At 27.4% G+C, this 271908-nt stretch overlaps 15 protein-coding genes, 1 long non-coding RNA gene and 1 pseudogene across 23 annotated transcripts; 8 read left to right on the forward strand and 9 right to left on the reverse strand.

Annotated features, from left to right (window-relative positions):
- Positions 1–3366: 3366 nt before the first annotated feature.
- On the forward strand, positions 3367–10111 carry LOC112595848 (SET and MYND domain-containing protein 4-like). Its single transcript, XM_025341229.1, has 12 exons — positions 3367–3860; positions 3948–4179; positions 4243–4450; positions 4533–4701; positions 5546–5704; positions 5781–6021; positions 6251–6522; positions 6582–6655; positions 6713–6994; positions 8914–9060; positions 9435–9579; positions 9914–10111. Exons 1-12 carry the CDS (start codon positions 3715–3717, stop codon positions 10068–10070), a joined length of 2232 nt encoding a protein of 743 aa, XP_025197014.1. The 5' UTR covers positions 3367–3714; the 3' UTR covers positions 10071–10111.
- A 3986-nt stretch (positions 10112–14097) lies between these two features.
- Positions 14098–32810, reverse strand: LOC112596032 (autophagy-related protein 13 homolog). Of its 3 annotated transcripts, none has more exons than XM_025341478.1 (6): positions 32128–32809; positions 25802–26139; positions 21538–21892; positions 15328–15508; positions 14723–15104; positions 14098–14535 (listed from the first exon to the last, which is right to left on the reverse strand). In XM_025341478.1, exons 2-6 carry the CDS (start codon positions 25955–25957, stop codon positions 14242–14244), a joined length of 1368 nt encoding a protein of 455 aa, XP_025197263.1. In that variant the 5' UTR covers positions 25958–26139; positions 32128–32809; the 3' UTR covers positions 14098–14241. The 3 variants fall into 3 exon arrangements, with proteins under 3 accessions (XP_025197263.1, XP_025197262.1, XP_025197261.1); XM_025341476.1 differs by having other exon boundaries at positions 14242–14535; positions 14714–15104; positions 32128–32810; XM_025341477.1 differs by lacking the exon at positions 32128–32809 and having other exon boundaries at positions 14714–15104; positions 25802–25957.
- Positions 32811–36305: 3495 nt separating this feature from the next.
- LOC112595920 (protein BUD31 homolog) lies at positions 36306–39134 on the forward strand. Its single transcript, XM_025341316.1, has 4 exons — positions 36306–36582; positions 38176–38298; positions 38818–38984; positions 39055–39134. The coding sequence occupies exons 1-4, from the start codon at positions 36489–36491 to the stop codon at positions 39103–39105; spliced, it is 435 nt and encodes a 144-aa protein (XP_025197101.1). The 5' UTR covers positions 36306–36488; the 3' UTR covers positions 39106–39134.
- Positions 39135–41392: 2258 nt separating this feature from the next.
- Positions 41393–77971, reverse strand: LOC112595786 (phytoene desaturase-like). Of its 3 annotated transcripts, none has more exons than XM_025341120.1 (3): positions 77746–77971; positions 42477–43086; positions 41393–42404 (listed from the first exon to the last, which is right to left on the reverse strand). In XM_025341120.1, exons 2-3 carry the CDS (start codon positions 43064–43066, stop codon positions 41414–41416), a joined length of 1581 nt encoding a protein of 526 aa, XP_025196905.1. In that variant the 5' UTR covers positions 43067–43086; positions 77746–77971; the 3' UTR covers positions 41393–41413. The 3 variants fall into 3 exon arrangements, with proteins under 3 accessions (XP_025196905.1, XP_025196904.1, XP_025196906.1); XM_025341119.1 differs by lacking the exon at positions 77746–77971 and adding an exon at positions 77064–77691; XM_025341121.1 differs by lacking the exon at positions 77746–77971 and adding an exon at positions 46539–46655.
- Positions 52833–60996, forward strand: LOC112595783 (bifunctional lycopene cyclase/phytoene synthase-like). The gene is made up of 4 exons (XM_025341116.1): positions 52833–52873; positions 55946–56883; positions 59401–59885; positions 59955–60996. Exons 2-4 carry the CDS (start codon positions 55971–55973, stop codon positions 60342–60344), a joined length of 1788 nt encoding a protein of 595 aa, XP_025196901.1. The 5' UTR covers positions 52833–52873; positions 55946–55970; the 3' UTR covers positions 60345–60996.
- Positions 62932–82903, reverse strand: LOC112595785 (phytoene desaturase-like). Its single transcript, XM_025341118.1, is given in 4 exon segments — positions 62932–63975; positions 64048–64178; positions 64180–64658; positions 82812–82903. Coding segments are annotated over 3 exon segments (1587 nt in total). The 5' UTR covers positions 64639–64658; positions 82812–82903; the 3' UTR covers positions 62932–62978.
- Positions 66759–71461, forward strand: LOC112595784 (bifunctional lycopene cyclase/phytoene synthase-like). The gene is made up of 4 exons (XM_025341117.1): positions 66759–66848; positions 67501–68389; positions 68823–69307; positions 70955–71461. The coding sequence occupies exons 2-4, from the start codon at positions 67513–67515 to the stop codon at positions 71354–71356; spliced, it is 1764 nt and encodes a 587-aa protein (XP_025196902.1). The 5' UTR covers positions 66759–66848; positions 67501–67512; the 3' UTR covers positions 71357–71461.
- LOC112595782 (bifunctional lycopene cyclase/phytoene synthase-like) lies at positions 78239–97210 on the forward strand. Of its 4 annotated transcripts, none has more exons than XM_025341112.1 (5): positions 78239–78327; positions 78811–78895; positions 92093–93029; positions 93908–94392; positions 95909–97210. In XM_025341112.1, the coding sequence occupies exons 3-5, from the start codon at positions 92117–92119 to the stop codon at positions 96332–96334; spliced, it is 1824 nt and encodes a 607-aa protein (XP_025196897.1). In that variant the 5' UTR covers positions 78239–78327; positions 78811–78895; positions 92093–92116; the 3' UTR covers positions 96335–97210. The 4 variants fall into 4 exon arrangements, with proteins under 4 accessions (XP_025196897.1, XP_025196896.1, XP_025196898.1 ...); XM_025341111.1 differs by lacking the exon at positions 78239–78327 and adding an exon at positions 78402–78671; XM_025341113.1 differs by lacking the exon at positions 78239–78327 and adding an exon at positions 78402–78583.
- Positions 97211–101974: 4764 nt separating this feature from the next.
- Positions 101975–105373, reverse strand: LOC112595829 (putative uncharacterized protein DDB_G0267840). The gene is made up of 4 exons (XM_025341201.1): positions 105161–105373; positions 102419–104179; positions 102162–102322; positions 101975–102091 (listed from the first exon to the last, which is right to left on the reverse strand). Exons 1-4 carry the CDS (start codon positions 105230–105232, stop codon positions 102007–102009), a joined length of 2079 nt encoding a protein of 692 aa, XP_025196986.1. The 5' UTR covers positions 105233–105373; the 3' UTR covers positions 101975–102006.
- A 259-nt stretch (positions 105374–105632) lies between these two features.
- Positions 105633–118853, forward strand: LOC112596124 (transcription initiation factor TFIID subunit 1). The gene is made up of 25 exons (XM_025341623.1): positions 105633–106201; positions 106276–106479; positions 106539–106724; positions 109282–109589; positions 111308–111694; positions 111821–112061; positions 112201–112335; positions 112401–112624; positions 112798–112918; positions 112990–113131; positions 113204–113334; positions 113393–113614; positions 113737–113996; positions 114634–114805; positions 114890–115031; positions 115097–115366; positions 115428–115786; positions 115875–116111; positions 116186–116330; positions 116391–116681; positions 117718–117860; positions 117920–118042; positions 118155–118260; positions 118331–118483; positions 118540–118853. The coding sequence occupies exons 1-25, from the start codon at positions 105737–105739 to the stop codon at positions 118770–118772; spliced, it is 5400 nt and encodes a 1799-aa protein (XP_025197408.1). The 5' UTR covers positions 105633–105736; the 3' UTR covers positions 118773–118853.
- A 2922-nt stretch (positions 118854–121775) lies between these two features.
- On the reverse strand, positions 121776–131912 carry LOC112595940 (type I inositol 3,4-bisphosphate 4-phosphatase). The gene is made up of 18 exons (XM_025341351.1): positions 131831–131912; positions 131645–131776; positions 130208–130279; positions 128651–128806; positions 128381–128578; positions 127792–128303; positions 127527–127729; positions 127302–127462; positions 126410–126593; positions 126131–126335; positions 125306–125672; positions 124945–125219; positions 123929–124014; positions 123637–123859; positions 123345–123562; positions 122877–123286; positions 122602–122737; positions 121776–122502 (listed from the first exon to the last, which is right to left on the reverse strand). Exons 2-18 carry the CDS (start codon positions 131760–131762, stop codon positions 122370–122372), a joined length of 3657 nt encoding a protein of 1218 aa, XP_025197136.1. The 5' UTR covers positions 131763–131776; positions 131831–131912; the 3' UTR covers positions 121776–122369.
- LOC112595943 lies at positions 122461–132213 on the forward strand. The gene is made up of 4 exons (XR_003114740.1): positions 122461–122550; positions 131359–131576; positions 131717–132038; positions 132123–132213. It is a non-coding gene; the product is annotated as an uncharacterized LOC112595943 (long non-coding RNA).
- Positions 132214–135796: 3583 nt separating this feature from the next.
- Positions 135797–137852, reverse strand: LOC112595941 (telomere length and silencing protein 1 homolog). The gene is made up of 7 exons (XM_025341352.1): positions 137730–137852; positions 137336–137431; positions 137140–137254; positions 136745–136893; positions 136458–136676; positions 136069–136202; positions 135797–135994 (listed from the first exon to the last, which is right to left on the reverse strand). The coding sequence occupies exons 1-7, from the start codon at positions 137798–137800 to the stop codon at positions 135828–135830; spliced, it is 951 nt and encodes a 316-aa protein (XP_025197137.1). The 5' UTR covers positions 137801–137852; the 3' UTR covers positions 135797–135827.
- Positions 137853–139039: 1187 nt separating this feature from the next.
- On the forward strand, positions 139040–145730 carry LOC112595942 (E3 ubiquitin-protein ligase NRDP1). Its single transcript, XM_025341354.1, has 6 exons — positions 139040–139129; positions 139259–139401; positions 140371–140527; positions 140813–140944; positions 145173–145328; positions 145394–145730. Exons 1-6 carry the CDS (start codon positions 139040–139042, stop codon positions 145661–145663), a joined length of 948 nt encoding a protein of 315 aa, XP_025197139.1. The 3' UTR covers positions 145664–145730.
- A 3000-nt stretch (positions 145731–148730) lies between these two features.
- Positions 148731–156526, reverse strand: LOC112595944 (vitamin K-dependent gamma-carboxylase). The gene is made up of 9 exons (XM_025341355.1): positions 156382–156526; positions 154606–154761; positions 153811–153976; positions 153518–153709; positions 153203–153366; positions 152056–152282; positions 151143–151274; positions 150125–150434; positions 148731–149524 (listed from the first exon to the last, which is right to left on the reverse strand). The coding sequence occupies exons 1-9, from the start codon at positions 156524–156526 to the stop codon at positions 149118–149120; spliced, it is 1899 nt and encodes a 632-aa protein (XP_025197140.1). The 3' UTR covers positions 148731–149117.
- A 6050-nt stretch (positions 156527–162576) lies between these two features.
- LOC112595936 (PI-PLC X domain-containing protein 1-like) lies at positions 162577–172039 on the reverse strand. The gene is made up of 5 exons (XM_025341343.1): positions 171672–172039; positions 165588–165926; positions 164405–164574; positions 163857–164323; positions 162577–162954 (listed from the first exon to the last, which is right to left on the reverse strand). The coding sequence occupies exons 1-5, from the start codon at positions 171736–171738 to the stop codon at positions 162702–162704; spliced, it is 1296 nt and encodes a 431-aa protein (XP_025197128.1). The 5' UTR covers positions 171739–172039; the 3' UTR covers positions 162577–162701.
- A 2661-nt stretch (positions 172040–174700) lies between these two features.
- Positions 174701–243041, reverse strand: LOC112595890 (annotated as a pseudogene).
- Between the last annotated feature and the right edge of the window lie 28867 nt (positions 243042–271908).

Consider the following 271908-nt stretch of genomic DNA (forward strand, 5'->3'; position numbering starts at 1 on the left):
TGATTAATGACTATTAATAATTACATTTATCTTAGCTAAGGTATTATGTTTATTTATTTTATAGTATACTAGGGTCATTATTTATAATAATCATAAATTCATAAAAAACATAGACTTTTGTCTAAAAAAATAACATTAATTAATTGTACGATTAAAACATAAATAAATCAGTACCCACACTAGTAATCATTTCATATAAAAAATATACCATATTATTTTTACAACTAGAATGTTTTTCCAATTATTTTACAAGATACTTTAGATTCTGGCCAGAGCTAAGTAACGGATTTTTTTCTGTTTAATAGCACTTTTTGTAATAGTTAAAATAAGTTTATACAATAAAGCTACTTTCATGGTTTTTATAACTATATATACTTTTTTAAGATCGTATTGAAATATTTGAAATAGATTACTAAACATAATTCAGAAACATAGGTACCTACTATTTACCAGATTTACAATTAGCAATAATACATTATACAAACAATATTTAACATACAAATATATATAATATCAATAGAAAACATCATGTTGGAAATCCAAATATTTAATTACTACTGGACAAATTACAGAGGATATCCCAGATAATCCTATTTATAGTAAACAAATTGTTATTAAACGAGTAAGCCCAATCACACAAATGCACAATGCCATAAAATAAAATATACATAGTTTATATTTCAGGCACAGAGTTAAATAATTTTTTTTTAGATAATAAACAACTTAATTGTCACGTATTTATGAATTATATTATTCATAATTGTATACTCATATTTATACTGAATTTACAATTTTTATCAATAATATAGTCTGTATGTATTTTATTAATAATTATAATATTTATACCATATAACTAACTTTACTTATATAAAAAGACAGAATATGTCAATACAAGAATTCCATATCGCCATTCGCCTCAGGTATGTATTAAGAATTAAGATAACCAGAATATTATCTTATCTACATAATGGCTAATTTATATTATAAATTTTGTTTCTTATAAATTTATTTTTTTTAATTGGAAATTTTGAAATATAGAATTATCAAAACGATCGATGCCACGATATAGGTACATTTATACAAAAATGCTCATGTAAATGTGTAAAATGACTACAAATTTGTAAATTTTCCATTTTGTCCTTTCGAATTTATTTAATAAATCGTGAAATGTTTTTATTGTGTCAGTAAATTATAGATAATGAAGTATGAACTATGAGTATCGAGTAGCAATTTTTTTAAGTGGGACTTTTTTTGTAGTTTAAGAAAATATCATTGGACACCGATATCTATACATTTTCTTCAAAAGCCTCCCAAATTTAGATTTTGAATTTTCATACCAGTCCGACAGACCGAGTCCATATAAATAAGCATTAGGTTTTATAAACATGAGTACAATTTATATTATTTGGTATATACTATATTTTATATTTATTAGTAAAAGACCACGACTTCTGAGTGCGAACAATTAATAAATAACTATCCGATATATAAAGATTTTGAAACATCAGTGGACGAAATAAATAAAACATTGGCACACTAATATTCAACATTACACATGAAAACACGGGCTTTCTAAACAAATCGCGGAAAACCTACGCCGTAAAAGCCGTCTGAACTGCCTGATGAGTATAATATTTCAAATATTTGTGGCTTGGCGTGGCGCGTAGCCTGTTACCAGTCGTGGAATACGACTGAGAACTGAGAGTAAGTAACGGCCACACTACTAGCTACCGGATGGGTGACCGCCCGGGATCATAGTGATTAAAAACCTCGCCACACATACACGTGTTTGCTATCAACTGTAACAATCGTAAAAAAAAATAACCTACCATACCAAGTAGTAGGGGGTAAGCCCTTACAACAGCTAATGGCCCTAGTCACCGGGCTTAAGTTCAATAAAAAAAAAAAGTGCAATATTTATCATGATATTGTATTGTTGTCGTGTAAATGAAATATTGTTTAATAGGCTGAATAACGATAGCTCAACACGATATCTAAGTCGCGATACTCACGTTTTGGCACGCGTCAAATCCAATTAGTTAACTTGTTTATGTATCCAAATCCAACTGATGAAAACTAAATCCTAGTAGGTACGATACCACAATAATATCTTGTATAATAATAACTAATGATAGAGTGGAGAGCGATCGACTTCCCGTACAATCTACACGCTAAAACGCATGTCGACCAAGGAATGCGGAGTCGTATAGATAACTAACACTAAGTAGCGAGTCGGAGACCGGGAGTGATGCCAGAACGGTCATTGTGCTTGGTTAGAAGTAGGTATAGACTTAAAGATTGTGTTTAGACATGAAATATAATTAATATTATCATAATATCACCGGGGTTCATAAATTGTAATCGCCAATAGGCCGTCGCTGTGTCAAAACCCCGGAGGCCGTAACGACGTAAACAACCGGACTCGATAAGAATTTATTAAGAAATATAAGAATGTCGACGTCTGTACTCTGTTGCGCACGCGCAACGCTAACATCTCCGCCTTCATCGGATGGTGGATAAGATTGAATACTGGTATTCGTAAAGTTTTAAATTTGATTACTCATTTGGAAAAAATAGTCAATAGGTATTAGGTAATAGGTACTATAAAAAATATGTTCGGAGTATTAAATTAAATTTAAAGTTGTATTCTACTAATTACTAATTAGGAACCAATAAATAATTATATAAATATTTAATAGCAATTGTTATTTAATCAATAGTTGATATGGACAGATATGTAATATAAAATAATATGCTATGTAGGCATAAAACAGTTTTTAATCATTTCAATTTGATGTCCAAATTGAGTCTCAGAGTATGTTGCTTCTAAGTTATGCAAGCCAATACAGTTCTCGTATAAGGAAGGAAACATTGATTTAAAAATCATGAACACCATAAAATGTGCTAATGCCTAATAACATATATTTACCTATTTTACAAGATCCAGTTAATTTTAACGGACGTTTCCCATTATTCTGAGTTTTAAACACTCCAGGCTCATGACGACATAATTTGGTTGTCACTTGTCATGGTTTTTGAACCTCTACGGTGAACATAAAGTGTCGAAGTGGCCAATTCTTCTTTTTCTTTCCAATTAATTTTATTTAGTTCTTTGTATTAAATAGTTTTAGTCTTAACCTTGAAATTTAGTGAAAACAATTTTTAATTTGTCACTTATATTTTCCATTAACAATTAATATTTTAAAATTTAAATAAAAGTTTTAAGATATTATAACTGATTTAATGATAAGGAATTGTCGTGATTATGTGCTGATAATATGTAACTGAAAATGTACCGATAGGCGATAAGAGGCCATACAGATTACAGTTATATATTATTTACTTCAAAAGTCTAGATATTTGTGTAATCTGTAGACCGGCTTGTAATATATAAGATAATACCTATCTTAAACCATGGTTGCGCACAGAATTCGGTATTATGTGATTTAGTGGTTGTAGTAGTTAAAAAATTGTAAATTTGATGACATTTTTTGGAAATTAAAAAAAAAGTTAAAATTTTTAGTGACATCAACGAAAATACTAAATAGGTATTCACGGTTCTATTGTAGGGCTATTGAATACAGGAGTTTGTTGTGAATTGAGAATATTTGATTTCTGAACGACTGAAATCTGAAGAACACTTATAATTTACTAGTCCACTATTAGTGTACCTACTAGACAAGCATATAATTTTTGACTGATCATAGATTAAAAATGATGCCTGTAAACACGTTTATTCGATGGGAAAATTTAATGGACATTTTAACCCATTATGGTGTAAATAATGGTTTTATGGAAACATTTAAGCATACTGCCAATAATGAAAAAATAAATCTCTGTATGCAAAATCAATTTATCAGGTAGGTACATCATTTCTTATTTACAACTGTTTTATTATAACATCATTGTATTTTATTGACTCTGTGGTATTAATGTCCATATCATAGAAGTTGTCTAGAAAAATGGTTGGATGATTCAAAGTTTAATGAAAGTCTAAAAAACTTGACTAAATCTAATGAAACTCGGCTAGCGGGTAATGAAGAATTCAAAATGAATCGGCTAGAGTTGTGTTGTAAACTTTACACCAAAGCGGCTCAATTTGCACCGTGTAAAAGTATAGAATTAGCATTAGCGTTTTCTAACCGTTCAGCTATGTATCTGAGGTTAAACAAATATCAAGTATAGTTTATTTAAAATTTAATTTAAAAAATAAAATATTATATAAGTTTAATATTATTCTAGGAGTGTTTAAAAGATATCGATGCCGCTCTAAATATATTGGAAAATTTAGATATTAATGAAAAAGAAGTTCATAAAGGTCAATTAATTATAAAATTGTTAAAACGTAAAATTGAATGTTTAATGACTTTGAAGCAATATGAAAGTGCTAAAACTAACTGGGAAAATATATTAGAATTATCAAAAAATATTTATAAAATACCATTAGAAGGTAATACATATAAAAAAATATTTTATGATACATACATTATTTATTATTATTATTATTATTGATGTATTAATATTTAATATAGATCAATTTATCAAAAAGTGCAAAATTTTGTTGGATTATGATAAAAATGATTCTAATAAAATAGATATTGTTAAAAATGTTGATGAAATGCTTACTGAAGATCTAATTAAAAAAAAACTGGATAAAAATAAAATAACTCTTCCATTCACATCTTCCAAATTACAGCTATGGTAATTATGGTAATTATTAACTATGTATTTATAAATATTTTAGCTAAGTAAGTATATTCTAGATACCCCATTGAATAATGCAAGTACTTATTTATGACATTTATAATTTGTACTATATCACAGTATAAATAAAAATGTAATGTTTATAAGTTTGTATGCTTAAGAGCAGTATTTCTCAGCCGGGGGTCACAATCCTCCTAGGAAGTAGCGGAACCTATACGCACTTAAAAAAGCGGTCCTCTAAGTAGGATATTTAAAATAAAATAGTAGTACCTGGGTAGTATATGCTTTAGTTTGCAAAGTAAACCTGCATACCACACCCTGTCAAACACCTGGGGGACATCAAGGAAGGCACCAGTACAGTAAAGTTTCTCTTTTAGTGAGAATGCTATTTTATCAACCAGTCTATATATTTGATGTATGGTAGAATGAATATTATGAAATCCAAGATAACTATTTATTTACATGATAACTATTGAGTACTTAGCACTTATATGTTATTATGTATTGTATATTATATTATTTCAAGAATATTGGTCAATCATTATCTAGTGGTTGGTTTGACCACCTGTTTAACTTATATTATACTATTTATAAAATTAAATAAATAATAATGATTGAACTAGCATTTTAATTCACACTAATTAAATACTATAAATACTAATGTATTTTTGTATGCATGAATTAACTTATTATTTTAATAAATTGTAGTTAATTTATACTTTAAGAACCTAAAATCATTTTATCGCTGTTTACAAGTGAATTTAAGTTTAACAATTTTATTGAAAATTATTGACAGATATTAAAATTATATTTATTTATTGAAGTTTAAATGTTATTTCAGTTATACAGAAGCTAAAGGAAGACATTTCGTTGCTTCAGCAAAAATAGAATATGGGGAACTTTTAATATTTGAAAATCCGTTTGCATTTGTGTTACTACCAGAATATTATAATTCATTTTGTTATAACTGTTGTGCACCGTTAAAATATTATTCTATACCGTAAGTGATATTACATTTTTATCACATTTTGTTTACATATAAATTATTATGAGAAGTAAATAAACTTATTTTTTAGATGTGATAATTGTTGCACTATTTTGTTTTGTGATAATAAATGTCTTCAAGAAGCAAGTAACTCATATCATCGTTGGGAATGTAAACAGGGAACATCAATTTTTAAATGTATTGGCATTGCCCATCTTGCATTACGCTTAACATTAGAAACTTCTCAAGGAAACCGCAATAATGATCAAATTTATATTTTATTAACACATATTGATGATTTTAAATCATTAGAATTATACCAATACAGTCTGGTAATTTTTCTATTTTACAAAAATTTAATATATTTTCATTATTAATATGATCGATTATTAAAATTATTTATAATTCTGATAACTATAATATTATGATTTAAAAATTAAAAGTAATAGTTATTATTAAAAATATTGTAATTTTTTTTTTTATTAATTAGTCCACTGAAACTAAATTAAGTCAACATTTTATAGAAACAGAAATATATCATTTATAATTTGGTTATTTTAGACTGCCACCCTTTTGCTAATATACTTGCAAAAAAAAACCAATTTCTTTGAAAAACATCCAAATCTTAAGATGAGTTCAGTGGGCAACGAATTACTACACCATATGACAAGATTAGTGTGTAATGGAAATGCTATTTCAACGCATATGATGTCAGATCATGAATCAGGATCTTTTACTTCAATTATTGATGAATCGCAACCACGTATTGGAACTGCTATTTTTCCTACATCAAGCTTATTAAATCATTCATGCGACCCTAATATATTTTCAAGGTAAACTCATTGACTTGACTTTTAATTCAATAATTTTTAAATTTGTATAAACTTTCCAGTAATATGCTGAAGTATGTCGTCATTAAAGCTTCGCGAGACATAAACAAAGGAGAAGAAATTACTAATTGCTATGGTGAATATACTATAACAATAATAATAATATTCTTGATTATAATTTTGAAAATTTTAGGACCTAACTTTCGACGCATGCGATTAGTCAACAGACAAGTTTCATTGAAAGAACAATATCATTTTGATTGTAAATGTTGTATTTGCATGGATCCACAAAAAGATGATATGTTTTTTAAAATAATCGAGGGACTAGTATGTTTATCTTGTAACAATGAAATTTCAGCAACTTTGTCAGATTTAGATGTGAAAGACAGTGTTTATTGTGATTTGTGCCGTAAACAATTTAGAACAATAGATTTTAAGAAACGATTACTTAAAGCCGACAAAACTTATAATAAAGGTAAAAGTAATGGCACAAAATTAATATAAATTAGTAATTACTTTTTACAGTTTATTTATTTATACATAAATTTTAATATTCACTTAACTATTTAATTCAATTTTTTAATCTGAGTGTAGTTAAATAATAATAGATTATACCATAGAGCAAATAACACTAAATAGGCAACGCCAATGCATTCATTAATCACTCATTATTTTTATTTTTATTTTATTTAGTAGTGACACACATAGGCAGGAAACGAGTGGATACTTATTTCTCACCTCTTAACTCCATGCACCATTAGTAAGATAAATTCAAATTAATATAATAAGTGATGAGTGAGTGATTTGGTGTTGTATATTTTGTAAATAGTCTTATGAGGATACTTTTAAATAATACATTAATATCATTGATTGAAACATACATATATACATAAATATTTAATTATATTCTCAAATTCTGCATAAATTATAAATACAAACAGTGTATGCTCTTAATATCCCAGGTCTTCAAATATATCCACTAAAATTATCTTTAATTTAAAATAATTTTATATTTAATTACAATTTTGAGTTAGATACACATATTATATTCCTAATAGTATGTTTTGAATTATAAGATATTATGATAAATATAAATATTTATCATGTATTATATTATAGTGAGTTTATTAAAAACTAGAATAACACTTAAAAATTATTTATGAAATGTATGTTTCTAAATAACAAATTTTGAATTATAAAAATCAGTAAAAATATAAATGAAATAATAAACACACAGCTGTCTTAAAAAAAATAAAAACCGTTTATGTTTATAAATATTTTTATGGATTTACATACCACCTATCTGATTCTTTAATAACACTTACATTTACAATTTATAGTAGGTAAATACAGCATTCCAAATACATTTATTTTAGGGATTTAGTTAGAAAAGTATCTGTGATTTATAAGTAGACTTTACCTCCTTGGCTATTTACCAAAGTTAAATTTGACATTTTTTGTTTTTAAATTTTGATTTAATAATAATCGATTAGAAAAATGATTACTAAAACAGCCATACAGTACAATGTATAATCCATATACTACAACTTTTATATCAATCAATCAAAAATGGTTAACGTCCTTCAGAATTTTATCCATCAAAGTTGTTAGGTATTATTCTTATTATTACCATAATAATATATAACAAAAAAAATTATACCTATTTAAATTAAATTTTCAAAACTATATTGTGTAAATGTTTTTGATGATAAGTTTAAATTTGGATTTATGAATAATAAGATTTTTATAATAAATTGGATTGGAGCCATTTAGAGGCATGGTATTATTCAATATTTTAAATATTCATATTTTTAAAAATGGGTTATTTATATTAGAATATTTTGAAAATGAACTGATACAAAAAGAAATATCTGAAATCATAAAAAATAGTGTGTTATACATTATACATGATATATTAATATTATTTTAGCGAGCATAATAGAATGAAGATTAAAAATATTTGTTAATATTAAAATTATTTTGAATTAGATTTAGATCTTATTAATGTATGATGATAATTTTACATACATTGTGTTAAAGAACAAATGACCGAATTTTTTAAAATTTTACTAGATTTTGTTTGATTATAATTGGTATATAATCACTTTTTATCATCAATTCCATTCAAAATGTACACCTATTTCTTTATTGCTTTACTTTTTCTATTAGATACTAGATTTTTTATTTTTTATCAAAATAAGAATTTTATAAATCATAGATATACTGTTATTTACATTTATAAATAAAATAATATGAATTATGGTATATGCTGAAGGCTAATTTTTGAATAAAGTTGTTCTAACCGTTGAGAACTCATTATTAAAAAAAGAAAGTCCAATTTTATAACATTTTATATTGATTTTAATTATTCCTTTTTTTTTTCTTTTTTATCAGGAATGAAATTACTTGAAGCAAGTAATATTTTAAAAGCAAAAAATGTTATTTCTGAAAGCTTAAGACTTTATACTCTCGTTTTAAACCAAAAAAACTCAAATATTACTAAATGTGAAGATAGTTTAGCAAAATGTTTTGCTTTAGCTGGTAAGATAATTCTATAATTCTATAATAGTGTAATACAAATTATGATTATTACAAAAATGTACTAAAGAAATATTTAGTTGCTACATTTCTGATTACTATTCAAAAATGTTATGTACATATTCATTGCTTTTCAACCATCTATTTAAAATGTACCTATTTTATTATAAACATAACAACTAACATTTTACATCAACAAACCTATTATCATATTGTTTAAAGATGAGTTTTTTATGATTATTGATCTTCAAAAGTAAAATGTTTTTATTAATAATGTTATTTTTTATTTTTTTGCATGTATATTTATTTTTCATTTTATTTTACTGATGCCTAATTAAATTTTTTTCCTCATTAATTTTTTTGTTATGTAATTAAAGGAGATTTCGAGAATTGTTATATGTATTTGGATAGAAGTTTTAATGCAATAGAAGATCGCTTTGGCAAAAATAGTTTAGAAGTTGCTTATGAATTGGATAAAATGTCAGATATAATGGTCAACAACTTAGACATGAGAAATAACCGGTAATTAATGTAGCGTGTTAATATTTCCATTTATTTATATTTAAGAATTTGGGATGATTCTGATTATAAAAATTATGTGTCATTAATATTATATTTTTATATTTCCATTCATTGTTCCATTATAACTAATTTTGTTTATTATTAAAATACATTTTTTTATGTATTGAATTTGAATATTAGATGAATAAATCAAGCCATAATTATTTGTATTTTTAAATTTATACCAGTAATATATTACATATATATATTATATATATATATATGTTTCTTTTACACAAAAATTAATGCAGTTCTTGAATGTTAATTATTTTTACTATAGTATCACTTTTTATAGGAATTTAATTCACAAAGCATTAAGATATGTCCAGAGATCGATGGAAATATTTCATGCCAATTTGTCTGCCTGGGATATTCCATATAATGAATCTGGTATAGCAAATATCAAGTATAAAGAAAATATATTGTTACAATTCTTGGAAGGTAGGTTTTGAAATCTATCTCAAATCTAAGTGTTGAAAATTGTTTACTTTAATTAAATTGTAATTAATATATATTTGTAGAATTTAATTTATTGTTTATTATTTCATAATTTATGTAAAATAATGTACATAATAAATAATTTTAATTATATTATTCATAATTATACATAGGTATTAAGAAATAAGAATTATTTTAAGTTTATATATATTTTATGTACTAGATTATTTGCTACCTTTTTACTTCTTAGTTCTTATTTATTTGAAGCTTTACTGTAATTAAATAAATTTGTTTATTATTTTTATCAATAAATTTGTTTTATGATATTTTATTAGGTATTCAAAAACCTATGTCTATAATCTCATTATGCTAGTAAGAGTCTGATATTATACAATATTTGAATAGAAACAATTTGTACAATTTTCTTATCAAGTCACTGAGATAAAAAATTATTTACTACAACATAGTGTAGATCATGTAATAGGGCAAGTAACCAATTAGTTATATGAACTTATAATATATCATATATTATTATTATTATTATTATTATGTATTAAAAAGTATTGATTCTAGTTTCTTACAAGTCTGTGTAGACATGAAGGTTCATAAAAAAATGAAGTTACAAATAAAATATAAATTAGAGGGGTTAATATTTGAGTTGTTTTGTTTGAAATTTGTTTTAATAAATCTTAGCAAGTTTGGTTACAGTATTAATTTTTAAATCTTTATGTAAAGCTTGATCAATTATATACCAGAGAGCACCATTAATTATACGTAGAATTATACTTGAAAACAATTATAAGAAGGTTTAGCTAGCCCCAGACGTTTATTACTTAGAACCAGAAGCTCGGGGTATCTAATAATGGTATTGTATATAAGTCATTTAAACTTCAGATTAAGTTTAAATTTTAAGAGGGAGCTAAAGACATTTAGTTATTTACCATTTTTAATTTATTTTTGGTGCGAGCGATAGGTCAGATGTTTGTGTAACATACCGAGGTATTTTTTTAAAAAAAATGTACGAAATAAATTAAATATAATCTATTAAAAACCACTACTGACTTAACTTTAACAAGTTAAAAAAGATGACTAACACATTCGACTTTAAATTATTGTTGAAGAGGGAATTTAAAAGTTAGTTGAAAGAAAAAACATCTAATATTAAATTTAGTATGATTTTTATTAGATATGCTATATTATAATTGTATTTTTTATTGACACCTTATGTCTTTATATTCTATTGAGTCTATTGAATCAATATTATTTATCAAGTCTTTCAGATTTCAGAGTATAAACGTATAGTTACCAATTAGAAAACAAGCAAAATCAATTTTTGTTTTTCAATTAGTTTATTCATTGTAGCATCAACTATTTTGGCAAAATTATAATTATAATTTTTTTTTTTTTGTACTTATTAGTAATAAAAAGTTTAAAAAAAGACGCACTGGCACTGTGGATAAGCCCTTAAGCTAACACTAAATTAATAATATAACACTCATTATGCCTAAATAATACACAAGTAAGTACTAAATAGGCATTTTTTAATAATTGTATTACTATGTTTTTTTTTTATTACTATGTTTTTTTTTTATTACTATGTTTTTTTTTTAATTACCTTGTTGCAATTTTATTTTCTTCTTTATTAGTACTAAAGAAATGATAATTAATTATCAGTTACCTAGTATTATATTATTATGTACTGTGCTTCCAATGATGTAACCTGAAATTAAAATATTTATAGAAATAATTTTCATAGAACTACTCCCTCTTTCTTTAGTTGATTACTTGAATACTAGCACAAAATAACTATTCTATACATTAATTATACTATGGATATAGTCTTTGCATATGCAAACAAATTAATGTTTTATAAACTTATTTTTTTTTTAAATAATGAACACAAGTCAGAATTGCATTAGCACCTACCAATGTAGTGAAAAAATATTCCTATCCATGTTGTTACTAAACTATTTTTAATTTAATATATGTGTGGTTAACCTTAATATAAATTATTTTATCGCCATTATCAACATAATATATTAAAACATAGTAAAAATATATTTATTTTTAAAATATAAGTGAAATTTTTATTGTTTGTTAATGAAATAATAATTTATCTTATAGACAAATAGAAACTTACAATTAATTGAATAATTATATCTATGAACAAAGTATGACTACTTAGTGAATATTCAGTACACAAATATATCTCAGTAATAATATTTCAACTAAACATATTTTTTATATTAAAATATGGAACATAATTCTATGGGGGAAATAATAAATATTTTAAGATAAAAGCTTAACAATGTATTAGTTTATGAAGTATTATATAATTATACTGAAATAAATGAGGAAGAAAGAAATAAGGAATAGACAAAATTACAAATTTATTATTAATGTTGTTTTATTTATTTATTATATACTACCACACCATTGTGGCAGCTATAATTTTAACACGTGAACATAAATCCAAAATGTGTTTAACACTTTAACTGTAATATGTATAACATTTGAATTTTATAAAAAACAAAAATTTAGTATAATTTTTATAACAAATCAATGATTATTTTAAAAAATCTGGTATACTGTGATTAGAAAAAAATAACTGAATCAAAGATAAAAATGTTTGATGAATGTTACATTTTGTAAATATTGGTCTAATACATTGATTAAAAAAACCGTTGAGTCTAAAGACACAAATAAATGTAAACATTCATAATGTGTTATTGGTTAACAATATTCAGAATATTCAGTAACAATTGACTATAATTATAAATAAAACATAAAAAAAAATAAAATAAAAAAAAGACTAAAATTAACAAAAACAATAAGAAACAGGCAACTAATATAAATAAACAATGTTATTCTGTCATTGAACATTTATTATTTTAAAATCTATTAATATTTTATAAATGTGTTTTTTACTTACTTTTCAGTCAAAATAAAACAATGTTTTTTATTAAAAAAATATAATATTAAAAATTGTTATTTTTTTTTTTTAATGCCAACATACATTTTTTATTTCATATTTTGAAACAGAATATTATGCAGAGCATTTCGATACATAAAAATCAGAATTAAAACAAGTAGTCTAGAAGTTATAAGTATTTAAAATGTAGGTGAGTGGAATGGTACAAGAATATACCACAAAATTTTAATCTATTATTACGCTCACCTAACTTTATTATATACTTATAACTTTTAAAGTATTTGTACAAATTTCAATTTATAAATATCGAAATACTTCTAATAATATTTTGCTTTAAAATATGAAACAAAAAAAAAAAATTAAAAATGTATGTTGCCATTCATAAAAGTAAAAACTGTTTTATTTCGACTAGAATGAAACAAAAAATTATTTTAAAAAAAACGTTAATAGATTTTGAAGTAATAAATTTTAGATTAAAGAATGGCCCAGTATCTACATGTAGTTTATGGTCTATAAGTTAAGTATTCTGTTGTTTAATAATTTAGATGTTTGTATTATTGAAGTATTACAGTTGATAATCAATGGTTAAATTACTTAGATAAGAAATTTATGACAACTGAATACATATAAGTAGTGAATAATTAATTTTTAATCTTGACCCTGCATTAATTAAAATAAAATAAAAACCAAATTAAATTTCATGGGAAACAAATAGAAATAATATTATTGAGTATTTTTTGTTATAAAATGTATAAAAGTTGCCTATTAAAAAAAAAAAAGAAAAAGAAAAAGACAAAAAAAGACAAAAAAAAGTTAAATTATTATTATTATTATTTAAGGTAACATTATGAAATAAACAAACAAAATAAATAAAAATTAAAACTAAACCTCATTAAACATAAATGCATAATTTTATTATTTTTATGTTTAACAAAAAGGAGGAACTTTCAGGCCTAAGTGATTTTTAGTGACCACCATACCCTACGCGAGGATAATAAATAATTTATTAATTCATCAATCATTGATCAGTCATTTGCTTAGAAAACAAACAAAACAGTAATGTTTTGGAATTATTTATAACTTTGCTATAACTTTGTTTTATAAAATATTTTTAAAAAAATAGTACATACTCGTACATACATTATAAATATATATGTATATGCATATAAAGTACATATTAATTTTGAGCTTCTTACTCGTTTTGACAGTCAGTCTTGTTACAAACATTACGGAGGGTATGTTTTTCAATTATTTTATTCACTGTCATCATCTTTGTGGCATAAGTCTAATACTACCCTGTCGAATTCTTCCATACGTTCATCAAAACATTTAATTTGTTCAACAATTTCAGACAGGTGGTTGTAGACATTCAAATGATCAGGACGAACTTTTAATGATGGAGCACCAAGAAACTTTTGATAGAAGAGTGCCAATTCAATATTAGGATTTGAATCGGAAAATGCAGCAGGCTTAAATTGTAAAGGATTGTTGTCATAACTACGTCTTCGACAAAAATCTTCAGGCGATTGAGGTTTTACAGACTGGCCCTAAAATTATTAAACAAATATTAGCAATAAAAAAATAGATAACAAAAAATGTATTATTATTCCATTAAAGTATAAGAGACAAATAAACAAACACCAGTAAAAATCAAATACATTATTTAACTTCCCAATGTTAATAAAAAAAAAATACTAAAGTAAAGTTAGTCATTAATTAAATTACCAATTCTACCAAAATAAAATCATTGATGGCCTCATTGCTGGATGTATTCATTGAGTGGTTGAGTTTATTTTTGGTTTCAGTTGAATTGACATTATTAACAATTCCAGTACTCGTCACTACAGCATTGCTTACTACAGAAGTCTTGTTATTTTGGATAGAAGATGTTATTGAATTATTGTTTTCATTAGTCGATTCTTGGACTTTTTGCAATTGATTACTAGATACAGTGTGTGGTAGCCAATGTTCAGCTCGTTTCCTGGGTTTTATGAATGTATCTTTTGGAAACTCAGGAATACGATATAGGTTAAGTTTTTTAACTTTTTCTTCAAGACTATCAGAAAAAGCACCCACAGTCCAATGATCCATGATATATGTTGTTCTAGACTGATCACTAAATATAAAAATAATTTAACATTTAATTATATTAAAATAACAAACAATAGTGAAAATATTAAGCGGACTCCAGAATAGGATATGTTTAAACAATGATTACTAGAATTTTTTTTGAATTTCATCAGCTACAAAAATGATTCATTACATGTGTTCAAAATAATATTTTATCCTGGAAACCACTGAAGAAATGAGAATAAAAAAACAATAAAGAAAAAACATACATCGGAGTTTTGATAATCTGATTGTGTCGTGGGCTATACTCTTTTCGAAAATGATCACTTTTTAACATAATTGGATCTTGTTGAGACGTTAATGTCATAGAGGTACGATAACAAACTGTCACTTGAATGGTCCCGATAGGCATTGACACTTGGCCAATTTGTAATTCTTTATATTCTTTTCCTGTAACACGGTTAAAACAAATCAACATAAATTGATATTTATCATACCTAGTAGCTAGTACATATGATTTTTTTGGCAGCCCTAATTTTCTTTTGTGATATTTTTGTACAAAATATAGTATTATAATAATCATAGAAATAAGTAACTTTTTGTTATATACCTATATTATTGTCTTGAAACGTAAAAATGAAAGCAATTATTCATACGACACGCATATACATAAACTACTTATGAGTTAAAATCGAATAATAGTCAAGAAATGAGTATGGAGACTAGACAATCTTTAGTTGTTAGTACTATTGTGTAACACGACCTCTAAAATCTATGAAAACAAATTTATTGGCAACAATTTGAATGTACTCCGGGTCATGACATTGTCGACTTATATATATATAAAGTATAATATAATTATTAAATTACACGAACTAATATTTATTCCAAACAGTAAAATAATAAAGCTCATTTTTCATTTTTTATATTCATAAAAATTATTCATATATTAAAATACACGGAATAAATAACTAGCAATAAAACTAAGTATAGATCACAATACTACACTGTGGTAAATAAGATCTTGATGCCAATTTTCTTGACTAATACTGATATTCTTAGTAAGATATGATAAACCCCTAAAACATTAAATCAGAACCTATATTTATTTTTATTAAAATTTAATATTTTAATAGATACTATAAAACATTAAACATTATAATCATGTAGTCTTTGGTTATAAATTATAATATTAGCGTAATAGTACTAATATGCAACACAGCAAATTCTTATCGAGAACATGTTATTTATATCATTTAAAATTCACAAGACTCTTGTAAGAATCATGTCATAGACAAAAAAAACATATAACTTATTCCTTGTTTTGTAATGCATACATAATTATTATGCATGCATATCACTAGGAAAAACTATAGATATATTAAACATGCTACAATATTTTTGTTATGTAAATTTTTTCCGTTAAAAATTTTTTTTCAAATCAAAAAGCAACCAAAATACAATTTTTTTTTGAGGATTTTTTTACCAGAAATAAAACTTACGTTATCAGAAAAATTATAGAACCCGTACATTAACAATAAGTTATCGTATACTCGAATAATTAGTGGTGAAGTATTGTTATTGGAAAGTATCCGAAGTATTTATTGATTATTTTAGTGATCTTGAAAAATTAAGTGATATTGTTATTTGTTTGTTAAAAATTATTCTAAATTCAAATTAAATAACTCATAAAGTCATAAACCACATTACGTCAATACGCCACACACAGATTGGTGTATATATTACATAAGTGTTACTAATAGGAAAATATGAGGATTTACATTTTCTTTAAAACTTTAAGAAAAAAATTGAGATACATCGGGTGTGGTTAAATTTTAAGTAAAATTTAAAAAAATATAAATATTCTAGAGAGTTGTGAATAACACAAATTGTATAACGTGTTGATCATGTTTTAAAGAAATTTCAAAACTATTTTAGAAATATATACGATTAAATTTATTATAGCGTTTGCATAAATTAATTGAGAAAGGTTCATAACAGATTAATAGAAAAAAAACAACATGTCATAATAAATGTTACTTAAAACACGGCGTCTGTAAATTATTTGCAACAGAAATTCAATTAAATGGCTATTGGATTTAGAACTTTATCGCATGCAAGTACAATATCTCATCACATTAAGTGTATTATTTATTTCGACTAAAGTTCATGCTTGTGTACATTCTAAAATGACTCTCAAATAAATATATATTTATTATAGCATTGACTTGTATTTTAATTATATTTATCTATGCAATTTGATATTGAATTCTTGTGAAGGAAATCTGGAATAAATTTGATTTAACTAACAAATTATAAGATTAAAAAAGATAGTAACCGATGTATTTTGTACATATTATACATAGTAATCATGTTTTAAGTTAGGTAGGGTAGAAACTAGAAAGAAGCATCTGATCATCTAGGACGCTATAAAATTCAAGTGAAAGTGAAAATGTGTCATCGTAACATTTGATACGATTTGAATACGAATTATTTTCCACGCGTTTTTCGTTAAGTTAGAATTAGAATTAAATCATAATATATAATAGGTACAATATTATAATTTCATGTTATAAGGTACAAAGTTTAAATAAGAAACATCAGTTCGAAGTTCTTTTACTAAATCATGATCATCAGTAACTGTATGGTTTAGATGATACCATCACACAAAAATGTATAGAGGTGTAAAAAAAATCAGTTAAGTTTAACTGAAATGGCATAAAATTGTACTTTTTTATTTTTATTAGTAGGTACATTAATAAAATACATACTATTTAATATTTATTAAATACTTGACATAACTATTTTTTCACAAAATATTTATTTTATCTTATAAATTAAGTAAGGTTTAGTTGTTTTTAAACTTAAACAATGTTAAAATTATACATTTATACATCAAACAATTTGAAACATTTATATAGTTTTTAGTAAGATAAAAACGTTTTGCGATTCATCTAATAAATACTTTAAATTTGCAGCGAAGAAAAAATATGTGATGTAAGTTGTTGAAATACGTTTCGCATCGTTAAGTATTCCGTTTTTATTTAATAGTTTTGTTATACCTAGTTTATTTTAGAAACATTTATTTAAGTATCGCGTGAACTGTTTTATTTTTAATTTATTCATTTACAGATCTAAAACGACTATTCAAAAATATTTAAGCAAATTATACATTTAAACTTTAGATTATAATTTTAAAACTAATCGTTATTCATTTGATTAAGATTATATATGTAAATATATATACATTGTGTGACTGTACCAGGAAAATGTTTATACAGAATACTTTTTTACTCGGCAAAATACTTTTTTATATTACTTAACTACGTAGTAACCGTGTTGTATCTTAACTAATATATATCTGACATTCGTTGGTGTTTAAAGAATTTGTTATTATTTTGAAAAAATTCAACGTAAACAAAATATTCAACATAATTGAAAAATAATTTTATTAAAAATTTAGATTATCACAGATATTTTTAAATATCGTTCATAAACCATTCAATAATTGTCAATAATTAACTACGTCTAAAGTCTAGATGCTACGCAGAAGGTGATTCAGTTTCAAATTATTTTCCATTATTAACATATTTGACTAAACGTTGTATAATCTGTGATTCTGATAAATGAGAGACGGTAGTTTAAACTAGAAAAATGTTATAATTTATTATAACAAAGACGGATAGTTTTAGAATGTAAAATAACACTGCGGTGTACATAAAACAACATAAACAAAATAGTTAACTCTGCTACTAATTATAATATACAATAAATAATTGCTTAAAATTGTCACACATCCGATCACTCTAAGAAACCAATTTAGAGCAAATGACTTACCCACAAAAAATATCCATACATTAAATTTGGTTTAAAATGATTTAAAGACGGGATAAAATGTTATCATATAATATATTTTTAATAACAGAACGTGTCATATAAATATACAATATAGTGCCTAATAAAGCAATAAATAATAATATATTATTGTCAATAATATTCATGGTAGTTTTCATTTGAATGTTTAAACGCATAACAGGAATCACTAATATTGCCATACCAGTTTTCATCACTATAATATTATTATCACGTTCATGGTTCACAAACAAACTGTACTATTAGTCATAATTCATAATATTTAAGCGGAATGTGTTCTTTGAAACTATAATAAGTGCCAGTATAGCTTAATAGTTACTCTTATTAATATTTCAAATGTAAAAAAAAAACGGGAAAAACCTTGTTTTTTTATTCATGTCATAATTATTAAGCATCTTATTGATAATCATACAATCAAAATATAAAATATAAAGAAAATAATACTAAAAATAAAAAATTCATTATGGTAATGTTATAAATAGGCTATATATTTTAAGTTTCCCAATATAAGGCTGTGTCGACAATTTTTTATTATTTTGTGAACAACTTGACGGAAATGGTAATTGCTATTACGTATCGACAGAAAATGAACTGATTTTTAAGGTATCCCCTCCCCAAGGTTAATCCCCATTCAAGTATATTATCTGTATACTGTCCTACTTTTTCCGTTTTAAATAACAAAAAATTACTCGTTCGAATTCTAATGTTGAAACTTCAACATTTTCGAAAATTAACTTCTAAACAATATAAAGTTTTTTACTTTATACTAATTTTTACTCTTTCCAAGCTTTTCAAATCAAGACAACATTACCATATTTGAAGAACAATAACTTGTACCAATCATAAGTGTCTAACAACATACTTAATTATTATTTTTTAATATATGTATACATTATTGAATGAAACTGTCATGAAATATTTCAGTTTTAGTCATATCTAATTAAATCATAATATACAAATATAATATAGATGCAATAATAATTGAAAGGATTGATCTCCCGCCCCCAAGTCGCTATTGTACCAAAATTAAAATTACTACCTATAATAAATTGTAACGCTAATGAAATTTATTAGGTAATTATCTACATGTTTGTTTTGGTTAAACTTTTAGTAGGTACGTATATATGATAGGAAGAAAATTGGAAATTAAGTAGACAATTACTCAATTAAACTGTTTTTAACAATAAAAAATAAATTAAATAAAAACTAAATTTGAAGACAAAAGTTACTTATGATTATAAATCCTAATAAATTAATTAATTTTACTAGCACTGAGTTACAAAAATTGTTTAAAACTTTATTCTAGCATTACACATGTTACTAAATAATAATTATAATATATAGCTATGTGTTAAAATCCGTAATGTAATGCATGAAAGAACAAAAAAATTGTTGAGAAAATAAATATTATGATGTTCTCAAAATGGCTAATGTTAAAACATTGACCAAAACAAATGAAAAATCAATAAAACATTTCTTAAAATTTTTACTTAAAAATGACATTGACCCATCTTAAAAAGCCAAAGAATTAAGAATTATTCTTGACCCTCAGTGTATAATACTACTATACATTTGTACAAAAATTAAAAATTAACATTTTTCAAGGTAATCAAAAAAACCAAACACTGTACACGATTATAAATGAAGATCTATCCAGAATCGAAATTTTGAATTAATTAAAAATTATAAATGTATAATAATAAAACATTAATTATGTAAATTTAGAAATGAGCTGAATAAACACACACATGGACTCTAGTTTACACCTGTACTGGAGTACTTTATTGTGTTAACTTTTTTAAGTTATTAAAATTTAAAATAATTAATGAAATCATTAATTATCAAACAAAAATATATTATGAGTGTTATTTATTTAATTTGATATGTTTTGACATAAATCCATTAAGTTTGTCTTATAGAACTTTTAATAAGAATTATCATTATTATACTTGGTCACAACCGTTCTTTTTTTCACAAATATTGCTAACAATCTATGATAAATTATATATTAATTATTACTAATTACACATTTACATTCATTATAAATAATATTATTTTTCTTCATATAATCTAATAAATAATGATTTAATACATTTAATTCACTAAACTTTAAATTTTTTTTTTTTTATAAATATATATTTATTGTCAAATTGAGATTCAAATCCAAATCACCAAATTATTAAGTTTATAAGTCAAAAGGTTCTACTACCTAACTATTAGACTCCAAACTATCAATAAAAGGGCCTCTAAGGAATTTAACATATTAAGAACTTAATTATGAACTATTAATGTATAAAATTAAATAACAATTATGAATAATATAAATAAATAAAAAAAATTTTTAAGTGTCCAAACAAATTATAAAAATAAAAACATTATATTATGTATATCTAAACAATAAATATTAACTTATAAGTTAATTTTAATTTTTTTTTTTTTTAAGAATTTTATATAGAATATCATCATAATATAATTAAAATAAATAAATAGCTGTGAAAATTATGAAATAAAAGTGTTTAAGATACAAAGATTGTGAATCTAAATAAAATGTACACAATAAAATAATTCTGCACCAGCTAGGATATACAAGATCTTAGTTTACTTACCAAGAGTATGAACTTGAGGTTCTCCAGCATAAATCCGATGATGAATTTGAAAAGAATCATTTGATTGTTGCCTAGAGTATCGATATGCTGGTATTACTCGAGAAACTGACACTAATGATTTTAATAAAATTCCTAATCTGTTATATAGAGTATAAACTAAGTGTCGAGAACAAAAGGGATCAAAGGCACTTTCAGCTATTAAACCAATACTCCATGTTTCTAATGTCATCATATCTCCATCAACAGTTTTCAAAAATATTTCAACACATAAAGGAACAGAGTCTTCAAGTCCATTGCTTAACGCTAGTTTTGTTTCGGTGATTACGTCTGGGATTTCTTTTATTGCAACATTCATCTGAAACAGAACATTTAAAAATAATTATTAGTACTAACAAATTAATACTTAGCATTTCTAAAATATTTATATGGTTTTGTAATATACTTATTAATCTGGTTACTAATTATTAACTTTGGCATACATTACCAATTTGTTATAACTTTCAGAATATTTTAATTAGTTTTAAATTTTAAAAATTGAAGACATTTTACTCAAAATATATATACATAAATGAAGAATAGATAAATAATTTGTTTTTAGTTAGTGAATTTTTTTTATAAAGATATTATGATTTCTCTGTAGCATAAAGCATCAATTAACAATCCAAACATAATAGACATCTAAACGCGGCATCACAATGCAGTGCTATTTCAGTTTTAAATAATTGCAGGGAAACTATACTTCAAGATTGCTATCTTATTTATGGAAACAAATCATTTGAACTTTAATAACTCATTATGATAATCATAACTTCTCATACTAAATAAAAATCAGTCAAAATATTAAAATTTAATTTTTTATGGACATTTTAATACATTTTAATTTTTTATTAAAGTAACATTTCAAAAGCTGTTGTTATTATTAAAGAAATACAAAGGATCTATTAAATTTAATATTTACATACTTTTAATCAGTTCTCTAAAATTTTTAATAATTATTATCTTTAGATTTTAAACATTTTATTTGTTAATAAAAACTACTATGATAATATTCTGGTTATCCAATTTAAATATAATTGCTACGTTTTCTATCTTATAATGTCAATATAAAATTTTATATAAACAATTTTTTTTTTTTTTAATAATAATAATATAATTATAACAAAGTACATTCCATACAATAGTGAACTTGTTTTCAAGGCTTTTATCTTGCTCAACAGGATTTAATCAACTAGATAAAATTATGTACATTAAAACACTAAAAAGCAAAAGAAATCAAGTTCCAGTTTATATCACACATTTTTTAATAAATAAATAATATAATATTACTTAAATTAATATGAAGATACTTAATTAATATTCAAAAGAACTACTAGATTTTTTTTTTTTTAATTTTTGATTAAAATAAAAATATAATATTATGTAGTATATTATGATACAATAATTTTAAGTATAATGTAGAGTAAATGTATTAAAAAAAGAATTTAACATAACACAAGTTATTATTTATTATAAGTTGCTTAAGTGAATTATATTTTTTTAAATGTTTTCTATGTATACAATCATTGCTATAATAATTGGATACAGAAATATAATGTTTAATATAATATATTATATCAAATAATATTTAAGAAATTATTAAGTGAAATATTCCAAAATTAAGTTAATAATTTCATAGCAATAATTAAATTTTGGAAAACAGCTCTGCATGTTTTTATATATAAATTATATAGACGCAGATTAATTCAGTAGTTTTTTTGTTTTTAAAATAGTTTTAAAAAAAAAACTTCAAATGGGTACATGTAATTTATTTTTTTTACCATTCACGACTACTCTTAAAACATAATTATAATATTTACTCAGTTTATCAGCAGTTCTTAAGTGTCAAGACTTAAATGCTTAAATATTCTGTTAACTACCTTTTACTTGTTTTTAATTTATTGATTTTAATTTTTAGTATATTAAACTAAAAAATACTTGCCTTATTATACTAGTCATCTAGGCAAATATACAAATTAAGTAGGTAATTGTAATTCTCAAATGCTTATAAAATGATTATTTATTTAATGATTTTATGGTCAGATAACTATAACTTATAATAATCAAGATAATTAATAATTTTAGTAAATATAATGCTAACAAGAGGATTAAATAATTAAGATTATTTTAATCTAAAATAAAATACTTAAATTATTAAATAAAAACTAAAAGTGTGTTTAAATTATTCTAATATAAGTGTAGAAAATGTTTTAAACATATTACAATGCTTAAAAAATGGGTATGTTATATAAAATAGACTACACAGTACTAGTATCATACATTCATATAATAGTTAATTGTAGTTGTAGAAAATAGTTATACAGATAGTGCAAGTAGGTTAGTAGAACAGTATAACAATTTACTGTAATAGATAATAACCCAGCCACCTTGTAATATTATTATTTATTATATAAGGGATATTAATTTAAATTAGGGAACTACTCATTTATTTTAAAATAACTTGAGTGAATAAAATAGACATAATGATTATATATTAAATCAGTGATTTAAATTGTCTTTTAATCAAAATGAGCTTATTAATTTGGTACGAGTTTTCAAGAATGGTTGTCAAATGTTCGTTATATCATACTATGTTTAATTTTTTTAATTAATTATTGAATTCAACTAGATTGTAAATTTTTTACGCATAAAGACCAGCAGTTATTAGATATTAAGTAAATAGTGTTAAATAAACTCATGTAGTAATTCAACTAGTACTATTGCTTGGCTATTTATATTATAGTTCAATATAAATATTTTAAAGATTAGTATTTGTGTTCAGTAAGTAAAATAATTTTCTATTTTAGCAATATTGACTTCTAAGACTTATAATAATTTAATATAATAATAATTATTTCATTTTTTTTTTTTTTTTTTAATTTATCATTTATAGAAAAAATTGTATCAGATTTTAGTTTTAATAAATATAGGTACACTAACTTTATTTTTATGCACTTCAAAATAACCAGACCTAACTTAAAAAGTGAAAAAATTCTATTAAAGGTAATTATATTTAATTTATTACTGACCTTTATTCACCAATAGTTAATATTTTTAGATATTATTTTGCATATTTTCAAAGTGTTTGATTAAATTTAACATTTTATTATGATAAGAAAAAACAATTTTAATGAATATTATTTTTTAAGTAATTAAAGAAAAAAGTTAATCAACAGCTTAAATTAAAAGAACAACAAATAATAGGCTATCCATGTTAATTAGTCATACATGATTTATGCGTTAACTAATTACATTTAAATACAGAACATTATCTAATCAGTTGTTATTGTTTATTATCTAACCATTTTAAATTGTTAACTCTATTTTTTTTATATATTTTTAAATTTTAGTAACCTTTCATATTATAATATATTAAAGTAACAGTGTTTTAATGCTTAATAAAATAATTAAATGTATATTATATTATGAAGGGAATTACAATGTAAGATCCCTATTTTCATATATTAAGCATAATGAATAAACTGATTTTAAAAATATTTTTTATAATAATTGATAAGAATTAGTTAAAAAGCCCAATGGATTTTATTATGTATGACTTAAGTTTTTATTTAAAACTATTTGATAAAAAATACATATTTTATAGATAATTAAATTCTAAACTTTTCCTGTCTAAAAGAATATATCAAATATAATGTTATACCTAAACATATATTAACAGATATAATTTGAGAAGAATTAGTTTCACAATAAAATAATCTATCAAATATAATTTTTTGTTATCACTAGGATAAGATAAAGATATGATTTTACCTAAAACATAAAAGAATTATAATTATTAAATTATTGCATATATTTTGTTAAGCTTTTTGGATTAAGTGTTGATATTGGGTGAATTATTTTCATACGCGTCTTATGTCAAAAATAAATATAACCTCATACATGCTTATTGTAAATTAAATATTAAAAATTGTTTGTATAAGAATAAAGTTAAAAAAAGTTCTTCAGGATACCTTAGTGAATTTACCTTCAACTATATGGACACATTTTAGTATTTTAACTCATAACTTAATTAAAATACATACTTACTTGAAAAAAAGTTACCTATTAGATATTAGATAACAAATGACTACATTTTTATTAATTTCTAGGTTTATTCTATTCAAAAAATGTTTACTTAATTAACTAAATTTTTTGAAGTTTTAATAAAAATATTTATCTCACATTAATTAAATTTATTTTATATTAAATGATTTTTAATAATACTAACCGAACTATTCTGATTTGTACAATAAGTATGTAATTTTTCACCCATTCTTGATTGAACAATTATTTGAGCTGATTTCATAGTCATAAGTTTAGTTAGCTGTTCCATTTCTTGCTTTTCTTTTTCAGCTGATTCAGTTAATGTTCGTGTATCCACCATTGTGATTTTTTATTCTTAAGTAATGATAGAAAAAAAACTTTAAATTGAACTATAATCACTTATTTAACACCAATTAAATATAAAATTAACACATAGACACACTATTAATAATTTTGAACATTTAAATTGTCTTTGTCTTAAAATTATTAGTTGTGTCTGCTTTTCCTGCATTTTGCAATGATCTGAAACATTTAAATTCATATTAATATATTTTAAACCTTTTTATATGTAGGTATAGAAATTGATAACATCAGTGGCATATTAATTTTTTTTTTTTCTATAACGATTCCTCATTGTAATAAAATAGTTCAATAACTTCAATATAAATCAGAGAAGCCTATACCTTTTTTTTTTTTTAGTAAATATTAACTAAGTAGCCTACACAGAGATTTTTTTGGGAAAGTTTTTGATTTTCTAATAATCAATTTTTAACTTTTGTACATTTTATATAATACTTACATTATTTATGTTGTCTATCTATATAGAATAAACATAATTTTTAGAGTAACCATAAAATCATTATGGATCTGACACAACTACTAAGTATTTTCAATCTTTTATAACTAATTTTTATATTTAATATCATGATATAGGTTTTAAAATTAACCACTATATAACAACAGATTGAGAGAAGTATTTTATTTGATAACAAATTTGTTTTTGTACACATATGCTTTATCAATTTATATTAGTACACTTTTTATACAAAACACCTTTCATTATTACTTATTACCAACGATTATGGTAGATATAATTTAAAAATAAATCATATATATTGCAAAATCTTTAGGAAGTGAAAAAAAAGTTGATTGATTATAATTTGATAGTATTGACGTAACAGCCAAGTTCAAAGAGAAGTTAATTAACCTTAAAGACTTATTTATCTTAAATAAAATATTATAATTAGTATACAATGTATAATATAGGTATCTATTCTTAATAGGTGAACAACATGTTTATGTCATACCAAATACCAATTATCAATATAATATACATATATTTATGGTATTTATTTCAAAATATTTAGTAGGTAGTTATACAATTTTACATTCTTTTTAATAACTAAATTAAACCTTAATGTTTTGTTAAATTGGTCATTTTTAGTTGATTTAACAGCACTAAAAATATTTAATTGAAAAGTTATTTTATTTGATTAATGTAAATTAATTTAAAAATAGTAAAAAATTATTTAATTATATTCTAAAAACTGTTGGGATTCATACATAATTAGGTTAAACTATATTTTTGTTATACAATTTGAATTATCCTGTAACATTAATAGATAAGAAGATTGATTTTCATAAAAAGATGACTTAGGTCGGCAACTGGCGCGTCTATTTTATATAGCCCGTTTGATAAAATTAAATTTCATATTATATAACTATACGTATAACAAAATTTCAAACATATTCAATAAAAATAATTTAACTGCACATTTTATTTAACCAGTCATGATAAAATATAACATTATGTGTGTAGTATAGTGTATGCTATTTTTTGTTAATATACTGAGAAGTATATAAATGAACTTAACATAAAACTACAAGGTAAATATCTACTTATTCCTGATATGTGGTCTCATATTAAATCGCTTTAAACTAAGTTAAAACTTTTACGGTCTCATATTGAAATAAATGAACTAACACATTTTCCAGTATGTATAAGTCTGTTTGAATCGTCGAAATTTTCATTTTTAACAGTTAAGTTTGTTAAAAGTATTTCTTCACTTCAACATGAATTTAGTAAACGCTTTCAAGATCTTTAACAATTTTCATAGTATTTAACAATACTCTTAAATACATTTAATATAAATATTAATGAAGTTAGTATTGATCTTCAAATGGAAATGATAGATTTACAATCACAAGATACTCTTAAAAATTCATTTAAACTTTCACCTTCGCTGTTTTTAGCTGAACTCCCTTTAGAATTTACAAACATAAAAATGATAGGTAGTTGCAAAATACTTAAGCATGTTTGAATCAATGTAAGTATGTGGACAGGCTTTTTCTCACATGAAAAAAATTAAAAACCCACTTCGGTCATGATTGATTGGTGACCACCTCCCATCATTTAATAGAGCTGGCAGAAGTTATTTTGATGTAATAATTGAAAAAAATCGTGAGCAAAATCCAACAGCAAAAATTGCATTAAATATATTTTCATACAGTTATAATATCCATACTATTATAAAACATAATTTTATTTTATTTAATATCAAAATTGTATTCTTAAAAATTTCAAATTAAATAAATATATCAGAATTTTTTTCTTCATAATAAGTAAATAATAAAGGTATGAAATTTTTATTTTTGTATGGCCTGCGAAACTTTTTACGTTTGTGAATGTGACCCGAGACTTCAAAAAAGTTGCGGCCACTGACTTAGACTAATAGACTCATTAATTTTACCCTAGTAATTTGACTTCTCTATTTATTTAATTTTAAATACCTACTTCATTAAAATGTAAATTTATGTTTAAAACTAAAAGATAATAATAAAAAGCTATAAATATATTTTTTTAACCTATTAATATATAATTATTATTATTATTATTTATGTCAAGTATGTCAAACTCGAAGTATCAAGTGGGCCAAATATATTGAATAGTTTACTATGGCCCACACTTAAAAATTTAACGAAGTAATAAATTTTTTATACAAATTTTTCAATTTTATTCTTTACATTTATGAACACAGCAAATACAACTAAATTAAAAAAAGGTTAGCTTATCAAAATATAAGATAGTATATTAATGTATACCAAATAAACCATTCTCTAAGAATCCAAGATAGTTAAGACACGGCATTAATATTTTATTATTATATTTTTTTTATCCATTAATATTGGTAGTCGGAGCCACAAAAAAATGAGTTGAGGACATGCTTGATTTATGTCCTATACTCAGTCTCAAACAAGAATAACCTCTCACGGCAACTGATTTTCATTTGATTTGATTAGACCACAACCATTGATTAAATTAGTTTATGTTATTAGCTTTTTTTTTTCCGAAGATCAGCCACGACCAAAAAATTGCCGTGTTTATCTTAGCTAAAATACAAGTTAGGTAGTTGTTAATATGGTAAACCAATGCTTCAGAAAATGAGGCACTTTGGATTAGCCACAACCACTGCTACTGAGAGTATTTTAATTTGACAAAAAGTATAAAAGGTAATATATTTAGTTTAATTTAATTAATATATCCTATGAGGTTTCAACATAATATTAAAAATAAACTTAACTTCATAAACATTTTTAAGTTATTAAATTTATAATGGATAGATATATTAACTAATTTATATTTAAAGATAATATATAGATATAGAATTTGGTATGTTGTTACTTAAAAGATAATTATTAACAAATAGGATTGGAACGTTTTGAAATTACTTCAAACTAAATTTGATCACCAAAAAAACTGAACAACAAATAATACTAGGTATATCATAGCTGTAAAATAAAGCATCATAAGTATTCAGAAAATGTACTCAAAAAATGTCTAACCCAACCTATCCGGAATTTATTTAGATACCTATTATAAAATAAAAATTAACTTGCATGCATTTGTATATTTTTCAAATGAATATGGCCACGTTTACTTGTGTAAAAAAAGAATTTTTATTGTTCATTGTAATTATTTGTACCTATACATTTTTTATTAATTAGTATATACCCAAAATTAAACTTAGTACAAATTGTTATAGATATACCTACTATAAATTTTATGATAAAAAAAAAAAAAAAACTAAACTTATAATACATATTAGGTACCTTTTATGCGAGCTTTTATGGTTTATAATAATAATTATGTATTAAACTTCAATCAACATTGAAAAATCAAAATTTCTTATTGAATTTTACTCATATCTATAAAACCATTTTTTCTTTCATTCAAATATTTAATTTTATAGAAACCTTTAAAATTAGAGTTAATAAATGCAATCCTTGAAACACTGTACATAATAGCATATATTTCAGTTTTACATTTTTATAAAATATTAATCATCAATGGTAGTTTTTATAATTATCTATATATATATATATATTAAAAACTATAAAAATATGATACAATTTATCATATTTGCAATATCTTAAGTATTTAACTTACTTTAAATTAAACACTATATTGTGTATATATATATATATATATGTATCTAATATTTTATCTATTATATAATAAATCTAACATTTACATGCCGAAAAACTTGCTATATTTTATTACTTATAATATTTATATATAAATAATACTCACTTTCTCTAAACTCAGCTTATATTAATTCCATAGTCAATATTTTTCTATGATTTTCTAATTAGGTAATTTCTCAAATTATAGTTTAATATCGATAAATAGTTTCAGTCAACTAGCCAACCTATTCACTCCCTCCAAAATATATCCATTATTCTAGTTTATTATGAACATAGTTTTTAGATTTATACAAAGAAAAAAATGTGATTAAAACTTGTTTAGTTTTTATTCTATATCATTTAGACTAGGTACCTATGTATAATATTAATGGCTTAAGAACTTAATTGAAACTAATAATTACAATATAATTAGTATTATAAAAGTAATAAAACTATCTAGGTTAGATACCTACCTATTTAATATTGATAAAAAAGTTTCTACTTACTTAAAGTTATTTCTTTATTTTATAAATTTTGATTTTTTTTTTTTAAGTTTACAGACAAATTTTTTTAAATTTATGAAAGTAAATATTTAAAAGTGATACATGATTTTTAATCTATAAAATATCAGCATAAAATTATTATAATATATATTATGCATTCATACAAGGTCACAGCTGTGAAAATATAGTTACCTACCTACCTATTTATATATCATGAACAAGGTTATATACAGCTTGATATAGGTAGCTGTTAATTTAGTGATTAAATCATAACAATGGTTCCTTCATTTTTATAACTTAATTCCTAAAAGAACTTGGAAATAAATATCAAGTATAGGCAAATTTCATAATCAAAAATACTTACAATAAAAGTAATAACATAAAATTCAAATATGTTTGAATTCTAAGTATGAATAAAATATACATAAGAAATACATAAATTACTACCAAGTGCTTAATACTAATCACATTTACATTTTATTTTTCATTATACATGAAAAGTGAGTTAAGACTTTAGACACATAAAGCATGAATATTTTTGAGACTACCTACCTACCTTTCAAAAATATTTCTTCCAAATTATTCAAGCAGTTGTATCTTTTTAGTTTTTTATTAAATAGGAGTTATAAATAGGTTTCTTTTAATATCAAGTAACTAGATATTTCGAATAAGCTAAAAAGTTGTATAATTATCTACCACCGAATTCTTTTTTTCATCAAGCTAATAGAGATTAAGTTTATATTATCAAATATAAAATAACAAATTATATCATGATAAGTATTTTGGACAAATGACTAAGTTTAAAATATTCCAAGCAAACCGGTATTAAAAAATAGTTAATTAACAACTATAGTTTACAGTGTTTAAACCAACTAACCTAAATATCACAAGCTAATATCAATTTAAAAAGTAATGATAGAATGAAAGTAGGTAGGTATTGTATTGTCATTCAACAGAACTACGTAGGTAGTCGTGATATCAGCTGTGCTGTATTATGTATAGATTTAAAAAATGCATTGAACACAACATGTTGTGCAATACAAGTACTATCCAATGGAATGCAAGTATTCTAGGTATTATACTCGGTATTATATTTTATGCCAATGTAAATAATGTAGGTAAACATTATACAACCATGATTTTAACTTTAACTAATTTACTCGCTAATTTATGATACTAAAACTTTTTATCAATACTAACTACCTATTTAACTTATTTCAAAGTGTTTTAAACACAATGAATTGGAATCAATACTCCAAAGAATTTATATTATGATGGATATGATTTTTAAATTTGTGTAGGTACAATTAAAATGCATATAGTCAACATTCAAGACCCTTCAAAGTTATATTATAGTCTTAGGAATTTCTTATTCTAGAGTAAAACATTCACCAGACATGTGGGTAGGCATCTACCTACCTACCATCTGTTTTTTTTAAGATTATTTCAGCTTACACCATCAAAGTAGGTAGATAGATACAGATACTTTTACAGCATAGGTATATAGATACGATAAGACAAAATTTAAGGGTAGTTTACTCACTCATTGACGTGTTTTGTATAATATTATTATTATTGTAAGGTACGCCACCGAACCAAAAGGGGTACGACGAGAACGACGATTGGCTTTTTGGCGCCACGACTATCGACGACACGCACGCAAACCATGTAGACGGCGGTCGAACGATCAAACGACAGCAGCCTGCTGTAGAGTACACTCGCACTCGACAACACAAAAACACTTTCGGCAGCGGAAGCGTGTGAACGTGAATTTGACCGCGAGTCGAACGGAAATAATTTTACAGACAAAACGTCACACCGAGCTGCGCACACTTATTAACGTTCAGACGGTATCGTGTACGTGCGTAAACAGTTGTTTAATCTTAACGTGCATGTGGATTTACGCGGTATCTTTGCTGAACAACGGTGGTGTTCTATAATCCGTACGATATTAAATATGGATATCCTTGTCGAACTCGTGGCTGATGTCACTCGCGTTATCACGAATACGATTATTGTTATTATTATTCCCGCGTCGTATTGAGGTATGTTCGTCGGATTTCGATTTTTATTTTTAGACGATAATAGGTAATAATAATAACCGATAGATATAGTATTAATGTAAATTCGATTACAATGTTCGCGCAGACGGGCGGCGACGGACGAGGTCTAGACGGTCGTGGAAAACACGCTCGTTTGCGCTATCGTCGTCGATACAGACGTACAGTATGTACATTACATGCGGATAACCTAAGTGCGCGCGTCACTGGTGGGGGGTGTATCGGTGTACGGTTACGTGTCGATGGCAGTGGCGCGGGATCGGGGAACCCTAGTCAGCCGACGGGGCGGAGCATGGAGGCGAAAAAAAGGAGGAAAATATAATAGTAATATTGGCCAGCGCGACGGGCGGATCCGCAGCCGAGTGTGTGACGTGGTGCACGCCGTCGGCATGTGGAATTCCGCGCGAGCCGCAGACGATCACACGGTCCTCCAATCGGTGGTCGTTACGTCACGCGGTAAACATATTTTCGCGCTCGGTGGTCAATGGTCTTCGGTCACGAACTCGAGCAACGATTGTCGAAGTGTCGGCACGACTACCGCTGCAGTGTTGCACGGCTAATAAACAGCTTGCTTGTCGTTCGAGTATTTGAGTTGACCACGAGGCCGATTGGTATTTACTATTTGCCATTTGGTATTCACTATTTCAGCGGTCGCCGGTCACACGCCGGTCGAGCTACATAATAATATGGTATTATAGTTGACAGTTGTTACTTGTTAAATCGTAGTACATACGGTATACACGAACAGCACATGCGTTACTCGATTGTAAGTTTATACTTAATTCGTTATTACGATTAAGTAGATACAATAGATACATAATACATAAATTTATGCGTGTTGTCAAGGCCATAATTCTAATTTTTGCGCCCGATGCACTTTTAAAATGTTAATTGTTGTTGAATAAACACAAGTAAGAAGTACGTATAAAGCGTTTCTTTTATTTTGTAGAATTTCATAATTAAAATAAGTAAAATTCCTAGCACGACTCGTGCATGTAGCATGTTTATACCGGTATTGGTTATATTCTTACATCATTTACAAAAAAAATAAATAATTTTACCTACTTTTTATATTTCTACATCTAAAATGGGAAAATACCTATCAAGTAGACAATTTATTGTAATATTTGAATTGGTACGTAAAAAATTATATTTACGTTAAATTTTAATATTAGTAAAGGTACCTAATTGACTAAACAAAAAGTCTTACGAATATATTTTTCTTAAAATTATTTTAGGGGGAGGTAAGGGGACTTCCAACATTGGCCAAAACTTAATCAGTAAACACAGTAAACAGACAATATTGGTCTCTAAAAAACAATCTACCTCCATAGTGGGTACATTAATTGCTAAACATTTTTTTTGTGGTAAATTTTATTGAAAATATTTTATTTTTTTTCACAGACTTACAGTAGATTTAAAACATAAAAATTAAAATATCACTTAATGTCACTAACAATCACCATACATCAGCAGTTGATGCACATTTTTAAATAAGATAAGATATAAATTATAATCGATTATAAATTATTACTTATAGTCTATAGACTAGGTAACTATTTTTAGCAAACTGGTTTTAAATATGTATTGATCTACATTCTTCATCTATTAAGTAATACAATTAAGACGGAGGTCAATATCATCCACTTATGGAGTTTTTCCCGGAGGCTAATTTAAGTAAACAGTTGAATACAACAGGCATGTGTTAGTAATTACTAATTAGTATTATTTATTATTTAGTATGTACATTGTACACTGTACATTCACCATCTCATGTGTCTGAATCAGTAGATATAAACAAAATAACCAGATTATGACGTTACGACTTTAACTCGTAATATGACACTCAGATTATAGTTCCGAGACTCAGTCGCATGGGATAAATTACTTCTATTTATTATTTTGATCATTAATGTGTATTCATATGCTGTAGTTATGAGTTAATTCATTAAAATTTTTGAGTGGGGGAGGATAACGGCTAAATTATTTTACATTTTTATTAATATTTCAAATATAATCTAAATTTTATAGGTATGTAGTTACCTATATTTATATTGAAGCCGCTCGTTACGCTCGTCTAAAAAAATGTTATAATATCGTCGTCATTGTCAACATTTTTCTCTTGCCGTCACTCAATGCCTTTATATATTACCTTCACTAATATTTTATATTTTTATACTATACATAAATTAACTAATATTGATGAAAGTACTAGGCACTAGATAACCATATATCAGCATATTATAAATTAATAAATTATAAATTACACGATATAAGTACACTATACACGCAACATGCATACCAAGTAAAAGTTGGGTTCAGGACTTACAGAGATTGAATTATATTTATAGTATTGATATAAGATGTCGAGTGAAAGCTGTTAACATATATTTCTAAAGATATTTTATAAATTTATAATAGTATACATTATTTTATAAGTGTACCTTTTCACTTTTGACTATTTGGATATAAATAAATTACTATTAGTACCTACTACCTATACCTAATACGTGTTAATTTCTATAGTAGATTAAATTAATTTATTGTCAAAAATAAATCCTATTTTTTACTATACTCATTATATAATATTATTTTACATCAGTGGCGAATTCAGAGGGGTGGACCCCAGGTTTGAACCCTCCTCCCGGCTTATGTCATAGTATTTATTTTCATTTTTTAAAGTTACCCTGAAATTTTCATCAAATATTATTGATTAGATTTGGTATTTTGTTAATAACACATCGAATTTGATGTGTAGATAAAATCAATATTAAGACTAATGTCTAATGACTATACCAATACCATAACTTTAACAATTAATTAACATACATTGTAATTATAAATTTAAAAATGTAAAAATATGTATATTAAATAATATAATTTTGTTTATTAAACGATAAAACGTATGTATTATTTAAGAAAATAATAGAAAAAAGTAAATAAATACATTTTTTGAACCCCCTCCTTGAATAAATCCTGGTTGTGCCACTATTTTACATAGTAAAAGAGTAGTAAAAAGTGAATCATTATAAATATTTTTTATTAAATAAAAGTTTCTATAGCAATTATAATTTTTTGTGCTTGAGTTACCGAGTAAAACACCCTCAATTATTTAAGTTTATGATCCTACCTATGTCATATAAATACAGTTAATTTATTATTAATTGGTTTCAATGTTTTTTTAAACTACACTATGTAAAATATTACCATTATATAGAATAACTTAAAGTCAGCGCCCAGCGGTTGTTATAAGTTATAACTTATATATTAGTTATAGTTATAGGTTATAACTTATAACCTATCCAGTTTATCTTAGCAGTTGGTACATAATTTTCAAACTAATGTTTTTTTAAAATCATAACGGCAGACGGCTGTACAGCAGTTGTTGCTGTTGTCGAGAAAGTAAAGTTGTAGCTACTAGCTTGTGGGATTAAATACTTAATAATTATTAATTATTATATAGTATTTTATATTATTCTCACTGTACTCAGTAGTAGTTGGTCACATTACCAATTACATCAACACTGTCGGTTATCTTCTCTTTATCACTTCCTGGTTCGCGCTTTTAAGGAGAATTAACAATAGTAACGTTATATAACGTTTAAACGCGTACTGGCTACACTGGATTATTGGTTGGATCCTTGCATTTCTTTATTATCTATGGAAAACCGGAAAACATTTATTGTCCATTGATATTTGATATTTGATAGTTTGATACTTAAATCTTAGACCAACTGTCTGGTCCTAGTGTGTACTGTTAAAACTTAAGAGTTAAAGTATTGTGTAGTGTGTTTAGTGTTAGTGCTTAGTGCACTAATTGACTTAGTGTTAATAACTACTTCGTATGCCGAAAGTTCGTAGAAGTCGGAAACCTCCTCCGGATGGGTGGGAACTTATAGAACCTACGCTAGAAGAATTGGAACAGAAAATGAGAGAAGGTAGGTACGAAAAGTTTTTGGTTGCTCATAAAATACTTGATTGTTTAGTTAATATTGCAACGTCGTCCATCATAATGTTCTGTGGAGACTAATAAAAATACTATTGAAGTATGAGCATAAAATTATAGATAGGTATAGACTTATTCTACAAAATTGATATGTAATAAATAAAGTTCATAGACGTGCTCATGATTTTGTGTTTGGTACAGTACACATTTTTAACACTCGACAGAACAATAAGTAGCTAATCAATTTCTCTCATGGCTTACAGCTTAGGTAAACTAGTAAAGATGCACAAGGTAAAAATGATATACTTATCGTTTGATTATATAAATAAAATGTTGTTTAGTACAATAAAATTGTATTTGTATTGGTATAGATAATCTACTTGAAAGTGTTTAAATGTATATGTCCAACATTTGTGGATATTTTTGTCAGTATAAAACTCAGAATTATCTTGCATTTAAAAATGATTTATAGGTTGATACTAAATACTTAAGCTTTTTAATAAATAATCACCAGTTCTCTGAATTCAAAATAAATTGTCAGGTACAATGAAAGCAATGCATTTGTACATTATGATAATGTTTAAATTCTTTTATTCTAAATGTTTATTTTAGGTATATAATATAAATAACATGGGATTATTGTTATGATTTGAACTTGGATTTGTATGGTTTTGCATATATTTTTCCTTTTTAAATTTTTTGTTAATAGTCTTAATGAATTATACTAATAGGAATTCACCACCAAGTTTTTATTTTGGGTATTTTTGAATATTAGACCTTTAATGCATATTCATAGCATACTTCAATGCATGTGCTGTTATGAAAAAAATTCTGTCGATAGATGCTAAAGTAGTGAATAAGCTTTAGCTACTTTAATTTTAAATACGTATTATACATTTATATGTAATATATATACATTAGAAATGGTCAGAGAAATCCTATGGTATTTTTATAATAAATAATAAAAACACATTTTGTGTACTTATACCTATTTTGTTTTATTTTTAAACAAAAATATTTATGTATTCTTTGTTCCATATACATTTTTTTTTCATTGCGTGTTTGTTGCATATTTTAATGATTTTTACTACCTATTACATAATATATACTGATACTTTTTAGTGCATACAAATCTGTGCTTTAGTTATATGCATTTTTACATGTTTACTATGTCAAAAAATTGATGATGAGGTTTGGAGGTATCATAAAGTATATTTTAATTTTGCTGGACTGGAATAATTTTGTATAGTTTGTATAGTGATGTGTCTAAGAAAAAAAACTACCAAAGTGCATCATCATTTTAGTGTATTTAATTGAACATAACTTATGTCAGCAATACCTGATAACTTTTATTAAATGGCTGCCTAAATATCCAGGTACATATTTAAATAATGAAACTAAGCCAAGTTGCACAAAATTCTATTTTTTTAATCCAGTGTTAATCAATAAAAATTAAATTATTTAACTTTTTGTCCCCATAGTTAATATTGATTTAAAATAATTAATTACTTTTAGTATTAATTTGTTGGTACATACTACAACATTATAAAAATTATATACTAATATTATATTATGTGATTTTTAGCTGAAACTGAATCTCATGAAGGAAAACGAAAAGTTGAGGCGCTGTGGCCAATTTTCAAAATTCATAACCAGAAATCAAGATATATTTATGATTTATTTCATAGGCGTAAAGCTATTTCTAGAGGTATGTTGGTATTACATTTTTAGTTATAATACATTTATAATTATTATTATAATTTGATTTCTTTTAAATCTGAATTGCAAGCAAAAATACTGTGAAATGTTTTTGAAGGAAACATTTTTCGTTTTCATTGTGGTTTTAGTACTACATTTGTTAAATATGTATACCTATAACATATACACATTTTCAATTTTTTTAGAAACAGTATCAATTTTAGGGAAGGTTTTAAATTAAATAACTTAAACAAAGTTCTGTATTATTGCTGTTTAATGAAAAAAAATTGTTTCACAATCTCAAGTTCATAGATTATATATTATATGTATTACATTACTTTAGTTAAAATATGATTTTTTTATTCTGACTAACTATTGTTGTTTGAACAAATAATTGAGTATTGAATTATTTTTAATTTAATAACTAAAAGTTTGTATTTTTACTGTATACAATTGTATGCATAATATTTTTGATATAAAATAATAAAAGCCTTATTTAAATTATTATTGACTTTTTTTTTTGTTATAGAATTGTATGATTTCTGTTTGCAAGAAAAAATTGCTGATCAAAATTTAATAGCAAAATGGAAAAAACAAGGTTATGAAAACTTATGTTGTCTTCGCTGTATTCAAACAAGGGATACAAATTTTGGTACTAGCTGTATTTGCAGAGTCCCAAAATCTAAACTTGAAGAAGTAATTGTTTAATAATGATAAGTTTTAAAATAAACATATTAGGTATTTACTTTAGCATTTTATTTTTCAGGGTCGAATTGTGGAATGTGTGCATTGTGGATGTAGAGGTTGTTCTGGTTAAATAAAAACTGAAAACGAGTTAAACGTTAATTGTATTACTTTTATCCTTAGTATGTGTAAAATGAATTTATTTCTTTTTTAATATGTGCGTGGTATAAGACTGAAATTAAAACAGCATACTAACTGAAAACTCAATAAGTTAGTAATATTTAATTTCTATAATGATAATGTAATGTATGAAATACATTCATTTTAAGATAAACATTTTTAATAACAAATATTATTGACTTTTCTTATTATTATTTCAATAAAAAATACATTTTGATGCACCATTGTTTAACCAGAAGTATTTTGGTAGGTATTTCCATGTAAATGTAGTGTATCTATTAACTATTTTAATAAACTATTGTATGTCTCATGAAATTAGTATAAATCAGTGATGCCCAACCTGGCCAACCTTATTTGTTCGGCATGCCACTTTGATAAACAATCATGTTTGAGTGGGCCACCAAATATAAAAATATGAATAATCCCAATCTTAATATACATAATTCGAACCAGATTTTTCATTATTAGAAAGCAAACTCAAGTTCAAATTGCACATTAAACATTTTTTTATTTTATTATTATTATTATTAATATTATATAATTACAAAATAAATAAATAAATATAATTTTACTTTTTTAGAATATTTTGTTTTACCTATTTAAAAAATTGTAACAGGGCATATAGAATACCTTCGCGGGCCACATGTGGCCCGCAGACCGCGGGTTGGGCACCACTAGTATAAATACTATACTGTAAGAAAATTCCCAGTTAACTGGTTACTAGTACTGGCAATGAGTGTTGGTAATGTGTATAGACTTACTTTTGGAACTGTTACTTAATTATTCCAATAATGTACATTTAGCTAGGATTAACATAGTAACATAATTTTTCTGCTACATCCATTTGGAATGAAAACTAGTGACAAAAACTGATTTAAACAATTCAACTTGAAGAAAGGTGCCACCAGAAGTTACTCTTATAATACAGGACAGAGTATTATTGGTTATACATTTATATTCCTTCTTTAAAGTTTAATTATAAATTAATATAAGAATACATTTTTATTTATTTATCCATGTCGATAAAATAAGCAGTTCACATTGATGATAATTTAGTATTAATAATCAAGACTTTGGTACCAGTTAACAACAATCATTTCTTTCTGTATTATTATTAGAGGTCGGAATAATCTCTTAAAATAGCCGAAAAAAGATGCTAAAAATTTTTTAAAATTGGTAGAGGTTATTGATAAACTTAGTTTGAAGATTAGAAAGTTAGATTTTGTGTTATAATTATAGTGTTATAATGTTTAATATGAGTATAAATAATACCTATAGAGATTTATTTTAGATTTAATTTAACACTACTTTTGTTTAAATAAAATAATTTTATAAATAATATATGAATAGGCACTAATTCTAAAAATTGTCGAGAAACAGCGATGATGGTAAATTTACAAACCCCTATCATAAAAAATGAAAACATTTATCCCCCTCTTGACAAAATTCTAGATCACTGTTTTGACATATTGTTATGAGTGTTATGACAAATTTCCACAGTACTATCTATTTCATTATAATCAGATATTCTATACTAACAACAATAAATCTTAAAGCATCAAACTCCATTCAAACAAGACGCATTTTAATTTTATAATTAGTTACAAACATTTTTTAAACAGCTATTATTATTTTTCACTGTGTAGTAAAATTTGATAAAATTTATTGTTTTTATACATTTTAAAAGTTTAAACAATACTTTTTGTATGTAAATTAAAATACATAATAAATATGTTATTGAATTTTATATGCAAAGAAAAACCATATACCTAGTTTAATAATTTTAAAATTGCATCAAATGAGGAAGATAGTTAAAAGCCTTAAAAAAAAATTAAATGTCATTTCAAATTTAAATAAATTAAAAAGTTTTAATTTTAGCTGAAACATTTATACATGCAAAGATGTATAATTAATATTTTGCTAGGTATATTAAATGTTTTAATATTATAATACCTATTTATTTTTAAGTAGGTAGTACCTACATATTAGTTATTTAATATTTATTTCTGTACTAATAACAGTATAGGTACCTAAAAAATACATCAATATTATTTATTATAAAACATTTAAATATATTATGCTATAAAAATAAAGCTTTTAACATTATATAATTGTCGAGTTATATTAATTGTTACTTAAAGCTATAATAAAGAAAAAAAGAAAAAATAGAGCTTTTAACATTTTTTAAGAGTATTACAAAAATAAAATGATAAAGGCTTAAAATATATACACATAATTCAAATAACAATCATTATTAAAATCTAAAAAAAAAACCAAAAAATCAGAAGTGCTAGGAGACCGATTAAAAATGAAACACACTTCGACCCTATGTCAATTTCTACTTTGCCCTCTAAAAATCTATCACACAATTGTTTCTCTAGCATTTTTGCACCACACAAAACTATTGGTACACCAGTACCAGGCTGTGCCGAAGCACCAACAAAGTACAAGTTTTCAAATATTTTACATTTCAAACTGGGTCTGAACCATAAAACCTGAAACAATGAGTGAGATAATCCCAGTATAGATCCTTTCCATAAATTGAATTCGTTTTGCCACGTTCTCGGATCATTCACTATCTCGTGGTCGATCATGCTTCTGAAGTTCGATATCTTTAATCTCTTTTCTATTGTGTCGATTACTTGTTCCCTAGCCTTCTTCACGAGTTGATCGAAATCAATGTTTGGTAAATTTGATAAATGTCCCACTGGTACTAGAACTACGACCGTGTCTTTTCCTTCTGGCGCTGCTGTCGGGTCAATGCGACTAGGTACGTTAACATAAAACGACGGTTCGTCGGGCAACGTATGATCCTTGAATATTTGATCGAAACTTTGTTTATATTTTTCGGCCAAAAATATGTTGTGCACTTCCAATTGAGACACAATTGTTTTCATGGACCAATAGAATGATATCGAAGAAGAAGTAAGTTCTTTTTTGCCGAGCTTTTCAGCGTACGACGTCTTTGGTAAAAGTTTGTTGTACGCGTATATGAGATCTGCATTACAAATTACAATGTCACTATTTACTACATCGCCGTTTGCCAGTTTGATTCCTTTCGCCACTCCGTTGTCATCGACTATTATTTCTTGGACATCGGCGTTATAATTGAACTTGGCTCCATGTCGTACGGCAATGTTTTCCAGACTTTGTAAGACTTTGTTAAAACCTCCTTTCGGGTACCAAATTCCTTCGGCTATTTCAGTGTACTGCAGTAAACTATAAGGTGCTAAACCGTCGTATGGCGACATTCTAAAAAACATAAACACAGTCTTATTATTATTATTATTTTTTTTTTAATGTATAAAATATTTTTCTATTTACCCCAAGTACATAGTCTGGAATGAAAACGCCCGTCTCATGTAGTCGCTTTTGAAATATTTACAAACTCTGTTGTAAACAGTGTCCAACAGATGCAGCTGTATTACGTCTGGTAAATGTTTTGGATTGAAAAAATCATACCAATGTTGGAAATCGGTCTTGAGTGCAACTTTAACGCTCCTTTGATAGTGCACGTGAGTTTCCTTTAAATAGCTCAAAAAATTAATTAAAGTCGATTCACCATTACCTTCGTATTTTTCCAAAGAACGAGATAATTTAGATATATCTGTGGTGAGTTCGAATGTTTTACCGTCGTGAAAATGTACGCTGTAATTAGAAGGACACTTCAATAATTCTATGTGATTTTTAATGTCCTCTCCCAGATCTTCAAATGTCTCTTCAAATATTTTAGGCATCAAATACAACGACGGTCCTTGATCAAATCGATGTCCGTTTTGATAAATGAGCGAACATCTTCCACCGTTATATGCATTTTTTTCATAAATCTCTACTTGAAATCCTTTTTTGCTAAGTCTAGCAGCAGCTGCTGTACCACCAACTCCGGCCCCGATGATGATAATCTTAATCACCATTTTGTTAATTATCTATAACACTATAAATATTAATATTATTACTATTTAAAATATGTGTATATACAGTGTGTAAACGCTAATTGAGAACACTTAATAAATTTGTGTAGAGCCCTGCGATTTGAATTCTGTGTTTTGGTCGGTTGTTAAACATGAAAATACACATTTTTTTGGAATTGAATATTTTTAACTTTTGTTTTGGAGCACACAAATAGGATTGTATCGTTTAGACTTAGATAAAAAAAGAAATTACATCAACATTGAAAATACAAACATATTAATTTAAAAAAAGAAGATATTGTTCCATTTTTAATTAATCATTTTAAGTCACGTTTGTTGGTATTACCTACTCAGTAAAGATCACACAATAATATCTGTGCCTTTTGATTGGTAAGTTTTTAAAAATAATCTAACTAATGATATGATACAGTGAACGTCGCTCATGAGACTCACTTTAACCGAAAAAACAATATTTTTAATTATTTATTAATTTTATTTTACTACAATTTTTTTACTTAAATCTACTTTAATACATATTATATATTGTTAAATAAATTAAATAAGATAATGAAGTTTAATATTTTAATTTTGCATTTATATTATGATGCACTTATTGTGTTTTTACCTCACAGCTCACACTACAATAATAATAATTATTACGATAAAATTTGTTCTACATATATAAACATTATAAAGCATGAATAATCAACATAAAATATAACTACCTATGTGACTTTTCAAAACCAATTTATTTCTAAATTTTATTCATATTTTAACCTTACCTAACCAAAAGAATTTATTTTTACCATTTTTTTTTTTTTTACAAAATTTGAGTCTTTAACCTATGTGGTGAGTCTTATAACCAATTTTTTTTTAATGAATTTGGATACATTTAGACAATTTTGAGTCTAATAAGCAACTTTCACTGTATATCCTATGATATATCATTACATTTGATAAATATTGACTATCTTATGTTGGTCTAATACAGTAAAGATGTGATCAATATTAAAAATAACACACAAGGAGTGCTTTTTAATGATGCAATTACTCTATTATATGTCAATGAATTATTTTACTGGTCAAATGGTTTTGAATTAATGGGAGAAGATTATTATATTTCTGATCAAAAATACTAACATACTATTTTTCCGATTGATGGTTTTAAAATTAATTTAATAATATCTAATGACATTGATCAACAACCGTTTCTTAGAAACCAACAATCTGCAACTGGCTTTGGTGGGGGAATCATAAAGCGCCTAATTATAATTTGTAGGATGACCGATGAATACAAAAAAAATCAGAACAACCAGGGATTATAATATTAATTTTAATATTATCATTTGGACTTACTTTGATGTTGCTTTTCTTAGCAAGGCCAATAAAAAAATGTATGTAATTTTGTATGAAATTGTACGAATTATTTTTAATTGTTTAATCTTAACATATTTTATCATGTCAGGTTGTGCTAAAAAGCCTGATGTTTTAGTGGATCTCAAAGAAATTGTAGAGCGACCAACATTTGTACCCATCCCCCCCGATCCGAGTCATTTATCTATTGTATTTTCTTCTAAGTACAGCTGTATTAATAATTTATGTGAAATAAAGACATGATATATATATATATAATAATTATTTTTTATTCATTGAAATTATATTAAGTTTTACAACAAATATTTACATTGTTCTTACTTCGCCATTAAATGGATTATAAGTTATTATTTGGTCATGTAACTTTAAGCAATATGCCGAAGTGGAGGCTGAAACGCTTTTTCGGTTTCAATCTCAATCCTTAGATCAACAGTTGACGTTTTTACATTATCGTTCTGTCTGCTCAGTTCTGACACCGATGGCAGCGCGAGTACTTGAGTAGGTACGTTGCAAGCAAAGGGAAAATGGTGCCGGTCCAAAGGTCTGAACCTCGTTATTGACACAATCGTACTATTCCGAGATGATAATCTCTCCACGTTACATTGGAAAGTCGGTCGAGTAATCGAAACACACTCGCACCCGAATGAAATACCTAGTGAGAGTAGCTGTTGTCCGCACGAGTCACGGTCAATGAAAGCGAGTGGTGCGAAATTTGTGCCACTTATACCATTCGAGGGTAATGGAGAAGGTCAAAGATGAGCAGTTCGATAAATTATCATGTTAATTGTAATCTTTTCGTTTTGTTCTTGTAATTGTCCACGTATAATATTGTGATTACATACGATTCATTTAAATTTAAAATTTATATTATTATTTGTTATTATAATTATTATTATTTGTTTCTATTTTGTTATATCTTATACACTAATGTCAATATTTATATATGTATATTCACCGAGTCATTGAACTCATTATTTATATGTTATTAATTAATTGTCAGCTGTAGATTTTAAATAGTATTTCAAGGCGGGCGGTATGTTATGTGCGTAATTGAATTTCATTATCAGATATTATAATTTTGATAACCAGAGAGTGGCATATAATCTTATAGTCTCGTATAGTCTCGTATAAGCATCACGGCCGCCTCGAATATCGGTTATATTTATGAATAAATGTTGTGTATTATTGTTATATTTTTTTAATAAATGTAACATAATGGCTAATAACAAACAAAAGCCAACAACCATACTTGGTTACGTTCAAGGCTAAACAAATATTAAAATATATAACCATGGTTACCTATATTATGTGCAATGAGAAAATGACAATATTTTTAATACATTTTCTCATCAAAAGAAAAAAATGTTTTCAGATATATAATATATATTTTACAAATATTTTTATTTAATTAAAAAAAAAATAAAAATAGTTTACTAATATTGTTGTTACTTGTTTTAAAAATATATTATCGAGGTTTTTCAAAAATATTTAACAATATTTTATAAATTAAAATATAAATATATACATATTTAACCATTTAAATATATTTTAAATGTTTTATAAAAATAATTTGCAGTCATCTAATAGTAATAATATATTAATACACGTTGTTGGGGTGGTGGTTTTATCAATAGGTACGATAGTAGTTCGAAAAATGTATGACATTAGTACTATAGTCTATAATAAATTATAAAATACCTTGAAATCTTTACGAAGTGGTCAAGTAGTGACAGATCTAACACTCAAATAAAAAAAAACATATTACTGACTTATTTAAATGTTTTTTTTTTTTATTACATCAGCTAGTGTCTCTTTACAAGTATATGATAAATTACTACTTATGTAACTTTATTATTACAGATAAATTAATTTCAATAAATAATTTCAACAATAATGTGTATGTATTAGGTATTTATTTTTTTATACGTATAAACAAATATTTACTCTTAAAACGTGATAAAAGTAGTGATATTGATATATTATGAAATAACAAACAATTCGATCAAATTATAGGTACCTAATAATATTGTAGATGATATTGTAGGTATAAATTTTAGTATTTGGTTTTAATTATATTATTATTATTTTAGTTACTACTTACTTAATACATTTTTGGAGATTAATAGAAGCCGTCTCCTCGTGGTGCTCTATGGATTATGCTAAATGGCTTTAGTAAACTAATTTTGAGATGGCGCTTTCCAAAATTTCGAACGTAAAACTGTTGGCGAAAAGAAGAAGGTTATTTTTGGATGAAAGAAGTTATGTTCAAAATAATTAAATACTTTCATAAAACTATTGAAGAAGTAATATTGTATCTTATTAAAAAGTATAAGGAATCGTGATAGAATTTAACTTATTTTTTCTAAATGTAAAATGTATTTTGTGTTTGTATAAACATATATACCATAAAGCGACTGAACATCACTATTCTCTCTTCAATCACTACCATACAACATACTAAATATCAAATCGATTTTTTTCAAGTTTTTAACGGAATAATATAGAAATATTTAGCAGGTTATTCGGTGTTTTGTGGTTATATTATTTTAGTAATAAATTAAAAATATAATGTAATAAATATTTTTTAATAATTGGTTTAATTTTATTGAAAAAATAATATCGCATTTAATATGAAGACAATTTAATGAGGTTAAAAGTTAATTATTGTTTAACTCTTTGATGTTTTCCTACCTTACAGTAAATATCAAGTGTACCTCGTTAATGAACAACATATTAAATTTGTTAAGTTACATAAGTCTCGTCAACACCACTCCTTTAAAAATTTTACATTTTTTTTTTTTGTTTTTGGTAAGAAAATTGAATTTATAAAAATAAAATAATATTAACATTGGAATATAATTCGGTAGATATATAGTTTTTGCTCGCCATTATGATACGCGTGAATCCCTGCGATAGTCATGTTAATCATGAGCTACATTTTGTAATGATGTGCTTCCAAGCAATCATAATTAAATATTTATATATATCAATCATAAACTCAAAACAAAAGAATCTATACTCAAACACCAGAAAATTATCTATATAAATAAATCAAAACCCAATTAAACAGTCATATATGCATGGACCCAAGAAACATAATCAACTTTAAACATAATCACTACATTATATTATAAATGTAAAAAAAAAAAATATAGTTAATCCATATTAGTAATATCATTATTATGCTTTATTATATTATATCCATTAATTCCAATTTTATATTATAAATGTACAAATAAAAAAAAAATTTATTATTTCAATATACATTATTAATCTTAATTGTATAACTTTTATATTTTAGATTTATATGTTATGATGCGAGGACACATCACAAAAAGGCTGGGGTGGATGTAATGATGTGCTTCCAAGCAATCATAATTAAATATTTATATACTGTATAATAAAATAAATAATTATGATTTTTAGCTATAAGTCATTTATTAATATAATCATTTACGACAAAAATCAAATATTTGATTACTGTATAATAAAATAAACAATTATGACCTTTAGCTATAAGTCATTTATTAATATAATAATTTACGACAAAAATCAAATATTTAATTACAATATAATAAAATGCCTATAGTCGGATCATAAGAATAATAAATAAAACATATACACACACAGGATATTAATTATAAAAGGACCGGTCACCGCCGGTCACTTTCACAGTATCCTTATTGTCTTTTTGTATAGACGATCATAAGCGAGAATAAAAGACTATGCAGATCGTATATACAAAGAGACATAAACATTGAAGATTGTTAATAGTAAAAATTAAATATAAATTATCATGTATTAAAAGTTTTATAATAAAGTTAATGAGTTTAGTCAAATAAAATAAGTGTTGTAATTTCTTAACGCATACCGGTTACCTTCAAGACATTAATAGAGAAAAAATTGTCAGAAAGAAGAAAAAGGTAACATGTAATACTATATATTTTTAAGCCCTTTTCTAATTATTACAATTTTGGCATAACAATTTCTTAATATAAATAATTTTAATTTTAGAGATATCTCTCCAAATCGCCCAACAGTTTTTGCCATTTGAGATGCAAAATTGACATGTAGATTTCGCCAATAGTCATGCAAATTCATTCAAATTACATGCTAATTGTTTTACAAAAACATAATGAAGAAAAACTGAACATTTTCATGTTAAACCAGATTTTGACTGAATTGATTTTTTTTATTTTTTTATAATTAAATAACAAATAACTACAAATACTTATTTTTGGTCACTAATCCAATTTACATGAGATAATACTCTTTATTATTATTTTTTAGTTCAAATTTTAGTAATAATACCCTTAACAACGAACGAATTATGTTTATATAGGTATATACCTACGAGTATATACACATATTTATTATGATTAGTTGTTTTTTCGTGCAGTAAAATCAATTTTAAGTACTACACTACGTTGTCTTTTTATATTTTAAGCTATTAACAAGCATAAGTAACATTAAATTAGCCGCTTTTCTTTTAAATTTGATCTTCTTCCATCTTTCCCAAAAGTAATAATTCAATTTTCTTAAAGTAATTACAGTTAGAAATTGATCATAAATTAAAAAAAAACATATATTATAGTCAGGGCTGTGAATTTATAGAAAAGTGTATTTTTTTTTTGTTGATTGTAAAACATAGCTTTGTAAATACATAATTTGAATTATGTAATTACGAATCCATCTATGAAACTTTTATTTTGCATATATTTGAATTTTTTGATGTTTTTAATTTTTTAGGTCATATTTTGCTTTTTTAGTTCATTTTAGTTTAGTAAGTTATTATCTTAACAAAATAAATACAAAAAACGTTTCAGGTGAATAGCATTAACTTAATTCAGATTCAATCAACTTTTTTATTAAATAAACACTTTTTTGTACTAATGTTTAATATCCTATATTTAATATTAATATAAATATAAAAATTAAATTAAAAAACCATTTTAAATGAATTTTATACCATAATTTTTGGCATTTTGTATTCTTTTTTTTGCAACTTTTTTGGCATTTTTAATGCATTTTTTAAGGTTTTTTAGTGCATTTAATTCACAGCCTTAATTATAGTAAAACTAATACATTTATCACTTTTTTAATAATTTAAAATATACAATCTATCATTAAGCAATAAAAAATGTAAAATATAGTATTATTATATAATATTTATCATAAATTGTTATATTCAATTAAAATAATAACTTAGTTACATAATAGGAAATTATATAAATTAAATACTTTTAATGAGTTTAGATTTCAAACAATTATATAATTTTATAATATTCATTAATACATAGGAAATAGTATACGTAGCATAACACATATTACTAATATTATACATTTATAAATAGATTTATCATTAATACAATACCTATAAATTATAATGAGTATGAATTGCCAAGAGGTTAATCAAACGAATATAAATTTTATATAACTGTAATACCTAACTACCTATTTTAGATCAACAAGTAATGAATCAATTAAAATAAGAAATAATTTATATATTTAAAAAAATATATAATTAAGAAGAGTAATTAATGACCACATATAAATAAAAATAGTTATTATATAATCAAGTAAGTTATTTTAAAATTTTATTTTTTATCATTATCACCTAAAATTAGGCATAATGTAGAAGTGCCACTAACTGTAGACAAAATAAGTTAGAATAGGTTGAGATGATTTGGTCATACTTTGAGAAGAGGAGACTCAGCAGTTATTAAAATAAATGCAGAAGAAAATAGAAGGAGAAGACCGATGAAGAGATTGATATAACGTCAAAATGGATGATAGAAAATAGCTGGTGTGAATAAAGGCGAGGTGGATGACAAAGATAGTTGACCCATATATAGTTGAGAATGTTGAGATTAAAGACGAAGAAAAAAAGATTAAATAGATTATTGTTATCTAAAATGCATTTATATGTATGTACTTACTTTTTTTTTTACATGATATTTAAATTGCAACAAACGTTATATTTAAAACCTAATAGAAAAATCACACATATTATGTATACTAGTACACTAAAAAAAAAAAATAATCTTTATACAAAAATAATTTTGTTCTAGAATTTATAATAACATTTTAAAACATAGAATTTGTGACACAGAAATATTTTTATTTTTTTTTTTGTCGATGAATTGTCGATTTTATAAACACGAAAACAAACGGTTTTAGCTCATATTAAAACCCACTGAAGATTTTATTTTTGTAAACGGGAAATGTAAATATATTAATTGTAAAATCCTGTAGGCTGTAGGTATATTGTTATATTGTGTTCTTAATATTTTCTGCGTTTTCATATTTATATTTGTTGTTATTAATATTTATACATTTACTAAATTTTTACATTGGTATATTACATGCGCGTGTATGCGCTAATCGCAATGGTTATTAGTACATAAACACACTATAAATACATATATTAGTGTGTTTTTTATATATTGTATTATGTCGGATCCTATAGATATTATTATAAAATATAATTATATTAGGTACGGGTAGTGGCTATCTAATCTAGAGTCGGATTCCCGATAATTTTCGGGAAGAATTATTTCCGTTTTCCGGAAAACCCTATAATGCTGAGATCAGAAACTTTCAGGAATGCTAAAAACGACAATTTTTTTCGATAATTATTTTTTTGTTATAATAGAATATTAGATTACACAATTTATGTATTAAGAGTATAAGATTTTAAATGTATTATAAGCTCATCATAGTACAGCCAGTACGGGATTATTTTTCATCTGTATAGAATATATAGGGTAACAAATCTAACGTAAGAAACTAATAATTTCAAAAACTATTTAAGTTTTTGAATATATTATTTTCATAGTTATTTGTTCTTAAAAAACAAATTTTTTTTAAAAATAGTGATATTTTTTATTTTTTTGAAAAATAATGTATATTTTAAATTTTATGTACGGAAGCAGGATATAAATCTGTGTATTTCATTTGTTAGTTTATTAGATATAACTTATAACTATTTAAAGTTTAGTAAAGCGAAAATGGTGAACCAATATATTTGATGAGTTACTGTTGCGCGCCAATATTAGATTGAAGTCCAGGGTGTTATTTTAAATGAAAATTACAACTTTTAAGAACAATAATGTGTTTATTACGTATTAATAAAGTTCATGTAACTGATACAAAAAGTGGCTGAGTGTTGTGAAGGTGCTCAGGTCTCTGTAGCTCTGATACATCTGCCGTTGTTGCTCTCTGGGCTTCCCTTATACAGTAGACGCCGCTTATAAGACTCACTTTGGGACCAGCACAAAGTGAGTCTTATAACCGAATGAGTCTTATAGGTGAAGTGGAAAAAAAAATAATTACGTATTTATAAATTTTATTATTGAATAAATTTAATAATCCCGATAAAAAAAAAATTATAATAGGTAAATATTACATATTACGATAACTGTGCAGCCGCCAGATAATCAGTACACTATAATAACAATTATCGTTGCGATAAATGTGAACTTTTATCTGCGATAAAAATTATTATACGTTATAAGATACCAACAGAAACTAGAAATAATCAACACGAATATTATTTAATTTTTTAATACCAATTTATTTCTAAATTATAACCAAAAAAGTTTATTTTCTATTATTTATTTTACGAAATTTGAGTCTTATAACCGATTTTTTTTTAATGTATTTGGATACGTCCGGACCGTTCCAGATGAATTTGAGTCTAATAAGCGACTGAACCTTATATTCGTGAGTCTTATAAGTTATAAGCGGCGTCTACTGTATATGATTTTGATGCCTTGTTATCGAAGTCTTGCAGATATCCTTGTACTTGTTATTGTAAAAGAGCATCCGCATTCAATAATGCATTACAATATTTTATTCGAATTGCAATGTGGAAATATGTTGTTGAAAAGTAGATGACTACACCCGAAAATGCATTCTAATCCTAATGAAACGAGATTCATAATAATATGCATTTACTATTCCGTGTTATGATCATTAACAGTATGTGCACCTCCCTGACACGTGTCATGGTCATGCTAATACTTATCCTTGATATCTCGTAGCCCATAATATTACCTTTAAATTATTCTACTTAGTTTATTAAAACTTTAAATATATATACGTAACTCATAAACATAATTTAAGCATACATCAATAAAAAATAATATGTTTACTTCAGTAAGTATATCTAGCTTCTAATAATTTTTTATCAATAATTTTATATGAAAACATTAATTTCCCCTCCATAAGAAGTTTCTGAAACCTGGTTAGCATTTATATCCAATACAATTTAATTTATAAAATTTAATTGCATACAATCGTTTATCACTGAAGTGTATAAATATTATACGAAATTAATGATTATAGTTATTATTTTTTTACTACGAGTAGATTGTTGTATTTTGTTATTTTAAATTCCTTTTCCTTTTTTATCACACTTATTAAAAATATAAGGTAAGTACATTTTTGAATCAATAAAATAAAAACAAAAGCTTTATAATACATAATATATTTTTGTATTTATTATTGTTATCGATTACAAATTTATACAATGAAACTATACTCTAATATGTTTTTATGGCTTATTTGAAGTCATACTTCATGATTATTTTATTCCATAAAACTCATAAATCGTGTTCGTACCATAAAATAAATACATTAAAAATTGAATTTAAATTTTAAAAATAAATCCTGTTAATTTTTTGTTTAAAACTAGCTGACTCAACATACGTACAGTCTAAATTTTAATAAACTTATTTGTGATCGTTTTATGAATCTATGAAAATCTATTTGAAATTTCTAAACAAAGTAAAAATGAAAAAAATCGTATTTCTGGGTGATTATTGTATCTATTAACGATCTTGGCCATGAATATTCAATTTGAGGAGAAGTAAATTCAGATTAAATATAATTTTACAAGTGTGATGAATTCTATCGGCAGTATAATACTGAAATTTTGGAAATGTAATAGAGTTGTAACCATACGGGTTGTCATAAAGTAGTTTAGTCATAACTAAAATAAGTCGAAATTGTATGTATATCAAGTTATTTATTCAGTGGAAAAATACTTACAGTTTTTCCAGAATTTTCGTATTTTTTTAATTTAATACAAAATACGAGAAAAAGATATTCTTATGTTTGTACAAAAATATTAAAAATAAATAGGCACAAAAAAATTTTTTATATACATTTCAAGTTAGAACTTTGACATAATTTGTTATTACAAACTATTTTGTAACTAAAAATTCATAAAAACTTTTCTTTTTATATCTAAGTTTTGAAAATTTAATACAAAATTCTTCACAAGTAATTCATATTGTAACCATGAAATCTGAAAAATATGTAAAGACATTTTGAGTTCCAAAAAAAAAAAAATAAATAAAAATAAATAAATAACAGATAAAGATAAATAACAGTATATTATTAATTTTACTATAATTAAAAAACATTATTCACGGGAACTTAAACTTGTATGTATTTTATATTCTTATGAATTTTACTATACGCAATAAAATTTTTTATTTATTTTAAATATTATCTATTTATAGGTACTTTGAATCTATTTTTATTGTTTTCAGTATTTATAGAAAATTTTTTTGATGTGTAAACATCTATGCTATTGGTTTGTAGTACGACCTTCTTGGGGAATCGAGCGTCAGGCCTAAGTCATGTAGATGTGACTGCTTGAGTGTGTGTGTGTGAGGCTATTGTGCACGGTATTCGCGCAGGCTACCTAACATACATAATATAAAATAATAATATAATATATAATATATATAATATTATATATATTTAGATACGCCGGTTTCTATAGAAATTATATTATTTGTTTATCGGAGTTACGACTAATGCGTATCAATTAACACCGGTTTCATGGAAGAAAACAACACACTTAAATATATGATTATGATACCAATTGACGCACATTTTTTTTTCAATTGAATGACATGAAAAAATGAAATTTTAATTTTTTGGAGTTACGCCGTTTGCTAAATAGGCTAACGATATATATCATAATTAATTATATATAATAATATATAATATACATAAATTATATATAATAATAATAAAAAAATAAAACATATAAATTATATATAATAATAATAAAAAAATAAAATATATAAATAAAAATAAAAAAGTTAAATATAAATTTTAAAGAGAACGCGATCTTGTATGATTATTGTTACTTTTTATACAAATTCTCACTCAAACAATGACATTATATTCCCCAATCAAAGTCGTACTGCAGCTAAGATGTTTACACATCATTCGTGAGTACAAAGGCACTTACATAGGTTTTTTTTAAATTTTAAGTTATATAAGTTGATTTAATAAGGTATAAATATATAGTATATTATAAAATCTAAATACCTACTTATTATAATGAATAGAAAATTTTCGAACACATACAATTACGTAGTATATTACTTGGTGATATAGGCTGATAGACCGTTTCCTTTCAGAATTATTTTCTTTTTACAATGATATATTATTAAATTCAAATTTAATACACCTATAATAGTGTTTATGATTTTACAAGATATTATATTTTACTCGTGTAAAAAGTAAGAAAAAGCAACATTAAAATTAATTTAATCATACAATGGCCTATTACATTATTACCTATAATTTTTCCAAAATCACATGTAGGTCATTAAGTTTTAGCATAAAAATAAAATAAAATAGATAATATTTAAAATAATATATTTAATGTTGAATAATTCATAAACTGATATACGTTCTTAATTAAGTATTATACAGCTTCACCAATTTTTAAATTTTTAGGATATTAGTTAAAGATTATAAAAGTATTAGTTTGATATTTTTATTGCTAAATTTTAAATGCAGACTTAATTTTATGTGAATATGCATGGTAATTGTATAAAATTAATTTATGTATATTTTTGATTTTTTTGAAATATACAAATAAACACAAACTTAATATTTTTTTAATTTTTTTTTCAAACTATATATCTTCCTTCTTATTAATAAGAATAGAATTCTATAGGACTAATTGGTATTAAATATGAATTAAACATACTTATTATAGACTTTGAAGAATTACATAACAGAATCAATTCAAGATTTGGAACTTTATTTTAATTATGTAAATAATAAAGAAGTTTAAAAACGTTCATTAGTGTCAATTAAGTACACAATTAAAACCCAAAATATTTTGAAAATTATATCGACTATAAAATGCTAAAATAAATGTTAATGAAAATTTTAAGTCTATTTTCTTGATGAATTACTAGAATTATCACTGTAAAGTTTGCTTACCATAGCAGTAATCAGGTAAATGATTTAAAATATTAAAGCTTACAGATGAAAATTATTAAATGATTATTTCCCTTTTATAATAAAGAAATACATTTGATAAATAACCAATAAGAAACTAAATCACTCAAGTTAATGAATCGTATATTAATTACATTAAAATAGGTTGTTTGTTATTTAGATAACAGTATACTTATATGTTTTTTGGTTAAATATATTAACAGTTTTTTTTTTTTTTTATTGTTTCAGTTTTTGCTTTCTGTAATACGTTTAAATGTTAACCTACATAGATGTCCACTTATTTTATACACTTCCGGTTATTGGCGTATTGTCATTAATCGCCCAACCATTTCTTAACCGCTCAGAAGTATTTAAAATTACATTATTAAGTACCATAGCTTTTGTGTATACAACACCATGGGACAATTATGTCATTCACAACCAAGGCTGGTCATATCCACCCGAAAAAATCTTAGGTTTTATTGGATATATACCTATTGAAGAATATATGTTTTTTATTTTACAAACCGTTCTGACATCGCTGTGGGCTTTGCTCTGTGTCCGATGGTCAACTCCATGTTTAAATTTCAACTATGACAAATACAGCTACCAATTGATTCGATGGATACCGATTGCGTTTTTGGCCATAGCCACGATCGTAGGTTATATAATTACCATCCCCGGACAAGCAACGTTTTACTTGGGATGTATACTATGGTGGGTATCTCCGGTGGTTATATTCATGTGGTATGGAGCAGGAAATTTTTTTGTGAAAAAAATAATACCGTGTTCTTTTGCGATCGTGGTTCCTACGTTGTACCTGTGTTGGGTTGATCGAATGGCCCTCAAGGAAAACATTTGGCATATTGGTGAAAATACAATGCTAAATATATTTGTTATCGAAGACTTGCCGTTAGAAGAAGCATTATTTTTCTTCATATCAAACGTTATTATTGTCTTGGGAGGCACTAGTTTCGATAAAGCCAGAGGTATAATAGAAACGTACACATTGGAGTATCAACAACGATTTAGTTTTAGTTGGACATATTTTCGCCAATTATTCTGGGCATTCATGGCATCAGAATATAATATGCCACAAATCGTGACGAAAGATATAAAAAAAAGTATTGAGATTATTAAAGCCGCTTCAAAATCATTCACCATTGCCAGTTTTCTTTTTCAATCCGGTAAGAAATTCGTGGACATAATATTTTTAAGTATAAGACACAGCCCTCTCTAAATATATTTGTGAATATAGGAACGCAAGGAATCAACGGCCACCACATTATGCTGTGATGCATACAGTTAAAACTGATTCATAGTACAAAATTATTCTTAAAGACTTTAATAAAAATATTCTTGTATCTAATATACAGATTGTACAATAAACTTGAAAAGTCTTTAGATTAATTGGGTCTTAAAGAATAATATTGTATAATGAATAAAATTATTAATTAAATATTATACAGTTTAAATGTACAGCAGTGTTATCTATTAGTGTTCCACGATTTTGCAAATTTTTCTCAAAATTAAAAAATCAAACACTTTGTAGTGATCTCTGTGAAGGACATGTTGAACACAATATGATTAATTATTTAAACGATGTAGCACGTCTTCGTCGGTCTTGAGATGTACCTATGTTTGTTGAGAAAGATAGATAATTAAATTAATACTAACTGGTATTAATGTTAAACAATGTATTAATATATTTAAAACACAATTACTTAAGAAAAACGCACTGTCGTAAGAGTGATGTGCCTTTGAACAGTGCTGACTATTTTCTAAAAATTAGTAAGTGCTCTACCCGTATTTACGCGGGTCCTACTAATTATGATTAAAAAAACCGGTGTTGGTGAGTTGCGGTCCAATCCCAAAATAACGTACGAGTTGCGGCCCGGGTTTATGAGAGGTACGTATGAATTGCGGCCATACAATAATGTATATATATTACATATATATGTAATATATACGTGGCAGTGGGGTGTAAGATTATTTGAAGCAATTGCTTTATGTCTGAATTAGATGGGTTTGTAGCCAAGTCTGGGTGGGTGTATAATTGTAAGATTTCAACATAAATATTATGACAAATATTATAATTAATATAATATAATATAATAATATGCTAGTATGCTACCAAGTCATTATGTCGACATGCGTGTGTTGTCGTAGTTATTTTAGTTCTGTTTTATCAAATCTAACAAAAAATAACAAATTTTTAAATTTAGTTTAAGTATAAATGTGTACCACTAATATATTAATTTAAATTTAAAATTGTATTAATCATATAATATGATGATAATAATACGACCTTAAATAAATATAATATTATAATATACATTTTTTTAGAATAGTAATTTTCATTAAATTGTTAATTATTTTAAGCTTTAGAAAACATTATCATTTATAAACATTAAAGACTTGTAAAAAATTTCATTGTATTTATTTATTTATAATTTTAATTTTAAAATGTGTAAAAAAAATTGATTCTCATTAAGGTGGTCCGTGATGTATTGAAAGTTCTCAAAGTGGTCTGTAGTATCAAAATGTTTGGGAATCACTGATCTATATTATATAAAAATATAACATCCCACATATATAGCGAATCTTTCATTTATAGTTATGTATATATAACTTAGGTAATGATAATTACTCGCCCGCAACTCACCTGTAGTTAAGATATTGTCAGGCCGCAACTAACCTATACCTAAAATATTACCGGGCCGCAATTCACTGGGCATCAACACCGGAAACGACAAGTCGGGCCGCAACTCACCCTTAGCTAAAAAACAACTTGTTGTTTTCACCTTTGATCTACATTTAGGCTTTTTCAAATCTTTCATATTAATTCCGAAAACAGCTTAATTTTCACCTTTGATCTACATTTAGGCTTTTCAAATCTTTCATATTATTAACTGTAATAGCTCATTATAAATTATACTAGATATAATTAATTATGCTACACGTTATATTTAAAAGCTATGGTTTTGGGTTTACTACAGCTTGTAAAAAAATATCATAAATTTATGCTCAATTTTGTTTTAAATTTCATCATAAACAAATAATAAGAAACATATTATAAGTTTTCAAACTTTTTAAGCAAGAGACAATTTATTTATCAAACATTTATAGAATAATCTAAAAGTACCTAATTCAAATGTTTGAAAATTGCTATAAATAAGTTAAGGATATTTATAAGTAAATTCAATTTTTGATAAAATCGATTTTCTTTTTTCAAATTAACTCTAAAATAAATGATAGCAGGTACTTTAAATTTTCATCAAATTATTTTTTGTAGACAAATAAAATTTTAAATTAAACAAAATTAGATATTTAAATAAATAATAACGATTTTAGATATTTTGTTTAAAAAATATTAATCGTGGGTTCTTAAAAACGTTTATATATTATTATATTTTATACACTCAATGACATTTTTAAATATAATATTTTCATGAAATGTTAAATTTAATTTATGCATTACTTGTTAGTTGTTATTAAAACTTGATTTTTAATTGAATAATTTATAATTGCTTGATTATATTTAAATTATGATTTATTAAATTATATACTAGTTTATTAGTTTTTGTACTTATGAGTTATTTAAATTATTTATAGTTTTTCTTAAATATATTAGTACAATTGTTTTTTAAATTATATTTATAAATAATGTTATTTCTAATGAATTTTTTTTATTTTTTATTTAGGCATTCGATTGGATTTAATAATTTTGTACTCATTCTGTCGTGTAACGGATAATATGATTGATAACGAGTTGGATGTTGAAAAGAAAAAACGAAAGTTTGAATTGACCAAAAATTTTATCAACGATTTATTTTTTGAAAGAAAATCAGATTATGATGTTAGAATAAAACCACAAAAATTGAATATCAATTGGACAAAATATGAATCCGAATTAACTGACGTGGAGATGTCATGTTTTCGTGCATTATCAAGAATCGCATTTTATTTGCCCCGTAAACCTTTTGAAGAGTTACTCACAGGTTATAAATGGGATATTGAAGGTAGATTAATTAGAAATGAAGATGATTTATTGTTATACTCCACCTATGTGGCCGGAAGTGTCGGTGTATTATGTGTTTATGTGACGATGTACAGGTGCGATAATGATAAGTTTGAACTTGTTGAAAACTACGATTATGTCATAAAAAAAGCATATCAAATGGGACAAGTAAATATATAGATTTTTCGATAAGATATTATACATATTAATTTTATAAAACATCAATTATTTTTGAAGGTTTTACAACTTGTGAATATTGCCCGTGATATCGTCACTGACAGCGAAACATTGGGTCGGTGCTATATACCCACCGATTATATGGACGACGAAGACGAAGAAGTAAGAATCTTATGCCAAGAAAAGAAACCTAGGTCTCTAGGCGATAATAAGTTAAAAAAATACTCCATGCGGATGATCTACCTAGCCAGCAAATACCAATCAGAATCGGTGAACGCTATCAAGTGTTTGCCACGGGAAACAAGAGGTTCGGTTTTAGCAACCACTGATATTTATCAAGGGCTTGTTTTTGCTATCCTGTCTAGTCCAACTTATCCTACTAGAGCTTCTCTGTCAAAATGGAATAAAATTGTAATTGGACTTTATTCCTTATATATTAAAAGCATTTAGTACGTTGTATAATTTGATTTAAATGAATTCTGTATAACCATATTTTCATAATTCATGTTGAGTAATGGTAAATTGCAACAATTGATGTTGTGAGAACATACATTATTGTCACTTTTTTTAAATATAAACATCATCATTATGTGATATATGGAATGCCGAGTTATATGTTTCGACTATGAAAACAATTAGCCCTTTAAAACTATTTTTTACTAGCCGTTAAGCGTTAAGTTTGTCATGTCCTGAATATTATAATAGTGTTTTTTTTTTGAGCGAGATATTAATTAATATATTCTAAAACATGTTGCCCTTGAATTAGTCATTAAATAATAATGTAGAGAAATAAGGAAACTCTAAACTATTACTATGATAGTGTTGATCGTGCTTCCGCCGTACTCATCGGATGTCAGCTCTATATACAGCTATCACAGACATGATAGTACCTACCCATCTTTATTTATAATGTGGTCGTTAGTTAAAATTTTAACATCTTCGAAATCTCGTTTTGTAGTTCATATAGAATTAATTGTCACTTAGCTATTAAAATACCAATATTGAAACTCTGTATTCCATATACCGTTAGATGAACAGTAAAGTATAATAAATAATAATATACCCGCAAACGTTTCAAGTCTCTTCAAATAATATTTTTATTTAATAAAAAAATTACCGAAATCATTATTCTTTGTTTTGTATTTATCTATACATATATTAGATTTTTACGATTTAGTAAGAATAACTAATGAGAAATCTTTACAACATTTGTTACATTCTGTATATGAATATTGTACATAATGCATGCGCTATAAAATTGATCGCCACAAAAATACACATTCGACATTTTTCAACTTCGTCCAAATTATTATTTAATATTAAAATTACATACAGCAGGCAGTTCGGAATTCAACATCAACAACAGTGAACTTAAATGTGAATTCAAGTAGATAAACACTTATTCGTCATATTCATATAGCAAAGTAATATTATAAATATATTAAAAATTATTTTAGATGTATAAACCAAATGTGTCTATTTTATTGATATAAAACCTCTTGCGAAATGCTTAGATCTCTAGCAAGTAGCCACATAAAACCTGTTCATAACAAATAGAAATCTTTGCCAGCAAGATAAATAATATCATCATAAGGTTCTCTCAACCAAGTTACACCTTGTTTTAAATTTTCAAATATTAGCTACAACAACTGAAAATTTTAAATACTTTTGACTACAATATTATTTGAAAATATTTCTGATTTTACAAAATTGTCAAAATTTCAATTTCAAATGCTGATAAAAAAAATCATATCTTTATGTTATTTTTTAAATATCTTTTATTTAACTAAAAGAATAATAAGTTGTTTAGGATCGATTAGTACCAATGTATTGTAAGGTGTATCACATAGATTAACTTTACTGATTGTGAAAATTTCTTAGAATATTTTTAACAGAAAAAATCAATTTAACGATTTTCATTAAATTTCTACGAAATGCCTTAAAAAAATATTTTAACTTTGTAGGGATAATGGTAAACAAATTTAAGTTTATTCAACTATCATTATAATTCTATAACTGGATAATAACTGTTATTTTTAATAGAAAACAGGTGATTTATTTTTTCATTTCACAGTTTGCTTTTAATTATGACACTTCATAATTAATAGAATTAATATCATTCATGAAGTTTTCTTGAAATATTTGATCAGAAGTTAAAAAAAAATATATAATAATATGTTTTAATAATACAATATGACGTAATAATAACTTTTGTGTTCCAGAGGATTTCTTTCGTCATAAGCTAATAACTTTTTAAGTGTTATTGTTTATAATTTAGATATGATGATTTAATATTTTATATCATCATTGATTAAATAATAATTGTATTCAATTAATGGCCATACACGTAATTAATATATTAAATATTAATTAGAGTTCAAATAATATATGGAAAGCATTTTATACTATAAATTATGTATCTATGCAATGGTAAGAATAAACAATACATTATATTATAATTAATGGGTATGATGAAATTATAATATAATAATAATCAAATTTTATTGATTCATTTAATTTTTTTTTAAATTAAAGAAATATGATTGTAAAATAATAAATTATTTATATGGACGTCTGTGCACATATTATAAAAATTATTATACATATTAGATATATAATTATGAAATATAATATAATTGGTTATTTTGACTTTATGATTAAAAATAATTATCACGTGCTTCTGTATAAATATAACATATTAACTTAAGCTATGGTTAAATTGACTAAAATATTGATTGCTACGTTTTAGAAAAATATAAAAATGAAAAATATATCAGTTTCAAACTAACCAACATATTAAGATTTGATGTAGGTGTGTATAATTTTGAATACGTTTATGTAATATAAAATATACTATTGTACTCCAACTCTATGATCCCATTAAAATATTTAACCTTACAGTATACCTAATGTATTTTTTAAACTTACATAACAGTATACCTATAAAATACATTAATAATTATTATAAAACATTTAAATATCTTATGCTTTAAAAATAAAGCTTTTAACATTTTTTAAGAGTATTATAAAAATAAAATGATAAAGGCTTAAAATATATACACATAATTCAAATAACAATCATTATTAAAATCTAAAAAAAAACCAAAAAATCAGAAGTGCTAGGAGACCGATTAAAAATGAAACACACTTCGACCATATGTCAATTTCTACTTTGCCCTCTAAAAATCTATCACACAATTGTTTCTCTAGCATTTTCGCACCACACAAAACTATTGGTACACCAGTACCAGGCTGTGCCGAAGCACCAACAAAGTACAAGTTTTCAAATATTTTACATTTCAAACTGGGTCTGAACCATAAAACCTGAAACAATGAGTGAGATAATCCCAGTATAGATCCTTTCCATAAATTGAATTCGTTTTGCCACGTTCTCGGATCATTCACTATCTCGTGGTCGATCATGCTTCTGAAGTTCGATATCTTTAATCTCTTTTCTATTGTGTCGATTACTTGTTCCCTAGCCTTCTTCACGAGTTGATCGAAATCAATGTTTGGTAAATTCGATAAATGTCCCACTGGTACTAGAACTACGACCGTGTCTTTTCCTTCTGGCGCTGCTGTCGGGTCAATGCGACTAGGTACGTTAACATAAAACGACGGTTCGTCGGGCAACGTATGATCCTTGAATATTTGATCGAAACTTTGTTTATATTTTTCGGCCAAAAATATGTTGTGCACTTCCAATTGAGACACAATTGTTTTCATGGACCAATAGAATGATATCGAAGAAGAAGTAAGTTCTTTTTTGCCGAGCTTTTCAGCGTACGACGTCTTTGGTAAAAGTTTGTTGTACGCGTATATGAGATCTGCATTACAAATTACAATGTCACTATTTACTACATCGCCGTTTGCCAGTTTGATTCCTTTCGCCACTCCGTTGTCATCGACTATTATTTCTTGGACATCGGCGTTATAATTGAACTTGGCTCCATGTCGTACGGCAATGTTTTCCAGACTTTGTAAGACTTTGTTAAAACCTCCTTTCGGGTACCAAATTCCTTCGGCTATTTCAGTGTACTGCAGTAAACTATAAGGTGCTAAACCGTCGTATGGCGACATTCTAAAAAACATAAACACAGTCTTATTATTATTATTATTTTTTTTTTAATGTATAAAATATTTTTCTATTTACCCCAAGTACATAGTCTGGAATGAAAACGCCCGTCTCATGTAGTCGCTTTTGAAATATTTACAAACTCTGTTGTAAACAGTGTCCAACAGATGCAGCTGTATTACGTCTGGTAAATGTTTTGGATTGAAAAAAATCATACCAATGTTGGAAATCGGTCTTGAGTGCAACTTTAACGCTCCTTTGATAGTGCACGTGAGTTTCCTTTAAATAGCTCAAAAAATTAATTAAAGTCGATTCACCATTACCTTCGTATTTTTCCAAAGAACGAGATAATTTAGATATATCTGTGGTGAGTTCGAATGTTTTACCGTCGTGAAAATGTACGCTGTAATTAGAAGGACACTTCAATAATTCTATGTGATTTTTAATGTCCTCTCCCAGATCTTCAAATGTCTCTTCAAATATTTTAGGCATCAAATACAATGACGGTCCTTGATCAAATCGATGTCCGTTTTGATAAATGAGCGAACATCTTCCACCGTTATATGCATTTTTTTCATAAATCTCTACTTGAAATCCTTTTTTGCTAAGTCTAGCAGCAGCTGCTGTACCACCAACTCCGGCCCCGATGATGATAATTTTAATCACCATTTTGTTAATTATCTATAACACTATAAACATCAATATTACTACTATTTAAAAATGTATATATATATATACATATATTATATTTATAAATTGTTTAAAAAAAAAAATCATCATAATATAATAATATTTTATCAACAGGTATATAATAGAGGTTGTCGTTTCAAATTGTAATTTTAGAATAACATTATGTTTTAGTTAATTTATAGTTTTGAGAAGAAGTGATTTTAAATTTTAAACTTATTTTTATAATTTTTAAGTCAATTCAAAACTGCTATAATTTATAGTACTGCAGATTTATCACAAATTATGAATTCCTATATCACCATAACCGAATTCAACCATTTTCCACTAAATACATCACACAAGTATTAGTTTTATTTAGGGCCATGATTGCTTAAATTGAAATACGGTAGTCTTGAATTTTAACTTTGGTTAATAACTTAAAACTGAATAGTCCTATAAAGTAAATATAGTTTTGTTACTTTAAAAATAATATTGAGTTAATTTTTTAATACTTGAAAATAGTCATAACTCAAATTGGATCATTTCGAGTTACAGAAGGCTTGTTCTAGAGGTGCTTATGATTAAAAATTGAACCCATTTTGATAATTTTTTTTTTTTTATATAAGTATTTAGATTCTAACTAGAAAAGGTTGAAAAGAACAAAATTATTGGGGCTAAAAAATTTTAAGAAATAAGAATAAGCCTCTTCCTCTTTACTAACTATGCCGATGCTATTCATTTGGACTTTTATTGATTTATGATTAAAGTGAAGTTCCTACATAGATTAATCGTTTGCTTGTCCTATATTAATATAATCCATAATATCAATAATATCATAATATTCATTTTTAATATAAAACTATTCAATATTCATTTGCGTTTTTTATCGTTTTATTACTAAATTACGTTTTTATATTTTCTGTAAATTATAACAACTTATTCCGAAATCAATAATATTTATCATTATTAATTTTTTATTGTCGATGTTTTAATCGTTAATATTTTGACCTGACAATATTTCATACTTGCCATGTGAATAATTATAATTGTAAGTTTAAAGGAATAATATTTTAGTATTAGGAGATTAAAATAATATAGCATTTACTTTATCATATTATTCACAATTATAATAGCTTTATAATGCTTGATGATCTATTTTCATTTCTTTTAAATTAAGATAATTGTATTTACCTACATGTTATATATATATAAACTTTTAATGTTAATTATCACTTACATTTAATCACGATGCAAAGTTCACCGTGTTATACATTATTTGTGACTTATGTTTGATATTGTTTTATAACATTCTTCTAAAAAGTAAAAACTGTTTTACAGTATTTAGTTGAAATCTAGTTATTTTTGATATGGGCACAATAGAAACAATTTATATAATCGGTGGCGGTATTCAAAAAACCTCAATCAAGATAAAATCCAAGAATCAAAAAATCTAAAATAGAAATTTAAATAGACAGAAAACATTTTTTTTTTTTTTATTACGTACATAAGATATACTTATATTATGAGACACATATGATAGGAGTTTTGTCGAGATGATGGTTGTGTAGAATATAATTAATTAAAATTTAAGGAAACTTCAATCACCTAATATATAATTATTACCTAACACTTATTATATTAAGTTTTTAAAAAATTGAGTTATTATATTTTTTTTTTAATTTGTTGAATATCGCAATAAATATTTTTATATGAAAACTTATCATTAATAAATATACAACCTGATTTTCTCAGTAAAACACAAAAAAATGTAGTCTATTTATTTGTTAGGATAAAACGGTCAATGATTATCATTATACGTATGTGTTGAGGGGGAAAGGGGTTCTTAAGTTCGATTTTATCTTAAAAATATGATTAATAACTTGAAATTATATTTATTGTTGACGAATAGAACTATAATATATTAATATTTGTAAATAAAAAAATATAAGTATATATATATATATAGGACTACGTGCTAAAAATATGTAATAGCATGTAATGTTTTTGTAAGGTAAAAGGTTAATTTAGACATTAAGTACATATTATTTTTTATTAACTATATTAAATTATCATCGACTTAATGGTTATTTTTTTTTTATATAACTAAGCATGTTACTAGACAAATTTTAGTGTCTTTTTGTTCGCAGTTAACAAAATTCATCAATTTCGAGTGTTTTGATTTTCGTTGAAATACATAGTATATCCAACACGTAAGTTTCACAATTTTTAAAGCCTTATAAAATTACATAATTATGTTATTAAATTATTTGTCAAGTGCAATGGTACAATGTGGGTTTTTAACGACATCCGAATTGCAACCCCAATATTAGTTCTCCTATCATAGAAAAATTTCTATAATATTTTCTTTCCCACTTTTATAGATTAATAAATTTTATTTATGCTTATAAGATTTATAAGTAATTACGTCTTAAATTCCATCATCTTCAAATATTATTTCACTTTTGAAAAATTAAATATTTTTTACATTACACATTTTCATAACTTAAAATATTAATCAATAAATTAAAAAATATCACTTGTTGCAATGTCAAAAAAAAGGTTAAACATAAACAACTACAACATTAATTTCTAGCTATATCGGCTGTATTGTTTTATCTATTTGGCAATAATATAATGTACAAATCAAAAATGTACTATTAAAATTGTAAGCCATTATATAAAATTTGGTTAAGTGTTACACTTATTTATCTTTATCGTTTTAAAACGAATATCGTTTAAAAATCATCCACACTTGTTACATTTTGTATATATAGTACATTTTAAATGATCATTTTTATTACATTCAATACATCATAAATATTTAGTACCTATTTCATTGCTTATGATTTCACGATTTTTCAGTATTCGTAAACTATGGAAATGTTACCCGATCAAAGGATTTATTTATCGTACACTCTACCAATCATCGGTGTCTTAACGTTAATAACTCGGCCGTGTATCAATCGACTGGAAATTTTTAAAATTGGAAGTATAAGTGTTTTAGCTGTACTCTACGCAATACCACTGTACATCTATTATGTGTACATCAAGGCTAGAATGTATTCGCCGGAATCAATTTTAGCCGTAATCGGAAATGTACCCATCGAGGAGTACATACATGTGGTCGTGCAAACCATTCTCACTTTGTTGTGGTCCTTGATCTTCATTCAGTGGTCGATTCCGTGTTTGAGCTTCAACTGCGACAAATATAGCTACCAGTTGATTCGTTGGTTACCGATATCGCTGTTGAGTACCGTTATGGTAACCGGCTACATGATGGTCGTGCTGACGCAAGAAAATTTTTACTTGGGATGCATACTGTGTTGGGCGTCCCCGGCAATCATGCTCATGTGGTACGGAACTGGCAACTTTTTTGTAAAAAAGATCATACCATTGTTGATTGCGATCGCGGGCCCTACGTTGTACATGTGTTGGATTAATCGGATGACCGTCAAAGACGATAAAGATATGGGCGAGTTGGCGCTTAAAGAAGTATTTTTCTTAATCACTAATTTGATGGTTGTCTTGGCCGGATCGTGCTTCGATAAAGCGTACGGTATGATAATTACATATTCATTGGAATTCCCTCACCAGTTCAGTGTTAGTTGGAGATTTGTTCGACAGATGTTAAGAGCATTCGCGACATCGGAATATTCTATGCCTTCTGAGGTGGTAGAAGATATTAAAGCAAATATTAAGGTCTTAAATACTTCGAATGCGTTTGGTACTTCCAATTATCTTTTCCATGTTGGTAAGTTGATCATCGTTAAAATAAATAAAGACAATAAGTGTTTGAAAAGTGTAAGAATCAATACATATTATTTAAATGATATCATATAATACTACTTACACACTCGCGTTTTTAAATAATTTATTTAGATTAAATATAATATGTACCTTTGGTACGTCAATAAGCAAATTATATAAAATATATATTCAATGTATTTTAAGATATATATAATAATCATAATAATACTTAAACAAGTTTTTTTCGAATGAAATTTCAAAAAATTACAACATTTTTGTATGAAAATGAGTTATTTAGCATTATGTGTATATATTTTACATTTAACTATTATTAAAGCATTAATTGCGTGCTTACAAAAAAGTTTTGACAGTATTATAATTATATTTAAACTATTATCAATGTGTATATTGTATAATTATAAATATTTTTAATTTAGGTATACGATTAGATTTAATAATTCTGTATTCATTTTGTCGTGTAACGGACGAAATGTTTGATAACAAAACGGATGAGAAAAAGAAAAAAGTCAAATTAGATCTATCTAAACAATTTATAAGTGAAATTTTTGCTGACAGAAAATCAGATTATGAGGTTAAAAAAGTACCACAAAAATTAAATATTGATTGGCAAAAATACGAATCCGAGTTCACTGATGTCGAATTATCATCTTATCGTGCAGTATCTAGAATTGCATTTTTTTTACCCCGTAAGCCTTTCGAAGAGTTATTTACGGGTTACCAATGGGATCTTGATTTTACGTTGGTTCAAAACGAAAAAGATTTAATGCTATACACCACCTATGTCGCTGGAAGCATTGGCGCATTATGCGTTTATGTATTCATATATAGATATGGTAATGACATTGATGATCTCTACGATAAGGCTGATTATTTGACTAAATGTGCATACAAAATAGGACAAGTAAGTTGTTTATAAAAAAGCATTTATTAACTTTTTATCATTGTTAGAATACTTGTATTTACACATTTTATTTTATTTGATACATCATTCGTTATGAATCTAGTTTAGTCGATAGTCGCGTTGTTCATTATCAAGATAATTGTATATTTAAAAATATTTAACTTTGTATGTACCTATAGATAACTTTTTTTTATGGCAAAACTTTCAATTTTATTTTCATATAAAATATAGTGTGCTATAAATTTCTCCAAGCTATAATTCTATATCAATATGCTTTAAGATTTTTGTATATACTATTTATGTATGTTTTTATGCAATTATGTTGAAGTATATTGTTAGTTTAAACGCCGATCATGGGAATTTCGTATTATAAAAATGTAAGCAGTTATTCTGCCGCATTCCATTTAGCAGCCGTCGACAATTTTCAAAAATTTCTATTTATAATCATAAATATTTTTTTAATTTAAATATTGAATATTTCGTAATTTTTTTCGAGTTTGAAGTGTTTGAAATGTATTTGTATTTTTGAGAGTACTAATGCCGTGAGTTCAGGCCACATTATATGTAATTTTGTCTAATATATAAGTTAAACAATATGGATATACAATTATTCCTTGATTAACCTATATTATATTATTAAAATAACGTATATTTAACGATTACTCATTTACATATAATTAAAAATTCCATATTATAAGCTATTTGTATTAATTAATTCAGCTAAAGATTAATTATTACGTAAAAAGTATTGAAATCAAAAATATGTCAGTATATTTATAAAAAAAATTTTAAATAAAACAAACAATTTTAAACTAAAATAAAATATATAAGTGAATGTAAAAATAATGTTTTATCCATTTTTATTTATAATATTATTATACAATCTATCTGGATGCTATTTATTATTATTATTTGATATAGATTTGTATATATTTATCAAATAATAATCTTATTAAGTAACAACTAATTACCATTAAATAATCTAGTCTCATTAATAAAACTCATGATTACAATACATAGAATTTACTATAGTTATATATTTTACTACAATACATATGACGTGCAAAACAGCAAAAATCGGTCGCTTACCTAAACTTTTACTCTGATAATTCGAACTCGTGAACCCAAAAAATCACACTCGAAATTAGATTTTTGACTAGTTAAAACAATACTCTTCTTTTTAGAAAGAAAATTTGGATGCAGTCCGCAATGGGTTTAAATCTCGCACATCTGGTAGACGCATGCAACCAACACTAGGAAACTAATAACTAGGCAGTAACTAAAACTAATAATAGTTTAAAATAGTCACCTGTAATTTCCACATATTTTTATCATTTTACCTTTCATCAGTTTGTTTTTATCTTCTATATATTTCTTTGATTTATCATATCAAGATTAATTGTTAATTTTATATTATAATATAAAGCGTTTTAAAGTGTTATATTTTTACTTATGTGGTTAATTTTATTAATCATATAGTAGGTTAATAGTTATTGGATACTTATATAACATAAAATTGTTTTATTTATATGTTAAATAAAAGAACATTTTAACAATTAACAATAAATCATAACCACAAACAAGTTTATCTTTTGCTACGAATACTGATTTGGATTTACTCTATATATATAATGTATTATTTTCAAGGGTTTACAACTCGTGAATATCGCTCGGGATCTCGTAACTGACAGCGAAACACTTGGTCGGTGTTACTTTCCAGCTGAATACATGGACGACGAAAAAGAAGATTTAAGGATATTATGCCAAGAAAAAAATCCCAGGTCTTTGGGAAATAAGAAGTTAAAGAAATATTGTTCGAAAATGATACAGTTGGCTAACAAAAAACAATTTGAATCAATGGGTGCTATAAAATATTTGCCACAAGATTTAGTAGGTTCAGTTCTAGCGGCAACTGAAATATACCGAGAACTAATTGACGTAATACAGTCATGTCCAATTTACCCAACTAGAGCAACAATACCAAAATGGAGTAAATTATTAATAGTACTCAATTCTTTTTACATTAAAAGCATCCAATACATTTTTTAAGTTGATTTTAAAGTATAATAATTATAGTACATGTATAGTTCAAACATGCATGTTTTAAGTATGATACATAGTAAGATTATAAATTAGTATCAAACGAGAATAATATTGGAAATTATTTATTTTAATTTTAAATTTCAATAAATATAAACATCAATTATATAAAAAACTTTTAATTTTAACTGTTAATAATTTTGGAATTGTAACGTAATATATAATAAATGTTATTATAATATTTTATTCTTTACAGTTGTAACATACCTATTTTAAAGCTCTTTTCGTCAACAAACAATAAGAAAATACATGTTAAGTTTCTTTAGTTGGCTTCTTCAACAATACTAGTTATTCAAAATTTAAAACTTAAAGGTAGATGAGTAGATAATGTGTTTTACGAAGTATTTGATAAAACATATATATTAATAGTTTTTTAATAGTACATTGTGTAATATATATTATTAATGATACATGAATAATAAATTATAGTAATGATTACGCAAAGCAATATAAATACGGTTATGTGAATGAAATGGATCATCATATTCATGATGCTCTACATATTATATAAATTATTATCCTATTTATACGGATAGTTTATATTAAAATGTTAGTAATAAACTAATATTACAAAATCGAAACTATTGCCCTTAATCATTACCTATATCGGTTTGGCCAAAATGTTTATGAAAAGCTTAAAAAACTAGTAAAAAGTTAAACAATGAATAAAACTTATTTGAGTATTAACTACTTTAAATTATTCAATAGCATTTTTTTTTCTTTTTATTATATTATATTATATTATATGAGTTGTATTAAGTTTTTGACATTTTTTTAGGCGTAGGTGTTATTACGAACTACCTACGTATTAACTATTGTATAAAAAGTATATTTTTTTTTTGTAGTTAATAATGGTTTAAAAAATTTTAAACTCTATTTATTTTACATTTTTTTTTTTTTTTTTTGTAATTTTTGGTTTTTAATTTTAACATTCAACGGTTAAAGATACAGATTATTTTGTAAAAAGAAATATTATCTATTGGCGCCATTTAGTTATATATCGTAGTAGATGTTCACAATAATTACGATTACTTGTAACCTTTTTAACTAAGTAAGTCATATTTTTTTTCAATTTTTCATCAAGGGCCACCATTAACAAAAAAAAAAAAAAAAATTACATACGATATAATATTATATAACAATTTTATTGCTATTACATTTTATCGTTTTACGTGGAAATATGAGTAAAAAAAGATACAAATTCTACTAGAAAAAATTTTATTGAATAAAAAATTGTAAATTTGTAAATTATGCGATTTCTGTGCTTGCAGTTTATTAGTTAATTTTTCGATATCAGCTAGCTTGAAAACTTGTTGTTAACTCGTAATACAGCGTGTAAGCATTTATAACTAAGGCTTGAGGAGTGCTTATTTTTTCTGTACTTCCCAATAGAAAATGTCTGATTACATACATATATACTTGCAAACGTCACTATAAGTTTTTGTGCCAATTGTCTGATTCCCGGAAATGTAGACATACATGAAGACAACTATAAAATTGAAGCAAGCGAATTGCGTCTCAAAAAAAAATTGTTTAAAACTTTGTTATTTTGAAGTTCAATGACCTCCACTTGTAAATTAACTATATAGTATAAACATTAAGTATTAACGATTAGACTAGTTTTTATTTATAAAGCCAAAAGAATTAATTAATACTAAAAATTATATGAAAAATATTATTGAACAAAAATTAACGCGTGGGTAATGAAAAATTGCTTCACCGGCTGCGGGTTACCAATCGCTGATTTACGTAAATATTACAAAAATCAAACTTCTAGAGTAAAGTTAAATTTGAACCTAAAAACTACGAGAAATAATCAAAAGACTCATATAGAACATTTACCTATTAACAACAAACAGTTTCCGACAAAACTTTAGGGGCTGTACTCATTTTAGGATTTCCAGAGCACCTACTTATAAAAAAGATTAAAAACTTTTTTACGAATAACGAGTAAAGCAATAACGATGGAAAAAAGAGTACAAATAATCACTAACAATGTCAAAACCAACGAGACTGATTTGGATTAATAATTGTTAATGGTAGTGTGTCAACATAAAATGGCTCATTTGGAGTTCCAAAATTTTGAATTTGGGGTGCGTTATGACCTCACAAAAAATCCCTTATAACTCCCGAAGGATTGCAGCACAAGCGATGAAACTCGGGCACAATCCAGCACAAACGTAGCACAAACGAATGGCATAATTTAAATTTGACCTAACCTAATTCTGAGGTGGGGGTGCAATCGTTTCGCCAGCACCCCCACAAAAAATCCCTTATAAATCCTGAAGGGTTGTAGCACAAACGATGAAACTCGGGCACAATCCAGTACAAACGTAGCACAAACGAATGGCATAATTTAAATTTGAAAATTCTGAGGTGGGGGTGCAGTCGTTTCGCCAGCACCCCCACAAAAAATCCCTTATAAATCCTGAAGGGTTGTAGCACAAACGATGAAACTCGGGCACAATCCAGCACAAACGTAGCACAAACGAATGGCATAATTTAAATTTGAAAATTCTGAGGTGGGGGTGCAGTCGTTTCGCCAGCACCCCCACAAAAAAACCCTTATAAATTCTGATGGGTTGTAGCACAAACGATGAAACTCGGGCACAATCCAGCACAAACGTAGCACAAACGAAAGCCCTTGGTTTGAATTCGAAATTCTGAGGTGGGGTGCAGTCGTTTCGCCAGCACCCCCAAAAGAAATCCCTTATAACTCCTGAAGGGTTGCAGCACAAACGATGAAATTCGAGCACAATCCAGCACAAACGTAGCACAAACGAAAGCCCTTGGTTTGAATCCGAAATTCGGAGGTGGGGGTGCCAGGGAAATACACCTTTTTTATTGTAACTATTTAGATATTGAACCAATTTGCATGTACGTTACCATTTTAATGTGTACCTAATAAGATAAAATATAATATTAATCCGCCGTTAGCCCTATTTCTTCAGTCAGTTGTTTGGTAACCTTGGTTACTAAAAAGTAACAATTCGTTTTTTATCGTATATAATGATTAATCAATAAACCCAAATTTAACACTTTTACTTAAACCCAATTAAAATGTTCTATTATAATTAGTAAACAACTTAAACGATTATTTTATTATAAAATGTAATAAGTGTATTAAAAATAAAAAATAGTTTTAAAATATTTAATTTACATTTTTTTAATTTTTTAATCTTATTATTATAATTTTACAACTTTACGTTAGACTTTTGAATGTTTGCAAAACAGTTCTGTGTTGCAACGCCATGTCTATAACTTTTAGTCAATTAATATTTTAAGTTTATTTATACCAAAAATTACCATAAATGATAAAATAAATATAAAAAGCAAGACAAGATGCCAGAAACCAACAGCTGAACAATCACTAGTGTTATTTATCTTTACACAGGATAGTAATAATAGTAATAACTAATATGTACATTACTTAAGTGAATCTTATTAATTAACATAATAAGTATCTTCCTAATGATAAAAACTTTTAAAATACAGTTATGAAATAAATATGGATATTATTTTACGAAAATATGTTATTAATGTTATTTGTTATAACTTACGTATAATACATAGTCTTTTAATTTTAGTACTTTTATTTCAACAATCTCAAAAAAAAAAAAAAATGTTTTTCAAGAACTTTAATAAAATATTAACTATTTTGGCAATAAACTATTCTTTATAAAATAATAATATTAAAGTATTTAAGTTTAAAAATAAATACGTAGAAATAATTATTTTCTTGTTGTATTTATAAAATAACAACGTTGAAATTTAACATTATTATAGACGATACAGTTATAGTAATAAATTATATAATTTATTAATTAAAATTATCAATATAAGCATAATAATACGAATAATAGACAAAAAAAAATTTAATAAAAGCATTGTACATAGTACAAATAACGGTTAATTAGTACAATGCTACGACTGTGGTAGCTATATATTTATACATAATTTCATATGATCTGTAAACATATTATGATATGCATATAATAATACAACAAAAATGTTCCTATAGTAAAAAATTTTAATAATATGGGATCAAAAATTTAAAAATAATTGGAAAAAACTTTTTTTCTAAAGCTCCAAAAAATATGTAAAATTTTAAAATAATACATTTCTAAAAAAAACCCTTTGAATTTTCTGAAAATTAAAAATTGTATTTAACTACGCTTAGAATAAAAAAATTAAATACAAATAATAATTTTTAAAAATCTACCAAAGAAAAAAAATTTTATTTTTAATTGAAATAATTTTTAGTAGTAAATTAAGCTTTACTATGAATCATATTGAATAACTTTATACTACTTCAAGTTCAAAATTAATACCGAACGTTGAATTCTAATTTTATTATATTTTTCAGTTTAAAAGATATATACAGATCAGAAAAAAAAGTCTAAACAGCCCGGTAAAATAGAAATGAGGTGGTTTAGTTTGAACTAAGTAGGTACAGTGGTGTTCAATGGTATGATCAATACCATATTGATAATATGGATATAGGTAAGTACACGATATTATCAACCGTCAAATTAAGTATACATTTTAAGTCGAGCTATTAAAAATATATACATAAATTAGAAAACATTAAAATTAATTTAATTAAATTAATGTCACGGGAAAATCCTGATATTTAAATTAAACTATATTTTCATAATCAATGGTTAAACAAGTATATATTATATATATATGTGGTCATTTGTTTGCATAAAAAATAAAATTCGGTTAATTTTCAACCCTCAATGTTATTAAAAACGATTTAATTAAAATGATAAGATTTATAAAAATTAACTTTAAAAAAGAATAAAATTTTAAATTTTAAGTATTACATTATTTTTGTCATTTAAAAGTAATTTTTAACTCTATAAATAAAAGATTTGGCAGAATTTCATAAAACCATAATTCCATAATTCAATAAGCAATGAATGTATTGATTTTATAATGATGTTTAGTTTTGTTTTACACGAACTATAATTAAAAGAATGTCTGACCTTCAAAGTTGAAGGTGGTTTTTAAATATTTATTAGATCTAATTGATATATTATAAAAGTCAAAATAGAAAATTTCCCGTATTTTTCAATTATAAATAATATTTTTTCTATATTTTTTAATACAAGATTCCTCATAAATTATTTCATAATTAACTAACTTTATCATGTAATATACCTACGTAAAATTAAGAACAATATGACTGGATATTTTTGTGTTACTGATATGTTTTTAATACTTTTATTAATAAAATGTGATACTAATGATAGGAATATTTTTCTATACTCTATAAATACTATTTTAGATATATACTAAATTATTTATTATTTATTATTTGATATATTTATTTAACTACATCTTAATATTTATTAATATTAATTTATTTATTATAAACATTAAAATTAGACATGCTAATGAGTGAATTATTAAAAAAATTAAATAATTCAATAATTATGTTCCTGTTAAACGAGACGATATAATCTAGGTCAAAAACACATAATCAGCGATTAATTAAATTATATTAAATTAACCTTAACCTAATCACTTAACCTCCAGACTGCAGACGGAAATTATTCTAATTACGTAACTCAGTTAACTAAAAAATATTGATATGAGACTCAGTTTACCAACCCGTACGCATCGTACTTTATGATAAATTCAAAATTACCTTTGGTTAAAGAATCCCCCTCCTGGGTATATTGTTGGACTGGCGCCCAGAACGACAGTCGTTAATGTGGTATCACAGTGTATACACGGTAGATAGCGTGGTTCGGTTATTACACGTACGTTCGGCTATAGATATTAAAATAAAGGATACACTTATGTGTTTATGCTAATGCTACAATACGAGCGCAAGTACACGAAACTTACAGCTCTGGATTATCGTTTATCGTCACTCGTCATGTGGAAGTCACTACAAAATACGTATTGTTGTTTTCGTTCAAATCGTAGTCGGAAAGAATTACGAGCGAGTGACTGGCGTCACGATTGCACAGCACATGACTGCAGTCTGCACGACATCACAACAACGATATGTTGCAAGCTACGGCGCAACATGCCGCCATCACCAAAATAATAATAGTAATAATAAAACCACAGTGCATACTATGGCATGATTCCGTAACGTTAAATATCGTATTTCATGATATAATATATTATGTATCCGTGTGCTGTGATGGCCAACACTCACACCGTGCCGTTTGAAATGCAAATCAACGATCCTCGCACAACGCCAATATTAATGTTATTATAACGTACCCACAACCTTTTTTTCGAAATTATTAATCGGGTTATTTAATTATGCGTGTAGGTGAGAGATAGGACTTATTCGGTGATGATGGTATACGTACAAGGTCATTCGAATCGCTCCTGGAAATTCGGTTTTCTCGCCGACGGTAGATACCACTACAGTCTATAACTTGAAATCCGTTTTTTAGTATTCACGTTCGCAGTCAAGGTAACAGCATGCAGCTGTTAAATACGATACTTATACTGAGCACACGGCGCACGGTAAAACTACGAGTGTGTACACAATGCCGCTCCTCGTTGATACTTCATAAAGAAAAAAAACAACCGTCCTTACGTTCGAACGTACGATTGTCGACTGACGATTTTCTGCGATCGTCTGCACGATAAACGAAAGGACGTGAGGATCGCCAGTATAGCATGACGTTCAACATCGAAGTACATATGATTCACAGTGGTGTACCTACAACACTTTACGATTTGAAGTCTTTGTCCATTTTATTTTTGGACGCGATCTGCCGCGTCCAGCCGCAGTCTGGAAGACGTTAAATTATTTTTTTAAAGAAGTTCCCTAAATTTCAACGTTTTAAATTTAATCATCGGTTCGCTGGTGGAGTGGTTGTCGGCTGGTCGTCCGTTCGCGTGCGAGCCACACCACGGCCAGAGCCCAGTGGTGACTTTATGAGGTAGGGGACAGCATACCGCTACGGTGGCGCACACGATGTCATGCCGTCGCCGCCTCCGCCGCGTACAATATAACGTAAACATCAGTCCGTACGCTCTAAAATAAAATCAAATGTTGCGCGATGTTGCGCTACACCGAGTGCGGGCTTTAGTCAAGATACGCCCTGACATCGTTTTCCGACAAAAACTCCTAGACCGACCGCTGTAAACTCATTCGCGTCCATCCATACGGCGGTCCTGTACAGCGTGTGCGTCCTTGTGCGTTTTTCAAAAACACCATAATAATTACTAATTATATTATATTGCACCTGATAACGATAACAAATTATATCCATAATATTTTCGAGTAGGTATACGAGTGCTTTCGTACAACTCAATAAAAAATAACACAACTGAGCTATTTTTTTATAATTGTTGTCACATAATAGCTTATAAAGCATACGATACAAGACATTTATCATATAATATGTTATTTATGTGTTTAGATACTTTTTAGTGTGAAACCTTAAGTATGCAGTGAAAATATTGCGATGATAACGTCTTACAAGATCCGATACACAATATATATAGGTTAGTATAAATACATGTATTGTAATATTACGAAAACTTTTAACTAGACCTCAACTTTTCAGGTACTGTTAAATATTTAAAAAATAGCTAAACACCGATTTTGATATTAAACAAAATTGCTGTTTTTATTTTTGAATATCGTTGAAAACCTAACCCTAAATCCGATGAACATGATTCACTTTATCCTCTAAAAATATTAAAGTTGATATTTTTGTTTTATTAAAATATGTAATGAGACAAAAGTTTGAAAATAAGCATTTTTGCATTTAAGTATTTAATTATTTTAAAAGAATATGACATGAGTTGTATTCTACATACTCTTAAAAAAATGTCAATGCATTATTTGCTTTTCTCTTTCTGGCCCTTATGCAACAAAATAAAATTATGTGAAATCATTTTTTTATATTTTTGAATAATTAAGAGTAAAATAATAATCCATTACAAAAGTCGTAGATACTAATATTTTCAAGGGTTAATATATCTATTTATACAAATATTGTCTCAAAACAATTTAATATTTAATTTTAAGTCGAGTTTAAAGTCATGTAGGTAATATTTGCAATTAAAAAATATTCTGTATAATTTTTATAATATAAATGAAAAACTATTTTGCGTGAATGTGTTTTTTGTCTTTATTGCGCATGGGTCCGAGAAACAAAACTATTGCGCTGACATAATTTTAATACGTTGACGTTTTATTATTATTTTTTATATATGTTAATCGTAATTAATAAAAATAACTTTTGGCTTTTGGGTTGATATTAAAATATTTAATTTTACGTATAATGAATTACATACAATTTTTTGTCTAATAGACCAACCATTAACTCACTATCGATTTATTAAATATTACGTGATTGTTTATGTAACTCAGTATTATAGAATTTGGTTTTTATTTATTATAATTAGTTGATGACCGACAAAGTATAAAATTAGATGAGTTTGCAAAAAAACTCAAAAAAAAATAATCGAAGTCCAGATTAACATTTATATTATTTTACCCTCGTCGTGACGTGCTGAGTTGAGTTTATTCTTATCTATACATAGATAGATATAACCTAAACTTTAATGCACGTCCCATTTTTTAGGTAGAAGAGCTACCACCGACCGAAAGGTCAGAAAAATTTACGCGTTTATTTTCTCGTCATAAACGCAATATTATGTATCTATTATATAAAACTATTGTACAATTTATCAAACGACTATAAAGTTATTATTTTCCGCCATTATCCATCGCGTTTCCTTGTAAATACAGTCATAATATTAAATTAATGTCATTTCTATGAAATAGTAATATTTTATTTAATTTTAAATGATCGAACGCCCTTGTAATCGGTTCATTATGGCATCATCATAGGTATCTATAGAGGAAATTGTATAGGTACACTTTACACCGTGACATAAAATTCTACATAATCACTGCCGCCGTGTAAATATAAATAATATGTATATATTATAATTCTATGTTGGCGTACATCCACCTCTACCTATATGTATGGTAATAAAAATAATATGTGTAGATCTGTCGCCCTATAAAGAAACCTAGTGAACTGCGATTGGTTATAATCGATCGATATCATCTGTACCAGTATGACTACCTTTGTGGTGAACAGTCGCATAAAATAATTTTCAAACTGTCAAATTTATTATTTTTTTTTCTTTACAAACAAAATTTCTGGATATGTACACGTATTTATTGTAATCGTGATCGTATTTGCTTTGCGTCCGAGTAAAATCAAATCAAGGTAATGTATACTGCAAGAAAGATAGCTGCGTACATTTACCTATGTGATAATAACAGGCTTAAAAATATTACAAAACTATAATGTACTTCCTACGATAAACGTAGTTTTTATTAAAAATAAATTATTTCAATCAATAGGTCGGTAACTTAACCTAACCAAACCTACGTAGGTATATTGCATAGCTTCGGATTCCATTTCTGTCAGCGTAGATATCTGATAAACAATATTATAAAAACGTGCTTTACGTCTGCTAGTTGTCTACGCAGTACTTTATACCTATACTTATTTATTCAAAAATTTCGAAAATAAACAGAAAACAATATTATAAAGTTTTGATAAATTAATTATTTTTCATGATAATTTAAAATATAATTTAATACATTTTTAATCTGTTTAATTAGTAATAAAGTCAGTAATTAAATGGTTTAAGTACAGTTATATTAAGAACAAATATCAATGTTTAAATAATATCTTTGTGTTAAACCATAATATTTTATATAGCAATCATTATTTGTATTATACTATAGTAAATTCCTAGTTATACTTTTGGAATCTTGTGAACACTTGTATATTCATTTAAAAATCATTGGATCAAGATTGCTCTTTGAGTTTTATCAAAGATTTACACCAATTTTTAATACATTTTAAATACTTATAGCGAATCAATGAATAATGTATTGGTTTAAGAAAATGTGTGTTTTTTGTATATATATATATGCCCCCTTCAACTTTTGAATAAGTAAAATCGTTTCAGTCTTCAATAACGAAGATAATTTTTGGTAGCAAATCAGTTCTAGTTATTATTTTAACACATTAAATGTAACAAACACTGGGTACTTTTTTTAATAATCGGAAAAACTAAAAATAAATAAGAAACCGAAATATTTGCAAAAAATCAACTTACGAAAAAAAAAAATGATTTTTTCTTTTGTTGTAATTTAAAACGAATAACCGTAGATACTTTATAACAAATATTTATTAAAGCATTTTCCAGACATAATATAGTTTTTAAAATATTTTGGACTTTTTGAACTATTTATAAATAATTGAAGTTTTAAGCTTTTTTCGATGTAGTAGGTAGATATATTGATAAACTTCGTTTTAAATAAAAAATCTTTATATATTATAATGTAATACAAGATCCTTCATGATCATAGGTTGTTTTTATAGTAGCTGAAAAATATCAAAAATATCTACTTAAAATTCGAATTAATTATATATTAACAAAATTAAATATTTAAATAAAAAATAACGATTTTCATTATTTTGTTGTAATTCAAAAACATTATTCTTAAGAACTTGAAAGTTTTCACTATTACGTAAATTATTATTAACTTGACACAATGATATTTTTAAAATACTTAAACTAATTTGAAGTGAAGTACTTACTTACCACTAACCTATTCATGGCATTAAATTGTATTTTATGTATCATGTGTCAATAATTATATAGATTAAATAATTGTTAGTAAATAACGTTAAAATAACATCTTAAGAAACTGTATTTTGTATAAATCAATACTATTTTTTTAATGTCTATCATTGAAAGACGAGACGTTATTAGATGAATAGCGATGACCATTAAGTACACGATACGTCAGTGTTTACTTGAGGGCATGTAATATTTAAGGAAATAATTAGTGCAACCTGCAGTATTACAAATAGAAATATATAAACTATCCTCAAAGGTTTACATAAGCTAATAATAATTTCCACTATTTTTTTGTTTATAATGATTTATTATAAAATTTAAATTTAATACGTCTGTAATAAAATAGTGTACCTACTATAGTGACCTCAGTAGCGAGGTATACTCGAGACTATTATTGTATAGTAGAACATTTTCCTCGGGATATTATTAATTTAATACGATGTGCTTACAGAATATATAAATATTTATAAAACCAAAATAAAAAATATTGAAAAAAAGTAATAAAAGTAGAAAAAAAGGACTTATAAAAGAACAAAATAATATTTAATAAATTTAAATTTAAAAAAAAAATTAAGGTTTTAGAATTTAATTCATCAGTACTTAATTCATACTTTTTGTTTAGGAATTATTTATAATTAAATAAATTGTATATATATATTTTTTAATACACACCTCTATAAAATCTACAGAAACTAAAACAAAATTCTTATAAAGAAATAATATAAAGTTTAATACCTACCTTTAGTCAATGGTGTGTTTTCAAATAAGTTATATTTATAACTTCACTATTAAAATATAATTATTTATTTAAAAATTGTTAAAAATATAAATCTAAATTATTGCTGTATGTTTTGTATATGACTGATACTGTTAATATGTAGGTACTATCGAGTTTAAGTACCTATGTTATAATTTAATTTTATAAAACCAATAATTATAAACTATGTAGTGTCCAATTATTGACATTTCTGATATTAAAAACTATTTTAATCTATATGATAACAAAGTTCAAAATGTATCGTATCCATTAATTGAGAATATATTTTTTATTTTTGTGCTATATTTATATCTGTTTTTAAAGATAAGATTCATTATGTAATTAATAGTTACTTATTAAAATACCTCCTCCAATAAGGTATGTTAAATGTCTGTTTGATATTTGAACTTAAATTTTTATTATATATATAATATTAGACATGGCACATGAACATTTATTAACTCATAACATTATATTGTTTTTCAATATCCAAGTATAGTTTTTTAATAATTGTGTAGATTTTTTCAAATACGCATTTTTAAAGTAAACATATTCCAGTATAATACATCAAAATAAAACCAATTTAGTTTGTTTCCAGCACTCTATGGTGTCTATACCACATAGGTTAGTATTCATATCTATATTTTGTATACATTATAAACACTTTAACACCATTGACTATATTATATTTGATAGGGTTTTCTTTAAATATTAAAATTAAACTAATAACCCACATTTTTTTTAAGCTATATTAAGTTATATATATATATATGTTACGGTAAATGATGTTAAATGAAAATTTACGTTATTCACCGGTTATTAACATTATTTACCAAATACACAGGTAATTATTGTTATAGACCGCATAATTACGTCAATGACCAAATACACAGGTAATTGATGTTATAAATCAGATATGCGCATGAATCTCAAATACTATAATTTGAAAAATTATGTATGTACCCAGATATTTTTAAAAATAGAAAAAATGCATTATTATTTTTTATTTATTTTTACAAGTTTTACTCCCATGACATTTAATATAACATAATTTTTCAGTCCCAAAGTAGGCACAATGTTTATTATTATTACAACTAGTCTTGCAATGACAACGCTGGTACCTTTGAGGGCCCGCAACCGAATTATTACTAGCTACTTCTCTCAGTGTCAACTGTCTACCATCTGCTAATTTTATCACATTGTCCATGTCTAATAGATTTTATTTGCAAACAGCTATTTCTTGGCATGTGAAATAGTATTTACTATTTAAGAAAACTATATTCCGTACCTATAAAATAATAAAACAAATTTTAATTTTAATAGCATATTTTTTCATTAAGAATTTACTTACAGAGTTTGTATAAGTCATGTTCAACTTGGGTGACAACTGCTAGTACATTTCGCATAGAATCACGAGCTCTATCAACGTTCGGTATAAATACACATACAGTTATGCCTATTTCAAGCTGAGGAAACTTTTCTTTAGAAAGTTTCATCATTTCCTCTGCTTGTTTTTCTAATTTTTTTTTTTTTTTTTTGAATTTTTACATGGAATACAAATATTTTCTTGACAATCATCAAAAAAATATTTTAAATAATTTTTAAATATTTATATTTATGTTATATTTAAAATTCGGAAATTTATCGTTAAATTATTAAAAAATATTTAAGTACCAAGTTTCGAATTTTTTTTTACGATTTCTATGATTTAATTTCCGATTTTGTCTTCTTTGGTTATTTTTTTAAATCTGCAATGACCTTTTTTATTTTATAATCAGATCAACATTTCCCAAATTATACGGTTATTAACGTTATTCACTAGAAAATAACGATAATTCCCACATTCGTAGGTAAATAACGTTAATAACCGGCGAATAACGTTAATTTCCAATATAACATTATTTACCGTAACATATATATATATATCCATTTATTCAAAAATGCTAAATTTCTTAATATAATTACTGCTCTATGATAAATTTACAACTTATTCAAAAGTTATGATATCTTCAAAAACAATTTTTAACTTTTTCTAAAACATATGTCATTTAGTTTTGAATATATTTTTCTCGATATTGTTTGGCATAACTCAATTATCTTTTATGTTACTAAAAGGAAATTTGCGTGTCAGCCAAATCTATTAAACTCATGGTTCTGATTCTAAATTTGGTACATACGTAATCCTACAAGTATATTCGAAGATGTGTATCCCAAAGTAAATTTTTTAAATTTTACATTTTAAAGAGAAGCGACTTACACAGGGATTTGTTGACATACAAAAACCAATATTTCTTTGTTCTTATAGGGTTGCCATTGATTACAGAAAATAAACTTATTACTATAATTGGATTTAATTTTAAACTTGTATTCTATATATGATTAAAATAATCCAAATAACTGTGTTAAAAATCTATGCAGTTACAGTTTTTATTTTGCAAATATTCTACTGAGTACTGGCATTCAATTTTTGACAAGTAACGTTATGCAAGATCAGCTAGTTACTTATATAATATAATTTTTAAATATCCACTATTATACTTGATTAATATTTTGGATTTTGAATAAAAACAAGCCTTTATCTAAAACTCCAAAACCAGATAGATAATTTGTAAAATTTATACTTGGACAATAATATTCTATATGAAATATTTTATTTTTTTTCAATAATTTATGAATACTAATATGATTTTTAAGGATTTAAAAAATTTAATAAAAGTTTTTAATACATATTTGTGTCGTATAAACGCATAGCGCGTTAAAATACCATCTAGATTTTTGATAAAGTACTAAAAAGTTAAATTTCTTCGTCTCTGACGTGTTTTATTATAATACGTATTAATAAACTGTTGAATAATGTAATCTTTAAAAATTAACTTCCAAGTACAATAGTTCATAGTTCATACTACAGCATTTCATAGTTCTGCGGTGAAATAATTAAAGTAACTTATTTTGAAAACTATTAAAATTATACTATACTTTTCGTTCTATTAATTAGTTATTACTCATTATGTCATTGTTACAAAACAATATTATATAATGTTATTATTTGTTTTCAATACAATTTTCTGTGAAATTTCACTTTAAAATTCCAATATAAATACCTTCTATTATAGTTAATCGTATAAAAATGAATTTATAATATTAAAATAATGATTTACAGTGAAAATTTGTTTTTACACATAAAATACTAAAACACATAACAATAAGTTTGTTTAGATGGAATATTTACAATAAGGTATTGACAAAATTCAAATATTATTTTATTGATTACATATGATTACCTCATGTAGTCATGCATTCAATATTTCTGAATTCCAGAACACAGTTCCTATTTGCTTATTTCACAACTTTTAAGCACCTTTTATGTATAGATATTTTAAATTCTCAATATTTTTAATAATTTTCAATACGTACATGATAAAATTTTTATTTTCAGGTTAAAATCTTAGAAATGTAATACAAAGCTCCTTATAAATTCTTCATATTATACTAATTAAAAAATTACAAAAATGCATAGTCATAATATCTTTTATGAGAATTTCAAGTTCAAAATTTTACAAAATTCATCTGCAAAATTACAAAAACTTACGAATTATTGGTACCTAGTTAAAAATTCATACCTAAAATATAATAAAATAAACATAATATAACATTTAAATTGTAGTTACAATAATAAAGAGAAAGTTTGAATGTAATTCCATAAATATATTTTTATAAGCATCTATAAGGCTTACATTTTTTTTAAATTGTATATTCAAAAAATATTAATCATTACACGGACTTGAAACGTTTTACCATTACATATATTATTATTTTCTAAACACAGCACAAATATTAAAATATTATGATTATTTTTAAGAAATTTATACCATTAACTTATTCATATCAATTTTAAATCTAGGTTAATAATAATAATAACAAAATAATTAAGAAATAATACAATATAATCCGATATTTTTAGTTATCTTAATTATTGTGTACATTTGTGTGATCAATGAAGTAAATATAGTATAATAGTACAAAATCTCGTAGACTGACAGCAGGCCATCCCCACTTTAAATCATTTTTCGTTATGTAATGGTATATTTTTGAATTAAAATTAATTAACGTGTTTGTTATACAGTGATTTACTTTTTAGTTATAATATACCTAGCTGTAAATACAAGCTATAGATTAAAATCGATGTGTTTGTGCATTATTTTTATTAACCTATAGTTATATAATCTAGTGACCTATCCATATTGGTTACATAATATAGTCATATTTATTAGGAATTTATAAAATAATATTACTTCATATGAATGATAATTTAAAAATAATATCAAATTAATTTTTATCAGCAATCTTGTTGATAAATTTTTTTACTTTATTATTTTATTTATTTATACCATTAAATTATATTGTAATATGAATTATGTTGAAAATTGAAACAGAGTGTAAGAAATTTGTTCCATTTTCAACAGTAGAAATTATAACAACTACGTTTTACATCTATTCTATACTATTATAAAGTTATTATACATTGCCATATTAGAACAATTTTTATGATTCACTCTCCTAAGATCTATAGAAAACAGGAATATTAACATAACACCAATTTTTAAATAAATATATTTATTTATTTTTTCTTAATAAGTAGATAAAAAGGAATAATCGTAAAGACGATGTTAATTGTAACAATATTATAATTCAATAAAGACGATATTTTCAAATAAAAAAGTTAAAGATAAATTTAATATGTATTGCTGGATAGGTTTATCCGGTCGATAAAGATATAAAATAAAATTTTATTCTTACAATATTATATTATGTTACTTATTAATTATTAATAATCATAATTGTATTTAAATAATTGATATTAAAACTATTAATGTGATAATTAATTAAAGTATATTATAAAAGGAAAATAAAAACGACTAAAAAGTGGATATTAATTAGTCAACTAGTAAAAATATAAAAACTTTTACCTACTATAAATAATGTAAGTAAACTAAAATATACTCCAAAAATCTCCGATCAATAATCTATCATTAATAAAATATAAAATTATACCAGAAATAAATTTCTATATAGATAAATTTACACAAAATGAGTTATGATTACCAATTATCCGACAATATACCAGTTCCAATTGTCTATAATGTTTTATATGTATACCAACTATCTCTGTGCACTTCGTTGTCCGTAAAAAATGCATTTGTGTTAAATTTTGATGCCTAACACGCCAAAATGCTAATATTTGGCATAACGCGTGTGAATAAATAATATTTTTGGTTTTCTGATTAAGTATATAGATCAGCGTTTCTTAAACTTTTTTATCCTTGGAACCCTTTTTAATGTTCTCTTTTATCGTGGAACTTTTTTTAATATCTACTGTTATCATGGAACTCTTCCTTTGTTTAAGCTTTTTAGCTTTTTTTAAGATTATTTGCAATAAAAATTATAATTATTTTATATAACAATAATGGGTTAAAAAGATGTAATTAAAAAAATATGTTAAAATAATAGTAATTGTATATAATAAAACTTAAATTACTTGAATGATTAGATTAAATTATAATTTCAATGATATAAATTAAATGGATTTTTATTATTACAAATATTCTTAATATTGAGCTTTATTGATGAAAGTTGTACAAACATTTTTATGGATAACAAATACTTTACAAACAAGACTGATTTTACATATTATTATGAATTTTTTAAATCATTACCTTGAAGAGAACAAAATTTTAAATTTATTACTTCTAATTCATCATTTGATGGCATTGTAGTTTGTAGTGTTTGTACTATATAAATTAATTATACTAAATAATTAATATATTACAATTAATATAATTATTAAATAATATAATATTATGCCTGTTTGTATAAATATAATATTTAAATGTAATCAACCGATTATGTGATAAGGTAACTGTAGTGATGTGTTGACTTAGTATTGATATATATATATATAAACAATAATAAATTAGGTTTTATTTTGATAAAAAAATTACATGAGTTTAATGGACATTAATAAAAGATAATTATATAATAATTGATACATTAATTTTATAATCTCATATTATGATAAGATGCTCATACCTAGTGTTAATTATAATATAATTTCTATTCAAAGGAAGTTTTTTTTGGTACATATCCATTTATTGAACCTAACCTATTAATGGTTTTTTACATAATTTTAAGTCATTTTAACATATATTTAATATTTATTTTCGTTATTGGAATTTAATTTTTTTCTTTTTATTTTTTTGAAAAATTACAAACATTTATAATTTTTTGTCTCAAAACAAAGTAGTTTTTTTTTTAATAATTTAAAAATATTTAAAATACATCAGTTAAATAAAAAAAAAAAACAAACACGGAAGTAACTCAGCTGTACACTGTGCAGACATACAGTAGAGATCGAATGTACTTCATTATTGATTAGATTATTGTAATGATTGTGTAAAATTTTAATTCCTTGATAAATCATTGTACACGTCGTAAGAATATAGTCAAATCAGGCATTTTACTAAATACCCAGGCAAATAGTTAAATAATTTAAATTGTATCCAATTTTATTATCCACTTAGACAATTAGTTACATGCCTAATTTCACAATATGTTTATTACATATATACGACGAAAAATGTTTCTGAGTGACAACGAACCGTCAGCCTACATTTCTAAGTGATAATTAGTTATAATATATTTTTATCGCTATACTAAAGTAATTAATTTTTTTGTTGATAATACTACAATAGGTTGAACTAATTTTTGACAAAAAAACAATTGCATATATTATATAAAAATATTATTTCATTTAATATAACTAGCTTTTAATAATTTAGTCAATACTGATGTACCATAAGACGACGATGTAAATAGCCGAATGGGTTCATTATATTAATAGCTAAAAATTGACCTAAATATTTTTAAACAAATATTATGCAAAGTAAATAATAATAAACATCGTGGCATAAAATGTAAAGCTCCTGCAAACAATTTTTTGAATAAAATAACTAAAATCGTTATTAATTAATTTTCAAAATTTTGAATAGTGTAAAAAGACAAAATTGTGCCAGAATATATTTTCAATACTTTTAAATTACTATAAGAACAATAAATAATGTTATTGTATTAAATTTTCTTTCTTTTTTTTTTACTTATAAACAAATATGTTATCGAATATATAAATCAAAAAAAAAATAAAAAACATTTAAATAGCTACAATAACTCAAAATAACCCAATATTTTACCACGGAGAAGATTAATGCTTTTTTAATGCTCCTAAAAGAAAATTTTGCAATAAAAACATCATTGTAAAATAAATAAATTGGTATATAAAATTCATATTACAGTTACCACTCGTAATATTTATCAATAAGAAATTAAGAAATTTATAGTTTATAAATATTAAAAAATATAATGTCTACTCTTATCAAATATAATCTTTAAATTATTAATTTTATAGCTTACAAACATTTTAGTGAATATAAAATTAAAGGTTAAGATTTATAAATAAATATTAAAATTAAATACTATTATTTAAGAAGCTATAATATCATTATTAGAGTTAAGATTTACATGCAATAAAAAATTTTAAAATATATATTTGTTTTATTAAAAATTACAAAAAATATGAAATTTACACTAAAAAAAAAAAGTTAACACATTTTAAAATTAATAAAATATTATTTTTAACTATTAATGCTATTCAAATGTATTACACGAAATAATTACTAATTACTAATTACATAGTGTTTTAAATTTTTAAACATAAACGATCTTTTGTTAAACTTTAATATATTCTTATATAGGTATTTTTGAATAACGTCATTACATACCGACATACGATAAAAAAGTCTAGTAACGAAATATATCATAAAATATGCATTTTTAGTTTTTTTTATAGTTGAAATATGGAATAATATTCATTTTATTCAACATATACAAAATATGCTAAATAAAAACACCACCATTTGAAAATCATCATGAAATGATTCGTGAACATTATTAACTAAACCAATAATTATAAGTCACAAAAAACATACTATTGCTTATAAATTCTAGCCTTAAACATTATAATACACACCATTATGGTCTGTTCTTTACAAAACATAAAATATAAATTGACTAAAGGAAAAATAGTTGGTACGTGAGAACTCACTCTATACTGATGTTGCATACGGTAATTTAATTAGTCGCTCTAATTATATTTATATAAAAAAAAAAACAATGATTTTTAACCTAAGGATATTTTTTTGTTTTACTTTTATACACAAATTAATTATATTGTTAAGAATTTAATTTAAAAAAATACTTTTTAACAATAATTTTAATCTGTTTCAAATAATAATTTAACAAAATTATTATTTTAATTTTTAACACATAATAAACAATTTTCTGTTAAACCCTGATTAATCACTTTATCTCAAAATTAAATTTCAATTGACGATTATTTAAGGATTATGCACAATAATGAAATGAAAACCACGTATTTCAAATAATTGTAGTGATTTAGCAACAACCAAAATTTAAAATTTAAATTTTCACGGTTTTTATGATTTACCGTAATATATCGGCGGCATATTTATGAGAGGGAAATTAGGGAGATATATTTCTCCCCTTGAACCACCCTTTTTTTTAACTTATACTTATATGGTTATAGATAAGTTTAATTTATCACTTTATCAATAGGTAATAGAATATTGGGACGTTTGGTATCAACCATTGTAGTTATATCTCTAGTATATCCTTCCACTTAGAAATCCTAAATACGCCACTGCATATTATTAAACTGTAACCTTCAAAACCCGTCAATAACATCCAACTTATGACAGTTGTTTATTATTTGTTATTAATAATTAAATCTATATAAGTTTTTCAAGCAATAGTATACTCGTATTATATTTATATAAATTAGTTTTATCTTGAATGTGAAGTTGACATAAAACGCTCAATAGTCAATGCATTAAAAGTATTTATAAAGTGTAAAAACAAAAATATCCAATTAAATAAAATTCGAAAAAAAGAGAAATTTAATACTATAGATATTTAGCTTTTTAAAATAATACTATTATTTGATTTTGACTTTATCAGTTGATGAATAATAATTTAAACTTATAATGTACCTACCTATATATACCTAGTAAAAATTACTTACTAATATAATATAATAATATAATAATATTATATTATAATACAATCTTAATTCATATATTGGTATATATGTTAACTGATATTATGATTAATAATTGCTTATATTTATATTTCAGTTTTATCAAACACCTATACTGAAAATGTTAACTTACATTGATGTGCATCTTATTTATACCCTGCCGGTCATCGCAGTGTTGGCGTTGATAACATGGCCGTTTATAAGTCGCTTAGAACTGTTCAAAATTGCATTCGTCTGCACGATGGCGTTTGTTTACACAACACCATGGGACAACTATATAATCTTCCACAATGCCTGGATGTACAAACCCAAAAACATTTTAGCCGTTATAGGATACGTGCCCGTTGAAGAATACATGTTTTTCGTTATACAAACTGTAATGACTTCACTGTGGGCCTTGGTTTGTACAAGATGGTCTCCGGCTTGTTTCTATTTCAATTTCAATAAAACAAGCTACACACTGATCCGTTGGATACCAATATTAGTTTTAGCGTTTACGGCAATTCAAGGCTACAACATAGCTGTACCGGGTAAAGATACGTTCTATTTGGGTTGCATTCTCTGGTGGTCGTGCCCAGTCATAATGTTCTTATGGTACGGTGCTGGTAATTACTTTGTCAAAAAATCAACGTCGACAGCGATCGCGGTAATCGTTCCGACTTTATACTTGTGCTGGGTCGACCGGATAGCACTTAAAGATGACGTATGGCACATTAACGAGAAAACTTCGTTGAACATATTCGTCGTCGATGATTTACCGTTTGAGGAATGCCTGTTCTTTCTGATCACCAACGTAATAATCGTCCTGGGCAGCATGGCTTTCGACAAGTCCTACGGGCTTGCAGACACGTATACGTTTGAATTTCTACTCAATTACGACACTAGTTGGAAATACAACATTCAGCAAATGCGAGCTTTCCTGACTGCCGAATGCGACATGTCTCCAAGTCCAGTCAACGACATCAGACGGTGTTTAAACGTACTGAAAACGGCTTCCAAGTCGTTCAACGTGGCCAGTCTCGTTTTTCCAGCAGGTAAAGTATATATTTTACTGTGTACTTATAGATATAATTTGTATAGAAGATGATCCAGTTGTGGATATTATCTTTTTTTAAGTCGTCAAATTATTATTATATTTATATATCCGAAGTAAACGAAACAATATTCATGTATAATATATATTATTTATTATATATAGATATACATTTTGCTTCGAATTGCTCTAAAAATGTTGTCGGTATCAAAACTTCAAAAGCTGATTCCCAAATGTTATGTTAATTATATCTCACATAAAAATAATGTACTGTATTACGAGATATATGATGTATATGATGTAATATTGTTATGTATTTGTATATATATTACAGTTATATTTTTATATTATTTTACAAGCTAGTTCATTTTCAACGATAGATCGAAAATTTCTAATAATTATCTATATAAATTATATTTTCATGATAAATCGTCCTTAACTTGATGTATACCTAAATATATACATAAATAATTTATATAATATAAATAATATACCGATATATATCATAAATAACATTAACGAGAATACTGCAGCAGTAATGCACTTATCTTACTCGTCTATTGAGTGTATATACGTTTATGCACGATGCACTTATTATATCCACAGAATTCATAAGCATGTATTATAACAGTGAATTCGCTTTAAAACCTTTTGAACACTCGATAATATTCTGTTTGAAATTTATTTTTTAAATTATTAATTTTGGCGGTGAATTAAATGGCGTTTTTATTCATTTTCATCTTTTTTTTCCTTTAATTTCTGTGTATAAGCATGTAGTTATATTAAATTCCGAGAACTCTAAATACCTCCTTTAATTTCTAAAACAGCACATTAAATATATTAATTGATTACCCCAGTTTTACACTATCTTTCTCGCAGGAATACGTTTGCATTTGATCATACTATACGCATTTTGTCGGGTGACGGACGATATGATCGACGGCGATCCGAACATCGGTGTAAAGAAGCAGAAGTTGGCACTGATTGAAAGGTTTATTGGTGAAATTTTCGCGGATAGAAGTGCAGACTACGACGTGAAGACGTTGACACCACGGAAACCAGAAGTGGACTGGCAACGGTACCGCCAAGAACTAACCGCCGAGGAACTGTCGTGCTTTCGGGCCATATCGCAGATATCCTTTTACCTGCCGCGTAAACCATTCTATGAGCTGCTCGACGGCTACCGATGGGACGTTAACGGTAAAATTGTTCAAAACGAGACTGACCTGCTGTTGTACTCGAGCTACGTGGCTGGTAGCGTGGGGACGCTGTGCGTATATGTGATGATGTACAAGAGTAATGTAAATATCGACGACGATGCAAGGCATAATTTCGTTATTGAAAAAGCACAGCAGATGGGACAGGTGAGAATGCACATGATGAATATGTATTCATATACAGGATAATTCTTTAGCACGCTCACCCAAATGTTTTCCTTTACTAATAAATTTATTCAAATTCTAGTTTTTAGAATTTCTAAATACCTAAACTTAAAATCTATACTTTCAAACACCTGATATTTTGTGTATTACTTAAAAAATATACTACTGTGTCGTTGACATGATTTTTTGTTTTTCAAATGAGATATAATTTTTTTTTCTATTGAAATTTTAATATACCTTATTCAAAATTTCAGGATTCGAGTGTATAAGTTCTCAAATGTTAAAATATTTATACTAAAGAGAATAGTCCTCAAAAAAATTTTTGAAAAATATAAAAATATAAAATCAAAGCTTTGTTAGATCTAATGTTTATGATATTAAGCTATTTTTACAAACCATAAAATATTAAAATATTGATGGATCAATACTAATTACTAAAATTCTAAAATCTCTTTAGCCCCTATATCTTTGAAACCAATTATCTTTAATATATTAAATTAAATAACTCCAAAACTACTAGTTTGAATTTTGAATTTAATACAAAGTATCAAAATATTCATAATAATTATCTGCTAAATAATTTATAATAGAAAAGAAGAGTTCTTTTTTTAAAAACAAAAGTTTGTATCTCGATAGGACAACTCCTTTAAATAGAACAAAAAAATTTCAAAATAATACAGTTTTTAAGTATATTTCAAAATTCAAAAGTCAGGTTTTGAATAACTGTATTATTAAAAAAAAAAAAAGGAATTAGCATGCTTGAAAAATTATACTGTTTATATGTATATAATATACATATATTATTTAGGATTAAAAATTTGTAAGATTTGCATATTTTTTTTATATTCTCTAAATCTATAGAAGACCAAGCTAGTAATATTTTTCATACAATTACGAATTAAAAAAGACATTTTAAAATACAATTGCTTGCATATTTTTTTAATTATACCTATTTACGTGTTTATACCTATTTAATATTTTCTAAAAGACATTTTTTTTTTTTATTAATTATGTGTTTTTTAATTCAATATTATACGTATAAATATACCACAGACACGAATTGTTTTTATAAATTTTTACCGTGACGCATAGTTTCATAGAGCTGAAGTTTTCAACCTGTGCGTCGCCGGTTGTTTCAAGGAAGGAGCCCTGTCTGCAGTAATTAATGTATAGAATTTTTTATTTTATACCGTTTAAATTTTTTTTTAAATCGGAAAAGTCACGGAAAGGTCGTAAACTCCTGTCGTACGCCGTTAATTAAATGAAAAAATTATATTAAACAGAAAATGAAACAGTGAGTAACGAGTCTTGGCTGGTCTTCGAAACAATTCACGCAATATATTTAATACCCGTTCACACCTATGTTTATACATCGCACACGACACCATAACCATGCGACGTGCAGGCGTCACTTAGGCGCCGGCGCATTGGTATTCGGCGTGCACACGATTTTTTTGGAAAATTATTTTTCACGCGTCATGTTTTACGTGTACCGCAGGTGCTGCAGATCGTCAACATCTCCCGGGACATCGTTACAGACAGCGAGACGCTGGGCCGGTGCTACGTGCCCGCCGAGTACATGGACGACGCGGCCGCGGACATGAACGTCCTGTGCGCCGACAGGAACCCGTGGACGCTCGGTTCCGATAAGCTGAAAGCGTACACCACGCGCATGATCAGCCTGGCCAAGCGGTACCAGCTGGAGTCGCTGGAGGGCATCCGGTTCCTGCCGTACGAGGTGCGCGGCCCCGTGCTGGTGGCCACCGACATTTACCGGGGCGTGGCGTGCGCGTTGGAGGCTAGCCCGACGTACCCGCGGAGGGCGTCGCTGAACAAGTGGGAAAAGATCCTCATCGGCGTCAATTCGCTGTACGTCAAGAGCCTGAGGTACTTTTACCAAGCCGGTCACTGCAAACGCTGTTGACGCGATGCCGACGGGCCACCGCGAAAAATGCATTTCCCGGACGCTGACGGCCTTCGAATTGCACGTGCCGCATCATCGTGGTGCATTCCCTTTTAGTTACGGTGGATTTAAAAAGAAAAAAAAGTTCCACCGCCATTACATACTATTAGGTTATTCTTAATAATTATTTGCTGTCCTATTCGTTATAATTGGGACCAAATATTATATTTTTTTAAGATTTTTAATAATGTATAATCTCAGACAACCGATATCGTACCAACAGTGTTCACATATGCATATAAGTATATAACCACATGAAACTTAAATGAACTTAACTATTTTGCAACTTGTCAAAATCGTAAACTATGCTTAATTGTATAATTGTAAAAAAATAAAAAATATTTCAGTTTAGTATTCATTATCCATCCGTCAAATGGTTTTTTAAAAGAACAGATCTATTCCGGATTAAAAAACCTAATAAATTACTAAGATATAAAATAGTAATATAGATACTAGATCATTTGTTCCCACAAACGGGGTAGTAGCGTAAAAATAAATACAATTAATTGATATTATCCCAAAGGATGATTTGAAAAACGAGTGTACACTGTACACCGCTATTCAATAAGCACGCGCGCACGTGGCATTATACAATTATAAATTAATTCATAAAAATTCATCAGAATACGATAACTCACTATAACTTCTATGACGTGTATAGACTTTATATTTTATACGAATATTCATACATAATATACAAACATTTATCCTTAGATAAAAGTATAAAGTATATAGGTACCTAACCCACCTATAAGAATTAAGAGCCGTTACTAATATATTTACACACAATTATATAATAATAAAATGTATAAATATTTGTAATAAGCTTAAATAATAAACGAGAATAATTCAAGTTTATTACAACAATATAAATTTTTCATGCATATTATATTTTATACCTATGTATTTATTTTTTATTACACATTATGTACTTACATGCACAAGAAAAAATACATTTATAGCCTTCAGTTTAATAAAAAATATGCATTGTACCATTAATTTTAAAATGAATAATTGTACCTACACCATAATTATTTTATACATTATTTTTGTTACTCGATATAATTTTTATATTATTGTAACCGACTTGTTTCTCTCGCGACTATTGTAACATATTTTGTAATATATATAATTTATCGTGTACTATTCAGTTATTGTGTTGATAATACATTAATACGTTATTTATGATTTAATTAAAAATACCTAAAGATTTTCAATTTTATATCCTGAACGAAGTGATAAACGTATTGGTTTTACAATGATAATGTGTGTGTGTAACTACACATTTTATTATATAAAAAAAAAGTTTAGATTTTCAATTTCTAAAGTGATTTTTGGTAGAAATTTAGGTCTAAACGTCTAGTTAGTACTAGGTGGGAGAGTGGGTGAAGATTTCTTAAGATATTTTTAAATTAAAATAAATAATACCTATCAACTTAAAAATTAATAGCAAAAATAAATTTCATTTAATAATTAAATATTTAATTAAAATGCTTTATTTTTTTGTTGAAAACGAATTAAATTTACCATAATACTAATAGGTATAGTAAAATAATTTACTAATGAGTAATAACTATTACCTAACTAATAACCAACATACTTAAGTAGTAATATAAGCTGACAAACTATCTTTGCTTAAAATCATTTTTCGTGATTAATAATTAATCATTAAGTTAATATTTAACAAAATCATTACAGTAACTTATTTAATCTTAAACTTGATACCTACTATTTAAATTTTTTTTTTATATAAACAAATAAAATTATACTTATTATCTAACTATCTACATAAAAATAGCTGATGTGAACGATATAATACAACATGATAATTTACTTTAAGAAGATATTTTTAAGTTTTAAATCAACGAAATTATTTCAAATAGCACCTATTAATATATATTTGATAAATTAACCTAAACTAATATACTATACTCAGCGATACCCTAAAAAATAAACACTCGTTGTCTAGAAAATTAGAAATGTTTTTAAAATATTTTTTTTATTTTTTTTTTCTTGTTATTTTAATTCGTTGCTAAACATTTTTGGGAAAAATCATTTTTACTAATAACATTCCAAGGGGAACATTTTTCGGGATATTTCAATGTTTAAAAATCGAATTTCGAACCTAATTAATTATAAGTGTTTACTTTTAAGAGCTTTCCTATACCTATACATTAATAATAGACAATGGTGGCTCGAGTCTCTAAACGCAAATAAACTTAATATAATAATATGCCATCACCCTACCCTTTCATTATATTTGTTTTTCTATATGTTCAATCATTATTAGTCAGTTTTGCTTGTATGTTGCAATGTTGCATTTATGCATTTCTTATTTCACGTAAGGTAGTTTAGATTATAAGTACATTAAAATGTAAATATTGTATTAGATTAATATTCATATTGGTTCAACATAACACCCGTAGTAGGTACACGCCAAAAGTTTTAAACATATAGGTACTACATAATTGTAAGGGACAAAAAGGGTAAAACCTGTGTTTAAAACTTTTGAGGGGATGTATTTCTCTCAAACTCCTCCCCCGATTTCTACCTAAGACGGCCAAAGTGGTATCCTTAACTAGATATCAACTTCACACACATCACACTACCCTTAATAGCTAGTATAATGGACTCGACACAACTTCTTGTTAAATAATACTTATATATAGTATTTTTAATCGATGTTTTCAAATTAAAAGTATTATATTATAACTTATTTAATGTTTATACGCTATATTTTTTACAGATAACTAATAAAGTATTATGTGTGTCGAAAAAATCAATAAGCTCTTTACATAATTGCAGCACGGAAATTATGTGACGTGAGAGTTGTTTAAAACCAATCACAATCCGCAGAGAATTATAACCGGAGACCTTGCGTGTTGGTCACAATAATAGGTTTAAATAAAAATAATCAATAAATTTACATGAATATTTGTGGAAGTGGGATAGAAAAGAAGAACTAAAAATGCAAATAATATTAAATAGAATAGATACATACACACAATAATTAAGTTACAATACCTACTAATAAATATAGTTTTTGCATTGATTTTACAAGATGTGATTTTTTTTGAGTGTATACCTACATAATAAGTTATGAGTAAAATTCAATTTTGTGTATGGTTTTGGATAGAAAATAAGATATGGTTTGTTCTTTAAAAAAGTCAAAGTTAAAGATTCCCAGTTCTTTATTTTTATAAATTATAATCGGGAAAAACAAACAAAATATTAAAGAAAAATGGGAATTTCAGCTAAATCTGATTTTAACTAAATTGATTTCTTTATTTTGTTTTAACTTAAAAATTCAATTTTTTTATTTTTTTTTTAAATATAAATTTATGAATGAGTAATAAATAGGTATAATATAGGCCAGGGATGGGCAACTGGCGGCCCGCGTACCTTTTTTATCTGGCCCGCGCTACATTTTCAAATTACTTCATATAATTTTAGCGCTTATCTGTATTTTATTTTATTACATTTTTCGATAAAATGTGGATATAAATTCTTATCTAGTTTTAAACCGAAACTAAATTATTAAATCGTTTAACAGATGAAACCATGGGACATTTACTAAGAGTTTCAACTACAGAAATAGAAGTGGATTTTACTAAATTGTCTATTGAAAAACCTCATTCTCAAGTATCAGATTAAATAATAATTGTAAATATAAAAAAATAAATGTTAGTATATTTGAAGGACCTTTTTTTTTTTTTGCTTTCTTTTCCTATGCACTGCGGCCCACTAGATTTTAAAGTACTTAAAAGTGGCCCGCTAGTTACTTTGAGTTGCCCATCTCTGGTATAAGCTAATGACCTGCTGTGATGTTGAAGTCTTATATCTAATAAAAAAAAAAAAAAATTGTTTAAGTAATAGAATAGTAATCAGTTGATATTATTTGGCAAACATATATATAATTATAATAATTAAATGCTAATAAATGCGATGTTTTCAGAAAAATCTAAATCAACTTACCGTAATATTAAATGTGAAATAAATAACTTTAATACCTAGTTATTATATCAAAAAAACATGTCATGAAATTTAATAGGTATACATAGTGTCATAGTGATATTATAAGTTAATAGAATTAACAGACCGTTTCCGTTAAAAATCATTTTTTTTTTTTTACACAATGATAAATCGTTGAATTCAAATTTAATACATCAATATTAGTGACCCACTCGATATCTAATGTACAGCCGGCAGAGCGTACCCACTTACCAGCCATGTTTTAAATTTAAAAATTCTTACGGAATTTCAGTTGTTAACCGTACGGGATGATTTCTCCTTTACGTGCACTTTTGTATTTTTAAGAATAAATTGCTACCTATTTTTGATAATTATTTATGTATATACTAGGTACTTATTATTACAGATACAGAATAATTAAAATTGTTCAGTTTGCTCAGTGGTTGTGTTGATATATTTTTTTATAATTATTACTTTCTTGATTAGTAAATAATTTGAGATAATTGTATTCATATTTTTTTTTTTTTTTTGTAAGTGCTAAAAGTGCGCTTTTTAAAGAAATCCCATTTAATGCATTGACAATGGATCGCTAACTACAAAAAGAGGATAGGTTCACTTTTACATGCAACTTTTTGTAAACTATAATTCCAAACATTATTTTTAGATGTTTAGTCAGAATTGTCTCTTTTTGTAATAAATAATTTAGATACTTTACACATTTAATTTTATCATTAGTTAAGTATATTATGGAATTTATTTAAATTAAAACATATTATTAAAACAAAATTATAAATTATTTAATTTATAGTATATCATAAATGCATGACAAACTAAAAATATATTCATTTTTGTTTAGAAAAAAGCATTTTCTGAGTTGTTTCGTGAATATCTTTGAGAAGAAATGTATGGGTTTGAAACTTAAAAGCTACAACTTTTATAAATAAAATAATAAAAAAATTTATCTTTTATAAAAAATAAATGTCTCATAAAACTTATCCATATTATTGTTTGAATAACTAAGGTGTTAGCATTTAGTATTTAGAAATAAAATAATTAATTGCAATGTAATTCAACTTTAAACACTTATAAAATATATTTTTATCAATACTTTTTAAAATTTTAATTATTATATTGTTTATAAGTTTACAGAATTAGATACATTTAATGTATTAAATCATATATCTATTATTTTTACATAATCAAATTTCAAAACAGGGTATAATCAATAAATATTCTGACTCAGATCTCTAAAAATTGAATTAGGGATTTTAAATTTTAATCATTAGATTGTAAAAAATATAAATATATATAATTATTACAATATAGTATTTTATAATAATATCACTTCATTCAATGTTTTATTTTTCACTCAAACATAAATATAATTTATTAACTTTTAAATTAAAATACAAAATATAAAAAGAAAGTGCTCTTAAGTGTTAAAAATAACATAATAATTATAATGATTAATTTTCTTAACATATACAACAACCAAAATTAGGACGGCATATTTGGTATAATTCTTACAACTAATGAGAACTTTTCATAAAATTATTATTGTGCTAAAAACAAATAAAGTAATTTTTAGCAATAAAGCTAAAAAAAAATTTTAAAATTAAAAATGTTGTAAATACTTATATAATTCTTTTACTAAAATATTATTAATGTTTTTTGAAGGAACTTTTTTCAGAAAAATTTCCAGATGCTTTCTTTGATAAAGAATAACCGGATCTTGATTTCTTTGGTCTATTTAAAACAAAAATATTTAGATCATTTATTAATTGGTTTATTACTTTAAAAGAATATAAAAACTCACTGTTTCAATATTGGAGACTGTTTATTAATCACCAAAGCTGAACTTGATTTACGACGCATTTTTACAGCCATCAACCGTTCACGATCACTCCTAATTACAGTCATTCTTTCGTGTACAGATCCCAAAATCAAATCATTCAAATCATAGCAAGCAGTAGTAAGCTAATTAAATATTAAATAAATAATTTACATTATACAAACTATAAAAAATTAATAGCATTCAAGAATTATTTTTAACTATAAATTTTATATATTTACTTGATTAATGATTCTTCGATGGAGTTCTAAATCAGATTCAGTAGGTTGTTGCTTTTTTAATTCCATATGCATTATCAGAGCTGTCTTCAATGAATCTAAAATAGTCTTTTTAAACATTTGAGCCTTTTCAGTACGTAAAAGCCGTCTAGTCAAATAACCTCTAACACCAGCGTTTATAATAGTTGCTGCAGAATTTTCTACTTCAGTGGGAGCTCTTGTCCATTTTGCTGTCGAGCCACCACGTATTCTATGATAAAATTTAATATTTTGCTGCAAATGTGGAGAACGAGGTGATATTCTTTGTCTCGGAGATGAGCAAACCAAATTTTTATTAACTGAACAACTGGAAATAACTGATGACGTATCAGACAGTATACTTTTGTCATTAGTGACTGTCATTCCAGATTGAATTGATGGAGAACTAAATGATATTTGTTTTGATATAGATTCTGAACATTCAGACCCATCAAAAGACATTCCAGATGTACTTTGGGATACTAAATAGTATCTTACAGCAATTTTTTCTTGCTCTTCTCTCTGTTTTCTTATTAAACTAGACAATTCTTCTTGATGCCTTTTTTCTAAATCCAACTTTGCTATGCGTAATTCTTCAGCTTCTAGATTTAACTCCTCGGGAGTTTTGTAACGTATGTTGCTGCTGCTTATAGAATATTCATCATCACTATGCCGGCAACAACAATGTTTTATAGATTTAGATGTCATTGAATTGGGACTGCTGTTGTTATCATAACTATTACTATTAAAAACAGTTATTACACTTCCTACAATACTTTCATCGTTACTAAAATTTGTTCCAATCGTAGTCAGGCTACCTTTTTCATCTTGATTTTGGTCAGATATAATATTATTTTCGGTATATTTATTAATAAAACTTGGCTTAATGGAAGTTTTTGTAATTTCATGTTTATAAAATGATTTAGGAACAGAATTGAGTGAAAGACTTTTAGCTTTCAATATTTTCTCATCATAGTCATTGGTCATGTAAATACTAAGTGGCTCTGATTTACTTTCTTTACTATAGTTAATATTATTTTCTAAACTTTTTGGTTCCATTAATTGTTGTTGAACTTGACTATTTAAAAATGCTACCATTATAGGACTTGGTGATGATAAAGTATATGAATTACTTCTTAAACGAGGAATTTGTTTAGTTGTTATATTTTCTTCATCAACATGAATAGTAGCATTAGTTACCGTTAAAAGTTGAGTTGGTTCTTGTTTTGGAACTAAAGTGTCACAAGGATTTTGAATTAAATTATGATTTTCAGATTTAATACTCAATTCTTTATTAAGAGAACTAGCATTTAAATTATCTTCATAATGGGTTATTGAATTATTTACAGTTAAATTACTTTTTGATTCTTGTTTCGGAATCAAAGTGTCATCAGATTTTTCAATTAAATTAATAGTTTCAGACTTAATAATTATTGGTTGTTTATTGGAAGAACTATCATCAAAATTAAGCTCATCTTCTTCGGAAATTAATGTTGGTGTTTCTGGAGAAATAGAGCCATCAGTTTTCATCCCATTAAGTATTGTAATTTTGTTAATATTTACATCACTATAAACAGGTTCTTTTAACACTGTAGTAGGTGATTCATATTTCTCATTTTTTTGCATTTCTGTACTTGTAATCATTACTCCACTATCCAAGCTAACTCTTTTACCCTTAAATTTATGTTCATAAGCTATTGCCTTTTCTTTATACTCCTTCATTTCGTGTCTTTTCTTATCTGTCATCTAAATTTTAAAAATAAATAATTTTATAAATAATAGTATTTTATGTATACCCTGTCTAGCAAAAGAGCACACCATGACCCCAAAAATAATTGGTTCTTATGCCTATCTTCATGCAACACCATGCCATAATAAAACCTGTATTTAGTGGCATATTTACGGGTGGAGGGGGGTTCCTGGGTCTCGACCCCCCCCCCCCCCCCAGAAAAAAATTTAAAGTCATAAATAACTTGGGTTTAACTACATAACTCGTATGTGTTTTTTTTTATATTATAAACTTATAGGTACTTAATATTTAGATTCCCCCCCACAAAAAATTTGAAAATAAGCCACTGCCTGTATCAATTGCAGGGTGTTGAATGGGACGCACAACTCTTGCTGTACAGAATAGGTATATGCAAAATTATTAGAATTTGTTGAAGAAAGTTAAAAACCATTTACAGTATTTAACTACCATAAACAAGAGCTTTATCAATACCTACCAGTTATTTTAAGATGAATTGCATGAATAATTGAAGCAATATCAGATACTAGATTAACTTTACATGCCAAATTTAGTAAGTATTTTAATGCAATAGTATTCAATGAAGTAGGTAGTAGTTAGTAATTTAAATTTCAGACTAAAACTATGATAAATTATCTTCAAAATTTAAATACTAAACAATTGTGTATCTAAAAGCTCATAAATAAAATTTTAGGTTTAATTAGAAAATTTGTAGTAATGTATTTATGTAATCATATAAAATATAGAATATATTAAAATAAAATTATAATTTATAACCAAAATCCTTAGAAAAATTTAATAAGCCCACAGGTAATAAAAATATAAAATAATCTCTACATACACCACTGTAATATAAGCGTCCGAAGAAATTCAAATATTATGAATTTATTATTATACATTTATATTAGATGATTAAAATACATGAAAATATTGGTTATTTTAACGAAAACGAACTTATTACAAATTTAAAATGTACTTACAAGTGGAGGAACAATTGGAACGCCAAATACTTTAATACAGGACACGTACATATTATCCGTTTTTAACGCCATGGTGAATTAATGATTTAATTATGTACAATATAAACGAATAAATTAAAATTAATGTACTTTAGTTAACTGAATTTAATTGACAGAAATATTAAATTTTTTTTGAATTTTTGAGATCGATGTTCAGTACAATTTTCGTCTATCTCATTTTTTTGTACTACTGTCACTTTCCCTCTGTTAAACCGTTATCACATAGTCTTATTTAAACAATGCTACCAGCATAACAATAGTTTTAATGATAGTTACTATTTCGTTTTTAACATTTCCTAACTGTACCGTTATCACTATCTTGTTATTTACAGTATAATATTATCTCGTATTAAGCCATAAACATTATACCATTAATATTTTGTCTTTACTTGTAAATTGTAATGTTTCGATATTATTTCAGTGAATTATTAAGTTATACAGCAAGTTATGATTAAATATTAACTATTTTTCAAAAAACAGAAATTATAAAATGAATAAATAATTTTCTACAGTGATCGGTTGTGCGTCGGTTTAAATATGAACGACGACAACAGTTCTGAAGCCCAACAGGGGGATTTCGACTTGACGAGTTTTATGTTCGGGAACATCGATGAGAGCGGGCAGCTTGAAAATGATGACTTACTGGACAAAGATACAAAAAAATACTTGGCATCCTTATCCAAGCTTGGATTTAGTTCAATGGTGTCCGAAGTTATTGACTCATCTGAACTACGAGGAATCGAGAATGGCCACGAAGACTCAAATACTGTTGATGAGAAGTCGCCTACTGCCCAGGATTTTTTTGATATAGATGAATTAGCCGAAGAAACTACTAGCTTAAAGAAACAAGTTTTGGAAAGTGGTTACAATGGTGATAATGAGCAAAACGATAAACAAACCGATAAATCCAAGAGGCTGGAAACGCCACTGGCTGCTATGTTACCTTCAAAATATGAAAATGTTGATGTAACAACGTTATTTCCTGATTTTAGAGTTGGAAAAGTAATATTGATGCATATTATATATCTAAATAATAAATACCATTAATTTTTTTTTTAAATGTACTTTGAATATAGGTATTAAGGTTTTCTAGATTGTTTAAGCCCAATAAATCAAGTCGCTTACCTAAAGTTTGGCGAAACGTTAAAACAAAACGTAAAAAAAGAAGACATAGTGATGCAAATGATTATAATTCTTCTGATAATGATTCCAAAACTCATCTAGTGTGTCTTGAATATGGTCCATTACCAGACCCTGAATTCATCGCTTGTGATGATGAGGTTATTTTCTATATTATATACAAGTTATTATGCAATATGTTTTAATAATTAGTTTTCAGGAAAAATTTTTACAACCAATTGAAAGTTTTTCTAAACAAACTAATTCAAATAAGCAAGAAAATGAAGATGGTTCAAATAATCAAGCATACTGGAGATGTGGTCCAGCAAAATTGTGGTATGATATGTTGGGAGTTCCTGAAACTGGAGAAGAATTTGATTATGGTTTTAAACTTAAAGACAACAAAGTGAGTAAACATAAAAATTGTTCTGTATTTGATTTAAAAATAGGTTATAGGTAATAATTTTAATCCATCAGTAAATTGTTAGTACACATAGCCTATTTCTCAAAATAATGGTACATTTTTTTTTTTTTTTTAATATACAGTCGATTCCGTTTAATAAAGACACCGGTTAATAAGGACAACCGCTTAATCGGGACAATTCTAAAATTACAAAAATAAATGTATACTTGTAATGTAAAAGTACGCCGCTTATCTGGACCGCGAATCCGGATAATTGGGACATTTTTATCGAGTATAATATTAAATATTAATAGATCAATAGTCCGACAATCGCGAACGACTCGCGTAATCGATTTTAGATTAAATTATATACATTTTATCTTATCGTATGATCAAATGTGATATGTGTTAAATGTTATTTAGTGCATTAGTCGCGTTTGTCGCGTGCAGTAGCGATGTCTCGTATACGTAAAGATTTATCGCTTGCGCAAAAATTAGATATTCTAGACAAAATTAAATTACAGCCACCAGGCTGTAGTACTCGTCGTCTTTCGGAAATTTTAGGAGTATCAAAATCAACAATCGCGCGAATTCAACTACAAGAACAGTTTTTGCGAGAACAAGCTCTTAGCCAAGTGACAACGCGGAAAAGGAAACGAGAGGGTAAAGATGCAGATGTAGACGAGGCACTTACACAATGGTTTACACTGGCTACTAGTCGGGGCGTTCAAGTGTCGGGTCCTATATTAAAAGCTAAATCCGAAGACCTTGCAAGGAAACTTGGTAATGACGAATTCAAAGCCACCGACGGTTGGTTATCTAGGTGGAAAGTACGACACGACATAAAATTTAAAAGATCACATGGTGAAAAAGCTAGTGCAAATTCAGAGTATGCCGATGAATGGAAATTTACAAAATTACCACAGATTCTTGCGAAATTTTCTCTCGATGATATTTATAACGCAGATGAAACAGGATTGTACTATCGTGCAACTCCAGATGGTTCTCTGTGTTTTAAACACGAATCGATAGCTGGATCAAAAAAAGCTATGGACAGAATAGCTATACTGTGTTGTGTAAACGCAAGTGGGACTGACAAAAAAAAGCTTTTAGTGATAGGAAAAAGTAAAAAACCTCGTTGTTTTCAAAAAATTTCTTTACAAAAATTACCGGTTGAGTATCATGCAAATAAAAACGCATGGATGACTTCGGCCATTTTTACCGATTGGTTGCAACGTTGGGATAGTGAGTTGAACAAAACAAAAAAGGCTATATGTCTCGTCTTAGACAACTGTACTGCCCATCCTAATATATCTTTGAAAAACATCAAGCTTGAGTTCTTACCACCTAATACAACGTCACTAATTCAGCCTTTAGATATGGGTGTTATCCAAAATTTAAAGATTAAGTATAGAGCAACACTGGTCAATTACATTTTAGAAAAGATTGAAGACAATTTACTTGAATCAAAATCAACAGCAATAGATATCAGTAAAAAAATTAATATCCTACAAGCAATTCAATTTATTTCAGACAGCTGGCGTGATGTAAGTAGTCAGACAATAAAAAATTGTTTTCGAAAGTGTGATTTTTTGGAGGAAAGTTATAACATCGATCAACAGTTGGAACCTAATTCCGAAGAAAATGATAACGTAAGAGTGCTAAATAACGTAGAATTTGAACAACTGGATTCAAATGTACAATGTTATGACCAAAATGAATACGTCGATGATGTAATTATTCAATCCATACAAGATCAACATAATTCAGATGAAGACACGGATGAGGAACCAGATCCACCAATCCAACTACAGGAGGCAAAGAAATCTTTGGAAACATTGAGATTATTTTTTCTTCAACAAGGAAATGAAGAAAGCCCGATAAGTGCTTTGGATACTTGTTCGGACTACATTCGTCAACAAACATTAAAATGTAAAAAACAAAGTAATATTCATAATTTTTTTAAATAAGATAAAATAATAAAAAATATATATATGTGTGTACTTTTATAAATATTTAGGTTATACATAAAACTATGTTTTTCTTTTTGTATAATTAAAAAATTTCTATAATTGTGTTATTCTAATAACTAATATGTATTTGTAATAATAAAAACATAAAAAATCAGTTTTTCAATAAATTCATATGTTTTTTTTTTCATTTCGGATTATTGGGACAACCGCTTTATTGGGACAAAATAACACGCAACCAATGTGTCCCAATAAAGCGGAATCGACTGTACTAGTATTTCTGTACCTTATTTATTCCTAGGACTCTGTATGGGTATATATTATTATTATTATTTATTATAAAAGTAAAACTAACAGAGAAAATATAGGCACTTATCAAATACTTAAATTGTTATATTTTTTCTTTCTCTTTCTAATTATTTTAGTCTTAATATATCTTTTTTTCAGAGTTTTTAAAGTTGATTGGAAAATAATAAAACTTTGTTTAGAAATTAAACTTGAAAATTTTCAATTTCAAAAAAATATAATTGTTTTCATAAAATTCACAATTCTTGAGTTCTGTTATTTAATAAAATGTATTATTATTTCAGACTGAAGAAATAGAAAACAATGAAGCAGAAAACCCATATCCAGAAGATGCCTATTTGATGGTTAGTCAGTTGCATTGGGAAGATGATATAATATGGAATGGAGAAGATATTAAACATAAAGTTCTTCAAAAATTAAATAGCAAGACTAATGCTGCTGGATGGGTACCGAGTAGTACTAATCGTACTGCTCAGGCTTTTAGCCAGCCTGGAAAAGGAATGCTCCCTCTTGCAGGTGGATCAGTGCGATTAGCTACATCCAACATAAATGTATCACAATCACAAAATAAAATGACTCCAAAATCAAATATGTAAGTTTTCTTTATATATTTATCGCAAGTTTTTCTAAAATTTAAATGTATGTATTAATGAAAGTGCGTTTATGAGGGGTTTTAGTAGTTCAGCCTTCCTTTCCTTAAAAAAAAAAAACAACATTTTTATATATGTGCCTCCATACTTATGTAGTTTAATAATTATTAAAGTATACTACATTTTTAAATTCATACTAATGTAGAAAAAAAAAGTAAAATGAATGAAAATAAAAAGTATGAAGTTTAAAGGGTAATATGTAAAAAAGTTTGAATTTATGACTAAATGTTTATTGAGAGATGATTATGATAGTAATAATGTATTTTTATAATTATTAACCATGAACTGATTGTTGGATATTTTGATTTTTAGCATTGATTTTAGAATACACTAAAGTATACTCTAAAATCAATGGATATAGTAAGATCTCCTTACTATCTCAATAGCACAGTGTGATGGTTTACTTAATTTTTGTTTATTCATAAATGATTATTCTAAATTGTAATTATTATAATATGAGTGTATTCCACTATTATTTTTATTGTATAAGTGTATAAATATATTTAGATATATTTATGTATGTATAATATTACTGCTCATTCAATGGCCTCATGACTATTATTATGTATGTTTTATATTGTAGGTGAATTTGATATTACTATATACATATTTAGTTATTGTATATATTTATTTCTTAATGATAAAGGATATGTGGTATGATTATTATAAATTATGTAGTATATTTTAAGTATAATATTTATAATAAATTGAAGTTTGATGCATATATTATAGTTCACTCCTGAGTGTATTTCCATGATTGACCCTAGAATATCATTAATACTAAATCTAAAACAGTTAAAAGAACTCAGACATCAATATCAGTGTAAAACTAGCATATATTTATGAAATTAAACTAATAATAGATACTAGCAAAAAATAAAAAATAGTATAATTGTAACGCTAACTATATTATAATGCATTTAATAACAAGGTATTTGATACCAATTTACGTTATTTACAGTGGTCGTGTTAATGTGATGTATAATTTTAAAATGTTTATTCGTGTATATCTGGTGCTTTTTTTCACTATACCTATGTCATATGGATAAATTAAAATTATATTTTGGTAATGAAAATTTTATGTAAATAATTTGAAACATTTTAATTAATATGAATATAAAACAGTTAAAAAATTTTATAACTTAACAGAATCTGATTGACCATAAACTGTTTGATTTATAATTTAGTGCTCAAATCACTAAAATATATGATAAAAAAAAGTGTACTGAATGTATTTCATTTTAATTAAGTACATCATTAGAATAAGGAATGTTAATAAATCACTCATGAAAATATACTTTGGTTACTTTTTCAGCCTATATTTAGACTTGGTGGTGCTGGAAAGTTATCCCTATTTAAATAGTTAAGATTTTTAATGATAGGTATGTAATATTTTAAAGTAGCTGGTAGATAACATATGTGACTATTTATCAAATTGAGTTGTGCTTAAATATTAAGTATTTATTATACAGTTTGATATTATTCTTTTGTGGTATATATATCTGGCGGTTTCCCATTAACCTGTGTCTAAGTTGTCAGTTTAGTTTAAGAGTGTTTATTTTTATATCATTGTACTGTTATATTAAATTATAATTTATAACTTAGTCTATTGTTATATTTTTATATTATACTAATTTATTTATTTTTTCAAAACTTTTAGAGGTTCAAAACAACAGCCAATAAATGATACCACAGATGATACCTGGTATTCTATATTTCCAGTAGAGAATGAAGAATTGGTGTATGGTACTTGGGAAGATGAAATTATTTGGGATGCTAAAAATATGGAAAAAATACCTCGTCCAAAAATATTAACATTAGATCCCAATGATGAAAATATCATATTAGGTGTTCCTGATGATGTAGATCCTGCAAAACAAAGATTAGATAATGCTACTCCAGTTAAAGTAAAAATTCCTCACCCACATGTTAAAAAATCAAAACTACTACTTGGTAAAGCTGGAGTGATTAATGTTCTTGAAGAAGATACTCCATTGCCTCCACCTAAGTCACCAGACAGAGATCCATTTAATGTATCGAATGACTGGTATGTAACATAAAGATTTTTGTTACAATTAAACCTATAATTGCTTATTTCACTATGTTTTAATAAAAAATATGAAATTATTGTCATAACAATATAAATATTATTTGAAATTTGTAAAACTTACAGTTACTATCAACCGAGATCATCTGAAACATCATTACGTCTTAAAGTCGGGGGTGGCAATATTATTCAACATTCAACACCTGTTGTTGAGTTAAAAGCCCCATTTATACAAACTCATATGGGTCCAATGCGTTTAAGAAATTTCCATCGTCCTCCTATGAAACGTTATTCTCATGGTGTTGTTGCTCAATCAATATTTCATCCTGTGCAGCCTCTTTTGAAAAACATTAAAAAGAAAGCTAAGGTAAATAAAAAATTGAAGAAAATTGATAAAATATACTACTATGTAACACGTCCAGAGTGGTGTTTTGTTCAACATTTTAAAGATATGCTTTTTATTGTTTTGAGTATATCATAAATTATCAATATTTTTATTAATTTAGCTTAGAGAACAAGAACGAATAGCTTCTGGAGGTGGTGATGTATTTTTCATGAGAACACCTGATGATTTGACTGGCCGAGATGGTTCAATTATTCTCGTTGAATATTGTGAAGAACATCCACCTTTATTGAATCAAGTATGTATGCATATAAATTAATTAAAAATTTAATTATTTATTTGATATCTTAATATTTTTTTTAGGTTGGAATGTGCTCTAAAATTAAAAACTATTATAAACGTAAAATTGGTAAAGACCCTGGTCCACCAAATTTACGATTTGGAGAAATTGCCTATGCTCATACTTCACCTTTTCTGGGTGTATTATCACCTGGTAAAACAATTCAAGTTATTGAAAATAATTTATACCGAGCACCCATTTATGAACACAAGCCTTTGGAAAATGATTTCTTACTTATAAGAACAAGGTTGAGAATCCTATATCATTACTTTTTTATTTTACTATATTAAATTCAATAGATTTGTGTTGAAATTAATTTTGACTAAGATTTATTAAAAAAAAAATTAAACATTTTTTATTACATATTAAATTTATAACCATAAATGTTCTATTAGTTAAACATTTTTTACTAATTTTCAGGCATACCTATTACATACGTGAAATAGATGCTTTATTTACATCTGGTCAACTTTGTCCATTGTATGAAGTTCCTGGTCCAAACTCTAAACGTGCAAACAATTTTGTGAGAGACTTTTTACAGGTAAAAACTAAAAAAATTTTTTTTTTATTCTTGTTTTAATTTTTTTTTTTTTTTTATATATATATAACTAGGTTTTTATTTATCGACTTTTTTGGAAAAGTACTGACTATCCAAGACGTATAAAAATGGATGATATCAAAAAAGCATTTCCATCACATTCAGAAAGTAGCATTCGTAAGCGTCTTAAACTATGTGCCGATTTTAAAAGAACTGGTAAGTAATAGTAATTAGAGTAAATATATAAATTAAATTAATAATAATATAATATGTATTTTAATAATAAAGGATCTGATTCAAATTGGTGGGTAATTAAACCTGATTTCCGTTTACCATCTGAAGAAGAAATCCGTGCCATGGTATCACCAGAGCAATGTTGTGCTTATTTTAGCATGATTGCCGCTGAACAAAGACTTAAAGTAATTTAGATATTTAGTTAATTAAGTAAATGTTTATTCTTGATTAATGTTTCTATAGGATGCTGGATATGGAGAAAAATTTATTCTAACTAGTTTAGAAGACGATGATGAAGAAATGCAACTAAAAATGGATGATGAAATCAAAGTTGCACCATGGATGACAACCCGAGCATACATACAAGCTATGAAAAATAAATGTTTACTTCAACTCACTGGTCCTGCAGATCCCACTGGATGTGGAGAAGGATTTTCATATGTACGAGTCCCTAACAAACCTACGGTATGTTATTTTTAGTATCTTATTTATATCAATTTTCAATATTATATCAGTTATATCACTTAATATAAGTTAATGTTTTATTAAAAAAAATATATATATATTTACATTTGTATTAATTTTAGTTGAATAAAGAAGAACAAGAAGCTCAACCTAAACGTATGGTGACTGGAACAGATGCCGATTTAAGACGATTGTCATTAAATAATGCAAAAGCTTTATTGAGAAAATTTGCAGTTCCTGAAGAAGAAATAAAAAAATTGTCTCGATGGGAAGTTATAGATGTAGTTCGTACATTGTCTACTGAAAAAGCTAAAGCCGGAGAAGAAGGAATGACAAAATTTTCAAGAGGCAATCGTTTTTCCATAGCTGAACACCAAGAAAGGTAAAAAATATTCAAATACAACTTTTAAATTTTATTCATTTATTTATTTATTTTTACTAATAATTTAACAAACACCTTTTTACTGTATTATAAAATAACATAATATTAAAAATATTAGCTGGTTGATATATATAAAGTCAGAAAAGAAAAAAAAAGAACTTATGAAAATTTAAATATTTATAATGATTAATGATATTTGATGAATTTTATTTTTAAATTGACTAATTAAGTAGAATTTATCATTTCTACAGATAACATATTCACTACACAATTATTTGGTTTGCTATAAATTCTTGTATTCTATATATTAAAGCCTTAATAATAATTAGAAGTATTAGTGTCATAAGAATTTGAAACTCAAATTCTTTAACACATTCACTGTTGCATTTAAGTATATTTGTCATGACGCTGAAAAAATATATAATGTAAGACCTTAATAATATATACTTATGAAATTATAATTATAGGAAATGCTAATAAAAATAATTTAAAGCTAACTAAATTGTAGTGCCTTTAATAATAAGGTACCTGATGTCAATTGGCAAGTTTATAAAAAAATATAAGATCTTTCTTTTGTTTTTTAACAGTGCTCTAATTTATAATAGTTAAATATTAAATTTTTATCAATATATTTTAGATACAAAGAAGAATGCCAAAGAATATTTGATTTACAAAATAGAGTGCTTTCATCTCATGAAGTGTTGTCCACTGACGAAGGAGAAAGTTTTGATGAAGAAGATTGTTCTGACATTGAAGAAATGGGAAAAAACATTGAAAATATGTTGTCAAATAAAAAAACAAGCACACAAGTATGTACTTTAATTCCATCTCAAATAAATGAAATAAATGAAAATCTAATAAATGACTAAGTATAATAATTTTACTATGTTTAGTTGTCACTTGAAAAAGAAGAACAAGAACGTCATGAACTTCGTAAAATGATCATGGGGTGCACAAATGATGACATGCGTAAAAGAGACAAGAAGAAAATGGATGATGATGATAGTATGCAGTTTTCATCTACCGGACAACCAGGTGTGATGGAATACAACTATCATTCAAATAGAAAAAAAAAATTTAATATTTAATTTTGCTTACAGGTCGTGTACTTAGGATATATAGAACGTTTCAAGGATCAGATGGAAAAGAGTACACTAGAACAGAAGTTGTACGTAAACCGGGTGTTATTGATGCTTATCTAAAAATTAGAACAACAAGAGATGAAGGTTTTATTCGTCAATATGCGCTAATGGATGAAGCACAAAAAGAAGAAATGAAACGTGAAAAACGAAGAATACAAGAACAATTGAGACGTATAAAAAGAAATCAGGAACGTGAACGCTTTTCTAATAATACCAAATCACAGCCTGGTAAATTTATACTACCTAGTGCATTTAATCGCCATTATTATATTTCATATTACATTTTTAGGTTTTGGTTACTCCATGGTTAACAAGAGTAATTCATTGAGTAATGATGTACCAATGCCTACTTCTGGCACAGTTACTATACCTAAACCACGTATGGAAGCTACTCCTCCGAGACCACGTAAACCAAAGCCCAGTAAAATGAAACCTGACTTAAAAGTCAGATGTGGAGCATGTGGCAATGTTGGTCATATGAGAACAAACAAAGCCTGTCCTCAATATAATCTAAACCCTAATGCATCAGTGAATGTTGCTCTGACTGAAGAACAAGAAGAAGAAATTGAAAAACAAATGAATGTAGAGGATGAAGATTTAGTTAATGTAGATGGGACGAAAGTCACATTATCTAGTAAACTCTTGAAGGTTTGATTGTTGTTAACCATGAATTAGCATGCTCACACACTTTAGTTATGTACCATTTATTGTAAAAACATTTTTTTTTGCTTTTTAGCATGCTGAAGAAGTAAAAAGGCGATCACTTGTTTTGAAAGTACCCAAAGATGCATTATCACGTAGCAAGAAACGCAAGAATGAACTGCACTGTGATTATTTAAAGAAACCCGATCGTTCTGCCAACAGACGCCGTACTGACCCATTGATTGTTTTATCCACAATTTTTGAATCTATATTAAATGAAATGCGCGGTATGCCTGATGTGCATCCATTTATTTATCCAGTTAATGTCAAGGTAAAATAACTGTTAATATTAGTTGTTTAATAAATGCATCTGTTTGAAATACCTAAAAATATTGTGTTTTACAGAAAGTGCCTGATTACTACAATATAGTACAGAGACCAATGGATTTACAATCTATTAGAGATGGACTACATTTGAAAAAATATCAGAACCGTGAAGAATTTCTCTCTGATGTCAATCAAATTGTTGAAAATTCTACATTGTACAATGGTGAATAAATGATGACAATTTATTTTTTATTTAACTTACAATAGTGCAATTAATTTCTAGGTGCTAAGAGTTCACTAACAGTTGCTGCTCGTCGTATGTTGGGTGTTTGTGTAGATCGTCTACATGAAAAAGAAGAACGTCTTATGTTACTGGAAAAAGCAATCAACCCACTTTTGGATGATAATGACCAAGTAGCTTTAACATTTATATTAGATAATGTTGTTGGTAAAGTAAAGACTATGAGTGAAGCATGGCCATTCATGAAACCAGTCAATCGTAAATTAGTCAAGGATTATTACAATGTCATTAAACAACCAATTGATTTAGAAACCATTGCTTCACGCGTTTCTAGTGAGTATTTTATTTATTTTTACACGTATTATTATTGTGCATTATATTTTCTAACATATTGTAATGAGAAATAAATATTTCAATGAATTTTCTAAGTTAATGGGTCAGGTTAATTTTAAGAAATTAAAGAAACAGTAAAACTAAGATCAGTCATAATGTACACATCTGCAATGTGACCCATAATAAGAAAGATAAGAAAAAATAGCTATTGTGAAGAGAAAATTTAACACTACGTCCTACTAGGATTACTGAATATTAAAATAAAAAACAATTTAAATAAAATAATTCAATTTGTAGAAAAATAGATGTTCAGTTCAAATATTATATAAACATCATTTCAATAAATGAAAAAATTTTATAAGTTGAGTAGCGATTTTTAGATTTTTTGCTAGTAACTTACATAGATTATATAAAAGATTAAGTTCTTTTCTATTAATTTGGGTCTTGTGTAATACGCGAGTATATGTTAAATATAAATAAAAAAGGTTCATAAGACTGGTAGTTCTTGCCCAATCATGAGGTGCTTGTGCAAGTTAGAATGCTTAATTTTGAGTCTATTAATAATGGTTAGTTATTATTGGGAAAATATAAAATTTAGATTCTAAAATAAAATGAATAATTTAGTTTTATAATTAGTAAGTGGTCACAATAACTTGAAACATTTTAACACTTCACTTTTTACTTATAAGATATTTACATGATTGCGTATACAATTCCATTTATTGCTCTTGATTATACGATATTATATAAATAAGTGTGTACATACAAGAGGGACAGAGTGAACAACTGTTCCTCTTGTGTGTTAAGTTTTTTTTCAAATATAATGTATAAATATTAAGCAATCTTATATTTTAAACTATTTTTGATATTACTAAATTATCTTTAAAAATGCAATAATAATTGACCATAGATTATGTCAGTTATAAGAAGCTCTGCCCTTGTGTTAACTAGGTCTTCACACGCTTATTATTATGCATAATGCTATTAAATTTTATAATATTTTTTAACATCATATGTTATACTTTTAATTTTCCAGGTCACAAATATCATAACCGTAAAGAATTTTTAGCAGACATAAATTTAATCTTTGAAAACAGTGTAGCATATAATGGCGAAGATTCAGAGTTTACACAACAAGCAAAAAAATTGATAAGTGTTGCCACAGAATCATTAGAAGAGGTAAACAATTAAAACTATGAATATTGTTAAGGAAAAATCTTATTCCATATAAATTTCAGTTTGATCAATACTTAACGCAAGTGGAACAAAATATCAGTTTAGTTCAGGCCCGAGCTCTGGAACAAGTTGATATGGATTCTGCTGCAGAAGATGATTATTCAGACATGCAAGATGTCGAGGATGTATGTTTTGTTAACTTATTACTTTGTATATATTTGCATAAGACAAAATTAATTTGTATTAGCCATTTCAACAATTTTCTGTTCGCGTATAAAGTATAAAAATATTTTTTAGAACTTAAATTCACCGAGAGAACACAAAGTGAACATTGAAGACATAGAATTCCAAATGGATCCAGACAGCAATTTCAAAACGGAAACTAATCATATATTAGAAGACGGTAATTTGTTTAATATATAATATATATAGGTATATTAATGATTTTTAATTTTGTCATGGCTTGTTTTTAGACTTGCATTGTTCGAGTGAAGAAGATGATTTCATGGAAGTTGTTGGAGAAAATCCGCCAGATGACGACAGTCAACAAGTAGCAGAAGCCATGGTTTTGCTCGGTAACATGGGATACAATCCTGCTCCTGAAACTTTCTCCAACCAAATCCAAGGTGAAATATGAATATCATAAAAATCTAACAGCATATAATTTTTGTTTTTTTAATAGCCGACGAAAGTATGGACCTCGATCCAAATTATGATCCTTCAGACTTTCTACCTACCGGTAGTCGAAATCTAGACACAAGTGATGAAAAAGATCTCGCGGAGTCAAGTAATAAAAATCATGCCAGCGCAAATATCCAAGACGATTTGGAAATCAGCGATTCAGATGAAGACAGTCCTCATGATGACAGTTTAGACATTAAAACTGAAGGTGATTTAGGAGAACTCTGGTTTTAAGTAATCACTATTTATTAATTGTTTAAAATGTATTTATAAAATAAATGTATTTGTAAATTTAATATATTTTCATAGTTTATATATGGTTCTTTTTCTGTACCAAATGTTAGTACTTACTGTCTTATACAAACTGAACATGTTATTTATTGGCTTATTTTTATAATAAAAAAAAGGACTTTATTATAATGAACAGAAAATATATTTTTGATAATTCTACGAAATGAAAGACATAATATTCTCAGCTGGTGAACAAATGAACTAACCTAGTGATAATTTATTTGAAGTAATGAAATAAATAGTCTGAAATTAGTCTAGTAAGTCTACCACAGCAATAGTGTTAGACTGATTAATTATAAATATTTTAATCTTACCATTTTGGTCAGCTATTCATTTATTTTTAAATACTAATTAATGCCAAACAGTTACGATATTTTTAGTACCAATTTAAAACGTCATTAAATATTACATATTATAATATATTTAATTAACAAAAACAATAATAGTCCAGCAAATTTAAAGATTAGTTAAGTACACTCTATACAAGGTAGTAAAATTGATTACTATCTAATATCCAAAATGCAGTTGGTTAATGGGACCATTAACTATTAATAAATAATTTAAACTAAATTAAATATATAAACACAATATTCTAAGTACAGTAATAATTAATATACTTAATTAGAAACAAATTATTTAACGTTAGACAAAATGTAATATTTAATTTCATAATATAGGTTTAAGATGTATTGTACATTGTAATTTATTCTACATGTGTGATGTTTGAAAACGCTATTTAATAATAAATAATAAATCATCTAAAACAATTTATTTAATTGCACATAAAATAATATAATTATTTACAAAATAATTTGGTACAACAAAATAAATATAATAAAATGTCATAAGTCATAATACATAAAGATAAGCGCGAGTTGTTTTTAAATAATAAATCACAGTACAAAAACATTCTCTAATTTCTATGATAAAATTTATTTGTTGTAATAAGATAATAGAAATGGAAACAATATAACAATAATTGATACAAAAACAATTTCAATGTATTAACTGATAAATAATAATTTATATGTATAAATAAACATACTATATAGAAGAAATAATAATAAAAATGGATAGCATAACAAATAATAAATTTGTTGAAAATTTCTAAATCGCTCAGTTAAAGGTAACATTTCAGCTATAATTTTCAAAAATAAAGATGTGCAGACTGAAAACATAAGTTAGTTAACTATATAATCTAAAAATATCAAAATGGTTATAAGTATACATTTATCATTAAAATTAAATCGTATATAGAACAAATACTGTTAGATAATATTTGAATAGATTATAAATTTAATTCTTAATTAACTTAAAAGTATGTAAATATAATAATTATTATGTTATAATTTCAAGATTCTGTTGTACATTTTGAGCAACATGTTTAAATCTTAAATAATAGAGAATCTATGATTGGATATTGATAACAGGAAGGCACGCGCCCAAACCCAAGAATATTAAATATTTTTTTTTAGTTAAACTGTAAACGTTAATTGAATAGATTAATATTTAACAATTTTTGATTTAAGTTTGGCACACATAATGTCTTAAAAAATAGACAAATAACATTAATATAGTGTAGTTAAACATTTTAATTAACAGTTAAAAAATAATAAATCTTAAATATTATAATTATTATCTAAAGTTGAAATTTAAATATAAATTGTTTGTCATCACTTAATGCCATACAATAAATTAAATAATAACAATTGTTGTACAAATCTAGTTTTTAGTACACTAAGTATACAATTAGTATTTAGTAATAAAATAATATAATAATTTTTATAACTATGAATTATTTGTTATTGTTATTTTATATGATACACAGTCAATTATTACCAAAAAAGTTGTTTACAGGAAAGAAAAATAATAATTGTCTCAAAATTAAATTGAATTGATTTTTTGATTAGAATTTAGGCGCTAACAATTCTGAAAGAATATTCTATAAGCATATAAGTACACAATGCAGATCAGGAATTCTAATTTAAATTAATAAGATCGTATGATGTATATTTTAAAAGTAAATAGAGATAAAATATATCGTTTTGGTATTATATAATTAGAATATTTAGGATTTATAGGAATATTGTTGTTTTGTTGTTGTTTGAATCAGTCAAATTTTTATATTATAATTCTCAATAGCTTTTATTATAGCTATAAAACATATTTTTTCAATTCCAAAATATTTTTTCCAAGATTATTAAACAATACCACTTGAGATCGCATCCCTACCTAATGGATGTTGAACCGTACAAAATTATTGTTAAATAAGCATTAAATGAATATATAACTGACAACTGTTAAAACAAAAAATTAAGCAATTGTAATCAGCCTTCTCAGCTAAGCTTCAATAACTGATTTATGTATAGTCTAACAATCAAGGTATTCAAATTAAATAACTTTTTAAAAAAAATTGTTATTAATCAAAATTAAATTTTACACAATTTGATTGTAATTAGTTTCCAGACAATACTATCTCATTTGGCGTAATAGAAACAATATATTTAAAATTCATGATAATTATATTATTATGCAGTATTTAAATTGATCGAATGTAATACATTTAGAATTTATTAGTTCATCTTGGTAAATAAAATGCAGTGTAGTATAAATATTAAAATATTTTCCTTATAGGTTAGAGTTGTACGTTATGATGTTTACTCGAAAAATGAATACTGTATTGCACGAATCCAAGAACAATTAATAATATTTATATAGATCAAACAAATTATTTTTCTTTTTAAGGTCCTAAATTTGCTGTTAAATTTTTAAAAGCTTAAGCAAATAATATTTTTATAACAATGCAACTTGTAGATCTTTTTGTACCTAATGGTGGTGTTCTAGGAGACAATACAATTTATATAGTGACAACCAGACTTATGAATACATTAAAATGTAAATTTGTGTTCAATACTAAAATAACAATCACTGTTAAAGAATTTTAATTTTAATATTTAAAAATTAATAATTATGCTTCTATAATTCAATGTTAATATAAATAACAAGTATTCAATCATACTACAATTGAAACAGTTTAATGTTCAAAAAGTATTTAATGAATATAGTCAATTCAGCTCATTATTAAATAATTAATACAGTATTCACTGTTAAATCTGTTGTTTACTGAAAAATGTAGACCACCACATATTATACACAAAATTTTTAGAACCAAATTAACCATTATTGCTAATTTGCTTAATCTGAGAAAAACCTATTTGCCAATTTGTTCAGAATAAGAAGCAACTATTATATTTATTTTATTTTAACCTCAACAATTAAGCAAAAGAATGAGCATTAATTGTTTCTCTTTAAAATAAAACCTACAAAAATATAAATAATAATGATAGCGAGTTTTTCATATTTCAAAAATTATTTGCAGAGGTTCTAAGTACATTAGACAACAGTCTCAGTATAGGAACATTAAAAAGTTCAAACAATTTTGTTTGTCAATTCAAAAGATGAAAAAATCAATAAAAAAAAAAAAAAAAATGAAATGAAATAAAAATAATAATAAAATAGTATAACAACCATGGTAACCATTTAAGTTTGGCTTGATCCATAAGTACCTGCCGGAGGTCTGTACATTTGTGGTAAGGTAAAGTGTTGCAATCTGTTAAATGCATATTTTCTAACACCAGTATTTTTGTATGCATTTTCTCTCCTACACCCCTCACTGAAAAGTGAAAGACATAACATATTCAAATGGCATATTATGACAACTGTAAGTTTTTCTTATTTATTTTCATTATAATATAGAAACAATTAAATATACCTTCTCATACAATCTAATGCTTGCTGAATTTCACTTTCTGCAAGTCCATATTCCAAATTTAAGATAGAACACTGTTCTAATGTAACAGACATACCTGTTCGATCTTTAGCACTTTTACAACTAGTAAATCTTAAACCTAAAATTAAACAATGTAATCAGTTTGAATAATAAATTATATTGAAAGCGCAATACAATAAAAAATAATAAAAACATTAAGCAGGTATTAAATATAAAATAAAATCATAAAATTTTATTATAGATATTTTATGTTTTACCTTTTAAACGTCGACACACTATAGCTGCTGTTTGCAGTATTTCTACATTTTTACTCTTATTGCTATGTAATGCATCTTTTAAATTACTCATTAATTCTGCAACAGAAGTACCTTGCCGTTCACAATCACCATTATTGGATAAATTAAGTTTACGGTATCTTGAACAGAATTCGCTTAATCTTTCAAAATTGTCAATATTACTACTATCCTGTGGTTTTGTATTTCCAAGGTTTTCTGCAATAGTCGCCATTTCATTAATACCAATATTAAAAAAAACAGGTGTAACCCGAAATGGGGCAATATTTTTAGAAGGCAATAAAGACTGAATTAAATCAGGAACTGGTAATAAAACACACAAAGAATTCTTGGAACCCACAATCCGTGGCATAATTTCATCTTTTGGATTTTCTCTACAAAAAAATAATGATTGTCAAATAAATATTATTTTTATAATTGTATAAATATTACCTAACAGCTTGCGATAATGGTAATAAGGTGAAGTTCACGGTAGCTAGATCTTCAATGGCAACAGCCATATCACCCCACATATCGATTTCATTACCATAATAACTCAATAGGCATTCAAAAGAGGCTAAACAACCAATTGAAGACAACACATACAGAAATTCAGGTTCAGGTTTTTGACACCACAATCTTGCCATTAAACCACTAACCAAAGCAGTCAACTATAGAACAAAATTAAAACAAAAGTTAAAAATAAGTTTTTTTAAATGTAATTTAAATTATTTATTTTAATTACCGCTTGTGAAAAACAAACATGTCTCCGGTAACGAACATTGCATGACCTTTCAGCTGACCGTTTATCCTCTTGTACTCTGAAAACACTATGTGTAAGTCTAGCAGTTTTCAAAAGTCCATCCATAGCTTGACGAAGTTTACGCATGCTTGGTTTTAATTCAGAACCCCAATCAGTCATAAGATTAAAATCAAGTCCTTCTGTAAATTTATTTCTGGAAGGTGCGCTAAACACATGAAATATTATATTTATTTATTCAATAACTTAGTAAAATACAAATAATATATATAATCACTTGTTATTAGTTGTTTTTTGTGTTTCGTTATCAGCAGTTTGAGTGAACCTAGAATCTAAGCTCACAGGCTGATGAGAATTTGTTGTCTAAAAATATTTTACAGTTATTATAAATACTAAATAATATTAATACTTTTATTATATACAGTAAAACTCGCTTAAGACGCTCTCGCTTAAGACGCTTTCCCGCATAAGACGCTGTTTTTAGTCGGTCCCTAGACATTTTCTATACTAGTCAATGTAAAAATCACCTGTTAAGACGCTCAGTTTTTCTCTGTCTAATCGGGTAAAATGCTCTTTTTTTCAGCAGATTACGATAAATTTTAGTAGTTTTGTGAAAATAAAAATAGAATTTTTAGTACTATATGTGTTCTTATCGTTTTATTTTATCATTACTTATTATAACAGTTTTACTGTATTTCATCGTCTTATGAGATTTAGTAAGTGCTGTTCGTTTGCATGTGTATAAACGTAATTTCGTTATATATTATAATTAATTTATAAGTGTATTTCTCATTAAATTATGTTTAATAATAAAAAATAAACTCGATATTTCAACCACATCATTTTGTTTCATTCCCACATAAGACGCTTTCCCGCATAAGACGTTTTAGAGAGCTGGTCCCTTAAAGAGCGTCTTAAGCGAGTTTTACTGTATTACAGTATTATTCAATTATAAATAAACATTTTAGATTTTTATCTTATAGCAAAATATATATCAGGAGTCTTCAATTAATATTTTTGAAAGGCCACATTAAAAATCTGAAAATTTTTTCCAGACCATCAAAATTCTAAGTACATATTTTTAACATATAATAAGTATTTAAAATTGGATGTAATGAAATCATTATTTTTTTATGTATGTTATTTATCCTTTGTCTGCGGGCCAGATAAAATTTGTTCGAGGGTCTCTATTTGGTGACTTTTGATATATATTATAGACAAAATATTTTAATAAATTTAATATTATAGTAAACATAATATTTACAAATATTTTGTAAGGTAAAAATAATTTACCTGAATTGTTGATGAATTTGAACGAAAGCTACGACATCTTTGAGACCTTAACCTTACTGCTGGACTATTGCAACGGCCACATAAAAATTTAACTTTGCTCACAAGACACATAATACTAGCTTCAATATTCAACTGAGTAAGCTCCCAAGGTTCTGGTTCTTCAGTAGGCTTATAATAGTTAGCTGATGGTGAATTACACATGGAATAAGTGTCTAAAAATTGACCTGTTTTCATACCATTGCTGCTTTCATTTGGTAGTATATTTTCTTTTGAACCTAAAAATATTTAATTTAAATATCTTTTAATAACACTTAAATTCATAAAATGTAAGTGCAATGTTAAATTTGATTCAACAGCATACCAGAAGTATAGTTTATATTTTCTTGATTATTGTCCATTTCACCCTTAGATTCTGGAAATACAATAAATTGTTGTTGGTCTTCATTACTGCTTAATTCATGTTCTCCTTGAATTTCTTTTGAATCAAACTTCATCAAATTCTTCAAACATTTTGGGCTTTCAGGAGTATAAAAATCCTCAGTATCTGGTGATTGTAAATCAAAATTTATCTGACTTGCTATACGCTTAAATGGCGATACATGATAATTTGAAGGATGTTTCACAGATTCATTGTCATCAGACAAGACAGGTGTAACTTTATGTTCTTCAATAAAATTTAAAGCTTCTTCAACAAGCTTTGGATCCCAAAGGCTTAGCAAAATACGAGTCTACAAATTTATAATATGTTAAAATTATATATATATTATAACATATTCTAGTTATGTATGCATAATAAGATTAGCTATTTCATATATAATTAAATATATCAGATAGTAATGAATAATTAACAGCCGCTAATAAAGCTTAACATATTAAATAGTGCTTAACAGTAACGCCATCTGAAACACCTATGACAAATTTCTACATAATAATATTTCTATCAAACACTCCAAACCACCAGAAAAGTTTATTAACTCTCTTTTTCAACCTTTTTATAAGTAAATTTTTGAATCTCTCTTTATGCATGGTAGTTTGAAGCCTGTTATTTAGCAATTTCAAGCACGAAATGTGTACATCCACCCACCTTCTTAAATTACCTATGAAATTTGTTATAGTTGAACTATAAGATTGGCGCCACTGATGCTAAATATCAAACATTTTAACAATGACTTTTAAGTATAATTACTTTAGAAATCATATCATTACAAATTGGCATCATTCCTGAAGTTTGTTTGTCTTTAGCTAAATTTAACAAACTTTTCATCGCATCTACTACCTCTCGTCTTAGAAGTTTAATTGCTTGAATTGCATCAAATGCCATAGTAATTTTACTACTGGCCATAGCATGGTCATTTGTTTTAAGTGGTGCTTCTTTGAGTTGTTGTAATAGTCTAAAAAATATATACATATATATTACATACTAATAAAAACATAAATATTATATTTTCTTCAAAATCTATTTTACTTTATCAATCCTCCAGTTTTAGACTTATGTGAATGTGCAGTAAATGCACCAACTGTTATTGTATCATAGAATCCACTTTTTTTTAATGTATCATTTTGAACCCAAATACGTTGTAAATGTAAGTTTGTTGGAGCAAATTCTAAAGAACGATCGTTTTTACGTGAACTTGGTTTAAAATTAACCCCTAAAAAAAAATTATATTTAGATTTTTCATGAAAGAGAATATTTTGGAATAACATAATATTCATTTAATTATAACAAAGATAGTGTTATAGATATTATAAAGATAAATATGAATAAAATATATTTAAAATTATGATACTCATGCAGTATGCTACCTACTGCTACTTTGTTGATGTAATGTGCTACCTACCAAAAAATTAAACACATGTTTCATCATAAGATATCAAGTCCTCACACAAATAGGACATTGATTTATTCATTATGTGATTTTAATAAAAAAAAAAATACAAAGTAAAACTCGCAACGAAAAAACACATATGCGAATACAATATAAATTAAAATAATATATCTAAAACTAAGTCATTGTGATTTGTGGGTCTTGATGGGTATTTATCAGTTATCATAATGGCTAATTAGCTATAATTTTATACAACTATTAAATTTTATTCATCTTAATGACTCAAATGTATTTTCACGTAATAAAATAAAATGAAATAAAAATAATTATAGTAGGAATCATACTATGCACATACAGTTTTTTGGTAGGTAGGATAGCATACTACATGAGTCCTAAAGTTATTTATCTATAGTAATATCTTTAAAGCTTACAAATTAACTGAGTAATCAACAAAAAAATAAACTGTAAAACTTGTAATTTTCAATAATATTTAAATAAAATTAATATTTATCAAAGAAAGTATAAATTTACCCTTTTGATTTTCCAGATTTTGTTTGGCTTGAGAATACAAATGTAATAGTTGTAAATGTCGGTCAAGTAGTTCTACTTGTTTTGAATGCCATGGTTCAGATAATTCACCCATTCCTGAAACTTCTTGTAAAAGTTCTTTTTCTTCGAGAATCCATATGTTTCTATGTATGATATTGGTTAATTTTTTCACTTTTTGTATACTAACTTAGATGAGTAAATGCTTACAATAATTGTTGTGGTAAATAAAAGCATAACTTGCTTTCGGCCATTATTTCATAAACAGATATATCACCCCTCAGGCCAGAATGAAAACGATATGTCACAAACGATACATTATCAAATAATAAATACAGATAGTTCTGCAATGGAACACGTAATCTGGATCCAAGTCTTGGAGGTAATGATTGTGTTCTTCGATGATTTACCATCTATAATAATTAAAAAATATATCATAAATACATTACGATAACATTTTTTTAAACTAACTTACGGGAAAGTTATGATTGTTATACATTAATGATTTGCATGGTGTGGACTCTGTACTCATGTTATGTCCAATCTGTTTATCTGGACGACAAATCGTCATGGACACAAAACCAATAATTTTATCTAAATCCGATGTAATACTTGGCGATGATAATGGCAAACGGACACGTTGTCCATTGTTTCCTGAATGAGTAGTTTCTAACAATGAACAAAGTGTAGTTTCACAATGTCCCATTTTAACTGCAGTTCCAGAAATACATTCTCGGACATCATAGACCGATACCCGAAGAATACAATCTTCGGTTAATCCATCACTGCGCTGTAACCATATAGTTCTCAAAAATGTTGGATTACTATTATCGATGATAACTTCTGTATTAGCATAGTTTATCCAAACATTTTCACTTGGTATACAAATCGATACAACAATTGCTGGATTTGGAGAACGTCCATGTCCATCACATATCAGGTTATCACAAGAAAAACATATTTCGCATAATGGTACTTTTGTTAGATCTAAAACATATATATGGTCAGGTATAAAATATGATAATAAAAAAATAGAACTAGGTAGATAATGCATTTAAGTGTACCTAATTTAGGTTGATTTTTACGTAATCTCCACATATTAATATCTAAATCTGGTTTTCGTTTTTCTTCTAATTGCCTCCTTAAATTTAACAATCTCGCCCGCATGATTTCGTAGCTTGCTTGCTTTATGGCTTCTAACCAAGAATCTCTTTCTAACACTGTATGTGCAGCAATTTGTTGACAAATACCATTTTCAAATACTATTCATTTAAATTAATAATAATTATATTATGTACTTAAATAAATATAATATTTGAATTAAAAAATGTTACCTATTTGAAAACTAAATGGTCCTTCGGGTGGAGATTCATCTAATTGAACAGAATAATTTTGTAGAACAATAACACCTAGTAAATCTGATAGCTGATCATGAGACTTAAGATAAAATAGCAAATTTCCTCTTAAACGACACCAACGCTCAAAATTAGCTTAAAAAAAATAAAAAAATAAATTAGTATTTTTAATAGAAATTTTATTTTAAAATATTTAATTTGTAGTGGCTATTTAAATAAAATGTATGAAATCAAACATATTATGAATAGTACTATACAATATATTATGATGACATTTAACATTAAAAACAAAGATAAATATTATAGTAATATTATGAAATTAATTAAAGAAATGTATTGTTATTTTTTGATATTATTTAACTTAATAATCATCTATTTTTAACACTGATAATTAAAAATTAAAAACAAAATAATTTAACTAAAAATATGTGTTCATAGGTGTGTGCTCGCCGCTCGGGTGTAGTTGATTGAACTATAAACATGAAATGTATCTGAACATACTCAATGATTTTTTTTTTGTTACTTGCAGATGATGATTCCAAAAAGGATAGACATAATATAAAAATAATTTATTGAAGATAAATAAAAATGTATACAGAATTTCAGTGTATATTCAAATTTTAACATCATAAAAGAAAAAATGTCGAGTAGATAAACTAACTTAGATACCAAAAAATTCAGCATACTTTTATGTAAGCTTATATTCAATATTGTATAATATTTATAACATAATATATTATTTACTGAATATATTTAAATATGTAAAAATCATCCTCACCTGTAAAATGATTATAAAATAAGAAAGGCTTATTGATATTGTATTATTTGTATTTAGAATTATAAAAGAACAAAAACGAGAATTATTATATTAGTTACATTATTAATTTTACCTTGAGTTTTGACATAAAAAATTAACACTTATCAACATGCAGGGTTCAAAGATTATTTCAACATAAATGAACAATTAACTGTTAGGTTGGCTAGTAATGAGTTGCACATGGATATAATATCATGCAACAATACATAAGTTTCATGCTAAATATTAATGGACAACTAAATGTACAGACTGCTTATAATACAAAGATGGGAAAAACTGTTTTATAAACATTATAATAATATAGTTCATAATTTTCTTAAATATATTCAAATTTATTATTTAGCCATTAAAAGCCAACCACAAATCATAGAGTATTTAATTTAAATTTTTAATCAATGATAAAATTAAATAAATACATATGTACACATAGACATGAATGTTGTTTTATATAATTACTAAATTGATTAGTTTGATTAAATAAAACATTGAAATTAAATTTATTTTACTGCTATCTTTAATTTAGATTTGCATGCATTTAGCATAGTACACAAACTATACAAATGTTATTCTGCAATATTGTAAACCAGATTGGCTCAAATAAAATATAGGTGTACATTTTTATTATTCAACCATAAATAAATCACTTAACATAGGTACCTCATATTTTGTTTAAGTATCATATAATTATTTAATTATTCTAAATGCTAATTATCATATACCTTTATGTGATCCGCCATAACAGTTCAAATTGCTTTGACGTTCTCGCTTTTTGCTTCGTTTTGAATCTCTCTCTGAAATTGTTTAAATAAATCTAATAGTCTAATAATCAATTATGATTGAAAAATATAAGACCTCCAGTCTCTTAAACAAAACAAAAACAATTAATTCAAAATGCAATAATTAGATTTTCTTTTGTTAAATGCCAAAATAGCACAATTCACAATTTTATAAATCCACACTTAGAGTATAATTTCAAAAATTTTCATAATTATTTTCTCTTTTATAATTTGACTTAATTTATAAAATAGTTATCAAATTCTATTTTTATTTTTCCATAATAACCTCAATCATTAGAGTTCTGATTTATATTTTTTACTTTAAATCTGTGGGACCTATAATTAGGTATAATAATCTAAAAAAATGCAACAAATGAATTTTATGCATAATAATACATTTTAATTGCAAGATTAAATAATATCTTACTGTATATAGATAGATCATATCTATAATCATTTAAAAATTGCTCACTGCAGTTATTTATCAAAATTCAAAAACGTAGGTTCTTTAAATAAAATAAAGATTATAATCAGAAAAAAATACAAAACAATATACTCGATAAATTCACAATATTATATAAAAATATTGTGTTGATGTCAACTTTTTACTTATTCAATTTGTTTAAAAAAATGTCATTAGTTATTCATATTCAAAGCTTTCTCACAAACACAAATAATTAAAGTTGCTTACTGCATGAAATTTTTGAATGAAGTTACTACCCATTAGTGACACTTCTGCAATGTTCTAAAAAAACGGAATCTAAAATTATTTAGTGATAAAATAATTAATGAATTATATTGTTATCATATAACACAGATAATTTTACAGGCTTTAGCTATGAATGAATTATTATTAGTTGTAATGAACTTGATTACAGTAATACTAAACATTATTATCGGTCTTAACTCTATTTGCAGGTATTTATTACAGTCATATATCATAATAATAACACCGATAAAGGTACCAATAAATTACTCATAATTGTTTTGACGTATATTATCAGTTTTTTTTTAAAATTTTTCAAAATATGTTTATGAGGTTTTTATATTGTTAAAATAATTATATTAATTCCGGTTGTGTTAAATATTTTCAGTTATTTCAAAACTGGCCAATATGTTTTAATATACAATGTTATATGGTTTAAATTCAAGACCAATACAATTACAATGATATTAATTTAAAAGTACTAAAATGTATCATGCAAAATTTCAAACAATAATGAAGTTAAAACACACAATTCATACATAAACATGCCAAGCTGATGAAACTACGCCAATATTAAATATAACAATCTCTAGGGGTATATGAATGGTAAGTTATACTTTATTAAAATATTTTTTTTTTTATTTATACATTTCAAAGAGCCAATCAATACTCACTCTCAGTTCTTCTAAAAAACCCTTCTTGGCGTTCACGAACAAATAACAATCCTTCTTTATCAAATTTATTAGATGGTTGTTGTGCCAATGTGATCATCTCCTGTTTATTGAAACGCATTTCATTTGTTGGACCTAAAAATTTGGAGAGTCAAATGTTGTGCAAGAAAACCATCCTCGAATACTTACCAACAAACAAATCTATCAGGTAAATTGCATGTGAAAAACACAATAGTGAGCCATGTCTGTTATGTATCCACTTGTTTTTGACTTGCCTCTGTGAAAAACTGTGTAATTAACCAAAACCGTTTTCTATTTGCAGTTCCCACTAATGACATTTTTACTTCGAATGTTACGAAAATAATATTATGTTTAGAAACAGTAAAAATTGATCCGTGTAAGTAAAGACTAAATAATTAAAAAAATAAATTAAAATTTGAATAAGAAACTATTGAAATAAATATTATTATTTTCGTTTCAGATTATTAGTGAAACGATGAATATTATTTACTTTCATCTTGTGATAACGACCACAGCGTATGACGTTGATAACGAAGTTTCTCCTAGGTCCTAGGACATCAAGAAATTTAGATTTTCTCTTAATGTTTATTTTTGAAATAAAAACACGTCATCCACAGATTTCATATTTCAGAGATTTCCAAAAACCCATTTTCTATTCCCATAATCTTGTCATATAAAATGTAAAGTAAATACTTTTATATGTCAACATTAGGACATTTATGTCTATATGTACAATTTATGGTTTTACGCCTACGGGCTAAGGGCATGACCGACTTTAGTGACGTAGCTATAAATTCAGTGGTCAATAGTATGTCGATGTATACACAAATACCTGCAGATAAAAATGATAAAATTCACTTAAGATCAAATAGTGTACGTGATCCACCCCTTTTTACCTTTCAATAATGTACTTATTTAAATTTTGATTTTTAGGGTTATTAAGTATAGACAAAGATTGCGTTTTCAAAAATTCTTTAGTCATTATAAATTATAACTTTTTATATTCAAATAAGAACTACATTTTTACTGTAAAACATACATAGACAAAAGTTGTTAACAGTAAGTAGATGATTATGAATTTTAATTGAAATTTGGATAATAGATGTATAGAATACCTAATTTTTGAGCTATGAAACTTTATATTTTTTTAACTGCTTAACAAATAAGTAATAACTAATAACAGTAAAAAAAGGGTGGGTCTTATATGATAAAAACGATTTTGTAATGTCACAGGATATTACTTAAATATTATTTAAAATCGAACTATAATATATTTTCAAATTTTGTCTAAGAATACGTATAAGTCCTTAAAAATCTAAATCCAAATGAATACTATAAGGTAAAAAAAATTGGGATGACCGGTCGTTCACGCTTGCAGGACACAGGTAATGAACCATTTTTATAAAATGGAAAAGAAATCATTCACATACACTTGGTTTCATATTTTTTTTAAATATTTCTTAATTTATACGAAAATATTTTTTTAAGTATTTATTAGTTGTACATATTAAATTTTCATAAAGATATTAAGCCTTATTGTTTTAGTCTATTTGAATTAAGAAAACATTTAGAATATATATAATTCTATACTTAAGTTGTTCGAGAAAATGAAAATGTAATTAAATATCTTTAAATTATACTGATAAATGATTGTCACCTGTGATGTTTTTTGTATTGTGGAAAAGTGTTGAAATTTATATTTATAAAATCACCATGCTTCGAAATATTTTTAATATCTATATTGCTTAAAACGTATATTTTAGGTGTAAAATATTTAAATAAAAAAATAACAATTCATATTTAGCCACAAAAAATTATAAAAATTGAAACTGATAATTTTGTACAAAAAATATACAAACACCTTATATCCGAATACTTTTTTAATATTCTGAATATCAACATCATTTTACAATAAAGTATTTTAAATAATTTTTATGTTGTTTATTCGAACAGATATTCTGATTTCAAAGTAAAATTTTTTAATGAACTAAATAATATTGAATTTCACTAGGTATTACAAATTGGCACTTTTAATATAATTTATACCTCTAGATTCTATTTATAGAAATTATAAATATGATAGAGATACTAATGTACGGAAGCCAATTATATTAATACATGGTTTTATGTTCATATAGGATAGTTAAATTCATATAACCACTTTACTATATAGCAATTAGCAATCATTGAAGAATTAATAATGTAAGTTGACATAATAAGCATTCAAATATTTGGAAATTAATATTAGAAAAATTACATTTCTGAAGACCAAGTTAAATTTGCTGTAGTTATACTTTGAAACGTCTGAGTAGTAGAAAAGCTCTAAAAAAATCGTACACTGTAAAAAAATGTTGACAATATTGTAGGCAATTACAGCAAGGATAGCTAATAATTAAAAAATATATACTTTACACTACGACTTCCGAAAATATTAACTGTATTATTTCTCATACAACATCACAACTATCATCCCATGACCCATTTGACTAGTGAATGAACGAAGACTAAATACTACCATAGAACACTATGTTCTATGATACTACTCAGTAGTCAGTAGTCACTAGTCAATACTCATTAATAATTAAATCGTCAATTATTCGTAACATAAAAATAATCAAATGCGAAATATGATCGGTCGGATCGATAAAAACGACCACCAGTATCCCCACACGCCATATCATTACAAATTAAAATAAAAGTAAACCATTCAATATTTAAATATAAAAAATTACCGATACAAAATTGGTATACTTATTAGATTCCAAAGTTAAAATGGAATGGAAAAGTGTAATTTAATTGTTCAATTTTTTAATTTTATAAGCTACTGTATTTTATTTAAGTAAAACGTGTATCTATAGTGTATTTTTTCGGACTGCCACAGAATCATAAAAAATTACCGTTGTAAACGACCAATAGTATTATTTTAGTTAAATGTACATAGGTAGTCAACGGTATTTATTTATTTACAGAACAGACTAAGACACAAGATTTACGAGAATACATTTATTTTAAAGCATAATTTAAGAATAATTAGAAAAAAGCCAAATAAGGATTAAGGTTAGAGGCTTATAGAGATGCGTCAGTTATTAGGTCGAATGATGTGTCTTGCATCATTCAGGGAAATAAGTGGTTAGATAGGTGACGTGGTGTTAAACAATAGTAAGTAGTGCTGACTGCTGAGGCACTAAAGGTGTTCGAAGATTGTTACTTAAAATGTGGCTTGTTAAGTTGAGGAAACACTTTTTATGCCATTGAAATATTGTAATACCTACCTATTTATGACAAATGGACAGAATAGTTTATAATAAATATTTATACTTGTTTATAGGTATACACTATACACATGTATATTATTCATAATTAATTAAGCATTTGTGCAATTTTACAAGTGTACAATATAATTACTCTTACATATCTTTTTGTAAAGACTTAATAATTTTGTTCATTATATTAGGTTTTGCTGTATTATAGTTATTATACATTTATACCTACCACAAATTCCTGTTATTTTTACAATAATTTACTACTACCATTAGCCATTAGGTAGTCCCCTAGATTTATTCCGTACACACAACACAGTATCATAATTTATAACATAATATTCGGTTTTCATTTAATTGTTAGACTGAGTTTTACATTTATATTTTTTTCAAATGTTTTAAATTTTGATTCTGAATAGAGCAATAAATCTGTTGATTTTTCAATACTGTGCATTTCTAATTCCAATATCAACAATTTACTTAGCATATTGTATCAATAATAATCAAATAAATTACTTTAGCAGCAATATGAAAGAATTACAAAATATTCTTAGTAATATAGGCTAACAGACCATCTTTTCTCAGAATCGTGTTTTGTAAGCTTCAGTTTATCATTGAATTAATATTTACTTAATATATTATAATGACTTATAATCTACTGTACATCAAAGCAGTTACTTATTTTCCTCACTTTTTTCATAAGCACAATAGCTGAATACCTATATTATGTGTGTTAATGAATTTTTTTTTGCCAACAATTATTTTTTATTCTAATACAATCTGTATAAAATACTAGTTTAATTTGTGTATTTTAATATTTTTTAATAATTTTTATAAACAACATAATATACATATATATAAAACACATAAAACATATCAGTATACTATTATTTATAGTAAAAAACTTAATATCTACGGAACTGTTTTTTGAATCTTTCATAATGGAAATCGTCAGTTGCATTATCTTTTTTTTTTCTTTTATCAATATTTTTTTCATCAGAATGATCTTGTTTGATTGCAGGTTGTTGCTTATAATTTTTTTTCCCATCTGGTCCTGTTATCTCAATATTAACTAGAATTGAATAACAGGGAAAATTAAAAGTAAGCCTAACATTCAAAACAAAAAATTATGTTAATTTAACTTACATCTATTATGTTGTACAAAATTAACTGCCATGTTTGTAGGAACAAATTGTGATGGACCATCTTTTTTATTACGCTTGTCACGAATTAATTTCATTTTAGCTTCTTCTGTTGCTTCAATATTTTTTATTTTTGCACTAGTAATCAAAGAATATTATAAAATATAAAATTTATTAATTGTCAAATTTTTTTTTTTTATCAACTGAATTGTACAGTTACATCCACAATTATTTATTTTTTTAAATTAACTAAAATTCTAGTTTTAAATTTTTCATTTGTTTGATATACTTTTTAAACCTTTTGATCAACCTAGTAAATAGCAATACACTACTTGTATCCCACTCTAGTGAATAAGAACATTTTTTCCCCAAATTTGAATAAAGATAACTTACTCAATTCCTAAATCTACTTCAGGAATACCGCTTAACATTTGATTTGATAACATTTCTTCAGATCTGTGAGTCGTTGAGTTTCGTAAATGTGATGGAACAGCTTGTAAAGCTGCTAATTCTGGTGGACAATAATTTGATTTATTGAGACTGGCATTATCATCATCTATATCAACTGTTCGCCCAGTTCGTACAGCCACTTGTTCATCAATATATTTCATCCTAAAATTATGTTTTTATTTATTGTACATGTATATATTATTAAAAATAATATTGAATAATATTTTTACATTTCTTCGTCTTCATCTCGTTTATTAGTTTCAGCTGAAAATTGTGTTCCTATTCCAGTATCATAAGCATCATCTACTTGAGTTACTTGACCAGTTTTTAAAGCATCCATATTTATTAATCCACCAGTTTTTACTTTAAATGGATCAACCTAAGTTAAATTTAAATAGTAAATTAATAAGTGATTATAATATAATAATATGTGGAGTCGAGCAGAATCTGAATATGTATCTTTTTTCAGATTGTAAATGTTCAATATCTAATAATTATTTTATCATACTTTATTTTTGACTATTGTGATGTGGTAACAGTTAACAAAGTTTAAATAAATATTTTAAGTTTACGCAGTAAGTCATCTTTATATTTAAAAAAAATAATTACAAATTTTATACTTTACCATCAATTTTTCTTCTTCTTGAGTAAGTTTTTCTCCTAATGCAAGGCTAATGATATTAACACCATTGGGCCTGTCTCTTAATTTTTGCATAGTTTTCATTTCTTCAAGTTTACCACTAAACATTTGAAAATTAATCATGATACTAACAGCATTGGTTAATTAAATATGTTTTTCGCAATAAATAATTTAAGCTTACAATATATCCACATCATCTTCTTGTTCATCATCATCTATTCTTTTCCTTAATGATCGTCCTTTTGATTTTTTTTTTAGCAGAACTGGAGATTTTGAACTGAAAATGTTAGTGTAAAATTAAATATTATATATTTAGTTGGTTATGTGATTATATTTTAGACTAGTTGGGTAATTATTTTGTTATAGCATTGATTCAATTAATTTCTATACCGATATTTGATACTGTAAACAGTTCAAATCTAATATTTCTTTCAAATTTATGAACTATTTTTTTTTACACAAAATATGAATATAGATATTTGCTAAACTTTTCTTTTAAATCTTCAGTAATTTTGCTTGGTAAACAAAAATAGTTCATACACAAGAAAATTAATATACAGATCAAATTAACTAACGTATTTGTATCCTGTAAAGAAACTTCGACATCTTTTTGTGCTTTAATAGTTTCATTATTTGTTTCCATCATGATCTATTAAAATTTAAAATAGGTACGTTTGTTTTGTTTTAAATAAAGTTAAACATAGAAAATATAATTACTTAAATTAAAAATTAAAATATAACGAGGAATAATTTTGTATCAAAAAATGAATTAAATAAAAAAATAAACATTAATATTTAATTTTTATAATACATCCAATCACACTTCAGGCTCAACATTTAAGAATAGGTATCTACTACTTATTACTATTTACTTAATACTTATGTCCTATAGCCTTTAAGTATCTTAAAAATTGTGTTCGGGCTTTACTTTACAATTTTCTTATCAAGTATAAGTTTGCTTTTATACCAAAATATCGGTTAAAGATATTTAACCATGATTAGATTATATCAATTATTATAGACCATTGAACTTTATATAATAACATATTATAATCATAATATTATAAATATTACATCGTTATAGAGTTCAATCGTTCAATGGCTAATACTATCATAGGCCTAAAGTTACACTCAAAACAATCATTTTTATTTTTTATGAAATTACGAAAAACAAGAAAAAAAAATTAAAGCATGATTTAAAATTATATCACAGATACCGACGATTCACGATACGCTACACAGACATGAGACAAGTCATACAGTGCCACAGTGGTGACTTCAGTTTTGAAATTAATGCATTGATTTATTTTTAGAATTAATTGGGTTTATTCTAAAATTTAGAACAATTAGAAAATAAATATTATTTAATAATTAAAAAGAAAGTTTTTATTTTTAACGTCATTATTTGAAAGGAGTTCCTATAGAATCAGAAATTCTTTCGACGAGACATATGTATTACAAATATCTTAAAAAAAATACCACAATACTTAATACTATTATAATAGACAATAGTGTTTACTATTTATTATTATAATATGGCTCTTTATTAACTATCTGTAACTTGTCTACTGTAATTAAAAAAAAAATTATTTTGTTTGTTGTTAGTTTGGTACCTATATTCAGTATCGTCGTCGCGGGCGAAACTGTTTCGCTCCGAAATCTGATAATATTATTTTTTAATGATAACGACATTTGAACAATTAAATAAAAATAAAAACAAGTATGAACTATGAAGTGATAATAATTTGAATATTGGTTATTGATGTATTAATAATATTTTATTCACAGTTTTTCTTGTTTTACGGGTATTTTAAAACACGGTGAAAACGAAACAGTAATCAATTGATGTTGAATAAGTCTATAGTCTTAAATTCCATGTACAGCTATGGGTTATGATATCGTCCGTTTTGTTGGAGAAGTAGATGAAGAGCTTCTTTGTCCCATATGTACTGGAGTACTACAGGACCCAGTCCAAGTAAAATTTATATATATGCCTTCACCAAGTATTTTTATTAATCATTTTAAACTTATGTTATGAAAGGAGTGAAGTTTATATTTTTGGTATATCACCATACAATGTATTATTTACTGTTTGCTTTTTCAGGCTCCTGCATGTGAACACGCATTTTGCAAAGGTTGTATACTCGAATGGCTGTTAAGACAATCCACATGTCCAGTTGACAGACTTTCCGTTAATGTTCTTCAGTTGCGACCGGTACCACGAATTTTAAAAAATCTACTAAACAGGTTGGTGAATATTGTTCTTCAATCAATACGACTTATATGTAAAAACATGATTATATTTTTAATTTGGTGTAACTAAAATATTTTGATTAAGTCCTTGTGGTAAAATGTATTATAATCCTAAAAAAAAGAAAGAAATTATCTTTATTTTCACTTTAATTTAATTAACATTTAGGTAGTGATTATTTTATCATTGAATGTTCATTATTTCAAATTCCATTTTGCTTTTTTTTTTTTTATTTAATTTTAAATCATTACAAAATATAATTTGAAGTGTTTCGGTAAATTCAAATATTTCGAGTTCAGTGAATACATTACGCACATGAAAAGTAAATAATTTAGTTATGTATTAGGAGTAGATAGATCCTCATTTGCTATTTTCATGATATCTGAAGTAGGGCTATTAAATTAATAATTTGTAATGGAAAATGGGAAATGAAGGAGAAAGTCATTACAGGATTTTTAAAACCGATATTCAAAAGTTAATTTTACTTAATAGAGTAAGTAAATTAATATGATAATTAATTAGTTTTGAATAAAAATTATAAATTAATTTAAGCTTGTCTGTCAGTCAACGGGGTCAGGTTCTATAAAAAAGTACTGGATTGTAGTCATGTAATGGACAAATGATTGATAATCTGCATAACAAATGATTCACATTTCAGAAACTTTTTCTAATTATTAACAGTCCATTTTGGTGTTTAGATTCCAAATAACAACTACATATTCAAACTACACAAATTAATAATAAGGAATCTTATGGAAATAGATTGCTTGAAATATATTGAAATTTTAAACATAAACTCTAGGGTTTTCAAAGTCATTTTAACTGTTGTGTAAATGTGACTATTTTGATTATTGAGCTCAATACTTCTATAAATAAAAATATATTTTTTGCATTTTTGTGGTTGTATTGGTGGAAGTAAAATTATACACTCATATTATTATAATTGTTATGTTAAATTTATTTAGGTTATATATTATTTGTGAAAATTCAAATTATGGATGCCAAAGTGTTGTCAAATTGGATACATTAGACTCTCATTTATCCGAATGCGAATATAATCCTAAAAGACCATTTCCTTGTGAACAAGGATGCGGTTTAATCATACCAAAAGATGAACATAAGGTCTGTATTTAACATGATAATACAATAGATTAAAAAAATTACATAATAGATACACAACACCAATGCAATTATTTATTGCTATTGATTCATTTGTGATACATGATGGTAGATTGGGTTATGCCCTTTCCCTTTGTGGATGTCCACTTATAATGGTGTTATTAAGTCAAGTTTAAACAATAGATAAAATGATACATAAATTATTGCATTGGCTGTTAAATTTAATTTATGATTTGATTACTAATGTGTAACATTTTGATTCAATGAAATATTTTAAAAATTAAATAGGATCATAACTGTGTAAAAGAACTGCGAGAATTAGTACAAAAGCAACAACAAAAAATAAATGAAATGCATCAAGACATGGCTACGTATAGATATGAAATGACTGGAATCAAAGATGAAATGAGAATTTTGAAGGTAAAATGTTTATTTCTATTACATTAAAAATAATATTTCCTATAAACTATTTCTATTTTGTACTAGTTCAAAATCTTAAAATAATTTATCTTGTTTAATTTTAATGTAATATATTATGAATAGAGTACTAAAGATTTAATAGGTGTATGTAACTAAGATTTATTAAATTAAATCAATCAGTCATAAAAAAAACAAAAAACTTATTCTTTTCCCTGATAAAAATGAGGTTTATTTTTAAATAGTGAAAAATAATATTGTACAATTTAATTTTTCTCATTTAGTAGATTTGTATTGTTTTTACATAGTATAAAAATTATTTTATATTATTAAACTATGTTTACTTCTAGATTTGAGTTAATAAATTTCTATATTATTTGGCGAGTTAGTTTGTTTAAATATAACTTTATTTTATGATGATTATTTGACATATTTTTACTCAAAAGTTGGAAGTAAATATTTATTTTTATTTTCAATCAATGTTATGATTTATCAACTCACTCATAAAATTTGTTGACAGTGAAAGTATTTCAAATTTCCAATATTTTTCATAAATATTAGTCAATTTAATTAAAATTTATAAATTTAAATTATAGTCATTGTAATGTATAAAACATAGGTGAAAAAAATGTTCATAATAGTAAAAAAAAAAAAAAAAAATACAAAACAAAACAAATTTAACAGTACATTTTATAAATAGGCATACCTTAAAAACTTATATTATATAGCTTTTAAATTGTATAATATGCATGATTATAAATACTTTATCTAATTTAATCTTAGTGTAATTGCATAGAATAGGAACGAGCATTTGGGTTATGCACAGGCATTGAATTAGGTTTAGATATACTCCATTCATACCATACTTTTGAAGCATCACTAAGGCGCCAAAAATGCACTTTCAACTGCTCATCTTTCTTTAATGTTACACTGCTTTTAATTGGGATATAAGCTGGATACCAACTGAACATGCCCGTGCTAAATGTTGAAGGTTCAATACTAATGTTTATATCCTTGTATAAGACTGCTTTGAAATATCCAGCAAATCCATGTAAAATGCAATCTTGTTTTATGTCAAACGTCAGTGTTGTGTATCTGTTATTGTTTCTTTCTAAATCACATCTTGGGTGTTCAAAAGTGAACAATGGCTGTGAAGGGGATATAATATACATGTTGCGCATATTAACAACATATATTTGTTCGGCATTTTCATGCTGGTTGTCCATAGATGTATTAGATTTAAACATCTTCATATTATTAAACAGAGTTTGAGATTGTAGTGGGCTTAAATAAGATGTGTATGATGAGGGAATACAAACACCATCTTTTTTCAAAAACTTCTGTGCTCCATCTAAACATTCAGGTGAAAGTTCATTGTCACCAAACGAACCCAATAATTCAGATACAAGTATATCACATTTTTCTTCAAATTTCCATGTTCTCATATCTGCACAGACTACTGTAACTAAATTGTGCCAATAATTGTCATTGTTATAATTCAACACATGTAATGCGTTCTCATTTTTTTCAACCGCATAAACTTTTATAGCAACTTTAGATTTCTCAGATGCATTTAGACTAGCATTTACTAGAGGCCCTCTGCCAGCGCCTACTACACACACCGTCAACACTTCAGTACTACCGCTTTTAACTTTGTCTGTTAATGCTTTGGTTATAGCCTTTTCATACTGTTGATATTTAATTGGATCTTGTTCAAACACAGCATAAACATTGTTATCTAAGTCGTTGATTAATGGCTGTAATGGCACTTGTAACAAATCTTCATATGCATAAGAATAACTATAAAGCTTATCAGACTTGTTGTTGTCATGAATAAAAGACAAATATTCGAAATATGGTTTCATGTTTTGATCAGGCTCACCACTTATAAAGATACAGGCATCTAAATCGAATAACTTGTTGATAAAAACTTGGTGAGGACGAGAAAGTACAGGATAACCTGCTTTGTTGGTCAGAAATATGGAAGTAGGCGCTATAACTGCCTTGATAGGTTCACCCAGCCAACGATCAAGTTCTTGTTGGTCAGGCAAGTCAACACTGAGTTCTAATGCCAAGCATACTGATCTATGATAGTCACATGCAGCGCTGAATGCTGACCACAACTTCCAAGTATTTATTGCACTGCTGCTGATATTGTTATCATTGTCACCACACATTCCATTATTATCACCACCACCACCGCACGTCATAGGCACTCGTACATAAAAGTTGATGAATACATTGTCATAGAGCGCAACATTGACTAGACGAACCAGGTTAGGGATGCAGCCGTCGAGTGGCAGCTGGAACATAATTGCCGACACATTCAGGTATGATGCATACGAAACCTCTTGTCGAAATAGCTCGGCGTCCCGATCCCTAGCGCCACTGTCTGCTGAATCCAAATTCAGGTGCTCCGACAATTTCACCACTACCTGGTTCCATGTCTCCGCCTGTAGAATCACGTCAGCCCTGCTCACTAATGCAGACCGGTCCAATGTCGTAGCGTCAGGCGTTAGTTTTGCGTGCACTAGTGGTATGCATGCGTATGAGTAGCCCCAGTTAGTTAGCTGTTGTATACACGCTACTAAGTCTGGTACTGATGTGAAATCGAAACCGAATTTTATTTGCTTCTTGGACGTTGTCGTCATCGCAATGGTAGGCTAAAAATGGTGGCTACAACTGTTGTCGTTATTTTAATAATATTAATGTCACGATACCTAAAGAGTAATAGCTTCCGGTTTCAATGTTTGTTTTGCACTCCAGCGACTAGCAGTCCTCACAGTCTTGCTTACAATTTTATTGTTGTTGAGTATTCAAAGTCTTGTATATTGGAATTTATATTTTATTATGTGTTAGTCGGCATTGTTGTTTTCGTTTCGAACACGTTGTTATCATAACGTATGGTCGGTGTATTCCGGTTAAAATTAAAAAGGTCCTCTTATCACTTTTCATCGACAGTGCTACTTCTTGGTGCACGATTTACTAACGTATGAATACAATATGATGTTTGCCCATTTTAAATTTTATGTTCCCATCGTATTTTTTCACTCATAACTACGATATTTAAAATTTATAATAATTATTAATCATAATATATAATAATTGAATTCTATGTTATATAAAATAGCAACAAATTTATAAAATATTTTATATTTTGATTCGTTTTTCGTTCCATACTTCCATTGGCCATGGATACAAATGATACAATGTTAAAATAAATATATTTATTATTTACATTTATTTCTATTTAAAGGAAATAAAAAAAATACTAACCATATTATATTTTAAATAAATTAAATTTTACTCGTCTATTTTGATCTATTTTGTTAGTAATTTTTTTTAGATATTAGATAATATTATATATTGACATTTGGCTCTTTAAACGTTTTCGTAATTCTGTTTTAAGAATTTTTGTTTAATTTATTGTAATAAAGGAAAAACCGATGAACTGGTAGTCTAATCCATTTTTATTTTTACACAAAATGAGAATGATTGCTCAAATTGAATACTATTTAAAAAAAAAAACTCAAAAAAAAAAAAAAGAGTTGTAAATCTCTATTATATAATATAAACAATAGCTGTAAACAAAATCAATTGTACACTTTAGTAGTTGGCTATAATCGATTAAAAAAATAATAATCGTGTTTTAAATATTGAAAATAACGTGTGGTTTCAGTTTATCTTTAGAAGAATTTATAATTGTTAGTATTTGATTGACATAATGGCTAATTAGCATTTTAGTAATTTAATAAATTAGGTACTGGTCAATAATATTATGTTTAAACAAATAAAACACGATTAATAAATCTATAGATTAATCTGTGCTTATTTTTTTTTATCCTTAATTACTGAAAACCTTATTTTTATCGATTTATGGTCAATAAATAAACAAATGACTCATTGAAACCCATTTATATAAAAATTCTGTTACTTAAAAAAATATTTGAACTCATATAATTATTTCATATTTTTTTATCATAAAAATATGATTTAGTTGTAACACTTGTAACTAACTACTTTAATAATCAGCCAGACGTCAGTGTGAGTAAAGTACTATGTTGAGCAAGTTGTGTACAACAATCTTTTACTTATTATATTTTCCTATACAATTAATAGTTAAAATATGGCACTTTCTAAAGGTTATTCATTTTGTTTGTTTTGTTTAAAAAGAAAAAAATAGAAGGTAGAATGTTTGGTTCATTGAATTTAAATTTTTTATTCTATACAGGGTTATGTGCGAGCCTTACGTGTTTGCAATCCAAGTGTAAGGGCTGTAACTGATGAGTTGGAAAGAGATGAAATCGAGCGCTGGTCAAGTTCACTTCCTCAAGCTAGAGTTACTCGCTGGGGAGGAATGATTTCTACGCCCGACGAATACCTTCAAGTATGTAACAATATTTAATTTATATTGTGTTTCAATTTTTAAAAATGTTCTTTTTGTTTTTTTAGAATAACATAAAACAAGCACTTATTGAAAGTGGTTGTCCTGCTCACATCCTAGATGATCTCGTTAAAAACTGCCATGAACGAAATTGGCCATCCGGACTATCAAGTCTAGAAACTAGACAACACAATAGAAGACACTATGACCGATATAACTGCAAGCGTATACCTGGAAAACAAGCTGTCATTGTTTTGCCTTGTGATAATATTATGGTTAGTGATGACATGATGTCTGAACCGGGTCTCATCATGATTTTTGCTCACGGAATCGAATAAATTATATGTGTGTATTGTTTTTGGTAATGTTAACATCTAATATATTTTTTTTAATCCCATTTTGTTATTTTTTAATATCTATGGTTGACCATGAACCATTGTGATAAATTATATATTTCATGAATTTATTCAAATCACTCATCTTTTTTTATCATTGTAATTTAAAAAAAAAATTATCATTTGTTTTTTAACATTGCAATTTTAGAACACCATTTTTTGTACGATCAATAAAAAATTATAATGAGCTTATTACACAACAAATAACTATACAAAAGCCAAACATAAATTCTTTTACTTCAATATTCTTTAAATGTGATTGCTATGTATCATGTATAGATACAATGACATTTAAATTTTAACAAAAAATTTCAACTCGCTAACTATAATAAAACATAATTTTATTAAGTAATTTAAATTTAACATTTTATATTTTTATCTTAAATGTATGTTTTATCATAAACTATTTAAACTGTGAGGTTTGTTTGTTCATCATTGTAATATATATACGTATCTAAACAATTATAGTTATTATAAAATAGTCAGTATGTGTTTTTAATGTTATATTATATAGTCATAATGAATTTATTGTTTTATATGTATATATAATAATTTTTATGTTTAATATTAAGTCAATTATACGATAATTAATCATTATATTAAGTATTGCTTTAGTGATATGATATACAAAATATTTTCTAGAGTACTTCAAACTGTTTTGTGTAATGTATAATTTGTTATCTTATTAATGTGTATTTTTATTATTATTATTATTATTATTATTATTATTATTATTATTATTACTCTTAGAATTCTATAACAAATTTAAACTAAAGTTAAAAATAAAATACTTTTAATTTTTTTTAACATTAGAGATAGTTTTATACCTACTTATTTTAAGTAACTCATAGCATCCAACTTCTTGTTTTGAATTTTCTGTTCAATGGTTAGTAAATTATTATTGTTAAAATTATGATTTGATATATACTTTGAATATTCTTTATTTCTTAACTCGTAGTCAAAACTATAATATTTTTTAATAAAATTCGGAGATAAAATTAAATAAATTGTGTTTAACTATGGTATTGAGTCTTAAAAAATAATAGTACGTCATAAGTTACTTTTCGTTTCAAGTCGAGGACATACTCATACTTATACGCTTTACAGGCATATTACATTTTTTTTTCCTAAGTACCCCTACTTACTCGCTCTATTGATCTACGCACGACAATTTTACAAGAGACCAGATCGGTAAAATAAATATTTTTGTTTTATTATCGATACATAATAATATATGAGACGGTAGATGTCGAGTATAAAATCTGTATATCACATTAATTACATTGTCTACTCCGTCATTTGCAGTTTTTGGCGAGTTTTTATCAGCTCGACCACGGACTGCTGTTGTTGATTTGCTGTGACACGTTCACGGTCAAGGGAGGCACGCCATTACGAACCGAGAGGTTGTACTCGTAATACGTGAACGAGTCTTGGAGAGATGACTGTCGGTCTTCGGCGGCGGCGACGACGTGTGATCTGCGATCACATTATATTATATATTTATATACGACTTCTCGAGCATGATTTGGCTGGAGATGATAACTCAAATTGAGTGTAAAATTTTACTAAACATTACTCAATCGTTGAATTAAAATTATCTACACTTAAGCTAAAGTTATAGCTTTCTCTTTTAAAATAGAATCATTGACCGGTAAATTTAATTTTTAGCTTGTTGAAACCATCGTAGCCTAATAAAGATTCTTCTGCATCGAAAATTTTTCCATTTCGTTTCTGTTTTCGAGAAAAAAGCAAAGTTTGTTCTCCATAACTTCCTTACGATTTTTAAAATTTTGTTGAACGTTGGCTGTGGAATTTTCAGAGCTAATGCGGCTTTTTTTTTGAGAACATTTCTCTAATTTATCAAAACGAACCATTAAATCAAATTTTTCTTTTATTATTAAATCTTCATGTTTGCTCGACATTTTAGAAAAATATTTGATCACGAACTATGTATCTATACAAAATAACTGAATAACGTGGTGTTTAACGAAATATTATTATATTCTGAAAAGTTCAAAAATAAAACTGGTCTTGTAAATTTATCATTTTGAAATACTATACAAATAGTAAAAACTATAAGAATGTTCATAAAAGTGATTTAATTATTCGGCTCTTGGTGATTCTAATAAAAGGTTAATTTAACATTAGTAGGTAGCATAAGATTTGGTTTGGGACTTTCATTTTTGATTCCAATAAATGGTTGATTCTATAAACCAGTGATTACATCAAGTGGAACTCACTGTAATTGCATATTCTTAATTGACCAAATGCAAATTTTACAATTTTTTATTGTATTTGAATCTTAGCCCTATTAATAAAAGTTATTGTGTACTCATATAAAATGTAATTTGTATTTTAGACTTTAGTAGGTACATAATTAATATAAGATATTAAATAGAATAACATTATTGTGAATTTAAACATGATAAATTAATAATTATTTTTTTTATTTATTCTTTTGAATAATTAATCAAAAGTCTTTATTTTACACCCTAAATTAATCACGTTTGTTTTTTACATAATATCCAGTCGAAATAAAATAATATATATATTTTTTAGTATTTTTTATCTTTATAACTATTGTTTAAGATTTTTACTTTTTTGAATGACATTATACAATTTTAATTTCAATTTCAAATCAAAATGTTCTTTTGAAATGCCTGTTGTTAACATTCTATTAATTAGAGAAATGTGACTATAATTTTAACGAATTATGCACGAGTGTATAAACACGAGAAACGTTATAGAAGTAACTATATTGTTGAGTTAAAGCACATCATTAAGCTTACCTATTTATCCTTTCAAGGGTTTCAATATCAAAATTGATTCTTGTTGTTCAAGAAATGTGCCAAGTGCTTATTAGGTGTATGCAAGTACCTACGCGTAAAAGCCACTTCTGATTACTTAATTAAATTAACCTAATTGTTTTTTTTTATTAAGTATTTGAGATTTTTAATTTTTGTATTATTTTAAATCATAGGTTAACGACCTCTAAATTATAAGTTGGCGATCCCCAGGTTGAAAGACACTGCCTTAGAGCATCCCTGGCCGCTTAAATCAAAGAGGTATAGTAATACATATTATATTTAAGAACTAAGAAGACAAAATAAACAATACAGCTCTTTAAATTACAGGTACCTATAAAACAGACGTTATTACCATGTGATGATAAAAATGCAATATTTATTTCACTCAACATCTTTAACAAAAAGATATTCATATAATATAAGCGTGCTAGTATACATTATTATTTTTATATAAGTAAATAGGTGTGTGTGTGTGTGTGTGTGCGTATAGTTGGGTTACTGTGCAGCGAAAATAACGCTGAACGAACGTCAGACTATCGAAATGTCAAATAGGATTAGACGCGTACCACGGAAAGTCGCGTTGCGACTGATTAGACAGCCGTACGGAAAAATAAAGCGGAAAACGCGTCTTTAATCGCGTGCAACGCGAACGCGTGACAGGCCTCCGAACAACCACTGGGACGATGGTTGCCGACTACAGCGGACGGAGTCGATACACCTCCGCTGCCGCCACATCCACCACCGCCTCCAATACCGCCTTCACTACCGCCACCGCTGTCCACTGTCGACGCTAACACGTAACACGACGGTGTGGGGCTCACGGTGGTCACGACGTGTCGGCCGGTTACATCCATCGCTTCACCGGACACCAGTCGCACGGTCCTGTCATTGTCTCCGCCACCGATCCGTGATTCTCGTACGGCCACGGCACCTTCGAGCACTGCCAACGTGGTGGTCGTCGTTTCCTGGTCGTCCTCGTCGTTCGTCACCGTCATACCTGTACAGATGGACATGAAACATCAGCCAAAGAAGAAAGTTGCGCTCGTACATAGTTCGGGTTCTACGAAATGGCTATAAATGTGGTTGATTAAGCAGAGGAAACAGTTATCCGTGCGACCTGCTTCTTATGTTGAGTAGAGTACTGCAGGTATTAATATAAGCTACAGCCATTGGCGTGCGCAGACTTCTGAGTCAGGTATGACTAAATTCAATCTTGACCACCCACCCTCCTCCTCGTCAAGATCGCACAAGAAAAAAATTTATAAGGTTTCGAGTTGTATTAATAGTAAGGGATGTGTAACAGTTAATGGACGCGTGGGCTTAAGTCTGTAGAGCTATGTGGTTAAAAAGTGAGTATGGGGTAAGAGTTATTGAAAAGTTAACATTAGTAATGTTGTATTTTTATCATTATTGATTATAATTTATAATATTAAAAAATTAATGATTTTGAAAAAAGTTTAGTATATTACACTTTAGAGATTTTGTGACACTGATTAAAATCAATAAATATGTTTGAATTTTCATTTTGTGATCCAACTTTTTTAGCAACAGTAATATGAAAAAAATACCACATTTCAGGTGATGCTATAATATGTACCTGGAAAATCGGCGAAAAATAGTAGATCATCGTCCGTGTTACGTTTTGCGTCCACTATTAAAGGCCGCCACCAGTCCAAGTGCCGGATCAAAGGAAATAGCCATGGCACAGGTAACCAAGGTGACCAAGGGGCATGCAATAAATCCACATTTGGGTCGACCAGGCGTTGATGGAATCGACCGTTGAGTGACCCCCAGATGTCCATTTGGACAGATATATTATGCCTGTCGGGCATGTTGGCTGCAACGCACTTTGCGAACTGCTTTAACATATCACCGTGCAACATCCACTTGTTGTTGTTCGTCCAGCTCTGTTGTGATATAAGCGTAAATTAATACATAACATTGTTTATTTTACAGATATATATTTTTTTTATTTCTTAGTTAAAACTATTACTGTAGAAATATATTATTATTAAAATATTATTGTTTTAAAACTTTAAGAGTACATATTTTTGCTGCCATTTGATGATGTGTTGAGTACCCCGTTAAACTTCTTTATCAAAATATTCACAGTAAAACATTTCAAAACGATAAACATAAAAATTTTACATTTGTCATTTTTAATTTGATCTAAGAAAAATTCATCACCTTATGCTGCATATTGCCATGTTCCGCACATTCACTTTGTTGGAGATTAAATCATATAATATTATTCATAAATCGATGTTCAGTGAAATCTTTTCGTTAGGGTATTTATGTGTATGGAATTACTTATCTGTATAAATTAGATTAAAAACCATTGAACTAGAAATGTATTAAATATCTGCTGTGACTAAATAATACCTTCTGTATACATTATAAACATAAATAAATGTCCATAATTTTTTCTTAATTTTTTTCCTAGTTATTTTGTAAAATACTGAGAATTTTTTTCTTAAAAATTACAACACTTAAAGTACATATTAGATCTAGTTTTTTACCAGAGGTTATTCTTAACGTTGAAAATTGAATCATTTTTATTGCCCGAAAAGACAATGATAGGCAGAATAAATATAAATATAAGGATATATTATTACGTGTGGATCCAAGAAGAATTGTTCACGACGTACGTGGTCCAATACTTTTACTTCTATCTTTGCCACATCGATGTTGTGTACCATCATGTCCCAAGAATATCCATATAATCCGTTTCGCCATCCGTTGTAACCCTGTATTAAATGTAATGTTATAGTGTTAGTATAGTAAACTTAGAAAACGCTGGACAAATTTTAACGGCACGAAAAATATTTTTATTATCTATCATTAAATGAAAACAATTAATTTAATTTAAAATAAAATTAAGTTACTAATCATAAAAATTTGAAACGTATTACTTCAATACATAATAATTTGTACTTTGAAAAATCAGCTTATTTAAAATAATACAAAATTTACATCAACATATAATATGTATTATGTACTTTAAAATTAATTTTTCACAGTGAATTATTTAAAACAAATTTATTTGTGTTAAATTTGTGTTTGGTACGTCATCTAGAAAATATTGACTACTTTGATATTATAAGATGCTATTTTGTTCTACAATTGTTTTTATTTTGTAATTATTATAATGATCTCCGTTATTCAAGTTAATGTATTCCAAATTTCACATCGATCATATTACTATTAATTATAAAAGTTTATAAAATAAAATAACCCAGTTTTCGAAGTTTGAAATAGGCATTTTTTATTAACACAATTTATTTCAATTGAAATGGACTTTTTACTTCAGTGTTGGTTTTTTTTCAAGTTCATTTTTATATTAATAAAAGTAAAATTTTCGATTAAATTTTAGAGGCTTAAAACCCAGCAACCATGACAAAAGTCAAGATTAAAATCTAAAGTAAAAATGAAAGTTGATGGTTCTAAGTCAAAATAAAGAATAATCATAACTTAAAGGGTAGTTTGATGCGATAAATTTGTTGGTTATTACACTGCGTACTTATATACCTGCGTTAATATATGTGAGTACGGCAAACATAACTGTAGAGCTGTATACACGCACACTCCTGCAACAATGGCGTTTTGTTTGGTCCTCGACGGTGGTTTGTAGTCGACGGGTTTTGATTCAGACTTGTCGTTCCAAATACATTTAACAGCGGCCCGTAATATTTTAGACATCGTTGCCGGTTCGCAAAATACTGGAATCATTGCGGCGCAAACGTATGGAAACATACCTGTGCAAGTATATGCGAATATTATTTTATTTATTGTTATACAAATAAAGTCTGTACAATTCTTTAATAGTAATAATAAACTATTAATACAATCTTAAGATGAGTAGAACGTAAAATTAAATAGGATAGGTATATATCTTTATTATTTTTTTATGAATAACAAAAAGAACACATTAAAGGAATTCCAAATATTGGATAAAACGCGGAAAACCGGAATAGTTGATTTAATAAAGAGACATTTATGAGTGTGAAAAGGAACAACAAATGGCCGGTGAAATACAAAGAATTATACGAGGTGTACCAAAGATAATTTTTGTTGGTATATAGTATAGTCAATAGAGTCAATTTTACCATACATTAAATTATTGGTAAACGTATAGGAAGCTATTTATACAGTTAGCTGAAGAATACAAACGTAGATGAATCAAATAGAGTAATGTAATCGTAAGGATATCTCTTGGATTTAAGTACATAACTTGAAGCTTTTTAAGTTGACGAGAAATCGCTGCTACATTATAGGATTCCGTAGAATGGAACTTACAATGTCTATTTCAATATTGTCCAGATAAATACGTAGTACCGAAAAAACTTAAAAGTGTCGACAATCAATAAATTGTACATGTATATAAATTATTGGTAGGTAATAAGTAATAACGTATGTACGTATTCTTGTGTAATGTACGTATATATAATGTAAACACAGATAAAGCTTTCGCTTACAGATAAGTATGTACTCTACGATATAGACATATAGTTTTATGTATATAAATAATATAATATAATCAATTATTATAAACATAAATATTAACTATAGTATTGATAAAGTGGAGTGTCTTGTTATTATCTATAGTGTAGATTCTACGTGTAGGTATATATGTAAGAAATAAATTGTAAGCGTCGTCCACCTATTTAATACTCGCCTATGGTAAACATGGTAGCGTTCATTCCATGAAAAGCGAGCAGCACGATGATAGTGAACGGTCGAGTAGACCGGAAACACAGTCCAAATCCCGACAACAAGTCGATGAGAAATCCTCCGACGTGCACTATCCAATGATCTATGAATTCGGCTGAGAAAAAGAACCTGTAGTTGTAGTTTTGGTGAAATCAAAATCAATTAATTATACATCATCGTGGTTTAACTATGTACTCAACTTATCGAATCGACCGATAGAGCTGAATAATATCATGTATTAGTTTTTCATGGTATGAATTATACAATTATAGCTATGCACCTGAACAGAGTGAATACGTGATGGTGGCCCAACGACATCATCGAGTAACCCCAAAGCCAATCGGGTTCAAACTTCTTTAAGCCGGCCACGAAGTACATGATAAAAAACTGTAATCTAAGCAGCAAATAGTTCCAACGGGGAACCGAGGATGGTGTGTCCGACGGAATTTTTCGCAGCAACCTGTCCATGGACCTTTAAGGTAATACGGAATTTGGTTTAAACAATAATATTATTACATTATAATTCAATAATATTATGATGTACAAAACAAAATATATTACTACTCTGCTCACCAGTTGTGGTGAGCGTCTGTCACGGAAAAAATCACGATCAGCAGTCCGAACAAATACGAATGGTTGTTCCACAAGCTTTTGTCGGCCAAAAATATGTACCAGTAAGGGATAGCATATATGGCACAACTAATCCGGTAGTGGAAACCTATAGATATACCGAGCACGCCTGTGAAGTACGAGTAACAGAATAAAGTTTTCAAGACAATTATATGGAAAAGTGTTTAGTATTAATATTCAGAATTAGATTAAAAGTTTAAAAAGTCCAGGAAAAAAAATGATCTCGATTTTAAAAATTATAAATTTATTATATTGGCTGTTTATAATGAAATAAAGAATAGCCAAATATTGAGATAATTACATGTAGATACACAAATTTTGAGTGAAATATCGTCTACAACTAATATGGACGATTAAAGTCAATATCAACATGATGAAAATTTTATATTACCACGATAATTGATTATGCAGTCAAAACCATCCAATAAACAATTTCTTATATATTTTTTAACTCGACGATTTTGCTACACTAATACATATACAATATATTTTTTAATGAAGATCTAAGACTAAAATTGCAATATATCTTTTAGAATCAGTTCCTGGGGCAGGTGTCATAACTGCTTTCCGTCAAATGTGTTTCTGTCATTATTAGACACACACACTACACACATACACACACTCATGTACACGCACATAAAATATCTCTCTATTATAATATATACATACATAAATACATACATTTATTACACATTTATTATACGTATTTTTGTAAACACATTTGTATTTGCTACTTACCGGTAAACATTGCCGCATACGCCAGACACATCCATCGGCCGGGCAGTGGTTTGATAAAATCGAACAGTGGAAAATAGCACTTCATAGGTTCCATCCATCGTTTATCGGCCTGGCAGAAACCTCTTTCATCCATCGTGTCGATCATCATCAGTAAGCCTACTCATTACAGTGTTAGAGATCTGCGTGATTACAGGTGTCAGCCATTCATACTGAAGTGGCCTATATTTAGAGCTATTAAATCTCAACGATCGTTTATCGTATACCGTAGTATAGTGTACCGATATAGAACCTCATCGTTTCGAAATTATGTTTTTATGTATGACAGATATCTTGGGCTTATATACTTGTTAGTTATCGTATTACATTTAACACACGTTTTGCGTATCTATATATAGAGGACAATTCACTAAGCATTAAATTCGCCACCATTTTTCTTTAACAATGAGTTTATTTAAATTCTGATTTTTGGTATATTTAAATCACGATTATCGCTACTAAGGTTTCAAAACACTTTCAAAACACGGTGCTTCGCCGTGCCCGTGCGTACATTTCTGCCGCAACGTGACTAGTGAACAAAAGCGCTAATTGAAGTCGACATGGTTTTAACATGTAAAATACCAATGGGAGCAATATTGTATTTTGTGTAAACTTAAAACAGATAAGTATAAATACAACTCAAAGGACTTAGATTATATAGAATTATGTTTTTTATTGAAATAAACTATTATAAATTTCTTTAAATTGATATGTTCTGAGATATTAATGAAACGAGAATACAAAATTCTTACTTAAATAGCTTTTATTTATTGCTTATTAACATTGTTTTTTTTTTTTTTTTAATTTGTTATTTGATTGCTTTTTAATTATCTGAATAGGAACAAAATAAATAGATTACCACGTGGGTGATACAGTCTTCTGTTTATAAAACAAGAACCCCCTTTTCACTATAAACTATTTAGTAGATAATTTATTAACTATAGGTATTTTATAGGCACCTAATTCAAAATTCGAATATGAAGTTTTTCTATTATCAAAATCTTTAATCTAAGAATAATAGTCCTTAAAAATGTTTTCTTACAAAAATATAAAATATATGCAGGCTTGGATCTATTTATTTTATTTTATATTTACAAATTAGAAATGTTGATAGATTTCTATTAATTAATTATATTTTTACATTAACATAGAATAACATCTTTCAGATTCATTATCAGTTATCATGAACCAATCCTTAGTATAAAAAGTTAAATAACTGAAAAAATTAATTGCTTGAATTTTGATTTGGATATATTGACAATTTCAACAAAATGTCTGTTATTTCAGTAAAAAAGAGAGAATTTCATTTGAACAATAAAGAATTTTATCTCCACAGGAAATTCCTTAAGTAATAAAAAAATCTCAAGAACTTTGAAAAAATAGCCTTTAAATTTATTTAAAAATTCCTTGAATAATATCTTAATAAATATAATATTGAAGAAAACAAAGAGTGAGCATTTTTGGTGAGTTATCTTCTTTAACATTTATAATAAATATACAGTTATGCCGTGTACTGGTACTTGATTGTCTGAGAATTTAGTATCTAAATTTAGCATTAACAGTAGTCACTCCATTACTATTGATCAAACTAAAAGCTTTAGGTTTCCGGATTTTACGAAAAGTGCGAATTTACCACGAATTATCAAACAAAATATCAATACATGCGTATGTGTTTAAGTAAACATTTTACATCTGGGTATTATACAATGTATAATTATAATTATTTGGCGTCGAACTCACCGAAAACAATGCGCAACGCTGCCAGGCACTCTCCTTCTTCCGGCTCGAACATATACGATACCAGCCGTTGCCAGGCGGTTGCGACCTTCCGAGGAACATTTTTTCTCAACGATTTCTCAGCTATCGTCTCCGTGTCCGCATCCATCGCTCCGAAGTGTGCGAATGGACCGGCCGGTCACAATACACCGATCGACCGAGAAAATAATTATTAATACGTTATTCATCTTGGAAAACTGACGTGCCGACCGGACGTTTGACGTTTATGTGGTGCGACGTCGTGATGCATGTATATCTAACATAATAATTATAATAATTTATAATATATATTGTTTGTTTTAATTGAACACCATCGCCGAGTGCGCGTCAATTTACAAGCCTGCACGATATCGTATTAATCGCATTTATGTACACGATAATAATAATAAAATAATGGATTATGATGATGTCGATGATAATATTTTATTATGTGTGTACTGTGTCGCACATTATTTACGGTTTAATGCGTCGAGAAACGGAATATTCGTCTGTTACTAATAAACATAACAGGAATAAAAAATTATCATACGATATGTTATTATAATGTATACTAAATTATTTATCTAATTAAATGTGTATTTGAATCGTTTTTTATAAACTATATAATATATTGATGTATATTGTTCAGCAGTTAGGTACCAATCTAGAACTATGACCATAATCGTTTTATGTATACGAGTGGTCCAAAAATATAATATTTAACATACAGCGAATTTTAACTTGAAAATAATTGAATTAAATTTATCAATACGCATAATAAGTCATATAAGTGTACCTATTTAGTTTTGGTTATTTATTTTATAAGTTTCTGACTATTTTTCATTAGCAACTCTACTGAGTGTTATAATAAGTATAATAAGTACCTTGATTATTCTGAGTAGCCGTGAACTAATTTATCGTAATTTATATTACTTTATGATTTACTATATTTATGGAATTCTATAGTAGTAATTATTATCAGGTAGTGATGTAGCATCGACGGAAATAGAGATGTTTCAAACATTACTGCGTTTGTAGTTCGGGCCAGCTGAAATACCTTGTTGGATGAGTCATCATATACTTACTGTTTTTAAGTCACACGATCACACCTCATAGTCTCTTCAGATACTACCATCGCAACTTCGTTACTTACAATCAAAAAGTCATTGAATGACGCAGATAATGGTATTTGACGTTCTAAAAATAATTTTACTACGAACATGAATCTGGTTTGACAGTAATTATTCATGGTGCTGTTGTAGGAAAAGGTCATTTTCCGTTACTTCTTCTAGAAATAAAATATTTTAATTTTTAGTGTGGGTGTAATCAGGGGTGAGTTTGATCATCCTTTATTAGTATTGAGGGAGGAATTTAAATTCAAAATATTGATGAGTAATCATTTATTTCCAAAGTTTTCAATGTTTATTCATATAACATGATTTTTAGGTTGTAAAAGTTTAAAAATATTAAAAAAAAAAAAATAAATGTTCTTAGAAATCTTCTGTAAATGAAATATTTTTCACAAGTATCTCTAATTTATTTAAAAAAATAATTATAATCAATAATGATTTATATACTTGTTTACATGTTCACATAGTAGAATTAAATATTTTTTTTAATAGTATCTATACTACATGTGCATATTATATGATAATAATATTATATTTAAATATATATAAAAGTAATAAAACGGAAAAGCAATCAAAAATAACTCTAAACTCATATTCAGTTTAGTTTGATTTTATGGAAAAAATTTAGTACTGGAATTTTATTTATATTTTATAAGAATTATAAATAAACCATAATATTATTGTTATATTAAAAACACCGTTTATCTTCCTTGATTCATTTTTTTTTTTTATATATATAAAGGCTTTAACAATTAAGTCATTCGTTAGCAGTTGTATTTAAATTAACACTTTTTTTTTTTTTAACAAATATTGAAATGTTATGAATTATTTGTTTAATTGTAAATAATTGTACTACATTATATAAGCTATACATAGATATAATTTTTTTTTAAGTCATTTACGTGAAGTTTTGTCTTATTTTCTTATTTTTACATTTTATTTTTAGAATTGTTTATTAATAACGTACTAAAATGTTCAGAATTTAAATAATCACAGGAGTATCTTTTGAATTTATTATACAATAAGCAAATTTAATCTTTATTTACAAATTAGTATATTATTAAAATTATAAATGTGATGTTACTTAAGAATAATGAAACAAGCAATTACATTTTATGGTTAAATTTATAATTTATAATACGTAACCGCTAATATAATATATCGATATTAAAATAATAAATTTTATTTGTAATAAAAAACTTGCGTGAGAAAATCTTTACTGGTATTAACTTCAAATAGAAGTGTACTTATCTACTATATATTTTGGTCTTCTGATTCATTTTAATTCATATTAAATAACTCCACTAAAATTTATAAAAATAAAAGTTATGAAATAACTTTTTGTATTAAATATATAAATAATTTTCTTTTAAAAATTATAGTATCACACCATATTTTTAATTTAAAAAAAAATTATTACTTTCACTCAGTGAATTAATTTTATCTTAAAAATTATTTTTCCTTTTAAAGTAAAAAACGTTTTTACGACATATCGTTAGTCTTTTGACAGTAGAATTATGTATTTATTTAACATATACACATACATATATATACATATGTATAAATAAATATATTAAACTTGCTAATGTTGGAAAATGTGTGATTTATCTATAATATCTCGCAAATCGATTTGAGAGCTTATTAATTAATCCAGAATTGATATAATGTGTTAGTTACTTATAAATTACGATAAAAAAAAAAACCAATATGTGTAGTCCACTAGAGTCGTTCACAACTTTTCAAAATGATCAAAAACATTTTTGTAATTTGAAAAACAATATATTTTACATTAACCGAATTTTTTATTGTACGCATATTACTTATGTTTGCTTAGGTATTAATTATCATGTTAAAATGTGACAATTAATTTATTAAAAAATAACAAATAAATTATTAATTTACTATAAAAACTATTTTTATATGTAGCTGACAAATTTAATTATTGTCTAGGAACCATCGAAAGAATTTTTTTTTTTTTATTCCGTAGACAGATCCCTTTATCTGTATTTTGCAAAAACACTTAAATTTAAAGAAATAATTTAAAAAACTATGCAGTGTTGTATCCGTAATTTATCATTGTATCATTTTCATGGGCCACGGGTCTGTTACGAAATCCTTTGTCGTCACAAAGCTGATTTCTTTATTCAATTTTTTTTGAATTATATCAGATAGGTATGATATATAACAGGAGTGGCAAAATTGCGGTTTGCGAGCCGCATGCAACTACCGTTATACTCATATGGCTTGCATCTTATTGTAAGATACAAACATTATTACAAAAAAAATATTCTCAATATGAATTTATATATTTAAAGAAGTATAATATCTTATTAAATTCTAATTTGTAGAAAAAATTTACAAAAAAAAAAAAAAAATAGTGTTTTTGATATAATATTTAAACATGTATTTATTCTTATTTTTAATTATTAATTAATATAATATATTGACATATTGTTTCGCATTTTAAATATTTTATTACAATTTAAATCTAATTATCTTCTTTACAATAATCTTATACATACATTAATATTGACTTTTTTTTTTTAATTTTGGCTCTTCTATATTTATTAATATATTGGGTGGCTCGCAAGTCTTTTCTTGCTAACTACTCCTGATAAGTAATATGTAGGTAAACACTAATTCGTAAATAATATTAATTTTTTCTTTTGGAGTAATTTAAAAACAAGTATATTATATAGTCAAGTACTTGAAATTTGTACCAAATATTTAGATCTTTTAACTTATCTTCATATTATAAAAATACATACATTTTAAAATAATAATAATATTAACCTTTTAGATTTCTTACTTCCTGTTTCTTTACAGCAAATTAATAAATACAATATAAATATTATATTATGAGTAAATAATAATAATTGTTTTTTTCTAAAGTTTATATCAAAATATATTAATATAATTCATTGACTACAAGGCAAAATCATTGATAATAAAAGACACTCTATATTATTATAATCAATGGCAAAAGGCCAAGCGACAAGGCATATAATTATGTGTAGTGAAAGACGAGCTCTATCTATTGGTTAATTCTAACTATTTGATAATAATTAAATAAAGAAATATTGATTTTTAAAATATAAGGTTCATATTATATAATACTGCATTCAACATTTTTTGTTCAGATGATTAGAAATATGATTTCTAAATAACAATTTTATGGGATAACATTTTGGGGAATAAGTTGTATTTTTAATCACTGTTAATAATTATTAAAATGGATTGATATCGTTAAATGTATTTCCGAAAATATTTTTAAATAAGTTTTTTTACTTCTCTTGTCGACGAAATATGTATTAAATTATACGGCTGTGAATAAATTAACGATAGCTTGGCAGATAGCTTGAAAAGTTTTCCATTGCTTCATGTTCTGCCATAATGTCAACGGTAGAAGTAGTAATCATGTGATTTTATTTTAAAGTATTTGTGAAACTAAAAAGGAGACTTATAAAAAAAATTTCACAGGACTTAATTTTGGGTTACGTGTGCTTTTTTCATAATATGATTCTTAATGTAATATACTGCATATTAAACGATTATGTGAAATTATTTTTACTGAAATCCGCGAACCAAAATAAATTGGAATGAAAATACACAAGGCGAATGATAAAGAAGGTAAAAAATAAAGTTTATAGTGATGGTTATTATTTTATTAAAAATAAATAAATTAACGTCTCATTTATCCAAGTTATTAAAGATTAACTTGATATATTCATGTGTACATATTTTTTTCCAGTAAAGACAAATATTTTATAATACATTTTTATACATTGCGATTTTTGTTTAATGTGCCAAGAAATTTCACAAGAATTAGGAATAAAAACATTTGAACTTTGGCAAATTATAACAAAACGTGTACATTCATCATTGTTTAACTCGGTTAAAATGGCTAAAACCTATGATAAAAAACTTTTAGATTAATATCAGATGGTATTATGCAAAAAGTAGGTTACTAGGTTGGTTTTTATAGATAAAGAATTAATTATTTTAATTTTAATTTTTATTTAATCTAAAATTACACATTTTTTTTTTTTTTTTTTTTAGTTATAATTGATTAAACTTACAAATTGATGCGAAAATGTTTATGTAGGTCCCCTAATTTTTTTTTTCTGTAGATACATACAAAAATTTTACTTGTCACACTAATTAATTTTTTTAGCTGTGTATAATTTTCAGGAAATTCATTGTTCAAAAATTCAAGTGAATAATTAAACACAACTTCGGTAAATATTATATTTTTTTTCCATATAGACTATAGATCCATTATATAGAAGAATTCTTGGCAATTATAATTTCAATATTATGTCATTACAAAACCGCTATTAAGGTGGAGATATCTTTAAAAATTATACCTATGGTATATGAGTTACTAGGTACTCAAATAAATAAATATAAAATAATTATGAAAGTTAATTTAAGTTTACATAATATATAATAATAGCTCTTAAATTTACATCATCTACAATCTACACAGTCAAAAGTTGAACTAATGACTATATGAAAAATTATTTATAAAAAAAATGGAAGACATTTAGACATATAGTTAACATATTTTGAATGAATCAAAGGAAGTAATATGTCCATAAAATTCTATTTGATGATATATACAATTATTTACGATCCTGAGGGCGCATTAATTTTCAGTAACACAAATCGTTAGATTCAGAAACTATTAATATCGATAGTTTAAAAAAACAAAAAAGTGAATAAGCTGGTGAATTTTTTGTATCCAAAATGTTTCATTTATTGTTGAAGGATGGTTAAGAATACTTCTTGTAATGGGGAATTACAAACAATTTAAGACTTTTGAATTACTCGTATTAAATATATTTCCAAGTCGACAAAATATGTAATAATTTTATTGCATTTAGTTTATTTGTATATTTCGGCCAAAGATATTGAATAATTATAGATATAGTTAAATTATTTCACTAAAACAATTATTTTTTGTCATTAATTAAACTCTATTTTTTGTTTTACAGTTTATAAAATGACTAAATGCTAATAAATTATCAATGATTATTTTAGTGTATATAACATTTTCTATATGCATTTGTTCTTATAGTAGTAATCATATATAACAAACTATATTATTATGTATAAATTTAATGAGCATAATGACATTGGTTTTGATTTTTAAAAATCGTTTTAAGGTTATTATCACTTATTGGATGGAATGATTTTTTTCTTATTCCAATAAATTGCTGCATCGATGATGTTGGTACTTTGTAGAAAATCTACAGCGACAATGTTGAAGTTTTTTCCCCACTCTGGCTTGGCAAACCACTTGAATAGAGATTCATTAATTATCGAACTCATTTGTCGTAAACCATAACCTCTATTGAAAATAACGTCCAATGGAGTAGGAGTTAATTCAGCCATTAGAACTGTTACACCACTTTCGTTTCGTATTCTACTCAAATAATATCAATATTAGTGTAATATAATATTTAGTTTCAGTGTAAAGTTCTCAATAAAGGAAGAGTTAAAAAAATATATGAAATTAAATATTTCAAGATTTTTTTTTTTTTTTGAAATACACTATCAACATTATTTTATTAGTCGTTGCTCAAATTTAAATAATCCTATTAAATATATGTATTAACAGTATGATTTAAGATGTCTTACATATGGTCAATTTATATTTTTATGTAGAAATATGGAATTATTTGATGTATAAATATTATTTATTTATTTTTATATTTTAAAGTCTAACTATTTATTAGGTATTTTTAACTAGTAATTATAATTTTTTGGTCAATTAAAGTATATCTTATAAATGCTATTATTATTAATAAAGTTGGCATGTCTGTGAAATTACAACCTCCAAAAATATGTCTAAAAAACATAAAAGTTGGTGTGATTTTTAAATTAGTAAAATATTACATTATAAAATATGTTAACAATTATATTGTTCATATTTCATTCAAATTATTATAGTATAAATTTTATATGAATAATTTTTCACTAAAATAATACGTTTTATATTAGCATTTATGACACGTTTTAAAATGAAACCTGTTAACTTAAATCTAAAATTTTAGAAAAATGCTCAGCATTTATTTAAATGAACCTATCGTAAAAAACAAAAATGTTTAGGTACTTATACAAAACAAAATTGTTCATGTTTTTATTACGAACATTTTTAATTCGGTCTGTAAATTTTGCATGACCAAAAAAAGAAATGAATAAAAGTCATGAACATTCTAATCTTTGTTATTATTGTTGTATGTAGCCTATTATAGACTATAGTCATTTCATCTGATAATTTATAATATTTTAGTATAAAAATATGAGTTACTTTTTTAACCTTACTCATTCATATAGAAACGTACGTAGTCTTCAAATGACGTTAATTTTTGAGCATTTGGCCAATATCGAGGAACAGGTGTCCATAGGTTTTCATAATTAGTACATAGTGTCATTGGTAAATAGTTGTAAGCTATGATTACTCTATGTCCTTCAGTTTGTAAATCTTTTAACGATTTATGCCATCCCATTTTAGCCATGTGTTTACCCAAGTAAAATGTTATAAATTGATATAATTGAAGGTGCTTGGACAGATTTTTTGAAAAACCTGTATGGAATTTATGAAATTCGACAATGATGATTTCGTTTGTTGCTTCCACAAATGTCTTTATATCCTCAAGAACGTGTGATAAAGGTCTTACTGGATAAATTTCGTGATGTAGCCACCATAAATGTTCAGACTGATCATCAAAACCTACTCTTAAATCCAAGTATCGGGCTCCATGGCACAGTTGACTTAAAATATCAACATCCTAAGATGTTTTAAAATTAATGATAACAGTTGATAATAATTATAAGTTACAAGCAAAACAAAAATCCTAGTTCAAACTTACTTGAGTATAGACATATTTTTCAAAATAAATGGGACGTTTTTGCGTAGTATCATATGCTCCTGAGTCATGCGTACCTGGCAAAAACAACGAATCTAATCTTAAAGATTTGATATCGTCTGTCAATTTATCCATCCAATTAGGTTGATTCTTAAGACAGTTTGTTGCTAATACTATAAATGTAAAATACCAAAGTATTATTTATTTAAGTTAAATAAAAATGGCATAAATTGTTATATATATATTGCTTACACTTTTTTGTGTAAATTTTGGCAAGCAGTCGTTTTTTTATAGAACAACGTTGAATATAATTTAAAGTATTAATAAAAAGAAAAATATATTGAGTATATGACGAATAAAAATTTTAAAAATAGATTTATGATCAGCTTATTCATCCTATTTTATTGACTACGATTATAATCTATTCCATGATTCTTACATAAAGAAGTATATTACATACTGATTTGAAATTGTCGAAGTATGTAATAGCGTATATCAATAATTTATTGAAATTTGGATTACTATTTACCAATATAAATCTTCATTTTAATTTTTAAATAATATTACACTTTAACCATTTACTATATTTATGTCATAGTAGTCTGTTATATGTTAATGTAACATATAATAATGTATTATTTAATATAATATGATTTCGACAGCGAAAAATCAAAAAATGAATAAAAAATAAGACACTTTATAGAATAATTCAATAAGCATGATTACTTAAATTTTTTTCTTTTAATAATGAATTGGTTCTAATTCTAATTTTTAGAACTTTTAAGATCATGTTTTTAAATTCTTGAGATTTTTAGCATTACTTAAAGAGTGATCTGTGATGGTACAAACTTCTATTTTTCACTTTTTTACTATTAATTACCCGCTAAATAATTTGTAGTATAAAAAGGAAGTGGTTCTAATTTTAAAAACAGAAATTTTGGACTCCAAAAAATAGTCCTTTATTAAAAGAAAAAATTATTAACAATTTTAAAATAAAGTCTTTACGTACCTATACTTAGAAATCAGATTTTAAATAAATTTATTGTTAAAAAAATCGAGGGGGTGATCATGTTTGGTAAATCGAATTGTAATAAGGATTTATTGGTTTTAGTATACTTTAGTTTACGTTCAAGTCGACGTATCGATAAGTATAGTTAGACTATAAGAATGCCTTAAGCATACTCACACGTGTCAGTCTCGCCACTAACGTATGCCACCCAATAATCGAAACAATGGCTATTAAATTGACCGTCATGGCAAAGTAGCTGTATGGTCTTCATGCGCACTGTCAGATCAGTTTCTAACCAGCCAGAAGTGGTGTTCACCAAATACTTTCGAAGTGCCATCTTGGTGGGAGTTTGAGAACGGTTATGCGCTGGGTCTGCGCCAAACACTCCGACCCAGTCATTTGGATTTGTAGACAGCACTTGCCACGACACTGCTATACGCTTGCCCCCTTGTTGCTCTATGTCTGGCATTACCGTCAAACTAACATAATTATGTTCAAAATCGAAATCTGATGATCCTGAAAAATCCATTAACTTCGACAGTCATAGTTTATAACTAATAAACCTTACCATAATAATATCGTGTATTTGTGTGGATCAAAATATTATGAAATACAAGACTAATGAATGCACGACAGCCGTGTACCTAAATTGCCTATTTAAAACGCCGCGTGACTATAGTATTATACATTTTTGTATTGGACATCAATAAACGCCAAAACAAAAAAAGTGGAAAAGTCATGTCAAACGTGTGCAATGGTGTATTTAGGAGCGGGCCTTGATCTGAATTTGTATATAATAAATCAAATGTATTAAATCAAGAAAAATTTATGATTGAAGTAAACAATGTTTTTATAACAACTAATAAATTTTAAGTAGGTAACGAATAATTTACTCAATTCTTTTACTATGCGAGGGTAAATAATAAAATAATAAATATAGTAGATTTTTGAGCAGAAGTTGGGTTTTGAGTTTAAATTTACCAGTATATGATATAATTTATCACTTAGTAGTATAAACATTTTATAAGTAGAGGAAACTTATTTAATGCAAATAAAATTATGTCAGTGGATTTACTCTGTTTAAATTCTTTAAAACATTAAAATGTAAATTACATATTTTTAACAGAGTAATTTATATAGTTTTCAATAAATTAAAAATATTGTTTTAAAATTATATACAATTATGAAAATGACTTTTTTATTTTATTTAACCAATTGTAATCCTATACAAACAAAAAATTATTTGTTTTTTAATCAAACAAATTCCCGTATGAGCACTTAATTTAAATTCTTGATTATAAGATTATTAATATACACGGTTTCGGACTGCAAATGTGATGGTCTTGACTGTGAATTGCTTACACACACACACACACACACACGCACGCACACACAACCAATTTTTTATATAAATATAATATACAGACGTACTTAAATGTGTTTGTACTATTTGTGTATTTCAATAATTGGTGTTTTATCTATTATTTTCATTGTTTTTTTGATGTTTTCAGCTAAGCTATCAAAAGCTTATTGATTGTATGTAAATTTATCATGGAATTAAATGCTATATAACTTGAATCTATAATATAAATAATATGAACGTTAATAACAGAATATATGAAGCAACGGAAGAATACATTATAAAATACACACACATTTTATAATTTATGATATTTTGAAAAAAAAAGATGTATGAACAGACATGTCAATAAAGGTTGTGCAGGTGAAATATGTGGAATATACGCACCAACTTTTTATCAAACTACAGCTTCTATGACATGTCACAAATGAAATTAAATCGTCGATCCGTCACTATTTTACGTTTATATTAAATTTGAATTCTTAAGTCGATATTTATTATTTTGTATTTTATTTTTTTTACTAATTAAATACAAATGCCAATAAAAAATGAATTAGAGAAATATACTCATTTAATATATTATAAAAATAATTCTTACATGGTACAATGACATGATATTGTTGTCCGTACAACGTTACGAAATTGAAATATAAGAGAAGATAAGTATAAAATGATTAGGTTTTAAATCATAAACTATTGTGGTCTGATTATGATTTTGAAATTATCGGTAGCTAATCATTTTGGCACCAACTATAAAAAAGCTGAAATGATACGGCCGTGTATAAATACAATATAAACTATAAACCGCCAATGAATAACGATCGGTAATAGGTCACATACTATATTATAACAATATATCATAATATTATGCTAATGGCTGATCGCATATAAAATTATGGGACGTACCAAAAGTTTACTGGCTGACCTTCGAAATAGGTCGGTCACAAGACTGACATACTTACATTAAAATAAATAATATACACAGCTGTTGCCACTATTAGTTCAATATTATACGACGTACTAAAATAATGACGACGACGGCAATAATATTATTTTGCAACTCGTGCACGTCATCGCTGTACGGACACTGTAGTACAGCTGAGCACAGACACGCGATGGTCGTGCTCGGGGCAGCTTTCGAAATATAGTGGATGAACCATTCTACATGGCGCTGAACACGGCCAAGTGAGCTGCACTAGAGCGCGCGTACTTAATGCTTTAACTGTGTCGTATCGATAATTAAACGTTATTATATTATGATATTGTGATCGGAATAAAATATAATAGGTATTTTGTAATCGTATCCAACGAAAACTAAAACCACTTTTGCCCGGTCTCTCGTTTTCCCAAGCTTATGGAAATGAACCACAATAATCGTTGATATAATATGGTATGATGGTATTATATCAATTATCAATATGTTTTTTTTTCAAGGTATTATTATTAACTCACCTTAGGCATTGAGCCGGACTCTCTCGTCTATTATTTTACTTCTAAATCGAAGGCCTTAATGATAATATTAATAATAGAGACGTGTGAAATAATATTATGGACACGTATCTCAATGATGTATTACTTGGTAGTGCTTATCTACTTTCTATCTATATCTAATTAGAACATGACTAATTAGTAGTTATTTAAAAATTAATTGACATTATTCGTATTAACTGTATTTAATCTATTTTATATCGAAAGTTGTAATCTTAATTAATTTTTATTATAAAAATGATGTGTTGGATATTAACATTTACCAAAATTAATAAAAGCATCATAATATTATAATATTTATGTTAGGTACAATAAAAAATAACTAGTTAAATGCTATATATATATCACCGCTTATATAGTATTTTAATAATAATGGTAAAAATCGACTATAAATATCAGGTCGATTTTATAATATCACTTAAAAATAATAATTGTAATTGTTATTATTATGATGCAATTCAATTGGTTGTTATTTGAGTAATATTATATTCAACTAAATCTTTATCTCAAACTAAGAAAATTAATAATTATTAATTTTATTTATGATTACCTATTTAACTAATGTCTTTATCATTCAATAATAATATATAAGTTGAAATCAAATGTTTAAATGTACATTTTGAACTTAAGTCTTTTCTTATATAAATTTATAGATTTTAAAATCAATATGACAAAAGCACAACAATATAGGTTATTATTATATATATATATATATTATATATATTTAAATATAATCTTAGTATCAGTATTTAAATTGACTATCTAGACGTTAAAATTTAAGTTAAATATTAATACATTGAAGTCTACGCATATTTTTAATACTTTAAATATTATATGCATTATGTTTTTCTATGGTAAACGATTATCGATATTTACTACAACATTTCTTAAATTTTATAAGATTCAAAAAATAATTTTTTTTAGTTTTCAAACAGTTTTAATTTTTTCAGCTGGAACTTTTTTAAAAATTTAATCTGTTATTACCTCAATGCAACATATTGTATAGTGTCTTCTATCAATAAGTTATGTTATGAGTTATAATACATTATAGTATTTTACAATTTACTATAATCATTATAAATTATTACTGTAGCTTGGTTACAATATATTTATAAACTTTGTACATCGGGTGTCCGGCTGCATATTATCAAATAAATAAATAAATTACTGTAGTAGTTTATTATAATAATATTGTATACTGCTAAAGGCTGTATAAATTAGAGTTCATAGATTAAGTACTTTTAAATTATAATTGATTTGAAAATATGATGAGTATGAATACCGATGTTAGATATATAATACTATGTATTATATCATATGTACAGCTCAATGTATTCAAAAGTCGAATACCTTGTAATTGCTTTAAAATGTAAATATTTGTGATTATAAAATATATTATTATTTATTTATTCAAAAGAAATAACAACTGCCGTCAAGTAAGTACTCATCACAATAATTACATTAAAGTCCAGTATTTTTTTAAAATATTACAATAAAAATTTTAACTTATAATTTATTTCATTATTGGCGGTTAGAATATCACAGCTTAAACAAAATTTCCTACACCTAATTTTTTTAATTATTTATTTATTTATTTATGTATATGACATTTTCGGCTTATCAACAATACAAATAGTAAAATTTATTACAAAATAAGCTAACTAGTAAAAATAAAACATGTAGGTAACATTAAAGTAATGGTCAAAATAATTAAAAATGAATCAATATTAGTGGTGGTGATAATAATAATAATAACAACATTAACAGCAGTAACTATAATAAATGGGTAACTAGTAAGAAGATATCACAAACGTATAGTAAGTTCGTCGTGTCACTTGGCGGCTGCCGAGCTACCCACGTGCTATTTGACTAACCCTCCTTCAAACTTTATATTAGGGCATGACTATTTTTTTAATAAACTTTGTTAACGTTTTTAACGTTTATAATAGGTACACTTAGTTTGTAGACTTATAAAAGTGTGCAGATTTTGGATGCAACCTTATAGCTGTATATTATTAAATTTCATATGGTGATACACTTTTCGATAAAAATCATATTCTTCCCTTTTTGGCCGGCAATAAGAATTTTATATTTATTTTATATTATACTTATAGAAAAATATTAAGATATTTTATAATTTTTATCATTAATTATTTTATCGGTGGTCGTTAAAGTGATTGTGAAAGAAAAGTCATAAAAGTATATGATATATTAACTTAAAAATTATGTTACTATATTTTAATAATTTTCAATATATATAATATTAAGTAGATATCGACCGAAAAATAAAGAGTACAATTTTGGTTGAAAATGGATCTACGTTTTTTAAGCGTGTTACTTACCTTTAGGTATGAATAGTAAATGTATATAGTATAATCGACATTTTGGGTAAGTATTTTTATGATCAGTTTAAAGTAATGATTCTTTTTTTCTTAAACACATTGTTATAACATTTATTTTAAACAAAATGTGTTTAATACAATATTCGTCACTCACTACAACGTAAATACTTTACAATATGTTTATTTACTCAAAATATAAACACGCCTCATCGGTCAATTGATTAATATATTGAAAATCATAATCACTCAGACTAGTTCAAACTGATATTTTTTTGACCACCGGGTCGACGACATTCGATTGTATCGGATAACGCCGGTCACGGGGATGAAATCGAGATTGTGGAGAGCGGTATAGTTATGGTGAAGGAGGCTGGTCAAGAACACGACATGTTGAACATATAACGTACATTATATACATTTTTTTTTATCTTTTTATTCTTCTCCTTTTGCTGCTCGTCCGTATTTAATCTACCGCCACCGCCCGACATGATCCGGCAAATTATAACCTCTTATTTATTTGTATATACATATTTAATAATCAGCTCATTTTATTCTACACCATGTCTCACCGTCATCGTAGCCGAATAGAAAAAATATTTTGTTTGCCTGTGCGTGAACTCGACGGATAATAATAATAAACATATTCACACAAGTCGTCTCATTGTCGTCCGACTGTATTCTCCTGGGTGTGCCGAGAACATCGCATAACTAATATTATATTGTATTATATTATATTATATTATTATAAACTTAGATAGTACATTTGAAATAGGTGTTTCTGTGACCGTAACGTACTGTATATAATTTACATTTGTACATTTATAAATATTTCTAGGAATTGAAATTAATAAAATGGCGAAATAAACACATTTTATGTAGTTGCAATCTAACTTTTATATAAAACTTAAGGTCTTATATATCCTTCCAATAAATTTTATATACGTCATTATTTTATAATTTATATAAATTACAAGCATCAAGCATCGTTTTGGGAAGTATATATGAATAACTATTATATCAAGTTTTAACCATCGAGTGTAGTTTAATATGAAATTAATATTTTTCACTTACCTCGTCCGCCAATTGTCGTCACTTGCAGTACAAGTGAGATCAAAATCCACCAAAAATGCTTGTTCATCGTGTTCTATGGTTACTATATATTATTTATTCATACGAAACGATGTTAAATTTTGTTGTATAATATGATTAGTGCTTTTCGTATACTAAGATATATCGACTCGTATATTGTGAGACTGCCACGGTGAGAAAAGCGCAACTATAACTTTGGTGTATAACTAACATAATAGACTTAAGGTAGATAATGTATACGTTGATATATTACTTTAATGTATATGCTCCATGAGGAATAATAACATGAAACGAGTGTGGAAGGGAAAAGAAAACAGTGTTTTTAACATATGGTGTTCTAATACAATGTTGTTTTCTTTCAAAGCAATTTTACCATAATATTTTTTTTTTTTTGTGTTCTATACATTAATTATTAGATAAAAATTAACAACTACAATTATTTTATCTTATTATTGCTACAAGGAACCAAAATTATGTACATATATAATATATATATATATATATAATTTTTTAACCCATTGAAACGCATAATATTTTTGGTAATATCGTTATAAGCACATCTAATTTTATCGAATAAATAGTTATAACATTAAGTAAATGGACGGTCATTATTTTTAGTTAAACAAAAAATAAATAATAAATAAATAAAACATAAGAAAAAATATACACACGATTAAGTGTTACTTATATAAAATAAAAGTAGTATAAATGGAACATAACAAACATCACAACCTTTAGCCTTAATGAAAATCAATCACATAATTATATATACAAATATATATGTCACACCCATTTTGTGAAATCCTTCTTTAATTGAAGTGGATATATTTTTTGTAACTATACAAACCGTGAATATACATTTTTCTACCCGACATGAATGATCAATTATGCGCATAATGTTATGAAACAACATTTATTTTTATAAAGTAGTTTATAGGTAAGTTTTCATGAAATTGAAAGTTTATTATATAAAAATCGTGGACAATTTTCATGATCTAAACGTTTGATTTTGAAAACCTATTAAACATTACTATTTTAGAAAATACCTAAAAGTAAGGACTGACAATAATATATTATAACGTTTGATTGTTGGTAATAAATTAAATTATTCTTATATATTTTATCTGTTCAAATCATTATTATATATATGTATTATACACTTTTTTTTTTTAAATTTAAATTAAAAATGTAGTGTACAAAATGTACATCTGTTTCGTAAAGTGGATAAAAATAATCATCTATGAAGTGTAAAACAATGTTTTATTCACGATATGTGGATACTTTTCACTAAATGAATATGTCAATTATATTTAATATGTAAACAAAACAAAATAACTTACAATTTAAAAGTTAACAAGTCTAAATAGCCCTTATATATTATTTAATAAGTTAAAAATTTATTTATTCTATCGTATAATTTCATAAATTAGCTATAACTATAAGGACTAATATGCAGCTATTATAATATTGTATATTAGTGTTATATTATAGCGATGAAAATCAGGGGTAGCAATAAAGGTGGGTTGTACATCATTATATAATATATATATTTATGTATAATAATATACATGGGTATCTAACATAAAGCTTCATTCGTATAAAATATTTTATTATGTATGAATGTATAAAAAAAATTGTCAAGAAAAAAATTTTTAAAGAATTATATATTGTATTCATCTATCCGTGTTTGTTGTAGAATGTGCTCGGGTTAGTGCCGCTGTCCAATGTTCAGTTACATCTGTCAGTTAAATGAAGAACAAAAATAAAAAAAAAAATAAATAAATAAATAAAATAAATAAATGTCGGAATCCGAGTGTAAAAAAAACTTGTACATTACGTACACACAAAAGACAATAAATCTTTTGTTTCTCTTTTTTATTTTCCTTCTTTTTTTTTTTTCGTAAGATGAAATTTTGCAGTTTGAAATAGAATTGCATTTATAATGAAGTTTCGGTGTTTGGGTTTCTCGGAATCCCAGACAACAACAATATTTTTTTTAAGAAATGTTTTTCGTACTAACAATAATTATGTGTTTTTCGTATTTTAATCAACAAAACTATTAGTATTTATATATATATATTTACTGAAATCTCTTATAGCTAATCAAAATATTATTGAAATCTTAACTGGAGAATGTTTTCGTATGCTCAATCGCATTTTTCTTATTTACAAGGACAATTTATTATATGATGTAGGTACTGTCGTAATGAAGCTAGATTATACAAAACATGGTGCAGTCTGATGAAGGTTTCATGTTGAAATCGTGTTTTCAAAGGACTTAAAAAATATTATATTATCACGGGTAGATTGTGAAATAAATTTTAAGCATAATCGATTGAAACATAGGTCAAGTATAAGGGCTAAGTAAAAATTGTAATTTGTTTTTAATTCTAAAAATAGATTGTTATTAATATTTACGTTTATATTTATATATTTAATTATTATGTAATATAATATAATAGAATATAATATATATTATTCAAAAAACATTTAATTACATAAAGATTTTTCAAAAATATTATTGATCTATTTTATTTAAAAAAATTAATTTATTTAATGCTTTTTATGAACTGCTTGACACTTGGTAGATATTTTAAAGAAAACCGCGGAAGATAGCAAAAAGAAAATTTTAAAGAAAAATTTTACAAGGATGTAATCATTCTAACGTAACAAGATCTATGTTTAAAATAATAATTGCTTTATAATTCAAAGGAAACCAATATTTAAAAATAATATATTGGCTATATTGAATTTACCTTTTAAATGAATTAATATTTTTGTAATATTCCAGCATCACATAATTTTAATAAAACGATTTTAATTACGTTTATAATAAGGACAATTTTTTTATATCTTTATGAATACTGCTGTTAACTCTATAATTAATATAGAGTATAATTAACTTATTCTAAATATATTTTTAATACCACATTTGTTATATTTTTAATGAATATTTGTGGTTGTAGATTATCGTGGTCAAGACCGCGTTACCACGATTTACTTACCGATATAATAGCATTGCATCGACGTCTCACTAGCTGAAATTATTCGTATCGTTTCTAATGGTGTTTTGTTTCTTTTTCTGTTTTGAATCTGCAAACAAAAATCCACACCCCCACCGTGTACTGTATACGATCAAACTGCAAAAAACATTAAACAATAATGATCGGTATAATGTCTATTTATAAAAAATAAACAATACATCGATAATATAATGTACTAAGAACATAATACGCTGTTAATTGTGTATTACGTCGTTCTTCTTTAGTTTATATAGTAATTTGTGAACAATTTCGACGAGCAAATAACAATAATAGAGCTATTGAAATCAATCGTATAATATGATTAATAATGAATAAGAAACCCCCGGAGACCATAAAAGGTATTTAATAAAATATGCAATATTTAAAGTATTTTGTATTGAAAACTAATAAGTGATAAAAAATTAATTTAATTATGCAAAGAAAAAAAATTAAAGAAATACATTTTTTATTTGAAATTTAACGATTCTGAACAAAACCTTGAAGAATTCAATAAAAGTTCACAATATTATTACTATTATGAAAACTTTAATTTTTAGGTTAAACGTATCTGAAAAGATTGTAGAAGTGTTTTAAAAGTTTTATAATACCATACATTTTTTTCTTTTATAGTTTAAAAATATAAAACTTGTATATCAACTGTTTTTAATAAATATTTAAATTTGTATAAAATATATCTAAAAAGTTTTAACGATAGTATTGTGTATGACAACATTTAATTAAAAAATTAAATACTGAAAAAACTTATTGCTATAAAATTTGTACGAGTCCATAATTTGTAAATTAATTGTACTTTTTAATTTTTTATGTAAAATTGAATTAACATGATTTTTTTTTATAAATTTATAAAGTTTCAAAAAAAAAGGTAGTTTTCTTATAAAGTTTACGCAATATATAACAATTTAAAATATTTACTCGTAATAATGATAAATGATAATTTAATATTTGAAAACTATTTAGAGGCTCAGTTCAGAATCGTTTTTCGTATACTGTGATTAATATTATTACTTTCAATTTCAAAATAATCATAATAATAATAATAATAGTATATTTATTTTTTTTTTAAATTATATTTTAATACATTTGGGTTAGGTAAAATAAAATTATAATTATATTTGTATAATATACTTAGTTACGATATGTCCAGTCTGTATCATTTAAATTAAATTTCCAACTAATTGTCATGTATCAATTGTAGTTTGAAGGTATCATATAAATAATTTATAACGCTTATCGATATTGTCAACAAAGTTTAAAGTTAAGTTTTTGTGAGTTTGTGTTATTATAAAATCCCGTGTTAGTAGAAGCTACTAATGATGTGAACCCTAAATTGCGTTAGTAAAAATATATAGTTATGTTATTAAAAGCAAAATTAAAATAATATTGTTAATAATCGGTATTTGTTTGTATTTTTTTTTTGTTTTGTTTTTTTTTTGTTTTTTTTTTTTTTTTTTTTTTTTTTTTTTTTTAATAATAACTTTACCTTTTGTGTGTTTGGGAGCGATTCAAATGACTCGTCCAGTTCATGTGTAAAATGTACGTAACAATTGTTGGGATAAATAGTTTTTTTACACATCATTCACCCGCCACTTCCGAAAAAGGGGTAAAAAGCGAAAATAAAACATAATGCAGCGGTTGATCGTTGGCTAAAAAAATTATATAAATTTGTTTCGTTCCTCGGTAACTGTATCGCAGTATAACTTGGCAAAGAATATAGGAAGCTTATACCACACAAACGTACCAAAAAAAGAATTCGTAAAAATAATAATAATATTAATAATAATAATAATAATAATAATAAATAATAATAATAACCAAGCGAAATAAAAAGACTGTTCACCGTTTTTTTTTATCAGAATACTGTACAAGTCATTTTATTTACACAATAAAGTATTATCAAAAATAAATAATTAATAAAGTATAAATAAATAAATTAAAAAATAATAATTATAATCCGCAAAATTATTCGTGAATTTGTTTCAATTTTACACGTAAGTAAAATTCATATAGGAGTTGTGACTAGATGTAAGTGATCCAAAATAATAATTATAATAATAATAATAATAATAATAATAATAATAATAATAATAATAATCATAATCATAATAATAATAATAATAATAATAATAATAAATAATTTTTGATAAAAAAAAAATTTATAAATAATATACAAATGGTATATTATGTACATAAAAAAATTACTTTGATTAAAACACTTTTGGCCCAGAAAAAAATTTTACTAAATTTAAAAAAAAATCTTTGGTAAAAATTTTGAATAAATTTCGATAATTTAAAAAAAATAATATATATGTATATATATATATATAATATACATTAATATGTATATATTAAATTAAATTTGCATATATAATATTATAAACCTAACAATAATAGGATCCAGACAAGCCTAGTTTACAGAAATAAGTCAAAGACGGGGCATACATACTGCTTTTGTTAACAATGTCTTTGTTTTCACACCGTTGACCCTTGAAGCCTTCGGCGCACCTGAAATTTAAAAAGCGCCGATTTTATCGCAGTTCAAAATTTGATTTTTGAAAGTCTAATGCAATAAAATTACTTATATTATTATTAAAATATTCACATGCACACATAATACCATAATATTGTAATGGTATTACAATAATGCGCTATAAAAATGTGTATATACTTTACAATATTGTAAACCTGCTTAATAAACTGTATGTTTTACTCACTGGCAAACGAGCTCTCCGATGGTTTCGTAAAACGTACAAGTGCCCCCGTTCAGACAATATACGAGATCTGCTGGACAGGGACCGCCGACCAACGGCCACAGGGCTGTCGCTGTAAAACGAATGAAATACATGGTTATATAATAACGCAATCGTAAAATATGAAATGAAAAAAAACAATAAGATTGCATTGCTATATATGCAGCAAGGAAATTTTGTATTGTAAACATCTGCTGTTGCGTCGTACATGCTTTTGAAAATAACGTTTTGGCAAAACGCACTTTTACCGTGACATACTTTTCAATGTTATTAGATTTGTTAACGAACTAATATGGATTTTTATGGCATTTGCAAAAGCGTCCTGATTATAAAACTTATTATAGGAAAAATCACATTTAAAATTGATGTGTAAACGTTCGTTTTTTTAATACCTAATATAATTATTTAACATGTGAAATTGAAAATATTAAGTTTTTTTTTCTGATATAATATATTTTTGTACGGATAGAAGGAGTGTTATCCCAAAAGATTTTAGTTAGCATACAATATATTATACTTATTTATACAGTATTCCTATTTACATGTTAATGTACATTGTTACATAATATTATCCAATTAACAATTGCTCTTTGGTACTTTTTATTAAGTCAATTTTTACTATTTTTATACGTTACCTAAGCCTTAAAAGATGTATTTAAGGAATCAAAAAGTTCAAATACCTATTTGTAATTCTAAACAGCAGCTTAACTAAGTAAATACTACATATGTTCATAGACTTCGTACCTATATTTAAAATGTGGTAGTTACATTTACACGCAAGATTTTGGAACAAAGGTACTTTTTATTGGAAAATGTATTTTTAGAAAAAATACTATACTCACAACACAAATAAAATTAAACGTGTCATTATCAAACTGTTAAAACTGTTCGCATTCGTCACTTTAATATTTTACGCTGGGTATTTATTATTTATGTCGTTGGAAAATTCTATAAAATATTTACCCCAAATAGGGGTAAATTAATTAAAATTGATATTTTTATTATGTTTACTAATGATAATCGTTATAATCGTTAAGCTATTTAGACGTACAGAGAATAAATAATTGCATCGTTTAAAGGATAAATAAAGTTTTTTTTATAGTCTACAAAAATAATTAATATGTATAATGCATAGGTAGGTACATTACTAAATAAGTGAATTGGCAATCTCACATGTTTTCTAAAAAGCAAATAATATATTTATACTCGTTTAAAGGTACTATATAGGAAGTTGTAGAAGTGCATTCGAACTAAAGGATTATTTTGATCCGCAGTAGAAGTAGACAATAAAAAAAAAATAAAACGAAGTAGGAAAAAATATACGCAGAAACTAATAATAACAAATAAATAATAATGTATTATTAAGTGTTATTATTTTAACGCGTGTAATAATCGTACACAATATAAGGTCAATAGCCAGTGAGCCGTAAGGATTATTTTCGCTTGTCGCGCAAAAAAAATAAAATAAATATTTTTACTTTTAAAAAGTAAAATATCACCCGATAAATAAAATAAAAAAGAATATTAATACCAGTTATTTGGCTACTTAAATAACTATAATTTTTCGTAGTTTTATGCTGTTATAACTTATAAGAAGAATATATTAAGTTAAAATTGTATTACCTACTTATCGATTATAATAACGTTCATATTTTTATTCTAAACTTACCTAATTTTATTTTTCTAATATTAACATTAACGACGACGGCAATTTATAACGATTTTTTATAGTTTATAATAATAGGCGCTTTACACCGACGAAAAATTGAATAATAATTTATAATAAATTAATAGTTGTACCAAAATCGTACCATAACAGTACTTTAATTTGCATTTGTAACTTAATTTCATGTTAATTAATACTTATTTAGTCTAGGTAAAAAATAATTATATTTTAAATTTACCTATTATATTTGTCGAAATAGGTTTAAATCAGTATTTATTAGGCTACGACACGATTGAGCATAAAACACCTTTTTTGCGACACGATTGAGCATAAATTGTCGGCGCATCAAAGGAAATTGAAATACAAAAGAAAACCAACACGATTGAGCATAAAAAACTCTGCAATGTTGCCATTTTTAATTTTGAAATGTATTATACAAAAAAAATGTATTTAAATAATTATAATAATTCAAAATATAATATAGTACATAGATCTGTTTGATAATAATAAAATAATAATAATAATAGTTATGACTTATGAAAATAATAAAATCAAAATATTTATAAATAGAAACTATAAACGCACTTATACGAAACGCACTAAACACGACTATAGGTGATCGAACACTGATATTAATTCTATAATAATTTTGGAATTGAATCTTAATTATCTTATATTTTCCCCCGATGCTAAATATTTGATACGGAACTAGTTTATTTATCGATAACATTTTCGATAAAGCTGAGGAGCTCGGCTCACGGCTCGCGTCAGATATAATAATAATTGGTGTAATACGTAATACGTGAAAATAATAAATTACAAAATTTTGGCAACGTGAATTTGGCAACATCGCATAAAATATTCTATGCTCAATCGTGTTGCTAAAAAGGTCTATGCTCAATCGTTTTATGCTCAATCGTGCTTTACCGATTTATTACGCACAAATTAAAAACTATTATTCGTTTCGATTTATTTTATTTTTATAAAACCTTAAATTTAAATAGAACCAAATATAATAGTATACCTTCATGTTCATATTAAATATAGCTGACTAGGCAACTTATTGTTGATATCAAAGTATTATAACCATAGGTGTAGTATCAAGACTCATAGACCATAGCTTATATTATAAGCTCTCGTTGATAAGATGAATTAAAAATATAATTTTTACATGTTAGTTATAAATCATTGAAAATATTTAGAGCTGAAAGATATGCTTTTTAATATCTAGTAACAACGTATATTTTGTGCATAAATTGTATATTTACGAGTATATGGCTGAGTGAAAACCAAATCGGATTATATTTATTACTATAACGAAAAAACAATATTTTGTTACTTGATAGTGGTCGATGAAACAATTACATCTTAAACACCAATAATAGTTTTCTCATTCATAAATTAATTATTGTTGTGAGTGTTAACGTATTTTAACAATTACGTTTACGTAAATCTATGTATAACTATAAATAGAAAGAAAACGATTTAGAATCACAAAATGTTTCGTCAAACACAACCATTAGGTACACTTGGATAATAATAGATACATCATATTGAATGGCACACCGAAGCGGGTTGATTCCGGGCCCAGACCCCCCATCTTGTAAAATAGTAATTTGTTGATAAAAACAATTTAAATTAACATTATTTATTATTTTTTTTTCATTAACCTAAGAAATAAATAATTATTGTAATGTTTCATCTGTTTTATCTAAATTTAAATGTATGTTAATACAAAAACTAATATAAGGAAAATAAATTTTAGTTAGTTGGATACACCAAAAGAAACTATAATATACATTCTTGTTGCATCACTGATGATCTATCACCATTAATAAAGTTGTAATAGCTATTGGTTATCGTGTCCAGAGAAACACTAAGCCGAATTGTATTTGTCAGGTGAAAGCGTTTATACAATTATGTACGTTTCCACGCGTAATTGAATCGCATTACCCAAAATTATTTATTCTAGTCATCCATTGGACTATTCGTGCAGATTTCCTCTGACAGATGCCCTCGCAGACTGGTTCGCTCAGCACGATATGGTGCAGTTTTTAAACTACTGAGATTCATGATGATTTCGAAAAGTTTATTTTATCGTATAAATAGAATTCGAGAAAATGATTAAGTCGTTTGGGCACATGGTAATAATAATAATAATAATAATAATAATAATACAACGATATTACTGAGTTCGATCATCACTTATCCCCTTCACCCCCCATAAACCATGGCGAGCGGGTGGTCGTCGTCGTGTGCGTGCACTGAAAACCCATTGGTTTTGGGCGTTATTCGTGCGCACCGGTCTGTAATTATGATGTCCGCGCGTTGCTCACGTCGTCGTTTCGTGGCGATTTTACTTGTTTCGAAAGTATCGCAATATCGCGACAACGTCTCCGGACGATATCAGGAACCGAAACAGCCAATAAAGTCTGTTATTATTAGAGCCGACTGCCAAATGGACGAAATGTCGTCTTAATTGGACGTCTGTAGTTGTACGAGATATATAATGTAGGTATGTTATTTATTACTATCATAATAATATTTGCCGACGAAACAATCATATTATTATCGTATAATATTATCCTAAACCGAAAAAATGTCTAGTAATAATTTAAATGGGAGTAGATACGAAATGTTTCATTTCCATTAGAAAACCGGTTATGAGGCTATAAGCACGTCATATAATATAATATGATTGATTATGGTCAGGTGATTTTATCTACAAACACGAGGATGACTACTGAGGTCTTATTTATTTCCTATAATTTGTTTACGACTCGTGCGTATATTTACGTTTTCAATATGATAATATTATGTAAACATCAATAAAATTATATTTTTTTTTTCGATGCCTAATAACATAATTCATTGAGTATATTATTTTCAAAGTTAGGCATTAATTAGTTGAAAATTTAATTTTTTTTTTAAATATTACTGAACTAGTCGTTTAATTTTGTAGTTTTTCATAAATACAATTTAATTAGATTAATTCATTTTCCATTGAAAAAAGTTAAATATTATCAGTATGTTAATGCAAAAGTTAAACAAATAAATGACTTATTATAGCTTATAAGCTTATTAGACTTATAAGGCATATGATTTGCCTAAAAAATTATAGAGTGCAATAAGAAGGAATATAACAGGATAAAATTTAATTTGTAATTTAAAAAATTTGAAAGTTGCATAATCACTACAGTGTGACTTAGTGATGGCGGTAAAAAAATTAATTATCTTGTGTTTAATTTGGCGAAGTTAATGTTTTTTTTCAATTTACCTTGACTTTTAAGGTTAAATATATTATTTGGGAACTTTTAATATCAAGCTTAACGTTCTGAACGTAAAATATTATCATCTCAAATTAATTTTTTATCAACTTTTCTACATTTGAATATTCTGTTGTAACGGGCATCTAATACAACAGATCTGTTCAATTAAGCGTATTATATTATATCCATTTTATTTATTTTATTATTATTAATCCGTACGTATTATATAATATAAAACAAAAATCATTTAAAACGACGTGCACTTTAAATGATATATATATATAAAAAAAAATGTTCATAACTTTGCCTATACTTAAATATACTTTTTGCCTGTATATCGCCGTATTAAAAATTAATGTAATCGCAAAGCTTAAGCTGTCCAGACGCACATAATAATATTATTATAACGAGAGAATAAAAATCACAACAATTTAATAATAATAATGATAATATTATAAAAAAATGCGAGAGCACACACGGCGAATACGTACGTATAGTACACCGCACACCCGGCTCGGGTGCGGTGGGGTACGCGGCCGCGCGTTCTAAACGGTTCTAAAAACCGGGCGCCCGCCGCAGCCGAAGCCGCCGACTCTCTGCCCAGCACGCAAACAGCCCGAGGATAACCCAATTACCGTCGCGCGCCGACCGCCGCCGCCTTTCTGATGGATTGTTTACATTATTGAATCTCGCCTGTATGTCTGCCGCCGCGCTGGGCCACCGCCGCCGCCGTCGCCGCCTCACGCACACCCGCACACGCGCGCGCGCCGCCGCGCTACACACGCACGACGCACCGCACGCAGTCCTCTGCAGTACGGCGACGACCCCAGCAGACACTTTTCTACATTTTTATTTTTCGTTGACGACGCGTTCGTTTACGTTTTATCTTTTTTTAACGCCGATTTTTAATTTTATTTTCATTTCCTCGCCGTTCGTATATTAATATTTAAAATTACGTTGTACACGAGTGAGATAGCTTAGTTTTTTGAGAGGCGATTCTTGCTGAGCACGCTTTTTTTTTTTTTATCTAATAATGCATTTATTCAATATCTGATTTTTGGAATATCGCATCTATCTAATGATCGTATATTTTCGAATTATTGAGATTTGTTTGTGCTAAATACTCGAGGAGTTTCCCGTGATGGTACGAACTTCTGTTTTTCAAATCAAAATCCAATTCTTTTACTGCGAGTTGTTAAAATTTGTGTACTAAAAACGGTAGGTTTACGATTGATAGTGATTTTAAAATTTTAGTAATTATTATACTTGATACATTTAATAAGAAATCTAAAAATCTATTCGCTTGAATTTTGAATTAGGTACATAAATATTTTCAAACAATTCACTTTAAAAAAGATGTTTTTCATATGAAAAACACAATTTTATATTGTCACAGAACTCTTTTTAAGTGGTACAAAAAAAAAAAACCTCAATAATTTAAAAATATGTTCTTATGGTATTTAAAGATATTTAAAATATTCCAAAAATCATAATTTGAATTAATTCATTATCATAAGAAAAAATGGGGATACACATGCTTGTTGGAATCACCCTACATGTATATTATTAACGTTATTATATTAGTTATTCTACACGTTAAGTACCTCAATATCAGAACGTTCATTATTTCGGTAAACAATGCCTTCAATTTTTTTACGATCTATATTCTTAGTTCTAGTCTACAGCCACTCCCCATTCATTATACTCATTGAACAAAAATTCGGTGCTGTTTAGGTAGCATGTTTGAGCATTTTCTGTGCAGGTTAACGCCTTGATAAAAGTTTTTTTTTTTGGTTTTTGTATTTTTAACCAAAGAAAACGAATCGGTAATTTACAAGTATGCAGTCTATAATTAACATTGAATATTATAATATTGCATCAGTTGTATGAAATTATATGAAATAATTTGGTATATTTTCATAAATTATAAATGTTATTATAATAATTTTATAATGCTGAGTTTGGTAATTGGGTTAGCCAAATTAAAATCGTTTACGATTAACATAATGATATTAAGGAGTTTGGCCAATGAAATAGACGTTATGCGTATTTGTGTTGGCTATTATATTAAAGTACCGGTTGGGTGGATTTTTCGATTGTAATTTTATCGAAATTCATGGCGTAAACATAATATAATATAGTCTGATATTATAATAACACCGGATCTATGAGAAAGTGGCTTGAGTAATAAATAACGACGACGTCACGATGTCGACGACATTAATACAATATTATTACGATGGAAAAAATAGTTCAGGCTCGGTTCCGAGGCCGGTAAAGTAAAAAGAAAAAATCTATTTATATATTTAAACGACGTCGCCGCCGTATGATCACACAAATAATTCCCACACATAAATTTAATCATAAAGTTAATTAGTGGTTTGCAACCCTTTTCGAATGAGACGTTACAAATACTACCTCTATAATATTAACGGGTGAAGACGACCGTCAGTCGCTATATAGTATATTATTTATATATATATATATATACATGCATAGACCAGGTAGGATTCCGCTCGAGGGGATATAATAAGAACCCAATCGCATACTATTTATAACGACGGGGCTTAACGAGTCTCGGTGGTCGGAGTTTAAACACGAAAACATTACTCGTAGCTGCTGAAAAATCTCGAGACATCGTCAGCTAGTTAGGCATATTATAATACTGGCATCAAGCAATAATATTATCGTCTATATTTTGGTATCGAATCAATTTCCATAGCGAAGATATTTAAGTAGTATATATGATGTGAGGACTAGGGTTGGAATAGTATTTAGATAATTCAAAAGTGATAAAGAAGTCTATTTATGTAGGTATGAGATTACCTATACTAGTATTTTTCAACTAGTGTATCGTTGAATAAATTCAAACCTATCACGAAGTATATTATTTGATACAAAATATACAAACATTTTTTGGGAGATTTGCAAAAACTTTTAAATATTTAATATAATTTATATGATGATTAAAAATAAGTTATCAGTCATCAACATATTATTTTATATAACTGTAATTAAAATAAAATATTAAATAGTTATTACCGCTATTATTTTTAATTTTTTATTGTGTGTCGCTATACATGAAATATTTTAACAGTGTGTGACCATAACACAAAAGTTAAGAAAAACTCATCTAGACAACCTATTATTCGCCCCAGACTGATATTTTTGCTAAAAGATTTTAGTATTCGTTAATTCGGTTAATTTCCTACCTATTCGGTACGTTTGTATAGTAAACTGTAAGTTATCTAAGACTGTTGGTTTTTTTTTAAACCTTGTATTGTAATAGTTAATTTAAGGTGATATTTATAATTTATTATTTAAATAATAGCTTTTCAAAATAACAAAGTAGGTATAAGAAATTTGGTAAAATTAAAATTGCAGCACGAACATTTTAGATATTTATAGGCTTCAGAGTAATTTCCAAATTCGGTGTATTTCTGCACAGACTCACTATATAGTTTTTTGAGTTGGCAAGCAAAAAAGTATTCATTGAATATATATGTACACGCGTGGTAGGTAGTATCTCTTTTTTCGTCGGATAACGTATGCATTACGTATTAGCCAGCTGTTATGGTCAAAAATGTGCTTAAGTATTGCATATTTGTTTTTTTTTCGGAAACACGAATATTGATCGAAAACACGATTGGCTTTTAAATAAAATCATATCAGCTGTAATACACCGCAGGTATATACCTCGTAATATTCAGTGTTGTCTGCACACAATATAATCGTCGTATATGCGTAATATATATATACATAACTATATAGGAGGTACCTACACACGTTATTGCTTATTAGTATATCGAGAGTGGACTTGAGCACGTACGAGTTCACATTGATTGAAACACATCGAGCAGATGGTGTGTGTGTGTGTGTGTGTGTGTTGTGCTCTCGCGCGCGCGAGAGAGAACGGCCACCGCGATCGGCGACCACACGTGATACGAGTCAGACCAGTGTATGTGTGTGTGTGTGTGCGTGTGCGCCTCCCGTCGCCGCCTTTCGACCTGCGCGGGGGGCCCCGCGGCACCGTCGGACACACACACACTCACTCACACACAGTCACAATACGGAGGTAGTGTGTTTATTTAGCGTTTACACTATCATTTGGGACTTGTGGAAATTGGGTCGTTAGCGGTAGGAATTCGTTGTTGTTGTTGTTGTTGTTTCTTTTTTTAATTTTATTTCACTTTTTTGACAATAACATTTTAATTTATCTTAAAAATTATTTTCTAATAAAACGAGTAGCCCCATTTTCATCCACGCATTGTCGTAGTGTGAGTATATACACTCACACGTATACGTAATATTATGTAATCTGGTATAACGCCAACCGAAAAAATTGTTCAAAGAAATTTTGATGTATTCTTAATATTCTTAAGGATATGACCGATAAAAATCAGTTGCATATTTTTTACAATCAATAAAAATAGTGTTATTCACCTAAAATATATCTCTAACGAATTGTTTTATATTTTGTGAATATATTAATTACAGCAGCTGTGTGAAAATCGATTGAATATGAATTAAAACAGAAAATGATTGTGAGACTTCTCTTGTATAGGAAACGATAATTTGTACGGGTCGCCGTAGATACAATATAAAAGATCATCACAAGACATATGAGTACTTCATTAGTTCTATGAAAGTTTTAATAGACTATTTTATAACACAATAATGTTTCGTTTGTTTTAACTTTTGATTTTAAACAATAGAAATTCACTATATAAACGATAAATTGTATTATATTTACTAAGAACATTTTTAATTGAATCAATTATTATCCGTTCGTATATTATATCAATAAAATAAAAACTGTCTTTTAAAAACGATCGATCATATTATAATACTTGTATATTTATATTTACGTATTATATTGTACTAAGTGCAAACTATGTATAGTAACTCACGATTAGCTACTACATATTTAATTCTAAAACATAATGTAATTACTACCCACATTTTTTAATCCACTTAGCTGGTCTCCGTCAATATTAAGGAGAAAAAAAATGAATCGTTTGTTTATGAAAGATAAAAATTCGTGATTTTTTAGAAAATAACTTTTTTTTTTTTTATATAAAACAAAATAATATGTTCTGTAACTTTAAACGGATCATCATTTAATTTTAAAAGAAATTAAATTTATTGATATTTGATTGTAAGTATATGTTGATTATTTGAAAATTCAGTTTATGTATATAAATATAATGCCAAGTTTTGGTAGTTAAGTCTTAAATTTTGGACTTGACCCCTTTCATAAATAATCAAATCATATGAAATTGAAAATGAATGGTTAAAATAAAAATAAATGGTTAAACTTGTTTAGTTAGTTCTATGTAATCTAAACTCTATTGTACCGGTTCTTTTTCTGTATATTTTTAATAAACCATGTTAATTTCTTTATTGTTTTTTAGATGCAAAGTATGTTGTTGATGTTATTTTTTTATAGTTAGATTATTTAAATTGTGTATAAATACACACTCACACACAAAAGAGAGAGAGAGAGAGTAATACTTAATTGAATGTATTTTAAACATCATTGTAATTTTAATAACATATTTAGCGTAGCCGTAACAAATTAAACTATCTATTTCGATTTGACGTATTAAACTGTATTGGTACAAAAATAAAATTTAAAACATAATTTTTTTCTCGGCTTAATCCAAGTAAAAACGTTGAATTGTATAAAACAAAAGTATTACAGCTGGGAACTATATGATAGCTGCTATGTATTATAATTATTTATAAACGTATTGCCCGATTGATGTATATACTATACTTACTGTTGTCCGGTTTGGAATTAACTATGACTTGGGCGGACGTAATAGCCACATGGCCGGTTTGGACTCCGGTACCTCTGCACTCATACTTGCCTGCGTCTTCTGGCCTCACCTTTGGTATCACAAGCATGGATCTTTTCCTGGAATAACACGGAGTAGTTATAATATTGCAGGCATTTGCACTCGGTGATATATTTACTTTTTGTATTGAATCCTTCGCCTGCCTACTAAAATCGGTACGCCGTCTTTGAACCACTGCAGAGCAGGCATCGGGTTGCCTTTGGCTCTGCACATCAATTTCAAAGCACTTTTGACTTTTAACGTCGTGTTGTGAAGTCCCCACACGCCGATTGGCTGAACTATAAACAGAACAAAAAAAAAATTAATTTTCTAATTAATTTTCTCTATGTTTTTGTTTATTAAACAACTAGACTAAACAACTAGCATTACACCATGATGAAATTTTGGTTATTTTTAGTTTCAAACATCTTTAAATTAAATTTCAATAACATTTGCATAATATAAGTTTTATCCCGACAGAAATGTATTTTTGTTCGCTACTATATAATATATTATTTTACGCACTGTGTACGCGCGTATGGTGTACATAATATCTGCGTGGGCTTAATATATAATGTATATATATATATATATATATGCAAACAAAATAACTTTACATAAAAATAAAATGCAAAATATGATATGCATTAATATATAAAAATAAATCACATGAAATATTAATGCAGTGATGACTTTTATACTGCACGGTGTAGGATAAAATATGATAATATTTATTTATTTTGTATTAACTAATACAATATATATATATTTGGATGAAATACGTTGTCTCGACTTCAGAGATCATGCCAGTCCGCCTCTGCCATGCGCAAATACAAGAATCTTCATAAATTCCTACGCGGACGTACGACTCTTGTCCGATCACGTATATATAATACATATACATATATGACGTAGATATATCGTAAGTATATATATAATATAATATACTCGTGCAAAATTCCTTCGATACCTTTTAAGGTGCAGGTATTTGATATAAATGTATATAAATCGTATAACTTATTTGTACTTATTAAGTCTACAAGTACCACGCAGAGTCACTTGCGATCGGTGCAAAGGGTGGATGATGATCGTTTTACGATTTAATTTGATTGAAATACGACAACACTCTTTCTCACGGTATTAAATAAATATAACTCCTAGTGATAATTTAACACGTAATTTTATAAAAAAAATTTTAGAAGCTGAGTGTCAGAAAACCCTTACTAACCTTACATTATTTGTATAAGATAATATAGATTTTTTTTTAAAACATCGTATTCACAATCTGATTCCAGATCGGGGTTTCTGGATCTAATAGTGTGGCCGATATTAATAATAGCCTACTTTAATCACCATACTTTCTCCCCTGTATAATGAATGTGCAGGATAAAATATTTGTTTAAGAATGAAATCGTTTTTATTTTATTTTTCGGGTACGTTATATTTTAAAATACAAATCTTTTAGAAAACAATAATAGGCAAAACAAAAAGGGCGACTTTAATCCGAATCGTGTGAAATTTTTAACATCGTCAGCCTTTGCGAATGTGTTCACGGGTTGCCTACGTCCTTGGTTTGTATACATATATATGAAGATTGAAGCTACTTATAAATATTATTATTATTATATGGTTTCCCCGGTCGACGACTCAAGGTGGGTGTGTATGTGCGACGTGTTGATTGGGTAGCCGGGGCTGGTGGGTTTAGCGCAAAAGAGTCTCCTGTACGGCGCGCTGGATACTATAACGCATACGTGCGCAGTTTATCAAAGATGCAGACAACGGACACGGAAACCGTTCTCTCCGTCCGTCTGTCCTACATATCGGGATGCGTGCGACCGCAAAAACCGCCGTATGCCCATCTTTGACGACCCCACATGTGCGCACCGCGGATCCTTGACCCCGGACAGTCTGTAGTGGCACGGCGTATCTTTTTTTACTCTTTTATTTTTTTCCACTCGCGCAGATGTATACTATTATTATTATTACTATCATCACCGCCGCCGCTGCCGCCACCATCACCATCATCGTCGACGTTTTCTGCAATTTTTTCTTTTCTATCATCCTCCTTACACATTGCGAATAATAATAATATTTAACCGCGACCAAACGAACCACATTATAATATTATACGTATACAGGACGTACGACGTGTCTATATACTATGCGCTAGTACCTACATCGGACAGCGATCGCGCGAAAGGAGTGCCGAGGCGGAGATGGTAAGTCGCGGACGACGGAACTTTTGCCGGGGAGGGGCCACGTTATAGGTGTTTTTCGTTCCCACGTCACACCGCGCAGATGAAACAACAACAACAACAATAATAATAACAATATTGGAAAAATATCGCAAATGCCCTTGCGCCGGCAGTGTATATTATTTATACATATATATATAATAGTGTAGTGTATGGTGGGCGTGCCTCCGTGTCTCCGCGAACATATCTGTATATACTTACAACGTATAAGTACGGATTACACACACACACACATATTCACACACACATATATTATGTATATATGCGAGTATATACGCATACACGTTTTGTAATGCACCATCGCCTAGGGCCGGGTGGCTCGACCGGCGACGGTGGCGGCAGCGCAGAGAGAGGCCGAGATGATGGGAATATTTTGTCGTTTGCCTATGTATGGGGGCTACGCGTACGGCTACTGCGGCAGTCCGGTTGTGCTCTCAAACGCCGACTATGGCAAGTGGCTCTCTTCACTTTACCACGCGGCCTATTGAGTAGGTTTTTGTATTGTGTATATTATGACATATGTATATATACATATGTATGCATTGTGGGTAACCTCGGTGGCCTCCGACGATGACGACGACGACGACGACGACGACTTGTCGGCGCGCTGTGACTAGACCTGTCGACGATCGGTAACGTCGTCAACCGGCCGACATTAATCGCGCAGGTGTGCGGCGGCGGACGCGATAGACGGTAGCCGCGTACATAATATCGGCGAGGTGGCCTGGGGCAGCTGTGTAGTAGTATACACGCGTACACACACACACACACACACACACACACACACACACACAAGTATACTTAACTATATACGCTCGTGCATGTGTTGCTCATCGACTTATATAATATGAGTTATAACACTGTCAACTCGTATATAACATCACATCACCTTGCTTGCGTGCCATACGTATATAATACTCGTAAAGCGGTTTACGCGTATGCGCGAATACCGCGGAAGTGCGGAGCTTTTCAACAACCGTCTTAAGATAATAGTCTTAAAATAGCTTCGTCAAATAATTTCTCCGGTAACCGATATCAAAGTTACGCGTCTTAAGAGAGACAGAAAGATACTATTTGGATGTTAGACGAAAGAAAAAACTACAGGTGAGCCTTGATATTTAGATTTCGGCGATGTGACAGTAAAATGTCATCGCCGCGTAACGCTTCGGCTAATAAAATTGAAAAGGTTGGACCTGTGAGCACTTGCTGAAAGTCACAGAGAAGAAGCTTTGATAAAGTTGAAATATTTGTTACATGTAAAGAGACTACAATAAATAAGAATGTGTTGTGTTTAAAATTTAAGGAAAGAACCATAATTGAATGAAAATTTGTAGGAAAATTATTTAAAAATGCAGTTCTGGATGAGACATAAGAATTATATTTACGTTAAAAATATGTGACTTCTTAGTTAAAAAAAAAATAAATATAGTTTATGGTGGGGGGGGGGGGGAGCGAATAGGGGCCAGAGTCCCTAGAAGTGCTATTGTGTAGTAAATATGCATTAAAGTTTAATAATAATATTATACGTATATTTTAAACGCACCTGGCGGTATGGACCGCGAACGCAAACGACTATTCGTCGCTACAAAGCTAATGTATAACATATTATTATATGTGCATATGCAAGTCGTATGCGTCAGTAAAAAATATAATAAATTGTGTTAACGACATCAACAACAACATCATAATAAACGACTGAAAACAGGACCAATGTATACCCTGTTTAGGTAGCTATAATAATATAATAATCGAATAACAAAATGTATTATTTATTGTTGGCTCGATCTAGTAGTTCTAAATTATACACCTATATATTAACATTCATTCAACCGTGTTTTTCCGAGAACTGCAGACATATTATTATAACATAAACGGATATAACCTGATGATCTCAATAAATTGTTACTCAGGTATATGTACGTATATTACAGTATGATTAGACATTTTTAAATGCCTAATTTCGTCAAAAAAGAATTAAATGATGCTTATTTATTTTTATTTTATGTTAATTAATTCAAAAAAATTTAAATTTTGACATGAAGAATTTTTAAAATTAAATTTTTAGTTACAAAACTTCGACATTTATTTATTTTATGTATCATGATTTTCAACAGTTTACTGAACTGTGGAAGGTCGCTTGATATAAAATATTAATAACACAAAATAAAGACATACAAACATGTATATATATATATAAAAAAATTGGCTCTAGAAATGTAAAACATTAAAATAAAATAAAAGGAATTCCTATCTATACCCGTACTTTAGAAAAGTTAAACATAGTTTAAATTACTAAATACGAATAGCTGTAAACTGGTTGGAAAGTTATAAACATAAACGTTGTTTCATACTATGTGTTAATCGTTTTATCTTAACAAAATCAATACTGGTTTTAAATAAATACAATTTTTAAGTCGTGTAATAATCATAATAAATATTATAATAAGAATATTTAACTTGATATATAATAAGTAATGGGACTAATAAATATTTTATCGAATGTATAGCATTGTTTCGCAAAGAAATTAAAATTTGTTATGTATACGTATTATCTGTCCATTCGTATTATTGGTACTTATATTGTATTTCTTTGCATAAATAATTAGTCTTCTACATAATGTAACAATGTTGTTATGAAATTAATTTCATTGCAATATATTATTATGTCTTATTAATTATTAAACGTTTATAAGCAGAACTCTGATTTAAACAATTCTATTTTTAAAAATTGTAATAAATTCCTAAATAATTTCAAAATTCTCAGAATTTTAAAACTTACTTTACTAGCGTTGTTTAAAGTTAACTCAAACATCAGAGTTTATAGTGCATTTGAGTAAAGTTACTCACTTAGAAAAAAAAAATAAATATTAAAATATAACTAGTTGAACTTCCTACAACTTACAACTTATAAGACATTATCGTTTTTCTGTAATGCCGTTTTTGTTCGTTAGTTTGATATGATTTTTTTTAGTGCAGAGTATGGTCGCCATGAAACACAACTAGAAACATCTTGAATAAAATTATTGCCACTTAATAAATAGCAGGTTCCAATACCCTTCAAATTAAAAATGTATGTTCATAAGTTATTAAAATTCACAAAATTTTAAGTTATCATCGATATACGATATAATTACAGTGAATAATATTGGTGATCATATGTAAAATGTAATTATTTTCGTATTATAATTGGAGTACATACTATTGATTATAATTTCTAATGGAACATTCGTTTTAAATCAATAACTATAGATTTTTTTTTAGCAACAATTACAGACCGTGCGGACATGATATCTGAAATTTGAATTCAGTGCTGACACATGCTTTTAAGTTTCGCTAAGAGTTTAGTCTAGTTCACAGTCTGTTATGATAATATAATTTAAATTTAATTCATTCAGTTAAACACTTGAAAAAAATATCACACGTACATATTTTTTAACAATATTTTCTGCTTAAAATCAATTATTAGTTTATAGTCGTACGTGGCGTTTTTCCAAAATTTCAAAAGATTTATTATAATAAACTTATAAATACCTATTAATAGAAATAATAATAACAGTAATATAATTAAATTATACATGGAACATGGAAGTGTGATTATTGTTGTTATCAAACCTGCATCAAACTGTAGTAAAGTATTTTCTCACAGCGAAAATATAATATGTACAACATATTAAGGACGATGACATTCCATGATGGTTTTATCTACTCTACTGCGATTTCTATACATTCGTGACTTCAAAGTTACGAATTATTCTTTTTATCGTTTAGCGTGCTATCTCTTCTCGCTCATAAACTATGTTCTTGGGTGGTGGATAGGTATTACGTTGTTGGTCTTGAACGAGAACAAGTCGCGTTTAAGATCCATAGGACGATGATTGCACGAACATTTTTGACATATCAAATTTGCATTGTGTGTAAACACCTCATTATAATAATGTTCTGACGTAAACCTAATCATTTATTTTTGTTTTCGGGGTGCTTATAACAATAAAACACGACGTAGAAATGTCAAATATAAAAATACATACTATTTAAATCTTTACTTGCGAAATCAGAGATACTATTGTTATCGGTTTTATTTGCTTCATCAACGCGACGATAACGGATATTTACAAGGATAATGCGCAATCAGTGTTTAACGGCAGGGCGTTTGTATACAAACATCATTAATATACTTATTATTGTGTGATGTATAATTCGCGGTTCGTATACAAATTTATTATGAATACGCCCAGATGCGGTATGTATATAAATATAATGTGATAAAATAAATTGTACGCCATATTGAAGCCGGTAACTATGTAGAATAATATAGTACGCGCAGTTTAAGGTCATATTTGAAATGACGACTAATACCGTAAATAGTAGCGTAAACAGTAACTCACGGGTAAAATAAATTGCAAAAAAAAAAAGAAAAAAATCGGGTTATAACGAGTGGACAACGAGTGTACTTAAGACTTTGATAATGAATTCACGATGGTCGATAATAAAGTAAAATAATTTCTATAGGGTTTTAATGTCTTAGCCATATTTATTATCCATATTGATGTACATGTAATTATAATTTATATTATTTTATTCAGCGTTTTACTATTTTGTGAATTGTGGCACAGGTAATGATTAACTATGTAATAATGTATAAATCACGGCTAGGTATCTACAAAGATAGACATCTAATAAACAAAACTCGGTCAGTGTTAGACCTAAGTCTCGGAAGGTCAGCGTGCAACATCTAATATTTGAGGCCCTTAAAAAATAAAATTTCTATTTATAAGTAATTTGATGCATTCATATTAAATTTGTTTTTCGGTACATGATTAAAGTAAAAATGTCTTGAATGAATTTTTGTCAATAGTAATCAGTATAGTGTATATTTTAAAGAATATCTCGCGGTAAAGTGAGCTATAAATAATATATATATATTGATTGTATTATCGTTTACGAAACTCACTCCTTTTGTGATCTAAATCAGTCTTACTTCAAGGTCGTGTAAAAAAAAAAAAAAAAAACAATACAAAGAAAAACAACTAATAATGAACGTCTTGTCAATTTGCGGGGGTAACTGCACGGACATTTGGATAGAGTTCAAAATAGTCGCCAGGTGCATATATAGCTTTCGTTAAAGTATAAAGACACAACATGGTAACAATAATATCGTACGTTATAACATGTGAAACATGTGACTTGTGTGTTTTTCTTTATTAGGCGAGTAAACACTATATGCGTACACTAGATAAACCGAATAATATGTACTCTACGAAAATAAAAGTCCACGGCGTGGGTGGTTGGACTGGTAACAGTAAGAGAGAGAGAGAGAGTACGTCAGCAGCACCTGTTTTCCCGTTAACACGTCTATTATGTAGAGAGATTGTTTGGAGGAGATAAAGCGTTATCGCAGCAACAATGCCGCAACAGTCGCTTCGCGTTTACTCCGTCGGACTTGAGTTTTGGGGGTGCGTGAAACGTGGCGGTGCAGTGTGGACGAGTAGTTGGCGCGCACCCTCCGCACGGCGGAACCGTTTAAAATTAGATCTCGGGACGTCGTGGTCGTACGATATTATATGTTATTTCAAGCCGGTCGTCTCGGCAATTATTATGACATTAGTGTTTAGATTTTCGGTGGGCACGTGGAAAAGCAAACAAAAATACGAAAATTCCGTAATCTACGTAATATTATTATTACACGCGAACGCGAGCGTGTACAAACATTAGAGTAGGTTTCCTATCGTAGTATTTATTATTATTACAGCGTGTTGTACAACATTATGGTGTTAATTTAAGTGTGTTTAACGACAATATTGTCGTTGTACGTGCGGTTCGTCCCCGCGGAGAGATAAAATTACACGCGAGCACGCCGTCCGCGCGCGTATAGGTACCGCTGCGGGAACACGCGGGAAACCCCGTCGGACCGTTTTTGGATCCGTTTCAATAGCGCTGCGCGGACGGCTGCAATGAAAAAACAAAAAAAAAAAAACACAATTATATACATTCTCTGTGCGTTGATAAAATAAATAGAAAACCGTATACACACGCGGACGTCGTCCTTGCTATATATAATATACGTAGATATATTTACCAATTTTTTTTTTTTTTTTTTTGGCACCACACACAGACGGTATACCTACCCGACTGCTGTGCATAATATAATATAACTCGGTGACTCATTCGCGCAGTGCACGGCACACTATATTATATTCCCTCCCACAGTCGAGGTGTCCCGCTCACTCGCGACTTTCGACGCGCGCCAAACGATTCGCGTTTTACTGCCGCCGTCGGCCGTTAATGATTTCGCGAGCGGCATGGCAACCGACTTCCTGCAGCGGTGGGATTTTCGTCTACCAAACTACTACCCTACACCCACGTGCCTTATACACGATTATTAGGTTGTGACTTATGGAGGAGGACTGAACTCCCCAAATGTAATGAGGAAAAAAATTGGTTAATAACAATTAGGTATATTCGAGATTGAAAACATAATATTTTCTAATAATCAGAATTTTAATAAATACATTACTGAAGAAAAAATTTGAGAGAGCATGCTTGTTTAATGCGCATTTAATATTACTGGGTAAATGTAATATGATATGTATAAATATTAAATATTGATGTAAATGTCTATCTATTACAAACCATTAGTAAATTTACCAATTAACTATAGAGGAGTGTAAGAGATATGATCATACACTTTATTAGGAAAAAATATGATAGCTACCACCTCAGTTCCAAAAAAAAATGTTGTCCAAGTTACGCATATGTCATATTTCCCAGTACCAACGTTTCGGTAGTATAACAGGAGTTAACAGAGTTAAGGTTGTAAAGTTGTTTCGTTACTACGTACACACGACGTGGACGCACGCAAGTGGAACGTCACCTAAATGTCAAAATATCATAAAATAAAAGGTCATCAGTATTATAAAGAAATTTTGAGCGTAATATATATATGTATAACATTTTTAATGAAAATTGTTAATAAATCACGTGTTTTTCGGTGGTCACTGTTCATATTCGTTTTTTATGTGTTTTTAATGCACAGATTAATTTTTTGGTATTTTTCCTAGGAATATACATTTCCAATGTAGCTACACACAAATGTATTTTTTACAATCTAGAAATGCGAAGTTTTCGACAGTAGGCTGAATTTCTCGCGTTTATAAGACAATAACCACTCGTTTGTATAATACTTCATTTAAACGTGACCGAATTTTTGTGCGATAATTTGATTGGTTTTGCTGTTATTGCACGGTCGTAAATACACGATATTGGTTAATTATAATATATTGTACAGTTCTAATATAGACCCTTATTTATTCTGTTATTAAGTACCATAGTTGCAACAAACAGAATGGTGATCAAAAATCAAAAACATATTTTTAAATAATAATTTTGAGTAAAGTATTAAAATGCACGATAATATTAATTTTTACACTTTTTGTAATACGTATATTTTATTTTAACAAAACATAACAATTTAGTATAATGTAGAGTAAATAAAACGTTCATACAATGGTTCTCCTGGTGAAAAATTTAATTTTGTAATAATAAAATAAATTGGTAAGTTTGGAATCCAATATATTATTATTTAATACTTTTTGGTATACTTTTGAAGTCTTTTGAGTAAAGTGGGTGAGCTAAGTTCATGCACGTATAAATGAAGTATTTATTATTGGAATTTTCTTTTTCATTTTTTATCTTTAAACGGGGTTTTATTTGAGTGAAAAATGTATTTAGCTAACAGTCACCAATATTTTAACAACTAATCATGTTCAAATTAAAAAAAGTCGGAGAAAAGCTGTCTTCATAATTTTTTTTTATTTTTTTTACAGGTTTTAAATGATACCAAAATGTATATGTATTGCAAAGTACAATGGTAAAAATTATTCTACTTGAAAATAGTTTACGAAAAATATATCTATTTATACTAGAATACTTAGAACTAGTATTTTTAAAACTAATCTTTTTTTAAATTTATTAATATATTTTTTTTGTTTTTTTTTTTAATTCTTCTGTAGGGCACATGCGTGGAATCATAAGACATTAACAAATTACAAGCGAACTCAATATGTTACGTATACACGTTGAAATAAAATGTTCGTGTAAATTTAATGCCTTATTAAAGAAATAGATATTCATCATCGCCCTATTATTAAATTATATCATAATTTGTATACAGCTTGCAGAATCGTTGATGTGTACAAGGTATAAGCACTTGCTTGTACAGAACATACATGAAATTGCTAGCATTTAAAAGGTAGATATAATAGTACCTATACTTATTAATACAATGACGTATAATATTATTATTGTTAACCAAATAAAAATAAACGGTAAACGTGGTTCTGTTAAATTACTGTTTTAACTTATTGTAACGGGCTCCAAAAAAATACAGTTCCGATTTAATGCGTTCTACTCGAAAATATAAGTATATGGTGCTAGAGAATATTATTATGTCGTCACACTGTACCTGTATTCTCTATGTAAAATTGACTAAACCGTATTATTTTTAAGTGGACCTCTCGATAAAGCATATAATACATTTACGTTCTCAGGTTGTAGATGCATGTATTATTTTGTGAGTAACTAATATCTATATTATAACATCGATTGTGTGTGTGTGATTGATGAGTAGCTTCTCTTTTCATAGTTTATTTTTCCACTTATTTGTATAATTTTTTAAAAATATTTAATGGAGCATACCTGTATTACTTATTATAGTTATTATGTATATATTGTACATATTAAAAAAAATGAATGGACATATTATTATGTCATCGGAATAAAATGTAAATGCGAAGAGATTCTCAGCGAGATTAAGATTAAATATGTTATATGTTGTGTATAATTACTTTATTTTGAAAATTTTATCAAACCAGTATAATACAAGAACATATTATTTGGCAAACCGTTTTCATAATATTTCAATAATTCGACTAGAAATTTCTTCTTGCACCATGCAAAATAAATATTATGTTTTGGTAAAGCTAAACAGGCGGTAACTTCTATATACATACATATAATAACCGGTTTCAAAGTGTTCTATATATTTCACTATGTAACGAGTAACGAAATTAGTAAGTTTGTCATATTAACCAATAATATTTTTTTCTGTAACATTTGATATTTTATAACGAACATGTAATTTATAAGACACGTACTAATTTTACTTCAAAGCATTAGGTACATTAATGGTACAAGAGTTCACTATACAATTATAACATGAGAAATATTATTATTCTTTTGTATAATATTTAATATATTTTTTTACTTTTAACTATCCGTAAGAACTTTGTGTAATTTGCAAAATGTATTAAAAACAATTTGAAAAAAATAGAAGAGTAATCAAATAATTAATTTGTTTAAAAGATTGGTCATGTAAGAAAATATAAGTTCTACATTTAATACTAAGATACTAAACATAAAATTAGGTTAATTGATTTATATTTGCTTATAAGTAAATACAGTAATATGTAATATAATATGTATATAAAATCTTAGGATTCTGGTTTATTAGGCTATGATAATAAAATATAAATACATTCCAATTTTTTTTTCTGATAAAATTATTGGATGTGTATATAAAATTACTGGTTGGGTTGGGTTTGGTTAAGTATATTATATAGATATTACTGGTTTTTTCAACCATACAGTTTTATTTAAATACTTTAAAACTATTACTAAATAATCAATTAATTAGTGAATAATAATAATTTACATTATACGAGTGACCATATTATCATTATATACCTGGTAAATTAGTAATATTGTATTAATTGCTACACTCTTATATATATACTTAATTCTATAACTTATGACTATCATAATAATGTGCGTTTTTCAAAGAACGGATATTTTTTTTTACAATATTTTCTTAGATATTGATCGAAAACCTTTCAGTGGTATCAAAACTATTGATGATAATGGAAATCTGAGCGTTTTTAGCGATACTTGGTCTATACTCAAGAACCGTCACTAGTACCCTATGATGATAATAAACTCTCTCTCTCTCATTCTCTCTCTCTCTCTCTCTCTCTCACACACACACACACACATACATGCATTATATAAATAATATAATATATACAGAAATGTGTATTAATGTATACGACGAGAGCGAGACGGAGACGATAATAATTAGAAGAAACGTACAATATAATGAGATAAAAAAAATAATGTATACGACGAGCGTGGCTACTTAACGTGTACGGATGTTTGGGATTCCAGAGACATCGCACTGTGAGCACGTGCCAGACCAAGAACCGAGTAGAAGTATAGAAGTAGAAGACCGACTACTGCTATACGACACAACGTCTATCCGGTCCGTCGCAAATCTCTGTAGGCGCCCAGCTTAGTCACGTCCAAACCCACTTTATTATATAATCGTCTGTGTTATACTCACTTTACTCGGAGCAAATAAGTTTTCAAAAAATATTAGTTTACGGCAGCAAGATTAGATTTTCTAAATAACTATACTTATAAACATTTAAATCTTCTTTTTCTTTTCCGAAATTTTACGAAAAAAAAAAAAAGAAATAAACAGTTGAACTGTGAATAAATATTGTATTTTCTTCCCACCACTTATACGATTTTAGATTTTCTAAAAACGCAATAGTTGAGACCTGAAGGGCTATAAAATAATATTATGTACTATAATCATACAGGTAGGCATACACAGGTTCCCTAGCGGGAACTTATAAATATTGATCGATGAGAAAATAAAATGCAACATCGATGCTTAATCGAGTACGTTGCACTGTTTACGCGCGGTACTCGCGTCTAACAAAATATTGTGCGTACGCATCGGCCCGCACACAATCTGCACTACGTACGGTCGCGACCCCGTAATTTATTCAGCACCAAAAAATTATATCGATTGTGTTCATTTGTTGTTGTATAGTTTTTTCTTTCTCTCCGTTTCGCTGTACCGGCCTCGTTTTATAATTTTATATACGAGATTCCTCAGTGTCGTGTAGTCGTCGTCGTCGTCGTCGTCGTCGTAGTTTTTTCCCTTCTGCTCATACATATTATTATACTTACGTATATACGTATATATATATAATATGTAGTATTTATGCGCCCGACATATGATTATCATCCTTCGTCGTCGTCTGTCAATCGTCTGCTGTTGCTGGTGCTGCCGGCCTCGTATACTGCGGTGCAGCGGTCTTGTATATATACGTATACATTATACACATTATATCATATATATATATATACATATTATTATAATGTATATACGAACCGGCATCGACGGACGAGTATAAACGCCACCGCCGCCTTTTTCCACGCTTTTATACGCCTCTATTAACATTTTTCGTCGGTATATACGACCCGTACGCGCGCTCAGACACGAAAAATACCTTTGACGGCGGCACGTTATTGTATTATACTTTATATTATATATATAATAAAATATATTACATATAATATAATATATTGTATATTATATCGTCGTCCCACTGCAGGCCACGGGCGCGGAGAGAGGAGATTATTATTATTATGTGATTTAGATTTATGCGGTCGCGTCTGCGCGCACACACAACCCTGACCGCGCCGTCACCGAGATCATTTTAATGACGGCGTGCCCGGGCTAGACGACAGATGCCAATCAAATGTATATACGTTCTTAAATCATTTGCCCGAGACCGAGGGAATGCCGGACATTTTTGGTCTGAACGGCGGCCTTGGAATTGTATATATGTATACATTTATATACACGCCGTCGTTGATATGTCGCGTATGTACACACTGTACATCGACGACGAACGATATTAAGTGTCCCACGCGTATATGTATATGAAAGAATATTTGCTATAAAAATGACCGATACTCACTGGTGATGATACCCCAACAACACGCTGAAAATGAGTGTTTATAGATATTATATACTCTGTAAAGTGTTACTCGTCATTACCCCGAAACTATCCAAAAAACGATTTTCAGTTTTTTCCCTCGAAGCTGTCAGGCACGACCACGCCAAACGCATTTCGCGTCTATATAGAGCCCAGTGCAATGTCAATGAAATACTAAACGAAAAAATGACTTAAAATTTTATAATCTAAGAAATATAGATTCAACTTGAATTTTAGTGAATTAAACCCGAGTACTCTCGTTTCCCCCCAATCCAAGCCGCACCCGCCATATTATGATCGCGCTAATGTTTTAATTTTACACGAACTTTCTGTGGCACAGTAGGTAAAGTCACGTACCACAATCCAAATATTTGACGCTCACAAAACTACCATCGTCCAGATCTGAGTTCGCGTTGTTTTATGCGTTACCTTAATATCGACAATAGCCAACGAGCTGTAATTTATAGTGTATATCATGTATGAAGGTATATCGTACATTAGTTTACATGGAAGACTAGTTTTGCGTACCGAACGAATCGTTACGACATTATATACATGCGCGATATCAATAAGTGGCGAACGTTTCGCGGGGGGAGGGTTCCCGAGACACCACTATAATACTGCCCACGGCTGTGGCCGGGACGTGTACACTTGCGAGTGAGTATTTATATATTATAACATATAATACGAGTAATATGCGAGTGCGCGCGTTATTATTATACATCGATATCAAAATATAATACTGTGTATACAATCGTTTAATTGCGTCTGCCGCCGGTGCCCGACCACCGCGTATATGCACGTAGGTCGTATTATATATACGTATAGGCAATCGTAAATAACCGTTTGTACAAATGGGTTTCATATTAAAATACGCATATTATACGCAACGTAGACTTATAATATGTATATCGTGTGTGTGTGTGTGTGTGTGTGTGTGTGTGTGTGTGTGTGTAGTATATGTTTATGTTGGCGGCGGCGTTGGACGGGCTATTACATTATTATATTATATACGCGACTGCAGTAGAAGCAGCAACGCGAGTTCACTGCTGACGACTAGTGTACGTTGAGTGTGCGGTTTTTCTCACGTCATAAACCGTGAAAACTTAAGTCCGACAGTCTAGAAAACTAGAAAATAGTGTGCATAAATATATATATATATATATATCATATAAAAAACGTGCTGTCTATAATTGTGGTGCTCACATATCGACCAGAGCAAAATATAATATAATAATAATTATTATTATTATTGTTATTATAAGGACCATACACATCGAAGAGGGTAGATAATATACGCAATATATTTTATTGAATTATGACGAATATGTTTTGTTTAATATATAGGCGGTAGGTATACCGACATTAAATTGTTATTATTATTAAAGCGTGTGTTGAACACGTATTGATAAGACGAATAATACATGATAAAGATTTGTAGGTACCTAGGTGATTTGTCAGAATGTGTTATATTCGTATATTATACAATTAAGATATATTTTACAGTTCAAACGTACAGAAGATCAGCGTGTATTATATACGTGTGTGTATGTGTGTGTGTGTGTGTGTGTGTTAATCGGATGGTGATTATAGATATAACGCGATTTTCGTGTATGTGTGTTTTACGATCGGTCCACTTAAGTAAATAGATTAAATTATGTATAAAATGTTTATATACGCACGGCGGCGGTAATTAGCGAGAGAGTTCCAATAAAACAAATCGAAAAAGTAACTACCGGTCCGAATATAGTTAGGATTGGCCACTATGCAATATGTATATACACATCATACTCGATATATATATATATATATATATATTACACACTCTATTACACTACTGCAACGTAAATATATATATAAAAGAAGAATACGACGACGATGGATGAGATGGAAACAGGTCTGCCACCGGGGGACCACACACGCGCCGCGGCCCGCGGGATAGGCGCTCCGACTTCGACTTGGACGACTTGTGGATGACGGCGGTAACGACTACGACCGAATTGACGATCATGTGTGTATGTGTGTGTGTGTGTGTGTGTGTGTGTGTGTGTGTGTTTATATACGTCCACCGCCACCGCCGCACCGTTATATACACTGTTTGTGCGTAGTATATATGCGTAAGAATAGATCGACGGCGGTGTTCGTGTGCGTTTTTTCGAAATACGATTTCCCGCCAAAACCGGTTCGGGAACACCCAAAAAGCCACACATACGTTCGACGGCGGGTGGACATTTTTTTCCCCGCCAAAAACTTTTTTCCTATGTTTTTTTTTTTTTTTTTTACCCAGAAAATCATTCAATTGCCATTCGGTGGCCGTAATAACACACGCGAATTAGACTCTATCGGGGTTTTTATATTTTTTTTTATGTAATAGATTCTGAAACAATTTTTTTTCTTTATTCCCGAACGAGAATCACCTGTCTAATGAATTAGTGGACCGTCTGCGCTCTCGGAACTGAACAGGGACAAAAAAAAAAAAAATATCCGAATCGCATTACCGTATATTTATTAGACACGTGTTGCCGTTTGTCTGCGCATACCGCATATTATTATAGGTATTATACACACGTATTATAATATTATAGGTATTATTTCTATATCGTATATGTTCAAAGGAAATTTTTGAGTATTATTTATACATATATTATTATGTTATGTACATATACGTAATAATAATTGTGACCAAAATTGTACCACGAATGTCCGTTATTAATTTTTTTTTTTTTTAACGATTTGAATGATCGAGATAATCCATCGTAATGGGTGCGCGTGCAAAGCGTTGTTTTCTTTTTCATTTATTTCATTTCGTTGTTTATTTTCTTACCACGGTATATTAAGTACTATGAACGCACGAGATTTGAGTACACAATTTTTATTTAATATAGCCGATGCATGTGACGTCAACAATGATCGTGAACTCACCTTATGATAGCATTGTTATTTAATTATAAACCAGGGTTTGTTATTTGTGTAATTTAATCTGTGCGCCATATAAAGTAATTATAAATTCTGTCAATGGTGTACACAGAAATTTCGAGAGGGTATGTTTGAACACCTAAACGTCCCGTATTTCAGTACGTCTCTGAATTTTTTGAAACACCTATCTTAAACCTTAGGGTGTTTTAATTAAAAGTAGGTGTATAATAATAGACAACTCATGTGAATAACAATGTACTTACTTTAAATCATTGGTAACTGCAACAATTAAGTCTGAGTTTAGTGCTTACGTTTATATTATGAATATTATGATAGTAGGCATGTACTTAAACGATGCAATTTTAAAATGTACGAACAACAATATATTTGTTATAATGTGTTATTATTATTAAAATGGTTACCAAAATGTTCGTTTTATGTGTGCGGAAACCTATATAAAATATCTCGATTGTTTAATGCGAAGTGTACTATGTATTATTATTTATTATAATTTATAATACACGATAAATTGATGAGTATACCTAGATGAATTATACATACAATATTATAGGTTAGGTACCTATATGAGATGAGGTATACTATATATATGTATATTAGAATAAATAAAAGTAGGTACTGACGTACTGTTTAAAAGCATATACGCACTTGCGTTTTTGTTTGGACAAGGTAATAATTGTTTAGTCAAACAAAATGGATTACTTCGATATTTTAATAAGTATTATTAGGTAAAATATCAAATCAAAAATAATTTAAAATATAACCTCTTTACCAGCTGCGAATCACCCGAGGGGCTGCACGTCGTATTTCTAATTTGCCTAGACTTACAAGACTGTTAACGTAACGGTTCGTGTGATGTTACATGACATTCCTGGGTATAGTATTTACTAAACCAATATATTTTTTTATTCACTAGCAAGATGTATTCGAGGGGAAAAAATACTGACGTGTTGAATTGCGTGTTTTGATTTCATTCGCTTTTAACGGGCTTACAAATCATTTTCTATCTATTTGCACGCGATATATGATCGGATTTCGAAAATATTATCAAGTACCTATATACAAAATACACCCATTCTCAGTCGGGGAATAGGTAGGTATACACTATATCTACGTATAATAAATTTATCAACAAATTTGGTTGTAATTTCATTGTATATAACTCTCAATTATTAGTTGTTCTCGCTTTATTTCTATAATGCAGTCGATTGATTATTCATAATAGATGTATTATAGTGACATAATGGTAGTGTGAAAGTCAACAACGGTCATCTATTTAATAACGACAGCTCTTACCACTGTACTGTACACTCGTCGATGTCGTTAAATATCGATGGAAAACGTAATGTATTATATCATTATCTATATAATATAATACGGATCCGTCGAAATATTGTTGTACGTAATACGTTGACCTCAACCTTGGTATAAGCATACAATATAGTACGGTGACGGCTGGTCCGAAACGGTTTTGGCCCATTAGTATAATGTGTGGTCGCACATTACACCCATAGAACACCTACCATATCTACCAACGCACAAACAGCCCAGTTTCTATATATTATATTTTTTCGTTGTCGTCGCAAAGGTATAACCATGGCATATCGACGAGGGTATATTATTTTTGGCCACCACTTTTTGACATACTGCCAGCACAACCTACGGTGGCGGTTAGTCTTGACCGACCGTCCCCGTCTGTGTAAATCGACTGCACCGAGAGTTGAGTAATTGGTAGTGTAAAAAAAAAAAAAAAACCGCAACTGTTTATATTTTACAATTCGGCAGTATTTATGGCCATTTGCCAGCGATGTTTAGATGTGCAGTTTGATCATGTATAATATTATATTATACACATATTATATCACGCAATGTATCTATTGGTACAGGCGGTACAGCCGTACAGGAAAATATGAGTAATATAAGTACTTAATTACAATATAGATATATATTTACACTCAGTGCAGGGTATCCAGGATGTTGGGGGAGGAGGGGCGGGATTTGTGACTCGTTTTGAGTGGTATTAAATTACAAAAATTTAATTTCCAGACATTTTCAATATTTAATAACTTAATATGAAACCTAAAAAATTTACTTTTGGAAATTTATGGCAGTCTACTAAGACCACTTTAATTCTTATATGTATACATTTAAAAATATTTACTAAAAATATCTACGTATGTGTGAGTGCATTATAACCTAAAAATAAAATAATTTGCTTAAGTATTTAATTTAGGTACGGATTTTTATTTGTTACATAAAAAAGTTTTAAAAAACAATTCAATATTTTATGATTAGTATAATAAGTGTAACGATATAAAAAGCATGTTGGATAAAACATCCTAAGAGTTGAAATATTTAGAAAGAATGGTGAGTGGAACGAATACTTATTATATTTATACAAATATTCTTCAGTTTAATTACATTATATGTATTATTCATGCATTTAATTTAATTTTCTCATTAAAGAATACAAGGCCTTAATTCAAAACTCATCTGAATGTCTAAATTATTTAAATATTTATAATATATTACATAGTACTATAGGTGAAGCGTATCCTTTACCCTGATAAAAAGTTCTAGATATTGGATAAGCTACGCGTAGCGCCACCACCGTAAAAAACAATACGCGTGTATCATACTGTAGGAAGAAATACAATATCAAACGTACAAAGGTATGTACTGTACACCTAGATTATTAGTCGTATCACATACGAAATATAATAAAAAATGATTTTACGACGTTAAACGATTGTGTTTTATACGCGTGTGAAGACCATTGAAGCACGCGTGGCGCATCGCCGTATGCAAATGGTATTTCAACATTATTATTATTATTATTTTTTTTTTTTTTTTAATTACCTTCTATTTACGCGCGCGACCATCAAATTCTTTTTGATGTGAAACCCTTTGACGAAAAAAAACATTCTACTGCGGTTAACGACTATAGTGAGAGAAGTACAGTATAACAGTAATAATAATTATTATTACACCATGCGTGCTCGAATTTGTTCCACTGTTAATGTATAATGTTATTATTATTATACTTATTTATATATATATATATATATATATATATTATATGTTTAATTTGCTTATGTGACGGTTTATAAGCTAGACATATTTTTTTTTTTTTTAGACACATTGCGCTGAAATCAGATAATACGTAATATATATATTATTTATATATTACATATTATAGTATAATATTGTGCACATGTGTCATATTGTTAATACTTATAATAAGTAAATTTATGTTATATATATTAATATATTATAAAAATTTTTTAGTTACATAGTAATATGAAAACATCCGAAGCGATGAGGTATTTTTAATAGTGTGATGTTATTTTTAAAATTGGTTGTGCAGCTTCAATTAACAAAATTTTTTTACTTTTAATCTACGTTATAATTATGATTTGTATTATAAATATATGTTTGAACTAGGGGATGCTATAGGTGCTATAGATTAACCCGTATAAGTGAAAGGTCTAATCGATTATGGTAATATACGATAAATATTACAATCATAATACATGTCACATTTGATATGTGGACTTTTCCATTTAAGAAAACCGATAAGAACAAACGAAAAACACACTAGCTAATCCAAATCTACAAATAATAATCAGTGCTTAATCTGGCTGTTATAGTTTGACAACAATTTACTATCAAAAATTATACTATCTACGTTCCCAATATACGAAGGCCACTTTATATAATGCCCGGGCGTTGTAGAAAATGCCCAAATTGTATACTTTGCCCGTAACATATATATTGAAACTACAAGATAGTCAGACTTTCATACATTTCAACCATTATATTACTATCAGACGATATTATTATTATTTGCTAGTGATATTATTACCTATATATTTGAATTTATAAACTCATTTGTAATTTATTTGAACATTATTTTGCCCATTAAAATTTACACATTTCTACAGCAAGTAAATTTCAACAATTGAATTGACTATATCTGAATTTAAATATATATATAATATATTATAAAAAAAAAATACGATCATTGTCAGATGTTACGTAAAATTAACTTTAAATATGTAGCTATATATGAGTACTAACAGAAGGTCAATATAATCGTACAAACGTATCGTGCAAGCCAATCACTTGGGTGGGGAAAATCTATGTGTGACTATAAAACACCTGTATTGGTTGTATTTGGTTACTATATATACCAATGCCAATAATTTTGTAAATCGAGACAGTAAGTTAAGATTCGCTAATCTATACGACGAAGGCTTATTTTTTAAATGTACAAAATAGGCTTAATAATATACAAATACAAGTTCAAGATTGGTTTTTCGTTAAAATCTTTCTGAAAGTATATTAGTACTGTAATGCTTACGTAGTTATGAATAACCGTGCGTTCGCATTAAAAATAATAATAATAATAAATATGAGTATGTACATTAATTTTTTTTAAAAATATATTCTATGTTTGCTAGAATAATTGACATTATTTCACATATTAATATTTCGTGATAAAGTATTTTATGTTGTGGAGTTTAAAAAAAAAACAAAACAGAATGATGTTTTTTCGTAATAATATCGCATCGGCGATTGATAGGTATACTAACGAAAGTTATTGCGTGTAGTGATGATATATATCAAGTAGAAAGCGTGTTTAAAAAAAATTATTATTTGTTCACTTCAATGTCGTCACGGTCCTTAATAGGGATAGATATACTAACTATATGCATGCAGCTGGTTAGGTAAAACAGAAAACTCGGCTGGTTTGGTTTTTACATTATTCATATTTTTCGAAACGACCATGTACGTGAAAAAGCTACTTATCATTGTCACACATTACATATTATTTTCAACTTGATGACTAAAATAGAGCGGCGTTATTCAAACAGTCTCTATACAATTATTATTAAACAAATCACGCGGCGGCCGCGGCACGGCAATGCCGACGTCTGAGAATTTTTGGATGGACGAATTCTTCATAATACATAAAATATATGTGAGAAAGAAAGCGAGCAAAATGTGAATTGCATAATATTAAATATATCTATATGTTATATATATATATATATATATTAATTATGTAGCCTTCGTCGTGGTTAATGTATGGATCCTTTAGATATGAGTCTGCATCATAGTTACAGCAGTAATCCTAGCGAATAAATTGTGGTGGATAAAAAAACCGTTTTCCTTGACACTTAAAATTACAATAATATACAACAATGATGTTCAGTATAACTTGCGTAGCGCACGTGAGCAAAAAAAAAATCGTGGTTGTGTCTCCTCTAATAGTTAACCGAAACGTTTATTTTTCGAACATATTTACAGCATGAGCATGGGATAGAGTGCAAATTCACTAATACTTTAAAACTACTAATCAATACGCAAAATATTATATTATTTTGTGTGTACGTCAATAATTTCTTAGAAGCGCATGGGTGAGATATATATATATATAACTGTAAACCATAAATAATCAGCAAAGGGCAGTGAACTGTCGCGAAGAATCGTCCAAAAATAAGAAAGGGGAAAACGACGTACTGCTCTACAACTACACGTAGTCTTATAAATATCACTCACACGGTTATAGAAAAATGGCAAATTACGGAAAGTGTCTTATATAGATAATATTAAATATAATATAATATATTACAAAAATATAATCGCAATGATGGACGGTTATCGTGTCTGCGTTATGAATCCATACATCGATGCTGGTATTATATCTATGCGATAAACGTTATAATCGTCTTGTGGATTTTTCGACTGTGATGCGTACAATAGTCAATAATTATAATAATATACTATAATATGATAAGAATATAATATATAATATTGCTGAAAGAGTGTATTTCGTTTTCGTATTATATGATGTATTTGTACAAACAATAGGTACAACGGTTTAGGTGCAGTATACCTAACCCTATTTTTAATTTAATAATGCATTTATTCTAATTTAAATTCTTGGAATTTTAAATAGTCTTAATGATTATACTTTCATATTTTTGAGATGATTTTGTAATACTTTCTAAGTATTCTTTAGTTACACATATTTTTGTTTTTCAAATGAGAATTCATATTGTTTATTTTAAACTGTTAAATATATATATATATATATATATAAATTTTTTATGTACCTAACTCAAAATGTACATTATTTATATTATTAAAAACTATGCCTAAATGTGGATAGAATAATAATATTTATTGCTAACATTTTCAAATCGACATAGCCGCAATATACTAAATCTATAATAAACCCATTATCCTTAGTACGCAAATTTTAATAACTCAAAAACTACTGGTATAAGTTTTTATTTTAATATATCAAAATTTTCGGAACAGTTATCCACTAAATAACTTATAGAAAAAAGGGGGATTCCTCATTCGAAAATCAGAAAAGTTTGTATTTTCACAGAACATTTTTTAAATAGAATGAAAATCCCAAAATGTTTTACTAGTATGTTTAAAAATTGCAATAATCGTGTTTTTAATAACTGCACTGTTGAAGGAAAAATGACATGCATACCTGTATACATACACACACATACATACATATATATATTATATAAGTCACGAGAAGATCTACGGGAGAAACACACACACACACTTACTATATACATACAAATACGTATAATATAGCTGATATGCGCGCGTGGAGAGAAATAATGCGAAATATGTTTCCGAGGCGCTAATACATCTCGGGTTTCATAAATCAAAAAAAATAATAATAATAATAATAAATAGTATAAAAAAAAATCCAACAATATATATAATATAACTGAGTGATAAAAACAAACATCGGACACGGCAGAGGAATGCATATTATTATATGCGTGCGAGTGTGTGCACGCGCGCTAGAAACAGAGATAGTCTGAGAGCAGGTACTCGTCGTTGCGGATATAATAATATTATATACTACAACAGTCACTACTACACTACTACTACTATTACTACTATTACTACTACTACCACTACTACTACTACTACTACTACCATTACTTATAATACTGCTGCTGCTACTACTGTACTTACTATTATACTGCTGATATACACTACCGTCTACCCGTTATTATATCGCCGATCGTCGTGGAACGTACTCGCGGTTTTTAGATCATTTGAAAAGTGAAAGCCACCAGAGATGGCAATCGTAAAACGCTCGGAATTCCACTGCGCCGGTTTTTATAATATAGTCTTAGTATAAAGCGCGCAGATGTGTGTGTGTGTGTGTATTCCGCTCTTTCCGGAACGTCGATATTGTTGTCGTCGTCTTCGTCGCAACCGAATCGCATCGTCGGCGTAAAGGTCTTTTCGTTTTATTCCCATCCCTCCCCCCTGTCCGACGGTTCGTCATTCCACCTTTCTTTTCGTCCAGAAACGACGACATGGCTCGGTGAAAACAAATGTACCCTAATATATACTATTATAATCCAAGCCATAAAAACCTATTAATTTCCCAAAACACGTCATACAATAATATAAAATTGCCTAGAGATTAGTTGTATATAGGCTCAAGTCCAAATCGTGGGCGGAGAGACCGGGGATAGTAGTCACATGGGTTTGTTGGAACTGCGTTAGTAACATTGAAACTAAACGATGTTTTATATTTGTTTTATGCGTTGAACAGATTATCGGAGAGAAAAATAATCATTTTAATCTAAATTTTGGACTGCTTGTAGTCGTATATGACGAATTTAAAGACGAAAAAAGTGAAGTTTTAATCTGCGTGTAATTTTTTATTTTTATAAATATACTTAATATTTCCTGTTAATATAATATTATAGTTAACGTTTTACTTATTAACTTGATAAATAACTATTATATTAGCTATTAACGTATATTTTAATGTGTAATTTTCATTTGCGTATTAATAAATGATTAGTAATAACTCATAAAATTAATTTGTTATAAAATAATATATTGCGGTTTGTTGTTGAATGTGTTTAAAAGGTTTAAACCTAATATGATTTAAATTTGTAACATTTTATTAACTAGTTATTTACTATCAAATTTATAGATTTAATATAATTACATTGAGAAGTTTGACGCAAACATTGAAGACTAAAAGTTTAGTCTAGTTGTGGTTTATCGTTTTATTTTCCTGCGACAACTAAACCCGTGATGTGACGAATAACCCTGAACATTTTAAAAATATTTTTTGACTTAATTATAGCGCCTGATTTTTTTTTTTTGATATGCTTTCAAGTTGGCATTTTGAATAATATCATAAACAACAGCACTTGAAAAAATAATCAACTTTTAAATAAGATGAAATAGTTAAAATTATCATTACTAGTCTCAAACTCCTACAAAACGTTCAAATAATTAAAAAAAATCTACCTTATCGATGACCGCATGAGTGCAAAAAAATGATCATATATTATTATAGAGCCATCGGCGGCGTAGAAAATCAAACAAATGCTAGTGACCATCGTAGATCCGCAACTTGTTATTCCGGTCTGACAATATTGATAGCTTTGTTGAAAAATTTAACAAATTGGATTTCGTCCGTGAAAAATAACCGACGCACATGTTATAGTCGTTCAATAAGTCTTGAATAGGCCGCTCCTCTCGAATGTCACCTTAGCTACACCATTGCATAATTGTTGATACAGAAAAAATAATCTAGCAGTGGATGAGCTATATATTATATATACAGACATTGGACTGTACGCAGACTCACTCGTATACAAACTAAGAGCATAACATATAACTGAACCATATATCAACGTGATTCGCCGACACTTATATGGCGATGATATTCAAGTGGCGCATCTGTCCCGAGACCCACTCAAACGATCTTGACACGTATAGAGGTGCATATTATATGTATATCATAACGTGTGTAATAATTTAATTTAATAGGTTTTGTCTGGATGCGAGGTTCGTGCGCACGAGTCGTTTTTAAGACGCTCTATTAAGAGCTAAAGAATAATAACGACAATGTTAATTATCAATATATCAAGTACGATATTACGATAATGTGCGTTCGTTTCAATATTACTAATATTATGTATATACCGCGGCAGACTCGGTCGCCCGACGAAACGCAAACATTGCTCTGGATAATGATTTATCATGCGTTTGCTTATTCTAATAAAATATAGTATAAACATAATAATATGTAGATATTATAAAATTTAGTTTTCATAACATCATACTCAATGTTACCTATATTTAACTAAACGCAGTTAAACTAGACTTGAATTACTTAATCACGAGTAAATTGTTTGATGTACAGTGTGAGATGCACACATCACACATGTTAATAATACAATCATAATAACTTATTATTACGAGTAAGTATAATAATCAACATATTATAAAAATAATAATAAAACGAAATCTGGCACACTGCGTAGTTTTTTTTATTAAAATATTTATTAATATTTATTATTACTACTATTATTACTCGTGTAATAATAATATTATATGCGATGCCGTTGTGCCAAAAGTTGTACACGATTGGATGGCGTGCTTGCAAGTCGATTATATAAATATATGTATATATACTACATATTATGTATCATAATAAATATTCACACTTGCGTAACAGCATTTGACTTGAAATTACTTAAAAGAGTGCTCGCCGTATCCAAACTATATAAAACTGTTATAATAATCACACTGGTCGTCATAGCCGTTTATAATATAATATGTATATATGGCATATGTGTTTAAACTGGCTTTAAACATCACGTATACAGAAGTATTTGAAAAGTGTAATACTATTTATTAATTTATATTGTATTGGTCATTATTTTACTTATAATAAACGACGACCGTGTACGAAATATGACTACAAAAACTATAAAAAGTGTTTATTTCAGTAACGCTCTTTCTTCGTTAGGGTGTTTGCGAGTGCGAGTGCACTTGTGGATTGAAAAATGGTGAAATATAAAACAGCAACAATATTGCTTATTATATTCAACGAGCGCTTATTCTTTGATATATTACAAATTAATTTCAAGCGTATAGACTTTATTCGATTGTAGGAATAGCAGGTAATACAGTTTACACAGTTCACACAGTGAACTGGACGAAAAGGTTCGTCGATTTTCAGTTCAAACTTTAATATACGCACGTTATAATCAGATAGCATATTATTCTATAATTAAAGTGTGACTTTATACTATAATATTATCATGAAATGTTTAGATGTACAAAAATTGAGTTGTACGAATATTCACGGTTATGTCGGAAGAACACCAATTTTCGTTAAAATCTAATAAGTTATAGAATGTTAGTTTATCTGTATTATACTTTGATTTTTTTTTAAATTTAAAAATTAAGTTTTATTTCTACTTTAACTTAACCTTATTTTTATCAGCGTTATCATTTTGTGTTCTACATTCAGAAACTACTATATATATTGTAGAACATATGTATAAGTTGCAATACTTATACTAAAATTATATTTTCGTTGGATCGTTTTTGTTATTGTCGTTTCTTCACTACAATAATATCGTCTTCAATGTTTCACCAAAAGATTATATTTTTACAACAAATGTAATTTAATTCCATCATAATATACTTGGCGTCAACGTTCTCTGGCCACCCTAGTTAACCGGCATCGATGATTCAGAAATTATACACATATATAATTTGTATTATAATAGTAATATATTTTTTATACACTTCCAAAGCAACGATTGTGCGAATTTAGCGTGTATAGGTAGAAGCTAATTAACCAATAGTCGTCGTCTGTCAAAATCTTTTACATCGGTGTGACCGTTTTTATTTCCTCGTACTATTTTTCTATACCATATTCTATAGATATTATATAAGTTTTCCGATCGTCCCCGTCCGTCTCCCACTACCACTTGGTTTTCTGTTAACGGCAAAGCATTCGCCACACAGAGGAGGCTTCTGCTGTCGTCACCGCCACTATACAACAGGAAGTGTGTCCAAACGACTGAGAATAGAGTATATATTATAATAATTTACCTCGCCACCACTGCCACTGTCGCCACCGCCACCGCCTCCAACGCGCGCGGTCGTCGCCAGGAGTCACGCACTCGCGGTTTTTCTCTTGTGTTTCGCTCGCTGCGCCAATCCACGCAAATGGACCACCAAAAAGAATTGAGAGAATATAATACTCGTGGTAAAAAATAAATATTAAAAAAAAAGTAATAAAAAATAAAACCTTCAGACAGCGGAACTGACGAATACGTGAGCGACCGATTAGACATGCTATTGAAGCGATTTAACTCCGTACAAAAAAAAAAAATAATAATAATAATAATAATAAAATGGAAAAACGTATATAGTATAATAAATATAAAAAAAAGGGTTATTAAGACAAAGCAAAGAGTCCCATCCGGCAACGTACCTGGCCTGACCCAATTACCGATTTGTCACGGCCCTTGTCTTCGATTTCCGGTCTTGTACGTTGGCGGTGTCCCGGGTTCCTTGACGTCCGGCGACCGAGGTGCATCGGATGTTTTCCGGCTACATCATATTATAATATGTGTATGTCACGTGTATACAAAATATATATTATTATCCAAAACGACGAAAGGGCTTTCTTTTAATACGATATGTGTCCATAAAAATTGGGTCAGATTCACAAAAACGACGCTTTATTGTAATGCTAGATTCGTGAATGGGATAACAATGATAATACTATAGTAACATATATATTATAAATGTAGATATTTATTCCCTACGAAGTGAACATCTTCCGATGGGCACTTACACTTCAACAAAGATAATCTCTGATTATGTGATTATGACTGGTTTAACAAAATAGTGTGGCAGACATAAATCATAAAGAATCATAATTTTTTTTACAAAAATTGTCGTAAAAATAATATTGTAATATTGTCTGTTGTAACAATAATTTATTGTGTATAATAAATTAATAACAAAGTTTTAAGGTTTGTGTAATATAGACTGACGATATTTTGATTCCCAATAAAATATTAAAACGTCGTCCAGAAACGTATCGGGATTATATTATCATATACATACGTGCGGGTTTCTATTGTGTGTGGACATTTTTATTAAATTTTTTTTTTGACAATTCGAGTACGCGAACACGATCGGTTTTTATCGTAAATATAGAAAAGTATATTATATCGTTTTTTTTTTCTTTTTTAAATAAGACAATAATATCACACGTGCATGGTGTACCGTATAAGTAGACAATATACTTATATGTTTTATTATTATTCAATGTTTAATATACAACATACGATAATATTACTATATATTAAACCGAACACGTAAAACAGTTGGCATTTAAGGTATGTGATAGTGCGTATTCAATAAAATTATATATATTATAAGTGTTTGGTATATTATGTTTGTATACTGCAGACATTGTTCAAATCTATTAGATTGTACATAATATTATCATAGAGGACAATTTTATTTTTGTTATAATTGTCTCGGATTTCAAAAAATATAATATGTGATATCACACTAAACGATATCGACAAAGTGCGATTATATGTTTACAGCAATCACCAATCGGTCGGTATACATAAACACATACCTAAATACATAATAATAATATTATGTATTATGTACGTGTAGTAGATAAAGTAGGTACCTACTAATGTAATATTATTTTGACATTTTGGTATAAATATATTCAGTGACGTGTGTGTAAGTAATTTACGAGTTTTAAATGGTTCATAATTTATTTCCGGTGAATGAACAATTTAGAAAAGTTAACAATTAATTCGTTAAATGTACAAAAAAAAAAAAAATTGATCGAATAGAAATGATTATGATAATATACATTATGTCGAACGAACACGACACTCCGGTCGCGGTGTTGAGTAGACCTACGACGGCGGCGACAACGACTAAATATATTATTTTACACACACAGGTAAGTCGCTATTGGTATATAATCACTTATATACACTTTATATGTATTTATTTATAATATAGATATATCATATTATTCTACAGTACCCGCGTGTGGTGTATATATACCATACCGCGTGCGTATTATTTCCGTTTGACTACAGACAATAGACTCGTTTAATGGCCGTTTTAGACACGGTGAGCATTATTTCATACTCGATGGCAACAGCGGCGCAGCGTACCTATAAACTGTACGTCGTCGTGTATAATATTCGGTGTTGTATGACTGAAAATTTAATTTCCTCCCGAGTCGGCTTTAATCAGACGGCCAGGCGGGGACGGACGAGACACTGCCGCCGTGTAATCTAGACGAGCGTTGTATTAGCACACACAAACACCGTAGGTACCTAATCGATGAAAACGTCTAATAGGAATAAGTCGGACAAAAAATTACAGGTTACAGCGACGTAATTGCACGATTTCGTCTACCCACTTGTGGGGTAGTGGCGGCAGCGACTGTGGCTGCCGTTGCTGCTGCCGTACTGTTGCTGCTATGTAGCTGCCGGTTAGCCCGTTATAACAACCTGTCCCTTCGCGCGCGGTATCGGGTTTCTAAAACACAATCGACTAATATTCTTTTATTTTTTTTTTTATTTTTTTTTTTTATTTTTTACTTCTGGTGGCATACCCTCCGAAAAAAAAAATAAACACTATTATTGCCCGCACTGCAGTCACCGCCGCCACACGGCTAACCGACCTTTAAACGTGTGTGGTCATATACAACAACAGCACCGGCAGGAGCAGTTCGTGCCGAATTTAATTTCTCTTCGTACGATTTTTTTCCCTCCTCGACACAACTATTATGTACACAAATATTATTTACGTATATACACGTTATACATACCTTCATGAAGGTATATGGTGGGTACTTATAGATCGCACGCATGTTTGTGTGTGTGTGTGTGTGTGTTTGTCTTTGTGTCTACTCATGGGCCCGACAAGGCCAAAAGGATTGAATATCTAGGTACCATATGGTCTCCCGCGCGAGGCCGGCAGGGTTAGGTTGGGTTCCGGTTCAACAGAGAGCAGAAGATTTGACCACGGCGGAACGTACGTGTTTAATGTCCAAGTCGCATATTTGTCATTGCTACACGACGATACGTGAGTATAATATTATTATTGCATTGTATTGTAAGCAATAGACACGCGAGTACGGCCAATGCGCGATACGTACGCCATTACCTTCGATTAAAAGTCGATGTGGCGTCATACAAAACAACACGGAACTCGATACATTCATACGTGTTATATATGTAATATATACTTATATATATATATTATATATATATCAACCCTTGTGTACAAATTAATATGTGTTCGTATAACAATTCAATGTGTATATATATATTTATATACGCCAAGACCTACGACACTTATTATCAGTTTATCACAATAAAATGTGAATATTTTTTCGTTTTTTTTTTTTTTGTTTTACTTGCTTTTTCATTATTGACTTGTACATTCTGTCAACCGACGTCTACGAAAACCGCGTTATATTTTTTAGTAGGGTTTGTATTCATCCCTCCGCCACCACCAATGTCGACGGTTTATCACTGTAGAACATACTATACCGTTAGAATATTCGAAACTCGGTAAGTCTGTTCGTCGTTGCCGCCGCCGAGGTAACATAATCATTCGGACTTTGCCGGTTTAAGTCTTTGCTGCGACCGAGTCGATCTTGCATAACGTGAATGTGTTACGACGACGAGTAACGTCGCGGCCGACAGTAATAATGTTACCTATATAGCTGTTAAGCCGTGTATACGCGTGCATGTATACGTGTATAATGTATATACACACATATATATAGCGTGTTACCGTGGGAAAAATGTGTGCAACGGTTTACTGTTTCAGTTCTATTTCGATTCGACCTAAACCGCCGTCGTGTCTTCGCAGCCGCCGCGATACCTGCGCCGGCATAGCCTGCACGCGTTTCTCTGGTGGGGATACAGAAACAAAACGTCGTATTTCGTTTCCAAGCCGCGTTGGTTTTTTATTATTTTTTTTTCTTCCTTTTATCTGTCCGTTGTCGTTGTTTTCAGAACGATAATTAATTACCCGTACCTCCGTTGTCGTTTCGACGAATAAATCGATTCACACGGGGAAATCGACAATATTATATTATTATATTACTATTATTTATACGCGTCACAATGGTATGATACTTTGTTTTTTTTTTTTATTTTTCTCGTTTCCGTTTCGAACTCGCGGCTGGTAACCACCATTATACGTGTATTCTTATACTAATAACCATCATCCAATGTTAACACTTTCCCGGGGCCGCTGAGCTATAATATTTTATACGACTTACCGTATATTCAAAGTAAAATAATCACCGTACCGGGTGACACGTATTTTGACTTGACTTTTATTTTTTTATTTTATCAACACTTGTCTTCACTTTTGTAGTCACCGAAAACGATTTTTCATATTGATTTGTCTCAGGAGTATATTGACGTTTCGTGCAAAAGCAATAATCTACTCGCGCATTAAGTAAATATACTAAGTGCACTTATAGGCTTATCACTCTTATGAGATAGAACAATTTATAAAAATATCGTCGGAAATACGCTTACTATATTATATTATATTATGTATACTCGTTTATAATTTGTAAAAGAAATACCACTGTATCACCCCTGTAAAGATATATCAAGCAAATAATGTGATAAGGTACTTTTACACGCTAAGTTTAAAGCGGCACGTGAAATACTGTGACACGCCAGTTGTCTATGTATTTATAACCTATAAAATAAGTTTTGATACATTTTATGCGATTAATATACATAAAATACGACGTCCAAAGACGAAATTTAAAAATTATTTGTACAATTTAATTTAAACCCATGATAAAGTATATATCAATATATCTACAATTTGTATGCGTGTGTGCATAGGTAATAACTATTAAATATGCACATATTGACTACATGTTATATATTTTTAATTTACAGTATGGGTTTGTTTTATTGAGTGAAGGAGAAAAATAAGGATTTACAAAGATGCTACTTTTTTAGATTCTGAGCGGAGTAATGAACGTATTAATTATACAATGATATGATTTGTATTTTATTTATTTTTTAACTTATAAAATCTTAAAAAATGTTTTGTTTTATTTTGAAATTTGTAGAAAGGTGTCTCTTTATTTTTGAGATTTGAAAATTGAGCGTAAGATTTTATATATATAATTAAAAAAAAAATACTAGAAAGTCACATTCATTTTTTATGAGTGTTTGAAGTGAAATTTTTACGACATTGGATATTCACTTATTTCTCCTCGGACGGTTTATAATATTTTATTGTAATCCATAGACATTTGATATTTTTTAATTAGTTGGTTAAAAATTTCAAGAATTATGAAAAAAAATACAACTAATTTAAATTTAGTTTACTCAGTTACTTTATGAACAATGTAATTAGTAAAGTTAGAAGCCATCGATAAAATTAACTTCAAAGCTAATTTCTAACTTTCTAACTTGTTGTGCCTTTTATTAGTTGTTAGTAGTGTACTATTAATATTTTCCATAATGCTGCAAATATGTGAATTTTAATAGGATTTAATAGTTTAAGACACTTTCAAAATACATAATATATAGTGTATATAATAGATTTTTAGATTCTGAGCCGAGCGTTGAGTATAATATATTTTATAATATTTCTTATCTTAAACATTTTGAAGTTAAAAATAAGTAATAATATTAATGTAAATAAATGTTAGTACATAAATGATAACAATATTTGTTTTTTTATGCATATAAACAGAAATGTTATGTACCCAATGTACCCATACTATTTTATCTTCAAACCGGAAGTAATCTAAAAAATATACCCTAAAAGTGTTTATAGATAATTCTTATGTGTTAAGTTTACTGGAACTTTTGAAATAGTACTATGTTGAAAGCAAAATTGTTTGGCAAGAAAGGCATCTAAAAAAAATGAAGTATCGAACTCCTTTTTTTTTTTAAATCAAAATACATGATTTGCTATTAGAAGTATGAGTATATTGTATATTGTATGTTGTATATTTAGTACTTCATGTTTAAATCTACATAATTTTTAATTACTTTGAAGTTTAAACTAATATGAATATAAATATAGCATAATATAGATTATACTGTAATTTTTATGTTGGTTTTAGACCGTTAAGTTATAGAATGATATTTTTTGTCACATGTTATTTTTTACTAATTTTTAAAAGTGTATTCTGAATATGAATACTCTTATAAAAAATATTTTCTATCAATAGTTTATAAAATGTGAATTAGTCTTATGTAAAATGTTTTTTTTTTAATTTTCGATATAATAGATACATATGCTGATTTTAGTGTTCTTTATTTAAACTGTAACTAATATTGGCACTAAAAAAAAAAAAAATAAAAATAAAGTAAAAAAAAATTTAAATATACATAATATAAAATAATGCATACTAGATAATGGATATATTATAGTCATCCGTACATAAATATACGCATGGCACACACCTATGTTAAAACTATAAAAGGATCACACCGTGTCAATTTTAGTGGTACTATGACAATAAAATCTAATGCACTAACGAACTCCAGGCGATTAATTTAATTTAGGTCTTTAGAAATATATTTGTGTATTATTTAATTTTATTATATCAAATTATCAATGCATCGAACTTGTAATTTTAATTGTGGTTCTCAAGCACCCTGACCGTGGTTAAGAATATAATTCATAGGGTATTCAGAGAATTATTACTCATATAATATTATATAAAAAGTCGTTTTATCCTATCATAAAACCATGAATAAATGTCTATCAATTAGAGAATAATTATTTCTTCGACATAAAAAAATACAAACTGTAATATTTGCGAATTTTCTGTGGTGAATGTATTATAATGTGCATTAAACACCTTGGACGTATATTTTAAGTTGAAATTTCATTAAAGATAGAAATTTGCGTATGCACTACAATACGAGAAAAAAGTACGGAATTAATCTTTAAATAGAAGGCTTGAATAACGTGAATGAATTATTGTGATAGAAACAGTTTATAACTAACTCAACAGGGTGGTAAAAGTAGATTTGTAGCTAAAGTTTTTGACAAAATTAATTTTCTTATTTGGCTGTGTTTCGAAAAATTTCCATTAGATGTTTAATGAACCATTTTTGGTACATCACAGCGTAATTTAAAGTTAAAAATATCATCAATTTTGACTGTTTTTGAATTATTAAACTTTTTAAATTAACAATTGTTTTCTATGAATTTTATAAAAAAATTAAAACTTGTAACAAGTTAAACGTATAAATCAACAATAATTTTTTATAAACGTTTGAAGTAAAAAATCACGAAGATTAGTAAATTATTTTTTAATCACAAACTGATACAATTTTCAATTTGTATAGATAAGGTTCGATTATAATAAAATGTTACGTAAAATGTTTCTCTTAAATAGTTCTTATAAAAACCCAAATTTTAAGTCATAATATATAGTAGTATATTATATATAATAGTAAGACTTCCTCAGTTTAATATGTTACAATTTTTTTATAGTCATTTTAAGTTCAAATGTTGACGTAATTGAATATTTAAATAAAATATGTCATTATTAATCATGGAATTTATTATTTATAAATACCTACTATTAATATAGTATGCTATAAAAATCTACACATGTTGGGGTTGACTTAAACCCTATAACGTTATCACATTAGACATAATTTCTTATTAGTCTTGATAAGTGAGTAGGTAGGTATCTATAGAAGTTTGTAATAAATCATGTTATCGTATTAGGTATTGTCGTTAACAAAAAAATGACGAATAAAACGCTTGTCAAGGTTAGGTTAGATTGTAAAAAACAAACGCGATAAATTAATTTCAATACACATATAGTAAACAAATCAACTGTCGCGAACGTGTCGTATAAACAATAAGTTGTCTGTAAGTCGGCCGTGAACGTGCAATTACAACATTTACCCTGGTAGCGGACGGGCCAGCGTCGTCATCGTCGACTCGGCCAAGGAGATCGTGGCCATCCATCGTAACCCAAAATGCCCCGTTTGTCGGACTAGTCGGTCATTTCTAGATTCCACCCCGGGAGGAGAGCAATTTTTCAGTCATACTCACTGATGCTGTTGAATACAAATTTCAACACCACCCCGAACTTCAACACTGCAAAGTAGTGCGCCTATATGGACGTGAGCTCGTCGTCCTCAAGAAGTTTGGCAAAACCGTTGACAGGCTCCGACTCAATCGTATACCGCGGGTGCATCGAGAGCAGGTATCCGCGCGGCACATCAACGAAAACGAGTCCGTGTGCCGCGGTACTTTCCGGATATACCGTGCCAGGTGGCTGTGTGCCAGTGATTCGACGTGTATTGCGGACAGTTGAACGAACACGTGTGCAGCGCGCATCCCGACGTCGCCGCCCAGACTTCAGTAACGATAAATGATAATATTATTATCATATCGATACGACAATACACCGTATAACTACAGTATAATATACACCCGCCAACACGCCCTCCTACAATACCCCTCCTCCAAAGAATACCATACAACGAGCGGAAGACGAAAAATCGGTTTTTTGATTTCAGTTTCAAAACATTTTTTCCATCGATTTTTAACGCAACATAATAAATAATATAATACTGTTATTCGTATACATTCATAAAAAAATCAATAAATAATAATAATAATAATAATATGACAACTATACAAATGTCATATTCCCGTGTTTTTTTTTCAGGCAAACCAGCTGTACGTGATTGACATGATTGAAATCACAACGAACCGGCGCCGGATGTACCTATATTATAGAACTGGAATAAAACGTATACGCGTTGCATAAAAATGAAATGTGTCATGGCCTTTACTCAGAGATGTGCTCCTGAGGCGTCAATGTCCTTTAAAATGTCTATAACATAATTCATTTTAAAGCACCTACTCACACAAGTACTAAATTTACATACTGACATTTAAGATAGTCAAAACCCACTTTCGGCACCTCTGCGTGCTCCAGTTTGTAATTTTTGTTCTACTTCTAGTCCGAGACTAGTCGTAAATACTGTTTTAAGTGATGCATCAGAATAATAAAATGAATGATTTTAGTTACGTTTCCGATACGTGCTATACGATTTATGTTTAACAAACATTTTTAAAGCAATACTAACATAGTATAAACAGTATATAAACACACGACAACAGTTGCCTACAGTTTTAAAATATCGTTTGTTGAACATATACATTATGTCACGACTAGTCTGCTCACTGTAGATTCGAATATTTCACAAACCGTGCTTCGTGAGTTGGGAATTTTCTCTCCACAAATAACAGTAAGGGTAAGTCCTATCTCAATAAAGTATAGCAGGATCTCTATTGTGGTGATCGTAGCAGGAAAAGTCTGAGACAACGGAACATCAAAACATCACAATAGTCAATTATTCAGGCTAAAATTTGCTTTAAACATTATTTTTTTTTAACAACAAAGATGTCGATTCGTATTGTTCAGCTATTTAGATTATAATGATTAGTTATAGCCTCATGTACTGATTACCTAGAAAAATGAATAGTACCCATGCGTCGAATTTTATTTTCGTTTGGATTCGGTTTTTTCATTAAAATATATAATAGTGATAAATTTATCCATGCATATTAATTATACATGGTTAATAAAATATATTAATATAAAAAAAAAAAAATTATTTTTAGTAACTTTATATTTTACTAATAAGTAATCCAATTCATATTACTAATCAAGTATGTTAATATATTATACATATTACATACAATTAAGAAATCTTAAATTGAAATTTCAATGAATGTAGATTATATGGATAATTTGGTTATTTAAATAGAAACATCAATGAATAACAAGTTGTTGAAATAGTTTAATTTGATATCTATCAGATATATTTCCTATATGTCAATAAATGAGGATTATGTTTATTAATATTATAACGAAAAATAGTTTACATTTGAATTTGTCTATTTTAATTTTAACATTTACTAAAATATTATCAGTATATTGTAGATAGTTATTATTTATAGCTAAAGTTATCGTACTATTCTAAGCTATGATAGCATAATCCCATCACAATAACGTAAAATATAGAATATTAATAATTAATATTCTATATAATAGAATAATTATTATTCTTATGGTTAGATATTATTGGAACTAAAACAAATTGTGTAATTTCACAAATATTTTTTATGAACATAATAATTATGAAGTTCAAATGTTGATGAAATACCATATTTAAATGAAGAATAACTATGCAAATTATTTTGTTATAAATCAAAAATATTATTTGTAGGGAGGAGGACTTAAATTTTAAATTTATTATGAATTCTACTATACACAGAATGTCTTTGCTCAGATTCGTTTTTCGTTTCAATGATATTCTACCATATTGAATTTGAATTTAACACACCTAATACACTCAATACGGTGACCCACTCGACACGCCTACCGTAAAGCAGAGTTGTACTCGCTTGCCAACCTTTATTTTTTATTTTTACTCTTATGTTTATATTGTGTTCTGAAAAACTACACGAGATATACAACTCCGGATGTGTTTGCGGGACATATTAAAATATGTTATATCCAAATATAGTAATATATACACATATATCTATACTCGTATATGATATGTGACACCAAAAGCAATCGTCATCATCGTCCACTCTACGTTATTATATATATATTTCTTTTTTTGTTTAATTACGTATAGCTCAAAACATATTAAGTGATGTATGGTATTATTTTAAGCGAAATACCACGCTGTAATCAAATATTTAGAGCATGATGGTAAATGCGATGTCAAGCGATTATCACATTTATAAAACATGAACGCATTGAACGCACCTACTGTACCTAAATATAAATGTCATGTTATTTATTTGAATCGGTCACCGTTGAATCTTTCTCTACGTACAACTATATAATGAACTAATAACAATGATTAAGATATAATACATATAAATGATCTACGATATAAATGTTAAGAAAGAAAACTAAAAATCACAAGTACACTTGCGTATTATTAAGTCTAGATTCAAATAAGTATTATTGTATTATTAAATTTCATATGTGCATTATTTTACCACAGTAGTTAATATATAATACACGGTCACATGGTTTACGCGTTGACATAATAATTGAGTTAACTGGGTTATTACTATTTTACGATCAAATTAAAATATCGACATCACAATATTAAATATTTATATTTTAAAATAACCATCATAATAATTGTTATTACTTAGTTTGCAAGGTTTTTTTTTTTATATATAGATTATGTACTCTAAACTTTAAGTTCTTTGTTTATTTTTTTATTCTATACCTATCGTTCATGTCGACTAGAGCGTAATATTAAAGTTATATGTAGATGTATCTTTGTATTTTTGATTCCAACCTTGACTACAATAATCTACGATATTCAATATTATATATTTTAAGCGCGTCGGTAACAGATAAAGAATATGAATATATATTATAGATAATTAATTCTGTATGCATTATAAAATAATGTCATATTATAAAGATATCAGATACTGCAGCTGGGGAAACACATATAATATAAAGGTACGATAGTAGTGTTTTCTTTCTATATAATATACACATACTATATTATAATGATATACTATTGTATAGTGTGAATAATAACTTATGATGCAAGAAGAGCTATAAATTATAATGTAACTAATGTACCAACTACCTACAAAGCAACACCAGTATACTGTAAGTCACGACACCACGGCAGTACGTTTTTGGACTTACTTCTAATTATTTTGTGGCATTATGTACAATATTATATTCGCTTATACTTAAGTTATGTACCTACTAAAAATTACATAAATATCAAAAAATAATGGAAAAGTCCGTAGACGAAACAATATTTTAAATCGATCATGAAAATTTGTCCAAGACATGTTTATAACTATTTCAACTAGAAATTGCAATGTTTTACTATAATAATGGCAATATCGAACTTGATCTCTAAGTAAAATGTAAAATGTATATAGTAGGTATATGGTGAAATTATCTAGTAAAATGTAAGATATTTTATACAAAATTATATTTTGAAAACCATTTCATAAGTCAATTTGTTAAAATGCTTCAAATAGTTGTTAACATATGATTTAAACTTTAAATTAGGTAGGTACTCAAGTTATATAAAATATATTATCTAATATATTATTATTGAATTAATATCAACAATTTTAAATTTTGATTAGCAGATTTTTAAAGGCTCGAAAATCGTATGAAATGTCCACGGATCATTAATATTCGATTAGTTAATTTTTTATTTCTTCCAAAAATGCGTTATTCTTTGAATAAATATTGTAATTTTTTAAGTTTCTTTATTGAATATTGGATTTAAACTATCTTTATGGACAACTGAATATTGTAGAGAAAATAAGAGATTTTCCAATTATCAGTATAAATTTAATGAAAAAAAAATCACTACTTTTATATTATTATAGTATAAATAATAACATACAAAACGATTCCGCGAAAGCGTATTGTATGCATATACACTATACAGTCTACACACGATTTTGTTACCAAATGCACTTAACTCATTTGCGTGTTACACTAATCAGCGAACCTCGCCCGATAGCATTTAAACTATTCACATGGCGTACATTATAGCGTATAATATATATATATATATATATATATTATATATGCATAATATATATAGCGTTAATATGCATACGTTTATATAAATATATTATGTACACGCATATTATTATAATATGATATACATTGAGATTAGCATCGACAACGAATATTCGGTTTAGTTTATCAACCAACCCGTTCGTTTTATATTCTTATTAATACCGAATAAAACAACGATATACTATGTAATGTGGACAATGTGCATATTATAATTATAATATATACGCTGTAGTATAAAGTAGCGGTAAAAAGTAATCATACCATTATTACCGACGACGTTATAATACCGTGAGTGATGCAAAAAACGGAAGCAATAAGATTTCGCTTACAACGTGCGACTCCCGTATTAACCGTTTATAAGTTTAGAACTATAGACGTATTTCTTATTAGTACAGTATAATCTATGATTTTCGTACTTCCGTTTTATTTTTTACTAACTCCTTGTGCGATTTAGATTTTTCATTTTTTTTTTTTTTTTTATTGGTCTAATTTCATATCATAGAATTATTATATAACACAGCCCGTTCTTAAAAATACTGTATGATCAATCGACGACAATGTACAAATTAATTACATTTTTTATATGATTATAAAAAAATTACATACCGGACATTGCCATGATATCGCTGTATATGTATAATGTTTATAACATGAAATATTTGTATATACGAATATAATATAGTTATGAAAAACGGTTCTGCGTGTACATACAAACTACATAATATTAGTTGTATAATAGTTGATATCACTTAATCAGTAGCACAATAGACAAAAAAAAATAGCTGGTGTGAGATGTTGGTGCTTTTAATATTTCTAAACTGAACATTTATTATTGTATTTTACAAAACAGTTTATACTGACCAGATTTATAACACTTTGGCACTCCATTTACTAGATAGTTTTAATGATAAGTTTTTTTGACAGAATAAAAACATTTTAAAAATAGAGAAAGTAGATAACCGATCGCCTTTACAGTAAGTCTCTGTAATGTATATTATTTTAAATTTGAGTTCAATGAAAAACGATTGAACAGAACATACAATTCTGAGCAAATTGGTCTGTTAACCTATTATAATAATAAGCGTAAACTTCATGATATTATAAAAGTTGTTATTCATCATTTAAATATCTAATTTAGCTTTAATGACAACTTGTAAGGAACCTCGTTTGTATTTTTAAGCTTTTTGACTGAGTGAAAACTTTTTTACGAAAATTTAATGAGTATAAATTAAAAAAAAAAAAAATAAAACTTTTTTAAATATCTATAAATAGCTTAAAAAGAATTAACATTCTTAATAGTTTATTTAATAAATGTTAATTTATAAATATTTCAAATTGGTATCTACGGTTATTATTTTTTTTTTTTTGAATTACAACAAAAAATAACAAAATCAATATTTTCGTTGACTAATTTTGTGTGAAAATTACCGTTTGTTTAATTTTTTATTTTCGACCCTCTCCTAATACCTGAAGTTGAAAATTTAAGCATTTTTACTGCTTTAAAAAGTGATGACAGAAAAAAACACATCATTGTTAAATACAAATATTTATCGCTCTGCTTAGAATTTAAAATATATTTGATACAAGTATTATGATAGCGATAAGCTATAAGTAATGTGTTCTTATTAATTAATAATAATTAATAAACATAAATAAAAAAAATGTAATTAGCAATTAGGTGTTCATAAGCCGGAAGAGAATAGAATGTTTAAGCAAGCGTTTTTATTATATTACTGACGCGATGACAACCTATTTAAGGACCTACCTTTAATGCATTATATATTTAATTTATTTTTAAGTAATAATATTAATACAATAGCTAGTACTACATTTATGCGATTAGGTCATTAGTCTATTTAAACGAGAAAGAAAAAAAACAAAAAACAATTTTCTGAGTGTTTTTACAGGTGTTCTTTGTTACACTACATATTTTTTATCTTTAAATTTGATCTATAATTGGCGTTCAACACCTATGTCAAGTGATTCGTAATTACTCAAATTACGCATTTCTAATATTGTAAAGCTTACGCTATACTTCAGATGAATTTTATATAATATTAGACAAGGCTGGGCATTATAATAGTAAATCTTAATTTAGTTAAGTTATGTTAGTAGGATATATATTTTAAAGTTTTAAGTTTATAGTCAAAATAATTTTTTTAACACTTTTAGTAGGTTTAGAGTTGGAAACCAACAATTAACGTATGAAATTTAATTGTTGAAATTATGGTAATTATGAGTTAGCTAGTTTACGCATTGTTTATCATTACTGAACTTAAACGAAATAGATAATGGAATTAATAGTTTACTATTAAATTACAATCAACCGTCAAAATTTAAATTGAACATAAGTATATAGTATTATTTTAAAGTGTAGTAGGTATACAGTCGTATGATGTAAACCAATAATCAGTAAAATAAGTGTATAAAATATTATTTAAAAAAATGTACTTACAAAAAATGTTTAAAATATCTGTGCATTTCTTAGAACTAATTATATGTGATGTGGTCGTCGAAAATTAATGTAATATTTCATATGATTTTTCTACAGTATGATATGGTGACGATGTCGAGAAGCATTTCATCAGTTAGTTTTCATTTCTACAGTAATGTATATTGTACAGAGTGGGCCACCATATTTCCAGTTTTCCGTGATAGCTGTATGGGAATTGGGCTTCCTGTATTATTAATTTTTGGCTATGTCATAGAATTTAATAGGATTTCCGTCACCGTCATCTATCGTTAGAGAATCACTTGAGAACCCGCCGAAGCCGTTACCCCTGTTCCGCTCCGGTGAAGAATAAAATCAGAGAAAACATAAAACGATTTAAATTATATTACAATGATGAAATGTATATAAAAACATAATTTTAATAGTTGTTGTTTAGTACAACATTTATTTAGTGGATTATTGACGAAATCCTATAAGAAAAAAAAAAAACAAAAACTGCTACAGTAAAATCTGATATCGGTTATAAAATATTTATAATATGTATAATATCGATTATGAGATTATAGTTACAACGGAACATTTACATCTCAAACAGACTATTGACACCGTGGTGAGTATACATTTAATTACGCGATACCGTCGGAATCGTAAAAGCTATTCGGTGGATCCCTCGCGTATAAATGTGCGTGTGTGTACGTATGCGTTTTGGAAGAATAATTAGTTAAAATATCACGTTGAAATCTTTTAAATCGGACGTCATTTTTCTGACTAATATATGCGACGCTCAAGTGCACAACTTAACTTATGATTCCTACACGTACCGAATAATCGCAGAATATATACAACGCCAAGGAATAAATAATCGCTAATGAATAACGAAATTATATTATGTACACTATATGTGTCTATATGTCATTTATTATTATAAACACAGCTATTATTTATTACCGTACAGAAAACGAACGAGTCACTCCGGTGAAATTCATTACTATAATTTTATGCTCCTGATGTTGATTATATATGTTCCCCATTACAACAATCTTATACCTATGCGGCTATACATTTTACGCGTCTGAAATTTCGAGACAAAACAATTATATCATGTAGACGAGTCGCTTATACAAACTTTATCAGTAGTTATTTTATTATTATGTATGATCTGCATAGACGTCTGTGTACATAATCTATTTTTCGTTGTGTCCTAAGTTATATTATACAGCTTGTATGAACACTAAATTAAATATTTATACGAGTGGTGGTCATTTTTTTTTATTTCAATTGTAGACATTCAATCCTATGCATAATGTCTTGTAAAAGTACTTCAATATAGTGTGTTATAGACAACCGAAGTATGGGAACCTATAGTGTTACGATAGGTATAAAACATTTTCTAGGGCTCTTTTCGTATGGTATAATTTTTCAACACGGACTACATTTCAGTAACGTCGCAGCATAAACTATATACCTACTACATTTACGCGTAATGGGTTTCTACGCAAAACTCCGATCAAATAGAAAATATCGATAGCTGCACAACGGTCGGAGTGTTTATTTATATTTGATATACCTATAACTAGGAAACGTGTTACTGTCGTTTGCATGCCTATAATACGTGTACAGTATTAGATGGGACTCGCTCTTGTTCCGACGACCGACTCCTCAACTCTACCGCCGCGGCACCGTCATCGCCGTGTGACCGAATGAGACAAAAATACTGCTTAAAACGGATACTTTAATTCAAACGTGTCTGCGTAGATAGTTGTGCTGCTATTACTCATGTTTATGTACTGTACATGAAATATTACGGTTTTAACTGCACCGCGAAGATGTATACGGATTAACGCGGACGTCTGCCCGTACGTTTGCGGGGAGAGGGTGGTGTTAATTTTTTTTTTTTTACTCTAACGCCGTCGATTTGTCGGCGACGGTGGGAATCGTCGCGGTATGTATATATAAAATAACAATAATAATAATAATAATGGAATAGCATATTTATGTATATACACCTACCGCGCGCTCGGTGGTACCTACTTTATATTACGTGTATTATACACGCGGGGCTGGTGATTCGAACTACGGCGTTCGTCCTCATAATAATGTGTATAAAGAGGCGGAAACGTTCGAGTGCGTTTAATAATGATAAAGAAATAATAATAATAAAAGAAAAAACAAGGGAAGAAGGCGGCAAAGAGAAAGAACACATAACAACACGAACGTAATAATACTGAATGCCGCGTCTAAACAGTAATATTAGTAGTATTAGTAGAAATAGTAATAGTAATAGTAGTAGTAGTAGTAGTAGTAGTAGTAGTAGTAATAGTAATAGTAATAGTAATAACTTGTAGTAAGTGTGTGTGTGTATGACTAGTATACTACTACTGGTTACCCTGGGCCATGTAATTATCTCTAACGTTTCCCATTGTTCTGAACGGCCGCGTTTCTTCCTATATCCTCCCCAACACACAAGCGCGCGCATGGTGTGTCGGTTTCAGTGCAAAGGAGCTCCTCATAACCTTATCAAGGTCATTCATGTCGACTAAACGAAATTAAACTATTAAACAAACAAAATAATAATAAGAAAAAAAAAAAAATAAAAAAACAACACAAGTGTTTATCGAGTGTGGATTTGGTTTTGGTTTTATAGTTAGATTAACTGGTTACATCAAATTCCTCACGCACTCGAGTTTTAGTTTCGAAGTCCATCGGTCATCACCTAACCTAACCCATTATCGAACGATAATTAATACCTATGGTTTTCGTATTATATTATATACTTGTAAATAATACATCTCTGTTCACACATTTTAGTAAGTTAGGTGCAGGATAAACACTACGCTTACCGAGTAAAATCGTTTAAAAAAATAACATTGTTTCCTATTTAAAAAATGTCACTATTTTCGCATTCTCGCTCTTTCGTGAACAACATCTATTACATTGGAATACCTTCATAAAGAATAGATGAAAAATTTTTATGATGTAATGAATGACAATTGAATACATTTTTTTGTTTTGGGTTAGGTGATTTGAAATTATTATGTACATAATTTAAATATATTATATAATATAATAATTATTAGCACAATACTCAAGCAGAATAAAGATATATCTCCAAAAAACATTTTTATTAAATGATGTGCAATCAAGTCCGTTTCGTATAGTATAAAAAATTATTGTACTTTTCATAACATTATTTTTAATTGTATGAACAACAATAATTATTAATAACTCCCACGGGTTTGCGACATTGCTGAAGCAAAGAATACATAAAAATGAATGGTTTTGATTTGACGACAGTCTTCACATCGAATTTGCAAAACATAGATATTAAATACGTAATAATATTATTATTTTCTTTTCAATGTGCAGAACCAGTAAAACATATTTAAACATGCCTACGTTGTTACAGACATATTCTAATATTTAATTGTACGAGTAGCTTATAATATATGCACAGATAGTAAGGAAGTAGATAGTCAAAAGCAATAACGTCGCTTGGTGATTTTCAGAATAGGAAAATAATTCGATAATTAAGGAATATCATGTCAGTAGAGTTATCGAACAATAAAACACGATAGACTAATATTTATTATAATATGTTATATTATTCATTACAATATAGGTATTTATAGTAATGTATAACCGATTAAGCGCCTGTAAAGTTATTTAATTTGTTAAACTAAGGAAATTACTTTTGAGTTATAATCTTTAAATTTTTCTATTTTTTTGAATGACATCATATGGTTACAATTTTCAATTTCATATGAATATTTTCTGAGAACTTCAATGTATAAAAATTAAATTTAAAATGATTATAAGTATTTAAAATTGGATGAGTGGAGAGAATATAGACCAACATTTTATGATGCATGTAGATAATATGTGAACTATTCAGTAAATATTAACTATTTAATTAAAATATAATATTTTTACAGTGAAAATTTCAGAAGTATATTCTAATTTTTCTGATTACACTAAAAATGTATATCGTCTTAAAAATTGTAATAACTTAAAAAATATTAAAGATTTTCAAATTATGTAAAAAAAAAGTTATTTACGAAAATGTTTAGGTACGTTTTCATGGATAATGAATGTTTGCTATTAAGAGGATATCCCAACAGAATATGATTATCACTATAATTTTTATTTTGTGGTAAATGAATCAATAAATTCAAAAAAATAAATAAATATATTTTCACCTCAACAGTTGGTGGTCACGACCTTCGTATTATTATTACTGATATGCGTTAAGTTGCTTTTATTATTTTCACGATAATTCTGCAGCCCAACGACAATTATAACACTGCATGTACATATATAAACGTACTTACTACATCTACCTACTGCATGTTTGTATGATATTATTATAATATTGTGTTACTCCTCCGCACAGACGAGTGTGTGTCTATACTGTCTAGACGGTTTTCACAGTGCACTCGTCCACTATCCAAATCGCGCGTGTATGCGTGTATACTTTAATAATAATATACTGGTGATATTATAATATTTCGTTGTGCTATATCACACAGAGACGCGTGCTAGTGCCAAATATCAAGGGAAACGAAGGATTTTTTTTGTGAACGGTATATGAAATAGCAACATAATTAATAGGTAATGCGTAAAATTAGTTCAAAACCATAGAAAACCTATTAAATGTAAAAAGAATCTAAAAAATTTACTTTATCCCTATATAAACAACGGTTTATGAAATAATGTATAATAGTAGTCCGCATTACATTCAATGCCTAAGACTGAACGATTTTTGTGTGGTTCCGCGTACGGATTTTGTAATACAGTTAATATTTAGGTACTTACTACACGGCTTTTAATGTATCTAACATCTATACTCTTATGTCTCATATATTCTGACAAATACGAAACAGTATAGGTCAAAGATCACAAAATTACGTCATGTTGACGAATTATATGTGTCAAGTCAAGAAATTGATTTTTAAATTATCTATAAACCTATATGTATAAATTTTTATTTTATCGTAAATTAAAAAAAGTTTTAATTTTAATTTTTAATTTTTCCATTTTTTTTTTTCATTAGTTAAACATTGTACATGACATTTTGATGACCCACGAAAACTTTCGGAATTTCATTTCCAATGACTATCCAAAAATACAAATTGGTGACCCCTAGTGTAAACAATATTTCACGCTCGATGAAGACGACAACGTTTTCTGATATGTACTTTTCTTTATCCGACGAACGTATGCGAGGGTACTCCGTATACCCGTCTGTTTTGTCTCTAAATTACGGACACACGAGTGTTTACATTACGACCATCGTCCATATACTATATATGTATATATATACTGTAGTATTATTGTTATTATTATTATTATTATTATTATTATTATTCGATTTTACTTTTTACAAGTGCTTTACCGAGCATATACATCACATACGCACGTATTATAATATTATTAGTTATATGTATAATATGTATGTATGCATACACGCTGAGATTCCACACAACTCGCGCCGCCGTTGAATCTCGGACTAATCGATTGATATTATACGAAACATATAAGTATATTATAGCATGATGTGTACTTTTGTCTCGTTGACAATATTTATCGTGAGAAATATGATTATCGCACAATCATTACGTGCACACGTGCGCGCGAGGACGAAAACCAATTTATATCATATAACATTATACGATATACGTATATGTATTATATACAAACTGCAGAACACACGTACCTATATATTTATTCGTTTAAAATAATACAACACATATCATATTGTGTATGTATGTATTTACGGCCTTGCGAGGAAAGTCGTAATAAAACAGCACGCACGTACCTGTAGATAAAGATAATACTTGCTATAATATAATTTACAAAATATCGTAATCGTATTATGTACTTTTCCGACGATCCCTTTTATAATATCTAACTTGTACCCGGATGTCCCTCAATTCAATATACTAAAAATCATATAGTAATATCTATATGCCGCAGTTGACAATACTTTTATCATTTCGTTTAATATCTAACGCCTCTCTGCAAAGCTTTGTAATACACTACACTGCGCTGAATACCGGAACGAAACAATGATAGATGTTTGCAAGCAACCGAGTGGGTTTTAAAAACTTAAAAACCTTAATTTTTACGAACGCGCTAACGGACAGCCATATTATACTCCTCCTTCGTGTATAAAATATTAAGTGGATACAACATCAAACCACAACTTGTCGGTAAAAAAAAAATATCATAATTTTGTCAATATTTAGTACCTGTACTTATGCTGTGTGATAACTATATTTTAACATCAACTTTAAACATAAGATTATTATTTTATGTTGTATCGTGTAACTTGTATAATTTTAATTTATCGTGTAAATAATCATGATGACAAGAACCAAATCTGTAGAAAATCATTGATGATTCCACGCGAGGTCCTGTGAGGAGTGGTATGTCGGAATGATAGAACCTATGCACTACTATTAAACTATTATGTATAGATATAAGAAATAAAAAAAAATATGATAATTCAATGGATCCGTGAGACGGATACAATCATCGTGATAGAGAGGACAGTGGCAAACAAAATGGATAAAATGTTTTACCTAATAATAATAATAATTTATAGGTACCATCGCGCGATTATCGACACGAAAATAGTGGCGCGCCCATCTGGATCATTATAGTGTTATATTTTATCAATCGGTAACTAGTGTTATTTTTCCTCCATCTTTCGGCACTTGATTTTACCTGAGCTCACCCGAAATTAATGGACGACCGCACACGTCGTCAGAAATACGATTGTATCAAACACGTTATGTCTCTCAGTCAGAGGCAAGACTCGCTGTGGGTGCGATAAAAAACTACCCTTATAAATAAATTATGATATATATTTATATAGGTATAATATATTACGAGTTACGTCAAACGTGTGCGTGATTTAAAATCGCTCATCGACTAAATACTACAATCGATACAATATGGTTGTGAGAATGACATTTTATTCAGAGAGTTTGTGAAAACGAATACAGGCGTAGCGTTTCGTCGTTATTGTTCGCATACTCCTTGTATAAGGACTATTTCGTGGCCATAATTTAAAATGTATTATAATATACATATTATTATGATGCACTCTATTAAATAGGATAAAAGTATAATATTTTAAGGTTTGAAAAAATCCAAACAAAACTTTGATTAAAATATATAATTGCGTAATCGTTATTTCCAAAGTCCTTAAATGTATTTATTTTTTAAATATGGTTTTAATGTAAATTATAATATATAATTAAGTATTTAAAAATTTAAAAAATCACTATTTGAAAAAAATATTTATTTTGAATATAAACATGAGCAAGCTACTGTATAGGTATAAGTATTATTTTGTATCGAATAAAAATTGTATTCTTGTAGGAAAACTTGATTGTTATTATATGTATGAAGAATATGAAAAACAGTGCATTGACTCTTTTGAGGGTTGTAATTCCGTTCTTTGATAATAATATTTCTTTTTTTATTGTGTAGTTTTTCTATTTATGTATCAAAGTTACAATTATTTATTAAGTCAAAAATTTACATTTATGAGGACAAGCTGGGGAGAATATAGCAAAACAAATTATCACTGGTAATCATTATTCTAAGTGTGTCCGGGTGTAGATTTAAAAGACAACACTGTGTATACATATTTACATACCTGTATATATATATATATATATATTTATATATAATAATAATTATAATAATATAATATATTTTAGTGTTCAACAGCAATAATGTGTGTACAAATTACCGACAGACTAGTTGACTTTCACGTCAGTTGTGCACGTCAAAATAGTATAATGTTTACAATAAATTACATCATCCAGCAGCGACACTTAACCTAACTGACTGTACCTCTATTCGAAATAGAGTAAAAAATTGTGTAATCCGTTTAAAAACTGCACAATTATTTTATATAAGTAAATACTCAATAAAAATGTAATTTGTGTGTATAATATAATATTAAGTTTTTTATAATTAAATAATGTAGGTCGTGGGATAAATGAAAAAATAATTGGAAACATCAAAGGCAGTGCTATATAAAAAAATAAAAATAATAAATAAAATAAAATTTAAAAACGTATCGCACAGAGAGATCGCGTTTCGACGGTATCACACGATTGAAAATATACGATGTTTTTGGTCATTGGCTGCCCCGCGTAACATAATATCGTGTCGCAGCCGTCGCCGCCGCCGCGGAAACGTCCAAAAATAGTCGTTAACCATTCCTAGTCCTAGCTCCTCCGGCGCACCGCGGTGTATTCGAGACGACGCGAAAACCCGAGCTGCAGAGTCGAAATCTGTAGGTAATATTATTATAATGCATCGGGTCGATTTATTTCGATATAAATCGTGTAATCGAAAGTTTTTAAAGCTTCTCACGCAGTCTTAAAATGTGGATCCAAATGTGATTCTACTCGATTACGACAGCAGCGGCTACGTGTGGTCTGATCGGACTCGGAAAAATCTTCAAGTATACTATTTGAACGGGAAAAACGCGCGTACAAAACGTTCTACCTACGGTGTAAAAAAAAAAAAAAAAACCATACGATTGCTACAGGATTATATATTATAACATTACACGTCATATGATAAATATATTACACAGATCTTTCTGGCCGTGTCTACTAGCGTATATCACGCGTGCGTAATGTGGGCACTCGTGAGCGATTTCGTAGTCGGAAAACCTACTGACTCATATTATTGCAGTGACAGACGAGGGAAAGAGAGAGAGAGAGAGAGAGAGAGAGAGTGAGAGAGATGGAAAGGGCGAAAGAGAGAGACGCATACGCAGAATGAGTGAGTGAACGAGAGAGAGTGATGGTGAGATAGGGAGAGCGATAGAGATAAAGCGAACGAGACGCAGCGGCCGGAGTCGCCATCGTCGCCGCCGTCGTACAGCCGTCCGAAAATAGACGATTTGGCCGCGTTCCACGCAGGAACGTATATACGAACGGCGTTCCGCGCGGCGGTAAAAACGGCGGATTATAATATTAAATTCGTTTACGTGTAGAATATTATGCCTAATCGGTGTATCGGTAAAAGTTTTTTTTTTTTAAATTCACTAACATAATTTTTGTGGTTTTGCGTGAATGTAATGATATTATTGCGAGATGTGGTAGTCAATATGCAAAAGGTAAATTAAAGGACACACGTGCAGCGAGCTTCTCACAAATAATTAATAGTAATGGGTATACACAAACGAATTACGGTTTCACTATTTACCGAGCGACTTTTATTGTTCTGGTGGGTGAGTGGATATTGAGCGGTGAAAAATGTTTGAAACGCTTTTTGAAACGACAAAATTGATGAGGCCATAGACAGAAAATCGAACCCTGAGAAGTTGGATTAGGCAAAGAAACTGAAGAAAATAGCCAAATAATAGCAAAATTACGCCTATTATATTATAGTAGGCACTATAATATAGTCGTAAGTGTGTACTTCCTAGCAAATAAAATATGTGTTTAAACTACTCGTAAATGCCAGGCTTATGAGCATTATATGATGTCAATTGAAACCGCAGTCTCTGCGAAGTTCTTTAAAAGCGAGGCCTTAAAGTACGCGGACAGTTCAAAAATTATATTAGGGTAAAATAACAACAGTGCATTTAACAAAACAAATTTTGTGATGTTATAATTTGTATTAAGAACGAATTGTTCTATATTTAAACCTTAGATTAAGATTAAGCACATCATGACGCGTTTTGTACGTGCAGAACATTTTCAAATCATATTATTTGACTTAAACGAAATATCGTGAAAATTCCAACGTACAAGTACGCATTATATTGTTAACTCGAAGTCTGATAATCAGTACCTATGACAAATCGTTACTACAATCTATTACTATAAACCTAACGATACCTACGTGGCTTACGTATTTTCGTTCTGTCGAATAACGCGAATTTGCTATACGTAGAGCACGGATTAGCGACAGATAGAAAACGATTAATGGGCTAATATCCTCTCAATTCTTTACAATTATTTTCAAGAGTTTGTGAATCGTCTTTGTAACAGACATAAAAATCGTTCGTAAAACACTACAATATTGTAGAACTAATAAACCAATATTCCTACACGCCGACCGCGCCGGAACTATTATAGCAACTTAAACGCCGACTCGAACGCGTACCACCGTATAGTCCCAACGTTTTGCGCGTAAACACGCGCCCAACACTGGCGCCACTTCGCGGGCTTTGCCACACACGGCGTGTCTGGCTGACATGCGTGTCGGTCGCGTTCTCAAACTCTATGGAATATAACGTAAACATGCGCGGAAATGTGGTGGTACTTCACCGCAGTCACAGCGACTTTCTGCACGGCGTCTCGTTCTTGGGGTTCGAGAACGGTTCGCCGAGCTTCGACATCAGGTGGTCGCGACAGCCGACACGAACACCATACTGTGCCCTACGCTTGATTTGCCCGACGGTCGACTGCCGGCGGCCGGCGGCAACTGCTGCACCTGCGTGCACGCGGCGCTGATGGCGGCCTGCCAGGCGGGTCGCGCCGCCGCGCTTCCGCGAAGTTGAGCCGCACGGGCTGCCGACCGCAGCCCTCGTACGTGACCGCCTGATGGCGTCTTGTGCACGCGCTGTACCACGAACGTGACGCGCATACCGGGTCGCCGGGCCGTGCTGGGCCCCGGACCCATCTTGCCTCGAACACCACGTCGACGCGTGTTTGCCGGCCGGTTGCGTGTCGTCTGCCCAGGTGGGCGCACGGCGCCATCTGGCCGCGCCGCCGCCGCTGCTGCCGCTCGCGCCGCCGGCCGTCGAGACGGCCGTGGCCGCGTGAAGCTCGACCCTGCCGCCGAGCTCCACAGAGATCGCGGCCACGAACCGCAGCACCACACGCCAGCACGGACGGCGGAGGTGACGACAACGACGCCGACGACGACGACGACGCGGTCCGACAACGGCTACGGCGACACTCGCAAACTGCACCTGCTGCGCCGTCACCACCATTCGACATGTCGCGCGTATCACCACCACCGGCCCACTTCTTGGTACAGATTGCGTCGGTCGTCATACGGGCCCGTCATCGCGGCAGTGCAGATTTTAAGGGTGGGTGTGGTAGATGGGCTTTGCGGTGAACGGGTATTATTCCGGGTGGAGTAGTAAACGGTCGTCGGCACTGTTCGGCGTAATAATAGCGACGGGTTCGAGAGACGAAAACGAAAACGAAAACGAAAAAAAAAAAATTCAACACGGAAACTGCGGACGAGACGCGCGGTGCACAGGTATAGCGCACTAGTTGGGTAAGATTATCGATGATGTCGAGGACGAGACGTTCTGTTAGGTAGTGTCCATGGTGGTCGCATGCGTCCCAGACTGACGACGAATTGTTTTGTGCGGACGACTAAAATTTTCCACCGCAAAGTGATGTGCGGACGACGAATGCCGTTTAACGATCAACCGACGACGATCAGTGACTTTTCATTGAAAACGGACGGATAAAAAACAAATCAAAAGGCACGATCGTCTAACGTGATATCGTCGTCGGAGAGAAAAAAAAAAATCAATATTTTTCAAACAGACAAAAATATTATTATACGACAGACGGAACGAAATTTCTAAACACCAATCGGTCTCACGCTCGACTCGCACACGTTAACGGTAATGTGACGACTGGCGGCGGGGCACGTCGCATGATATACGCGCGCACGTGGGGTAAGTCGTCCGAGCACCGGTGCACTCTTACGCCCCGATTACGAATAGCACACTGCGAGAGGTCGCGCGCCGCCGTCGTCGTCGCTGCTACTGCGGCCGCCGCCGTTGCTCATTGGTCAGTGCCATCTGACGGACGACCGCCGGGACGTTTACGTTATTAATTTATTACACGCGCGCGCGCGCGCGCACACACACACACACACACACACACACACACACGGCGCGCGCAGGTACGTAATAATAATATTATAATATTATATGAATAAACATTAAACATAATAATATTATATACGATATGTATACATATTATATTTAATTATTTTTAAGTATATATAATACAATATGTGTGTGTGTATGCATGCGCGCGCATCGCCTATAAATATATAAATAATATATTGACAAAATAATAATTGTAATTTTATATTATTATTATTATTATATATAGCATAATGTAAATGACGCGCCGCCATCGATTAACGACGAACATCATTGTTATGACGTATGTGTGTGTGTGTGTGTATGTACTTACGCAGTGATGTCTTTAATAGTTAGATTAGTTGTGATTATAGCTTTATAACAGTATTGGTATTGACTGCGGTACGGGTGACGTTGTGTGACGATGTGCACAGTAGGTATATAGCCGTTAGCAGCGAGTCGCGCCGACAGAAGGGCACATCGCAAATATTATTATTTAATACTACACCTGTATAAGCGGCGTGTGTACCGTAATAGAACTTATATATTGTCGTTTACGAATTAGGTACGTATTTATAACAGTCAACGGAAATCGTATACCTATCTAGTCTATTAAAAGTGTATACAGCTACCGCGTCGTAACATCCCAGGTTATATTTTTTGAACGGTAAGTACTCTACACGGGAATGTGGTTTTATGCATCTCCTATTAACATAAAAAAAAAATACCGATTTCTCGTAAAGCAGCGGGGTAGAGATATTCCGTTTTACGACGGGACTTATTGCAATACCAGATATTAATATTAACGATGTGTTAACAAGTAAAATTATTATATTATGATAAAGATCAGTCCGTTTGATTAAAATCTAACTGTGTATGAGTACAATAATTGAAGTACCAAAAAATAAATAATAATGCAATAGTAGATGATAGGCTTTCAAAATATCGGTCGATTTTTAGCCAAATAATTGTAAAAAAAACACCATAAAACTGAGCATTTCATTTTTCATAAAAAATAAAAATATTAAAAACAGAATAATTTCAAATTTCTATAGCTATTATTTCTTAAATAACAAAAATTCTTTGAAAAATAGCTATAATTTTACATTTTTATATTATACTATTTCATTAATAATATTGTTTTAAAAATATATAAAATAAAAAGGTAACATTGTTTTTTGACTTTTTTAACTACTTGAAAAATGTACCAGGTATCTACCCTGTTTTACATTGTCCCATCCATATTTTATAACAAATAATAGAATAGATTTTGTCAAAAACTGGTGTTGCGTAAATATTTAAATTTTTTCATTGTTTCATTTTTTCAAGAAAATAACTGAGAATTCCCTACTTTTGAACTTTCAAAGTAACAACTAGGTAGTTAACCTTTATACCAGGTAAAAATCTTAATGCTGTTAATCAAAACAATATTTCTACTCCAAAAAGTGTTAAAACCTAAAATAAAATATAGCCAAACATAATTCAGGTATTTATAAAACCTTTACATTCATCATTTCGCTCAGAATCTAAAACGTACAAGCATTATTTTGTAAAAATAAACAGAGATTTCAGTTGGTGCGCCAATGGAAACCTCAAACCTTGGTACTCATATGAATAATACTAAATATAAGTACAGAAAAAACACATATTTTTCCTTCTTATATAGCTTTGAATACATACGTAATGCATTAAATGTGCGTTATAGGTATACGTAACTATATTAATTTATTTTAAGATTTAAAGTTATATGTGTTCCTATATTTTTAACGACTTAGTTAAAAAACAATTCTTTTAATCCTCATGTAATTTAATAATTGCTCGCACGTGCATAATAATTTATAATGGACACTTCATTGTCAATAACCGTTTCATTCGAAAAGAAAACCGCCAAAGAATCAAAGAGAGTACGTTTTGTTCATAATTCGTCCCAGTGCAAACACTATTGTCAAGTGGAGCACTAGCTACAGTTGTGGCTGTAGTGTGTTTATAATAGTGCTATTTATTGAATCAAATAATTCGAACATATTTGTTAGTAAAACGAATTTAAATGATTCGCGTGGTTTATTATTGCCTATTGATGGGTACTTAAAACAAGGTACTTGTAATGGATTTTTTTTTTATTCTAGTCGACAATGATATATGATATTACTAATACAAAATATCATAAATTTAATAGTATATACGTACATATTATATGTAGTGGTGTTCTATGAAAACAACAGTCACAGTTTTGCGATTCCGAAATGAAAGTTGCAATAACAATAATCGAAGTACAAATACGTCTAGTTGAAAAAAATTATTCCGAAAAAAAATTATAATAATTATTATGCGGCGATAACAATCATTTTTTTCATTGAAATAATAATTACATATTAATATCGTAATATATATATATATATATAATGATCACAAATCTCCCGATAATATAAATTATAATGATACTTATAATAATAATAATAACAACATTTAATATGAATGTAATTTACTGTGTATTAAAACGGTCTATTTCTCAACAATTGTTATACACCGAGACATTACACAGGAAACATTATTCAAGAGCATTACTATTTTGTCGGATCGTTTAGTCTTGGGAAATAATTTATTGTTATAGTTATGATTCGAATCCGGATGTTTATGACCTAGAATATATAATAAAAATTTAAAAAAAAAAAAGAAAATATAAAATAACTGCGCAAAGATGTGTGCAAATGTAATTTCAACGCCGTGCTAGTATGATATTATTATGTATATTATTATATTTATAAATAAATCAATAGAAACGAGCGCATAAACGGTTGAAAAAAAAAAAAACCGCGATAATAATATTAAAATATATTTACGTGTACCTAATAATTTCATATTATTATAGGACGCATTAATTGTAGCACGCGATAACAGTACCTATGGAAAAATAAAAACAACGTTTATACATTTCTGACATTTATTATCTGCATATATTGTATTATTGCAGCAAGTATTTATAGTATCGTTCTAATAATCTAGTTTTGCGTACATAAATTATTACCATTTTTGGTGTTAAGATCAGCCAAAAATCAAACAACAAGCATTATTCACGGTTTGATAATAACCGTAATTCATAATATTATTATATTGTACCAATATTATTTTAACGTACTATAACGCGTCGGTCGTTCCTGTAGAACAGATAACGTTCGTCTGCTACGGTAGACGCTGTACACACATTCATAAACGATATTATAAAATTAATAATAATCCAAGTACGCGAATTATGATAATTTAAAATGTGGATAATATATTATCGCGAACAGATAACGGTTGATGTAATAATCTTACCGATTATTATTATACCGTGGCAATCGCATGCTCATAATACAATCGTTAATAATTACACTAATATGAATAATTATTTATATATTTATCCAATATATTGTGTATAGAAAATGACGTACGGCGTTATACAACGTTGTTTAGTCCAAATGCATGAAAACGAATTTTCGTAAAATAATATCTTAACTCTAAAGTTCTTGTCTATTTATAATGTACCTACGTGTTTTCTGCATACTATTGTTCAATGCACTAGTGCACTACTACGGTATTATTATGATATGATTTAGATGGAATATCTACTTGCAGCATGCGCGTTTTATATACTATGCAGTATGCTATATATAATAATTCATCAAATACGTTCACAACAATTTAAATACAATTATTTGAAATTTGATTTTATTATTTTTAAATGATTTATTTAAACATCATATTTTTAAGTTATTGAAATTATTTATACTATTTAAGAGTGTTCTGCTGTGAAAATACAAACTTTTATTTTTTAAATGAAAACGTCCTTTTCTACTGTAAATCGTTTAAATCGGATAATTTTTTTTTTAAATTTTTGTGAAAATGGATAATTATTCTTATTATAACAATTTTAATATTTGACTAAATGCTCGTTTATATTTTGATTTAAGTACATTGAAGATATTTATAAAACTAACTCAGTAAAAAGGGAGTTCTCGTTTTAAAAACAGAAATTTATATCACCACAAGATTCCTTAAGTAGTTCAAAAAAATCTTAAGAGCTTAAAAAAATTGTAATTAAACATATTTCAAAGTTCCATTGAATTTCAATAAATTCATCATTGATGGAAATTAGCATACTTAGTGAATCACTATTATGAAGTAGAATATAGTATATTAAATATAGCAAATAATTATTAAGAAACGAGGCTCATTGAATTCCGGCACTACTTCAAATTCCATTTGAATTCATCACCATTCGGCAACGGAAAGTAAAACAGTAATAACCTACTAATAATGTTCGTGACGCGTAATACAAAATTAAAACTATGACTTATACGACTCAAAACACACATTATCATAATATAACTGGTGTGATTTTTTGCGTGAATTTTACACTCAAATTTTGCTACCTGATGTGTAGGTACTTTCATCGTATGTCAATATCGAATAATTTTTATTTAGTAAGCGATGAATCAGCGAGGCCCGACCCATAGCCTGCGGTTTACATGTGGTTGTTCACGAATGCATTCTATATGGATAACCAATACACAATTCTTAAATATTTATAAAAAAATAAAGTGTAAAAATATTATGAAATACAATTTTATTATTTATTTATGAATTTTTTTAAGTATTAATTTCATAAACAAAATAGCAACTTATAATACTAAAAAGTATAATATAAATGTGTTGTACACAGTTATTTTTAATGTGAAATTATTAAGAATGTGTTTCTCTTATTTTAAAATAAAAAATATGGATGGAATTTTATAGTTTCAACCCCTAAAATTGAATTCACGTGTTTAACTGTTAATTTACAGTGTATGGACGAGTTTTATGTAGATATTTAATTCGTGAAAATATTTTGTTTATATATATTATAAAGGTACATTGAGTTAAATACAGTTGTTATTTTTACTATGATGTCTCATATTAAAGCAGGAAAATCTTCGTGTAAAATTTTTAAATGTAATTTCGTTTAATTATTTTAAATTTATCAGAACACAATGATTTTTTTTTAATTTAATCAAATAAAATTGAAAAGAAATGTCAACATCATTTTCATCAATTTAAAAAACATTTAAAATAGGTGAAATGATTTTCAAACATTTATTTAGGTGTATTGTGTATTGTATAAACATAATTGGACGACATCATTGTAATTATTCGTATTTAAATATTCAGTGACCCTTTATAAGCTAATAATTTGTTAATATGGCTTAGTAAATAAATAAAAAAAAAAAGGTTGGTCATTAGTGTGGTAAATGTAAATAGACGTTACGAGTTACCAAACTATATTTTCGTTTTCGAATTCAATTTCACTAAATCTAACAAAATTATTTTAAATAATATACATTCAACTAAGTGGTTACAAGCAATTCTAATAATAATAATGATAAATTAAAAATATCGAATAGTTGCTGAAAAAGTTACAAAACAAAAAAAACAATTTAAAGTCATCGGATATTATATTATAGGGGTCAATTCTCGATAACGATATGAATAATATTTTTATTAAAAACTAGATATCAGTGATAAATCATTAAGATCAAAACATTTTTCTAAACTTAATTCCTGATATATATTCAAATGTTTCCAAAGGTTTTGAATTTTGATAATTTTTCATTGCGTACGGTAATCTAAAAAAATGGTACAAGGTTTATTTGACATACTAACTAAAACGATTGTTTTAATTATTCAGACGGCAGACATGCATAAACATAAACAATATAAAAATATATATGAAATGGACATTTTAAAATAAAATCGTTGTCTTCTAAATCTTTATTTTAATGTATTTTAAAATATTATAATAATCATTTATTAAAACATAATTTTTGAACTTATATTAAATTATTGTAAAGAAATATGGAGAATAGTAAAAAGTAAATAGATTAAGAAAATATAATTTGAACATAAAATACAAGAAAGTTTAGGGGAAAGAAAATTTGTAAAATTAGAGATATTTAATGGAATGAGATGGCAAAATAAAATAAAGCTTATACCGTAATTGAATGGATCCAAAAAGTTAATTTAATAAAAGAAATTTATTAGCATTTTCACTTTCAGCGTTCTATTTTGTTCACATTAGACATAAACATAAATAATTTAATAATATGATTTTATGAATTCTTTGGATGAGAACAGCATTATTAAGGAAATATTATCCGAAAACCCTACGTAGTTTATAAATTTAAATAATATCTTATGTGTGTTATTAACTTTCGTTTTTAATCGTAAACAATCTACGCGCGAATTGTGTACAAACCAGCAAGAATATAGGTATATTTTGCAATACACGTAATAAATTATTATCATGTTTCAGTGAATAAAAAAAATATTAAACAAAATATTTTATAGCCTATAGGTAACGCAGGTATTATCGAAACAGCGATAAATTATTGTAACGAAGAGAAAAAATCTGTATCTCGTGACATTTTAATGTGTGCTAGGTAAACGGGTTCGCAAAGACTATATACAACTCTCCGTTCGAGTATCATTCAATAATATGATATAAATTATAAGAGAACATAATAAATTTACAATAAATAAAATATGTAATATAATTTGTTTTATAATTATTATTATCTATTGTACACCTTATAACCCATATACCACCATCTACCACATTAAGCATAATATGACAACGATGATTAAATTTATAATTGTTGGGTTAAAAGAAACTTATCGATTAAAAATATGCGATATTACAAAATTAAATCTAATTTTATTGAGTACAATTAGTTACATCTTTGTCAAACCAGCCAAAACCGTTAAAATCATTATCCATTTACAGAATGATTTATTAAACATGTTCACCCCTTTTATTTCTTCAGTGATACAGTTTTCTAAATGTTTTGATTTTTTGTACTACTTTAGTAGTTTTTTTTAGAGATACAGCTCTACTTTTGTTTTTTAAATGAGAACACACTCATATAGACAATTAAATAGTAATATTTTTTCTTTAAATATTGTCGAATAAAAATCAAAATGTTTAATAAGACTGTTTTTAAAGCTTATTCTGCTTAGTGTAAATATTTTTATAATTAAAAAAAAAGAAGCTTATTTGAATTTTAAATTAGATAAATTATAATTTTCATGATCATAAATAATACATGGTCTCTAAGCCTATTTAAAAATATTAAAAATCAGGATTTCAATAAATGTATTATTAGTTTAAGAAAAACTAGGGAGTATATTTGGTGAATTAGATTGTAAATAAAAAAAGATCTTGTGTCCAAAATCAGTGCACAAGGTGAGTCTCCAGTACTTCAGTGGCAACCACCTTATATTCTTATTAAACATGGAATATTTTCAGTTTACTTTGACGTACATTTTGCGTGACCAATATAATATTATGCTTATCATACGCCTGTTGAAAATCATATCATTATTGTTCTTTCGTAATACACTCGTCATCCGCGATTGCAACGAGATATTACAATATAAGCCTATGTTTTAGAGATGGCGAGCACGGATTTACACGTTTGAATCCACAGAGATCAAAAAAAAAAAAAAAAATACAACATTTATTCAATAACACAGTACTAATATTAAAACATGAATTACGAATTATAACACAGAACGCGATTTTTTTCCATACGTATAAGACGAGACGAATTCGACAAGCGTGTGGGCGTATCGCCGACCATATATGTAATAAAATATTATGCACGCACACGCACACGTACATACATATATGTATTTATATAAATATCATTATAACAATAAAGGTTTGTTTGTATAATATTGTGTTTGAATTGAGCGCATTGAAAAAAAAAATCGTTTCTCCCACGTCGTTGTCGTCGTAGCCTTTAATTACGGTAATATTATCGAAGCGTAAATAATTACCGTTTAAAATAATATTTTTAACTTAATCTAACCTCCGCGAATACACGTACGCTATATATAATATGTGAATTACGGCCATCGGCGTATTTAAGGTAAACATTTTTTAAATATCTCGTTATCATTTTTCACACAACGTTTCTAACCCATTGAACATTCCAAGCAATATGCTACTTATTATGTGTTATATACTTACTTATAATTCATACTATTGATCAATTAAATAATGATTAAGATTTGGGCAGGAAAGTTGGAGTTCAAGATCATACTGGTCACTTATGAGGTTTTTTTGGTATATCTAAATCCTTAAAAAAATACTTTATAATGTATAAAATCTTTTTTTTTATGATGGGAGAGATACTAGCAAACTAACAAACAATTAGGAATTGCTTAGCTCGATCTCAGCTACTATTTATGCCTATATTAATACGATAATAGATAATTCAGTACGTAACTCATATAATATGAGGTTGTATCCAAGATTCGGGGAGTAGGTATATTGTATATAGAAAGATTTTGCTTTCCTAAAATCATTTAAAATTCGCAGATTATCAGAACTATTATAATTACAAATCGTGCAAAAAATGCAAATTATATATTTTTTTTAGTAACCTAAAGAGCAAAATCTTATTAATTTACGCTTTTGTATCTTAGTAGAGTAATAAAAGTACAAAAATCAATGATTGTATATCTGCTACAATATTGTACCCGATTCACTATATATTTAGTTTAAAATTTGATGGTAGTTAATAATAGAACATAGTACCTATATATTTTTATACGATTGATAAAATAGGATTCTCTCATAGCTACTGTAAAAAAAAATATTTTGAAAACTTCTAGTCGTACCACAGTTTTTAAAGAAATTGTTTTAAGTTAGATAAACATGATTCAGGATGTAAAGTGAATGAATAAATATTAGTGTAAATATTTTAACACAATATAAATTATGAATAATACGAGTAGTCTCTTTTTCACTACGATTTATATACCGTGCAGGTGTCTCATCTTACATGTATTACTAAACATTAACTCACTTCAATAATCTACTCAATAGACTAAAATACGGTTTATTTTGATGGCTAAGGGCAATGAAGTACACAGTTTTCGGAAGATTTCATTTATTCAACTTTTTCTGTGTGTAGGAAAATATTTTATGTAGTTTTAATCCATTGATTATTTTTCTAAACTTAAAATGTACCAACTATTTTAAGTTTAAAAATATTTCGGTTTTTTTTTATTATTTTAAGAATGTTAGCACAACTGTCACTATTGAGTGATTTTTTATGTATTTGTGTCGAATTTAAAATTTTCCTAAAATATACAGATAATCTGGTACTCCGATGACTGATAACTATATGGTAGCAAACTATTACATTCATTGAGCTAAAATAATATAATTTAATATTACATTATTTTTATTAATGTTAGATCATATAAAATTTCACTTAAATATTTATTCCATGAACTAGGGTTACTGTCTACACAATTTGACAACGTAAAGTACAGTAAAACTATTTTTCTTGTTTGAGAACAATTGAAATCCGCGCAGCTGTTTGCCTGGACTATTTGTATACTTCGAGTTCACCTATAACAATATACACCTATGAATAACGTCAAACAAATAAACCGTCGTGTCACAATAACCGTCCCAAATTGATATAATTCTACTTCAAGCTCCGGAAACGACTACAGCGCCAGCGCCCCGTCTGGACCGTCTCCAGTCTCGGCAGTAGTATGTCACCCGCGACGGTCCACACCGTAATAATAATATATGGGTTATAGTGGCGCCGGTCTATATATAAACTCGCATTACTCATATATCGCGCGGTCGGAATACAAACATCCTGGAGAGTACTACCGAACAAAATGTAAAAAATACTCTTAAACTATTGTTTATAAAAAAAATAATTGCAAAATATGATTGATTTGCGAGTTTTAACCAATTTGATCAAAATATATTCTTAGTACTTTTCATTAAAAGGTAATAATAAAAAATAAAAATAAATGCTTAAGAAATAAAAAATATCTTGCAAAGAATTTATTATTTCTAATAAAAAAAACATCTATCTAGTGTGCCATACGATAACGAATATCTACGAATAAATGTTGATATTTTGATTTTTATATTATTCTTATTTCTTCGCACACGCCACTCCATTAATATTTAATTATAATTATTATCATTTAGAATAATTGAAAATGTCGCTTGTTCACCTATATTTAATTTCAATAGACTAGTCTATAGAGATGGAATACAATTTTATTATTGACATTTTTTCATAAAGGAATTGGTTTTAAAAATAATAGGTTTGAAAGAATTATATGGGTAGCACCGAAAATTCTAAACCCTGGCATATGTATTTTTACATTAAGACTTTAAGGGGGCCCCAAAAAATATTTCAAACTTGAGGCTTGGGACAATAATATGGTCCTGTTACCCTTCCTCCACTCTGAATGGCACTGATTAGCCGTATATCACAGGTGTTGCATATGACTGGATTCTCTATTGACGTTATAAAGACACTAGTTTTATTATTATATTTTTATCTTACTCTTTTACTAACAATTTATTTTTCAAAATTTGTAACACAATATGTTGAACTAATATTTGCCAAAAACAAATCGCATTCACTATTTAATAATAGTTATTATTAACCGTTGAAAGTTCACAATAGATTCATGACAACAAGTTTAAATATTAAATTTATTTTTTGAAATCGTAAAAATTAAAAAAATTAAATCAAAACGTAAGTTTAATCTGGATTATTTGACATACGTGAAAATCTATTGCATCAGTAAAATAGTCGTAAAAAAAATGCTATATTTATATTGAAATCTACACCCTATAGTGAAGTGGCGTAGCCGTAACAGTGCGTTGTATATACAAAATGTAGAATATACACATGTATCAAAATCACAGTTGTAGTCAAACATATTATTATTATTGTTGTTATTGTTATTAAATCTCTGTCGCCAATTTCCAAGTAAGCACCGGACACGCGTTTCGACGATACTATAGGAATAAGTCCTCCCTAGTCTAAACCTTGCACATGAAACTTGGCAAATACCGCTGGCTAATATCCCGGAAAAATCGACCAACTATAAATAATATATATTATTACAAATTATTACACCAGAATCGAGTGCCCGAAAGTAATTAGTTTGTCCTGGAAATCGTTTTAATCTCGTCACTCCCCGAGAATAGGATTAACAACACGCGGCGTGTATAATATTAACCGCTGTAAATATACTGCTTTTGAACGTGTCAGTGCGTATACGAGCGACCTGTCTTCGTCATCATCATCGTCACCGTCATCGTAAGCGTATGTGTTTGTGTGTGTGTGTGTGTGTGTGTGTATAAGTACTGCGAGGGACATCAATAAGTAGAGATATGTAATTAAGTGTCTTTGGTGGTCTGTTAAAAAGCCCGTCTACGGATATATGGTATTTTTTTTAAAACGTATCACTCATCGGATCGTATATTGACGTACCCTAAGAGTAGTAGTTTGTAAACAGGCCTGACACTTTCCCACAGTATAACATTATATTTTCGGCTCATAAACTTAACATCATAAATATAATACATACGCATGTAGGGTTTAAATATACACCGACAGAAATTGTAAAACAATTTTCTTGACAAATGACCGATTATATTTTTAGGTACACCTACTAACCAGTACCTAACCATTGTTCTAAAATGTTATTATTGATAACAATTTGTTTAGAGTCAATCAATCCGATTAATAATTATAAATTTAATTATATAATATAACTTAATAAGTACCTACTTAATACTTATTTATTGTTTTGTTTGAGGTATTTTATTTCTAGTTGTTTCTTGCTATAAAATATCATAAACTTAGTCGTGTATAAGTCATGTGGGTTGGTCGTTCTTAATTTTAATGTTGTTCGTTGTACCGTTGCTAACATTTAAACTAATATTATTAATTTTTAAATAAAATTTTAATGGTACTTATAAGTATAGTACAGTACGTATATATAAGTTGCCTTGTGTTTTGTGTATAGTGTTTAAAGGGTCTAGAAGTAGCTGGAAGTCCATATGAAGAGTCTCGTCTTTCGTTTATGAACATTTACAGTAATGTTTTTATTAACTTTTAATTTTATTATATATTATAGCTGTGAAAATTACACTACCAATAGATTTAATAGTTAAAATGTTATTTCTAAAAAAAGAAACTTAATTAAAAACTATGTTGTTTATGATTATAAACTAAAATAATACTTAAACATAGTTCGAAATGAACAAAGTCGTGATTAGAACTTTTCGGTATAAAGAAATGTGTAAGATATAATAATATGGTACACTCAATAAGGTTTTAAAATTAGTCTAAATACGGGAGTATAAGACAAAAAAAGTCTATAAATATAAATAAGCACACTTAAAATTGGGACACAATATTAACAAATTTATTTTGTGAATTCGAATTGCTTAGGCTATATAATCATTCAGTCTATCTTTGGATAAATTTAAACCACAATTGTTACTTTATTTAATTCAATTTAAATTTAAAACTTATAATAAATTTAAATTATTTTTATTTTGAAAAATAGTTTATTACCTAACAATTTATTTGAACAATATTATTGAAATGATATTTGGAGTTACCTTTTTTCCTTGCTACTTTATATCTGTATTTTTTTTTTCTAAACATTTTTGGGTATAATTTATTACACATATTATATCCTATCATAATCTTGTCCTACTAAATTTTAATATATATTTTTTTTTTTTTTTTGCAATTGTTAAATCAAATACGTACATCATTACTATACATTTAATAATTCTGTTGATAAATTTAATTAGACAAGATGATAATTGACCAGATAATACCTAGAGTTTTTATAAGTCCTTTAAACATGTATTTGTCATTTAAATAGAAAAAGAATATTTAAATCGTTAACATATACTACATAATATTACTATAGTTAAATTCATGTGTACTATTCAATTTTGAAAAAACTTAAGTAATACCAAACAAAAACTGGATACATTTGTAATTTTTCATAGTTTAAGTTACAATCCTCAAATAGCCAATTCACTAAGGGTATAAGGGCAAAGTATACTTTGAAGTAGTTACTCAGATTAAACAAACTAATATTGAATGCATTTTCAAATAACATCGGAAAAGTATATGCATAGACTGAGCTGTTTTACATTGCTCGATAGTTTACTTTGCTCGTGACGTATATCTCTAAATAATAAATATTCATAAACTTGAAATCGATGCAATTACGTGAACAATAATAACATTATAATAATTAGGTTTAATTTAGCAGGAGCCAAGAAACTATCAATTCTGATAGACAGACGTCAAATAGTAATGGCCTAGAACATAATAATTCTAACAAATGAATGAAATATTTCCTTACCAAGAAACTGAAGGAAGTTTATTGTTTTAATCACAATTAACAACGAGAACGAGTATTATATGGCGTTATGACATATTCCAATTAATCTTGCCAACCGTTATATATACAAATATTATTACTATTATATATATATATTTTTTTTTTAACATATTTATCAAATCCTATAAAATAGCCTGTTAGAGCTTCGTCAAAATAGTGATTCGTTGTGCAAAAAACTACGATTAATGATAGTTTATTATTTCAATTCAAACAACACTTTATTATAGGTATTTACAGTATCCACGTGACTACCCTTATTACTCCAATTTGTATTCGAATACGCATATCGACACCAGGATACATTTGGCATAAGTGTACTAGGTACCAAATTTTTACAGGACGGCATTTTATTTTATAAATAGCGCGATATCACACGGATCGATGAATAATCTATATACCAACTACTGATGATTGATCGTACGATCAATATGATCTGACTACAAAAGAGCATCCGACAAAGGAACGTTTTATTCACAAATTTGGCAACGTTCGCAGGCACAGTTTATTACGGTTCATCGGTCATTAATATTAAATATGCTCTCGTCGATTTCTAAATCGATATTATTAGGTCAATAATAATTTAATGTAAGCTCAAGTATACTCTTTGTGCGATATACTTTCTTACTTTACATCAGTTACGCCATTGAAATATTGTTATTTTATTATTAGATGTCCATGCATAAGCTTAATAAAATATCTTAGATCCCTATTGTGTTCACCCACCCGTTAGTTAACCAGTGCATAGTTAGATTTTCAATATTAAAATATTTATTTATTGTTCATAGTTACTGTACGTATACACATAGTTAAGTAAATGGCATTAAAGTTTATTGTACTGTATTAAAATACGTTTAACAACCAATAATTTAGCACGCTCCTAAAGTGTATAAGCTTTCCTAACTTATAATGAATTATAATATATGTGGTACAGTACAATAGTTTTTTCGTTCTCATTTATTTTCCATTCAAATAATAAAATTATTCAAAAAAAATATAATCATACAATTATTGTAAAATAAATTAAAACGTAATAACAATTTAACACACATTACGAATAAATAGTAAAGGTTATACTTATAGATTATGTTATATTGAAAACCCAAAATAATATATCTAAATGTACGAGTATATTTAATGACATTGCAGTATATTTTTTAAATTTAAAAAGTGTGTTTACATAAAATTGTTATTAAAATTATATTAATAATATGTTAAGTAATTAATAACTATATTATTTTAAAGGTACTTAGTTTCAATGATTTTCTCTTGATAAATAAAATCTTTAACACAAATACTTGTACTAAGTAAGAAGTCTTATATTATATAATATAGTGTTATTATTTGAGAACTCATATCTTTTAAGTTTTTTTTTAATTTTCCAGGAATATGTGTCATAAGAATAAAAGTGAACTATTTAATGACCTACGAGTGATTGTATTTTTAACGAGAATAATCAAGACTATAGAAACAGTTAAATCTACCGAACAGTGTATATTTATTTGTAATTGATCCTCGTTTTCACTAGCGAAGTCTAATCTAAATGTAATATTGAAATATAATTGATGAAGTTTTTTGTATCATTATATATAGGTCATAATCAAGCTTATGTTCAATAAATAATTTTGTTGAACCCAATTTAAAACAAGTGTAACTAATAAGTACGAATAATAATTTAATTTACTTTAATTAATTAATTTTTTTTTAATATGAAGACTTTTATTTTGGAATATATTTTAATTTTTTTTTTTATAAAGATAAAAATATAGATTTAATTAGTCTACAATTTAAATGTATTAATATAATATTTAGGATCGTTCATTAGCACCATTATGTTTGTTTACAACCATTGACTCCGGCAGAAATGTATAAAAGAATTGGCAAATATCCAAGAGAATTATATGTTTTAAAGTTATTATCAAAACATATATTTGGTTTATTTAAATCTTATTATTTTGTTAATTAAATGTATATATTTTTTGATGAAAACAGAATTGCCCAATAAATTACTTTTGAGTAATTTACTTTTCAATATACCTATTTTAATTCATTTCTTATGATGCAATAAAATGATAATATAAATAACATGAATGCAGATATTATTCGCCATTTACAAATGTTCCTGAATATTAATTGAATTTTAATTGTTTCCGAAATCAACATCAAAGTTAAGGTCAGAATTCAAGTTGCTATTTAATCCAGTGTACTTACTTTATCATTATTGATAAATTATCATAATAGATCTTTTGAAATGAAAAAAAATAAAATAACTCATAATAATAGTATACAACATACAAAATAAATTTAATTTCAACGTTCAAGAGCTTTTAACGTCGTTATGTTATATTAACATAATTTGTTTACATATTGTTTTAATAACTATGATATATGTTTGTAAATTTAATTCGTGTGATATTTTTTGAGTGTTTATATATTCAGAATAATTTAATTTTATTGAAGTTCTACAAGTATGACGGTCATAGATTCATGAGATCTTAATCCATTTAGCTAATAAATATAATTATTGCAAATTCAACAATTTAATATTAATTTTGATCGACTAAATTCTCAAGTATAGATTTTATTTTACCATTATTCTACTGATATTTTGAGTACAACATATTATGATTGGAAATAACTATATATTATCAATAAGTAGTTTTTTTTTTCAACCACTAAAATACTTGTAAGAAAGTACTAAAAATAAGGGTAATATTAAATTTTGACCTTTATAAAAGATTCTTCATGCACAAATTCGTGGTATTGTATCGGTGTGTTCATCCATAAACACGTTAGCTGTTTAGACCTGAAATTAACTGAAATCTTCCTATTGATGGACAACTTCCGATTCCGACCTACACCCAAATAAATGGTATCAATCGCAATAAATACTTATTTTAAAACAGGTGAGGCAGAGATAATCTACTGATTTCGGAAGTACCATTATAACGAACAATGTTCCACGCCCCAGTGTACCTAATATTTTATTCTTCTCATTTTTTATAATAGCAGATACTAAAAAAGAAATTTATAACTAAATCATGTAAATTTAGTTATAAACTTTTAATTTTTATACAGAACTAAAGATTAAAGAGGGACAGGTTGGTCATTTATCATCTAATGCAGTTTTTATTAAACACGTAAAATATTAAGTATTTATACTTACGATATTAATTTTATTTATTTGAATAAACGTTTAGTAGGCTTAAGTACAGATTTAATATACATAAAGAGATATCATGTTACAAAAATAGTAAAGAATTATGCAGTTATGGTATATAGGATAGGAAATAAACGTAACAGGTAAAAAATTCGATTATTACTAATTAGATAAACTATTAATTTGAATAAAGACGCTTTACTGCTTTAAGTCTGGTAGATTATTAAAAAAACATTAAATTTAGATGTGTTTCTAATGTTAGAAGTTTATGGAAAGGATTATTTCGTCCATAGTGCAGTGGATTATAATTTGTAGTTTACAGATAAAAATAATACCTTCCCTTAGAGTGGAAAATATCTGAATCTGGCTTTAGATATCTAACATAACCTAATCTAACCGAATATCCAAAAGTGGCTGCACATGAATTGCGTCCCGATATATAAAAATCGATGAGAAGGTACAGGAATTGCATTCGGCTTTATCTAAATGACTACCTACACGAGTTGCATTCGATTTTATCCATTCGATTATTTTATTATTATATTTTTTCCCAGGTCTATTTCAAATGGTAAGGTAACTTTTTAATAGATTATACTTTTATTTTGTATACGAGAAGGAAAATTATGTTTTTACGTTGGGACGCAACTCGTGTACTCGATAAATATTGTTGGGACGCAATTCATGTGGAAAATGAATTTCAGAATGCAATTTGTGTGCACCGCCAAAAGTATAACAGTAAAATCATTTAACTAATAATTCCATAATTTAGTAACAACAGGCCCACAGGTAGCAGATTTACTTTGGATATATATTTAAGGATGAGTAATTGTTTATAAAGTGCCACAGATTACGTTTTACCGTCAAACACAAAACTTGAGATGGACTTTTGATGGTTGTAAAACCAAATCAAGATGATGTGTCATATCTAAAATAATTCATTCGTCAAAACATGGAGTTCATGTCAATTTGCCAAAAAACAATTGACTGTTATTAACGAGAAATACGTTTTAAGCAAACACGGTATATGTGCATTTAAATAAAAGTGACGTAAGAAAAAATAAACAACGAAGATAAAATATTTGAAACACATAATATGTATTATGTATTATTAGGATTATTATTAGCACTTACGAATGTATCTGTAGAGTGTTCAAATTTAAATTCTAATAGTGATCTAAAACATATTCGCATTTAATCATCTGATAAACGTATAAATTTCATTAGTACGTAATACGGTTAAAGTTTATGACTCGTGTCGTTAATGACGTTAAATAGTATGCATATATATTTAAATAAAAATCAGTAATTCTTACAACGGTATCTCGATGACACCGAAATGATCACGTGCCAAAGTTTCGACTACTTTGCGAATAATTTATATACACTAACACAATTCTCGTATAACATTTCGAATGGTCCAAGTGTTTTATATTAACTATATAAACTAGATGTACTAATAGAATATTCGTTTGGTACTCAAATTTACATTTATCTGTGCATTTCCCTTCATTCGGATGAAATTATTTACTTTCAAGATTTTGTAATCCACTAGACGTGCAAACGGACGAATTGATATCGCCATTTTATGAACAATATTCATAAGATTTTATCTCCATTATATATGTATTTATGTATGAATATAACATAGGTATAGTGTTTATTGGTTTTCATGTAACGTGTTTCTATCATATTATATTAATCGGTTACCAAATTAACATTTTTTTTTTTTAACAATTAATTATTACCAAATTCAAAATAGAAAAAAATCGCTTTAATATTTATTAATTATTACTATGATTAAATTCAATATTAAATGGTATACAGAGTACTTCACTAATCGTGATTACTCTTATTTTTCATTTTATAATACATTTATTCATATTATAATTTTTTAAATTTTTAAATACTATTCGTTTGAATATATACTCATTTTAATAATATAAAAATATGGTCTCCGAGTATATTATATTATTTAAAAATTCCAAAAATTAGAGTCTATAGGAAAAAGTATTACTAAGAAAAAATGGAGGTGAGCATGCTTATGAATCACTCTATAGTTTGTAAAAATATTACTTTACTAGTTAGATTAGATTTGATAAATTTTTAAGATATATAGAATTAGGTTAAGTTTATAATCACATTATTCATAATTTATTATAATAATTATAATGTTTATCATTAATATTTAAATTAAAAAAAATCTAATTTTATGCTAAATGTTGTGCAAGTAATATATTATTTTATCAATAGGCATTGATCGGCGTAAAGCAATAACAACGCCAAATAAAATATACATTAAAAAGCACATTTAACTAAACTTACTACTAAGTGTTATTAATAACGTTTTCTCTTCGGTCATTTTTATATGTGTTATAAAGATAAAAAATTATTTATAACGGAAGAACGATTATTCTACTCATTATATTACGTTTCTGAAATTCTATGGGATCTCATCATTGGTACTTAACGCGTAGTAAGTGATTAGTGATTAATATCTTAAGCCTATTTGAACCTTACAGTATTCATACCAACCCTCCACTATTTCAGTAAATTGCATCGAATAGAAACAGATAATAAAATAGAAGAAGTAAATTAACTGGGACTGGTTAACATTACTTACCAATTATAATTAAGTCATTTATTTTCATTGAATACAATATGTTTTGAAATATTTAATATTTATGCATAATGACGATAGCCACACCTGTGTATATAAAATGTACCTATAAAGATGTTAATTGTATCATATGCTATGTGCATAAGTATATTCATGGTACTTATACACGATGATTCTTATAACAGTAAACACTCAATTATCTATTTACAAATATAAACGCATTTAATGATATTTTTTGTGTATTTATCGTTTTCATTTGAATTAAGTTTTGAATGACATCACACATTTTAAATTCCAAATTTCTTGGCAGGAATATTTTTCTGAGAATTTCAATGTATACAAACTGAATTTTAAACAATTTTAGTTAATAAACTATAAGAATTTAAATTGTTGATGAACAGAATAAATTGGCACAGGGGTAAATTTTTGATACACCATTTATCTAAACAATTAATGCCTATGCTTAAATAATAAAATTTTATTTTTTACTGAATTCTAAATTCTTTACTATATAAAAATAAAACACATGTGATCGCATTTGCAGCACAGTGATGCCTTTCAGCGCACTTCATAATTGAATAAAATTTGTGAATGTAATGGAATAACGGATATACGTATCTATTATATACTGCAAAAGGTCCATAATGAAGAAGATTATCCTTTATTTCAATGACAATTTATATTATGGAAATTCGGGTTGAACCATAAAAAAAAAAAAATCACATACAATTATAGTCAGCATTGTAGAATAGTTTCTCATGATAAAATTTATAGGTATAAACGTAAATCTCCTACGTAAAAAAAACAAATTTTTGTATTTCTAGCTTCAATTACTAACCAAAAGCAAAAAATTCAAATCAAATTTGTGATAGCATTAATTATTTTACTTTTAACTACAGTAATTAATGTGAGGTTGTTCAATTTTATCTAATCTTACAAAATGAGTTTTGTCCTGTGTTTTATTATTTAACAAAGGTAATTTCTGAAATTAGACCCGAGCTGATTAGATGATATTATGTTCCCTTTTTATGACCAAAAATATTTTAATATAACTTAATATGTGAGTAAAATAATTTAAGATAGCAGTTATATTATAAACTTATAATTAAATAATGTATACACGAAAACGCATATACATTATTACACTTTTCTGAAGAGTAAATTCTGAGTAATGGTTTATGAATCGTTTAAATTTGTGTCATGAATATATAATTAATAAACTGCATGAATGTTCCATATGCGCTTTAATTTGTGAGCGATTTATTTAGAGAACACGAGTTATTTTTTTCACTTTTTTCCACAAAAATTAACTCACCTCACCTCATTAAATGACAAGGGGGAGAGCTAATGTTTCCTCTCTCTGTAGTATTTTTAATATACTATTATTAATAACTATTTTTATATACTATGTTTAAATAGAAATATAAATGTGAAAAAACCACGTCTCCAATGGTATTAGATACCAGGTGTACCTTTGACTATGACATTGCTGCTAACTTCTTAATTCTACGATTCAATAAATAATCTTGAATTCTGAAAATTATTGTTAAATTAACAATGCGTAAACCTAATAATATGATATTTTTAAAATATTCAAAAGTGTTGTAATTTATTGTATGCATTATAACTTGCATATAAATAAATCAATGAACACATAAAAATATAGTAAACAATATCAAAAAAAAATTGTTATAAACTAATAACGATTTGGACTATTCTTAAAAATAATTACTGTTTTTCTTCTATTTTTCTATTTTAGACTCAAAGTTTATTAACTTCCCTCATATTACGTTAATTATAAAATGTATAGAATATATCTTTTAAGTATATCGCATATTATACCTAACGATGTCGGCATGTTGCATAGACTGTAATTATTAAAAACCAAGTAAAGATTATACTATTCGTCTTCTACATTACACATACTTAAAAATAAAACAATGCATTTTATCATTATATCTATGTTTCAAGGTCTGAAAATGGTTTATGAGCAGTATATTATTAGTTAGAACTAATATTCTAAATTATAATAATTAATAACATGCTAATATTATAATTTTTTTCTCCTTAGAAAATACTTAGAAAATGTTCCAATTTGGCTTAATGATATTTATACCTAATATGTATTATAAATCTAAAAATAATAATATATACCTATGAAGAAAAATATATATAAAAAAAAAATACTATGTTCTTAGTTATTATATTTGTAAAAATATATTATTATTTGTATTGTAAAATATAAACATGTTTTTTTTTTCATTATTTACTAAATTACTTAATTTAATATATATAATGCATAATATGTAAATTTGTGATTTCAGTATAAATAGTGAGTGATACTCATAGTGATTGAATGCTAACTAATGAGCAAAATTTATTTTCAGTTTTCTCTGTGGACTCTAGTTTATTTTTATTAGGAATGGTTTTTAATAACATATAATGTGAGAGAATAGGAAATTTCGGTTCTGATGAACTTTTTTTATAATGTTTTTAGTTATTTAATTTATTATTGTGATTTATAAGTACTTTTGGAGTTAATTAAAAGTCTAGTAGTAATGTACAATGGTGGCACTCGAATAGTATTATATGTCAATTTTTTATTAAATCTAAAAATTTTGTAAATGTATTATACAAAATTACATTAATTATATTTATAATTAATAGCTTTGCTTGACCCTAATTTAGAATACATTAAAACAAATTTTGATTTTCTAATAAATATCTGATATTTTATTTAAACATCCAATTAAACAACAGAATATATCCAAAATTGTTTAGTGGTGATTAGTGACAACTAGTTAAAAAGAAATTTTAAATATTTTTCTCAATTAATTAAATATAAATTTTAATAAGTTTACTTAATAGTTAACATGTTTTCTTATTCAAAACATAGAAAACACTTATAATTATATAATATATATTGTTCACTGCATGTTATATTTTATAAAAATGTACAGTTTATAAAACAACCTTACTAACGAAAAATATCGCAATTAAAAATTATGCATCGTAAAACCAATGCGTTTCTTGATCCATTCGGGATTAAAAAAAAAAATTAACAGAAAAAGATAGAGGTAATATTCACTGATGGTCACTATTATACTCTATGTGAAAACTGACAATCGTCATAAGAACGATTTTAATAGTTGTGCACAACCATTGACAATACGCAATATAATATCCTAAAATACATGTAATAAAATAATAACATTGTGAATATTAGAGCGCAGCGAAGCGAGAAATAATGACAAAATCGTGGGAAATGACGGGAAAAAATACGAAATCCTCTTCGGGGAAAGAAAAATTGTTGACAACGACGATGTTAAATTATGTATTGTTTCGATATCCAAAAAACGTTTATTGTATAAAATATAATTACAGAAAAAAAAAAAGAAGAAAAATGACAATTGCCTTTATGTCCTTTGCGGGTATGCGTGAGTGCGGGTGTAACTTTATCAATATAATATAAAGGTCTTTGGACAGACTTTTAAAAAGATCCGTTTCAGCTCCGCTTCGTACCATATAAACATATTATATACGATGTATATATATACATAAATGGATAGATAGATCGCTACCCGCTCTTGCGGAAAAGTTCCACCGCCGGGATGGGTGTACGTGAGGGTTGTGTCAGGCGCCATGTAGCCGAGGCGCCGTCGGTCCCTCAAGATTGATAGTGGCTCTAAAAACGACCGCCGCTTCATCCTCACCACCACCACTACCCTTACCAGTCTAATGCCGTTTCATCCACTGCTACTATACCACAATACAACAACTATCAATATATATATATATATATATTATAAAATATAATAATACTATTATACTGATACCGAGGTCGTTGTCTCATAAATATATAAATATATATACACTGAATATATATAATATATATATATGACGATGTCGAAATCCAGAATCGGTTATTTTTATTGCACTCCCAGATTTTTATAACTCACGTTGCTACTGTATGTCGTATTTAAATGTAGATATATATACTACATGTATATGAGTGACGCTGATTGTGCTCATTGAGTGTGTATGAGTAAAGGGTTGTCATCTGTCCGCAGGAACGATAAACGGTCATTTTGGCACCTCGCTCAGCTGCAGCTTGTGCATTGAACAGTACAATTCATATAGCCGGATCATAGATCTCATTGCTAGTGACTTGTCACGGGATCACTATCCGCTATTTCACCAAATTTATATCTAAGAGGCACAATAATAAGACAATATAAAAACGTGAACCACCACGGCCTTGCCCACTTGGAATTTTACTGAAAAACTTTTTATACAAACATGTCTAAGTATGAATGTGTATGCTTTTATACGATAAGTTTCAAAAACAATAACCATTTTTATCCTCTTAACATAAAAAAAAAATAGCGAGGGGATTTGAGATGATGGGATTTAAACTATACACACGGTTAAAAATTATTCTATGGTTAAGCTACTACACAATAATTTAGTACTTAATTTGTATGAATTAATACAATAACTATTCGGGAGCAGTTGCATTTAAAAACGCTCTCAAAAAAAAAATCTTATTCACGCCAATCTTACTTTGAACTAAAAATTTAATGTTTTCATTGTAATATGTAAGAATTTTTAGAGCCATGTTTATACCAAACAAAACAACAGCGTGGTATTAGAGAAACTTTTATCTAACACACTCCTCATAAAAAAAAAAAAAAATTGAATGGAACTGATCGGATATAAGATAAATTTGTTCGGTCACAACAATAGTTATATATATAATAATGATTTGTATGATTTTGTTTTTTAAATTGGTAAGGATTGGGATGGTATACTGTACGTTATAATTTATATTAAAATAAATATGACTTATGAGTACCTGTTGCAATAATAACCTAAATGGACGAGTAGATTATTATTATAAGTACATTGCGCACATTGGATTTCACATTAAACAGTATCCATAAATACATAATTACATTTCATCGTGTACGGTTTTTTTTCGCACGTTTATTCTCTTGATATATTATCCTGCATCATTACGTAATTTTGACATCAAAACTACGCAAAATAGAATTAATAAATATACATTAATTTTTATAAAAAGAAAATTATATTTTGTAATAAATCTTTTAAAAATATATATATTATATTTAAGATATGCTTGTACAAATAATATGTCTTAAATAATTCTCTAAATTAACAGAAACCATTATTTAATTGCCACTTAATTGGCAAAATCACTGTGTATTTTGGAAGTATAATAATCAGATTTCACCGTCATAACGAGCGCACTCTGTATACATTTATAGACAATGAGCAGTGACATGGCGTATTTAGGTATAGTGCTGTCGTGATTTTTGTCATGTATACAAAGATTGTAAATATTACAATATTGGATTACAATATTGATACTCCTAAAACTATTTATTTCTATCGACAACTAGGTATATATCGTAAATTATGAGGTTAAACGCGTATTATTATAAAACAAACACATGGTCAGTGATCCAAAATCCATAAACGAAAACGTGTTTACCAAATTTGGTGATAGTTTTAACCGACGTACTTTCAAGCATCTATAATATAAGTTTTTAAAACGTGTTCAGTCTAGAATTATACCAGTTTTAATTCATGAAAATTGAGAGAAAACGAATCGTGCAGATTTTTAAAAATATTGTGTTTTTTAAAAAAGTATAAAAAATATATCAATTGAATTTAATACAATTAATTTTTAAACGAAAACAGTAATCTTTTGTTCAACGACTATATATAAGTATACAAATGTAAAATATATCATGGAATTAATTATGTTTAATTATCTTTTCTTTTCTATTAACGAACATATAGTTATTATAATATTATGATATATCAATTAATATGTGTATTATATATGCCAATAATAACCTTAGGTATAAATTATAAATAAATAATTCAATTACACTAACTTTTGTACTTTATTATACCTCTTTAAGAAAAATAAAATTATCTATGATTTATAATTGTATAGTTGAGGATACAGCTTTTAAAGTTACGAGAAATGAGTTTACTTAATAAAATTACTTTTATAGAATTCTTCTTACGATATCAAATTTAAGTTATCATTATTTTGTAACTCGATTACGTCCAGACAATTGGCGACAAAAATTCAAATGCCATCGTTTTGTGTTCAAGGACGACAAAGTATATAATAATAATAATTTATACGTACCCACTACACATAATAATTTATATGTATAGAAATTGTCATAATAACTGTACTAAGTAAATTTTACTTTCAAAGATTTTAATTTAAAATCGACCGACGTGGAACGTAATAGTCGTAATACAATAAAATATCTGGTGGAATAGCAAAACGATATCTGTCTACGGTATATTACGATCATGATCGAGACGATATAAATGGAAACCACTATATAAAACACGATTACAATATTATGTTGGAAAAAAACCGTCTCTGGTCATATTGGGTATACCCAATTATTCAGCAGACAAATGGTCAAGTTTCGCATAGAAAAATAATAACCCCGGTTAAAGCTATACGTATACTATCCATATTAATAAGAAACGAAAGAAAACGATGATTTAGGGTTATGATCATTTGTCGAGACTAGACACTCAGACGTTGTAAAAACATTTTTCAGCTGTTCGGTAGCCAAATAATAAAAGGGTGGCGGTGGTGAACACATAATTCAACATAAACGCACCCGCGAGATTAATAAATTTTACCAAATCATTTGTACATGTACACATATAAGGGTAAAATATTACTGGATAAACACTCGGTGATACCATACACCACAGTACCATACATAATAATATATAATACAATGGATTAAAACCATTTTGGTCGCAGATTCATTGTGGGATTGTGAAACAGCCGCCGTCACCGCTGCCGCTCCGATCGATTTGTTTTCTTTTAAACATTTAATATATTATTATATTATGTGTGTAAATCCCCTGTAAAAACCTATTTTATAAATATATACTTTTTTCACATGAAATAATTCATTATATTATATAACCAAGCTTTTGATTTTATCAACAGAGTATTATACAATTCTTGTTCATTATTAATTCAATGACTATAATATAAAATAGCCGAGATTTGCAGAGATCTAAATATACATTAAAACTAGGAATATGAAAAAAATAACTATTTATCTTCCTAAAAAAAAAAATCATTAAATAGCTCACATTTTTAGAACTATTAAAATTTCAAGTATGCTGAAATATAATTACTATTGTTATTAAGTACTAATATTATACTTTTTTGATTCTGAGTGCAACGATGAAAATCATATTGAATTTTCATCTATATGTGTTTTTAAACCTTATTTTTATGTTTAGTATCTATTTTTAGGAATAGTAAGAAGTCCTCAATTTTCAACCCCAAGGTGAATTGCTGGTGATAAATTAGATCTTTTTTAAAGTGGTCAAAATTAAAATAATTTCCCGTACTTACCGTAAAATATTTGCAAGAAAACGAAATTTTTATGAAAAATCAAATATTTCTGAAACAATTTTTGTTATTTTGTATTTATTCAAAAAATAATAATCGTAGAAACTTAAAACATTCTTATATATGTGTACTCTATTATCTTCTATTATACGCCTATATTTAGTTTAATTTTAAACTATATATAGGCATTTTAATTTTTTTTCTATTAAAGAATTGATTTAAATTTTAATGTTTCACAAGTAAGCTTTGAAAAATAGTACAAAATATTTTTTTTTTAACAATTTTTATATTGAATAGGTATATGTATTAAAATAATAATAGCATCGATGGTACTAAACAAATAAATTAAAAGGATATTTTACCCACAAATGTTGATTCCGTTTAACTAACGCTCAACATGATAATTTTTATCATATCAGATTAATCCATTTTACTCTTTTATATTTAACATAAGTCCAAATTGATCTTTTATCAAGTTTAAAAAAAATAATATTTTTTTAAGTACACACGTAGGAGTTTTATATTTTAATTTAAAATAAGTTACAGTCATTTTAAAATATTTGTATCTTGCTTCAAATTGATATATTCCAACAAAAATCTACCTAATAGATCGAAGATAATTGTTTCACATTTATATTTTTTATTCAATTAATTAAATCTAGTATTCATATTAACAGAGTTAAATATGTTATTCTGATTTCTGAACGTATATAGTTTGATATGTTGTACGTTTATATATTATGATGGAGACAACACAACGAACATTATCTCCCCTGGGGAAATCTTATAGTCTTATACTCTTTGTTTAATTAACTTAATTATTTGAATGAACAAGTCTCTGAACCAGTTCCGGTTTAAATGTCTTTTTAAATTGTCCATGAGAGTTTTGAATGACTAATGGCTCTGTATGATAAAAGAGTGGGTTTGAGTGATAATTTAATTTTTACTGAAACCTTAGGTAATAAATTAATAAATTGTGACTATTCTGTCTATTATTTTCGCTTATACTTAAGGTTCGAATAAAAAAATACATTTGAAACAAATCATGGACTTTTTCTGATGATAAAAACTAGTATAGTATGTTTCATATGTGTATTAACTATGTCGTATCTATGAATATTAACAAAAAAAAAAAAAAATATAGCTTAAATTTTAGCTTTACCTAAACTTAATGTTTTCGGTTACCATTATAAAATTTACACTTGAACATAATTAATTAATTGAAAATTACATATTTTTTTTTAAATATACACTGCCGTTTTAGATTACGATAACCACATAGTTTTTATGAATTTATAATATAACAATATGGAACATGTTATAAATCCAATGAAGAAAAACCATCGGTGATAATACTTAATATCTTTAAAACAATTTTAAATATGCTTAAAATTTGATGAGTAAAATAAATTTTAATTTATTTTAATTTTTAACTGCCAAACCATCATTAAATAAATAGTTTAAATGAATATCACATGTATATACCAACAGTAATTTATTATTATGTACAGATTACGGATAAATATTAAATAGTATGTATTTTTATTTGACAGTAATGACAGTTTAATGGGTTGTGTAAAATCCTAGTACCCTACATGGTCTATAACATATTGGTGTGATCAATATTATTAAAGATTTCATAAGAATTTTACGTAATCCTCACTATTTTTGATACACTAAAAATAAAAAAATACCAGCATAGTAATCTTTACACTTCATTTTCTTGGCTGACGTTTAACGTTAATAATATGAGTATTATTAAAAATATATGATACTATGAATACGCCGTGGTGTTAAAATGTTGTTTTTTTCCTAATAACTGTTCTCTTTGCTGTAATAGATAATATTAAAACTGATTTTATTTTATTTTAAAATCTTTCTATACGCACAATTGCTGTTATACGTCACTACATAGATTTGACAATATAATAATAATACCATCATCACCAAAACCGGTGGCGGCGATTATGTAACAAGTACGGCACTAGTTGGCGTAGTCTGGCATATACACCGCAACACCTAATCATAAATGTCTTCAACACCTAATCTGATTGTTTACACCATTTCGGGCTGGTCCAAATTAGCAGATTGTCTGCATAGCGAACACATCAGGATCTGCAGTGACATGTGAATTTAATGGCCATTATAACCGACTCGTAAAATTAATAAATCTAATGTACGTTTTTCACTCTTAATTAAAATGTGCATCTACGAATAATGTACACACACACACACACACACACACACACACACACACACACACACACA

Source organism: Melanaphis sacchari, unplaced genomic scaffold, assembly GCF_002803265.2.
Source record: "Melanaphis sacchari strain LSU unplaced genomic scaffold, SCAv2.0 Contig2_pilon_pilon, whole genome shotgun sequence".
Classification (NCBI taxonomy): Eukaryota; Metazoa; Arthropoda; class Insecta; order Hemiptera; family Aphididae; genus Melanaphis; species Melanaphis sacchari.

What these genes read in the sequence shown, in the direction of transcription:
- LOC112595920 (XM_025341316.1), top strand. Translation starts at nt 36,489, where the DNA reads ATGCCGAAAGTTCGTAGAAGTCGGAAACCTCCTCCGGATGGGTGGGAA. An exon ending in GCGTAAAGCTATTTCTAGAG is followed by an intron (nt 38,299 to 38,817) that starts GTATGTTGGTAT and finishes TTTTTGTTATAG; the next exon opens with AATTGTATGATTTCTGTTTG. An exon ending in CAAAATCTAAACTTGAAGAA is followed by an intron (nt 38,985 to 39,054) that starts GTAATTGTTTAA and finishes TTTATTTTTCAG; the next exon opens with GGTCGAATTGTGGAATGTGT.
- LOC112596032 (XM_025341477.1), bottom strand. Translation starts at nt 25,957, where the DNA reads ATGGTGGATACACGAACATTAACTGAATCAGCTGAAAAAGAAAAGCAA. An exon ending in GTACAAATCAGAATAGTTCG is followed by an intron (nt 21,893 to 25,801) that starts GTTAGTATTATT and finishes GTTCTGTTTCAG; the next exon opens with ATGAATGTTGCAATAAAAGA. An exon ending in ATTTTATTTTGGTAGAATTG is followed by an intron (nt 14,536 to 14,713) that starts GTAATTTAATTA and finishes TAATAATTTTAG; the next exon opens with GGCCAGTCTGTAAAACCTCA.
- LOC112595782 (XM_025341112.1), top strand. Translation starts at nt 92,117, where the DNA reads ATGTTAACTTACATTGATGTGCATCTTATTTATACCCTGCCGGTCATC. An exon ending in CAGTCTCGTTTTTCCAGCAG is followed by an intron (nt 93,030 to 93,907) that starts GTAAAGTATATA and finishes TCTTTCTCGCAG; the next exon opens with GAATACGTTTGCATTTGATC. An exon ending in AAGCACAGCAGATGGGACAG is followed by an intron (nt 94,393 to 95,908) that starts GTGAGAATGCAC and finishes CGTGTACCGCAG; the next exon opens with GTGCTGCAGATCGTCAACAT.
- LOC112595942 (XM_025341354.1), top strand. Translation starts at nt 139,040, where the DNA reads ATGGGTTATGATATCGTCCGTTTTGTTGGAGAAGTAGATGAAGAGCTT. An exon ending in TACTACAGGACCCAGTCCAA is followed by an intron (nt 139,130 to 139,258) that starts GTAAAATTTATA and finishes TTGCTTTTTCAG; the next exon opens with GCTCCTGCATGTGAACACGC. An exon ending in CGCCCGACGAATACCTTCAA is followed by an intron (nt 145,329 to 145,393) that starts GTATGTAACAAT and finishes TTGTTTTTTTAG; the next exon opens with AATAACATAAAACAAGCACT.
- LOC112595783 (XM_025341116.1), top strand. Translation starts at nt 55,971, where the DNA reads ATGTTAACCTACATAGATGTCCACTTATTTTATACACTTCCGGTTATT. An exon ending in CAGTTTTCTTTTTCAATCCG is followed by an intron (nt 56,884 to 59,400) that starts GTAAGAAATTCG and finishes TTTTTTATTTAG; the next exon opens with GCATTCGATTGGATTTAATA. An exon ending in AAGCATATCAAATGGGACAA is followed by an intron (nt 59,886 to 59,954) that starts GTAAATATATAG and finishes TTATTTTTGAAG; the next exon opens with GTTTTACAACTTGTGAATAT.
- LOC112595786 (XM_025341120.1), bottom strand. Translation starts at nt 43,066, where the DNA reads ATGGTGATTAAGATTATCATCATCGGGGCCGGAGTTGGTGGTACAGCA. An exon ending in TTCCAGACTATGTACTTGGG is followed by an intron (nt 42,405 to 42,476) that starts GTAAATAGAAAA and finishes TATGTTTTTTAG; the next exon opens with AATGTCGCCATACGACGGTT.
- LOC112595784 (XM_025341117.1), top strand. Translation starts at nt 67,513, where the DNA reads ATGGAAATGTTACCCGATCAAAGGATTTATTTATCGTACACTCTACCA. An exon ending in CAATTATCTTTTCCATGTTG is followed by an intron (nt 68,390 to 68,822) that starts GTAAGTTGATCA and finishes TTTTTAATTTAG; the next exon opens with GTATACGATTAGATTTAATA. An exon ending in GTGCATACAAAATAGGACAA is followed by an intron (nt 69,308 to 70,954) that starts GTAAGTTGTTTA and finishes ATTATTTTCAAG; the next exon opens with GGTTTACAACTCGTGAATAT.
- LOC112595941 (XM_025341352.1), bottom strand. Translation starts at nt 137,800, where the DNA reads ATGATGGAAACAAATAATGAAACTATTAAAGCACAAAAAGATGTCGAA. An exon ending in TCTTTACAGGATACAAATAC is followed by an intron (nt 137,432 to 137,729) that starts GTTAGTTAATTT and finishes TAACATTTTCAG; the next exon opens with TTCAAAATCTCCAGTTCTGC. An exon ending in GAAGATGATGTGGATATATT is followed by an intron (nt 137,255 to 137,335) that starts GTAAGCTTAAAT and finishes TCAAATGTTTAG; the next exon opens with TGGTAAACTTGAAGAAATGA.
- LOC112595936 (XM_025341343.1), bottom strand. Translation starts at nt 171,738, where the DNA reads ATGAACAAGCATTTTTGGTGGATTTTGATCTCACTTGTACTGCAAGTG. An exon ending in GACGACAATTGGCGGACGAG is followed by an intron (nt 165,927 to 171,671) that starts GTAAGTGAAAAA and finishes TGGATTTTTCAG; the next exon opens with GATCATCAGATTTCGATTTT. An exon ending in AAAAATATGTCTATACTCAA is followed by an intron (nt 164,324 to 164,404) that starts GTAAGTTTGAAC and finishes AAAACATCTTAG; the next exon opens with GATGTTGATATTTTAAGTCA.
- LOC112595944 (XM_025341355.1), bottom strand. Translation starts at nt 156,526, where the DNA reads ATGGATGCGGACACGGAGACGATAGCTGAGAAATCGTTGAGAAAAAAT. An exon ending in CACGTATTCACTCTGTTCAG is followed by an intron (nt 153,367 to 153,517) that starts GTGCATAGCTAT and finishes CTACAACTACAG; the next exon opens with GTTCTTTTTCTCAGCCGAAT. An exon ending in CGCTACCATGTTTACCATAG is followed by an intron (nt 152,283 to 153,202) that starts GCGAGTATTAAA and finishes ATACTTGCACAG; the next exon opens with GTATGTTTCCATACGTTTGC.
- LOC112595940 (XM_025341351.1), bottom strand. Translation starts at nt 131,762, where the DNA reads ATGCGTTTCAATAAACAGGAGATGATCACATTGGCACAACAACCATCT. An exon ending in CAAATTCATCAACAATTCAG is followed by an intron (nt 124,015 to 124,944) that starts GTAAATTATTTT and finishes AAATATTTTTAG; the next exon opens with ACAACAAATTCTCATCAGCC. An exon ending in ATGTTTGTTTTTCACAAGCG is followed by an intron (nt 123,563 to 123,636) that starts GTAATTAAAATA and finishes TTTGTTCTATAG; the next exon opens with TTGACTGCTTTGGTTAGTGG.
- LOC112595848 (XM_025341229.1), top strand. Translation starts at nt 3,715, where the DNA reads ATGATGCCTGTAAACACGTTTATTCGATGGGAAAATTTAATGGACATT. An exon ending in GACCCTAATATATTTTCAAG is followed by an intron (nt 6,523 to 6,581) that starts GTAAACTCATTG and finishes TAAACTTTCCAG; the next exon opens with TAATATGCTGAAGTATGTCG. An exon ending in TTAGACATGAGAAATAACCG is followed by an intron (nt 9,580 to 9,913) that starts GTAATTAATGTA and finishes CACTTTTTATAG; the next exon opens with GAATTTAATTCACAAAGCAT.
- LOC112595829 (XM_025341201.1), bottom strand. Translation starts at nt 105,232, where the DNA reads ATGGCGTTAAAAACGGATAATATGTACGTGTCCTGTATTAAAGTATTT. An exon ending in ATCGAAGAATCATTAATCAA is followed by an intron (nt 102,323 to 102,418) that starts GTAAATATATAA and finishes ATATTTAATTAG; the next exon opens with CTTACTACTGCTTGCTATGA. An exon ending in CAGTCTCCAATATTGAAACA is followed by an intron (nt 102,092 to 102,161) that starts GTGAGTTTTTAT and finishes TGTTTTAAATAG; the next exon opens with ACCAAAGAAATCAAGATCCG.
- LOC112596124 (XM_025341623.1), top strand. Translation starts at nt 105,737, where the DNA reads ATGAACGACGACAACAGTTCTGAAGCCCAACAGGGGGATTTCGACTTG. An exon ending in ATAAAAAAACAAGCACACAA is followed by an intron (nt 114,806 to 114,889) that starts GTATGTACTTTA and finishes TACTATGTTTAG; the next exon opens with TTGTCACTTGAAAAAGAAGA. An exon ending in CATTGCTTCACGCGTTTCTA is followed by an intron (nt 116,682 to 117,717) that starts GTGAGTATTTTA and finishes TTAATTTTCCAG; the next exon opens with GTCACAAATATCATAACCGT.